General features: G+C 42.0%; 8 protein-coding genes across 12 annotated transcripts; 6 read left to right on the forward strand and 2 right to left on the reverse strand.

The window, feature by feature from the left end:
• The first annotated feature begins 7,833 nt into the window (after window positions 1-7,833).
• LOC133154843 (rabphilin-3A-like) lies at window positions 7,834-16,366 on the forward strand. The gene is made up of 17 exons (XM_061279873.1): window positions 7,834-7,909; window positions 8,020-8,031; window positions 8,140-8,271; window positions 8,387-8,516; window positions 8,826-8,909; window positions 8,977-9,124; window positions 10,340-10,525; window positions 10,618-10,800; window positions 11,503-11,582; window positions 11,961-12,035; window positions 12,345-12,454; window positions 12,538-12,664; window positions 12,741-12,797; window positions 12,893-13,047; window positions 13,498-13,579; window positions 13,715-13,811; window positions 13,903-16,366. The coding sequence occupies exons 1-17, from the start codon at window positions 7,836-7,838 to the stop codon at window positions 14,031-14,033; spliced, it is 1,863 nt and encodes a 620-aa protein (XP_061135857.1). The 5' UTR covers window positions 7,834-7,835; the 3' UTR covers window positions 14,034-16,366.
• A 4,600-nt stretch (window positions 16,367-20,966) lies between these two features.
• LOC133154020 (macrophage mannose receptor 1-like) lies at window positions 20,967-31,290 on the forward strand. Its single transcript, XM_061278400.1, has 33 exons — window positions 20,967-21,179; window positions 21,256-21,350; window positions 21,485-21,597; window positions 21,786-21,941; window positions 22,024-22,103; window positions 22,505-22,619; window positions 22,690-22,731; window positions 22,803-22,970; window positions 25,067-25,186; window positions 25,261-25,368; window positions 25,452-25,475; window positions 25,825-26,036; window positions 26,098-26,204; window positions 26,316-26,428; window positions 26,619-26,753; window positions 26,865-26,950; window positions 27,066-27,252; window positions 27,336-27,383; window positions 27,462-27,629; window positions 27,784-27,906; window positions 27,990-28,097; window positions 28,163-28,195; window positions 28,265-28,402; window positions 29,093-29,227; window positions 29,312-29,460; window positions 29,541-29,661; window positions 29,736-29,787; window positions 29,854-29,917; window positions 29,987-30,120; window positions 30,191-30,240; window positions 30,301-30,474; window positions 30,555-30,700; window positions 30,779-31,290. The coding sequence occupies exons 1-33, from the start codon at window positions 20,967-20,969 to the stop codon at window positions 30,914-30,916; spliced, it is 3,855 nt and encodes a 1,284-aa protein (XP_061134384.1). The 3' UTR covers window positions 30,917-31,290.
• Window positions 31,291-32,389: 1,099 nt separating this feature from the next.
• Window positions 32,390-61,804, forward strand: LOC133153937 (probable E3 ubiquitin-protein ligase HECTD4). Of its 3 annotated transcripts, XM_061278258.1 has the most exons (77): window positions 32,390-33,067; window positions 35,204-35,757; window positions 36,782-36,871; window positions 36,958-37,085; window positions 37,552-37,660; window positions 38,335-38,473; window positions 38,545-38,715; window positions 38,801-38,864; window positions 38,955-38,993; window positions 39,071-39,232; window positions 39,324-39,437; window positions 39,515-39,655; window positions 39,777-40,012; window positions 40,108-40,250; window positions 40,339-40,409; window positions 40,489-40,594; window positions 40,729-40,849; window positions 40,930-41,058; window positions 41,307-41,431; window positions 41,662-41,815; window positions 41,905-42,005; window positions 42,109-42,307; window positions 42,422-42,541; window positions 42,625-42,729; window positions 43,069-43,232; window positions 43,406-43,651; window positions 43,778-43,970; window positions 44,066-44,170; window positions 44,246-44,334; window positions 44,414-44,586; window positions 44,690-44,825; window positions 44,910-45,054; window positions 45,888-46,054; window positions 46,137-46,283; window positions 46,368-46,552; window positions 46,668-46,821; window positions 46,903-47,183; window positions 47,274-47,460; window positions 47,580-47,661; window positions 47,755-47,957; window positions 48,076-48,211; window positions 48,307-48,489; window positions 48,577-48,741; window positions 48,833-49,002; window positions 49,141-49,256; window positions 49,329-49,432; window positions 49,684-49,845; window positions 49,955-50,103; window positions 50,234-50,313; window positions 50,501-50,664; window positions 50,754-50,991; window positions 51,115-51,251; window positions 51,331-51,457; window positions 51,557-51,694; window positions 51,800-51,936; window positions 52,023-52,183; window positions 52,258-52,439; window positions 52,520-52,725; window positions 52,802-52,932; window positions 53,037-53,242; window positions 53,317-53,496; window positions 53,768-55,167; window positions 55,256-55,463; window positions 55,544-55,767; window positions 55,917-56,062; window positions 56,188-56,291; window positions 56,597-56,720; window positions 56,935-57,125; window positions 57,217-57,363; window positions 57,485-57,604; window positions 57,690-57,845; window positions 57,932-58,035; window positions 58,186-58,407; window positions 58,508-58,674; window positions 58,788-58,983; window positions 59,080-59,302; window positions 59,963-61,804. In XM_061278258.1, exons 1-77 carry the CDS (start codon window positions 32,921-32,923, stop codon window positions 60,097-60,099), a joined length of 13,266 nt encoding a protein of 4,421 aa, XP_061134242.1. In that variant the 5' UTR covers window positions 32,390-32,920; the 3' UTR covers window positions 60,100-61,804. The 3 variants fall into 3 exon arrangements, with proteins under 3 accessions (XP_061134242.1, XP_061134240.1, XP_061134241.1); XM_061278256.1 differs by having other exon boundaries at window positions 38,801-38,993; XM_061278257.1 differs by having other exon boundaries at window positions 38,801-38,993; window positions 40,930-41,052.
• Window positions 61,805-62,920: 1,116 nt separating this feature from the next.
• On the reverse strand, window positions 62,921-65,307 carry LOC133154644 (L-serine dehydratase/L-threonine deaminase-like). The gene is given in 7 exon segments (XM_061279506.1): window positions 62,921-63,114; window positions 63,201-63,325; window positions 63,406-63,643; window positions 64,631-64,730; window positions 64,803-64,942; window positions 65,021-65,060; window positions 65,155-65,307. Coding segments are annotated over 7 exon segments (990 nt in total).
• Window positions 65,308-67,147: 1,840 nt separating this feature from the next.
• On the forward strand, window positions 67,148-218,463 carry LOC133153868 (tetratricopeptide repeat protein 28-like). Of its 2 annotated transcripts, XM_061278085.1 has the most exons (24): window positions 67,148-67,409; window positions 69,849-70,148; window positions 157,598-157,745; window positions 162,663-162,935; window positions 163,832-163,962; window positions 180,886-181,393; window positions 187,432-188,228; window positions 188,326-188,870; window positions 189,543-190,066; window positions 194,106-194,215; window positions 197,208-197,337; window positions 197,434-197,652; window positions 199,386-199,551; window positions 210,240-210,380; window positions 212,127-212,271; window positions 212,380-212,559; window positions 212,664-213,208; window positions 213,324-213,571; window positions 213,688-213,812; window positions 213,885-214,116; window positions 214,457-214,533; window positions 215,748-215,877; window positions 215,968-216,075; window positions 216,165-218,463. In XM_061278085.1, the coding sequence occupies exons 1-24, from the start codon at window positions 67,380-67,382 to the stop codon at window positions 217,760-217,762; spliced, it is 7,410 nt and encodes a 2,469-aa protein (XP_061134069.1). In that variant the 5' UTR covers window positions 67,148-67,379; the 3' UTR covers window positions 217,763-218,463. The 2 variants fall into 2 exon arrangements, with proteins under 2 accessions (XP_061134069.1, XP_061134070.1); XM_061278086.1 differs by lacking the exons at window positions 67,148-67,409; window positions 69,849-70,148 and adding an exon at window positions 110,297-111,090.
• On the reverse strand, window positions 200,429-204,745 carry LOC133153869 (uncharacterized). The gene has a single exon (XM_061278087.1). The coding sequence runs from the start codon at window positions 204,679-204,681 to the stop codon at window positions 202,813-202,815; it is 1,869 nt and encodes a 622-aa protein (XP_061134071.1). The 5' UTR covers window positions 204,682-204,745; the 3' UTR covers window positions 200,429-202,812.
• A 732-nt stretch (window positions 218,464-219,195) lies between the features above and the next one.
• On the forward strand, window positions 219,196-232,437 carry LOC133154855 (phosphatidylinositol transfer protein beta isoform-like). The gene is made up of 11 exons (XM_061279888.1): window positions 219,196-219,311; window positions 221,239-221,269; window positions 221,873-222,018; window positions 222,308-222,399; window positions 222,513-222,520; window positions 222,618-222,692; window positions 222,793-222,876; window positions 224,784-224,861; window positions 227,167-227,277; window positions 227,541-227,663; window positions 230,222-232,437. The coding sequence occupies exons 1-11, from the start codon at window positions 219,292-219,294 to the stop codon at window positions 230,267-230,269; spliced, it is 816 nt and encodes a 271-aa protein (XP_061135872.1). The 5' UTR covers window positions 219,196-219,291; the 3' UTR covers window positions 230,270-232,437.
• A 4,179-nt stretch (window positions 232,438-236,616) lies between these two features.
• mn1b (meningioma 1b) lies at window positions 236,617-251,148 on the forward strand. 2 transcript variants are annotated; one of them, XM_061279886.1, is made up of 3 exons: window positions 236,617-240,994; window positions 242,402-242,470; window positions 249,779-251,148. In XM_061279886.1, exons 1-3 carry the CDS (start codon window positions 237,481-237,483, stop codon window positions 250,015-250,017), a joined length of 3,822 nt encoding a protein of 1,273 aa, XP_061135870.1. In that variant the 5' UTR covers window positions 236,617-237,480; the 3' UTR covers window positions 250,018-251,148. The 2 variants fall into 2 exon arrangements, with proteins under 2 accessions (XP_061135870.1, XP_061135871.1); XM_061279887.1 differs by lacking the exon at window positions 242,402-242,470 and having other exon boundaries at window positions 236,619-240,994.
• The last annotated feature ends 37,210 nt before the right edge of the window (window positions 251,149-288,358 follow it).

Raw genomic sequence — 288,358 nt, forward strand, 5'->3', positions numbered from 1 at the left:
CCCACCTATAGATTCCTCAAGTCAGTATTGAAGGAAAGTGAGGAATTTTAGAATCAGTTTAGAAATGTTTGCTGCATATAGCTCGTCGACTAGATTTATTATTATTTTTATTACCAACAATGTGTTAACAGCAACAATTATGTATAATACAAAATTAGAATAAAATAAAGCGTACCTATTGCGTAGAGATTTAATAAAACGGTTCCAGAACAGGTATTTGGGCGTGCGTGCGTATAAAATAAAAAAAATGCAACATTTTCAAATTGTGGCACAGTGTGCTGTTTGAGACGCAATTCGATCAGGTAGTGATTGTCCACTTATGCATTAGTGTTATCACTTCACATCCAGGGGTTTCCTTCCCAGCGAATCAAGGGCTTTCCATCCTCCACGCAGAATACAAGGCGAGTTCCCACGCACACCGTAGAGATCTACAGTGCCTCGAATCACGGACTGTTCCTCCGGGCTGAATACCAAAACCTAGGTTCCGGTGTGACAAGAAGCATGCGTATTGACTAACTCCCTCGCAGGAACCAAGACGTGCATCCCTCAATCTCCATTCCCAGACAAGTGAACGAGAAGGAGAGGCTGCTCTGGATTCTCAGGTGCGTGTCTTCGCATCGCCTGAAGCATGACAAAATGTTGAAATTACGCATCCTCTAACTGAAGCCTATGTGAGGGTCGCGCGGCCGGCCACTGACTGAATGGATGCAACCTTTCATTCACAAGAGAGGAGGGCCGACAATTATCTTTTACGAGAAGCGTCTTTCATTGTCTGCTTATTAATTTGAATGGGCAGAGATAGACACTGAGTCATCTGAATGGAAAAATGGCAATTTGTGCAGATCATTGTTCATGCATGTCGCTGCTGTTAATTAACCTGGGTGAAGGACCAATTATGTGCATGATCATTTGATTGATTTCTTTGTTTTAGGAGAAACAGTACCTTGCATTATTCTGAAAACTACATATGGGATTTTAATGGAGCAAATGACCATTCATGCCAACATACAACGATGCTGAGCGTGAATTCAGTTTGAAGATGCATTAGACAATATGCTGTGTTCTATTTTTACATCTTCTAAAATGCATTGTGTACATGACAAGCTGGCCGCCCTCATGCAGTGCTTTCTTCCTGCTGACAGTCAGATTTGGAATAAGACCACAGAACTGGTAAGGACATTGAGTGGGTTGCGTTCCTTGGGCGTTGCTGCGGGAATTTTAGGAGCTCGATGGAATACCTCAATGAATGCTTTCCAGTTATGATGTGGACAGGGGTACATGCGGCTTCCAGCTGAGCCAATGAGCAGGTGCTCTTGTCACCTCATTGTTGTGTTGTCTCACTTTGCACCCACGAGTTACTACCATTGTCAACTGCTACTGGAGGGTGTCAGAAGGAGCTGCTTCTACTATCTCCAACTCCTCCTACAGACCTGAAGCCCAGAGATTAACTGGGGGAGGGGAGGAAAAAACAGAATACTCAGTGTGAGGAATATCTGCAGCTCCCTCCTCTCACATACTATACACCTACAGTGTATTTGATTGGACAATGATATGTAATGCTTGGACCTCTTTTATTTTTACAAGCTCGTCAAAATGGTGCAAGGCGAGGAAGAACATCACGTTAACATCTGGAGATGTTTGTTTAGGTCGAAATGAAAAAGACGGAGGAGTGAAGTTAGCGCTCCGCATGCTAACTGCATTATTTAGAACGGAGGGAATCAAGGCGACCGTTACCAGATTCCAATCTCTTTGGTCCGTCTTCCTTCCACATTTGAGCTAGCTGCGCCCTATGTGATCCACTGACACGGTTTGTAAAACAGAGGCCCATTTAGCGTTGCGCAGGTATATGCACTGTACTCCCATGATCATGCACACATGCTCTCAAATCATTTTTTGCTTCCTCTCACCCTGCTGTTACCATGGTCACAGTTGGCGAAAGGTGCATACGTGCCACTCACAATCTCTTTTATCCGTACAGTGTGGAGCCCAATAACAGGTGGAGCCCAATAACAGGAGCGGTTGGTTTTGTACTACGATTTCCTTTTGTTTCCCAAGCAACCTTATCCTACCATTTGCAGTCAGTCTCCAAAGGGGAGTGTCTTCATCTGAAAACTCATCAGTGCAGTGGGTGAGAATCAATGGCTTTTTAAAATGGTGATTAGATCTCCTGAAACACTCTGGCATATTGGAAGAGACGGAAGTAATTAATGAGGCCTTTGACCAAGTTTTCCCCAAGAGAGCAGGAGTAGAAGAAAAGTTCAAAATTCACCTGAGTCATCCTTTCGTTTCTCATATTAATTAATCAGTAGCAGCGTCAAGGTCTAACAGAGATCATTCCAATTGACCTCATATTTGTTGGGATTTCGGAACGAAATACAATTTTCAATTTATTCTGTTGCCGTGACTAAATACACAGCCAATGATTTAAATAACCGTGCAGCCATTTTTAAAATGACAATTAACCATAAAATAATCAAACGGGTAATTTTTGATAATAAATAATGCAAACGCATAGGAGCTAGACCAGTCTGCAGTTTGTGCTAGCAGCAAAGAACATTAGCAATCGATCCACTGTCTGGACTTTCCTGTCTTTTCAGCCTCTGTGTCTTCATTGTGCTTGCAGTGAAGATAAAGGAATCTGATTAGGGTGTTGTCTTCCTGGGGTGTCCATGAACAGACTGCCTTTGACAAAATAGCCTTACGGAACTTAGTCCTTCATTTGAAAATGGTAACAGAACCGCAAACTCGAGCCTTTACTGAATGGGCTGAATCTTGAAGGAACAAAGATGCAAAGTTCTGTTCTGTGAGACCTTGAAAATCATACAAATATTGCAAAGTAGTTTTGTTTTTGCAGTTTTTTGACACATCATGCATCATTCCAAAGATGCATGATTCTTGTTGCCGATGAATTTCTTTTTTTTACTCGTCAATGGAAGCAAAAGGAAGGGCGTGATTGGCTTCAGATTCGTCATGAAAAACATGATGTGTCACCCTAATGCAAAATGTGCTGCTGCAATACACATACCAGAGATAACATTAATATTAACCATTCTCGTAAAAGCAAATGCTATCGCGAGTTTTGGGAATAGTAATTAGAAGTTGGAGCAGAGGTAGGACAGATTTTCAGAAGCCATTGTGTAACGTTAATAACCATTAGCAATAAAATAACAAGGTAACTTGTTGTGGGGATATACTGTATAAATAGTTGTTACCACAGACTTTTAATTGTTAATTTAATGATATATTTAATTGACCTGAGATAAGATGACCGAAAATAAGTGGCCAGTGCATCAACAGCCATTGTAATTCAGTATGAATTGTGCTGATTTAAGAATGGAAATAAGCCAGCGCGAATGACTGGGCATGTCTCTTGGACAGGGCAAAGGGCACAGCAGGTTAGCTTGTTGGACACTGTATGCTCTTTCCTGTTTGTGCTCCAGCGATGCGGGACTTGGAACTTTGCCTGCACAGACAATTTGAATGCACCAGTGCAACACTTGTCCATTTGAGAGGTGAGGAGCCCTCACAGATGGTTTTCACTTTTCACAGATGGTGTCCGCCAACACTACTGTCTGAACGAAACATATTTTGTTGATGCAGCACACTTAAAACACAGACAGCTTTACTGTATCCCACGCACAGGCTTGTTCTCACTTAATAGCCACTGTGGATGTTTGATTAAGATCTTAGAATCCGAAAGCTTACAGCAATGCCTTTCGAGGGGGCGTACACAAAGTGAACTGCACTGGGGGCTGAAGTTGTAAATAATTAAGAAATGCTGAGTGATGTTTTCCTCCAGCAGTGAAGGGCTGTATGGTGCAGTGCACTTCAGTCCAAGTCCACTCTTCGCAATGAGGATGGATGGCGTTGGCGGAGTAAATGGGTGCCCAGTTTTGCTCCATTTGATATCTTTTCGACAACATCTCTATGGAGTGTCTATGCTCTAATGTTGTCGTTTTAAATTTTTCTGTTCACCCAATCAGAGAAGATTGGTAGAATGATCTTTAGGTTATAGCTATTGTTCTTCATTAAATCATATGAAATGTCAAACTCTTCAAAAAAAAATCTGTTGAAAAACACATTAAAATATAGACAAATGAAATAAACAATAAACACCAACTTACTCAACTTGCTAGCACATGTTTTTTGCTTTTCTGTTTTAGCAATGCTGGTTAAAGTGCCAAGCTATAATTAGAATTCCTTTTTTGTGACTTGATTGAATCAGACCAACAAACAGCTTTTATCTGCATGAGAAGCTCTGAAGTGGGCATGTGATTTGGTTCTTATTTGCGGTACAATTTTCAATACAAAGCATGGATCTTTTACTGGCCTCATGGATTTGGAAAATTGTGGTCTATATCTCAAAGAATGAACAACAGTTAATTTTTAGAATGCCGTGAGTCTGAAAATAAATCTTAACTTGGTAATCATAAGAGAATGGGTTATTAAAGGCATAATTGGTCATTTAGTATGTATTTTTTCTGCATTACAGATCGCACGTGTTCTCATGTGAGTGGATAGTTGGGATAGTATAAGATGTCAAATTTGTTGGGTTTTGTTCATTTGTTTTCTAGCTCAAGGTATCACAAAAAGGCTAGTCTTCCTGATCAAAGTTAAATTTAAGTACGTACATAAATGAAATTGATCTCTGATTCTCATTAACCCATTTTAGAAATATCCTTCTTCAAGTATCACAAGGGAATTCTTGCCCTGGAAAATGAATCGTGTTTCTTTTGCTATTAAACATTACAGAGGGGACATATTAGGATGTAATAGAAATTTTGATGACTGACGTAGTTGCTGTTCTCATTTTGAAACTTAAAAGTATGTTAAAGTGTAACAATAGTTAATCACAACCTTTGTTGGGATTGTTTTATACAGTATTTATAAATCCATTTCTTTCAGAACCATTGAAAATGAGCCGAGTGGCACAACTTTTATGGAAACTTAACGCTATATTGGAAGGTCAAAGTGAACAATAGTTTTTGCTGTCTTTGATGAAGTTCAACAAATAATTGATTTCTACTTGTTTCCATTCTTCATTATGTATGTGGTTCTGTGCATTTCATTTATCAAAGCCCTCACTATTGATGATAGATTAAACAATGACTTGCTTACAGAGCGATTTACAAGAATACGAATGATGTGCGCGCATGCGTATGGTTTGGCCCAACACTTAGTGAGTCATTTTGTCATCCTGGCCGGCCCACAGAAGATTTTCTGGCTACTCCCCCCTGCTAACACTTGAATTTGTCTTCCAACCAAAACCTGTCAACTCAACACTATTTCTGTGGTGTATAGCTAATGTCTTCCCATCCCTGCGTGATATGCAGCTGTGAGATCCATAACGATCCAAATTGGATCAATCCATCATTGTCCTGCATGCCTTGTTGTCATCATGCCTACTCTCATACCGCACGTGGATGGTAAAAATTCTCGTGAGGAAAATGGTGGCTGAGCTCTGCGCTTTTACTTTTAACGATCCCGCAATAATGACTCATACACCTGCTTTTCAAAGTCACATCAATTGATGCTGGTAATTCTTGCATTCACTTCAAGCAACCAAGAAAAGAGTGCATGACCATGCTTCTAAAAATGGCTGACAGATGCTTTGTGTGTAAAGTGTGCTCAAGGACTACAGATCTATTGACTGTCCTCCTTAGCCCATAAACGCCTTGCTAAACACATCTCTTCTTCCTTCGTATGAAATTCTATCCAGGATGTCGATGCATGGATGCATGTTTTTTTTTTTTCTTTTGCATTTGGGTTTACTGCACATGTTACTAAATGCACATCTTTTTTTTTTTTTGCGTTTGTGCAAGACTGACACCATCTGTGTGTGATGTGTAGAGGAGACAGAATAATTGCGTTTTTAACCTTGACCCATATGATGCCATAACTATGGATTAGTGTGATCTGTATAACATTAAGGTTGGAAGACACTAATTGGTGTTTAAAGAGTTTGCATTGTATTTGGTTTTTATTCTCATCCTTACATGTTTTCAATGATTCCTGTCTAAAATGATTGGCACTAAATGAGATTACTTTAATATTCAGACTAAATGGGTTCTTTATCTACTCCTCTCTGTTCATGGGTAGTTTTTTACCATCACGTTGAATTGGGTGAATTTGTAGTTTTCTTTTATAGCCAACAACTGACAATGGAATCGCCAGTCTTGCAGGATGCTCATTTGTTTAACTTTGTAGAAAAAAAAAGCAGATCACAGATATGACATATCTAAAGTAATTTCAAATAGCAAATGTGAGTTGGTATATTTGTTTTGCAAATGGAAATTTACAATTTTCCATCATTTTTATTAACTCCGAATTGATTGATTCTTCATTTCCCCCCCCCTCTGCTTCATCCAAACAAGTTACTGTACCACTTCTCATTTCTTGATTTTAGTGTTACTTAAAACCAGAAAGTTGCCAATTAAAACGACTTTAATTTTGTGCTATTTCCGCAATCTCCTTTTTTTCGACAAGATAAACCCATACTGGAGATTTCATCAAATTTGCCAGGGGATGTAGTATCATGTAAGAACAAGACAGTTGACGTGTTGACTTCTTCTGGCTGGTTGTTGCAGTGGCATCAAAATGAAAAAGTCCACACCCAATAGTGCAGTCCTACGGCTAGTACAGCAAGTTTTTTGCTCTTCGCTCAGTCTCACAGGCAGGGCGCTGACAGATTATGGCTCACAAGGTATGAGCTCTGATGCACCATCTAGTGCATTAAAGCGATCAGGCGAGTGAGTCAGAGTGTGATCTTACGGCCGTGGAATGATTGCATGGGAAAAACTGTTGACAGGAGAAAGCTATTGATTTTTCTCCCTTTTCGCATTCTCACTGTTGTTCATCCCTTTACTGCTATACAGTAGCTGCACTCTCTCCATCATGCACCACCGCAATTCGTACAACGCTCCTGAGGCTTTTGGTTGCTGCAGCCTGCGGGGCTTCACAGTATGGTGCTTCTTGCCCTCAGGATATACAGAACAATGTTTGACCCCCTCACATTTGTCCCAAAGGGTTTTCAGGGGACATCCAAACCAATGAAAGACGGTCAGAAGTAACATTTAGTCGTGTTCTCACCTTTTGTAAATGTATGGTAATGCATTTTCAAGAATAACACAATATATAAGTTTTGCGTTGTACATGTCTGATGTTTCCTGTTGTATTTTCTTCACTGTCTCTAATCCTCCTCCGGAATATTCTGACATGCCACTAAAATGTGCTATTTATCGCACACCCCATGCAACTGATTAAATGGGAGTAGACTGTCGACTAGACTATAAATACAGCACAAAACCTGCAAATGTGGATAACTTGCATTTGGTCTTCTAGCAGATATTGCTGAGTGCTTCAGGGCCGTGGATTCATTTGAAACATGCAGATGAATGTAAAAGTAATTATCAGATGAATCATTGATTTATGCCCATTGTGATGGTCATGAATGGGAGGTCCTCAATTATCCAGTTTTGACTCACCCCTTTCATCAATCTGTAGCAATTAAATGTATCTGGTGGCTTGCCAATTATAGTTCTGCACTGTTCTGGCCCATTTAGACCGAATGTCCTCTCTGATGACTGAGCAACCTGTAGTTGCAGTGCAATCACGAGATAAAAACAATAAAATAGCTAAATGTGGGTACTAGAGGATTTAAATCAGACCTAATCAATATTTTAATGACTCTTGACTATACTTATTAACCCCCCATAGCCCCTCCCTCACACACTATTAATTTCCACTATAATTAGACACAACAGAATCCTAACTTTACAATTTCAATCTGACTGGACTTTCCTGTTGTATTCATTTCTCTTGTAGAATGTGCTGCCATGACTGACACGGTGATGAGCAGTAGCTCGGATCGCTGGGCGCCCAACGACAGGCAGAGAACCATGCACGCTAGGTGAGCACGATTATCAGCGCATGGCGTTGTCATTTGACTGTACAATCACCAAAGTCTACTCCTTTGTTTCCACCCGGGTCCGTCCTACTATTGTGTGATCCGTGACACAGTGATAAAGAACAGTAAGTAGATAACACTATCTATCTCATTTCCACATTTGCTGTATTTTTGTGCCCGCTAACTGTAAAGAAGGAAACTAATAATAAAATGAGCCACTGTTTGACTGACAGGGGCAATTGGACCATGCAGTCAGGCCCGGCTCCTGGTTCTACTCCAGATCTGACGGATGAAGAAAAAGAAATTATAAATGGTGTGATTGCACGAGCTGAGAAAATGGAGGCCATGGAGCAAGAGAGGATTGGGTGAGACACTGAAATTGGCCACTGCATGGAAATCTGTTCAATCCACAGTGATCATTTAACTTGAAGTCATTTTAAGCGACATGTCAGTTACTTTAAGTCAGGTATGCTTCTGCAGGCGCTTAATAAACCGCCTGGATGACATGAAGAAGACTGTGTGTGGGGATGGACTGTCTCGCTGTGTGCTGTGTGGGGAGCAGCTGGGTACACCCGGGGTCAGCTCGGTGGTGTGTGAGGACTGCAAAAAGGTAATAACTGCAAATTAGGAACTGATGTGAAGTGAATGCTGACAGAAACTCTACAGTATTACTCAGCATCAAGAAATCCCCACATGCTGTACGATGTGCCCTCTTGGAACGAGAGTTGCACCAGAGCGACCTCGTTGGTCGTTCACTAAAGTCATTTCCACACAAATGTGAATTTGTGATTCCAAACCTTTGGAACAAAAACTTCATACCGCTCTGTTTGATTTAAGACAACACTTCACCATCATATAATCTTCCCTGTGATGCTATAAATGGCAAGTAGTTGGTTATTTCTGTTTTCTCGTTGCATAGAACATGTGTACTAAGTGCGGTACCCAGTGCGGCAGCAGGCCCCGTGCTGTGTGGCTGTGCAAAATCTGCAGAGAACAGCGAGAGGTGAGTGCTCTGTGCTAGGAAATGAAGAACTTCCCATTAGAAAAACCAACACAGATTTTTTTCTCAGGTGTGGAAACGGTCTGGTGCCTGGTTCTTTAAAGGATTCCCCAAACAAGTCCTTCCTTCACCCATGCCATTATCTAAACCAAAAGAGCAGCCTGCCCAGGAAATAGACTCCAAACCCAGAGAGGAGGCAACTCAGCATCAACAACCTGGTGCGTACAGCAGCCTGTTGCTTTGAGTTCTGGTCCTAATCATCTTTCAGCTTCGAGTAACTTGTAAATCCTGCAACACATATTTTTATTTGCACATTATTTTCACTCTCAGGTGAGAGTCGGAGTTTGGGGCAAGTTATTATACACTGATTGTGTGCCTACATTTTTATTTTTGTTGTACCAACATGTTAAATACTGAAGTGGGACTGACTACATTTTATGATTACATTTTCAAATGGTTACTTTTACTCCTTGGTACTTTGATTACACATTTTGCCAAAAAAAACCCAAGCTTCCTCTTCACTGGGTTCCTAACCTATACTCTGGATCACATTTTTGTTATTGCATGAGTACCTCTTTACTCAGATGTGATTATTATCCAAGAGTAGAATGTAACAGCTGATTATTAAATTAAAATTGTTATATTTAATTCATACTTTTAAGGAATTAATGCTCAGTCATTGTCTTTTTTAAAACTCAAATTAAACAAAATATCACATGAGTTCAAGGCCTGAGAGACTCACAAAAGCATAAAAAGTCAATAAAATGTGCCACGTTTCTTGCCAAATGGATTTGTCTTTTTTATTTATGAGCAATTCATATGAGGCAGCTTATATATTATGTTAGGCCCGAATGCTGACCCTATAATCCAATTGTCTTAGTTGCGTTTGCAGAACTCGTTCAGCCAGCCAATGTTGGACCATTTTTCTGTTATCCAATTTTGATGAATATGTTCAAACTGTAGCCTCTGTAATCTTGTTTCTGTCTTTGCTTCTTTTCCATCTTCTTTTACACACGTAGTCTTCTGAAGACAGTACCTCACTTTTACTGAAAGCTTATTCCGGTTACTCTTTCTTATCACTCCGCTTTAACAACTTTGACACATCCTCTTCTTACCTCCACTATCCTCGATACATTTTCACTCTGAGTGCTGCTCAGTGCTTCTACATGGGACACTTTGTCACATGACTTCTCGATAATAGAAAGGGCATGAACTATACAATGATTCCATGTGTGCACTGTAGTGGATTGCTGCAGCTTTTTGTACAGAATGTAGGTCAGTGCCTTTGAACAAAAAGCCGCAACATCAAAACTACCCAGAGAGACTGGGGAGTTATTACATATTCTGCTGCAGTGAGAGCCTGAAGTGCGAATATATACGTCTCCCTCATGAATAGTGCGTTTGTGTGTTTACCTTATTATGTTTATTTTTAGGAGCAGAGCTCAAAGGCCGTGGTGGTTACCCACCTGTGGCCCCTAAGCCATCAGTTGTGCGCATGGCCACAGGCAGTGCTGGCCCTGAAGAAGCAGAGCAGGGAAGCCCGGTTGTGATGAAGAGGATGGTGCCCGTTCAGAGCTCCAGACCGCAGCCCGTTGTGACGCCATCTGTGGCTCCACAGGGTGAGGGGCAGCTAGGCCTCGTTTTCTTAAGCACGCTCTAATTAATGCTCCTCAATTGGAATCAAATCTATATCCTGCATGCGTGTTTGTAGGTCAGGTGGGACGTGAAGGAGGTGCTTACTCTTCTGGTGCAGTCCCTTCAGAGCAAAGAGCACCTCCTGCAGTACGAGAGGACAGAAGACAGCCTGCCGCTTACACTGCTCCTCCTGCCCGACATCAACCTCCCCCCGCGGCGGAGGAAGAGGAGGCCAACGACTATGATTCCGATGAAGCCAGTGAGTACATCACGTGTACATTTTATTCATTGGGGAAATACTGCCTCACATGTTTTGGTCCAGGGAGACAGTTTTAGTCACTAATTTTAGATTTAGACTTGATTAATTTCTTTCAAATTTCTGGCTATTTTGAAGTTTCAAAAAAGCATTAAGCACATGGGAATTTACATCTTGGACTATGTGGGAACCGTTTCATTTGAGTTATTTTACAAAATCATTTTTCTGGCAGTATACCTCTAGAATTGTAAACCGGCCAGCAGCTATCCATACTCACCAACTCGGTCAAAGGAGAATGTAAAACACTAAACTCTTAGTCATGTCCTATACATAATACATGTTTAACACAACGTATTATATTTCATCCTTGTTAAAGATCAGATTCCATTGTCATTCACTTATGCTGTAGATTAAAGTTTGATGATGTGATTATTCTCTGGCAAGACTGAGCTTTTTCCCAAACTTGCATTCAAAAGCAAAATGTTCCTCTTCCTTTAATTACTACTTAAAAAGCACACTCCCTGTTTCTGTGGTTCTATCGTATCAATCACTCAATAAATTGATCGTTTTCTCTCATGCCAGAAAGGCTACTGGTTCTGCAACAGAGGCCACAAAATACATAAAACACGTGATTGTGATATGTGATTAAAAGCATAACACCAAAAGACCAAAACGAGTGTGCTGACTTCTCTTGTTCTTTTTTAGCCACTCTGGGCTCTCTGGAGTTCAGTCTGATGTATGACCAGGAAAGCAACAGCCTTCATTGTAGCATTCTCAAGGCAAAGGTAAATCTCTCCTCATTCAGTACTTCCACCCAGGGACAATTTGACTCAAATTTAATAATAAAAAAAGTCAATAATGAATTAAGCAGACGTCTATTTTAAATGTGATCAAATTAAAATGCAAATCAAAGTATGTTTGTAGTTTGACAAACCCCCTTATGTCATAAGGTGGCTTCTATAAACAGATCCAGGTGTCGTATGTGTTCAAGAGGGGGTTATATTGCAACTGCTGAATGTGTTTCTCAAAGCTATTCTGAATACTATCACAGTAATATTTTACATTTTTACTCAATTTATTTGAACTCAACGTACCCCCTCAGAGTTCTGCATTTATTTAATTTTCTTTGCATTTGACATGAGTTTATTCTTGTCACCCCCAAGGGCTTGAAACCAATGGATTCCAATGGACTGGCTGATCCTTATGTCAAGCTTCATTTGCTGCCAGGAGCTAGCAAGGTTGAATTCAAAACAAACAAAAAACACCTTTAAAAATAATAATATGCAGTGTGTCTATGAAATGAGCAGAACATTTCGGTGAAATGGTTTTCGGGCCTTCTCAAGCTCAAGCCTGACACCTTGTGGTTATAAGGAAATAAGATGATTAAAAAAAAGGTGTGGTATCCAGAAAGCAGCAGCAGAATAAATTAGGCCGTGAATACATCTGCTCCAGTTGCCATGCAGGCACTTCCTAGAACAATGAGCTAAAACATGAAAGCAAGAAACATGAGCTCTTGTAGTTTGTATGTGTCCTGTTTTTATGAACAGTCAACAAAGCTGCGCACAAAGACCTTGAGGAACACCCGCAACCCTGCGTGGAATGAGACTCTCACTTATCACGGCCTGACGGATGATGACATGCAGCGCAAGACCCTCAGGTGGAAAGAGTCGCGCTCAGATTAACTGGACTCTTTTTGCGGAGCCGGTCTGTTCTCAAAGGTGTACTGGTGTCCTGGCGCAGGTTGTCTGTCTGTGATGAGGACAAGTTTGGCCACAATGAGTTCATCGGTGAGACCCGAGTGGCGCTGAAGAAACTGAAGATGAACCAAAAGAAGAATTTTAACGTGTGTCTGGAGAGAGTTGTTCCAGTGAGTGATGAGGATTCGCAACCGTACTTTCTTCTTTCTCCGTAACTAAACCACAAATGCAATGTCTCCCTGACAGACAAAGAGAACAGCGACAGCCGGTGGAGCACGAGGCATTGCTCTTTATGAAGATGAGGTGGTTTGAGAGCATAGCTAAATGCGACACATTATCCCATTTTTTTTCCCAAACGCTATTATATACTGAATGTCTACTCATGCTGTCTTTTCTAGTCTGCAAAAGATGGCGGAGAGGTAGAGGAACGTGGTCGCATTCTTATCTCCCTCATGTACAGCACCCAGCTGAACCGCCTCCTTGTGGGTGTCGTGCGCTGTGTTCATTTGGCTGCCATGGATGCTAATGGATATTCCGACCCCTATGTCAAAATGTAAGTATAAGACATATTCATTTTGGGATGCTTAAATGGGTAAAATGGTATTTAAGGTGTACCCTACTTCTCACCCAAAGTGACGGGATAGTCTCCAGCATACCCGCAGCCCAGATAAAAAAAGAAATTGTATTCATGCCTGACAATCTTGTATATGTTGAATATGACTTAAGTGTTGGATTAAGTGCTTTAAAGTCCTTTTTTATATATTATTTTCCACAATTATTATGAATAACTGTTTCAGGAACAAATAAAATAAAACAATACCTTTACATTCAATGTTTTCCTTTCATTTCCTCTCAATTTTTGTGTATAGTCCAGCATGAAGACATTTTTAGTGTGCAATTTGGCATAGCTGCTGTGTGTTTTGAAAAAGCTTTATACCGCTCTAGAAAGTGTTTGAATTTGATGTTAGTAAAGATGTTTCAAACTTGCCTTTATAATTAACAGAGTTCTGAAACCTGACATGGGCAAGAAGGGCAAGTGCAAAACTCAGATCAAGAAAAGGACTTTAAACCCAGAGTTTAATGAGGTTTGTAAGAGATTTGTTGCTAAAATACAAATATGAGTAATGAAGAAAACAAATGACTTTTCCATATGACTACTGATCAACACTTGGATATGACAAATACTCTATTTGGAAACCTGTGTCTTGATTCCATTTCAGGAATTCAGCTTTGATATTAAACACAGTGAACTGGCTAAGAAGACTTTAGATGTCTCTGTGTGGGATTATGATATCGGGAAGTCCAATGACTACATTGGTAAATATTTCGTCCGGATCGCTGTGATGAAATCAAATGGAAATGCAAGAATTAACTTCAGAGCTCTTACATTTGAATACCATCCCTCCAGGTGGTTGTCAGCTGGGCATTACCGCCAAAGGAGAAAGGCTAAAACACTGGTATGAGTGTTTGAAGAACAAAGACAAGAGGATTGAGCGCTGGCACACCTTGATGAATGAGAATCACACCGCTAGTGATTAACTATCTGTTACAAATAGCATGAGCTAGAAGGTCTGCATTTCCTTCTCTGTGCATCTTTTATGTATTCCTTGTTTTGTTCAGCATTATTTAACCACCTGACACATGTACTGCTCTCGTGCCTCCTGTTTTTTTTCCCTTTCTCCCCCTGTGCTGGCTTGAGCCACTTCTGAGAGATGCACTATATAGATAAAAGTGACCATTTATCAATCGATTCATTAATCAATCAGGAGTTGCCCTTATTATCTCATATGACCTTTCAGACAATTCTATAATTCCAATTTTGTGAGAAGAGATGCAGAAATAACATTTTCTGTTCCAGCATGAGTTTTTGGATTGAATGAGTTTTGTGTTGACTAACATGCACAAAACCCCAACCTTGATCCCATCAAACTAGAGATAACAATCCATCACATTAGTGATTTCTGTTCTTTTGGAGGAATGGACAAAAAAAAAAAAAGAATAAAATAAAATCGCACTGGCACACTCCAATCTTACCAGAACACTGGACGCTTTAAAGGATGCACCAATTCTATTTTAATTTTGACTTTTTCTATAGCGTGTGCCATGGTTAGCATTAAAGCTGCTTATTTCTTAAAAACAAACTCCAGGGTAAAGATAATAAATAATAATAAATAAAAGAAAAAGCTCAGTCCACGCTTGTGGGCTTTGTACCCTCCCAAAATGTATTTGCTGGAGTCAAGCGCATGTTAAATAAACAGGTGTCGCTTACTCAAAAGTATATGTTCTAAAAGCCAACCAAAAGCACTGCAAATTAAGCTTTGTCATTCAAAAAAGTCTGTTTTCGGTGACCTACAAGGATGAAATTATAGATTTAAAAAAATACTTGTTTGTGTGGACTTAGTCTGCAATGTCATTTATATATCCAAGACATGTAGACAAACAGTTGCACAATTGTACAGTGGTATTGCTGAGTCTAAGACATTGGTTGCTTCTAATGTAGGTGTTGAAAAAGAAAAGCAATATGTTGTAGCAGCAGAGGTCACAATCATTACTGAGGAACCTAAAAGCAAAGAGCTTGCGCCTAAACATTCACCACAATGTCTAGCGTGTTAGTTTTGCTATCTTGTGTGACATTGTCACACCAGAGTATATAACACTTGAATTATACGAGCATGCCAAACGACTGACGTGTAGGAAAACACTGAACATAATGTATATAACCATGAAGAAATGTTTACATACTGATACATTGCTCAGGTTAGGATAGAAATGACATAGATGACTCATGAGTCTTTGGATCCACCAATTGATGTTAATTTGTGATTTGATAAGAGCACACCAAGGTAAATATTATTAGGTGTACGTATGTGTGGTTATTTAATCTGTGAAATTTCAGTTTGTGGTTGTTGACACTCAGACAGGTTTTCTATGTCAAGTTTTACACGGAATGCACCCGGTGAGCGTTCACTTCTTTAAGGATTAGGACGAAAAGGTCGAATTGTTTTTGTCGTGTGTGCAGCCTTACCTGCATGCACTGTGCTTGTGACTCTCATGTGCCTGCGGCAGTAGTGGCCCACTCTTACCCCAACACACCATTTGCACAAAGCAGGGTTATTCTGCTACTCCCTCTCAATTCATGGCTTTGGCGTGTATTCTATAATCACAGCAAACCAAGCAAAGCACACCTTACAAAGTGGAATGACCTCAATTTATACAGCTGTTTGCAAGTTATTCCAAGTACAACGACAGAAAATTCTATGCATGAAGTTTATTGTGGTACAAAATATATACAGTATACAAATCGATATAGAGATATGTATACAGTATGTACAGTATATAAATTTGTGTGTGTATATACATATGTATATATATATATATATACTATATATATATATATACACACACATACAAATAATAATTCTATTAATGTTTACATATCTTTCCTTATAGTTGATATTCAAGAGGCCATGTTCTGCATGATTATAGCATAATTTCAAAAAACTGCTAAATTGATTTGATAAGCATATAATCACATGGCTCTTAACAGGTAGCAGCTGCAGATTTAAGAGAGCCGTGTCTTTCATCACTGTCTTGTTGTCTCTGCACAACATCCCTGCCCCCTGTGGCAGTGTGTAAAGTACCTGCCAGTAGCATCTTGTATATGATTTTATTTTGTGCTGCTTTGGCCATCGTGGTCATTACAAGAGATCGACGCGAATCATGTTTGATTGTTCGCTTTAAAACAGGAAACTCTCAGAGCATTCTGCCAATCTTGATCTCTGTTGTAAATAGAATAGTGCATGCAGTGGGTACTTGTATGTTTGCACACAATGTTGCATGTAAAGATTTTGCAGAGGTAACACAGGTCAATAAAATCAGATAAAATCAGTTCCTGTGTTGTGTTGAAACGATGTCCTCCATGGTCATGGGTAATTAAACATTGATGTCTATACTGAATGAATATTCTCATCTATCTGCTTATCTTATGTGGAATAATTTAACATTAGAATGAAGGTCAATCATATCATAGCAACAACCGCACAGTTGACCCAAAGTTAACTAGTAGTATTGTGTTGTTGGAGTGCTCATACTTGACCCTATGGCCTGCAGTGCATGCTGGGAGGAGCTCGTCGGCCATGGAAACATGGCGTCGCACTGACAGCTGGGATTTAGTGTTTTTTTTTTACAACATCCCGTGGAAACAACCCATACACATCAAACAATACAACTACCAAACCCCCCCCCCCCCATTATTATATATAATAATAATTGGCTCGGGTAATTAACACATTTCTTTCTGTAATACAACACTTACACAACTTGTTTATATTGGTGATTTTGCTTTCCTTCGAATAGTGTGTTAGATATACAGTCAAACTTCGGTTTTCGAATGTCCCGGTTCTAGAAACAAATCGGAATTCGAACAAAATATTCCAGATTTTTTAGCTTCGGTTGTCGAACAAAATTTGGAGGTCGAATCTCGTGAGATGAGCCGGGAGGACCCGAGAACACCCGACTGCCTCGGTTTTCGAACGTCCCGGTTCTCGAACAAATCGGAATTCGAACAAGAAAATCGAGATTTTTTTTTGCTTCGGTTGTTGAACAAAATTCGGAGGTCGAACCTCGTGAGATGAGCGGGGAGGACCCGAGAAAACCTGACCGCGCCGCCCGGATACCGACTGACTCAGTTGTTATTGTATTTTCGTCACTTTGAGCTGGTCAGATGGAGCGACTCGGCTTTGCCCTGGAGTTGCAGCCAACCTTGGAGTCGTAACATATAAGTAACAAGCAGTGTTGCCGTTTGTGTGTCTGCTCCCTCTTGTCGAAAACTAAGCCCCCCTCAAGGTCATCAAGTCAGGCTTATCGGTCGATCAGTGGATTTTTCTTGTTGAATATCGATCGTCCACAAAAAAAGACAATCGGTGTCCCCATTGTGACTTGCAGTGAACGGGAAAGAAAATGTTTGTTTTCAAAACGGGCAGTATTTATTAAACTGACTTTTCTTTGCTATTTCTGTATGGACGTTATTTAGCGCGCGTCCGGGAGCGCACAGCCGCGTCGCTCGAGACCTCCCAAGACATCTCATGAGGGGAATTTTGTCCCTAAATGGATACTTTTTTGTTGTTATCAATTTGGCCTGTGAACAACTATTTTAACTTTGTGCCCTTGTTAAACAAACGTATCGTTGTGAAAGAAGCCTTGAACGTTCCGACGACTCCTCCACAACAAAGCCAAAGGAGCGTGATGAGGAGTCGGGCAAGGGCTTCATGCCAAGGAGCACAATGTCTTCTTCGCCTTTCGACTCTTAGGGGCAATACATAGCATCAGAACAGGACGCCAACATGTGCATAAAGCCCTTCTGTCATGCAAATCCATCATGAATCCAAATACCCATTTATTTTGAGACCGCCATCTTTGCCTCTAATTCCAAATGTCGATTAAAAAAAGGCACACCTGTGGATACGTTTTTTTGTGTCTATGTGCGTGGGTGCGTGTGCGTTAAAAAGCAGTCCGAGTCATCAAGTGTTGACTTTCCCTCGATGAGCCAACGAGCACAATATGTCACCCTGCATTGGGTGTGCAAACTATTGCTCTCAAGGCCTGCGAGGCTCAGTTGGAGATGTTGTGTGTGTGTTGGGGGGGGGGGGGGGGGGGGGCGTTTTTTCCTCATTTCCTCATACACCAGAACATTTACAAAGTAACAAAAAATAAAGGAATCAAAGGGTCAGTGCGTCACACATTGTGTGCTATATGATGTGTGGGCTTGGCCAGCCTCTGGCTTGGAGCAGGCGCACCAAACGTCCATTTTTCGCTTGACTGGAATCCAGTGGCTACTGTCAGTAAGGCGACTTATCATTTCTTTTCTCCTGACTGCAATTGCTGCGACCCTCAGCGAGGCGATTTTTTTTTGCTCTCTCCAAAATGTGGGAGGCACTTGAGTGTTCTATTCTCATGCTCGGCGTATTTTGGACATATGCGTCAGGTAAGCAATTTAGTCAATTAAATAGTTAAACAGAGTTCATTGCTAAAACAATACCGCTGTCGACAACGTGATGAAATCTACTGTACGGTGAGTTAGTCAAAGTCAAAGTCAGCTTTATTGTCAATCCCTTCATATGTCAAGACACACAAAGAAACCGAAATTCCGTTTCCTCCATCCCCATGAGTGCATCTGCTTCTACTCTTGTCAAAACATTACGGTGCCTGAGACCAAAACACTTCATTGCAATGTATCCAATTCTGACCACAAAGACTAGCTCTTATGAACTTTTGAATTATTCGGATGTTGCCGTGTACAACTTTGATGATGTCACTCTTTTTCGAGATGAGCACCATTTCTTCCTTCATACCGTTGCCACTCTTGTTCTTTCCATTGCTTTCTCGTTCGTTCAAATGTTATCGTGGCTTTTTAAGGTGCGTTTATCCTTTTCGTTTATGTTGGCTGCTGGTCTGTCAGAATATACGAACAACTTGACTTTGAAATAATTTCAAAGGGCCTCATTCAAAGGACACGCACTCAAACGGACGAGCGCATTTCGGTGGTCTGGGGAGACCTCTAGTGGTTGATGTGAGAAATATGAATGGCGGGCGACGGACGGCAGCAACACGTTTCAAACGTCCGCGATTTCTCCACGCCACACAACGATACAAAGTAACACGAAAACAAACAATCTACGTATAATGCAACAACAAACGACCTCCACGCCACATAACGATACAAAGTAACACGAAAACAACCAATCTACGTGCAACAACAATGCAACAAACATTCTTTGGAGGCCACGAACCCTGCCGAACTTGCGCAACTTCACATGGACTTGTAAAGCACTACTGTACGAACCTGCGCTCTTCCTAACTGAACTGCTCATGCACAGCTCAAAACACACACAGACAGCGTCAGCACATTCTGCACGTAAAACTCCCAATATTCATCATCATTAGGAACAATCATTTCTTACAGCCCTATATGCAATAGATCATGACTTACATGATCGAATTTTAATTCATCATAATGAATACAACAGATATTTCTTATAATTAATATTTAATCATTATCCATATTATTGATACATATTATGAATAATTATTTCTTACAGCCCTTTATACAATAGATAGTTCTGAGCGCCTCTATTATAAAAATATTTCTCGTTTTTTATCTGAATATAATTCAAAAAATAAAATTATATACATTGTAATGAAATTATAAATGATCATCATTATAATTTCGGTCTCTTTGTGTGTTGTGACATGTGGAGAGATTGACAATAAAGCTGACTTTGACTTTGACTTTGATCATTTAACAATAATTTCTTACAGCCCTTTCTACAATAACTATTTCTTCATGAACAAAAATGTCTCATGAATTATATGATCAAAAACCTCATCAAAGAGACATCAATAAACACAGAAATCCATATTATGATTTATTTATGCAAGACCAACTTACAAGCAAAAATGTTTTGTCTTTGCTATTTATTTTGCCAGCCTTATCTTTCACAATCGGGACAATATTGACTTGGCTCGAATCGAAAACCCAGAAAAACAAATGGCTGGTATTGTTTTCCCATTGAAAATTGTCAGTGCTCAGCAGATAACCTGTGGGCACCACATGCCTTATTTCTTAGGCTTGATAACAACATGGTTGACTTCCTGTACAGAAAATAATCCCACCTTCCTGTTTGTTCTGTTATCGCACACAAAAAGATATTAATACTAATATTTCTGCTATGAGTGTTCCATTTGCATCATCTAAATGTGTTTTCAAAGAATTCACTAGTAGTAATTCATTTCTTTTTCCTAATGAATTTCTCTCCGAAAAATCTTTTTTTTTTCTCAATGATACTTTGTCATTTGATTCAAGGACACGGGCTTCTTGAGATAAAAAGAGTGGAGCGGGGTCCAACTGTTGCAATGTTACAGTCAATTGAGTTGCCTTGTGCTTTAGCACCCCCCAGTGGTGAAATGTGCGATGACCTGATTTGGGTGTACGTCATTGGTCATCAATATGCCACACGGCCGTAACTGGTGGGTGGGGATCGCTGATGGTGAAGATGAAGTGCTAACACTGAGTTTGAGTTCGATCCTCTGATGAAAATTACAGGCATCTTGCACAATTGGTGGCTGACTACATCCTTTGTTTGCCCCACTGTACAGCTGAAGCTTAATAGCAGAACTTTAGGGCAATTGTGTGCATTCTCATGTACATGTAATCATGATCAATGATGTTGTGAAGAAATAAAAGTGAATCAATCGACCAATCAATCCTTGGCAGGCACACGTGCTTTGATGCAAACAATCAGCAGCTCACCCAAAAATGAAGGACAGGCAAGTTTTTGGAAGGGGCCAAAGGGACAATGGGCGTTGTCCCCCCGACTGAATCCTTGTGCATTTGGTTGCCATGCCCCCGATGAAGAGCATCGAGTAAAAACATGCCGTCGGTGTGCTCTGATCTGTCCGCCTGTTCCCCAAATTATGCCCTCAGCCAATCAGTGTGCTCCCGGGTGGCTCGGGCGCGGCACCAGCTGCTACAAGAAGATGCAGGTCCCCAACGGTTGGCTAGGCGCCTGGGACCACTGTCTCTCTGAGGGCGGCAACCTGGTCTCTATCACCTCCTCGGCCGAGGAAAACTTCGTGAAGGCGACCATGGGCGTGGACACCCGCTTCTGGCTGGGACTCTCCAACCAGGTGAGACGGAAGCGGCAGTGGACTCTGCAGCGACAACTGGAATTGTTTTCTTTTTTCCCCCCAGAAATGCGACGAGGTCTGGTGTCGCTTTGAAGGCAGGAGCCAGAAGCTGACCTGGTCCGATGGCCAGACAACAACACACCGCAACTGGGCCTCAAATCAACCCGAAAGGTAAGACGTAACAACTTTACATGCTGTTGTCAGGCGGAGACGGCGGCGTAAAGGTTCTGGAACCGATTTTGAGAACGACCACTCAAGGAAAAATAGGAAAATGTTCCTTTTTTTTTTTTTTAATCTACCAACAGCGCCGACGTTGTGTCCTGCGCCTACGTGAACCAAAACGCTTGGAAGGATCGCGGGAGGTGGAGGTCTGGCTCCTGCGATTCCTCCTTAGCCTATATGTGCAAACGGCCGCTGGGTAAGCCTACATGTTTGTAATCAGGTTGACTTTAAAAGGAGAAAAGCTCAAACAGGTCTTTTTTTATGCAGACTGTCCGACGTGTTCCCCCAAAATTCGTCCTGTTGTACTGAAGAGTGAGTTGCAGCACGCCTATTTGCACCATCTCGTCATGGTTTCCTCCTCAATGTTTTTCTTTGTGGCCTCAGCTTCTGACTGCGACGAGGGCAACTTCCTTTATGGCGATCATTGCTATTTCTTTGCCCCAATTGATGAAACTCAAGAGGATGCCGAGAAGTTCTGTGCCGCCCGGGGAGCCCACCTGCCTATCATCCACTCTAAGCAAGATGCCCAATTCCTGCATGGTAAGCACCAAGAGCGCCGTAGTCGTCACTTGGCTGAAGCTCTTCTTGCCCTGAAGCTCTTATTCTCCCTCCTTTCCGCAAGATCACTTTGAAAGACAAATACCTTGGTTGGGACTCAAGAAGAAGGGCAACAACTACGAGTGGAGTGACGGAACAGCTTTGGTAAGTGAATTGCTGGAGGCCTTTGGAAAAGTCGGTTTGCAGGCATCCGTTTTGTCTTGAGGCATCGGGCAGCCGATTACACATTTTTGGCACTCTGATTTTAGAGACAGTGAGGAGGCAGTTAAGATGTCCAGGAAATATCCTGGATGGTGGCTCTGGTTTGTCTTTAGGTCTTCAGGGTTAGTTGCATTGTGCATGAGACCTTTGGCTTGCCCGAGAAGGCACAACATGCTTCATTTCATTGCCATGTTCATACTTATTTGACTGACAATAAAGTGAAGCCGACAAACCAAAGTGAAACTTTAATGAGAGGAGGTACGCCATTAAGTGAGGAAATGCGGCAGGAAGACGACCACATCAAATGAAACACGCTAAAGTTCTGTCCAAAATCTCGTCCGCAGGACTACGAAGACCTCATTACCTCAACCTACGGTGGTGACTGTGCAGTAATATTTGATGCATGGATCTACCTGAACTTTCCATGCCAAAACAAGAAGGCAGTTATCTGCCAAAAAGGTGCTAACGTTGCTCCCGAGCGCTCCTTTTGGACAGGTCCTGCATTTGCTTATACCCTCTTTCTCCGCAGCCAAGCGCGGCGGAGGGCGTCCACCATTGGTGGGCCAACCTGGTAGGTGTCCAGCACTGGCGCCGTCCGTCTTACACTGCCTTACGTAACGCCGTCTTATGTCTGCCTCGCAGACTGGACTGAAAAATGCGACTGGTGGCTGGACCACCCCTCCAGCGACTTCTGCTACCTGATCATCCCACAGCCCACCAAGACCTGGCAGGAGGCGCAAGACCACTGCCAAGCCCACCAAGGGAACCTGCTCAGCATCGCCGACGCGATCGAGCAGGCCTTCATAGAGGGTAGGCGGCCATGAATTGAAATATTGGCCATGAACACGTTATGTTTATTTTGCACATATTTAAAACGCGTAAATAGGAAAATAAAGCACTCTAAAGTGCCATATCTAAGTCACCCGAAATGAAAAAAAAGCAACCCGAAAACCCCAACAACAAAGAATGCTCGAGTAGGAGGAAGGAGAGCTTTTTAGATTCCCACCCTAATCCATTCAACAAATAATTCAACATACAAATCAATAAAACAGAAGTAGACACACTTTCAGATTCCTTTTTGCCTGTGTGTAGTCACTTTGTCTATTTTCTCATGCATGTTAAGAGACCAGATTTGATACACTTTTTTGAGCAGTTTTGATGTGTGCTCATTTTCTCGACCATTGCACAATTTCACCCCACAAACAGTTATACACATTTTTAGGGTGGTTCAGCAGACTTTTCCACTCCTAATATTCAGTTTCCTTCTCAGATGATAGCCACTCTGCCTGCCTTTCCATAAAAAAAAGTGTCTCCCGCTTAGAAGAAGGTCACCATATCTTGCTGTGTACATCATAATTTGAGCCGTCAGATCCCTGAGTGACAAAAGTTTTGTCTGGTATTATACAAAGTGCATTTGTATTCTTGTTATTTTTCTTATTGCGTGACTTATTCGTTGTTACCCCATATTCCCACAGAGTAGTTCAGATATGGCAATCTGAGTAGATGTCGGTATCTGGAGTCCGCAATGCTTCAGAATTGCCTTTGACATTTTTGTTTTTACATGATTCATGTGTGATTTCCAGCAGATTTTTATTGTCAACAGTCACACCCAGGAATTTTATTTCAGAAGCTCTTTCCATCATAAGATTGTCAATTTTCCCTTCCAAATGAGGTTCGATATGTATACTTTGCAAATCATACGAATTGTGTTTCACTCAAATTGTGGTTGTTACCATAAGCTGCTGTAAATTGTCCACAGCGCAATAGATGTTTGTATCATGAGCAAAAAAAAATGCATTTCATTATTTTTGATGCATTACTCCATGATGATCGCGTTTAGGAGCAAGGACAGCAGACCCTTGAGGTTCTCCGCATGTTATGGGCAAAAAGTCTGATCTCCAATTTTTACAAATTGCTGCCTGTTGATTAAGTCGCTCCTCACCCAGTCCACTCTGACGCCATGATTTATTGTGACAAGCTTTCTTTAGATCTGTGAAAATACCCATCACCTTTTTTTTGTGTGTGTGATGCTCTCTATAGGATCCATTAGTGCCATTGATGTTGCGCTGAGAATCTATATTGACTTTTTTCTTTTCTTTATTCAACAAAGTTGTCTAGTTTTTCTTTGAAACCTTTTCAAGGATCTCGGAGAACTGAAAGAGCAGAGAGAGAATGGCGTGTGATTAGTCTATTTCTACAGTGGTGGTAGCTATTTTCATGTCATTTTGGAAATCTACCAGATGTAAGACATAATGCATGTGTGAGTCAATGGTTGTGCAATTTCATCAAGAACTTTTGTTGATGATGCATATGTCAATATCATTGTAATCAGTTAAGGTTTTACTTCTACACCAAGAACTATATGGATTGAGCAGCCTTCATTCCCCTGACCAAGTCTGTCTGGATCCTGTGTTTTTCCTGCCAGCTGGCAGGTCCTGCATTGACCAAAAAAAAACAAACAAAAAAACAACTATTCATTGACCACCGCTTTCATATTGTGTATCGATCGCTCGATTTCAATACAATAAGCCGGCTACTTTGTGTTTTTGTTTTTAGCTCCAGTGTTTAATACCTTCCGTCCACATCCCCTTTGTATTAATTTTTATATCTCTTTAAAGGACAGGTTTGATTGGTAAATTGGTAATCCCTCGTTTACCGCGGATAAATTGGTTTCAAGACCACCTGCAAAGTAGTGTCACAGTAGTGTTTTTTTTTTAAACATACATTGTTTGTGGATCAATAAGTGGATATGAAACCATATAAGTGCGTATGTTATCATTAGAACATTAAATAACAGTTAAGCGTAGTATACCGCACTGTTATTGCTGGCTTGGTGTTGATACAACTTCTCGTCATCTTGGCTAACATCCCCCTATTCTTCTTGCATGTTCTCTCTTGATCCACAGGTCATGTCAAGAGTCAGGCACAAGCGTCCTCTCTGTGGTTGGGCGCCAATGTCCCACTCGATGACGATGACGCCAAATGGATTGACGGATCCTCATTCACGTTCAAGCGCCATTGTGAAGGTCGGTCGGAGACGGTTGTCTGCTGCATTATGGAGGAACGGAGGAGCACTGAGATCTTGTCTCCCTCCCTCCAGGTGACACCGAAGGGGGGCATTGTCTTTCCTTACTCGCTGGCAGCGGCGACTGGAAGTACGACCCGTGCGGCAACAACAGAGGCTACGTCTGCAAGAAAAGAGGAAAAGGTAAGTGAGGCATGACGCCCCACCGACCGTTATCGCCCCTTGACGTCCGTCTGTGCCTTAATGTGTGTCTTTTCCTCTTGCAGGAGTGAAAGCGCCAACTCTTGACGGTAAGTCAGACTGAGCGTCAAAAACACATGATCCTGGAGTCACACCATGCCAACCAACAAATTCTGTGCAGTTTTTGGTTCATTTTTGTGAAGTACTCAGCCACGTGTCAAATGTTTTTTTGCATCGTCTTAACTTGTACAGCGGCACTTTGTATGCGGCCGTGGTTGTTTCTCAAGCGTGAAGGTGAATTTTCCGGAATCATTTCAAAAAATGCACTGGGCTGAGCTTAACCAAGTCGAGTGATCTTCCAATTTTCCCGACCCGAGAAAATTACCCTTTGCTCAAAAAGATGGACTGCAGGGCAAAAACAGGAGTGTGCTCTGATCTGTCCGCCTGTTCCCCAAATAGTGCCATCAGTCAGCGAGTGTGGTACCGGGTGGCTCAAGCACGACTCCAGCTGCTACAAGAAGATGGCCGACTACAACAGTTGGGTGGGGGCCTGGCACCACTGCGTCTGGGTGGGCGGCAACCTGGTCTCGATCACCTCCTCGGCCGAGGAAGACTTTGTGAAGAAGACCATGGACAAGTACACCCCCTTCTGGCTGGGACTCTCCAACCAGGTGAGATGAAAGCGGCAGTGGACTCTGGAGCGACAACTGGGACCGTTGTTTTTCCCCGCAGAAATGCGACGACTCCTGGTGTCGCTTTGAAGGTGGGAGCCAGAAGCTGGCCTGGTCTGATGGCGAGACAATGAACCACACCAACTGGGCCTCAGATCAACTCGAAAGGTAAGACGTAACAACTCAGCATGCTGTTGTCAGGCGGAGGTTCTGGAACCAATTTTGAAGATGGACACTTGGGGAGGAAAAAAAAATATAGAGATATTTTTCTCCCGACAGCGCCGACGTTGCGTCCTGCGCCTACGTCAACCAAGGGGGAATGGGTCAGCCTGGGCAGTGGCGCTCTGGCTCCTGTCATTCCTCGTTGGCCTACATGTGCAAACGGCCGCTGAGTAAGCCTGCACGTCCGTGGTCACGTTGCCAATGAAAGAAGCAAACAGGTCTTTTTTTGTGCAGGCTGCCCAGAGGGACAGACGTGTTCCCCCAAACATGGTCCTGCTGTAATGAAGAGTGAGTTGCAGCACGCTTATTTGCACTTTGGCCGTCTTGTTGTCACGGTAACGCTTTTCTTTGTGGCCCCAGCTGCCTACTGCGACGACAACACCTTCCACTATAACGATTATTGTTACCGTTACGTGAAGACGTATAAAAATTATGACGATGCCGAGAAGTTCTGTAATGCCCGGGGAGGCCGCCTGGCTAGCGTCCACTCTAAGCGTGAGGCCCAATTTTTGTATGGTGAGCACCAAGAGGAACGGCCGCAGTTGTCATTTGCCTGAAGCTCTTCTTGCCCTGAAACTCTTCTTCTCCTTCCTTCCTTTCCTCAAGATCACTCGCAGACCTCACAATCTGCTTTGGTGGGACTCAAGAAGACGACGGGCGACGACTACAAGTGGAGTGACGGAACAACTTTTGTAAGTGAATTGCCTAGTTTTCAAAAGCTGAGCTGGGAAAGTCCAAATTTGAGTAGCATAAAAAAAAAGGGGAGAAATGCCGCTCGAGGCTTCAGCGATTGGATTGTTTTGGAAGGGAAATGGGCAGAACATGGGCGCGAGTGAGCCGAGGAAGGGCGTTGGGAGTCCAATACACGCATGTCGTCCGCAGGAGTACAAGGAATGGGAAAAAGACACCACGGGGAACTGCGCATTCCCAAATTCTGTTGGGGAGTTGAGTGGCTCTCAGTGCTCAACGGAGCGGCCATTCTTCTGCAAAACAGGTGCAAACGTCGCTCCCGAGCGCTCCTTTTTGGACGCATCACGAAGCATTTGCTGATATTTGCCCCACTCCCTTTCCTTGCAGCCAAGCACGGAGGGACTCGACAGCTGCCATCATTAGTCGGCCTAGTCAGTAGGTGTCCCACACTGCCGCTGTCTTTTATGCTGCACTGCCGCTGTCTTATGCCGTCTTACGCCGTCTGGCTCGCAGGCTGGACTGACAAATGCGGCTGGTGGCTGGACAACCCCACCGACAACTTCTGCTACCAGATGATCAGCCAGCCCACCAAGACCTGGCAGAAGGCGCAAGCCGAATGCAAACGCCTCGAAGGGGACCTGCTCAGCATCACCGACTCGCATGAGCAGGGCTTCATACAGAGTAGGCTGGCCGTGAATTTGCGTGTGACTCGAGAAAGAAACTAGTTCCTAGTTTGCCTTCCTTTCCAACTCGAAACCTGATCAAGCTGATCCATCAAGTTGTAGTCAAGTGTGAGTCGTTTTGGAATCTTGCATGTTCTCCTTGGGATCCAAAGGTATCGCCAAGGTTCTGATGGGTGATGACGTCTCCCTGTGGTTGGGCGCCAACGCCTCCATCGAGGGTGACGGCGGCAAGTGGGCTGACGGATCCCCCTTCTCTTACCTCCACTCGAGTGCAGGTCGGGCTGAGGCGGTTGTCAGCTGCACTTTGGAGGAACGGATGACCGCTCAGATCTTGTCTCCCCTCCCTTCCTCCCTCCAGGTGACGTCGAAGGGGGGAAATGTCTTTCCTTGCTCACTGGCAGCAGTGACTGGAAGCGTGACAAGTGCGACAACATGAAAGGCTACGTCTGCAAGAAAAGAGGAAAAGGTAAGTGAGATGTGACGCCCCACGGTGGGTGGACCTTCATCACAGGTTCTGGTTCCCGCTTCTAGGAAAGACAGCAAAACCCCAGCTGCCACATGACGGTAAGTTGCTTTTAATGTCTCTGTAAAAAAAAAGACGAGAGAAGTCAATGGTTGTGCTCTCTCTCACAGGCTACAAGGAGAAACTTTTCTGCCAAGTCGGTTGGAACGTCCTTGAATGTCCCGATGAAAGAGTCATCCGCGTACAGTCGGCTTTCCATGGACGGAGGCGTAGCGACGTCTGTCCGAGTGGCGCCGCCAGATCAGGCAGTAAGAATCCTCCAGTGGCATAGTTGATTTAAGCTCGCTGTCCTGGAGCCGTTTCTGTCGCGAGGTGTCACACGCAGTCCAGTCACTCGTTTGTAATCCATAATTCAATATCAATAGACGCTTTAGTCATTAACCATTAGATGAATACCATTAGAATCAACCATTAGAATTAATCATTAGAATTCCCTACGTCCTGAAACAAGTTGAAGTCAGTATGTAAGTGTGCGAATAAAATGCGCGTAAAATGGTGGTGTATTGTCACTTGCAGATGACTGCAGGATGAAAGGGGCTCTCTCTCACTTTAGAGCAGTGCTTCTCAATTATTTTCTGTTACGCCCCCCCCTAGCAAGAAGAAAACTATTCGCGCCCCCCCTCCCCACCGTGACTATCCTAACTTGTCTTGTAAGTCGTAAAATGTTGCACTGTCGCAAACGTCACAGAAGTAACAATGAGAGCGCCACTGCCCCCTGCTGTGAAGATTCGCAATTACACTTTATTCTAGTACTGCCAAAAAAAAAGCCTGTTCCCCAGGGTCACCTCCACATCGTCTACAGCTGTGAGAAGAAAGGTGGGCTTCACAAGGAAAGAATCCAACGGATCCCCAGAAAGAGCGTCGGCTAGGAACGGACGGGTGGCCAGACGTGAGAATGAATGAGCGAGCGTTCCTTCCACTTTTTTGTCTTTCCTCAGTGTGTCTTGACAGTCTGGGCATCGCTGACGGGTCAATCCCAGACTCCTCCTTCTCAGCCTCTTCCTCTGCGATCGATGCCGAACCTCACAAAGCGCGTCTGGGGGGCAGCGGTTGCTGGAGACCCTCCGAAATGCGTACGTAAAAAACAAAATCCCAGCTCGCCGACCTCGTCCGTCGTAGTTTGGTATCCTGAGCGATGGAATGCCTTCCGCCCTCAGTCGGCAGCTGGATCCAGGTGAACCTCGGTCAGAGGTTCAAGGTGACTGGCATTGTGACCCAGAGCTGTACATACCAATTGGAAAGTTCCACCCTATTTGAGTTGGAGTTCAGTATTGACGGAGTGAATTGGTATCGCCCCCCAGAGCAGGTGAGCAAGCGGTAGCCGACTCAACTTTGTCATCCAGGCTGTTGTCATTCATTGCAAACGCGCGTGTGTTTTGTTTCCAGCCTTATCTGGGGACGTACATGCTAACCAGGCTCGTGTTCGCCAAGTACGTCCGCCTCCTGCCAAAGTTTTATGGCCTTCACTTTGACGTCTTAGGGTGCACGCCTGACGACACCTCTCGCGGTGAGTACCGACGTTTGGAGTGCAGTGGAAAAACCAGCAAGAAACAGGCTTTGATTTGCCCTTCTGACCCGCAGACATCTTCTGCAACAGCACAGGCACCAGCCTCGGCCTCGACGGTTCAATGACGTGAGTCAAACCCGGCATCAATTTTTCTTGCGCAAAAGCCTCCTCGTAACTCAAGGTCTTCCACAGGGTCCGGTGCCCGCCTGGCTGCGCCCAAACCGACACGGTCTACGGAACACAGATCTACCAAGAAGTATGTTAATTAGTGCACGACCTGCCAGCGGAGTTCTTGTTCTTTGTCTGAGATGTTCTCTGAGTGCAGGAGTCAAACATCTGCGCGGCTGCCATTCACTCGGGCCTCATTGAGAACAACATCGGAGGAATCGTGACCTTGCAGAAGAGTGAGCCACAGAAGGCCTACAACAGCTCCGCCAGAAACGGGATCGCCTCGAAAGTGTGCGTGCTCCGCTTTCACTGGCGAGTCCACTTAAAGATGCCCGGCTCATTCTCACTTTACTGTCTGCAGATATGTGAACAAATTGGCTCCGTCTCCGTCTTACACTTTTGCTGACAAGGGTGAGTAGGTTGTCTAGAACAGAAAGCATATTTCATCACGTGACGCCATCTTGCGCGCAGAGCCGAGATGCTTGGGACCTGAATGGGAGGAGTTTGCGGACTTTTGCTACAAACGTTTTGATGAGAGGAAGACGTGGTACGGCGCTCGACAAGCCTGCTCCTGTCTGAAGGCCGAGCTGGTGTCCATTCGGTCCAAGGTTGAGCGGGATTGGCTGCAAGACCTCCTGACGTCAGGTGCGCGCTCGCCAAGCGTCGCAACTGCTTGATCGCTGCCATATCTGGAAAGCAAATGAGAGCTCTCTTGCTGTTTGCAGCCCACGGCAAGACGTGGATCGGACTGAACGCCCTGGTGGTTCCCGGCAAATTCGTGTGGTCGGACCACCAGAAGGTGACCTTAACCAACTGGGCTCCGCAAGAACTTGGCGACAGGTTGGAGAAATGCGTGGCCGCCCTGAGCCAGGTGGGTGCGGAAAAGATTGACGCGCTCGCCGGAGACGAGTTTTTTTTGCATTAAAATCAATCTCACTTGGACTTTCAGTCTGGCAAATGGAAGATGATGTCGTGCGAGCAACTCAACGGCTACATGTGTAAGATGCCCACAGACCGTTATGGGCTGGATGGAAAGGCGTCAATGCAAGTGGCGAGTAATCATTTGAATGCAATTGACCTTGCATGATCGTTCTGTTTGATTTACCATGCATTTTGATTGACTGATTGATGCATTATTATGATTGATTTACCATGCATTAATCTTTTTCTTAGATTTACCATGCGTTATTACATTTTGATTGACTGACTGATGCATTATGATTGATTTACCATGCATTAATCTTTTTGTTCGATTTACCTTGCGTTATTATTCTGTTTACTTCTTCTTCTTGACTTAACATGTGATATGATGATTTACCATGCATTATTATTATTTTGTCCAATTTACCATGTTATTATTCTCTTAAGATTTACCATGCGTTTTCATAATTGATTTCTTATATTTCATTTACTTATTGTTAAATTTACCATGCATTATTATTCCATCTGTTGTTTTAACTTGTTTATTTGACCCAAAAAAATAAAAAATAATAAAGACAATTGGTGTGTCACCTGTTAACTCATTTAATAGTTTACTGACTTGGACAGGGCAATTTTATAATCTGGTCAATTTGATCATTCATTTATTACGCCCGAGGTACGAGTATTAGTCAGACTTCCTCATGACGCCATTTGGGTGCATTTTGTATTGCTCTTTGTAAGCATTTTGGAAAAAAAGGATTGTATCTTGCTTTGTAACGATTTTGATATTGCTATTACCGTAATCAAATACATACATACACCATTTAAAACAAAAAAACATTTGGAAAGAATTTGCAGCATTTTGTCAAGGCTTTATGGTGGCTGGCTATGGAAGGTTAAAAGCAAAGGTTGGGGACCCCTGAGTGGGACGGACAAAATTAAGTCAGAAAGGAAAAGATGAGCGTGAGTTTTAACTTAACTCTCGTGCACTGAAAAGATTCGTTATTTTGAACGAATCGTTCACTCACGAGCCAACACTAGTTGCCACTAGTGATTTGCATTCCAGTTCTTTTAGGTGAACTGAATCTTTAGAATCAGTTCACTCAAAAGATTCGTTCAAATGAATCCTTCAATGAATCCTGAATATAATAATAATAATAATAATTATTATTATTATTATAATTATTATTATTATTATTATTGGCACACTGGGTAGCACGTCCGCCTCACAGTTAGGAGGGTGCGGGTTCGATTCCACCTCCGGCCCTCCGTGTGTGGAGTTTGCATGTTCTCCCCGGGCCCGCGTGGGTTTTCTCCGGGCACTCCGTTTTCCTCCCACATCCCAAAAACATGCTTGGTAGGCTGAATGAGCACTCCAAATTGTCCCTAGGTGTGAGTGCGAGTGCGAATGGTTGTTTGTCTCTGTGTGCCCTGCGATTGGCTGGCAACCGGTTCAGGGTGTCCCCCGCCTACTGCCCGATGACGCTGGGATAGGCTCCCGCACACCCGCGACCCCCGTGGGGACTAAGCGGTACACAAAATGGACGGATGGACTTTAGGAAGTAATTTGTTCACTCTCGTTCACTGAATAGATTCGTTATTTTGAACGAATCGTTCACTCACGAGCCAACACTACTGGGATTCTCATTAACGTCTTCAGCCACCCAGACAGTGGTAGTGCCATACACGAAGATGGTTGAGGTGTAATTTTTCTTACAAAAATTACCGATGACAGATACAGTATTTGTCCCGAGCCGATTGACGTTGTAAAGGCTTGGCGATCGAACGTGTTTAGTGCGAGTGTCACGCCCACTCTGCTCGGAAACGTTAACGAGTCTACGCCGCACGGTAAGCTAGCTCCGCTTTTTGCTAGCCGAGGCAGACGGCTAGCAATAGCAGCAGTCACTGTTTGCACGGACGGACGGGAAAGGCGCAGGCAGACATGCGTTGTGAGCAGGACCTGTCATCGCTCTCTTTTCACCGTGTGGCTGCGGTCCGCTAGCTTGCAGCCTCGCACGGCGCGTTCTGCCAAACACCGTCGTCAAACCGGCAGACAGGCTTGCCCACATTTTGTTTTTGTACAACAGCCGAAGCCAGGGCGTTTTCTGTCATTCCGGCACTGAATTTTTAATGTTCGACTCCTTTGGCATCACTGTCGGGGGAGAGAGCGATGGGTTCCGGGGCGGTGGACTCATCCCAATGGCTTTCGGTGAAAGAGGAAACCATTTTTCTCCACGATGGGCTCATTCGGGTCACAGATTTGGCCGAACTCCCCAGTGAAATTGGTGTGTCGGAGCAGGGGGACACCGAGCAGGAGGTGAGTCGAGTGTCGAGTCACACGCCCATGGCGCGTTTGTCTTTTGAACGTGTTTATGAAGGGGACATGCATCTATGACCGCGGTGGGCTTTGCATTAGCGTCTATGTAGAATGTGCTTTGCAGCAACACACCCTTGATGACAACGATAGCGCAAACGTTTGCAACTTTCCCTGCCCTGCTTGTTATCGACCCCCTGTCAAGGTGCTTGTTGGTCGCGTGTTTCCGGTAGTTTCTTTCAGAATAAAAGTATTGGAAGCAACGGTTCATATTTCATATTTATATTTACATAATGTATTCTGTACAATCATTATGGTCTGAATTTGTATAAGCAGCCAATTTGCTTTGTTAGTGACTTTGTTTTAGGTTTGCGTCTATGATACATATTGGTTGTGTATTCGCTTCTTTTTAAAAAGAACTTTGTAGCAGAATTACTCATGACTGAATATGATGCGAACTTTCATAGATTTTTAAAGATGCTATTAAGCAAAGTAAGGTTAAGGTAATATTTGTGCTTATTTTCTTGTCCCAATCCAGGTAAAGAAAATGCTCAGGCAATTATTTTGAAGGGACAGGATATTGGCACTTAATGGAAATCACAAAGCAATTTCCATTTTATTTTCATAAGCTGTTATTAGTATTCATAGACTTTAAGAAATCAGTTGTACATTCATATTGTAGACTTCAGCACAGTACTACATAATGCTCGGCTGGTGTCATCATACTTAACTGTGCATTGTATTTTGGTCCATACAACACTGACTGACAACAATAGCTTTGCCTTTGTGAAATGACTTAGACTTCAGGCTACATCAGGCCAAAGAGCAGTCTCATTCTGTTAGTTTTCATTCATTTGTCAGGATAAGGCACTAAGCAATTTCTGAATCTGCCATGAATTGCAACACCCAAAAATGAGTCAGCATTTTTTGCATAATCTATCTGAAAGACGAATATATGAATTAAAAAGAGTTAAAGGAGGTGTAGATCCTGTGCAGCCAAGCATGCACCTGTTGTGCAGAGGGAAGCGTGGGCCACCAGAATGTTATCTTGAAAATGATAGATGATGCCCTTGTAAATGTGGACGGCAAAGTATATATTGCTGGGGTAATTTGTTACATTTTTTTTTCACAACTCTATACTGTTGGCTATTATTTTTACAAATTATTGTCCAATCTAAAGGCATTGAGATTGGGTTGCTGTTTTTGACGACCTAATGTTAATAATTGAACAGCCTTGTTGATTTTGTGCTGACATGTCTACTGAGATCCAGACATTTCAATGAAGAGGTGAAGATGAATCTCGTTGTCAGACATCAGAGTCGGGCAAAATATGCTGGTTGCTGGGCGGATGAACAGAATTGTTTAATATTACAGTAAATAGAGTTTTGATTGAGCATTAAATTTCAGTTCGGCCTTAGTGATATCAAGCATCATAATCATGCTACTTCAAACTGTCTGCAAAGTAACACTTAATAAACATATTCCCTAATATCTATATGATATTTAAGCCAATGATATGACATAATTTGCCGTATCTCTTCATGATGGGAGACGGACACAGAAGATCCCTTTCTTAATAAAGTTCAACCAAGAGTATCCTTCGTGACAGCAAAACTGACAGTCTTGCTTAACAGGTCCCTTTTCTTTGTTTTTATACGTTGTTCCCTATTTCTGACCTTATATGCTCTCAGTTTACGACATTCATAAATTTTGGGATTTTGTTGTGATGTTAACGTCTAGCAGCAGCAGTAATTTTTAGAACAAGGCACAAAGGTCCCAGACTCCAGTAAAGACTTTTACCGTAACATTAGTAGAGTTAGTGAAATGTAATCAATACAAATTGTGCCTGCTGAATGCTATAATAGTTTTTTCCCCTTGTCCTTTGTTCATAGGCCTCACATTCTAATCGATAGCTGAAATGCTTAAGTGCACATGAAGCACATTATTTCACCATGCTGTGTCAAGACTACTATTTCCAAGAGCAAAGAACTACAGACATGATTGTGCTTTTCTCTTGTTGGAATGTCCTCTTGGTTCTTTTGCATTAAACCCAGCTTTACAAGATGTATCCTCTTGTTTGTTCCACTTTTGGGTGAAATAGTTTACACTGTCATTTTCCACCATTGTCCTCCATTCCAGATTCTGACATTTGAGACGAAGAACCCTGCGGAGCTGGCCGAGCGTCTACGCGCAGTCTGTGGGAATCAGAGTAATGCCTACGCCCGCCTGCTGGAATACCGACTCAATGCTCTGCGTGGCCTGTGGGGGGCGCAGCGGCAGCTGGCCCTGGAGGAACAACAGGAGCGAGAAGGGACTGGGGGTGCTGATGAGGAGACCTTGGCCTTGCTCAAAAGACAAGGTCTGCTCCAGCAACCCGAGCAGGCTCCCTTTACCTCCCGTGTGGGCCTGCTGCTGGTCTTCCCCCTTCTACAGTCACAGACCCGCAGTGACCCGGCGCTCTGTAGCGTCACCGCCGAGGTGCTGCTGTCCTGTCTCCGGGACTGCCAGCCGCTCAGCCTCAGCAAAGAGCCTGCCGACTGCCTGAACGGCCTGGAGGGGCTGCTCTGCTCCTGGTTGGAAGATGGTGCGCAGGAGTCCGTCCAAACGCAAAAGGCCACTCAAATGCAGATTCTTCGCACGCCCAGACATCGAGAAAATGCTGCTGCTGCCCTGGTTGCACTTGCTTGTGCTCGGTGAGCCCAAAGGCACACACTGCTAAACATGTTTTTTTTTTTTCTTTTTGCTGTCACACCCTCAAATATTTCCAGTCATCAGTATGTTTTATGGTGCTGGAAGTTATAGGCTACATTAACGGTGTAAAAGGTTTTGAAATAATTTCCCTCGGTGCCATTTATTCATATCGCAAAAAACATAGGTGTGTAGACCTTTTTATATCCACTGTATTTCATAGCCAATAGGTCTGTTGCTTACGCTACTTGCAGAAACGCAATCCGATTTAACATCTGATAGGCCAACAGTTGTAATTCGACTAAACCATGTGCAAACATTCTTACCTGTTGTATAATTTTCAAGGATAATATTTGCCCAACCTTTGCTGATACTCTGAAACCTATTTCTAACAAATCGAGGTTCACATTTTTTGTCTGAATTTGATGCAGTTTGTCTGTCCTTGTAACAATTATGCAGGAATACTCACAGAGGTGTGCTTTGGATGTTGTGGTTGCAGTTTATCCCCGCCCATATAGTCTGAGTACGCCTTTTTAACCAAAATCGGAAAATCTTGTGTCTTATATCATTGAGCCCGAGCCTGACAGTTACAGTATGAGGACTTGTGGGCCTGCATGGTGTTAACCGTAAAACTAATCAGTTTGGTACAAGGCGTTTTATATCACCGACTGTCACGTTGGCGTTTTTGTGCGTCAGTCGGAACACTGCTTCAGCTTCTGCTGGTGACAACTGATCTTGACTTGTCAAAACCAGAACACTCTCCTCTTTTTTTGTTGCGCCTTTATTGAACCGGCAGCTCTTTGTTGTCTCAAAGCATCCAGGCCTATTGCTAAATCTACCATTCGGAAGGTGAAGCAACGCAGAAAAAAGATCAACAGTTGTCATGCTTGCTTGTCATGATGTCATCACGTTGTAGTCAAGCAAGGCAAATGTCACTTAATCAACATTAAATTATGAGTGGTGTTCTTTTTTTGGCTGCTCTTGTTATTCTTTTGGGGGATAATCTGCCAAACCTTTTATTTCCCCCAGAGGATCTCTAAAGACCTTCATCCACACAGTGCATCTCCTTCAGAAACAATCAGATCTTGGCCAACTCCCAGTGTCAGATGTCCTCTACAGGTGATGCCTTGATGTTGATTCACCACATAATCAACTGTGTAAATGACTTTCCCCCTCTATGGAAGTAACCTTTATTCTGGTTTCAGGCTTTTGCTGTTGGAAGGAGGCCCGGGCTCTTCATCATGCCTGCTCGGTGGGAAACACACCGTGTCGTGGGGTTTTGAGGATATGTTACCTACACCTGATAACTCTGCTGGAGGAGCTGAGAATAAAGGTTTAGACCTGATTAAATTAAATGGTTTTTATGACAATATGTATTTTATTTTATTTTTTTAACAATGTGTTCAACTGTCTTAACCCAATACGTAACAATTTAACACTGCTAAGGACAGGCATTGAGTGTTATGGTGTAACTCAAGGAATATATATTCAGCAGGGTTTTAAGGGTGAAATACAGACAAGGCAGTGATGACTCAAAGAAATCAATAAGATGACTTTGCAGAGCAGTAGAAGCTGATCAGGGGTGTACTGTATATCCATAGCAACAATTTTGCATTAACGGTACTTTGCAAAGCTAACAATAGATGATCAATTCTTTACTCTCCTCTCTGCTGGCAGTATCGCTGTCAAATCAGTCTAGAGCAACTATCAGCAAGCATCTTAATTCTCTCATATTGATCCTCCTTTTCAAGACCTGTTGTTTTCCCACCTTGTAATTCTTTTCGTCCCCTTTCTCACAGACACCGACCTGGGTCGCTGTCTGGCCACAGACGGGCTCTATCTGTACACCACTAACTCCTCTGGGAGAGGACTCAGTAAACTCGGCTCTGGCTTACACGGAACCCTGAGGTAATACAACACTTGCCTTTATTCTACAGCATCCTAAGAAAAGAGTGAGATGCTGAATATATCTGTCATCTCAGTCATCCCAATAATGTCTGCATTCTTTCCTGTATGTTTCTAAATAGATATCTGGCTGCGTGGAGGCATGTCCTGTCTGAATAGCTTTAATTGATTAGTTGATGGGTCACCAAGGCACTGTTGCACTTGCTTTATTTTGCACAATGTAGTTGGATTCAATTTACATTGATATTTTCAGTGGATTTTGAAATGAGCTCATTCGATGTTAAACAAACCTCTGTCATTTAATGAGTCCTGCTTGGAATCAACTTGTGTTAGTTCCTTCTGTCAGTTCATCATCTTGGAGCACTGTGTTTCGTTGAATAGTGACGGAAACCCTATCGCGTGCTAGATGAGCTAAAACAGGCATTTTTCTGTTTCTTTGGTAATAGCCAGGTGTCCCAATACCTTGATGAATGGAATATTTTGTGGGTTTGTAGTCGTATCATATTAAGGTTTCTGTTTTCGTTATTTTATCCTTTCAAAAATATATTTAAAAAAAAAAAAAAAAGCCTAACCAGCAATGGGCTGGTGTGGAATGAGTTCGTGGCAGGTAATGAAAGTGAGCTGTCAACACACTTGCACAAAGTGCATAAATGAAAGCTCTGCATGTGTTTGTCCAGGGGTTTTGTTTACTGTCGAAATGAGGAGTTGGATTCTGGTTGGGTGGTGTACAGCAGCGCTCGCCTTCTCCATCGCCCTTCTGCCTTTGATGCCAAGCCTCATCAGCTGTGCCAGGTTATTGACCCCTTCACGTTACAGGTAATTCTCCATCAAATCGACCAACATGAAACCCGGTAAAATGAAGGATTTAATCACACTGCTGTTTTTAGGTTTGTCAGATTGTCCCCATGCCAGCCCATCACTTTCCAGTGGGTAGCAGCATGACTACGCTGCATCTCTGCTCAGATGGAACCTACCTATACTGGGTATGGTCCCCGGCCAGTCTCAACGAGAAGACACAGAAGGGCCACTCCGTCTTCATGGATGTCTTTCACCTTTCCGTGAGTCATTTCTCGGTACGATTTTAACTGTATTACTAGATTTGTTTGTAATTTGAGGGGTTCTCCGCTTTTGCTCACGATACAGACCCAGACAGGGCTGTGTATTGCACACATCTTGCAGGAGAGAGTTATTCTGACTCGCAAAGAAGGCGAGTCTTCCAAGTGCTTGAATGAGCTTCTTTTGAGTCGAATGTCTCGCTTCCGGGCCTCACATTCTGCCACGTTGGCTGCTCTCACAGGCTCTACCATCACAAACACTGTCAAAGAGGAGCAGTCTGGTAATCAATCATCTCAACATGCAACATATATATTATATTTATTGTTATTTGCATCATATCTCTCCTCCTCACTATAGCTGTCAACACAAGCTGTGGACTCCCCTTGAAGACTCTGAGGAAGACCCCAATGTATGTGTGTGGAACATACTTAGTGATGCTAGTCCCACCTCCTGGTGTGTCTGGGAGTTCTGCGACACGCTCACTGTTTGGAGGTGCCAGCAGTCTGTCCTCGCTGAAAAGTAGGAGCACATTCGCACTGTTTTTGTCACTAATACTTTTATTTTTACTACGGCAAGTGCTTTCCCCTAAAGTGTCCGCTTGTTATTTCAGTATTAACCTCTAGTTTAGTCTTCAACCTTGCTGACGGCCAATTCAGCAGCCGCGCTGACCTCATTGATGCTCCTGGCAGTTCCCTCGGCAGAGGAGCTCAGGTGGCAGGACTGGGTGAGTGTTATTGCTGTCCCCAATGAGTGTTGGAATGGAAAAAGAACTAAGTGCCATGTGATTGTGTGGCCTTTTAGGAGCTTGTTATGATGCACGGAACAACTTGATCTGGACTTGCTCAAGCGATTACATTGATCAGTGGTGTAACCCGGGCAATCAGGCCTTTCATCATGTGTGCCACAGGTTGGGTGTGAGCCATGTCATAAAAGAACCCAAAGGTTGGACTATAGCACTTAAAGCCACGCTATCCGTGTTGCATGCTGTAGTAAATCACAAATCTCAACTTTTCTTTCATTATTGTTTTTTTTTTAAAAAATGTTTTACCCCCTTTTTTTGCAGAAGAAATGGTGCACACGAGCGAGGTGATCAACCAGCTCCTTCATCATGTAGGTGCCATGTGTGTCCACCAGCTTAACCTGCTAGCAACTAGCAGTACCAGCCTGCCCCTGGGTGCCCTACTGGGCAAACAACATCCTATCGAGGCCAGTCACTTCAGCAGTATCTGTGACATAATGGAGAAGGCAATGGTCAGCGGAGATACCAGCATCATCCGCTGTGTTTTGGTAGTCTTCCAGGTTTGTTTTCTGTGACTTTCACCAAGATGTTTTAGTCACTGTCTTCATTTGATTTGTTTTGAAATGATCTTTTGCACCTGGTTTGTTTTCTCCAGGTCGTATTTAGGTTCTTCAATCCGCAGTCGGAGCAGAACAGGGAAAGCGTGCGTAGGGCAGGCCTGCTCTTGTGGCAGCTACTAATGGCTCCAGTGGATCAAATAGGGGCTGAGATTCAGAGAGAGGTTTGCCTGGCCATCAGGTAAATATGATTTTATTTTAAATATAATGTAAGCCATAATAAATGGAAAAATATCTATTTGGTTTTCACCATTTCTGTTTCTCTGCAGCTCAGGCCTGAATACTTTGTATCAGGGGGAGCCTGAACTCAATAAATTGCTGAAACTTGTTCTAAGTGAAGGTGCTTAAATAAGATGATTTAAATGAGCCAGAATGCCAGTGTCCTTTCTAAGTAAACAATTAGTTGATTTGATTCTCAGGTGAAAGGAACAGTGGGCTGTCTCAGCTTCGGGATGTCATCCTCACCAATATGGCCGACCAACTGCAGAAAAATAGGTTTGGAAGTGAAGAAGATGACCACTATAGGTGAGCATCCATATGGTACCACCATTTTTAGTGTGTGGTGTGGAATCTATTCAAGTTTTATTGTGACATATCTAAACATAGATCGAAAAATAGTTCATCATGCTTAAGAGCCTAAAGAAAGCTATTTTCAACAGGCTGAGTGATGACCTTCTGCAGTGTATACTCAAAACCGTGGTTCGGGAATCCTGCCTTCTCATTACCAAATGTCAAACAGTCGCTCGAGATGACTTCCAGAAGCTCCTTTCCACAGTGCCAGTATGCTCATTACAGTCTGTTCAAGGAAGTTTTGCTTCTCTGTGCTGATACCAGTCTGAGATGTCACTCCCTCCCCGTAGGTGGTTTCCCCTTGTCTGCGCTACCTCATGGCTGTTCAGAACCACCTTCTCAGTAACACCATTCTTATCCGTCCAGATGATAGTGACGACAGTGACAGCTCCCTACAAGGGGAAACAATGAAGGTACAGGTAAACATCCCCTTTAAATTCCCCTTCCTCGTCTAATGGAACGCTCTTACCAGTTTTGGATGCTGAGTTGTATTTTCAAATTGTGGTTGATAATACAAGTGCTAACAACATACTCTTATTCAACTCTGGTTATGTGATTGAGTGTTTGTTTAAACTGGAGAGATCTCAGTAAAGCGATAAAATATTGGATACAATATCTTGGAAGCAGAGTTACCGAAGTGTGGGCCTTTTCTCTGTGGTGTCCTCAGGAGCTTCAAGGCAGCATTCTCTCCTTAGCAACCAAGATCCTGGTGGGATGTGATGAAGCACTGGAGACGCTTCAGCAGGTGACAACAGCGCTCATTAACAGTGAGATCCCTGACAAGGAAACCAGGTGAGTTTTTTTTTTTTTTTTTTAAACTTCCAAATCTATCCTCCATTTCAAGGATTCCATTAAATGGCATAAATGTGCCTTTAACGTTGCTTCCATGGCATGTGAACTCACATAATCAAAATACACTTTTTTTTTTTTTTTTTTTTTTTACACGAACGCTGATAAGAAGTCAACTAGGACAATGCTATAATACTGTAGTACTTACATACTTTGCCCTTGTTACTCCAAAGGTTGAAAGGTCTGGAGCAAGTAACAAAGGCCACCATGCTGGGGCACTTATTGCCCGTGTTGCTGACCACTCTGATGCACCCTAACCTGCAGACCCTAACGCTAGCTGATGCGCTCATGCCTCAGTTAGTGCAGTTGGTTTTATACACCAGTCAGGTTAGTCAATATTTGTATTGTATTAAAAAAAAGAAAAAAAAATCTGTCGTGAAATGACAAATATTTTCTCCTTTTTGTTTTCTTCCCAGACTGCTCTGTTACTAAAGACTCAGTCTCCACTTTTCTCAGACGAGTCACTTTTGGGTGGCTGTGTTGGGCAAGGGATGAAGACCTCTGTTGCTGATGACAAGTATGTTCTATAATAACATTGCTGCGTGGACAAATGGCTGTTTTTACTAAATGTGTCAGCTGTTAAGTAAGATGGATTTGAGAAAATCCCTGTCCTTTACTAGAATCCTTGATGAACGTGAGGAGCCTGGATTCCTGACAGGACTGAAGATCCCTGCCCCTTGGGCTGCTGGCAAAACTGTGGAGACTGTGCATCCTGTGCGAGACAACTATAAATTCAAGGAGACTGTTCACATTCCAGGGGCTCGCTGTTTGTACCTTCGCTTTGATTCTCGCTGTTCGTCGCAATATGACTATGACAAGGTAGTTATTAACACAAAGCACAGTTAAAATGATTCATTGCAGTACATCTTCAGAAACACGCTTTTCATATTTTGCCTGCTGTTTGTAACTAGTCTTTATTTTTCTTCTGCTTAGTTGGTTATTTATGCCGGTCCCAACACTAATAGTCGTAAAGTAACAGAATATGGAGGAAACACTCTGGGATATGGCAGTCGCAGTGTTTTGGGGACAGGATGGCCCAAAGATCTTGTCAAGGTAATAGACGCTGTGAGCAAAACGTGCATGGTGAATTGTCCGCAATCTTAGTCTCACTGCATGCATTTATTATCTCTGTTTAGGTTGAAGGTGACACAGTGACCTTTTCTTTTGAAATGAGAAGTGGACGAGAGCACAACACTCCTGATAAAGCCATGTGGGGCTTTTCTTGCACTGTCAGAGCGCAGGTAAAACATTGGCATATTGTTGGAATCCTTATATTTAGTAGTCCTGTCTCATATTTATTTTATTATAAAAAGGTCTACTCATTATAATCTTTATAAAGGAAAATTGTAACTCTCATTCAAATTCACATGTTTGTGTTGCGCAAAGCACAGAACCAGACGTGAGGAAAGAAGCAGCCAGGAAGCAGACTGGCATGTCTCACTCACTTACTAGAACATATATTTTCACATTTGTCTGCAGCGGGATTTGAACTGTGACCCTTCAGCTCCAATTAAAGCCCAAGTCATTGCAGATGAGCTTCTACCGTCCCATTACATGTAAAATATTTTTCATCTTTTCAGGAGTCATCTGAGGATGTCTCAGGAGGCCTCCCTTTCCTGGCAGACCTGGCACTTGGTCTCTCAGTACTCGCTTGCTCAATGCTGCGCATTCTATACAATGGGCCTGAGGTGACAAGAGAGGAGGACGCCTGCAATGATTTGCTGTGCTCAAAGCTTCTGCAAAGGTGATGCATCAAATAGTCAGATCTTTTGACATTTTCGCTTGAATTTTATCAAATGAGTACGTTTCATGAATTTTAACATAAGATAAATAACATTTGAGCACCTTTTGTTTTGCTGTCATCCACATCTCTAAGGAAAGATTGTCTCAAAATGTCGATAAATTCTTTTTCCTCAGGTGTCAGTGGCAGGTGGAAGCAAACGGCGCACTCTCTCCTGCTCTTACTCCAAGTCCTTCACCACTGCCACTAACCATCGAGGAGGACCGTGAATTCACCTACCCTGCCGATGTGCTCATTCCTCCTCCGGGTTTTACATCTGGCGCCCACTTCGACTTGCCACGCATACGCCTCCCTCCAGGCATCATGGGAAAGTTGCGAGAGGTGTCTGGAAGAGCTCGCCCACAGTTTCGTCCAAGCATTAAGTAAGGACCGTATGCAAACAATGCAGTGTTTTGTTTTATAATATTATGCTTTCTACATGTTTTAGTTTATATTGTAATCTTGTCATTATGTAATCATTTCACAAGCAACTGTTTCAATCCTGAAAGAGAGGTGATCCGGCCAGATGTCATGGAGGAGGTTATAGTGTCATGTGTCATAAAGCATCTCAGCTTGGTGGATGGTCTGCAGTCACTTGTCAACTACCAGTACCGTGAAGACCACGCAGAGGAGTTTGACCTGGTCTGTCAGATCATGGCAGAGACCTTTAAGAAAATCAACGCGATGGAACGTCAACTGCAGGTAAGCATTTTTATTTTAGAGATAAAGAGGGTGACCAAGCAGACAATGTATAATTATTTTACATGTCTTTACACTATCTTACATGTTTGATGCAGAGTGTCGCAGAATTGGAGCAAAAGTGGCAGAATGAGGTAGAGGAGGCCCAGCAGGGAAAGCTGGATAACAACACTCCTTTCTTTCATGACTACCACTTCTTTGAGGTATCCCGCCGGACAATGCATTTCATACAGTACTATAATTTGATACTAAATTTTTCCCTCTAATTTTTTTGTCAGAATAAGATCAAAGAACTTGAACTACTTTGCTCCCTGAAAGATGTTCCCCTTGATTATAACGACTTGGAAAATGTTGTCCTTGGATTGAGGCAAGACGTTTGAAAACAGCAGTTTATGACAGTATTACATTGTCTGTCACCAACATCATTTTTATATCTGCGCCAACAGGGAGAAGTTCTTTCACGAGGTAAACACCACGCACCTGAAAAGCAGCACCCCACTTCCGAAAACTAAAGCACTTGTGAAGAGTCTGATGAACCGTACAGAGCTACTGCTACATGTTACCATTGCGCCACATTGCAGAAGCTTAACCACCACACCTGCTGGAACACCAGGCCAAGGTAGACGTCGAATCCTAATTCAACTATCGAAACTGGATTTCTTTGTGTTTCATTCTTTCAGTGTTGGACAGTGTTTTGCTTTTCTCTTATCTTTTTTTATTAGCTTCCAAGTCTGTATCAGACGCCAAGACTGCCATCTCCATTGTGAAGCAGCCAGTCTTCCTACGCAGCATGTCTGCACCCTCTGATTTAGAGATGATTGCTAACCAAGATCTGGAGTTCACACATGCTGCGCAAAGGTACCTTTTGATTTTGTTTGATGGATTAAGCCTCAAAAAATAAATGTTCATCTTTTGCGGGGGGCGGGGTCTTTTATTTTGAAGGAGGCGACATCACCCCACCAGTCATCGTAGCAGCTCATTTACACTGCTGCAATCTCTGGTGGTTGAAGACAGCGGAGACAAGCCAACATATAGCGTTCTCCTGGGTCAGCTCTTTGCATTTATCGGCACTACACCTGATCAAGCTGTAAGTCTATTAGTTAACAATTATCTCCCGTTTCTTATAATAACTGGAATTGCATGCACTAAGGCTTAGTGACTAAGCTGACTGACTATTGGCCAGAGGTGGAAAGAGTGCCCACACTCCAGATCAAAATAGAAGTACAATCTTCTTTTCAGGGGGAAAAAAAAGACTGATAAAAATACTGATTTAACCTCTTTACTTAAGTAAAAGTAAAAACAGTACAGGCTCTGAAATGTACAGAGGTTAAATGCATTTTTTTTTTACCATCAATTATATTCAATACTTTGGCAAAGCTTAGAACAAACCCATCACATGTTCTCTCTTTTTTTTTTTAACTTACAGCCCACTTGTATTGAGAAGGAAAAAGAATCATAGCTTTACGAACATGAGCTGACTAACAAGAAATGACTAATTAGCTAATTACAACCTGAAAAAATACCTTAGCTGTAAATGCTTTTCTCAGCTTAGATGCAAGCTTGTTGTTTTCAGATTGAGAAGACAAAACATATTTGCCGATTCTTGGAAGTGATAATATCAAACACTTCTTAGGCCACGAATGGCTTCTCTGAGTTGTATCTATTAACGCCCCACGCTTCCTGTTCTTCCATGTTGCTGTCACTTTTTTAGCCGCAAGATCTCAATTGATCAATTAATAAAGATCTCAAACACAGTTAACTTTACTACACCAGTGATAACAAGGTGTGGTAGGGGGTAAAATAAAATAAAAAACTTTCAGAAAATAAACAAACACTGAATTAAAGGTAAAAAAATAAAAATCAACTTAATTCCAGGAATATTCCAACAATCACTGTCAAACATCCATTATTTTTTTTTAGGTATCAAGCAGCAGTTTCCTTTCTGCTGCGCAGACACGATGGCGCCGTGGGAGCACACGAAAACAGGCGCTTGTCCATATGAGAGAGCTGCTCACTGCTGCGGTCCGAGTGGGTGGGGTCACGCACTTGGTTGGTCCTGTTACTATGGTATTGCAAGGAGGCCCAAGGTAAAAGGATGCTACAACAGAAAAACAACACTCATGCAATGTTCTGTTTCCACTGTCTATTAAATCTCTTTAATGTGTACAGGATTGAGGAGCTGACCTGTGGCGGAATGGTTGAGCAGGTGCAGGAGGCCTTTGGGGAGACAATGACGTCTGTCGTGTCTCTTTGCGCTCGCTACCCCATTGCTTGTGCCAACAGTATTGGCTTGCTTTGCACAATACCCTACACAAGGCAAGATTTATGATCTCGCCCACTGTCCCCTCATATCCTTGGCACAGGTTAGTCACCGTAGTCATCCTATTTGTCTTTCCATAGGAGTGAAGAGCAGTGCCTAGTTCGGAGTGGGTTGGTTCAGCTCATGGATAGCTTATGTAGCTTGAGTGGTCAGAGAGAGTGCAGCTCAAATGAGAAGCAGACCAAAAAGCAGAAGGTAGCCACCATGGCCTGGGCGGCTTTTCAGGTGCTTGCGAACCGCTGCATTGAGTGGGAGAAAGTGGAAGGTAAAAAGTGTTACAAAGGAGTATAATGTTTATGTAATGATGGCAATATCTTGTTCTTTTTGAATTGTCGTCTCAGAAGCAGAATACATATTTTTTCTGTTTTACTATCTTATAGGTGGCTCGACAGATGGAGTACATTCCGGTTTGGCTCGACAGGTGTCCAGTTTGTTGACCAATCATCTGGCCAGAGCTACCGAGTGCTGTGGGAATCAAGCAGCTGGCAATGATGCCTTGCAAGATGTGCTCAGTCTTCTCAATGACCTCTCTAGGTAAGTTGTGTTTTGTAGTTATAGACTGATACGATGCCTGAGTGTATTTATACAACAAATGGGTTTTACATTTCATTCCAGGAGTCACATAGGAAAAGCTATCCTGAGCCAACCAGCCTGTGTTTCGAAACTCTTGTCTTTGCTGCTTGACCAGAGACCTTCCCCAAAGCTGGTGCTCATCATCCTGCAGCTTTGTCGAGCAGCCTTACCTCTCATGAGCGTGGAGGACTGTGGCAACGTGGCCCTACCATCATGGAGCTTCTCTATGAACACGCTCGATACAGAGCAACAAGATGCTAATGACCCTGCCTCGCGCATCGCTGCCTTGCTGCTCGCCAAGCTGGCAGACTATGTGGTACCAGGTTTGTCTCTCATCATTGACAAACAACATAACATTGCTAAATAATACATGGGATTAGTATTTTTCACTGATGTCATCAACTTCTCACCAGGTTGCCAGACCTTGTTGTCACCCAGCTCTTCTGAGCCAGACACAAGTCTGTCTCGAGCCAGTTCCAAAGGAGCCCTGAAGACTGACGATATTGGAGAAGAAGGTGAAGCAGTTGATGGTAAACTATCTATCTTCATCCACAAGAGAGAGGATCAGTCATCGCATGAGGTTCTTCAACCACTTTTAAGGTAAAATCTCTCTTGAAAGTTATTCTAGTAAACTTAGTGAACATTTTCTGGTTTCACAGTTTTTAGCCTACTCAAGATTTTCTGAATGTGTGTATTCTCTCTCTCTTTCTAAAATGTAGCAGTTCAGAGGGACGTCCCTTTCGCCTTGGCACCGGTGCAAATATGGAAAAGGTTGTCAAAATGGACAGAGATATGACCAAAGTAAGACCTACTCTGATTTTTTTTTTTTTTTTTTGTCCTTTCCTGGTTCTAAACCCTTCCTCCTTTCTTTTTTTTTTTTTCTTTCTTTCTTAGAGTGGACACTGTGAGGTGATCACAGAGGAAGCCTCTGCGGCTCTGAGGAAGGCCACTAAATGGGCTCAGTCTGGTCTGATAGTGAGCGTTGGTCCACCTGTGGAGACTGTGACTCAAGAGGCTGCCGGAGGCATAACGGCTGGCGACAAGAAGAAAACTGCCCAAACATCTGCTTGCAGGGACAGGAACACTGACCTGGCCAGGTACCATGACCATGTCTGGAAGCATTAATATCTTGTGTCTAACCTTAGTAACCAATATTTCGGATAAAACGAATCAGCGTGATCTCAAGCAACTAACTGAAAATCATGTCTTTTACAGGTCAGACCCTGTTAGGCCATTCATCAGTGGGCATGTTGCCAACAGTATGGCTGCTGAGGTTATTGCTCTGTTGCATAGTCTACTTACTGCCCCTGAGTCAAACACTGCTCAAATCTGGACAAGCACTGCTGAAAAAGTACATTTTACTCCAGTTTGCTACGTGGGATCTTAGTAAATCAGGACGTCCATATTAAATCTTTCTACTTTCTGTCTACTTTGTGTTTATCCTAGGTGCTTTCCAGGGCACTGATGTTCATCCCTCAACTGGGGAAATATGCTGAAAGTATTTTGGAGAATGGAAGCAGCAGTGGTAGGAAGCTGGCTAAGCTTCAGGCCATTGGCAGGCAGGCGGTTGCCGCACTCTGTGCTCTGGGGGGTTTCAAAGAAACCATTAAAATTGGGTCAGAGGTCCAGGTAAAGAATACACACTACTAACTGTATTTTTAATGGTATCATTCATAAATTTCTTTCAACAACTTAGCATATGCCTCACATCTACAGGTGATAGGTAAAGGAGTGCTGGGTAGCGTGGGTATTGTGATGTCGATCAATGAGCAGGAGGGCATTGCAACTGTCAAATTCCCCTCTTGTGACTTCAGGAGAACTTGTAAAGCCTCAGATGTGCTGACAGTACCAATATCACGCCTCTGTACACCCAGATCTGAGGTAAGACTTCCTCCCTGTAGCATCATTAACTTTCTCGTTTAATGGAAAACTATATTCTGATTCTCTTCTGATCCTTCTTCACACTCCTCAGGCATTGCCCTTGTACAAGCTATCGATCACAGAGAAGGTAGTGCAAGCAGTGCAATCCATGCTTCTGCCACAGGAGGGCAGCCTGTCCATTCACACCTCTCTACCAGCTTCTGGGGATGGATCCAGCCCAGTGATGGCTGCAGTTCGCTTGCTTGCAGAAATCAGAACCAGGTCAGTCATAAACCTGCCTTTTTTCTCCCACGCTCCTTTTGTGTTTTATTGTTCCAAACAGTAGTCTATTTCCGGTGGCTTTAGAGGGCTAATAATTAATACATGTACTGTAGAACAACGGTTTGTTTCAATTTTCAGGGCATGCCTGGTGATGGCACAGCTTTTGGAGGATAGCTCCTTTTGTGAAGAATTCATCCAGCAGTGTCCTGCAGCTGTGGAAGTTCTTAACCTGGTTGCTCAAGAATGTAGTCCTGGTAAGAAAACAAAACATGCCCTACAACTTAAAGACAGCGTTCTCAATATTTGTCTCCATTTCGTGTTTAAAGGAGAGCGTCTTGGCATCGTTGAGGCTCAGTGTGAAAGAGTGCGAATGCTATACAGAGACTGTGCTCGTCCACCTCCGCCACCACTACAGACAGACAGACGCCAGGTGGAATTACCATGTCTATGAATTTGCAATTAAGAATCACACAGTTAAGCATGTTGGTAAATTTAAAGAAACCACTCGCAACTGTCGGATATTTTATTTATTACATTACTGTCACCTTTCTATTATGTTTTTTTTAAGAGAATACTTTGCATTTTTCCTTTGGCAATGGAATGTTCAGTTATAAAAACAACCTTGGAATTATTCGCGTTAATAATGTTTGAAATACTTTCCCTTTATTGTGCCCTCTCCAGCCTAAGGAAATAACCTGGTGTCCATCTCGAGTGTTCCCTCCAGTCCGAGCCTGCATGTTCTCATCCCGTCTTACCTCGGTCACTTTCTTGGCTGACCCCAGTGCTGGAGGAGGGCTCCCCCGGGGCACCTTCATTTACGCCACCTCTTCTGTGCCAATTCAGGTTGATCATTTGTTAGGTCATCTGTGGGATTTTTTTTTTTTTTTAACCTGCGATTGGACAATATTTTTTTTAATTTCATTTTTTTTTTTTTTTTTTTACACCCTCACAGGCACCTTCTTTTTACTGGGAGATAGAAGTTATCTCCTATGGAGATTCTGAGGAGGACAGTGGGCCCATTGTGTCCTTTGGTTTTGCCACTGAGGCTGAAAAAAGAGATGGAGCATGGACCAACCCTGTTGGCACATGTCTGTTTCACAAGTAGGTTGATCTTTTCTACAGACTGGAGACTTTTATCTTGTTTTATAATGTTGTTCTCTCTCCAGTAAAAGTGTTTGATATCCATTTGTATCTTCCAACTCTAACCTGTTTGTCCATTTCTCTGTGGCAGTAATGGAAGGGCGGTGCATTATAATGGCTCCAGTCTGCTGCAGTGGAAAAGTGTTAGGCTTGATGTGTCGCTCCTTCCTGGTGAGAGGGTTTATGTTCTTGTTTTGCTTGAATCTTATTTTTTCCACAACAACTCTTAGCAAAATGTTCTCATAATCATAAGATTTTTCTCAATTGCTGGAGTTACAAAGTTATGATTACCATTTAAAATTATGTATAATTATTGTACAGTAATTTAAGTGGTAATGTTGCATTTACATTAACACAGGTGATGTGGCTGGAATTGGCTGGGAGCGTTCAGAAGGTACACCTCCACCCCCCGGCCAAGCCCCGAAAGGACGGGTCTACTTTACCTATTGTGGCCAAAGGCTCAGTCCAATCCTTGAGGAAGTGGCGGGTGGAATGTGGCCCTTGGTTCACATTCAAAAGAAGGTATGCTGATTAAAGTAAAAAGTTTTTCAACAACAACAAATATCTTGTGTGATTTAAAAAAAACAACAAAAAAAAACATTGTTTTATAGAATTCAAAGATTCGGGCCAACTTTGGAAATCGTCCCTTTGCCTACGCTGAAGGCCAAGCACACAGAAATGCTGCTGACTTGTGCATTGACCTTGCAGAAGAAATAAGTGCAAATTTTGAAGCGCTCCCCTTTGCCATGGCCTCAGATAGTGATAATGATGCAGGTGCCAGCGTCGCATCTGACTCGGGCTCCCATGGACCACCTTGTCGGATTGCAGCAGTGGCAGTCCCTCAGCAACGTATATACACATTTTTCTATTACTACATTTAAATACGTATGCGTGTCTGTTTGTTTTCATAGAAATCATTCAATGACATTTGACTGCCAATATTAATATAACTTTTACTTTTCTGTCTCTTAGAATACAACTGTGACCTGTCTAGCCATTACAAGGTGGAGTTGAGCTATGAGAACCTCGTCACTTCTGGGCCTGATCCACACCCTCCGCCCATTGCAGATGATGAGAGTGACGATGAGGATGAGGATGATGTCCCAAGGGTGAGTGAGCTCCTAATCGTCTAGTGAGAGTGTCACTGCTTGTCCTTCTTTATTTGACTGTTGCATTTTTAAATCCTAGGAGGACCACTACGCCTTGCTGGTAAAGGCCTGGGAAACCAAAGTGTTCCCCACTATTCGAAGGAGATTCCGTAATGAAGCTGAGAGGAAATCTGGTCTGGACCAAATTAAAGGAGCCCTGCAGTTAGGTAAGAAGAATACATACATATGTCACGTCAAACACAGGTTGAATTAGCTCAGGACAGATTTGGCAATCTTGAGCTTATGGTGTGTTTAAATGACAACAGGCATGGTAGACATTGCAAGGCAGACGGTGGAGTTCTTGTATGAGGAAAATGGCGGCATTCCTCGAGACCTATACCTCCCCACCATAGAAGATATCAAAGATGAGGCCAACAAATTCACTATTGACAAAGTTCGCAAAGGTAGCGTTACCTACACATTATTACGACTCGTACCTGGTATTAAGCTTTCAAACTCTTTATTACTATTATGTACTATTATTTTAATTCTGCTTTATTTTTATTCAGGCTTGACTGTGGTCATCCGCTGTACAGACAGCAACAATACTAACAGCAGTACTGGTGGGACAGCACTGCCCAAGTTTGCCATCCGGGGCATGTTGAAGACTTTTGGCTTGCATGGAGTCGTGTTGGATGTTGACCCTGTAAGTGCAAATGTTTCAATGCTTTCTGCCAACACCGAGTCAAATTTTGCTTGAATCTTTGCCGCGCCCCCTTCCCTCTCTTCTAGCTGAATGAGCTCGTGCAGGTGGAAACCTACCTTCGCAGTGAGGGTGTGCTGGTACGGTACTGGTACCCTATTGAAATTCTGGAACGCCCACCTGCTGGATCTCGACGTACGGCGGCCAATGGTTTAGTCTCACTAGACAGTAGCAACATTCAGATTCACAGGTGTGTTTTTACTTCACTAGCACATAAATGTCTGCAACCTTTTATTGAGTTTACTTTTCCCCCATTCTTCTCAGGGAGCTACTTCGCTGTGAGAGTGCACTGGCTCGCTTGTACTGCAGAATGGCCCTACTAAACATCTATGCCCCGAAAAATCCCCACACCTTTACTCGTCTCTTCCACATTCCTGCGATCCGAGACATCACCTTGGAACATCTACAACTTTTGTCCAATCAACTGCTGGCTCCACCCCTCCCTGGTGAGTGGTAAAATAGAGTAGAAATAAGTACACCTTTGTCTATGAGCTCCTCTTCCTTATCATAGCTTATCTTCTTACAGATGGAACTATCAGTTCTGGTTCTATCCTCCTGGCCCAGTCAGTGCTTCATAACCTCCAAGACCAAAGCTGCTCTCCTACAGATCTATTTTACCAGGGCAATGCTCAACCCATCCGGGAGTGGCTGACCGTGGCCATCACTCGTGCCTTGCATCAAGGAGAGGAGAGCTTACTTGAGCTAACCAAACAGATCTGCTGTTTCCTCCAGGTTTGCTCTGCCCGTCAATGGTTCAATTTCAATTCAATTTGGGCTAATGTTAAAAGAGAACTTGTGTTGTTTACAGCATGCACCAGAGCAGTTTACATCAGAGGAGTTCCCTGTAACCGAGTCGAAATTGAGCATGGACGTCAGCTTTCCAGGAGCTGCATTTGTGATCGTATCTTGCAAAGAGAGCCAACTTGGCTGCCGCAAAGAGTGAGATAACTGCCAATGTATTTTTTTTTCCGCAAATCACTTAAAACCTTTTTTCTATTATCCTCTGTTAAAAAATGTGAAACCTTCCCTCCACCCCACATTAGCTCAAGCCTGTACAAAGCTCCTTGGGCACGGGTAATGCTGTATGGTCTGGGTCACAAAGTGCGTCGAAATGGCCAGCTTAATCTGATGGAAGCTATGTGCTATCCTTTGGATGCCTCACCTGCCAACACAGGCCTTACTCCCCCGCCCACCACCAACCAATACCCCTCTGTTATCATACCCACTGATAAAGTGCACATCAAGTTGGGTATGTATTCACTAAATTATGTATGTTATTCATGTTAAATTATTCATTGGTTCTGATTTTGTTCTTGATTCTAGGTGTGTCGCCCCCTCCTGGTGCTGTATTGGTCCTACATTCCTTGCCTCTGGAGTTTCCTCTGGCCATGGCATTCGCTGAGCAGCTGTTGACATGGAAGTTGGGAGAGAGTAGTGAGAGGTCAGAAGATGAGCTGGACACAGTGCCGTCGTCTGTACTGCTACAAGTGGTAGAACTGCTCGGTAGGTGTCGTATTTGAAACGCAGATCCATGCTCAGATTTTGTGAACCACCTGTCCGAATAGTCCTGGAAACTAGTTCATGTGTGTGTGCTAAACCATACTCCTGATAGTCACAAAGCTTAACCCCTTTTAGTGGAGACAATCATACATTTTTTCACCAAGGATGTAAAGATTTTAAAATATCAATCGCTAAATTGAGCCATATAATTACATCAATATTGCAGAGAGGGTTACATTGTCATTTCTGTGTTGGCTTGTGTTTTTCGAATTAGGTGGTTTACTTTGGACCACAGATCTGGCTCCTTCCATCAAAGAACTCATCTTTCACTTGCTGGCTGAACTCTTGCGAAAGATTCACCACTTGGAGCAGCGTAAAAGCCCCTCTGGCTTGTCCAGCTCTATCGCTCTGCTGCTTAACCCATGCCTCGCCGTACTCATGGCCCTGCAGACAGAACTGCGTAAGCTCTACGATCGTGAAACTCAAAGCTGGACTGCGGGAGGAGCCGGCGCTGGCGGCTCTTCATCTGGAGGGGTTGCTTTGGCACTAGCGGCAGAGCAGAGCCGGTTCTCCACCTACTTTCATGCTCTGATGGAGGTCTGTCTCGCTGTGGCAGAGGTGACTCTGCCTCTCAATGTCGGAGCCTCCACAGTCGGAACCCTGACCTCCACCAGTGCCCCGAACCTAAGTGATTCCTCATCATCGTCATCCTCGTCCCCTGGCCAGACACCACAGAGTCCCAGCCTGCTGTCCAAACGTAAGAAGGTGAAAATGAAGCGTGAGCGAGCAGCACCTGCAGTGGCTGCCGTGGTGTCCGGTAAAAGGGGAAGTGGAGGTGGCCGTTTGTCAGAGAGTGACAGCGCCCTGCTGAACATGGCAGGTAGTAAACCTGAAGACATGCTGTGGTTCCACCGCTGCCTGACTCTTCTGATGATTCTTCGACATCTCGCAAATAAGGATCCCCAGGGCTTGAGTGTGACAAGTGATGCAGTGACAGATGCTTGTCAGGCATTGGTGGGTCCCACCGCTCACAGCCGCCTGTTGGTGCTTTCTGGTATTCCGACACACCTGGAAGAGTCAGTGGTTCGCAATGCCATCCGCCGGGCTTGCAATGCGCATGGAGGGCTTTTCAAAGATGAAGTGTTCATACCTTTGCAGGAAGAGGACCCCAAGAAAACCAAAATGGGGGCTAGGGTCACAAGCCCTCAGGGTGGCAAAGTGAGCAGTGAGTCTGAGCGCCCCTTCCCCCACAGCGGAGGCCCTGAGAGTCCTGACAGCTCCAGCAGCGTCACTCCAGCTTTAAGCGTGAGCGCATCAGCTTCGACCAGCCAGACGTCCATCTGCAGCTCCTCTCAGGGAGTCTCTCGCACTGCCAGTGAACTTTCTGTTGATCAGGAACAATTAGCTGTCCCGGCCGTCAACTCTGCCGCAGCAGCGTCTGCTGGAAACCACCCCCAGCAGGGTTCCCATGAACCACAGACCGTTTCTAGTCAGGAGAGCCTAGATACTTCTCTTTGTAGCACAGGAAGCCTAGGGAGTCTTGGCAGCTTAGGGGAGCCTGTGGATAGTGCAGAGACACCATCAGTGTCAGATGGAGGCTCTATGCACACAGTCACTTCACAGGAGAGCAATGCAGTCCTGGTGAGGCCGATCAAAGGTTTCGCTGTCATTGAGGTGAATTAAATGTCTTTGTGTTATGACCGTAATGCCGTCTTGGTGTTTGACCTGTATTAAATTCTCCTTTTTCCGTTTTTGATCTCAGGTGCGTTCTCGGGCCAAAGTGGAAAAAATACGTGCCAGTCTCTTTAACAGCAGTGACCTAATAGGTTTGTCCAGTCTGGAAGGTGAAGAGGACCTAATGGAGTTGACCAATGAGGAGATCCTCACAGCCTCGAGTGTTAACCAAAGTCTGTTTGACACTCAGGGCAGCTCTGCTCTCGAAGACTATTTCCTCGACAAGTCCATTCGAGGTTTGTATTTGACCCAAAAAATCGTTAGCTCTATCAACATAATTTCTCATTGTGTAATTTATAAACATATATTTGCCAAGGTGACAAGCTTGTTCCTGGAGCACGAGACGTTCTTATGGATATTTTCAAGAGTTGTGTGCACTCGGAACAAATGCTCAGCCTCACTCCTGCCAAGCCTGTGAAAGTGTCTGATATTTACCTCAGCAAAGAGCAAATCAACTCTCAGACCCCTGGCAACCTACTGCACACCTTCTTTACCAATGTCCGGCCTCCCAAGAAAGTACTTGAAGACCAACTTACTCAGGTAAAATACAGTATGTAGGCAATCTTAAATATGTTTAGCCATTGAAATCTGAAGTATAGCCAGATTTGTACCGCAAACGTTAATATTCCTCCAAGTAAGTCTGTGCATCTGATCACCTTTGTAAAAAACAATCATTTGTTTTCACCCAGATCCTAAGAAAGTATGGCATTGCCAAACCCAATAAAAACAAGTACAGCAAGGCAGGCAAAGAACAGCACCAAGGCAAGGTAGTAAGTACCAAGAGGCCGATCACCAAACCTCCCACTAAGGAAAAGTCTGTTCTCAACAGTATGAGGTAAGATATTGCATGAAGTACTTTATTTTTGTTTTTTTTCTCCTTGAGCATTTACTTCATTAGTGCTTATTGGTACATTCATACATCTGTTCATGAATTTAAAATGGAATTTATTGTTTTGCTAGGACTGCGCTGAGTGAGAAAAAGACCGTCCTTAAATCCAAATCTCCAGAGAAATCCAGACCGGATGAGAAAGATGTGGAAAAGTCTCCCGCTAAAAAACTTGAAGGTTCTTCAGTAGTAGAAACACATTACAACACCAGTAATAAGGCATAACTTCACGTATACCCATCATGCAACATTCTGCAGACTTTCTGTAACTTACAGTTCTTTATATCAGGTGTTAAACACATTTTTGCTTGTGACGAGAAATATGATCTCAAAACCTTGCACACCCAGAATGAATCTTATTTGAGTGTTTGACTTTGAAATGCAGCTTCTGAAAATGTATTCAATGATCATTTTGCGACCTTGTGTTTCAGTTGCTTTTTAGAAAATACAATGCTGCCTCTGACACCCATTTCTCTTCTATAGTCTCAGAAGAGAAGTTCCTGACACTAGAGGGCTTCCATAGGTTTGCAGTCGACCGAGCCAAGCAGGACATCCGTAGCGTCTGGAGGGCAATTTTGGCATGTGGCTATGACCTCCACTTTGAAAGGTGAGCCTGGGAATGTCAGACCACTCTTAACACCACCGTGTCTGATGTAATGGCCATCCTGTCACATGCTGGCTTCTCAGAACATACTATATGTAGTCTATAAATACACACAGTATTTATTCACGCAGTCTCTTGGAGGGTAACATAAGCAAGTATCCTGCTTTACTTTATAAACATGCATTTTTAGACCCACGATTATTTCTATCTTCATCAGGTGCACCTGTATAGACACACGGCACGCCCAGAAGACTTGTAGGAAGTGGACTTTAGAAATGGATGTTGCATTGGTCCAGTACATCAATAGGCTGTGTCGTCACCTTGCTATTACACCAGCCAGACTGCATCCCCATGAGGTCTACCTGGAGCCCAGTGATTGTGTCGACCCACGTGTGGCCTGCCTGCTTAGTTAGTAACACACTTCAACCTCTGTATCGTTACTCTCCAACTGATCAAGTAAATAAGTAGTTCAAACATTTTTTATGTGTGTGTTTTGAAGATGTGTCTGTAGAGAGCTTGCGGTTGCGTTTCGCTCTACTGCAGTCGCTAAACAACACCCTGGAGAGTTTCTTCTTGCCTCTGGTGGAGCTAAGACAAACGTTCACTTATCAGAACAGCATTGCATCCCTGTTATGTGAGGCGAAAGGTGAGTACTTGTAGCAGATCACAAAGATGGGAGCATTTTGTGTTTCATCCATAACCATGTGCCCTTTTCTCACAAAAAGTCTTCTTTTCACCACTTTTTATTTTTTCTAATATCTTCACAGGACTGATTTACTATGACACAAAGGTCACTGTAATGAACAGAGTACTGAATGCCACAGTACAGCGAACAGCAGACCATGCAGCTCCAGAGATTACATTGGACCCTCTTGAGATTGTGGGAGGTAGAGACTAGTTTCAACGAGTTATGCAACTTCATATTGTAATTTTATACCGTATCTTTACTGCAATCCTCTCGATGTCCTGCAGGCGAGATTAGATCATCAGAAAACACGTACTTCTGCCAGGCTGCACGCCAGCTAGCTTGCATGCCATCGTCACAGCTTTGTGTGAAACTAGCCAGCGGCGGTGACCCAACCTACGCTTTCAACATCCGTTTCACCGGGGAGGAAGTTCATGGCACAAGTAGGATAATCTACTTTTTACCTACAGCATATATCGTGTGACGCCGGGTATAGCAGATTACAGCACCTATCTTTGTGTCTGACTAGGTGGTTCCTTCAGACACTTCCTTTGGCAGGTATGCAAGGAGTTACAAAGTTCAGCTCTTTCTCTGCTGCTGCCTTGTCCAAGTTCTGCAGTCAACCGTAACAAGGTAATAACTCCCACTGTCTGACTGCTGGAATATTACTTTTGCTGTTGTAAACAAACAAACATACAATCATTGTTAGATTAGCTTCAATTTTGTCATTACACGTCACAAGCACAATGCAACAAAATGCAATTATTTTATTTTTTTGCCAAGGGGAAGTACATTTTGACGCCATGTCCAATCAGCTATGCAGAGGAGCAGTTGTTACACTTTTTTGGGCAGCTGCTGGGCATCGCCATCCGTGCAGATATGCCCCTTCCTTTGGACCTACTCAGCTCCTTTTGGAAAGGTCTAGTGGGCGAGGCCCTCGACCCAGAGCAGGACCTACAGGAAGCAGATATGCTCACGTACAACTATGTCAAGAAGTTTGAAAATGTAAGAACAAGTAGTACCCGTCCTCTTGATTTCTACCAGTTTCCTCTTGTCAAGTTGACTTGGCCGCAATTTCAATATCTGAACTGTTTGTGCTGTGCAGGTTAACGATGATACAGAGCTGGAGGCACTTTGTGCTGAGATTTCCTCTCAACACCATTCAGGCGAGAGCCCCGACTCTCCCAGCAGGCCTTGCTGTACTTTTACTTACATCACAATGACTGGGGAGGAGGTGGAACTTTGTCAAGGAGGGCGGAACCTCACTGTCAGGTAATTGTTGAGGGATGCCTATTTTGTGTGTTTAATGAACAGTTTAACTCACCATACTGTAATAAGTGTCTATATCCACAAGATCAAGATCCTGAATGTTCTTGTGCTCATAGCTGGGAGAATAAAGATGTGTACGCACGGGCAGTACAGAACCTTCGTTTGAGGGAGCTGCAAAATGTTGAGTGTATGACAGCAGTGCGTGCAGGGTTGGCCTCCATCATTCCCCTGCAACTACTCACCATGCTCAGCCCACTGGAGATGGAACTGCGAACCTGTGGCTTGCCCTACATTAACCTCGAGTTCCTCAAGGTTTACCAATCTTGCATGCTAGCTTATCCTGGTTATCTTCATGGCTCAGTTGTAGTTAGTTTGTATTTATTATGACATCTTACTTTTTTTTGATAGGCTCACACCATGTATCAAGTGGGTCTGATGGAGACTGATCAGCACATAGAGTTTTTCTGGAACGCTCTGGAGATGTTCACTCAGGAGGAGCTTTGCAAGTTCATCAAGTTTGCCTGCAACCAGGAACGCATCCCCTTCACTTGTCCGTGCAAGGATGGAGGACCCGACACCGCCCACGTCCCTCCGTACCCCATGAAGATTGCGCCTCCTGATGGAGCAGCAGGTAATGGTGACTGTCCTTGCTGTGTGATATGCTTTGGAGTGCATTAATTGAGCAATTTACACTACCGTTCAAAAGTTTTTTTTTAAATAAAATTAAAATATAATTGCTATTTTTTCAATGATGATAACATTAAACTAATCAGGAATACACTATGTACATTATTGATGTGGTAAATGACTATTCTAGCTGCAATCGTCTGCTTTTTAATGCAATAGGTGTATAAAAGCCCAATTCCAGCAACCATCCTGCCATTGTTCTAATGGTCCATTGTGTTTGCTAATTGTGTTGGAAGGCTAATGGATGATTAGAAAACGCTCGAGCAATTATGTTAGTTTCCATGGGAAACACAAAATAATTTGCGTGACTCCAAACTATCATTCGATTTGTGGCCAAGGTCTTCACACCAAAAGGAATTAGCAAAATTGCCATTCCAATTGAGGTGGCAAAAATTCGATGTACATTTTCATAAAGGCTTATGGAGGAGTATTTCCTCCTCATTATAGCAAAACACGTTACAACAGTATTTGTTGCGTGTTCACAAAACAAATTGAACTTGTATCTCAGGGCACCACAACATTCTGGAGTTGGGTAATTGCAATTTCAGATTATTCAAATTGTACAGTCAGTGATTGTGTCGTATCATCTTTTACTACATGGCAGGTCAGCCAGATGGCCGTTACATCCGTGTGGAGACCTGTATGTTTATGGTCAAACTGCCTCAGTACACCTCTTTAGACGTGATGCTGGAAAAACTCCGCTACGCCATCCACTACCGCGAGGACCCGCTCAGTGGCTAAGACTTGACCCCCCCACCCACCACCTCTTTCATGAAACTCGAAGCTACCTGACTCACCCGCCGCACCCTACAGCCTGCCTTCTCCTGATTCTCTTCTGATCTGATCGTCTCTCTTAAAGTCAGGTTTATTTGATTTGAGTAGCTTTGCATGTTAATCCCTGACTTTTTCCTTGATGTTGTCTTTATGATTAGTTTGTTTCACAGTTTTTGAGGATATCAGGGACGATCATCACAAAACTCCTACACGTCTGATGAGTATCTATTTTAGTTGCACTGAGGAGTGAAACAACGATTACACTGGTTATTGATCACTCTCTTTATCTTTTTGATGAATATACAACCTTACACTAATTTATGTCTGTGCAGTAATACAGTTTAGGAGTGTAGCACCGAAATGCGAAAAACCTTCCATCCGAACTGCAAACGCGTTCCCGAGCTGCCTCCTCCTGCGTTACATCAGTGGGGGGGAGGATGTGAAACACGACTTCACACTGAGACGAAAGCCTTTTTTTGTCACGAGTGAAGCTGTGAACATAGATATTGCAGTTGGTGTGAGGTATGAAAGACGAATAGTGTTGTACAGACTATTATGTAGTTACTGATTACAAAAAAATAATGGACAAATGTATATGCCTATAAAACCTGAACTGATCTTTCTCTGACTCTGAAGAGATAGTATTCAAGTAACTTTCCCCATCATTAGAATAGAAAAATTAATTTCTCTTTAATCTGTGAGTAGCTTTGGCATCATGGTGGTCCTCTTGATGCTACTATTGAGGGAGGCCCACAAGCTGCTTTGGTGACGTGCAGTACGAGTTGTGTTGTGAGACAGGAGGAAGATCATATTCTTATGAGCAGCCCCTCCTATTTGTGTGCTTTTGCTACTGAATGTGAAACAAGCCCACTGCCACTCCCCAACAAACACAATCTACACTCATACATGTGGTGGTTGGGGGGAGGGGGCAGCAAGTTCTCTTCAGTTCTGCCTTGTAATTGTTATCTTTAATGGAAGAACACGTTTTTTTTTTTAAATTATTATTATTTAAATAACCATAACCAAATGTTTAGCTGTATAAAATAGGGAAACAAATGTAAATAGATTTGATTTGAGCCCAGTTTTTATTCAGTGCTGTTTCACTTTTTGTTTTGGTTTGCACTACTCTTCCAAGAAAAGATTATTTCCAAAAAAAAAGAACAAACTATGCGATGTCTGTTGGATATCCAGTTTGTTGTGGTCTGATTTTTTTTTTTTTTTTTTTAAATCACATTCATTTTCTACAGCTCATTGCGCAACATGTTTTCTTGTGAGTAAAACCATTTGACCTGATCAAAGCAAGTAACACAACAAAATTGATATGTGACACATTGCATTGTTGACATGCCTGAGACATAAGTTTTGATTCTGTTCTTTTGAAAGTTTAATATGCCGCTGCTATTGGGGACGCTCTTGCTTCTACTTCCTCTCACGGGGGAATTAGATGAGTGACATAAAGAACTTATTCATATGAGGAGGGGTTGTGATAAAATGTGCTGTATATTTACTTGATATTTATTACAATTATTTATGGTTGCATTAACTTAACTTTTACTGTCTTACCTCCGCACAGTGGAAACTTAACATCTAAAATGTATTATACATACAGATGTAAAGAACCAGACGGCATTTGAGATTTCTGTGTCACAATAAAGACGACTTCATGTACAAACAGTGACTCTGTTGACCTTAAGACCTCACTGCAAACAGAGGCTCAGTAAGTCCCTTTCGTTGTCCATAACAAAACGGGTTGTTCTTTAGAGCATGACGGAGGACCATGCATGTGTGGGTAACATGTTTTGTCCCCTAGATGCCATGCTTTTTATATAATGCTCACATCACCAAGCCTTGTAAACCAGACACCTTTGCAATGGAGCCTGCAGGAGCAAACCAGTTTGAGCTGGATATCAGCCATGTGCCCAGCACTTCTGTATGTTCAACTCCATTAATATCAGTTGTCTGACGAATATATCTGCATCGTCAGCTTCTCTTTCCACTCCACAGCCGAACCGTTGCCTGCGAGCATTTGTGGTGTGTGAAGAAATGCAAAGCGTTCGAGTCTTGTGAGTCTTCAACATGACTTTCCATGCATCCCAAGTTTTAATTGATATTAACTAAAATGACATTTTTCAAGTTTGACATGTAAACGCAATGTTTTTTTTTGTTACACACACTATTATCCAACATTAATAGCAAAATGCATTTTTATTCTCATTTCAGTTGTAAGGAAAGAGTAATGGTTGTGAAATTTTGCTCCATGGTCGAAAAGTATTAAAATTGAGAACTGAAAACTAGTGGCCCAACCATTAATAAAGGAATGTACTATTTATATTATAATAAATGTGGGTTCAACCAATGTATAGTGATAATTTCAGTGATTTTTAATATTTGTTTTATGAACAATGGCAACTCTAGTACAGTATGTACTCTATCCTATCAGCAAAGCCATGGCATAAAACATCCTTTGAACAATATTTTCAAATTTCTCAAGTCATCAAGAAATGGAGGTAGCAATATTCAGAAATATAATTTATTCAATCATTACAGTTGGAGTACAAAAACAAGCACACACCTACTGGGTTTTTTTCTACAATGGTTACAATTTAAAAACATCCTTTCTGCAAAACAACTTTACATATGTCAGTCCCTGAACCTTTCAACATTTCCATTTATTTCACTGTCTGGAATGATTTGGTCTATGGAGCATATGAAAACCCGAAGAGAATTTAGGAGCAGCTGATAGATAGCCAGGAAGGAAAAAAAACACACCAGAAGAAGCAAGGCCATGCTAGAGAATACCAAGTTGGTTTTTCAACCTCTGTAGCTGTTCCATGGTGATGTTGTTGCCTCCGCACACAACAAGGACCACGGGGCCTAACTGCCTCTCCAGCTTGCCCTCATCCTGCAGCCTTTTGATGACATCACTGTACACAGCGGCGAGCGCAGCACCACAGGCGGGCTCCACCAGAATCTTCTCATCATCTGCGCATGGAGGAAACCCCATTAGAGGTCACTCTCACGTCTGTTTTTGTTTTACGACCAATTGAGTGTATGTAGTTGGTACTCGCCTACAAAGCGCTCCACAGCCTTTACGGCCTCCTGGTCTGTGATTATTTCTGAGAACGCTTTATGCTCCTGCACCAGTTTAAGCGTCTGTGCAGAGATCCTCGTAAGGACTAGTGTGGTGGCAACACTGGAAACACAAAGTTGGTTTTAGTTGCAAACATCCACACCCAACTGTATTTTGTTGAAATGGCATCACTAGTTGCGTACCTGGTGATGTCAGGTAAAGTGACAAGCTCCCCTGCCTTCACGGCTGCATTGAGGCTGTGAGCTCCTATGGTCTCCATGGCAACGATGGGCACATCTGCCCAGCCGGCACGCTGCAGGCCCTCCACTACCCCATTCAACAGCCCGCCGCCTCCCACTGACAGCACGATGGCGCCTGGCTTCTCCTTCATGCCTTGTTCCAATTCTTGCACGAGAGATGTGTGGCCCGACATTGACGTCACTTCTCCCCAGTGAAGGAAGATCAGCATGACATGCGGCATTCGTAAATTTACGAGTTGGCTTGTGTAAAGCGGTCAGAGGAGAACATGGTACTTTGGTAATTTACTTTAGCAATTTATTAGTGATTATAATTAGTGTGAAATCTGTGCCTGTTTAGCTGCCAATGAAGCTGTCATGCTTGTAGTAAACAAATATGTAATATTTTTGGGAACATTTAAGTGAGACCGGATAATTTGCTTCGGATATACTGGATTAGGCCAAAACACCCAATGTAATATGACCTAAATTAACAGCAGCGGGAATAAGATAAATAATTATGTAAAGTGAGAGTCACCTCTCGGACATCGATTATTGACAAGGGCTACCTACCAGTTTGATAGACTCTCCTGAAAAAGATTTGCTCACATTACCTTTGGGAAAGTGCTTTAGAAATTGGATTGATGTAATTGTTAATATTAAATATACTCATTTATGCTAAGACATGATCATGTGACTCGTCACGACGTTTAGGATTGGATACATTTCAAATGAAATACTTCATCTCCAAGAAATGATCACTTCTACAGTATTCCTCGAAAATTACAATGTCCCATCACTGGTGAGTTATTTATAACAGGCTCTCTTATGTGGTCCTTGGGGCTACGTGGTGATGTAAAATTATAAATCTTTACTTGCATTTTTGAACAGAAAAAAGTTCTAGAAGTTGAATATTATATTGAGTCATTTCTGACTTTTTATAGAAGCCCAGTGAATTGACTAAAAAATAAATTCAGTTTGAAATTCCCTATTACTGTTCATGAAACATAATGTTGCAGACTCACCAAAAGTTAAAGAAGCTTTTGAAATATTTCTGAAATATACGTATATGTTTTTTTATATCCGGTCCTTATAAACCGTATATGCATGATGCAATGCTTCCCCATGTGTCTTAGAACTATTTCCTTTTGGTGTACTTTAAGTTATGGATTATTCAGTTTATTTCTCACACAGACTCACCAGATGAGGGGGTCATCAAAGGGAGAGATGAAGATCCAGCCTGGGTTGTTAGCCACAAGTTGCTCTCCATACTCGATACTTTCATTAAGAGCCTGAAGAAGACACAAGTGTGATTCTTCTTCATGGTTCTCATTTCACATCCGGTCAAGAAAGGATTTTTGGACCTTCCCATGGATGACCACTGTAGCTCCCTCGTCCCGAAGACGATCCACTGTTGGTTTTGGTGTGACACTGGGCACCACGATGGTTGCAGGTACTCCCAACTTGCGGGTTGAATAGGCCGCAGCCATGCCTGCGTTTCCTCCTGTGGAATAATTGGGACGTGAAACATTGAAAGAAAGTTCCAAAGGAAGATGAACACTCACAGTGGAGCAGCACTCACCTGAACAGCAGACAAACCTTTCGCATCCTCGCTCAGCCCACTGCAAAACGAATCCATCGGTGAGCATTTTCATCTTAATTTGAGTTTGTGCATCAGTCACTAAGAAAAAAAAACAAACTATCAGCATGACTTACAGTTTTGCATAGGTGTCCGATGCCCCTGATCTTAAAGGAGCCCGTAGGCTGGGACGAGTCCAATTTAATGTAAACTGGGGTTTGTGCCACTTTTGTCAAGGCGAGGCTTTCCCTAACCGGGGTGACCACATGAAGTGGCTGTTGGGTCTTCATGTCTCTGGGGAGCACATCAGTTTGTCTTATATTATACATTTCAGTGTTTACAATGTATGATGATACATGACTCCTGGAAGAAAAAAAACAAATACATAAACAAACATAAGTTCTTCAATTTACCACAAACAGATTGATGTTAACAGATGATATTGATGGTCTTGTCTGGTGCTGTATGGGGGACGGCCATAGCCCATATATACCTGCTTGTGCTGTGCGCTCGGCAAAGGAGACCCACTTGTGGACCAATCAGCTTGGCATTCTTCTACCAGCCACACCCCTGAGGACCCTCTATACAGGCAGGCAAACTGACAATAAATTTCCTCTGATTTCCTCCAGATTTCTAAACACACATACACAGGATGACTGAGTGTCTTCTGGAAGTTCTTTTAAACCCGTTAAGGCGAGTAATGGATTATTTCCTCCTATTTCAAAGTTTGTTTAAAACCCACATTCATCAACACAGCGTTCTTTGCTAGCAGTCTATTTCTCAAAAATGGAACCTACAAAATGAAACATTTTTGCATTTTGGTAGTTAAGATTTTGTGAAATGCAAAGCATATAGATGATGATGTTTTTTTTTTTTGCATATTCATCCCAAATTTAAATGCATGGTCAGTTTTGCAGCGCCTCTAGCTGGTTAACTGCTGCTACAGCATTTATAGAAGAGCTCATTTATGCCTAATTTGTTAAACCACTGACTACGAAATCACTGGAATTTAAAAATCATATGAGGATTTTTTTTCTTCTAATTTTTTCTAAACAGTATTTCACTATGTTATGGCAAACTTTTCTTTTAGCTCTGTCCGTTTTTGATTGCTGCGTCCTTCAGAGACTTCATTTAAAGGCGGCCCTAATTAGGCGCATTTAAATGCAGCCCACAATCATGGCCTTCTTTTCCCCAACGAATAGGAGTATAGAAAAATGCTGATTTCATCGAGGGCCAGTTGGCTGAATTTCATCCCATACGATGCTTTGCCAGCCCGATTGTTGCAACTGAGCGGACTAAAGCAGCAGGGTGAATTCAGACAATATCTACTGATAAGACTGCCCAGGCGGCTCCGTGGTGAACTGGTTGGTATGTTCGCCTCACAGATCGAAGGGTGCGGGTTCGATTCCACCTTGATACACTATGTGACGTTTGCATGTTCTCCCTGTGGCTGTGTGGTTTTTCTCTGGAACCTGCGACCCCCGTGGGGATAAGCTGTACACGAAGAGTGGATGGATGCCCAGGTTGTCTACCCCGTCACCCCCCCTCCCCTCTCTCTCTTGCTGCACATCACTGGCACTGCATCATGCAAATGGTTGTCACACTAAATATTTTCTGAAACCCCCCAGCTTCATCAGTACAGGAAAGTACACATTTTAGAGTGCATTTATTTCATGCAGGCGAGGGCACACTTGGACAATAATCATGCTGTCTAATCACAATCTTCACACGGTATTTTGTAAAAATGTCGTTCAGGCAGAGTAAGTGACAAAGTCAGAAGGTTGCTCCTGATTTTTTTCCAAACATCTTTTTAATATGTTGCACCGCGGCAATTGTGCAAATTAATGAAAAAAAAAACTCCAAACAAAAAATATGCAAGCAAAAAAAATAAATAAATAGTAGTCAGGTACTGGGGTATAGGTAATGATTCCCACTTGTCCCTGCGGCACGCATGCAGTCACATCTCCCTCGATCGGTTCATAAAATGAATTAAAAAAATCAGTCGCTTTGGACCCGGCGTCAAAAGCTTTTCAAAACACCTTCTAAAGCGGTGGAAATAAGCTCTTAATGTCGTGACCGACGCTGCCACCTCACAGCGTTCAGAAGTCGTCCTCTATGGCAACAGCAGGAAAAGAAAAAAAGGAAAACGTTTGACAACATGGCGCACTTTCCCTGAGAAAACTTTTTGCTGCAAGCCACTCATACATCTATTTTGGTGGACTTTCCCTGCATTGTGCCGACTCTCATCTGCGAATTGGACTTCATTGCTTTTCAGGACTCCTTATTGCACGAAAAGTCGATTTTTGACATAAAAGCCGAGAAGCAGTTTGATATGGGATGAGAGCACAGAAACGAAGCCAGGATGGAGAAACAAGCGACTTTGAAAGAAAAGGTAAAATAGATGAAACCAACTCGAATGGACGCACACAAAGAGGCTATGGGTTCACATCATTCTCCGTGCAATACTTTTATCTCGCGCCAGCACCGGAAATGACCATTGTGCACAAACCCCTTGTCAAAGCCTTTTTATTGATTTTCCAGTCGCGCATACTGCAATGATCGTGCACGGCGTGTGCGTGCGTGCATGTGTTTGTGTGTGTGGTCCCGCTATCAACTGCAAGTTTAGACGCCACGAGGAACAGAACAAATTTGATCTAAACAACAGATGTTTTGCTTGAAAACAAAAGTGTAGCAGCAGTTTCGAGTTTGTGCTATTTAAACCTTGCCATATTGTAATCCAACACAACGTACACGCGCTTGTGGATTGTGGAGGAAAAACACCAACTAATATGATTGCGCCCCTCGAGCATTCTTATTAAGAAATATGTGCGAGAGCACACCGCAAACATTACAAGCTCATCAACACTTTAATTGATGATTTGCGTCCTTTTCCTAATCAGTAAACAATGGAGGTGCTTATTTATTTAAGAGCAAGCCTATAAATGTCAAATGTATTGTATGCTGCCGTGTGTGTTATTGTTTATATAACTTGTAGATATGTCACTCCTGCTGTAGGATTGTAAAATGAAACTAAAAACCAACATTTTTTATTTATTTTCACCATCCACTTGGAGCTTTCATTATGTTTTCAGGTGTGGTTTTATCATATATCAATTGGTAAGGAAAAATCTTTATGGGAAAGCTTTTTTTTTGGAATCATCAATAAAAGAATGTCCAAAAATCATAGGAAAAGTACCACTATATTATCGCTTTACATTTCCTCACCACCCAAAGCCTGTGTGCCTGCTTGTGTTCTTCCATTCTCTCGGCCTCTGGAAGTAATTACCAAGCCTGCCCATATCCCAGAATTCATTTTGAGGAGGAGGTGTGGTGAGAAGGAGGTGGAAGCGAGGCCGGCCGGCCCTATAACATGCAACTGGAGATGACTTTCAAGTCAGTAATACATAGTGAGCCATCCTTGCTAAATGGATAAATGGCTACCTTTTAGACCCATGTCACATTTGTTGACCAGCTGGGTTACTATGGCGACATAAGAAGAGAAGAACGATCTTATATTTTTTGTCTGACTGTCTAAGGTGAAAGCCAACTGCCGAATAAATCGGATAAATACTGGACAGAAATACAATTGTTTGAGTTGTGTGATGTTTCATCAGTAGAATTTGTTTAACTTAATTGTAATGTTACATGGAAATCGCTTTTCTTAAATACTCTACGAAAATATTTATACTGTTTTTAATTGGAGACCAAGAAAAATCCTACATGATTAAATAAGTATGGGATTGCCAATAGACCTCTTGTGCTGTGTGTCTCACTGAACTCATTTGTCACTTTATCATATTCGTTTGAACCGAGTTAATGTTGCAGTCGTTTAACCTTCATACATTCACATTAGGCCCAGCCATTTGGCTCATGTCTGTTGTTTTTATAGCTTTTTTTGCACACTGACATTGAGTATGAAGTGAAAGAGCAGCCAGTAAATCGTTGTTAGCAGTCGCATTCACAAGCTAATGAGACCCAATATAAATGCTTTATTAAAAATGCCGCTTTTCCGAAGATGCTCATTTTTCACGGCAAACAGTTATCAATTTAACAATATGCTTGTGAATGTGGATGCACAGTAGTTTGTAGTGGTGAGGATGTGCACTGCATTATAATGATATGTGTTTTTGTGTTTGGTCATCCTATGGAGACAAAACATCAAATTAGGTTATTCTGCGTTTCTTCCTTGCTCCAAAATACAACCACAATAAAAGCTCCAACATCCTTCCCCCTTCCCCAAAACACGCATGTTAGTTTAACTGAAGACTGTAAAGCTATCTACAAAGATGTGAATAGGAGTGTCAATGGTTTGTTTGTATGTGCCCTGCAATTGGTTGGCTGGGGTCGGCTTCAAAGTCACCTTTGACCCTTAATGAGGATAAGCGTTACAGAAAATAGATGGCTGGAGGGAGACATGAGGGAATCATTCCCCTCTGCGCTAGAATGAAAATGTTATGGTCCCATCATATGTGGTCTGCTGTCATGCAGACAAATCACAAATCAAAACCAATTTTTCTTACTCCATCATTCTTTTTCGCAGTTCAACCTTAGTGTATGATGCTAATGTTATGTTGCCATACTTCATCCTTGCGTGAGATATGATTTTCGGAGGTTTTGGGCTTTTCCTTGTTTTTCTACATTCAAAGCGCTTTAACACATCAATCTATCCATCCATCCATTTTCTCTACTCCTTAGACCTATGAGGCGGATGTGCTAATCACTGCGCTGCCACACAGGCATAGAGAATCTGTCAATTGCCTCTGAGCCTGAGCAGGTAACCTTTGACCCTGATGAAAGACCAGATTTTCATCTTGTCATTCTATTTCCCAAGGTTTCAACCTCCGCCTGTCGGCCGATGGGCAGATCCGCTCGCCGCGCCTCAGGAGACAACGGGACCAGGTGCGGTCTCAGCAAAGACGATTTCATGGAGAAAGTGCAACGCAGCAATGAGGCGTGCCAACGAGGGGACTTTCAAGCGGCCCTCGAGTTGTACGGCGAAGTTTTGCGAGCCGACCCACAAAATTGCATCCTGTATAGTAACCGGTCCGCCGCGCTTGTCAAGCTGGGCCAACACCAGGAGGCTCTGGACGATGCAGAAAAAGCTTGCCAGCTCAACCCTAAATGGCCTAAGGTAAGAGGAGTTGAATATTGATGCGATCCACTAGTTTATTCATATTTTATGTAGAAAAGTTGTATTTGTGGCCACACTTTGAGAGGCCATAAAATAAGGACTATCTTTTCTTGTGGGTGATTGACATCGTGTGAATTCTAAACCTTGCTTTAATCTACTCAAAAACTGCAATGGGTATACATTTACAGTACGGCATATTTTGTGTACATATATTACGTTATGCAACATTACACTATCACACAATTTATTATGTTCAAAAGCATCATCATCAAATAAGAATACTTTTATGATTATTATTATCAATGAAGAATATGACTTTGAAATAATGCAAAAATGGCATCACGCATAAAATAAAGCAAATGGATGGACATTTTGATTTATTGAAGTGTCTTAATAGTCTTTTTTTAGTGTCATTGCTTGTCATTGAACACAAATGTATGAAATGTCATATTCCTGTCAGTATAGTTGTTTGTCACAAGTTCATGGATAAAAACAAAACAAACACCACCACACTGGCATTCCTCCTGATGTTGTCCACACAATTACCACAGCTATCCGACATTTTGGCTTCCTTCCTGTGGCCGAGCCCACACAGTGAGAGAAGTATTGTAGTGAAAAAAACACACCATCGCATCATTCATTTGTAACCATAAAAAAGTTATTTGCAACAAGAGAAACCTCCAAAAGCATCAAATAATCAAAATCAGCTAAAGCATAACGTCTTGCGAATTCATTGAAAGATTAAAGACCATACAACTAAATTCAACATCTTCACTGGTCAGTGACAGTGGCCTACAAACTTTTTGGAGTTCCTCTCGCTCCACTTCTACGAACCATGTGCACTACTAACCTGTGATAGATTTCACATCAGTCGCAGCCCAATTTCTCACAGCGAGAGCGATTTCATCGATTACATGATTTAGCGTGGAGAGATGCTTTTGTCTTTCCACAGAGAGATTGATGATAACGTGCTAGTGTGATATTGACGCTAATTTGTCACCACGGTGATGCATCACATCTTTGGTCTGAGGTCACGTATCTTCAAATGCTCAGGTAGGTTTTCTTCTCATGGTACCCCAGCAAGACTGTCACTTTGTATTTGACCCAATGGTTTTGAGCGAGGGGGCTTGCATCATCATTCACTGACATGTGAATCCCGTGTACTATCTTCCCTGTTGTCAATTTGCTTGAAGGACGCTTTATTCACTTGGCCGATATTTCACTACCTATTCAATCCTGTCACGCTGAAGTCAAATTGAATATCGTTTCTACAGCCCTGCTCGTTGCTTTTCTTTTGTATGCCGTCCAAGTACAAAGCAGTCTTTGTGGTGGGACTGGGGGAGGGTTTGCCTTAATCTAGACTCTGTTCTCCTCCCTTCTTGGGTTTGCTTGACTCGCTTGGTCAAGTTTGATGCTGCAGCTTCACTGTCAATGCTTGGCCTCCCCATTATGTTCTCATTCTGTGCATAAGGCTAAGAGATTTATTCAAGAGACTTCAAAATGAGGTTTGTTTATTTTCTTTGAAACACCACCAGGGGGCAGTGTTGCCAAATAGAAAGCTAATTGTGCAACGTTTTGACGTGAGCGGTATTAATAGGCATGCAAAGCAATTTGAGTTGAGAACTTCCTTTTTTTTTTTTTAAGCAAAAGAAAATCACATGCAGTTTTCAACATGGGGCCATAAATAAATAATAAACTCTCTGTCTTTCCTGTTTCTTCCAGTACATTTGGGCCACATTTTCTTGAATGTAAAATCCATCCATTATTTTAGCAATGTTATTTCTGTCAGTGCAGTGCAGTATCATCTGGAAGAATTGCATTTACTCCTGTGGACGTGGAGAACTGCCTCATAGTGTTGCTTTGATGGTCGGCCATCCCCAATTTGGAGCAATAGCGTTCATCTGATTTTGTGAGTTGTTGGATGTAGAAACAGGGATTAAAGTGTGGTGACGTTCAGATCTTGTGTGAGTACATAATATCATCAATCATACCTTCCTATGACTGGCCTTCTGGATTGGCCTGTCAAGTGTTGACAGGCATGGTTTTGCTGCCCCAGGCACCAGTGAGCAGCCCACCCTCCCGAAGAAGGTTGAGAGGCGTGAAGGAACCCCCCCCCCCCCCACGCACACACACACACTTCGAATGTGTCAGCTCTCACGGTTGCGAGTGCCAACAAACACATTCTGAAAGAAGAAAGAGAATGTGCCGTTTAATGGCCCAAGACAGCTTTAGGCCTTTTGTACCTCACCCTGGTTCTGAATATAAAATGCTTAAATGAGAGCAAAACGGTGTGTCATTTCACAGAAGAGGGGCATGTCTGTTTGCGTTTTGTCTTACCGAGTCTCATGTGGGAGGAGAAAATTCATTTATGTCTGTTTCTTTTTTCATGTTCAATTTATTACCTATAAGTAGATTAGGATTCCATGACTGCCCAAAATCCTGTGAGGCGCGGCTTGCGGTTTGGGCTAAGGAAATACACACATAACATTCTTCAAAATTTTTCTTTGGCCCTTATCAATACGATCCCCAATTGCTACTGATTGGATTTGAAATGGTTTCGTCTTGGTAGAATACTGTGTTTTACAATACTGACTGCCAGACTAGTTTGAAGATGTAAGTAAACTTTAGCCAGCAGTTCTTTATGACGGATCCATGTACTCTTTTATTGTGCGTTTTACTCAAGGGGTGTTTTGGAATTCTTTGTTGGCCCATCACACCTAAAGCCTTTTTTTTTTTCAGGCGAGTGACTGGGAGGACAATAACTTTCTTGCGATTGATGCCTTACCTGTTTGGCTCCTCCATCAGGTCCCATCTTCCTCCTCACCACTGCTGTTTCAGTGGCATGTTAAATAAACAAAACCCTCTGCTATCACTCCTGTGCTCCAGCCTGAGAGCTGACAGGAGAGTTCCCTGAGAGCCAGAAAGACAAGTGGCACTGCAGCACTGAGAGGCTAGCATTTGCATATCTTCCGATTATAGCCCGTGATGGTGCCTATCCAGGGTATTCTATCTTCTTGTTTGAAGCACAGACTTACAGAGATAAAGTTAAAGTCTTGCACATTTTCCAGATTATGCCATTTATTGTATATATATATATATAGCTTTTTTGGCCAAGCAAAAAAAACAAAAAGCCCATTTTGGAGCAGAGGTCTTGGTCATGGTGCGTGGATGCAGCGAGGGGATGTAATTACAGCTGCAGCATATCCAGCAATTGTGTGAGGATGCTGAAATGCTGATGAGACTTTTAAAGCTTTTTTTCCCCACACATGCTTGGTGATGACTTTGGCTTTTGCTGTTAATGTACAGTGGAGAAAGAAAAGAGCCTCATTTTTTGACTTTTCATTACATTAGAGCATTTTTCAACAGCAGAACAGCATACTACGAGCAATTGGTACAACCATTTTGATTCCTGTATCATAGTGGAGCAAAACCGTGCTGTTGGCCATTACACCTAGAAAACGATTGTGTCTTGATGAAATTTCCATAACATTTCCCTCGCAGGAAAGGTGACTCATTTCTCTTTGTTCATAGTGTTTCTTAAGGCAACAATTACTTCTAAGACTGGATTTATGTACTCAAGATGAGCTAATCTGATTGGTGGGCCTAAATGCCTTTAAAATGGAAATAAGTGTTCACCTTTAGTTTATTTGGAAGGACGATTTAAAAAAAAAAAAAAAAACTTTTGTTGTTCCAAGCATGTCCCGACTGACGTGTATGAGAGGCACAAACAACACGCCTGCAAATAGAGTGGAGCTTGTTTACAAAAGCACTCCGTGTTGGCGTGTACCCACTAGTGAGTTGGTCTCTATATTTAGGGATTTTGCTGTTGTCTCTGCTATTGAACACCCCCTAATCACCTCCCCCAGATAAGAAATAGATTTAAGAAATAGATCATATGAGCAGAACCAATTTCACTTAATTTCTATAAGAGTAACTCAGGCAATAATGCTCAACTTTACCAACATTGTGATAAAAACAATGATTTATTGACCTGTTGGAAACTTTTGACTTGAGGTACCTGCACCCATGATGTTTTGTGCCTGTCACCTTTGCTCACCTGTATCGATGATGATTGAATCTTTTGGTTTAATTCTTGGGTTTTGCAAATATATCAGTTCAAATATAATTGTTCAACTGATGCTTAAAGTGCATTTTAGCTATTAGATCGAGGCTATCAAAGAGATCTATGTTTTTTCCTCTAAACTGGTACATTACAGAAAAATGTTTTCTAATGGATTACTTTGCATTCAAAACTGGACTATAAACTTTTCCTAATTAAGACAATATACATCCTCTGCCATTGGTTCATGACAAGTTCTTGACTCGAGTTTCCCCTCTTCTGCTGCAATGCTGTTTTCCATTGTAGCACGCCACGGAGAGATTCGAGTCATGAACCACTAATAAGAGGGTTCCATTTTGCTTCCACCCAGCCGAGGCTTGAACTAATGAACAAATTAAACGAATGGCATTTAATTACAGGCCAGAGTGAGCTGGACGGACAGAAGGTTGGCGCTAGCGGGTACAAGCCTGAAATTATTTGTCTGGAAAATCGTGAAATGAGCGGGAGTCGTTAAACTTCGTCTCTTTACTTTTGGAAGGCCTTGTGGCCGGGTAGCATTCATCATGTACAGTTGGAGGGAAAGTGACCACATGCCAGTCTGTTGTTTTGATTTGAACACACTTCCCTGGCACAGCTGTTTCGGTTAAAACACACATGAGAAGAAACAAACCTGGGACTTGTCATATTTAGTAAAGGCGGCCCTTATTTTACATTTCGTGGGACCTTTAGAAGTTATGCAGACTCTGGTGTCCGTAATGCATAAAGACAATACAATACAACTGTGGCATTTACATGAACTGGATAGATGCGATTTGCACTACATTTCAATCTATTATCACACACACCACACTTTCCTTATCTAGTTGACATTTTCCCAAATTGCCTTTGCTTTGTGTCTGATAAATTGTCACTGTGTAATGTTCTATAGTTCAGGCACAACATGTACAAGGTGTCTGAAATATTGAATTTAACAGAAGAATTAGATTCCATTATGCAGTTTTTTTTCTTTGTTACCTTCGCTTGCTTTAGTTGAGTGAGTACTCCTCGTCCACATTCCGCTTATAACGAGGTTTCTCTGTGTTGGTAGCCAAGTGGTTTTCCTTTCTACCACCCAGGCGCTCCACCAAATTGTAGACTCTCATGAAATGGAATTCCTTCACATGAAAGACCAGGAAAACTCCCACCAAAAATGAAAATAGACCATTTTTTCCCCTCTTTTGTATTGTAACATGAAACCATTGCAATATCCGACGGTTCTTAGATGAAACAGTGTTCACAAAGTCTTGCCCAATGAGTAGCATCACTTCATGCAACTGTGCATGTGCTAACTGACCTTTCACCCCAAAGCAATGCATATCTAGACTGTCCTGCAGATATGCATGACTCAGAACTAGGGAGGCGTCATGTAGCGGGTGATGTCACACAAATGTTAAGCAGTCAAGCCCATCAACACCTACTGGCCAGCCAGCACATGCATCATTGCAAAGCACCTTCTCCTAAAATATAATGGATCTAAATTAGGTGAACGTTTATGTGAACACTCACAGACACACATGCTCTTTATGGATAGGTTGTTTTAGGAGGCATTGATGTATGAAAATGTCGGGGTGGTGCCTAGGAAAGACAATTGATAAATCCAGTATATTTATAGAGCACATTTAGAAACAACACAGCCGTTAGTGGGAAAAGACGGAACAAAGGAAGATTTAAAAACAACAAGGTTGACCTTAGAGCACGACAATAAAAACGTAATATGAACCCAATAAAACACTGAACACCATAAGACGGTTTAAACAAAGATAGTGTAGTAAAAATGGGAAACCTTTCGCAAATGGATGACAACTTGATTAAAACTATCCTTGTTCACCTAGCTGCAAAAATGCTTTGACACAATTCCTATCATGCCCCTTTCAAGTGGGTATATGGCTCATAAAACGTTTTGTGAACTGCCTCTTCAATTTAGCATCAGCATCTTTTTTCTAAAATATTCATTTTCGATTATATTATTTTTAGGGCATGCCAATCTGCGGGAAAATATAATTACAACAATTAAAGGCAGAAGTCTCTTCATCCCAAAAGAAATAGCATGAAAAAGTTTTTGTAATCACCTCACACAAAAAGCTCTCAATCATGTGAAAGAATGTCTGCAACCTTGGAATGCTCAGTGGATACGTCAAATGAGTATCAGCTTAATAGCTTTTTGCTTGCTATTTCATGGCAAAGAATGTCAAAGGGCTCAGCGAATCTGATCTCATTGCAATGCTCGTAGCGTAACGCCTTGCTCCTGATAGTGGAATCAGCCTTTCTAAAGCCTGAGGAAATGAGCTAAACAATTGCACTCTGCTCTTAGCATCCAAGCCCTGAAGTTGTCCAGATGCTCTTTCGTTTTCTTACAATGCTTCATTTGGCTGCCTCCTATTGTGCCGACCCCACCCACTTGGGAGCTTGGCAATACTCAGGCTCAAGACCTGGATGCTTTTAGAATTAGCACACGTGGCTCCCATCCAGCGAAGAAGAACTCCCATTGGGGAAATGATGTAGAGCAAAGAGCAGCCTGCAAGGCACCCATTAGAATACGGATAACGGCAAACACGGGATTTTGGAACTGCTTCCCAATTCTGTTGTGGGCACCCTTGAACTTTTGATGACTGGCAGAGTCACACATGCTCTTGTTTGTCTGAGTGGGTGCCAGGAGAGAACACTAACTACGTTGGACCACAGATGTATCATTACATCTTTCTTTAGGGAGCTCTCGGACTGGGCTGTGGTGTGTTTCAAACAGCACCTATCCATGACGTAACCTTCTTCCCTCAAATGAGTCATATGCCCTGGTTTCTCACAAAGTAAAATGATGGGTGGGTTCACTGGTGGCTGATTGGGGTCACAGGAAAGAGCCTGAGATTGAAACTCCCTTGCAACATCTTCTGTTCGCATTCATTTGTTTTTTGACACACGTGCTATTTCGGTGGCTGGAAAAAATGATAGAGCGGAGGGAATGAGAAGTTCTCATAAAAAAAATTACGTCATGTCACCCGTGCGACATAACCTACTTCTTATCGCTTGCTATTGTTGATGTTCATTTTATTACCTGATAGCCGTGGTACAAAAACACCTTTACTTCCATTACAGGCGCGCTACATTACATGTTAGCCGTTGAAATTAATAACATTGGTGCCGCCTTGTCAAGAAATGAAAAAAGCTCCACGGCAAATGGCAAAACGCACTCATGTAAAATGCCAGTGCACATTAGTAGAGCACATTTATTTACTATGCCGCTAAAATCCATCATTGTTTCAGTCAGAGGCAATCAATTGATACATGAAGAAAAATGTGTCTTATTTGTCAGTGGTACTCATGTGGAACCAGAATGAGAACAAGGAGTGCAACCAGGCTTTGGTTTAAGTATGACCCGATTTTATCTCTTAAGTGTGTGCTGCTTGGCCACAATGTTTGTGTAATTACTGAATTAACAAGCGTGTCGTATATGATTAATGATAAATGATTTTCTAATAAATAATGGATGTTTGGGAGGCAAAGTGGAACAAAGATGCAATGTGTACAATATATTAACTTGTTTCTGTGATAGCTACAAATTTTGGCTCGAGATGGAAAGCAGGATAGTTTAATATTCAATTTGCGCTCAGTGAGTGATGGAACTTATGTCAAAACAGTTTTATTTCCAGGTTAAATTATTCTAAATAACTCTTGGACTGCCCTTCCTGTCCGGGCATCTACAGTATAAATATTTTATTCTAATTTATTTCTCAGTTCTTTCATTGAGGGTGACAGAGATATTCCCAAGGTATACGTCACAAGAGTAGATATGCTTATTATTTAAATTCCATTTTGACTTGTTTTATGAGTGCAGACATCATGCAGTAGTTGATCATTATCAATTGCTAAGTCACCTTGTGTACTGGCAGTCATTTCTTCTGTTCACTTGGCTTGTTGAAAACAATTTGTATGTTAATTGTTCCGTTCTAAATATTTATTTGTGAAGGAGATTGCTGAAGCTCAATTAAAAAGAAAACAAACTACCAGGAAGTGAATAGCTGAGGTGGAAATGACAAAATTCATTTTGCTGCTTTCAGTTCAATTTACAGGCTGTCCGCTGCTCGTTATGACTTGTAAGTAGAAATGAAATGGTGCTATCTTTTTCGTTTTATTAGTCACACGTTTCCTCTTTTTTAATTAGCTGCTCTGAAAAGTGTACAGCATATCCATTATGAGCTGAAAACTGAGGCAAATAAAAACGTACTGCTCTTTAATATCTTCTATGCTGGTGCAAGACTTGTCAATATCCAAATTGTATCCAAGGGACAAGGTCAAGCAGGGAGCTGATTGGTTGAAGGATGAGGAAGAGGGCTGGAATGACAAAATGCACTGGTGAATAGAGCACATACGTGCACTTGTGCAAGCAAGCAATGAGCTGATTGGCCAAGACACGAAGAGGCTGGCAGTTGTGGAGCGGCATTGAACTAATAAACACAATCACTTAATTCCATACACAGAGGGAAGAATTTCACATAACACTAGAACGACACAACCAATTTCAATGAAATATGGAGGTTTAGCGTGTGTGCTGAGCAAATAGTTTGAGTCACAATGGAATTGTTCACCTTGACACTGAAGAAAAAATTGTAGTCGTCATCTTGTGTTGACCTTTGTGTACGACACATTCTGACTTGTGTTATTTACAGTATTTTGACCTCTGCTATGTTCAGATGATTTGAAGGTTGCCTCCACTCGGGGTGACACGAATAAAGTAGATGAAACCGGAAAATTGGGAACAAAGTACAGTCAGCAAATCAGCCAAGCTCACCTACCGACTGTACAACCTACCAACTCTGCAATGGAAAAAACGTAACACCTCGTGTTCTTACCAGAAAACAACATTTTGAGGTGCCTAATATTTTTTTGAAGCTCAAACACTATGGCTGCTGCTTTCATGTTGTAATATTACAAAGACAGGAAGCTGCTTGCTACATAAATAAACAAACAAACAAACAAACAAACAAACAAACAAACAAACAAACAAACAAACAAACAAACAAACAAATAAATAAATAAATAAATAAATAAATAAATAAATAAATAAATAAATAAATAAATGGGTGAACGAACAAATAGAAGCATGTGGATATTACAGATGCTGCTGACCTCGTAGCTCCATATGGACTGCCCTTGTGCATTCTGGCAAAACACAGACTAGAGTATTTTCCGGACTATGAGTTGCAGTTTTTTTTTCATAGTTTGGCCGGGGGTGCGACTTATACTCAGGTATTGCATATAATGTATGCCTTGGCGTACCCAGTAATGTATAATATGTTGTGAAAGCTCATGAGGTATACAACATGGCATTTCTGATTGGCTGTTACCGCCGCAACAGTGCGACGACGATTCGCAATAGAAACTGAAGGAAAACCGTTGCCCTAAAGTTGGCAATTACAAATCAGTCGCAGAACCCCGTCCACTTCAGTCGCATTTGGCTGCGTCGTTCAGTATGTGGCCTGCTTAACTGGCCGTTAGTAATAGTAGTAATACTCCCTCATTTTCATCAGTGCACACCCTACTGATTACAGTAACAATTTAACAGTTCAATCTTGGCAGAGCTTTGAATTCAACTGTTTGTGACATTATTTGTTCCATGTTAAGTGTATTTCTTTACTTCCACAGGGAAGCACAATTGTTATTTTTTGTAAGCACTTTCACTTATTGCACAGGATAACATTAATTCCAGATATTTTAAGGGTGTTAGCACTTGACACCCATCTCTAGAGGGCCGCGAGAATTAATGTGTGCAATTAAGCGTAGGGGGTATTGCATCCATTAAAGCTGGAGTTTGTGTTTATCTTTGATTAAGGTTTTTCGTTAGTGTCTGCAACATCGCTGCGTTGTCGCAATGTTTGAAAGGAACCGAGACTAGACTGAAGGAAGAAGAATTTCCTTGCTCGAGTTTTGCAGTCATACTTGATGCTGTCACAGTGTAATTGGAGCAGACGTCACGTGGACTTGCAGAGCTGCAGAGGGCAGTCAAAACTGGGGCGAGACACCTTAACAAGGTTTTAAAAGAGAAAGAGCTCACACAGGCACTCGCACCAAATCTGTGACTTCTAGCTCACAGGAGGATACCAGTTGGAAGCACTTTGTTTCCGATCAATACGTTTTATTGTAACAGCAGCTGTGCCATTCCTCTCATCAAATGATCGCGCAAATCCATTTGTCATTTGTCACAACAAACGCAGTGTGTGAAAACAAAAAATCCATCTAGAATTGAGATGTTTTCATGTGACTTGCTTTGACTAGATGCCAAAATGACTGAACAGAATTCTGTTTTTAAGCGATAATCTAGGCATTTATTGCAAGTACATGAATCAACTTGAATGTTTCCTCTTGTGTCATCCTGCACGTGTCAACCAGCAAAGTCAAATTCAGGCCACGACCCCCGTCGGAGGTAAAACCCTGGGAAATTCTTATCTAACAATGTGCTGAGAAACAGGAAAGTAGTTGGGAAGTTTGTCAACAAAGCTCGGAAGTGACCTGTTACTTGTCAGGGTCACAGTTGTGATAATTCAAACATTGTGTTTTTGACATTTTTACAATTTTGGCAAAAACATAGGCCTAAGAAATATTGTTTTGCGTTTTTGATGCAAAATGCAAACCATTTTGCATTCTGCCATTACACTACAAAGGTTTGTCATATCATTTTATAATCATTTAGTAAGTATGCATTTTGAAAAACACGATAACGTGATCAACCTGTCATCCTGATGATGTCATCCAAATAGTATACATCTAAATGAGTTCAATAGAAATAGCAGCCAATGTTGAAGACAGATTTACAGTCAAAGCAACAATTGTACACCATAAAGTATACATGAATAGTTTTGGGAGTTCCACGCCTTGCGCTAGAATGTTTTGATTGCAAAGTTAATATCGAGTGAGCTCATTGAGATGTAAAACTGTTTATCCCATATAGTTTATCTCTCCGGCTAGTCAAACTGTGTTTACATATACACAGGGCTCTGTGTATCATAATGAAATATGTATCGAGGATCAGAATCTTCCTAATTACTTGCACACTTCGAGCCATAAAACGAATAAATTACACATTTACCCTAAGCATTGGTCCCTTTCGTTATGATGCGGTCTCATTTCGATTTCATCTCTCTACTTCATCTAATTGCACATTCACATCCGCTGCAGGATAGCTCGCGTTCCCCAGGACAACACTTACCTGGCACAGCCAATTGCTTCATGTTGTACAGGAATATACCTAACCTATATGTTATTTTGTTTTAATTACTCAGAAAAACTAATAGCATACATATGAGCACCTTTTTGCTGGCGTACTGCTAAGAAAAGACGGCAATTCCTCACTTAGTCCTTGGCACACTTAGCACTATGCCAAGGCATGATTAAAGAAGATGCCTATATGCGTGCAGAACCCTCAAGGGACTTGAAAAGTCTTTTGTCTGACCTGTTTGACTGAATAAATAAGGGTGTTTAAATGGGACAGGATAGAGGACAGGCTTCAGAGGTCAATACAACCTCACTGCTGGAACGGCTGCAATTATAACAACGGCACGGCTTGGCTCCTTCACAGACATGAGAATAGAGTAATACAATGCGAGTCAATGTCTGTGAGTCAATTTCTAATCTACACCAAACAGTAATTGTTCTCTAAGGAACCTGTACCTTTTTATAAAAAGGTAGAAGAACCGTATGTCACCTAGCTGTAAAGTCAAATGTACCAATGAAGTACGTTTGGATGTACAGTACCAACCTAATGAAAAGTCTGCACTTAATATCATAGACCAGTAGAATATGAAAATAATTATGTTTGCTTAAGTAGATCACTTGAGATACCTCAGCTGTCTTTGGGGATGGGATGGGTCACTTTCTCTCGACTGGTTACTCACTTGGGCTTCATTTATCATTTGCAAAATCATAATGTAGCAGGATTTGGAAGAAAAGATTGACTGCAACTTTTTGTCCCCTAACTTTGACTCCTTGGGCAAACTGGCCCCTGATAACCATGGCGAGTTACATCTTGAACAACTTGTTCTCATGTCCAGCTGCCATAAAGGGATGACATACTACAACTTTCTGAGAATTCCTTACAGCGTGCGTCTGGATATTGTTGCTCCATTGTTCCCTCATTATATCTTGTCAAGGATAAATCATGTTGCAATGAAATGATCATGAACTGTAATAAAAGGCTTACAACAAAGTTAGTCATGCATTTTTTTGCATCCTATGTAAATTTTCCACGAGTTTTGAGCTGTGGCCTAATTCCTCCACCAAGCCAGCAAGAAAGAGCTTAAAAAAAATTACAATATACAAAATTATTATTTGTGTTTAAATGTCTTTGTACTCATCATTATTTCACACTTTAATTTAGCACTGTCATGAAAATGATGTGGTTACAGGCCAATACTGTTCAAGGTATTTTGATTTTGAAAAGTGATTTGGACATAATTGAATATAAAAGCTTTGCTGGGGCTCCTCTTTGTGGTGGTACGCGCTGTATTGGGGATAAGGCTTTACTGGAATGATTGTTGTTTTGCTTTGATGAATCATTACTCAATGATCGATTGAGCTGACCTTTCTCATCTTTTATCTCTGCTGTTCTATAACTTGGACCATTTGGAGCTATGTCACAGAGTCAGTTCCATTATGACATGAGAAATGTAATGTGTGTGTGCACACTTTTTTGCCTTAGTGGTTGACCACCAAAGCTGAGCAATAAGCATGTATTAGACAATCTAATACATTGTCTAATTGGGTTGTGGTATGGGAAGATGTTGGGTGTAGTCTAGTTTTCTAGAAATATGGTTTTAATATAATCTAAAGAGCTAGAGAAAAGCTGTTTTCAACATTTGATTTGGAATATTAGCTAGACCATATGATTTACTCTTTGAAAACAGTGGTGGCGCTAGAGGGAGCGCTGCTAGGGCACTGCCCCCCTCACCCCCAATCATCTGAAACATGCCAGATTTTGGGATATTTTCAGATTTTTCCAGGATTTTTTTTTCCACTTTTCCACCCAAATTGTGTTTTGTTTTGCAGACCCACTGAGATATCCTTGACCCGCCACAGTTAATATCAAATATCAATATAATTATGTGTTCTGTTGAAGCATACTTTGGCAAATTCATAGGTGTGTTTTGAGTGGCCATGATGTGACCGAGTAATGTCTGATAAAACACACGTCCTGAACTTTTCACGAGCAGGAACCTATGAAGGTTTCTATTCTTGTCCATGTTTTATTAGGTGTGTTGATGGAATAAAGAGTCTTGCTTTGGAGTTGAGGTAAGCCACAGACAAGGAGGGATGCTTTCTGTGTGTAAAGTGACTGTAGTGGTGTATTTTTAAGACCCTAGCTCATATTCCTAACGTCCGCCTGGGTTCCGAGGAGAGAAATGGATTGGGATTACAGTGTCTCACTGCTGTGCTCCTGTCACTCACTGAAGAACATTTCCTGCTACCTCCTTGTTAACAAACGTCTTAAGAGGCACGTGAAGGGTCACGGGTTCAATTGAAAGCACTTCACTCTTATTACTAAGGATAAATCCGTTTTATTTGAAAGATTATCACATTATTCTCAGACTTTGACTATTTCCTGTTCTGAACTGAAACTGATAATGTACACTGTTTAGTTTATCATTAATGTATCACTCAAGTATGTATATCCCGACAAGAAAGGCAATATTTATCAGATTGCTTGCTGAGTAAGTGTTCTTGACTCCCATATTGTAGAATGACGTGTTATCCTGATAGTCACTTTGCATTTGAGCTCCTGAGTGCACTGTGCTAGTACCATTAGGTCATGAGATTTATTGATAACAGATATCAAGCTGTCATAATGGTGAGTAAATAAATTCAGTCCAGTGGCATAGTTAATTGCCATTCCGGTGAAATGTCTGCTTTTGACAACAGGAGCAATGTTCTTTATGATAACAAGGTTGGGTAAATCTTGGTGTGGCAATAGTGTGCAGTACACAATATTTTGGGGGCTGTAATGAACCTCCTGTGCATCTGCTGATATTTATTCTCAATATTTTGTCAGGTTTTTACTATGCTGGAGCATGCAGCTTATTAGCTTCATGGCTACCTGACATTTCTTGCACCATAGATTGTAGTGACTGCTTAGAGGGGGTAGTTATACAGACAGTATTCTATACCTCCCTGGGGTGTATGTGCTCGTACATGCACAATTGTTCTTATGTGGGCTATACACAGTATACTATATGGGGCTTGCACTAATTAGAACCTACTATCTGTAGCTTTTGTGGGATTTTTATTCCGGTTGTCATGGTGGCTTTTTTGTAGAAGAAATGTCCCCCCTCCAAAAAAAAAAAAAAAGAAAAAACCCAACAGCAATAAACAAACAAACAAAAACCCCATTTAAAATAGTCATGCATTATTCAAAACACAGGTGCCAATTTCACCCCTGTTGACAGCAAGCCCCCCAGTTAAAAAAAAAAACGGTGGGAGGTGGGCTACACCTCGTAGGAGAGAACATGCGGGTAACCACTTACTAATTCACTGACATCAATATTTGGAGCGCCTGATCCATGTAATGTGATCAATTACAATTAAATGTGCCCACGATGCTAGCAAAGGCTCAGTTTTTACTCCACAAAATTATACAATACAATACAATATAATACAGCTTTATTTGTATTGAACATTTTAGCCTGATCATACACAGTTTATCATGAATATTGCACATAGCTCTCGTGTGTTGGAGTGTGAGTTTTTGTTTACAATGTTATGTGGGAACATTTAAGTCCAAAGGGTCAATGAGACAAAGTCGTCCCTTTGATTGAAACCAAATCAGTGCTGGGCAAGCATCAACTCTTTATCTGCTGAGTGTGGGTCACTTGTAAGCAGTTACCTGTTGTTAACATAGCTGATGGAGAGGGGGGACTCAGCCCGGATCGCGGGCTAAGCGGGCGGGGCCTTTTTCGTTGCACAAATGAGACCATTCATCACGGCTTTGTTTGCCTATATGCTCCTGCTCATGAACAATTAATGCGCTGCAGACATTTTAGTGCTTTGCTGTTCTTCCTTTATCTTCCCCTCCCTCACTTTGTCTCACTTTCATGGGGTGTTGCTGCAACACTAAATTCTCATCCTGGATGTATATTTAATTTGGGTTAGTCATTTTGTCTATGAAAGAAAAGGTTACTTGTTATGTCTGGCCATCTTCAACACAACAGGAAGAGTGTTATGCTTAAAACTAGAAGCACACTCGTTCAATGCTTTATTGGATATTCGACAGCTCATTACTTTGTTCAATGTTATGTACACAATAAGTTGATGCTTTGGATGAGTGATCAATATTTATTGTTGGACATTTACTTAAGCAATTTGTTCCAAGTGCTTTGTTGCCTTAATGGCTATTTCAGTCCGCAAGGCCCACCTGGGAATTGGGTCTCATATACGCTGTGCTCAAGCTTGTCAGAATACATAAGCTTCCAAAAAACATATTCTCCAACTTTTTTCATTTTTAAACAAGCTGCTAAATGTTTTTTTCATGATGTATGCTGGGTGATTTGTCTCATCCTCTTTAAATATTTAAGAGCAGACTTGATTTATTTCATTGTATGTGCCAGCCGTCTTTTGCTCGTTGCCACAATGAATAGCATCATAAAGAGAGAAGAAGCATGAATAATATATGATTGCAGCAATAGACGACGGTGGACTCCCCATTGCTCACTGGTGAGTGTTTACATGTTCGGTGTTACGTAGCCTTTGGTTGTAACATGAAATACAAACAGTGAAGCATCACAGCAGGAACTCCCAGAAAGGATGTTTATTTATTTTTTTGCTTCATTTGGGTGACAATTAAAAATGAGTGAATGAGTGAAATGCACGAGGCACATTTGTCTCACATATCCTCTTCATATTATGTTTTTTTTAATACCGTTTTTGCATTTTTACTCTTACAAGTTGTGCAGTATTCAATACTTTTTCCAGTGTGCATTATTTACAAATAAAGAAATTGTCCTGAATAAAAAAAACTGTCTTGCAGTTTTGCTCTCTGTTATGCATTCAGATTTGACTTATCATTAGTACTTATTTACTCATCTGTGTTATATCTTGCAAATGTTAAAGCCAAACACTATGATCAAATCGGAATCTATTATAGGAATTATTTTTATTCTGAAATGCTGAAAGTGGAAACATGCACAGGATTTAATATACATTTTTTTACTTTTTAAATGACTTGGTTAGACTTCTATAAACGACGGTTGTCACTGGATTTAGGAAACTTTAAGTCCCATGGTGAGACCGGTTCAGACCCATCGCTCCAGACTAGATAAAAAAAGCCAATACTGCTTTTCTACTCGGTGTGGCATAACTCTCTGTGTAAACACTCGAGCGCACACACACACAGACGGTAGGCACACAATCTCTGCGAGGCAGTGAACGAGAAAACATGCATTCAGAGACCTTGGGAATTCACTCACATCTGTGCCTTTTCCTCACACTGTTTGCAGAAAGGAGATCTCGGGATAAAACAATAACAAATAACTGACACTCCAAGCTAGATCTCACTGTTTGAATTCCAACACAAGGAGCATTAAGGCGATAAGCTGCATCATTACTACCACCCTGCATTAGCCATCTGGGCTAAAATAAGAAAAGAGATTCTGATTTAGCTGACGCTGTGTCTGTCTTTCCTTCAGGGAACCACTTTGTTGCCATGGGTGTTGCACTGAAGATGATAATAAAGATGGATTAAAAATCATAGCATTGTAAGAAAACAATTGATTTAAATGTCAGGGTTTATTTGTCTGAGAGTGAGTTATGATTAACCTTATCTGTCCTTAGACGTGTATTCATTGGGAAGATGAAGACATGGCCATGCAGTATTTTCTGTCAGTTGCTGATGGAGTACAGCGACAACAGTTTTAGATTTTCTCCTACATGTTTTAACTTTGCGACTAGCCAGACAGACGTAGAAAGTATTTAAAAAATGAGAGCAACTTGCTACAGAGGACTCTGAGTCTTCTTCCTAGCTTCAATTAGAGCAGGAGATTTTTATCTCTTCATGTCCAGATTGCGAGAGACTCTCACTCAAAAAGGCCGCTGTCAGGCAGACGATAAAAACATTGTTTTATTTCACTCGTGGTGGTAGTAATTCATCGCCAAGTTACCAATTTGTCAATTGATGTGCAGAGTTCTGCATGAGTGGACGAATCATTAAGCACAAATTTGCTTCTTCCAAAAATCCAGTGTAGGTAATTTTCTATAAGCAAAAGCCAATCTGCTTTGTTTTTGCCTTTGACGTGATAGGTTTCCATGTTGTCTGAGGGTTGCATAAAAGTGGTACCATTTCAACGAGAGTTGTTTTATATTCATTGATGGAGAAACTTGTGGTGGTGTATTTTTTAAAAATAGACAGTCCACCAAACTTTCTACACTCTTGTGTCGTTTTACACCTGATGAGAAGGGAAGCACTCCGGAGACCAAACCATTTTTTTCACGTCAATTATCAGTCAAATTTCAATAATACAAACGCTACCAGTAATCAACTGATTTTTCACTGTTGCTCTCTTGTCTCGTTTATTTTCTATATTAGACCATCACATTCACCCAGTGGGCTCTCAACCCTCCATGTTGTTCACACACCGAATCGGAATGACAGGCGGTGTGAAATGGAGAGCTCTGTCGGGGATGACCTTTAAACATGGCACAGCACATCTTTTGTCAAGTGCTTTATGAAAAAAAAAGACTTTTCTGCTTCATCTCTTCCCGCTGGAGAGCAATGGGTACACTGTGCTCCTCCACCTGCCTCTTCAACGTGCTGCCACGGCTTCTGCTCGTGTCAGAGCGGCTGGCCTCCACTTTCACTGGCAAGCGGGACATGTAATATGTCTTGTGCGCCATCATGCTTTATGGACCTCATCATTTCACAGAACATATATCAGGAAATGGAATGCCTCTGCTAAGTGTGGCTCTGCCTCGGGGTGGGAGCCACCATGCAGCTGGTGTCCTCTTGTGGATTAAATATAGTATTTTGTCCAGAACCGTTCCCTGGCTTATTCATCTGCACCTTTTTCCCCTTTGTTGGTCTTAAATGCTCCTCTTTGCCACCTTTCCTTACACATGCCATTTGAACTGGTGTTAGCACCCCAGGAAATGTAAATAGTGAAGCTTATGAATTATCTATCGGTGGCCCAAAAGACTCATTCTAATTTTTCATACAGCACAGTTTTCCTGCCCTTGGGTCTCTTTCATAACAGTTGTGTATGCATAAAACGGGGCCTGAAAGTTGTGTACGCCACTTTTTACGCCGATAATGGATTATTAAAAGGAACTTGGAGGAAGCATGTGCATACTGTACCTGTGTAAGCCTGCACATTTTAGAGGTACTAAAGACTGGCAACTCAAATGGCGATATCATTTCCTTTTCTTTGATGCTTCTTTCTACCTTTTCCGGTTCAGTGTAGGTAGAGTTTATAGTAACTTGATTGCAGGCATTTTTAGAACTTTCAGAATATTTTTGTGCTTACAATAGTAGTTTTATGCCTTGTTTATGAAATGACGTCTTGCGAGTGAGTGCTTGCTGCAATGTGTTTATTCTTTTCGTGTATTTTTTTTTGTTATTATGCAAACTCACAGAATCTTACTGCATCTCATTTAGACGACTCTTCTTAAATTGAGCACTCACACAGTAGTAGGCACATAGTAAACTTTAATGATTCATTTTTTTAAAGTTCTATGTAGTTTTTGGCTGTGCTCCAGTTAATTCATTATCGTCATTCCGAGCATGCATTGATGAGCCTGATAATTCAAGCAAGATGACACGCGTGTAAATAATGTAGCTTTCACATTTGGTAAATCATAGCTTTGAAGGGGGAGAAAGTGTTGCACACTGAAAGATGATCATGGCAGAACTTGAGCTATTTTAAAGGTCACATATCAGTTGTTGCTAATCCAAACCATGTGCTGCACCCAGGTCTTCTATACAATGTTTGGCCCCTGTACTGGTGTGAGATTTAATGTGTTTGTGGGAACACTGGTGTGAGCGCTTCTTATACTGTCTGCCAGTATTTTTTATTTTTTGTAAACATGGTCAGCAAAAAGCTTCTCGTTTGTAGTCATTATTGCTCTGCCTGATTCATTTGACAGCAGGCAACCATTTCGGCTGTTGTGCTACACTCGCAGTGTTAATTCAATAGATTTACTGAGAGCAACTTCAGTATCCAAATTTCTGCCGTCGCAAAGACGAGAATGGTCAGTTATTCATCACTTTAATGTTACTTTGTAGTTGCCTAAAACAACACTACGTCATACTGTAGTGGAATAACAAAGCCCAAACAACTGGAAACCTTTCGTAAAAAACGGTTGAATTTTACACCACTGCAAACGGCGACATCAGTATCACACATTAATAAATACTTTTTATTCAATCAAGTCTCTTCACGTTTGCTCACACATTTATAGAAGGATTTTACTGGATGCTTCCTGAGAGATGATCATACTGTTGCAGCATTAAGACACTGCTGAAGAACAACTAGTCTATTTATCTATTCATTCATTTCAAGTGAGTATCTTTCAATTGGCTGTGAAAATGCTTACTATTGAATGGAGGTTCTTATAGTTGGTACAAGAGCTTGTTGTTAAATGTTACAAACTCTGTTTTTTCATGCTGGAAGCAGAATTTTCCTGAAGGAGAAACAAAGCTGATGCAAACACAAAGAATAATTTGGTTCTCTGAAAGACCCGAGCAAAGTCACCATTTTGTTTTTGTTCAATTTGTGATGCAACAGAAGAATTGTTTCAGCAACAACATTGCCCTCTGCAATGTGTATCTCTTCGCTAGGTGCATACTCTCATATTGTAGACTCATCAATTTTATGTCTTCAGTGAGTCTATAAAGTAGGGCTGTGGCAAAAATATCAATGCAGCAGTGTATTATGGCTTGTGAAGCAATATAATTACATGATCTGACAATAAAACTATAATGAAAGCCATATATCCAATTTATATGAAATATTCGATATCCCGCCACTATTTTCATTTATTTAAGCATCAAGTTGAAGTCATAGAAAACAAATGGATTGGCTCCTACCAACACACAAAGAGAGTGTCATTGCAAATTGCAAAGTACTGTTAAATGAAAGTAGCCAAACAACCAATCAAACATTGGCAAACGCATAGTTTGTGATAGCATGACGCTCTCATCTGGATGTGATGGGAGACCAAGATAATGCCGGAAGCTGTTTGCATCTTCAAACGACCCAAAATAGAATTTTAATATAAATGTGGTGTGTAAATGTGAGTGTTCAACTTTTGGGTTTGAAGCGAGGTGTCGGAAAGATGCAGGGCCATTTTTCAGAATGAAATACGTACAGTAGTAGGTTTGTGAGCTGCATGGCGTGATTAAAATTAACAAATAGACTTTTTATCCTTTTGCTGCCGCCCGGGACGACGTGATCTACGTCCCGATTCTGCACCACGCACTAATGGTTGGGCACCCTTGCCTATAGGCCTTTACCAGACAATATGATTTTCCTCACTTTGGATTTTTTCCTTTCAAATTTTTATTTCCCTGCGTCCCATTTTGAATTCATTTGAAATTCATTATTGAGATGGTAAACATTTTTTTAGCATACATATTAAAATCCCGCCAAACCGTTTGCTGCCTACCCCAGGTTCTTTCAGCTTCATTTACATGTGTCTCATCTCATTCATCATAGCCCGAGAGCATGTTGATATGTGGTAACGCATTGCACATACGCAGGCAGACTGTCCCACATTGCCGCCGTTATCCACCCGTCTGTCAAGTTAATGGATGTAAACGCCTGCGCTTGGCATCCCTTTCATGGAGGCTGCAGTGTCATGCGCCGCTGCCCTTGCATTGTTCCCCCGCCCTTGAGCCATGTAGCGTCAGATTGGCTACTTAAAGATTTAAACTGAATAAATAATAGACACACATTTTTTTTTTTTTTGTCGAGATTTTGATTAGCTTGTGATGTAATGAGATGGTCTCAGACTAACACTAAGCTACAGCATTTTGATTAGCCACATTTGGCTGATTTGCACTGATAAATTATTCAAACTTCCATTTCTCCTGCAGTCTGTTCAGCTACATATTATTGTGGGCTAACTAGGCTTTGTGTGTGTGTGTTTATTGTATTTATTTATTCTTGTTGCTGTATCTTTGCACATTGTGGGCTCCCCACATAGCCTATATCTCCCTCTTCTTTTTTTCTATTGTCCAGCTTGTGAATGACTTGGTCGTCATATGTGCACTGCTGTTTTTTTTACCAGCTGCTCTGAAAATAATATGGGCGGTGTGTGCTCTATTGATGATGCCGCTTCACCACTCAGGTGGGTTGTAGGCGGTGTGGCCGCGCTCCAGATGCTCCAACTTCTGCTGTCCACACACTTGCAGTCCTCCCGCTCCCCCGGTCCGCTTGCAGCTGCTGCCGGAATCTCATACACGCTCACGCTGCGTTTCTTCACGGGCAATGTGCAGAAAAAATGATCCGACATTGCAGTTTTTAGCAAATCCTGCTCAACGTTCCCTTTTCAGATTATTCTTGACACATTTGAATAAGATAAGTAATGAAGCAAGCGTTGGTAGTCACATTGGGGATTGGAACAGACATTAACTGATAAGATGTAAAACGATCTGTCATTTTTCCGTCTACCTTTGACATTTCCTCAAGTTCCATCTCTGCGTCCTCAGAGAGCTCCATGAGGGGGGTCATTTGAGTTTAGCATACCAATTAATCCTGTCACTCATCAGTAACATGCTTAAGAATGGCAGCGGTTTATAGTTGTATAATGCTCTGCACTAATTAGCAGTTTGCATTGAGAGTGTCAAGGAGAAATGGTGAACTGCAGCGCCATTTTGTGACAGCATCGATGGGAGACACTGACTGCTTATGCTCTTTTTTTTTTCAGTGTCATTTCAGAAGAAATACTTTAAGCATGCTGTCAAATGACATGCATCTTACTCCACCAATGAATCCAATTTTGTTCACTTAGCTTTGATATGCAACTTGTCGGGCCAAGCGTGTGTTTATTTGACCACGGAATACTTATGTGTGTGAAAATTCAGTTGATGCACTTTTCTCAATCAAAGTGTGATTTTTGCAAGTGGGGTTTTCGATTCTAAAATTGTCTTTCAGATCCTGCTAAAAACAGATTCTCTTGCTTGTTCTATAAAATGCATGGGGTCGCACTGCACATTATCTTTTTTTCTCTTGCTTGATGGTCACTGGCTGACTTGTTTGTAAAATTATTTTATTTCTTTACCAAGGTTAACTAAAACAAAAATTGTGTATCGGGTAAAGTGAGAGACCTGCTGACTGTTGACAATAATATTAAAAAAAGTTATCAATGTAGCGCTCTTATATATAATAAAGTTAGAAAGAAACATCATCATTCATTAAATTGCTGGACAGGAGTTTTCATCTTGACACTCTCAGATGTCTGATGTGCATGTACAATTCAGTTTTTTTTTCCCAACAATGTTTTGGCGTCCAATGACAAATAGGACTTAGCATGTGTATTTGAATTTTCAATGATGGGTAGAAATATATAAATCCATGGGGGTCATAAAAGAGTTTCCATTTACATTTTACAGTGAAATCCATTCAACAATTCAAGCCAATTCAAATTCATAATTGACTGACTGACTTTGACTTGCATAGGCCTACATCAGACACAGTTTAGTGAAATTAAACCATTATAGTCATTCATCTGCTCAAACCAGTGCAGTCATTATTCAAGGTTGTCAGCATTTGGTTCATTAAAAAAAAAAGCTTTCCCCTCTGATCTTCAGCTACTCCATTTCAAAACAAGCAACTCATCTTCAAAGCAAATTGAATGCAAGATGTGTGGACAGAAGTAGTATAGGACCTTCAAACTCAATCACAGTACGTACTTTCTGTAATGCTGGTGAACCTCCAGTTCCAAATTATCATTTTAACCAGCAGTCAAAATAATACATTCCAGCATGAAATGGCAAAGAAAAATGCCACAAATCACAGAACCATTTGAATCTATTCATAGAACCGTTTTTTTCCATGTATAATACGCAAAATTTTACTAATTTAGTGTCCTAAAATCTGGGGTGCGCATTATACATGGGTACAAAAAAAAAAAAAAAAGGTTTTTTTTTATCCGGATATGATCCGGAGGCCGCCACTACAGATGCGCTTTCTTCTCTGCTGTTTACTTCAAACACGCTCCATACGAACACAATGCTCTCGTATCTGACGCTTGCTCGATCACCTGCTTGTTTGCTGTCACAATGTACCCTACACAAATCCGAAACATTTCTTCGCTATCGAGTTTGCTAGCGCATGCCCAGTGATACTGACCGGCAGAATAACATCCGGTTGTTCCCAAAGATGATCTTTTTTCTGAAATAATTTTACGTTTACGGACTTAAGTAGGAGTCAAAATTTGGGTGCGTATTATACATGGGTACAGGCTTTTTTCCAGCATCAACATGGCATTTTTAGGGTGCGTATTATACATGGGGTAACATTATACATGGAAAAAAACGGTAGATTGGACAAAAATATTAGGGTGCTGCTTGCTTGACTGCTTTGAATGTGAGTCTGTGTGCTTCAAATAAATGTGTATATTATTTGTCGTCTTCCTCTCACGTTCTTGAACGATCCTTTATTCAGAAACATTTGAAATCGCCACAAAAATCCCAAAGAAAAAGAAGCAAAACAGTCTATTCTTTGCTGGAGACAAACTGAGGTACGCTGCGGTTTTGCTCCGACAGTTTGATTCCCCTTATTTAAAAGCATATACTATTTTCCACATTTTCCAACCTTCCACACAGTTCAGCATTTAGACTCCACTGCACATGTTTTGAAGGACAGTTCTGCCCCTTTCCATTGTTTGTTTAGCCACCCACTTTAAACAGTACATGCTGGAGGACAGGCAAAGTCTCATTGCAGTAGATACTTTTCAGATCCACCTCCCATAAATCAAAGTCTAAGAAATCATGTAAAATATGTTTGATAGTTCTAAGCCTTCAAATACATTTAAATATATTAAAACACACTTAAACCTATTAAAGATACATTTTAAGCCCTGAAGGACTTTCACATGATGTCGGCAAGTGTGCACATGAGAGTGTCTAATTCAGCCGATAGCACTTTCAGGCATTCAACAAATGGCCAAAAAACTGCCTGGGCGCCTATTGCTCTCCTTTCCCACATGTGTGAGCATTACAGTAAGTACAAACAACACACAAGCCAGATTAGTGCTTGCTGCATTCAGTACTGGATTGTGCCGCTTGGTGGAAATGTGGCTTAAGTGTCTCTTCTCTCTCAGCTTTTCCTTTTCCAGCCCCTTGGCAGTTCGCCTCACAGTTGCCATGGTAATGGTATAGTTTCTCATCAATGTAATGTGATGTCTTATTATATTTCATCTGGGCGTGGGTCGCTATTTGATTTCACACGCCATTTGGTGAGGTTCAGTTGCTTGTTGTGGGGGGTGAAGTGCGAGTTTCGAGTGCCCAACAGTACACCAGCTCGCTTTCTTTCCGAGTCTGGCACACCCGGAAGGGGGGGGGGGGGGTGCAGCTGCTCCCCAGCAGGAGGCAGTGTGTGTATGCATGCGTGTGTGTGTGTGCTTTCAAGTCCCTCAATTCTATAGCACTTTTTCTGCTCCATCTCTATCTGTCTTGGAATAGTTTGGGAGATGTGTGAGTTGATGATGACTCTGCTGCTGTGCAGTCACCCTCATTTCATTTTCCTCCTTAGACGCTTTTGTAGATAAAGCCTGGCGATCAATATCTGTAATGGCGTGTTTGAGAGCACGTCCTTTAAAATTGTCAGTAAGTACGCCTTGTATTTTTCTCCTCCAGTGCTTTGAATGCCTGTGGCAAAAAAGCGGCGGAAGGGAGGTTGCAGTCAATAGCCAATCAATATCAGCACAGATGCCACTGTCAAACACATCAATAGAGTTTCTCCAACAGCTTTTTTTTTTTATCTCCCTTCTGTGTATTAACTGCCTTATGGCAGCCCACAGGGCTTTAATAAAAGACCCGACTTGCTTCATCCGGCCTGTCTTTGCAGATGACTTCCACAGGCAACCTTTGACTGTGTAAATGCGGCTATTGAACCAACTGCAGCAGCTCTAATTGCACATTGTTACTTGCAAAAGATATGAAATTATACACACCCATGTTCAAATGCCAGCTACTTTGCTCTCTAACAATTTAACTTTAACTTTAGTTTTAATGCAACATAATTTGCACTTGTTTATTTTTGTAAAGAACAAACACTACGTTTGCTCCATTACCCTGAATTATATCCCGCTTCTGACCTGTACTTTAATCTACAGGTACTGTATTCCATTTTACGTATTTAAGACTTGTCTCACATGACTCTCTTTCGCCAATCCAGTGTAATTAATTGAGACGTTTGACTCTGCATGACTAATCAAACGCAATCCGGCAGTCACAAGACCGCTTGGCCCCACGCAGTCGCAAAGTTTTCAAAGTGACTTATTTATATAAAGCCTGGCACTAGATCGAGCACAGCGTATACATGAACACTGGATTCCTTGTGTATTGTGCATTGTTCAAGATTAGGAACTGTGTGTTGAATAACGCTTAACAGTGCAAGTAGTGCTTCATAATCTGTATGGACAAAGCTCCAAGGCCATCTGTTTACTATTGGATCATGATGTTTCAGCTCATGGCTGTGGGTTTATATCATGGAATCTATTGTAGTGTATTGTTTCAATTAAAACATGTTAGTTTTGCCCTTACAATTTCTTCATGAGTGTTTGCCAGTGTGCAAAGCAGATTCTATTGGTTGGGCACATTTGGTGTGGAAGAGCATGAGAACCTGGACCTCGACCCAAACAAACACCTTTGGGATGAACTAGTAAAAATGTCCTTTTACTGTACTTCCCTAGTGTTATTCTGGATGAATGGACAAAAATCGCATTGACGAAAAGTAGATTAGCTTCAAAGGAGGTGATCAAACTGCATTGTTGTGACATGATTGGTCCTGATAATGTCCAACCCAAACTCATCTGGGTTCCATCTTTTCCATTCTTATGGAAAAAAAAGATTGCAATGTCTAAATCGTGTTACTAAATCTCTGTACATCAGTTGGTTTAAAAGTCAAAAGTTTACCTATTCAATTTGGTCCAACAACATACGGTTGAATTTCCAACTTCTCCTCCCACCAAACGGTGCTGAAATTAAAGCTTTGAAGTTCTCTTGTGTGCACGACTAATAATGCTCTCAGAAACCTTCTTTTGGCTCCGTGGGCGTTGACGGTGTGTGACTCAGTAACACATGTAAATTCTGTCAAACACAATCTGTTTGGATAGAACCCATAGTGTGAAATGTAGTGAGAGTAGTAGTGAAAGGTTGTTTGTGCAAATGGTGGCAGGGGACACTTATTTTTAATGCATCCCCTCTATGTTTTGGGTGGCAGCTGTTGTCGTTCCTCTTCCTTCAGGCACCGGGCCAAGATGCTCTCTGTTGTGCGGGTACAATTGTGACTTGTAGAATTTTTGTACATTTTTCCTTGGATGTGTCATGTCGTTTTATACTTTTATCATCTGAGTTTAAATCAGCATGTTGCATCCCATTAAGTTATATGATGACAGGCCAGTTTTGAACAATTATGAACAAGAGTTGCATTATAAAATCTTTTGTTAACCTTTACATCCTGACATTGTTTTAGTAATACTAAAAAATGAAAGCGCACTTTTATATTTGCAAGAGAAATGTTTTTCATGAAGCACAAAACTAAAAGGAAAAGTTTGATACCATTTTGATCCAGGCAAAGTGAGAACAATTGACACAATATGTCACGTGAAACAGGAAGGTGTCCCACTTCCTTCTTCAGCTCTCCTTTTTGGTTAGGCGAAGCAGATGTAGGTCATGGAGATTTGAAGCGGTGACACTGCAGTTGGGGACCCTGTTCTGGAGTGTCAAAGCTGCCCTGTATACCATCTGGATGGACTGATAGTGCCACCAAGCCAGTTATCCTCTTTAGGAAATTGTGGATCTCCATAGTAAGAAGCCTCAAGTGCATCTCCACCTCTGGCACCATGGACATTCTAAGTGATCATGCCATGCCAGTCATGTTCGTGCTTTCACGCCACATATGTATATGGTGATCGGACACATCATTAGGCACAATTGAAAGCAAGCGATGCAATACAAGAATTTCAAATCTACTATATCTTGACAGTTGGTATTTGTTGGCAGATATACCTCACAGTTGACAGGGTTCAAATCGATAGCTTGGCTGGATTTTCTGGAGGTATTACATTCCAAAAACATACATGTTAGGTTCGGTGACATTAAATGGTTCATCAGTGTGATTGGTGGTTTGTGTTAGTCCAAAGTCAGCGAGAAGAATAGTCTTAAATAGTTATGCGGTTATGTAGTATTTGTTTACAGTTTCATTAATGCAAAATACATCAGCAATCATGTCACATGATTTGTCCCAAATCTCATGACCATACAAGGACTGTCAGAGCAGTTTTTGTATCTTCACAATGTGTCATGCTTGGCTTGAACACACTGGCTTTCTCTTTCTAGCTCCAGGCAAGTCACGTTTCTTTCAATTTCAAGGTTTTCGGCTTAAGCCACTGAACAGATATACTTGAATACAGCTGATGAGAAAAATCCCCCGTTTTCATTCTTTCATCGACTTCTTGTTGAGATGTCGTTTTACTGTAGTGGTATTGCCTCAAGCACCGTGGTTGTGAAGCGCTTTTGCTAAGTGGAGGGTGTAAATGAATGTCGCACCTTTCAATTCAAGCTGCGACAGCAGTTATCATACCATTCAATTTCCTTCCAAAGTGTTATTAGATTAATTTGAGATGTTAATGAGTGCATAATCCTCCACTAATGCAACCTACTTATGTGTTATCCACCGTGGCATTGAAACCAGACACCAATTTCATACAATTATTTTTTCGAGGTACACATTCACTGGCCACATAAGATAGACCTGCACTCATCCAATTGAGTTTTTTGTTCAGTTTGACACTGTCTGAGAGATATAAAGGTAGCAATTAGGTAATCATTGATTTAACAGTGCTGCACTGCATCACAGTGTGGGACTTGAAGCTACAGAAAAGGGTCAATCATGCTAAATACAGCACTGCAAATGATAAATGAATACAATGAATGAATAAATGAATGTAGACAGATTGCGGAGCAGTATTCCTAATACAGTTCTTGGATTGGATCTCATTAAAAACTAGATGTGCATCTAATGTGATGGATGATGAGTGTATCACTTACAAAGAATAACATCATCGTCGTCATCGTTCTTATTGCCACACGGACCACACACACATGTGCGCGCACACGCACGCACGCACACACACACACAAACACACAGCACACTACGTGATGAAAGACAATGGATGATTGATTCCCACAGCATCTTCACATCTGTTGCGCTCCTCTGGGATAATTTTGACGGATGCCCACCCCCTCCAAGAGGATCTGGGGTGTGGGGCGTTGCAGTTAGGACACTGTGTGAGATCGCAGTACCTCCCACGATTGCATTTCACCAATATTACATCATGATTTTGCTTTTTTTTTTTTTATTTCAGGCATGTTTACACGGAAACGTAGGATGAAGAAGCACATCATTGTTTGCATAGATGGAAAACACTTTTGCTACTATCATTGTTTCTTGTTAACTTTGAACTTCTTATTTCACTTAAAACAGATGAGGTCATTAAAGTTTAAAAGACACTCAACTGTAACGCAGATGTTGACAGTTTTCAACATGTTTCCATTGTGGCAACTTCACATGAAATCTTGCATAAGAAACCTTGAAGCAATAGTACACAGCTGGACCTGGTGATTTGGTGCAATGTTGCATCAATCCATATTCAAAGGTACAGAATGACTCAAAATGATTACTCAATAATATCTGCCTTTTTTACAACTGATGATAGAACTCCTTTTTTTATCAAAACATTTATTTGATTTCAAAACAATTCAGTCATGAAAATTAAATTGTCAATAACACAGGCACACCCTCCCTTGAAATGCATTGATGAGGAGAAAGTGAGCCTTGTCTTTGAACCACACATCATTGAGAAGGTCTGAGTTTACATCACATTTTTCACACAACCAATGACACGCAACAGCCAAGTCTTTTGTTCTTATTCCCTGGGTAAGCTTCTGTTTAATCTGCATTTTGTTAGGGTACAGCTTTGCGTCCATGGTCAAAATCTGCCTTGGTGATCCCTGTGGGGTGGCTGCACTGCTAGAAAAAGAAACCAAAACAAAACAAAACAGCATAGAACATGGTTTTGTGTTTTTGTGCTGGTCTTGGTGATGTCGTTAGCTAGTAAAAAATGAATAATAATTAATATAATGTAAAGTCAACAAAATTGCAGACAGAATAGTAGACAAATGATCAGCAGCATGTCCATCATGCAACGTGGTGTGAAGTCCCACAAGAAAAATTCTTGATAAAATTTCTCATGCACAAGGCATGCATCATTCCCAGAAATGACTTGGCTGAGTCACACGGACAGCTGATTTAATTTTCTATGGACCGTTCTGAACTGTACTAAAAAACAACAGGATATATGCAGACGTGGATAAAAGTAGGCATACGAAAATGGAAAAAAAAAAGTGACTGGTTCCTGGATATGTACATCGTGAAAGCAGTCTTAAGTTAAACCCATGTTAGCACATTGCTGGTTTTATCCTGAACAACTTCATGGTCACATTTAATTTCTGCAGCAGTTGATCATGTTTTAGCCTTCTCAGATGAGGTGGTTAAATCCATCGCAGTTGTCACTTTCAGTAGTGTTGCATACATCATAATATCGCTTGGTGTTTAGTTAAGAGTTGGCACATTTATTTAAGTGAAGTGACAGGGGGCATGACACACTTAGCGGGGAAGAAATATAGTTGATTGAAGTCACCGTACTTGTGATGTTCCACGGTTGGATGCTGATGGTGGCGCTCAGATCATCTGATGAATGCCAAACTGAGTCCGATGAAGTGATGAGTCACAGAGGAGTGTGTGTCAGCAGCCTCAATGAAGGCTATATTTGTATCTGACCAGGATGGATAGCGGAGGGGGGATGCTCCGTGCAGGGTGTGGGTGGTGATGGATGAGGAACCAGCGAGGGAAAGACGAGGCATGAAATAGAATGAGGATAAAGGACAGTCGTGGCCAGTATGGGGAGGACGAAGGTGGCTGTGAGACAGAGATGGAGAGACTGATAGTCTGGAAAGAATGAGGGTCACAAAGAGACTAAGCTACTCTCAAAATTGCTGATGTTTGCTGCTCTCAGCTGCCCTCTGGCTTCAAACTTAAATTTGCATTGAGTCAGACAATATCGGAGAAGTCTATCAGGTAATTATCCTTTTCCAGCTGACGTGTGAAGGTCCTTCATTTAGATGGAAATACAGTATATTATATGCAGACTATAGTGACAGTTTAAAAGTCTTTTTCTCATTCCATGATTATTTGAGTTATTTCCTTTGTTTTATTTTGAACAGTATTCAACACTGAAGTAACTGTACCGGCTCATGGTTACTGTACAATAAAACTCTGCAACTCTGAGGATCTACTTTTGTCAAATGTAGTTGGCCACATCAAGTAAATGAAAAGGTTTGGAAGGATTTAAAGTGTTTTTGCATTCTTGATAGCCAGGATATCAATACTGGAGACATTCTCTCAAGTCCTTCCAAATTTCTGCTGTCAGGTGGTGAGGGAGTTACCATCTTAGTTATGAAGAGTAATCATTTAAACCGATGGATGGGTTCAGTATGCTGTGTTTTCCATGGCCGCAGATTTAAAGCGGAGCACCAAGTACTGCAAACTGAAATTAGTACATCCGAGTAGAGCTCAGCCAGTATTGGTACACAGTTTCCATTCAAATTAGAATTTCCACTTCATGTACCAAAGATGGCCTTGGCATGAAGGCAGTCTCGCTCTCCGGTGTCACACTACTGTAAATGCTTCTACAGCGTACATAGCTTGCCTGATAAAGAAACGTCTTTTCTGTTGACCTTCCAAATGGTCACCTAGACTCGAAGCCTTGCTGTGGGTTCGCAAATTACTGCTGACTTGTGGGTAAATGAAGCTTTCATTCAGGCTCGGAGCTGTCATGATCACTTTGAGAGAAGATTGTATTCATGCGTGCACACATGCCGTAGCCTTTTTTTGTGAGCATTTACACACAAACATGTACACGCAACACACACAGTTTGGAGGCAGTGGAAGAAGAATCGATCCATCAGTCATTGAGTCACGCTGGTTATAGCAGCTGAAAGGGAGAGGTGTCCTCTCTGACTCACATGGACTTTCTCCCTCAGCCTGTCACTCCTCATCTCTGCTCGCTTGACTGTCCAACCATATTTCTTCCTGTCCGTCCTGGATGCGCCCGAACTTCCTCGGCTTCTCTTCCTGTCTTCAGGAGTCCAGCAGCGAGGTGGGCTGTTACTACGCCAACCAGATGGCAAGGGCAAAGCTGGGACTGGAGACTTGAACTCGGGCAAATCCACTGGCCAAACTGGTCATTGTGGTGGCAGACAGCAGCTCTGTTGGAAGTCTCTTAGCAACCGCTACTTAAAAAGAAAAACACTTGCTCAGCCAAACTAACTAGCTACCTTCAGAAGTGAAACTGTTGCTCTCCGATATAAATTCTCGGGCCCACTGGTGGAGTTTCTATCCCAGTGCTCGAGAAAAGTTTTGCGGTGGACTCTGACAGGAGGCTGAGCCAGAGTGGGATGAAGATGATGCAAGTGGAAAAGTCAAACCACCAAAGACAGGGAGCCTTGACAGTAAGGGAGCAAGCCGGCGGGGGCGGAGAAGCCGCATGAGTGTGATGAGAAGCGACTGGAGTGTCCCTGTCTTTGGGAGTAGAGTCAAGCCCCCTACCACTTCTTTCTTCTGCCGCATCACTTACATGACGTGTATCAGTACTAGCCTGAGGATATCCTGTAAGTCACCCCGTAATGAAGGATCACCAATCACGAAGAGAGCTTTACATAACCCTTGTTTCAAAGGAGGCAGGGAGCACAGATGTTTGACTCAGCCCTCTCCAAACACTAGCTGCATCTAAATTAGCTCGTCCTGCCCCATTATTGGTGTTTTCAGTGAGAGGGAGGAGGTCAAATTCCACCGGCCGCCGCTTTCCTCGCGGCACATTTTCCAGCCCTTAAATCAGACGTCGAGTTGAAAGAAGCCTTTCTGTGTTATACTGTAGGGCTAATTTAAGTGATTAACACTAGTTTTACTGAGATAGATTAAACCAAATCCCACTTTAACCCCTTTGATCTAAAGTCTGAGTGATTTAGAGTGGACTGGTCTAATCCCTTCACCAGTGTGACTCGAAACTACTGCAACCTGATGGAGCGGTGGGTGCCACGCTATAATGTGCGCTGTTCTCATTATGCCAACTTTTTCCTTTTGCAGTCTTGTAGTGAGAAAGGATGGAGCTATTACAGAGTCTTTTTGTGCATAACCCGTCTTCCTTCACATCAAAAGGGTTAATTTACATTTGATATGCCCGCACAGGGTTAGATCAGTAAGAGAACCGAGAGCTGTCACTGGAATAATAAGCCTGAAGCATTAACGTATTATAGGCTGATCTCCACGTGGGAATGTTCTGTACAAGCAAAATGTAAAGTTCTAGGTCTGCCTCTATCTTAGATTTGTAGTTTAACAATTATCCTAACAAAAGGATAAGCCGCAGAAGGTTCACTGTAGTTAAACATTTGTGCAGTAATTAGCTTGCCGAGATATCATCAGTCATATGTTTCGGCCTTTAATGTGCTTATTATGATTACCAGGCTGTTGCGTGTGTGACTTGAATGAGAATATGGAAGTATGTGTGGGTGCATATACAATATAATGCTAACATATGACATGAGAGAGGAGAAAAGTGGAGGGACAAGGAAAACACAAGGACAACTTTGATGGGATGAATATGATGACGGTTTTGGAAGGAAAGGCCATTTAAAAAAAAAAAAAAAGACCATGAGTTTTGGTTTTGGGGTTTTCTAAATGAGTGATTGTAAATGGGTTGATGTGACCACAGAATGTTTTTGTGCTTCTTTAAGTGTGTGTGTGTGTATATATTTATCTCCATTGAAGTGAATTGACACAAACACATTTAAATACAATGGCCTGTTGCATCTCCATATTTAGTGTGCAGACTGGAGAGGACCACACAGGATGGCAGGATCATGTCGTCTAGTTTGTGGCAGCGTCACTGTCGTGCAAGCGGCAAACCTCTGCGTCTGCTTAACTGCCGGCCTGATTCAAACAATGTGCTGCAATTTTTTTATCTTATTTATCCATGTCCAAGACCACTGAATTTACTAAACACATCATGAAATCAACAGGCAATTTCTTTGCTCAACATCTCAGAAATCTACCGTGGAGTAAGTTGAGAGGTTAAGTTAGCACTTCTTCGTTAGTATTACATATAATAAGAGAATGGGAGCAAATAATCCTGTCTTGATCGCTCCACGTGAGCAATCTTTAGATGAAACATAGAATTTTATCTTGAAAGAAGCATTTTCATTATTGTGCAATCTACAGAAAGGTGAAAATAAATACAATTACTCATTGTCAAGTCTTGAAAATGTTGAGCAGAGACAGCTTCAAAAATATGTTTCATTCTTCTCACTTGTTTAAACAGTATACTATTAGTGGCAAATTTAAACTTTTGACAGTAATTAGAGTCGATTCAAAGACGTATACATTCTTCACGGTGCTTATCGTGTTCAGGGTGAAGGAAAAGAACAGAATGGAATGCATTTGACTTTTAGAGGTTCCACTGTTATTTTTTGTCTTTATACTGAGAGCGGTGTGCAGGGTCACTTTTAATCACTGATAGTTCACACAATTAACTAAAAAAGCTTAATAAGTCTTCAACGCTCCTTTATATGACAAGGACGAGTTGTTGGCAATTTTGTATTTTTGTTGCCTCTACGTCTGGTCTAGGCAGAGTATGGACCAGAGGCCACATCTGACCCGCCCCCACAATCTGTGACTGGCCCTCACATTGACCGTGAAGTCACACGAAAACTATGTGGTGCTTTTTATGAGCACACATGTGGACGCGAGTACAAGTGAGGTAGCGAGCAAGAGCTACGACTTGTCTATGAAGTGTCGCCAATTTTTTGTGACATTTTAGCTATTTTTAGCAACATTTCCAACCCTTCGAGTAACTACTTAGAGACGAGCAAAACCAACAACAGTGGTTCATTCTTATGTTAGCAATATTCTTATTTCCTGCACAATGGAGGGACGAGGGCTCAATAGATTTTGCCTGAATCTACTGTTTCAAATACTGTCAAGTCATACATTTATCATTATACATCACTGTCAATAATAGTATACATCATTATATAATTTATACTTCCTACTTAAGTGTATATTTGGGACTCTTGACTACAGCTGACGAATGTAAGTTGGTAGTTAATATAATCAGTTTGTTTCAAATGTGTAGTATTTTGTAATTCAGAACAATCCATACCTTATCTAAACACGCTGCACAAGCTATTTCTGGATGCAAACTCAAAGTTGAGGTTAGCATTTTGGCGATTGTTCCTCAGCAAACGTTCCAGTTTTTCATGTTGCCCCCGTACAATATTAATTGCTCACCCTTGCTTTGTCTATGTGAAACCTTTCACTCTTACATAAGAAAAAAAACCCTCACATTTTTAATCAACCATTATTCTCTAAAATGGCTGCAAGTTACTAGATAGAGGATGTCTCAGATTTGGACAGATTTGGGGCTTTTTCCATTCTTTAACAAATGAAATGATCTATGTAGCCTGCTGACCCAATTGTACATAATACCTTATCTGCTAAGCCTTGACTCCCTTTGAGATGTTCGTGATAATTTCATAAAGTCTCACAAAGCCCCTAGTCGGATTTTTCCCTGCGTGCGTGATCAATTGTTTTTCCTTCACTGTTGTCCTCCAAAAGTCTGCTTCCCCTACGGACACGACTCAGCAACAATTAAGATTTAAAATGCTTTTTCAGGTCCCCTATCATCATCAGCCTTTGCTCGGGGCATGTTGGGTGGTCGGAACATGTGACCTTCTCAAAGCAGGGCACTCTAACATCTCACCCCATCCATCCTTATTAGAGGACATAGATCTGAGAGAGCAACTGCAGTGACACAAACCCTGCTGGAAAAAAAACACTGTGCGGGGAGATATCCTCACAGTGCACGGAGGTGTGTGTGTTTGTTTGTGTCTACGATTGTGTATGTATGTGTGGGTGCAGCTCTGCAGATATAGAACCCTGTAACTCTGAGATATGCACTGGCTCATTAATTAGAGGCTCTCATTATCCCCCTTAGGCTCCAGACACTTAATCAGCACGAGGCTCCAAGACTCTCATGCACGCACACACACACACACACGGTCCAAATTCTGACATGGCATCACTAAAATTAGAGCGCTGTAAAATAGGTGAATGGATGCAGATGCAAGTTATTTGTTTCAGTGATGTACAGCACACCAGAGAATGCGGGTGTCATTGTTATCGAACACATTATTTTTTATGTTGTAAAGCCTTTCTAAAAGGATTCATCCATCTGCCATGTCTGACAGTAGAAGCAATTTGTCAAGCACTGTAAACACATTTCCATGCTGGAATTTTTCATTTATTGATTTTCAAAGGGCATGTCTTAACCACTCAAATTCTTTTTATTGCGTTTTCTCCATTTGTGTTGTGTCCACAATTAGAGCAATTAAGCTTGTTGACAGACCCCATGATTACGTATGCACACATGTACATGTGAGATATTTTTGAATTTGCTCATATTGTTGTGTTTTTGGAATTCAAGAGCAAGAGTCTGTGCAAAAATCAATTACCTTCAAACAATCAGAAGAGCTTTTTGGAGTGCTTTTCATATCAGCTCAGAGTTTTGGGTATGATCAAAAATTCCCCCACCTCAGCACCATCTTAATGTTGCATGTTTTACATCGTGTTGGCTATTAGTATGCAAGCAGATGCACACTCACGACACATGCTGGCAAATGAGCTGCTGCATAAACAGTCGAGGTTCGGTGGATAGTTTCAAAGCCAAAGTTCAATAGTAACGCTCTCTGTCTAGTTGTTGACTGTGTACTGATGCCCGTCATTGCGTTGATGGCCAAGTTGTCATGGTCTTCCACTTGACTGCAGCAGACACATCCTTCTTTTAGTTTGCCATGTTTACATACATGCATTCATTTTATGTCAGTTATGTTAAAGAGAATGCCATAGGAGATGTTACATTTGATCAGAATTCTTTATTACAACCTAGACCTTGAATTGCATAGCAAATATACATAAATAATCACAATTCCTGAAATTCTTACTCAAGTCACCTCATTGTATTTAAGCTTTTCCTCCAAGCAAGCAAATTGACAAAACATGTTTTTGTTTTTTTTTCTTTCAAGGCGCTTTTGATATGAACACTACTTATGCATTAAAGGGACCTCACGGGACCCCCCACATCAGCAAGTACCGTGGTGACTGAGGCAAGGACGAATTGCCCTTTAGCTTGAAGGAACCTTGGATAGAGCCTCGGGGACGACTCAGTGAGGGGCCATCTGCTTCGACTGGTCGGGTTGAGCGACAGAAGCGAAGGCTTGGGAAGGACAAAACATAGTGGTACGGAGGCTGCCATCGGAAAACAAGGAATGATGTGTTGGCTAAATTAGTATTAGCGGTACTAATGTAATCATGACATGGGACATGATATAAGCCCCTGCTATGCTAATGTTGCTGCTCTGATTCCTAAAAATATGTTGCACAGTTGTTCTGCTCTGGAGGCATATGCATTGACAGGGGATGTAGGAAAATAAATTAGCAGCACATGAAGAAAGAAGCTGGATGTGCATCTCTCTCTCTTAGTTTATTGAGGGGTGCAGGGGGACAATTTTTTTTTTCTTGCGATACCACCGTATGTGTATTTCAATAAGCCTAAAGTCCACAAGAGTATACAAATATGTACGCAATATAGGCAGGCAGCTGTTGCATCATCAGCTTGAGTGATGTGGAGGAACACTCGACATGGCTGTGCAATTAAGAAAATAAAACGTCTCAGAGTTGAGTACTTATGGCGAGGCAGCTTAATGCAAAGTGTGGAGTGGCATGGCAGAAGCTAGAACATATGGAACGTTTTCTTGGATATCCTTGAATCCATCACAGTGTGAGAGGAGTTAAAAGTTTGCCAGTCAGCGACAGTAGAAACACAGGTCACAGTATAGACCAGTGTGACTCATCTTAATGTATTCACCCTCAATCACAGCAGATCGTGGAAAATTCTTCGAGTGTGTACTTGGCAGGAACAAGATTAGGAAGCACAAATGTTTTTTTCTTTTTTCCCCAAACAGCTTCAAGCATTGTAGAGTGAAAGAGGAGGTTTTTTGTTTCCCTCTGAAGCCAGAAGTCTGATTTCCTGTGCAACTCTGATTGGAAAAGCAGAGGCATGCAGAGGGAGCCACTTCTGGATAGAGATGCCAGATGACGGGCTCCAGTCTGGGTGCACACAGAAGTGGCCTTTGAATGATCATCAAACATATGCCTTTCATGAAAGCCTCTCATACCTGTTTTACAACGTCTCTGTGTGCTTGAAAGAGAACATAAATGTTAACTTTGGGCGGTGGGATGGATGTGGTGCAGTGCCAGCAGGCATCAGTAGAAAGGTACCGTTTGGTTATTTATTGACCACGTAAAGATGCTATTTCTAATTTACAAGTTGTAGATGGTGTTACATTAGCTGGTGCACACTTTCTTGCTCTGCTTGGTTGCTCTGTGTGGGAGGTAGTGTCTAACTTTGATTCGTGTTCAACCTTGCGGATTACCAAGTGGACACCCTGTGCACAGCAGGAGTCCACCCATGTGGCCATATGTCAGATCAGCCCCTCCTCCGGCCGGTCCTTTGTTATCCGAGTGACCCCGGTGTGCACCCTGTACCCCTGTGACCCGTCATATTGACCACACTCACAGCTCCATAGACTCCATTACCTAAACCAATTTAAATCACAACACTTATTGTTTAAACTCCCCACACTACCCTTCCATATCGACCACTTCTTTCATTTGCCTTTCTGCTACATCGAGATAACAATTTATGAATGAACCGTAATCCCGTTACAGTGTTAATTCTATCACGTATTCGGCAATGGCGTTCAGCGGCTGCGGTAAACCTGGTTCCACATCAATAATTGCTTGGTGATTGCTGTGTTTGGGGACAGTGCCAGCGTGTGCATTGAGTTATTTTTCTTCAGAGTAAAATATTATTATTTAGATGAAATTATACAAAGTCTGCTAAATACTTGCAGATGTTTTGACATTGTGGACAAAGCATATCTGAATACAATTTCATATTTGCGGAAAGGCTGCAGGTAAATTATTGCATTGTGCTCTACCTATGACAGCTGCTCTAAGCAGGAAAAACAGGGACATAAACATGGCTGTAGTTGTCTTCAAAATCCAAGGCCTCAGCATCCTTCATGAATACTGCGTTTTTGTGGCAACAATTCAATCTACAGTTAAAAAAAGGACAGCAGCCTCTATGGACAGAGAACTAGGCTACTAGTCACAGTTGCTGCTATGTGTGATGTTATTATTAGAATAATGTTACCACAGTTAACAGCATGTCTGTCAGTCAGGATAACCTGCACCTAGGTGATGAGAACAAATTAGCCAGTTTCAGAATTGTTTTGTTCGAGATATGTTTATTTTCAGTTAGTGGTGCTTTAATAGGCTCACAGACTATGAAGGAGTGCTAACCCGCTTGTTTTGTCACTGCTCAATTAAGAACCTGGCAAATACAGGAGCCGTATCAGAAAATTTGGCTTTTCCACAAAGGATACCCGGGTTTAACACTATGAACTGTATTAATTGAACAGTACCGTATATCTATAAACAAACTGGCAAGAAGGTGAATCGATTCAGACGATTTGTTGAATCGATATTCAGTTGTGTGCGAAGGGGTTGCAAAGTATTGATGATTCAATTTACTCACCTGTACTATGCACGTTATGATGTCATATTCCCTGTGAATACGATTTACTCTTTTCTTCTAATATGATAGCCGAGTATTCATAATTTCTCTGCATCCATTGCAACCTGGTCATCCTGGAAGGGGGATCCTCCCATCTGTGGTCTCTTCTTAAGGTTTCTCATTTTTCAACCCAGCATTTTATTTTTTTTTTAGTTTTTCCTTGCCCTCCTGGGAGTTTAAGATCAGAGGATGTTTGAGAATATTTGTCAATTTTTGTACATGTGAAGCCCTTTGAGACTTGCTTGTAATTTAGGGCTATATAAATGAACTTGGCTTGACTTTTTATTAAACGCCAGAATAATATTTTTTTTCCCTCAAAAGCAACACAAACATTGTTGTGTTCCAATATGCATCCAAAATCAATATTATTGTTAAATCTTCCACAGATTACCCAGCAATGTTGAACTCATTCATGATTACATACATGTATAGCCCTGTTGCAGAAACTGCTATGCTGGACATTGCAGTGCATGAAAACATTTCATTTGTGTTTGTATTACAAAGATTTGCTGGGGGGTGTGCCTCAGTGGTCCTCTCCCTGGGATTCGATACTCAGCCAGTATGTCATCAGGAGGTGAATTGGGTAGAAAAGTCCCATTCAAATGCAGCCTATTTCTCTCTCTCTCTCTCTCTCTCTCTCTGTCTCTCTCTCTCTGTCTCTCTCTCTCTCTCTCTCTCTCTCTCTCTCTGTCTCTCTCTGTCTCTCTCTCTCTCTCTCTCTCTCTCTCTCTCTCTCTCTCTCTAATTATACCTATAATTATACCTATAATTATAAATATATATATATATATAATTATACCTATAATCAATGGAAATTTAGTTGAATAATGACACATTTAATAACACATTGATTTATTTAATTCCATATTTAATTAACAAGTGGAACATTTTATTGATGAATAACATTGTCATTAAATATTTCAAGGTTTATTTATTTAAAATTTGCACGGTCCTCCATAACACACAACCCACCCCAGTTCTGAATGCGGCGGCGGCGGCGGCGCTATGACCCTGCCTGCCGTTCCTGCCTCCTCTAGTGAGTACTGTAAAGAGCGAAGGGAAGGAAGTCATCAGAAAGCTTCAGTCCAGTTTGTTGCTCTTGCGCGAATCAGTTTATCCTTCCAGCTCCTCACAAATTCCAGGGATTTTTTGGGGGTTCTTGCCCCCTCCTCTCTGTTAAAAATAATCTCCCCCTCCTCATGTCTTGCCTGGATCCTTTTTTGTAACTGTTCCTCTACGAGAACATCCGGGGGAAAAGTGTTTCTTCGCCGCTGGAGGAAAAAAAAAGAAGATATTTTAACACTGTGATGTTTATTTCTACATTTTGAGACGCACTCCCGTTTTTGCGTGTTTTGCTTCTATTCAAGAGGACCATCTGGACGCAGTCTGACAGTGTTTCCCACTTGGGAAGACGTTCTGAAAAAGTTAAAAACGATTTTTCTGGCTTGGATCAGACGTGGAGGCATCGATCCTTGCGTAGCTCCAGCCAAGGGAGTGAGCGGCTCCACAGCGGATTGCTGCTTTTGGATTTACGCACGCAAACCATCGTGCGCACTCGCTGACAACCGACACCGTGGCTCTGATTTCTTCGCCGAGTACAACTGGATTTAAACGGTCTATGAGTCGCGTCAACTGCGCTGTCTAGCTCCATAAAAAATTGCCGCAAACTGAGCCTGGCACATCTCAGCATGCGTCGCCCTTTGGAGAACATGTGAAGTGGCAGCAGCATGACTTGCGCCCCGGATTTCCCCCAATCTACATTCCATTCTCCTGTAATATCTTAATGCTGGCCCATTTTGGTTTACAAATATGATGAAATGGCAGCCCCGGAAGAAGGTGAGTTTTTTTCCCTCCCGACTTTGTTTTGCCAATTATGGACATATGTAACTTACAAGTTGCAGAGAGGGCACATATTGAGATCCCAAGAGTGGTGAGCTTTAACCACGACATAGTTGGATTATTACAGATCCTAGTTTTTCTCACTTTGAAGAAGCAATTAACCAAGAGAACAACTGTCTGCAATGCATTGTCAGTACAATAGCCTAAGAGCTGAACTTTTGAAAATAACTTGTTTTGGTCTACCTTTTAATGATGCTCATAGCCAAATAGCTGATAAATTGTCATGTAAATGATGACGGATGAGTTGCCACTTTACCCGTAACACCATCAAAAGACTCTTGCATGAAAAATGTGTTGTTGCAGCATTCTTTTATTGCTCACACTCCATGCTGTCTACCAAGGAAACTATCTCAAATCATCTGGAATGTATCAAATATGAAGGCACTAAAATTGCTGTTATACATTCTTGCCGCAAGGGGGCGCTTTTTTGACAAGCAGTGGAGAAATGAGGTTTAACAGTAAAAATAAACACACCATTCACGTATACGGGGGTAATAATTAATCTATTATTAAGTTTTGTTTAGAAAATGTGTCTGAACTTTCTTCTCATGTTACATTTTATACTCAGACAACTGACACATGCTGCATGCAGCTGATTTTCTTTTGGGAACTCATGACTAGTGCCAGATGCAGAGTGTAACTTTTACAACTGTGATGGATTGTAGGTGATGATTGTTAACTCAACGTGTTTCAATTTTGCAGCCCATGCCCTCCAAACTAATTAAGCTAGTCTCAAATAAAGTGTCATTAATGTAGATGATCTCACCCTGAATGTTGAGCTCAAAAACAAGTTTTGGTGGAAAATGTGGAATTATGTGCAGCGTATGTAAATGCGGTGTGAACATGTGTTAATGAAGTCTACAGCTGTGCAGCGAATCTGCTAGAAACATCAACGGGACCCTCTTTCAGGACAACATGCCCTTCCTCAATAAAGGAGTGCATGTAAGCATTGCAGGGTCCATCATTAAATATTACAACTGTCACTCGACCCATTATATGCAGATTATTTTTCCAAAAGCATGTACTGAGAATGTAGACTGAACAACTAATCTTAGGAACATTGTTACAATACTCTTTTGGTGTAGTGTTAATTAATTAACCTGTTGGTGGTGTGTGGCGCATAATGTATGTATGAATTTCTAGTTTCTGACAGCTGGTTGCTGAAAATGACAACCTAATGTAAGACGTAAAAGTCTTTTTATATGAAATTTGTTTTGCTTCACAATATTGAAGGTGTTTTATAGACTGATTGCATACTCATGTTAACCAAAGGTTTCAAAACATCACAATTTCAACAAAGTAGTTTAGTAAGAGATACCGCCAACTGGTCATGGAATTATAAAATAAAGAAAAAACAAGCACAGCTTTGAATTTGATCTAAAATCATTGTCATATACATATATAAAGCATATTTTTAACCAGTGTCATAGAACACACAAGATGCCCTGAGAAAGATCAAGCTCTGTAATTTGTCAGAGAGCCTATAAATCATTTTTACAACATTGCCAATGCCACACTGCACTGCCTCAAAACCAGGAACAAAATGTCCCTTGACCGATAACAAATAATAGAAAACATCTGTTTAAATACCATGTTTAGTCTGTCGATCATGTCGCAGAGCCGTCTGTCCTCTCATGTCATGTTTGCGACGCTAATTTAGACCTACTGTATAAAAGATTCACACAGAGTGAGTCATGCCTGTAACATTCCCTCCTATTGTAAATCTCCTCACCATCTCTGTGCCAAAACTGGGTGAGGCATCCCTGGTCATCCCGCATTGTAAACAAAATAGCAGTCTTCAAAATTCTTAATCCCATGACACTCTCATAGTGTGTATGTGCGGTGTGTTTACTTGGTTGTGTACAAGATGCTTCTTTTCCAAGGATTTCCGTGAAATCAAAATTAGAATGTGGAACAAACTATAGAGCAGGGGTCACCAACCTTTCTAAAACCGAGAGCTACTTCCTGGGTACTGATAAAGGCAAAGGTCTACTGACACACACTTCTGAAATAGCCAATTTGCTCAATTTGGCTTTCACTATGTCTTATTATTGTCGTTTCCAGTTCACATGTAAGTAATTTTAACAAGAATAGCAAAAATACAGTGAAACCTTGGTTTTTGACCACAATCCGTTCCAGAAGGCGTTTCGAGAAGCGAATCGGTCGAGTATCGAATCCATTTTCCCATTACAAATAATGGATTTTTTTAAAATCAGTTTCAAGACAAAAAACCAAACAAACGCCTTTTTTAAGCATTTGCGCACATTTGTCCGATCGCGCAACTGCAGCGCACCGCCGAACGCGCAACCGTAACCTCGTCGCCAACCGCGCAACTGCACCGCGCTGGTCGCATTACTGTGACAGAGCCGTCGCTGAAATTTAGAAAATATTTTTAAAGTCCTGATGTACTTTCAAAAATTTAAGTGGACCTAAGTGCGCAGGGAGCTTAATTTTGTCCGATCGCGCAACTGCAGCGCACCGCCGACCGCGCAACAGTAGCGCGTCGCCGACCGCGCAACTGCACCGCGCTGGTTGCATTATTGTGACAGAGCCGTCGCTAAAATTTTGAAAATATTTTCAAAGTCCTGATGAACTTTCCAAAATTTAAGTGGACATCAGTGCGCAGGGAGCTTAATTTAGTCCGATCGCGCAACCGCAGCGCGCCGGGCGCTCATTGTCGCATTGCTTTAAGAGCGATTGGCTTATCAGCAAGATTTAAATACAGAAGGTGAAGGCTTACCCTTTTTGTTGCTTGTTATTTTTTGTGTGAAAGATGCTGAGGAATGGTAAGTGGCCCCCTACTTTGTTGCAATGAGAATGTGGACTGGTTCGTGTGTGTATTAAAAAAAAGAGAAGGGAAAGATGGTGGTGGGGCTAAAAGTACCCTCAAATCAATTAGGGGTGCTGATGGAATCTCCACAGGTCACATTTCGACTGGTGAAGTATCTTGATTTGATCACAAGAGGGAAAGTGAGCTCCTAATGTGACTGATCTTTGTGCGTGCCTATTAAGTGTGTCTTTTGGGGTTTTGGAGTTTTACCTGGGACGTTTTTAACTTGTGTGTTTTTGTAAGCAAATTTGTGTTGTACATTTGTGTAGTTTTGGAATTTAATTTTAGTTGTGATATTATTATCGAGCTTTGGTTGTTTTGTTAAACGTGTATGATTTGTATAGATTCACATGTAATGTTGGAAAACCGAAGCGATATAATATGGTCATCTATGGGCATGCATTTTTACTTTGTGTTTGGATTGCTTTTAAATCACCATTGTCTAATCAATTACATTTGCAGAAAGGCTGGAATTTCAATGCATTGTGTTTGTTTTAAAGCTAGGCTAACATGGTATGTGACACTGTGACCAAGTTAAAAGAAAGCTTGTTGTTTTTGTAGTTACCAGATACCATATGTGTAATGGTTTCCATGCAGATGATATAAAGCCTCCTCACCTGTGTGTGACGGCATGCCACACTCATGTTTCTGAGGTCAGATGTTCAGCAAGCTCACCAACTTATTCGTGAATTATTTATGGGCTCTGTGGCCAGTGAAAAAAGGATGGCCTTTCCCTGAGTGAGAAAGGATGGCCTTTCCTTGTAGTGCTGGTTCCTAAATCCAGTGGCACCAATCAGTTTGGGAATACAAACAACAGTCAAGAAGAACCATCAAGAGGTGCTGGAAGAGAGTAAAAATGGGTAAGCACCTCAGCAGAAGTTATTTAGAACGGCAACAAAGGCCTTATTCAGACTGCCAGCCAATTTAAGCTTTTTTGCCAATCCAAATTGAAATTGAGTGGCTCGTTTGTCGTCCAAATAGTCACAATGTACATGTAGTCTGATTCTCTAGTTTCATATCATCTTTGGATAGGATGCTTCTTAGTCTGAAGAGGTCCAAACACACCAATCAGTTTTGACGCTCTGTGAAAACAGCAGTCCCTGGACAGAGGAGAAAATACATTGCCTTATCGGTCTGTGGGGATGATTAACCTTGTCGTTGCCTGTGTTGCAATTTTTATGGCGTCAAACGCTACACGTGTAGGACGATGCCTCTGTTCCGACATTGTTCCGATGGAAACCTGTCAGAAGGGTCAATAATGTGGCCCAGACTGAACAGGGCCAGATCCCATTTGGATACTTGCCGAAAACAGAGTGGACCATCAGCCATAAAAATTGAATTTGAGATGGAATCTGATTGCAATCAAATATGCCTGCAGTCTGAATGCAACCAAAGATGCTCTAGCTACCAAGTTGACACGTTGCTGTTTGTATAGAATGTATCGCTCTTTTATCCCCTGAGATCAAATCACTATCTCACCATCTGTCTGTTTTTTGGGTGTGTTTACAAAAACGACTTTCTTTCAGTTTCATTGGAGTACAGGCAGAGTTTCTTGCTTCTTTGTTTACAGTGTGTACCCCAAAGCACAAATTATTAGTCTCCAAAATTAGTGTGCCTATTCTAGAATCACCCAATGTTCCCAAGCTGTAAAAGTTAATCACCAAGCTTACCAAAGCAGTGCCTTCCCAACAAATACGGCACTCTATTGATACACCCTTGTACCATGAAAGCTTAGAATAGATGGTACTTTTCCTCCTAGGACCATATGCACCCCAGACTGTAATGCAACAATTACTCTGTATTGAAGGGAAAACTGATACAGAAGAAAATCCTAGGAACTTCCCTAATTTTAGTGTCAATATGTTCTGAAGAAATGTCACTCAAATGCATTCAAATCCATATACGGTGTCTATCAGTCATGACCTGTTCATGCGGTAACTTGAGAGCTGAGACCGAGATATACATCTGGGGAAACATGGAACAAGAGGCTTGAAGATAGAGATTTAATTGATGCAAAGCTGTAGCCATGCAATTCCAGATTGGATAGCATAATGGGGCAGGTTGGAGGCTATGGGAAAGATAGATTTCCAAGATATGGGTTGTGAGTTTAAGAGTGAGAGGGTGAGAGTAATGCAACAGGCATGATTAATGATTGGGACCGATAGCACTTGCTGTTGTTTTTTTTACACTGCATAGTATTTATGGCTCAGCATGTCAAGATGAATTGGATGTGGCCCTCATGGCCCTGGCCTCTTGGGGTGTAAAAATGTAGTGGTGCGGGGTGGGGACCAGGCCAGGTAAGTAGGAGGGAACTGCGATTCAGCAATCCATCTGAAATCTTGGTGCTGTTAATCCCGAGTCCGCTTTTCCCATAGGGAAAACTGGACAGTGATGGAAGACAGTGGGAAGAGCTGCCTGGAGTACAAAGCCAATGCACATTTGTTGGCAGTATACACAAAATGCAGGTTTTTGCCAGGTTAGGTCCTCTTGAGAGGCCAGTGTCAAAATACACGGGCAGAAACAATAGATGCAATTGTGACTGGGCCATCCCGCTCTCATCAATTCTCATTCTTTGGAACTGTAATGGCCCACAATGTGTGTAGAGATGGATTTTTGGATCACGAGTAGTAAATGTGAAAATTGATTTTATATGTGGAACCGTCTATTTCCATGCTCTTCTCCAAGCCTGAGAGCACCCATTTCTGATTTACCACACGTTTTTCTTTTACCCTCCAGTGCCCCTGTTAGAGCAAACGCTACTCTGTTTGAGTTTATCGAGGTCATTGTTCCACGGGTGTGGTCAGCTGCTCAGGAGGTGCCTGCCTCCATGGGGAGTAAAAAACAAGGTCTGACTTGATGGACCACATCAATAGGAAAACATTTCCTTGGTCTCTGAGGTGGAACTGACTTCTGCTTGATTCCTTTCACTGGTTAAGCTCCCATGGTGTGAAATCAGCCTGCATATATACCGTTGCCAGACAGACTTTCATACACAAGCTCGCTTGAAATTTATTCGAAAAATGCCACTCGAGGCATATCCTTTCATCGTACGTCCCGAAAACGCACATACTTTTGCCTGTTTCACAGCGTTTATCAGTGTAGGGCTGCAAAAACCACAGTCCCGCATTCTTTTATAGCTCCTACTGGACTTAGTCCAGTTGGCGCGGTACAGCATCGGCTCAGTCCTTCGCCCTTGCAGCTGTCTCCGAGTGTTGTTGTGTTGGATGTGGTGACCGACTGCTAGAATGCTCTTAGAGAGTCTATGATCCAGTTTGGATTGAGACGTGAAAAGCACTGCTAATACCACCCTGCCACCAACTGACGCCCACTAATTCCATTTTTTCAGAGAAAGGATTCATAAGCCCCCTTTTGAAGGCTTAATTTTGCGCGAGTGTGACCCTGGCGGCTACACTATAGCAACACGGTAATTGTCCAAGATGGCACCTGTGTGTTCAACATTAGAAATATTTATTGGAGATAAGAATGACTCAGTTTCATCTGCTCGTGTATATTAACACAGTTCATGGTAGAAGAAAAGACCACTAAGCGCTGATCCCCCTTTCAGGCAGTTATAAAGGGACTTTTTTTTTTTCAGTCAGAGTAGCAGACACACACTCTGCCCTCACGGAGTATGTCTTCTAGGGTCATAGAAACAACCAAGCCTGGAGCAAATTGTTTTATTTCCCAGTACCCACAATGACTGATCTGTAGCTGCCTTGCCTTAATTTCCATGCCAGAGTGGTTAGATTTATTTATTTTTTTCTTGTTGGAAAAAAAAACTCAGAGGAGTCTTCTCTGTGTCACTCGTTTTTTTCTCATCCAAGTTTGAATTCATACTTTTGAGGCATGTATTTAATATGAGAGTAGTGTTTATGACGGTGAAAATATATGGGCCAAGAGCCTTTCTGAATCCTCAGTGGGTTTTTCTCCTATGGGAGATTCATGATTCTACTCTCTTAACAAGGCAAGCAGACTGTGACTTGACAAGCAGGCTGAGATAGATTCAGTAATGAGGACTGAAAACACCAAACTGTGGCTCCCCTCCATACTTCATTATTTCAAATCATTTCATACCTCAAATATGTAATACATTTAACCACATGTTTAGTTGCAGCCCAATAAGGCCATGGTCATTTTTAATGGACTCAGCATTTCCGCAATGACACACTGCAGTGTTTGCTGGAGGAGTTAATCATCTTGTCTTTGGAAACGTCTGATGCCATTTTGACCCTGAAAAGGACTATCACCAGAATATGCATATATGTGTTAGACAACTCGATAATATCACATATGCATATGGAAAAAAGGATTATTATCACACAGAGGGCGTGCCAGTAGTTTGGAACGTACTGACAGCGGAAACTCTTACGCCGTCTTGACCTTTCCACCGGAAATGCGTCGCGTGCATATGTTCCATTATAGTGCAAGAACACTTTTTTTCTTTTCCTGTCATACAGTATATTGAGATTGTCTATGTTTTCTGAAGCATGCAATTTGGGATGTGACTCGAGCCTGAAGTCCTAAATGACCCCTCCCAACTTCTACTTTGCATTTAGCTGGCTACAGTACACACACTAATGTGAAAAAAGATGGTCATTTTTCAACAAATATTCCCTTGTTTTTGCTTTACTGGTGCATCATTATATGTCCTTTTTCGTGTTTGTCTTGAAAATGGTTGCCTTGACAAGTGAGCAATGTCTTTGTGCCCGATAGTATGTGATTGATGGCAACTGCAATGTTATCGTTCATCTGAGAAGCTGAAATACTGTACGTATCTTCTATCTTAGAGTCTGATGTTTCCCTCCTCCATGCTTTTTCCTTGTTCTTTGTTCTTGTGACTTGGGGTCAGAGACCACATAAAACATTCAAGCCTGTATTGTTCAGCAATTTAGACAGCGCTCAAATTACCACTGCAGAATCTGAAGCATCAACAACGTTTTAAGTATTTGACTATCCGACTCCAGGTTTAGTGTTGGCATGTAACCCGACATTAATAGACATAATGCATTTACTGCCATGTCATTTTTGTAGTCTTTGCCACCTGTCTATGATAGTCATGTTGAACAGAACGTGTTCAGTGGTGGTCTTTCTTCTGCAGGTAAATGTGGTTTGAACCCCGCTCAGCTGCTTCAATGAGGGTTATACACCATTATTTGGCACACACTAGTCGAATAAATGCTCCAGGTGTGAAATTGTTCTCCCAATTTATATTTGGGAGCACATGTTTTGACCCTCTTTTTCATTTTCCATTAATAATGTTTTCCCTGTTGCAAAGAAGGCTGGCATTGTTCCCGTCACCAAGGGGATTGAATTATCATCTTTGCCTATTTGTGCGCAGGATTATAAAAGGCCACTTAACCCATTTCTACTAAATCTTTTGTAGAAGAGTGTGTACAGGCCAAGGAAAGCCCATTAAAGCAAGGTGAGGAATTTTCCATTTTTTTTCCCAAAGTTATTCATAAAAATTGAACTGTATTTATAGTATACAGGTAAGTTTGGATTTAAATTTGAATGTTTTTAGTTTTGTACCACATTGTACCGCAAAGTGCAGCCTATCACTGAGGTCTACTGGAAGACATTCTGTGTAAAAAAAGAAGAAGAAAATAATCAGAAAGAAGGGCCAGAGAAGGTCTCCTAGTAATCAACATTAATAGTCATTGTTCCAGTGGAGTAAAGCATATGCTTGTGAACATTCTTGTATCCCATATGTGTTACTGCTTTATGGGAACTAAATTTGCATTTTTAAAAGTCGTTTGAAGACCCATTTTTATTCTTTGGCTTTTGGCTATTATTGTTCCGCAATTGTATGTTAATTTGTATTTCAATTTACTATTTTCCCTGTCTTTGCGGTTGCCTCAATGCTACATGTGAAGCGCTTTGTTACAGCTGCAGCATTTGTAAAATGCGCTATATAAATGTGCTTGTATTGTTGTTTGGAAATTCTTGAGGATTAGTATTAGTTTCAGTTAGCCTGTCTATTTTATTTCAAATCACAAGTTAGCCTGAAGCTACAGGACTATTGTTTTATGGTTTGGTTGGGCAATCTGGTATTTTAATATTCACTGTTTAATTCTCTTTTGTTTTAAAGTGGGAGGAAAACAGCATGAAGCAAGTACGCAGTCTAAAATGCTTATTTGGAGAACTGCTAGTCCCAGACACACGTGCATGTGTGTGTGCATGCACGTGTGTCTGGGACTAGCAGTTCTCCAAATGTGCACACACCACCACCATTTAGTAATGTCGGATTGTTTTGCTTTGCATATACAAACACATCTCATTTGCCATGATGAGCCATTTTGTAATTGCAATACACTCCATTCAGTTGACATATTCAAGCAAGAGTTTTTTTTCAATTCAGGTATGACTGAATGGATTTAGGATGCTCGAGCCAACAGCAGAAACATCTGCATTCCAATGCTGTGCTGCTGCTGTACCTATGCTAGGAAAGCAGCACCTGAGGCAGTGCAGGTGGAGGCAGCCAGGATTGTGGGAACACTCCTGGGAGCTGAGTTGGCTGCCAGACCACTCACAGTGAAATGAGGATTCATTGAAATACATGGACTGTATGCTATTTACCGTTTATAAATGACATTGATATCAAACGCACCAATCTTCTTACAATATTGTAAGTAAAGCCATAGTTTTTAAATATTTGTTAGACACTGCCCAAAGTATGAGAGCCCATAAGCCATTGGTGAAACTAGGATTGTTTTCATTCATGAGGGAGCCGTGGGTGTGTGTGTGTGGGGGGGGGGGGGGGGGGGGGTCAAGGATAACTCAAAATAAAAATTCTAACAAACCCCCAAAACTATTCAGAACACACTGATAAACATTCACAATATGTTCCCCATGGAAAAAAATGTGGAAGGAAAGACTCAGAAAATACCCAAAAGTCAATTAATTATATAAAGATCTTGTGCAGCTAAACAAGAATGCTGCAAAGCTGAAGACAGATGGAAAAAAAGACAAGCTCCAAGTCTCATATCAAATCATGAACGACTGCTTGCGTTGTTACCAAAACAAAGTCAAAGAGGCTAAGTAGGAAAACCTGTCAAATTCTATTCAGACAAATCGGCATAATCCATGTGTTCTATTTAAAGCTATTGATTCAGCACTTAAACCTTCATTTAAAGTGTCAAACTGCACAGTCTCTCCCTGAAATCTGCAATAGATTTTGGCACTTTTTCCATTGACAAGATTGCGACAGCTAAGCCAGTTATTTCTCACACCACGCTTTTAGAAGAGGTGGTGCACCAGATTCAACCATCCGGCTCTCCTTATGACTCTGTTCCTCCTCATTTATTTGAGGAGGTTCTCCCGAGTACCGGTGAATTGATTTTGGTCTTTTGTCTGGTGTCGTCCCGTGCAACCCTTGCTTCAGAAACCTGGGCTTGACCAACCTGTGCTGCCTAGTTTTAGTTCCAAGCTGCCTTTAATCTCTGAAATTGTGGAAAAAAGTGGTGCGCACACAGTCAAGGACATAATGTCATGGAGGTTTTCCAATCAGGTTTCAAGTTGATGCTAGCACAAATGTGTCTTCAAATGACACCCGTGACTCTGTGTGAATGGTCTTGTTGGATCTAACTGCAGTGTTGGATACAGTGAACCACAGTATTCTGCTAGCTCATTTGTAACACCAATTTGGCACCACTGGTCGTGAGTGCTCTCGAGTGGGAAAATGCGCTATATATGGTAAATAAATACATTTGGATTGTATTGCATTGCTCTTCCACATCAGGAGTAATCATTAGCAACAGGAAAATATAAGACTACTTTGGATGTTGTTGTTGTGATGCACATGTGACACGGATTTGTCAGTCGTGGACCAGCGGCTTGACAGCCAATGACAATGAGCCTGTGGACCTTTTTAGTGCTATGCTGTAAAGAAAACCATTGTAACAGTCATGGCACAGTGATTGATCCTTCCAAGAAACATACACAGAACATATTTTGGAAACCGTTTGACCTTTGAGCCTGCATTCATTCAGTGACGTCCATTTTTGGTAATGGCTATTGATGCAAATGTTTCATTGTCTCAATTGGAGTGCCCATTTAAGTGCTTTCCTGTTTGGAAAATTAGTGTCAAATGATCTTGTTTGAGTACCCATCTCCCCGTGAATGTATGATGGTGAGTCCCAGAGGGGTTTTTGAGAAGATCTGATTCCATTGTTGGTTGAGAGAAGGATGAATTTTAAATCCTGATTAGAATATGGTTTGGCTTAATTAAGATTTTTTTCCCTTCACTCTCATTCCATCTATCCATGTTTAATCAAATTACAGATGGTGATTTTGCTGTTACCATTAGAGGGAAATGTAAGTGGTCCCTTGAGAGTGAGGGGGGTTGTCGTGAGATGTGATACTCCTCCCAGCTGCCCACTCACCTCCTCCTCCTCCTCCACCCACCGGTCTCCTCTTCTCCAAGCGGTGTTCGGGAGTTAACAGATGTCTGAGCAATTGAAAAGCTTCGTCTCTAACATTCAGCACTGTCTGAAATGGATCTGGAGCTACGCAGTCCATTTCGGATGGTCAAAGGGAAGTTTACACTAATGTACTTAGGGATAATGATTGGCTGACTGAATCCTTTCTTCTGTGCTGTCAAAGTCAAATGTAAAAGCTGCTAAAACAGTACCTTCAGCTATGTTTCAACCAAAGATCCTTCAACTCTATTCACTATTGAGTCTTTTCTCTTGAGATAATTAAGAATCACAAGGTCCTATTTTCAATACACGGGCAGAGTCAAGTATGCTAAAGTGATAGCAAATGGATGACATCAACTGTGAAGAATTTCATCACCTTCATCGAGTAAAGACATACATTGTACAAGAAAATCTCAGTGGACACCACCCAAACAACAACGTCAAAAGGACAGTTACTGAAATAAGGATGATCTTATCTCAATGTTCTCCCAAAAAGTTTTTTTCCGATTATTGTAACTTGTGTGAATGGCAATAGGTGTATTCTTTAACGGAAGAGTGTTAAGCTTTTCTGCATGTGTCGCTGGCATGGATAGACTACAAAACTTATAACTGCGAAAATCTGCGTATATCGGAAACAAAGCTGCTTTCACGCAACTTCATTTTGCTTAATATCCTTTTGTCAGCAGGCAGCAGTTCACAAGCCAAATGGAACATGAATTGCACTACGCTTTTGTTAAAAAGAGGAATGTTGCGGCGTTCTGTCATCAAATATTGTAGCAGATCTCTGGCAATGAGCTGAGAAAGTATTTCAGCTGCATGTGGACCTCAGACTTAATTATGACCAGATGGCTGAGGATCTCTCACATTAGTTTCTGTCCTCCTTCCTCCCACCGCTTCTGGTCTGTCTGCTTCCTCCAGCTCTTTTGTCTTTCTTTCAAAGTTTTCCAAGTGGTGCAAACTTCTTCGGGCTGACACCCTGTTTTCTTTCTGCTTGTTCTACATCAGAGTGGCTCTTGCACAGCCAACTGATTGAAAAGATCAATAGCAGCTCTTCAGCTCCAGCCGCCGAAAAAGAACTTAAAGGCCAAAAATGCAATTTAAGCATTTTTTTTTCCTCCTCAGAGATGACACCCATATTAGTATCAACATCTTGCCATCCAGTCCCATATCTTCTTCCTCTTTGTGCTCTTGCTGTCTAAATTCAAGCGTATCATCTTTCCTCATCTACCTCCGCATATCATCGGTGCTCCATCTTTATGCTGGTGTCTCCAAGGAAGAAACAGCCTTTAGCTGTAAATTGGCCCATTTCTCACATTTCATTTTGAACAGTTGCAGCAGGTGGAGAGAAGTCGGCGAGAACCTGCAAGCCCGGCACATTAGTGGAACAGAATTCATTAGTGCACCTGCCTCCTTGATAGAAGAGAATGACAGTTTTCCTCTGGCAGAAATGTTGTTTTTCTGTATTGCATTTCAAGCCCTCCAACATTTGTTCACAAGCAGCTTAATATTGTGGTGGTGAAAGGAAACTGGAACAAGCAGTTAACAGAACATCAGCCTCAGTGGTTTCCTTAGTGAAGAAAAATCTCAGGACATTTCCATTTTTTTGCAAATGTGTAAGTCCATAAAAGCATAAAATTAGATATCTGTGAAGCATAAAATTAATTCGGAGACCTTTATATAAGGTCAAAGGATATTTTCGAACGAAACCCTTAGCTTCTTGTTTGACATACAATGTTAATGGACGGTAAGAAGTGTGGAATTACTTTGTCCTGTCACAAGATGATTCCAGCTTTGGAGTCTCTCTTGGTCTCATGAGACCCGTTATGAATTTAACATATTGTTGTGGTGCCTGCATGCAATATTTGAGACATTTTTAAAGACTGGTGGTCACATTGGATTTTGCTGTTACAGTCATTTTTCTAACACATTTTTTTTCTTTCACCACTTTTTCGTGGCTGGAGATTAGTGGGAGGAGAAGTGCAGCAGCCAATTGCAGTTTTATCTTAGTCCTACCATAGACTCCGCGCTGTCTGCAGCCCTCTGCTCAGTCCAATTTGTCATGAGATCACTCATTGAGATTCGTGTCATTTTTTTTTTGTGGGGGAGGTGTGTCTGCCTTTAAAAGGGAAAATGCAGATGATCCTTAATCTCCTTTGAACTGTTTTCCCTCCTCTTGCCTTTCCTTGCCTCTTCATCTCATGATCCCATTTATCTTTCATTCAAGGTCCCATTGACCTCTCATTTTTTCCACTCCTTGAACGTTTTGCTCTCTGATTTGCTTTCTTCTCTTGTTCATTTTGCGGTTTACTATTTCTAAGTTTGTTTTCCACTCGTCCTTAAACGCACTGTTGACACATCGCCTAACCTGTGTAACTATGTAGGCTAATCTCGGTTTTAGTAGATTGTGTACTGTAATTATGACATAACTCCTTCTCCAGAGCAAACCCAGATTAGCACTCATTTCTTCTATTTGGATGATTGAAAACTGTTACAACTGGTTACAGCCAGGTGTTGTGCTCCTTGCACAAATGGAGCCACGGCTGCTACGATCTCCTCAAACCTCTGTGCCCACCTCCCGAAAAAAACTAAAGCCCGTTTTTTAACGGGAACCAGTCAAAAGGCTTTCGGGTTAAGTGTGCTGACTGACCGACCTTCAATATCGAAACGCCCTCCATATCACATCCTGACAGCCCACAAGAGTGTGCAAAGAAAGGGTTGGAGTGGTGTAATTGCAAATTCACTTGGAAACCAGAAAGTAGAGGAAGCATTAAAGGTTCTGGCCTGCCTGGTTTCCATGCATGAAAGATATGAGATCAACATTCGAGCTTTTAGCTGCCCTTCTACTCAATAAATCACAGTCGCAGTGCACACACCTAATCCCCAATTCAGACTGGATGGTAGGAGAACATTTTTAACTGCACTTGGAGAAAGTATTAGCTCAGAGCTGATAATTATACAGTCAGTATTTTTACTGCAATTTTAAATCTTCAGAAGAGTGTCTGTGGGGTGCTATTTCCACCCCATTCAATATCTGATCTTGTGTTGTCACTCGAGGATAGTTGAGCAGAATGTGTCAAGACTCTTTGGAAACAAAGTCCTCAGTGTTGCCTCTGGACATGTTCCCCCATCAAGAAGCTAATTTTATGCAACCCTCATCATGCCTTCAGTACAGGCAAAGAAAGATTTTATCTTTTGGATAGTGCTTAAAAGAGATGAGTAAATTGACTGGAAACATTTGCTACCATAAAAGCAAGTAGTCTCTCTACCATCACGTCTCGAGAACATTTTTTTTTCTACATGATCACTCATTCCCGTTTATTATTTTTCCAATAGACAGTCCCCCACTGTTTGCTTCTCCATTTCACTGGGAGACTGGATGAATGTGAATTTACATTTCATCTGAGAATGATATATACATTTGTATGTATGGTACAAACGTATGCTTCTCCAAGAGCATCTTGAGAATGCATTTTGAGAATACATTTTGTTGTGTGTTACAGGCACCATCCTTCATTTTCTTGCATTTTCCACACCATTATTTGTCTGTCAAATACCAGGGCTTTCCGGGGCACTATTACGCGCTACTACACTTTGGTTTGACCACAGTTACATACTTGTGCTTTCCACCTTGACCTTGACACGTCTGTTGACATTATTTTTCGAGATGATTCCCCAGAATGTTTTATTTAGCCGCAAACACACACACACCACATGCACACAAACACACGCACACAAGCAATTCTCATCCTACCTCCCCAATATCTTTGCCCTATGTCCCCACCTTAGAAATAAGGTGGCACCGTGTCACAAAGCAGCAAGCTGAAGATCATCACTGCATGTTTTAGCAAATGATTACAGATTCTTATTCAAATTAGCTTCAAATCTTGGCTGCAAAGGCAGAGGGTGCAGGGTACTCCTCCAAAGTGGACACCTGCTCCATTAACACCACATGATGTGATTGTGTGTAATCACTTGAAAAATGAAAACTCATTGGGAGAAGATGTAAATCAGTGTTTGCAGTATTTAGGTCTGCGTATATTTGTAGGCCAGCAAAGCATGGAAATAGAGAAAAGAATTAAAGTTGGATTTAGGCTCTTTTAGCAATGTAGTAGTTGTTCGATAAAGCTTCATGTTGATAGTTTCACTTTTGGTATCGACATTTAATTAAACATGACCTGAGTGGTGGTTGGACAACCTGAGATTTTAAACAGGATTTTGTCTATTGTTTGTGCCTCTGCTTGGTGTTTGACTATGTGTGCACTACAGTCGGTGAAGTAGTATTATGCTATCATTATTTGCTTTGCCATTCATGATTAAATCTGATCCTACATTGTCATTTTTAGGGGGAAACCTCTATTAACTGCATCTGTAACTGTTTATGTTGGTGCTCGCTGTTATTTGCAGAAGACAATTTGATAACATTGACTTGGACAACTCACACAAACACACAAATGCTCCTCCTGCTGTGCACGAATGAATGGAAGTGCCATTTTAACACCAGCAGTTGCTCTATCAAGAAAGTCCAATCATATTTTCTATTCACAAATATGGTATTTTACTCAGTAATGTATATGTGTACATAGCATTTTGTTGACGTTACATTATCAGATGTATCTGATTTGCTTTTGTTATCAGTCACCATCTGAAAGTATGACTTTGCAGTTGCTTTCATGATACACTACAATGGATATTTGTTCTTATTGAGTCTTACAATTTATGCTGGTTATTACTTCAAAAACCATCATCAGCAATTCAACAACAAAAACAAAATCTGTCATTACCTTTTGTTCAAAGTGTAATATTTTATGGTTCATTAAAAGAACCTTTACATTTAACCTCAGCATATAGTATGTTGTTTTTAGGTCCTCACACATTTTCCAATTGGACCTAAAACTCTCAGGCTTTTCTTGCTCTCTGGTCCTCTCTCAACCCTCTAACCTTTGTCTGAAACCATGAGTGATGGAGCATCCTCTCTGCCAAAAGCTCCCAGAAGATTTGTGAGACTGAGAACTTTCCCTTTGGCTAGCTACACCCTTGTGTTGACTGTTCTATTTATTTATTTATTTATTTATTTATTTATTTATTTATTTATTTATTTATTTATTTATTTATTTATTTATTTATTTATTTATTTATCTATTTATCTATTTATCTATTTATCTATTTATCTATTTATCTATTTATCTATTTATCTATTTATCTATTTATCTATTTATCTATTTAACAGGATTTTCCTTATGTTATTTTACTAAGAAGAACCAAACATCTGTGTCATCACAGTCTCCAGACTAATTCTCAGCTGAATAGCTATCACATGAGTCATGTATTGAATGTTTAATGCTGGTGGATGTAGAAGATTGCCGTGTACTTGTCCTGATTAAATATTTAGTGGCGTCTGACGGATGCGCACGGACACTGCTCACAATGTGAAGAGTGAGACCATAACTGTTCCAGCTGTCTTATTTGCTTGAGACTCAACTGGGACGGCAACAGAGAAGAACGGCTAAGAGACATCGACTCAGAGGTGTGAGAAGAGGTTATATTAAGACATGCCCTTCCAGACGTACCCTATTTCACCATTTTATGGCTCATGCATGCCACCGAGGACCTGGTTTGTCCTTTTTATTACAGTGGACGCCAAGCACTGCTAAAACAGGCCTAACTCACGTCAGCAGACAACTGGGAGACTTCGTAGCTTTGTACTTGATGGAGAAAGTAAATGCCACTGATTTCACTACACTGCTAAATAGACGCTACATTTGCCCAAAAATGACTTTCCAGTTACAGTTATTGTTCTTTGAAGAAAATATACTGAAGGCCGTTCAATTTCCATCTGGAAACTCCAGCAAGGCATCATATCAAAGGCTGGCTTGGATTCATGCTTGAAAACCAAAGTGGCAATCAAATAACTAAATAGGTTCCAATCCAGTTACCTGTCATCTTGTCTGTAGTTTAGAAAGATGAGTATATTTTGCAGTCCTTCCTTGATATGTTCTAATGTATGATTTTATGCTACTTTTAGGATTGGCAACAGAGCAGATTGAGACAGCTCTGTTGCAAAAAGGCTTGGATATGAAAGAGTATTTTTATATGGACTTCTTCAGCTGGATGGCTTTGCATTAAAAGCAGTGTCTAGTTCTCTGTTTTAGAATTATGTAGTGATGTCAAATCTAAGACCAATACATAATTCTCCACTAGACTAGACCTCTCACCGACAACCTCTATGACGTTCTTCATTTTACTATATCTTGGACTACCACGCACACTCATGCTTGTTGATTGACTTTTTTTTTCAAGATTTTGGAAAGAAAAGGGATTCTTGGTCAAAACATGGCTTTGTAGTACTGTAGTAATGCTGGAGTGTGGTGTCGGAGGTGGTCCAAAACAAACTCAATACCTTTCAGTTAAGATGGACTGAAACTGTAACTTGATTCCCAAACCGTCTGAAATTAACAGTTGGCTCAAGTAACCCTGACAATGAATAAATGATCTAACCAGACTGAAGAACTAAATCCACTGAACTAATGAGGTAATAAGACACAAGTGGAAAGAGGATGCCGTCCAGGTATGGATTGGCGCTTAGTTACAAGAAACATGGAACAGAGACAGCTACAGACAATTCCAAAGATATTAAAAGCAACCAGTAAGAAGTCCAAAGCCAAAAACCAGCAACACAAAAAGGAACTGTGACATTTACAGAGCTGGCTCTCACAGGCCGTTTTGTTCCAAGAAGCTGACAATATGCAGTGAGGAATTCTTTTGAGCAACACTGCCAGAGATGATACAAAAAGTCGGCAGTCCATCAGTGACTGAAAACTGAAGCCACCGCAAAACTTTTTTTTTTTTGTCATTTCAGTCGAGTGATGCCACTGTTGCATGTAAAAGTCCGACTGAAGTCAGTGAGAACATAGACTTTTTTAGTCAAATGACATTTTTCTTTTATGAGACCCTAACTGAATTGAAAGACATTTAAAGAGGGCGGCACGGTGGTTAGCAAGTCCCCTCACGGTTCAGAGGTGTAGGGTTCATTTCTGGCCTTTCTGTGTGGAGTTTGCATGTTCTCCCCGTGCCTGTGCTCGTTTCCTCTGGGTACTCTGGTTTCCTCCCAAATTCCAAAGCGTTTCAGATAATGGATGGATGGATGGATGGATGGATGGATGGATGGATGGATGGATGGATGGATGGATGGATGGATGGTATGAAAGAGAAACAGAGTGAATTTATGAAATTATATTCCCACTCAGGTTTCAACAGATAAAGCAGATGTGGTTTAAACAAGACATTATGAATTATCAAGGATTAAATTGCACTTAACACCCCACAATTCACATCTTTTCGAACTCAGCCTGTTTTGATGGGGAAGTCTTGTCTCATAAAAATGATCGATTCGCCACACCTCCCAGTCTTACTGGAGAATCAATGCAGAGTGCTTTTGCTGGCCGAAGACGAAGCTAAGGGCTTGAACCTGTCAAAAGGCTTCTATTTGTGGAAGCAGAGACCAGAGTGTTGAGAAAGCAAGTACGTTCTTGTTAAGACAATAAAATCATTTTCACTCATAGGGGCAGCACTTCAAGCATTTGCCAGTTGGTATGCTGATCTGCTTGTCTTGAAAGAGAAATCTAGTCTATAGATAAATGGGTTGCATGAACCTGGGTCATCTTATACCATCAGAGGTCAGTCACGGTGCATTCGTCTGAGGTTGTGATTGATGTAAAACTTTAGTTATGTCCCCAGTGCAAACATCTAAACTCACATCTACATGGGAAAGACAATCCAGCTGTGACCCCCCTCATACAGCTGCACTCTGCAATAGGAACGACAAAGAGATGAGAGGTAGTCCACATGGGAAGCGTGCCCTCTGGTCAAGTCAGGAAGACAAAAGTTGCTGACTGAGCCCGTCTGTTTTCTGCTTGGCTGGCGTGTTGGATGGCCCACAAAGGGATGTTGAGGATTGATCTGAAGAGGGAGAAGACCTCCACAGGAAACCCCTGGAAGCTGCAGCAACCTCATAGTCCACTGTCAAATCTGCTTCAGAAAAGCTGATTGGTGTGTTCTGAGACTCAGTTAAAGTCATGCCACATGATCCAAGGAGAGAATTGGATCGCCGCTCCGGCATTCTCGGATTAAATGGTTGGATTGTGTTTATATTATTGTAAAAGCAGCCAAACTGTGACAGTTCTTTAGGTATGTTCAAAAAGGAACCTGTTAGCTGTGTAGCTTTGAAACATAATAGTAATAATTGAAATTTGGACTAGTGGCCTTGCATAAAATACTTTCACGACTGTCTGTGGATTCTACAAACTCCCTGAGGTTTGTGGTTACAATATTATGCTATTTTCATTGTGTGGTACTTTCACTATGTGTTTGTTCAGCGTAGCATTGAAGTTGTTCAGTTGCTGCTTTTCATTAGTTGGACCGCACTAAAATCCCAGCGTGCTGTTTGAAAAGAGAAGTTAGAAGACAGATCTTACAGGCAGTGCCTAAGTTGCTGAGACTTTTGAGTGAAGACGTGTTTGTTATTCTACTAATGTTACATGACTGGCGAGTGAACACTCAGTCGAGCCTGGTAGTGATCTGCCAAAAGTTGATTGTAGGTATTTTATTTTTAACATTTTTGGCTGGGTTTGGGTGTGGCAGAACCAAAGAAATGTGGGTCGTGTATGGACTAATGCGGACAAATTATGGCCGGCAATGGACTGGTCTCTTGAAATTCTCATTACCCACTATGCTACTAAACTCTGTGGCATTTTTTTTTTCTTGACAACGGCTTTATAAAATCAGATGTCTTTTTTAACCGGTTTTGGTTCATTTTGGGTACGTTGATGAAAATCGTTGGCAGGACTAACTCATGGTATTGCCTCCCGCCAAAAAATTCTCTACTCTCATGTACTCTTTCAGACCATATTTTTTTTGTGAGCTCATGTTCTGGTTGAAGTTTGGAGCACCGTGCTGCATGGATCAAGGGAGGATAAGAAGTTGAGGTACGAAGGAAGCCTTATGTGCTTTCATGGTTTGGTGATTTAGCTATAATCCGATTGAATACACTTGGTGGGATGGATTTGATGGGGGGTAGCAATCAAGTTGGAATTGGCAGACAACCCATGCACTCACACCTGCCACTCCATTTCATCTCCATCTTTTAGCTGATTACAGGCTGCAATTAAAAATTCTAATTATATCTGATTATCCATCATGCCGGATTTGTGTAGATTATTAGGTTTTATTTATTTCTTTTTTTTGCTTTGGCTCTTACTCACTTCACATCTAAAATTTGCCAGCTCTGTATCTCAGACTGATTCCGCCCACATACCTTTATGTGTGAACATGGCACACTTGGCTTTTGGTCAGTGAGATTGTGTAATGTTGTCGAGTGAGAAGAAGCCGGCACTTCTTATTGAAGACAACTGATGTATATTTAGAGGCTGCATTCCCTGTAAAGGAGCACATTAGCAAGTGATTTAGAGCACCATGTCATTGACTTTGTTGAAGTTTACCCAATCAAAATGCAGGCAGATCTCTGAAGGGGCGAAAAGAAGGATGACTTTTTCAAATTAAAGGCAGCAATCCAATGGTAGAATAAATGAGTGGCAAACGCAATCCTCTAAAGCAATCTATAGTAGGCCATCCAACCATGAAGGAGCATACAATAGCCTGAGCAGTTTCCTCTCGGCATTAGCGGTCCTGTGTGGGATGCTGTATAATCTACCTGCCAGATTAAGATGACATGGTCATTGTCTAGAAGAGAGAATTGAATTATGGTGTGTGAAGGGGTTTTAAATAAGATTATAGGGAAAGCGCTCATCCAGTGTACAAGTGATGTGCAAAGTCAGGGCTTGGCGATACAACACACACACGCACACACACATGCTAACCTGCTCATGCATTCATAGGGTTTATACTGTTTTGCATCCTCTTAATCACCATAACACATGCGATGGAGATGAACCGTTGCAAATGCACACACATTGACTGCATAGGAGCTGGCTCATATTTTTTGCATCTAAAGCACACTTACATATACATATGTATTTATTTATTCATAGGGTTGACTGTGCATTCTCTTCTTTCACTCATCATTTTTCCACCTCGACTTGGTGGAGTTCCCCAACCCAAGTGCTGTATATGGGCTAATCCTCAGGTTGTGTGTAATTATTATAACAACTCTGCGGTACACTAAATCCATGTATCTGCTCTGTTTAACCACAGATAATCTCCTTACAAAGGGGTAAATTCTAAAGATCTTCCCTCTCCATATTTACTCTTAACCTCTCTCTTTCCTTGTTCCTCCTCAGGCGACGCGCACATGGCAACAAAGCATCTACATTGATTTTGTCCCCATTCCATGCAAATTTCTATTGTCTGTGTGGGCCCGTGCGTGATGTGATCAGTTCAATTCCTGCGGATACAGTTATTGCAGAGCATGGTGTGTGCGTCTGTGTTTTCCCTGTGGGAAAATAATATGTGGAGAGACTGCAGCAGCCTGCATGTATTTTATCACCATTGATCATCAGATGATGGAATACACATGCTTGAACAATAGCGATGGTGTCAATGAATCATAAAAGTCCTCAGTATTTTATATCAGATAGGATCATAAAATGTTTCTTTGAGTGTGTGTGTGTGTTGTGTATGTGTGTTACACCAGTTAAAGGTGAATGGATTAGAATTAGCAGATGGAGTGTATTTGCATTAGCCACCGGGGTGCTAACACAGACGGAATCATTCTGGTGTGCAGAGCTGCCACCAGGTTGCTTCTCACTGGGGAAGAGCCAGGCCGGGACAGCCGGTCTGGAAATTAGTGGGGGCTCAGAGTCCAGCCTGTCTAAGGTGATTAAGATCATCAGTGTGTTAAGTGGTAACAATGGCCTCGGTGGCTATCAGAGGTGTTTCCATTCTCAGATGGAGAAAAAAAAAACACGTTCCAGTTCTGCACTTCTTTGCAGGTACAGTGAGCAATATTGTGTTGTGAAATATTTTAATTTCAATCTCCTCACATAAGGTTAGGGATATTTGGCTTTGGGTGAGATTTCAGGATGAACCTATAATGATTTAAACCTTGACAGGTGAACGTGACCTTCTTCAAGCGTTTCAATGTACATGTCCAACTGGTAAATGTGTCACTGCTCTTTGCACATTTTGTTGTGTTTGGAAATTAAAAAACAAACAAACACTTGCTGTGATTTTGGTGTTCAACTTGTAAGAATAAATAGCAAGCATGCAAAAACATGGGCTGTTTAGAGAAAATGAATTAAGTTCAACTGTAAAGGTTACAGCACATTTTAAGGTCATCTTGAAACTTCACCCAAAGCTGATTCTAACTTTTTCTAGTATTAAGGATCCTATTTATGATCTTCGAACATAGTAACTACCTTAAACTTGCCTGATAACTTAACTCAACTCTCTTTCTTGCATATTCTTTTTAGCTTTTTCTTGCTTGTGGAGTGCAGTTTCAAGCTCTCCACAGGGGGTTGTTTCAGTGTTTTGCTAGGCGAGGCTTGCATTGCTGCCAACCATCACATTGCCTACAAAAATATTTTTCTTTCCTCTGAGATTTTTTTTTCACTCCCCGTGTTCTTCATTTTAAAAGTGAATATGCTTTCAAAGCAATATATTTAGTATTCATAACCCGAGCAGGATTTGTGACAAGTTTATGAAATTATTATTGGAATACAATATATTTTTTTAATATTTGTACTGTATATTGTCCTGAGGTGATATTTGTTGTAATGACTAATGAGCATAGGAGTTCCAAAAAATCTTTGGGAAGTTGTCGCTAATGTCCTTCTATTCGTCTGGATAATTGTGCAGGCTCTATTTCGGGGCAAATGGACTTTCCCTACAGAGGTCAATAGAGAAACTTCATAAAGCATCCTGCCAATCAAAACAACCTTTTCTGGACAAAAAAGGAAATTGCCTTGAGCCCACTTCCTCATGTGGCGTTGAAGTTTAATGTGTGGGCGAATGCTTCACCTCAGACAAAATCAACAACCGCGTTATCGCTGGAGTCCTGTTCAGAGCAAGCGTTTAATCACCTGGAAATTCATGTCGAGCTTTAGGTTAGGCTGCATTTCAAATATTGGTGCTGCAGTTTGCCTTGGTGGAGGTTTTTCTTGCCCAATTGCTTTCTGTTATTGATTTTGCTTTTTACAAATTGATATCATTAGCAGTGTTTACTAAAGCAAGAGTTAATTTGTACAGTTTTATCAGGTATCATCTCACTATTTTCCTCCAACCCATACAGCGCAAGCCTTGGTTTTAGTCTAATTTTGTACTCAGTCTTAGAGGTGCTATAGAGGAAAAATGCTGCACACAAAACCTGTCTTTTCCCATAACATTTGCTGTTGTGATCATTATGGCTCATTAGGATCCATACAAATCAATATGAACTACTTCTTCTTGCTGAAAACTGCAAACGGAAGGTATTTGATTTTTGCTGAGCTGGTGATACAGCAACCACAAGGCCGCGCAGAGTGAAAATAACAAGAGATTGCAACTCGGCTAAAAAGTACCAAGGGTGCTTTGCAGTTAAGGCACAGCTTCTTAGTCCTCTTGTAGTGGTTTACAAGTTTGACGTTAACATTTTTTTTAAATTGTTGTGCGATTTTTTTTTTTTTTTCTCGTGTTACAAGCCATCACTCCAAACTAATCTTGTCCAGGAAATTGAGCCTGAGAAAGTCTGCTGAGCATGGATTTCACTCCTCCCCCTCCCACTTTTCTTCACGCTCTCTTTCATATCTTCTACAGTACTTCTCTTTCCCACCCTCGCACTGCTTGTCTCTTCATCTCAGTCCAGTCTTTTCCTCCTTCCCACACCTCTGCCCCCCTTTTAACCACATTTATTCCCCTTTTTCTTTCTTTTATTTATCTTTTCTTGGTTTCTTGCGTTTCGTCTCTCTGCACCATTTGACTCGACTACAGAGATAGGAAATGTTTTCCCTTGTCTTTTTACTCCTGATTGTTTTCTTCTAGAGAAAGAATTGGGTTTTTAATTAAATTGGCCGTCATTAGAAAGACAGCAGCACTGGAGTACGAGCATCCTTCAGAGGTTAACTCCCAAGCTACTGCTGTCCACCTGTCGGAAGCGCTTGACCTTAACCCAATGTCGGATCATCCACATATTAGGTTCCACTGTACTTCCTATGTGTTAAAAGTCTGACTGATGCGAAGACTGGTAATTGCATTATCTTCATAGCTCCTCGAATGCTATCTTCACATGACAGGTAGTCAGGTAGTGGGAAGAATCGCCAGACACATTATGGGGGAGCATTTGCAGTTTTGCCGAAAAGGGCAAATGCAGGCATTTGAGAAGGCGATAAGCAGCTAGATGGGAAAAATGATTGGAAGTGGCACAGCAAAGCCATGACACCAAGGGGCTTGGAATGATTGCGCCCTGGATGCATTCTAGGCAGTTATTATCATTCTGTATAAAAACAAATAATCCAGGTCTGGGTGAATGAATTTGATAAGCAATAACACACGCCCCTCAAAACATAAATGCGATAAATTCCAGGTGTGACCACCATTGTGGCAATAACAATATATTTATATATATATCTGATACTCTTCTAGATCTCTTTGTCAATTTACATCTTTCTTTTCTGCTGTGTGTGTGTGAGCACACGTGTGTGTGCAACGATTTGGGATACGCAGCACAATTTGACGTGTTGAGGCAAAAGATTCGAGGCGGAAACACCAAATATATTCAGTATTAGACTCTCATCTCAGAGCTTCAGCAATTGATTTTTGAAAAAGCGCACATTGGAGTGCCTGGGTTGCCGATAGCTAAGAGGGAGGTGTGGCAAACTGCCATTATCAGGCCGGCGACTCCAATTTGCACATGTAAAAATTCAGAATAAAAAGAGGATAAACAGCAATAATCTGTTTTCGCGGACTGAAGCGTGTCTAAAGTCATTTGGCGGGAAGCAGCTGTGTATGAGTTTCTCCTCCGCTGAGGCTTATTGTCCTTTACTAGACGGCGCAGCCTAAGCCTGCCCTCTGGGTCAGATTGCTCAGAAAATGCCTCGTAGCCTTCGCAGGATTCCCCTGGTCTGAGCGTATCATTCTTGCACACATTCAGCACCAACTTTCTCAGTGAAATGATCAAATTATGCCTTCCTGATGACCTAAAAATGCAACGCAATCATCATCATCTTTTTCCCAATAGAAATAAATAATGATAAGACATCCCGCTCATGTGTTCTCAGGGTCTGAATGTAGGTTGACCTCATTTTGGTCAAATGTATCTCAAGGCAGAATAGAGTGGAACCTCAGTTTACAAACTTTTTTAGATAAATATTACTTCAATTCACAAGCTATGGTTCATATTGGAAAAAGTCACTGTTGAATTCTCAGTTTTCACACAGCGTGAATGTCATTCGCTTCGTGTGTTGTTTATTTCACATATACTGTAGATATGAAACTTTTTTTGCTTTAAGTTACCCGTCAGTCAAACGTGCAACAGAGTGCTGTATTTGGAAGCCATACAAAGTGTTTACAGTTCGCCGAAGCAGCCTTCACACCGCCCTCGCTTGTCTGCTTCTAGAGCTGTGGTGCGGGCTGGTCATCCGGTGGGGTGCCAGCAGCATGGTGAGAGGTTCCTGGCTCAAGTGGCATGCTAATCCATGGTAGAATCCTTGGTTCGCAAACATTCCATTTTGTGGAAAAAGACTCGGAACAACTTGTGAATTGAGGTTCCGCTATATTAGATGTTCCATTCGATTGTCCCAATGGAATTAGGTTTTGGCCTGTCTTTGTATATATAAGGACAAACAAGACAAGCAATCAAGTGACCAATCAATCATGTCAAAGGAAATTTTTACAGTTTTTCTTTTTTTTTGCTATGGTTACCAGGTGATGTCAGAAACGTAAAAACTGGTAAGATGATGGTGGTGCTATAGGAAGGGTTTGTTGTTCACCCGTTGCTTTCATGATGTTCTCTGACTACTTTCCAAAGGGCCAGAAACATGGAGGTTAGCGGAATCGTGCATTCTAAATTACTCAGTGTTGACTCCCTATGCCAGCTGTGTTCTTCGCTGATGTATTGTCCCGTTTTATTGTGTGTCTTGCACAGATGGGCGTGGTACAACGTTGTTACAACCCTGCACAAGGCTACTTCACTCAGAGCAGATCCACACTAAAGTTATGCTAATTTATTAATGAAGAAGAAACAAGGCTCTTGATCTGTTTACACTACGTCTAACATTTTACCACCAGCCTACAAATTTTTACTGAATCTAAATTAGGATTGGATGCATTCATAAAGTGTCAGCGTATATCATGCTAACATGAAGCAGTTAGTGCCACTCTGGCATTAATTGTTTCTTAATTGTTTGTCAATTTCCAGACTTTTCTTCGCTGTCTCAATTAAAATGATTAGTGATTCGAGACCCTGTCAGGAGAGGGAACGTTAATCAAGCTTGAGAGGAAGCATGGCCATTGATATGACTGAAGAGGGTGCTCTGGAGAAAGAGATGGGTCAGGTAGCGTTCTGGGAATCAAGTATTTTGAAAGTTTTGCATCTGCATTTTCTGTCTTTTTTTATTCTCATACACACGTTTGTTTGTCAGAAAATAGTATTTTGTTAGCATGAATCTATCGTGATTATTATTTTCTCGTGTTGTTTTTTGACATCTTTTGGTCCACCATGAACACGGATATTATGCAAATGCATAAATAGAAGCCGTTAAACTCTCTTTGATCTGTTTGAAAAACTCCTTCTCCTCCTAAAGTTGTATAGTAATGGGGAATTGAAACTGACCCTTATGGGCTTTAGAACAAAGTGCTTGTGTTTGTAAACGGATGCATAAATTACACTCTGTAGCAGCTCACAGACACGCACAGCCCATTGGGCCTGAATGTATAATTTCAGAATCCATTGAACTTCCCAAGTCTCTGGTTAAACATTCCGGACATACCAACCTGGTCCTCCATTTTTGGTCAACAAGCCAAAACGTTGCTTCCTGTTCTCTTTTTACAAGAGAACATGTGGACCAGGTGGAAGTTGTCACCCTCTGGGACTTTAACTGTCAAACAAGAAACAATCAATATTTTCTTCTTTAGTGAAAGCAAAGTACATTGTATGGTTTTGTTTAGTGATGACTGCCTTTTTATGCATACAATATGGAAAAGAGTCAAGGCAAGTACTCCTTTTAAATCTTCCATTGCTCTGTATAGTCTGATAATCACTCAAAACAGACACATGGACACTTTATAAAGGTGCACCACGGGGCTCCACCCTCCTTTATATTGCTGTAAAATTCTTGGTAAGAAACACAGTAAATAATCCAGCAAATTTAATGATAACCAAAGTCTTATCTGGGTTTGGATGATTAAACAAATTAGGTTGTGAGCTCATATGGACTGCTTTCCTCATGCTAATGTCACACTTAGTACAAATATTAACATTTCACTCATGCTCAATCGCCACCTCACTTTCCTCCTCTGAGCCTCATGATGTACCAAATACTAGATGCCTATGAACCATGGCTGATATAATCATAGCAGACCTTGTGTGACTGTGTTGCCAGCACCTTATCAGATGAAGTAAATCAGTTTATGGATTAATCAAATGCAGTCCCCACATCTTAATACTTCATCCCCTCCTTTTCCTCTCTCTTGGCTCTTCACAACAATAAACTCTGCTGAGCCCATTCTCTGTGCACTCAGGTATGGCTCCACCTCCCCACTCAATTAACAAGGCTGAAATGTGTTCATACTGTATTTGCCCCCGGGTCATCTGATTGAATCAGTTCCATAGTGTGGTTAAAAGTGTGGTCCTGATTGCTGAGATATGTTGAAAAAAAAAAAAAAGAAACTGCTGGTGCTGTTTAAGTGTTGGGAGGCTCGGGAGACACATCCGCTGACACTTGACATTATAAATTGAGATGTATTGTATTGTATGGGACTAACATACTGTCTTCTCAAACACCCACATAATCAAAGAGGCCTGTAGAGCACAGGTGTCAAACTCAGGGCCTGGGGGCCAGATCCGGCCCGCCACATCATTATATGTGGCCGGCAAAAGACAAAATCATTTTTGTCAATTAAATGTTCCTTGTTGTCCCTGTAAATTGTCTTTCCTTTTAATACCCGTGAGATGTTGCAGCATTTTTGTTATAATGCTAATTTCAAAATAAATTAGAATTAAATTGTTGAACTTTTCTGTTGCGTGTTTGTGATAATATCCATCCAGTCATTTCTATTTAAGTCATTAATGCCCCCACGAGGGAAACTCAGATGTGGCCCACAACAAAAATGAGTTTGACACCTTTGTCGTAGAGAGACCTGATTGCACGCCTCCAGTAAACATTACTTAGATTATGGAGAATATTCTCACGAGAGGGAATTTCTAAATAATCATTCACTTCAATTTCATGAGTCTCATCACGTTTTTCTTTTTTTTCCACTAACATATCTTAATCGGTCATCACCTCTCATCCTTTCAGATAAAGCATACATAAATAACACAAAGACACGAGGAAGGGAAAGCAGTATCACACATGCAGCTATCCAATTAAGCCTTTCTGGAGGCACCATCCATAGATAATGAAGGAAGCGGGGGCTGCTGGGAATTTGTATGACAGCTTCTTCTTTCCATCTCACACTCCGCCCCTCTGCCCCACTCCCTCCAGCAACAGCTAGACCTCTTGAGCTTCTGTGAATACCAATAAGACGAATTAGCGTCAAATAAAACCTGATCATGTTCCCCCCAAAAAGTTTCATAGTTTGCATTTAAAACCTTTGACTCTCCTCTCAGCAGGCCTCGGCCTTCTGAAACAACAAATACAGAGAAATGACAAGATACACTATTGATTTTGAAAAGCATTTTCTTACACTAACTCTGTGTTTCTGTTAAGCTGACATAGCTGTACAGAAAAGAAAGAGTGTCCTTTTTGGGCCGGTTTGAGGAAAACACTAATACTGGTTAAGACAAAGCGAAGCGATGGATACAATACGGCAGCAGCAGCGGCTGAGGAGATAAAACAAGTGTGAGGGGGGAGGAACCCAGAGCGGGAGAGATGAATAACTGTGTGACAGGTGGAATGAAAAAGCTGCAGAGGGTATTCGAAGAAGTGTGGTTATAGGTGGGTGTGTGGTGTGGCGTAGCACTGTGTTTGGGTCATACATCACACTAATACAGCAGGAGGACATAGCCTAGTACAGCGCTATGCAGAGCAGGGGTTGAAAAATATGCTGTGCTTGCAATCTGCTCAATCTGATTGAAACCCACCACTCAGGGGCTACATTTACTCACTCACGCCCCCCAAGTACTCCTTATAAATCTTCCGTTGCTCTGTGTATTCTCCCTGATAATCCCCCAAAGCAGACATCTAGGCACATCATAATGGTGTGCCACGAGGCTCCGCCGGCTATTTGCTGGCATACCGCTTTGCTCAGGCGTTAACATTTACACGCAGGAACATGGTGAGTGAGGTGTGACTCGTTCAATTAAACTCTCATTAGATCACCAATTTAAGTGTTTAATTGTATTTGGCTCCCAGATGGGTGTCATGTTTATTAATGTGATAATAGTTGAGAGGACCCCAAAAATCCAAACAAGAAACCTACTCCTTGACACTGTCAATTGTCAGTGGAGCATTAATTTTCTATTTGTACTTTGTCCGTGTACCGTATTTTCCGCACTATAAGGCGCACCTAAAAACCTAAGATTTTCTCAAAAGCTGACCGTGCGCCTTATAATCTGGTGCGCCTTATATATGGACCAATATTGAGCCACTACTACCAAATATATGGACTTCTATATGGACAAAGTTTTAAAATGGGCCATTCATTGAAGGTGCGCTTTATAATCCGGTGCGCCATCTATGTATATGGACAAAATTTTAAAATGGCCCATTCATTGAAGGTGCGCCTTATAGTGCGGAAAATACGATACATATATGTGTTTATGTTTAATGACGATCAAATTATAAGCATATGAATCATAAATGAAAAAAGCTACATTTATACATTTTTATATGATGAAATAACCACCATTTAACTTGGTATAGCTCTCTGAGCTCTTCAGTCAATTCATCTCAAATCATCTAAATGTAACAATTTTACGCTGGCTGTTATGAAAGAATACATGCAGTTTTTTCTGACTCTTTCAGGGGTACACATCTTTTTATTCGTGCCACGACCACCATACGCCTCCCATCATCTCAAAATAAAATGCACAAAATAAATACCCTGATGGAGCTTCCGAGTCAGCCAGATTATGATCAACACCCTGCGAAGAAACAGGAGACAGTCCGTGTGATTCAATTGGTATTCAGTCGTAATCAACTGACTATCACATTTCAGTCCTGTGTAATTGGATGCGGTTAGAGGTCTGAGAGTTTGCCACCTGGTGATAAGCGTGGAGGCTGTGCTGCTGAGCATTTATCACCATTCAAGCACACCATGTGCTCCAGTCTTACCTCTGCGCTAATTAATTAATGTAGAAGGCCATCTGATGAGCACACCATCACACACATACAGAGGTAATGATGAGGAAAGCGTAGAAACAACTTGCACGTTTTGGCAACGATGTATTTTAAATAGACACATCACCGATATCAACGTCCTTCCAATATGAGTGGCCTTCCGGGAACAACACGGCCTCCGCAATAGAAGACTGGATTCTCTTCACTAAGGAAGTTGTCGATAAAAAGGGTGCTTGAGGTGTTGCGGGTGGGTGAAGGTTGGATGGAAGAGGAGCCTGCTATTGACTTGGATGCTATTTTCATGATCGGCCTGTTTCTTCCTTTCTTTGGCATTGTTCATTACGGTTCAAAGGTTGGGATGGGCCAACCTTCGCAAGTGGAAATGAGGATTTCATGGGGTACAAGAGGGCCCCTAGGCAGTGAACTGCTACTTTGGAGCCTTGAGGTATTTGACAGGACAGCTGTAATTGCTCCTTGGAGACTGTCAGCATCATCAAAAACAAATCCTCTTGAAAGCTTGCTCTGCTTTAAGAGGGGTAGAAATGCCGGACGGGAGGCAACAAAGCAAGGCAAAACGTTCATTCGTTTGATGCTACTAATTTTTAGATTTGTCGACAGTCTTCCTTCGCTCTTTTGAGGATTTACAATCTCTTGCCTCTTTGCTGCTATGTGCTTTTTCCTCTCAGTGGACCGTTATATTTCCTCAAAATCAATTTTCTTTTCATTTTTGTCAATCGTGGAAAACTGGAAAACACAAGGAAGTGTGGCCAAGCCTCCCGGGACCCATCCAGGGACTCTCTGGCAGCTTTTGGCTCAAAGTTCAAAGAGCCAGGCTGCTTTTACCCTCACTTCAAAACTGCGTTTATGGTGATTCTCAGTGCCGCCTTACTGCTAGACTGTACTGGGACATGCAAAGGACTTGGGACTTTTTGGGTTAAGCTTTTTAACAACGCACTTGAAGAAGCCATTTTCACATCTGCTCGTTGATTGTATGGTGCAGCATTATCCAAGAACGGTTTTCCAGGAGGCTGTTAGTATGTACATCTGTAATTGACCAGGGTGTCAGAAACCACTCGCTTTAGAGTGTGTGTATAGAGTCAATGGATGTGGGTTCAAGATTGGAGGGCAGAAGCTACTCCAGACTCCATGTGCAACATTTGAGCCTGCGCTTGTGCGTGTGCTATGTGTGAGACCACTGGATTGATGGGGGTGAAACCTTTCCACCCCTTCCTCTGACCACCGCTTATTCTCTGCCACCCAAAACACGATACTTATCAATTTGTAATTAACTTGCCATCTCATAATATATGTATATAATTCATTAGTACAGCAAGCCCTTCATGGTCGACCGGTGCCAGGTTATTTTCCATAAACTCTAGCGTCAGTCTCCTTGGTTGCGACCCAGTTGCTGACCCATGAAGAACTCTTGACTGATGCTGCCATGTCCTCCCAACTGGGTGCAGTGGCACTCTGAATTTTGACCGACAGGCAGCCAAAGGGAGACAGACTGAGTTTGACCCAGACGCGCTGGAATGTAAATAAGGAGATCGACGGAGATTATATTGCCTGCTTTTTAAAATAGCCTTAGTCCTTGTCCAAGTCACGCCCCCTTGAGAGGTCAAAGATGAGGGTATTTTTTCTTTACATGTCATTTCTTTGGACCCATTTGTTTTTCAGAAGCGCCTGTTCTTTTTCGCCGTTTTGTTTTATGAGGTACACTATATTTAGAGCAGGGCTCAAACAGAGTGCATTGGTGAAAGATGGGCCTGATCTCATCCCTCCTTCACATGTGCATTCCCAAGTCGACTGCCTCTGCCCTCCCTTCGTCTCTTCATCCTTTCATTCTCTTTCTGTCCTCCCCTCTGCCTCACCTCCCTCACTCCAACATGGCCTCATGGAAATTATTCATAAATGGAAAGGGATGAAAAGTCTTGAGTTCATTGGCTCTTTTTCAAACTATCTATTTGAGTCAGGGAGACAAAACGGGAACAACTGGGGCACACATTTCTTCACTTTGTTCAAAGGATAGTTGTTATTAAGGCAGCACAGGAGTGCATTTATTTTCATTCAATTTCTTCTTATTTATTGAAACAACTCATCTGCACCTTTTTAAAGTCAAAGTAGGGTTGAAATACTTTAACAGTGAAGCATCTAATTGTTCTTCCACTATCTCACCATTCATGTTGTCATGAGACAGAAAGAGAGGAGGGAGATTCGTCTTACTCGTAGTTTTTTCCCTTTCACTTATCTCTTTTGTTTTCAGTTGGTTCCATAGATGAGAAACAGCTCTCTATTCTCTTCTCAAGCGAAACTAAGTGCTGCTTCGACGGTGCAAACTGTCAGCTCCAAATTGGCAGCCTGACCTTCTTTTTCTTCCATGAGGTGTCTTTACAAAGGCATACCTCTACAATTGTGGAAAGAAATGCAATTAAGAGGTGACATAAACACTGAGCACTCGTTGTAGTCATCTCTTGGTTGAAGGGGAAGGGCATTGGGGCTGTTCAGAGGACATGGCAGCTGCCATTGTGACATGCATACATAGATAGGGGTCTATTAATTGGGCTTTGTAAAGGTAAACAGTAGACATACAATGGAGAATGTGAGCCACTTTCAATTAATAAGCTTTGACTTTGACAGGAAAGCTATGCTGACCTTGTTGTCTTTGGCTTGTGTGACCTCATGCGTTTGTTATTGCCATTCACAACAAAAGTCCGCATGGTCAAGTAAAGTAGGGATGCAAAGTTAAACGGATCGCCTAATTTCATAGAATTCAAAGTCTTTCTCTCACTGCTGTTCAGGCAGAAAATCAAATTTGAAGACTTTATGGTAAATGGTTTCACGCTCACTCTTGCATTTAGACTCAAATTGTAACTTGGGTGCATCCACAGTTGGGAACATACTATAACTGTATTGTTATATTACCTTGCTGCTTTTAATTGTAGAAGAAGGACCAAATTACAATATCTGCTGAGAGAGAATTGTTGTTTAATTGCCATTTAAGGTGTCTGACATTTGGAGCAACCCATTGGATTTGGCTCAAAGTCCAAAAGGTGTTGTGAAGAGCTGTGTAATTACTGCAGTTTCCCCAGGCAACGAGCTTAATAAGTGGGGAGGACGACTCTGCATGCCGCCCCATGCCCACATCGCAGACAGACTTACATAAATACCTGTGCAATATTTCATCCTATAATCATCGTTTATCAGTATACACCATAATAAAATCATCAGATAAGTTTGCAGATTTGAGTTGGCCTTTTTTTTTTAGTATTATCATATACAATATTGTCTTCTGTGTGCTGTGTTTATTGCCGTACATTAACACGTCGTTCAATCACTCCTTCAACAAAACACTCTTGGAGAGTGTTTGAATCAAGTCAATCTGTTTGGTTAGCTTTATAAAAAGCCCTGCACCGAGGCTTTGTTAACCGTGTTTGTACAGTAGATGAATGGCTCTTTGGCCTTCTCCTTGGGGGTTGTTCAGCTTTCAGACCCCTGACAGAGGCAAAGAGACTCCCTTTGGGAAACATGAGACACTTCAGGTTGAATGAAATTCTGCCTGTATTCTCCAAAGCGCTCTTCATCTGCAGGCCCAGGGGCAAAAAGCAGCTGAAACATTTTTTAAATAGGATGCTTAATCTAGCACCACTGAATGAAGGATGGTAGCGGGTAAAGTTTTTTTTTTTTCTCCCACCCAAGAGTAAAAACACTTGAAAAGAGGCCAGCGTAATGAGCCATCACTGAATGATATTAGAAAGTTTATGTGTAAAACAGCTCTAGAAGTTTAGACTGAGTGCAGGGTGCTATCGTAATGCCACAACATGATAAATGATGCAGTAAGGCTCATGTTGGGGAAACCAGTGAGGAAATATTCACCACATATTCTTCAGCAGCGAATCGGCAAATGCGAACACAATTATACAACTTTGACCTTAGTTTAAGACAAATGACATGCACTTTGAGGCTATAGGTGAACAAAGTTGATACGATAGAAAGATATCTTCTGCTCATATTTTATAATTATCACAGTAAGCATGATTTAATGTTCACCCTTGGCTGGGATGTATTTGAGTAATAGAGCATCAGTCACACACAGACAGTGGCATCTAATGATAAGGTATGAGAGTGAATCCTCCCACGTGTGCGTGAGTGAGTGAGTGAGTGTGTGTGTGTGTGCCCCAGGGCTATTGGCTCAGTAAACGATGCTGGTGGGGTTGTCTACAATGATGGGGGTCATCACTCCATAGAGAGCTTAATAGGTGAGTTATATGGCCCCACAATATGGTCGTGGTTGGAGAGGGGCTTTGACCTTTTCACAAACCTTTTGAACAGACACCTCATTTATATTTTGATTGTGTTTTTTTAACCACATTCAACCTAGGTATTGGGAATCACAGATGCAATATTATTGTAATACTTTAATACCTTTTGACAATACATCAATTATCAATGTAACTGAAGAATCTTTTTGTAAATTAGCATGAAGAAGAGTAGATTTGCCAGGTGCATGGACTCATTTAGTCCACATTCATTTGCAAAATATTTTGCCACCCGTTGCCCAGAGTAGTCATTAACACCAAAGAAGGGTTCAGTATTCCTTTTGGAGCTTCCCCTGACATCGAGTGGTCCTCAGCCTCTGTTTCTATTAGTGTCTCGGCCTGCGGCTGCTCAGTCACCACTTCAATGAGAGCTTTCTCTAAGCAGGACCATCTCTCTGCTGCAGCTGCTGCCCTGCTAACTCGCTTGCCTAGGGAGAGAAATATGACACGACACAGCATCCATAGAATTCTCTTGCCCCACCCCTATGTCTTTGCCTTCTTTACTCCACACATAATTTCACATTCAATTTGGCCATGATCCAGTGACGCCCATTCCCCTAAGACTCCAAGCTTCTGGGGGATTGCTGGAGCCCCCTGTGATTGTGTGTCTTTGTGTGTATGCTGTTATTGATCATCTGTGTGACTGTGGGCTGTTGCTCCCGCTGGTATCGGTGTATGAACAGCATAGGTGCATGTGTTTTTGCTGCAACAATTTAAACCGATGACTGATATTGACTGAATACAGCTAAGAGCAAGAGGCTAATTGTGTTGGAAATATGATTGCAATTTTTGTGGTAATCATGAAATGTATCTAATAAATGTAGGACGATTTGGTGGCTTTGCAAATGAGTCTCGACCCCCCACCCCAGAAACAAAGCTAAAGTGGTGCAAGAAGGCAAGTCAGTACTTGTTTAATGTTTATTCCCAATTATGACATGACAATTTAAAATGAAATTTACTTGATTGTATAATTTCATGCTTGCTAATTGTGCTGGTAGTTCAGAATCTCAACTATTTGTACACAAATAATTTAAATCCTGATTTTCCATATGTGCCCCATTTAAGATAGATCACATTACAGGTCTTGTATGAAAGTGAATGAGTGCAGTGTTCTCTCCTTCCTTCCTTTCTTCCTTCCTTCCTGACGTTAGGATGTGACAGAATTCTATGCTTTGCCATGCCTCTGTACTTCAATTCACATGTGGTTACACACAGACTACATACAGTAGAACTGTGTCACTCTCAAAGGCAGCGTTCCTCTGTGGCCACAGTGATTAATTACTTTTAACAAAGCAAACAGGGTCTCGCTTGTCTGGATCACTCTCTTCCCCATCTCAGTGCGAACTCCTGTCACCAGCAATTGCCAAACTCTGTGTAGTATGAAATGAGAGCCACTTTCACCTCTCTCTGGTCCTAAGCTAGTCAGGCCCTCAATTTTCTACACTCATGCTCCTGCTCTCTTGGGTTTTGTTTTGAGTTGTTATTCTTCCCTCTGTCCCTTTTCTCCCTCTGAAACGGTCTTGTCAAAGCAGTCATAGCTCTGTGTTAAAAAAAAAAAGTGTGAGCAGATCATCAGCTTTAAATATCATATGCCACATATAACACAATCTATTTTTGTATATGGATTTGTCTGAAATGAGAAACTGGATACATTTTGTCACAATGACTAACTGGGCACGGCCAGGCTCATTGATTACTCCCAGCAACAGAAAGACTCACAGATGTTGTTGCTCTTTGTTGCCACAACTTCATATTATTATTATTTTTCTTTCACACATAAATGAGGGTTGGTACACTACTGTTCAAAAATTGTGAGTCACTTTTAAATCAAATCACTATTTTTCAATGAGGATAACATTACATTAATCAATAATACACTCATTGTTAATGGGGTAAATGACTATTTTATCTGCAAACGTCTGCTTTTTAAGGCAATAGGTGTTCAAAGGCCCAGTTCCAGCAATGGTCCATTGTGTTTGCTAATTGTGTTAGAAGGCTAATGAATGATTTGAAAACCCTTGAAAACTCTTGTGCAATCATGTTTGTTTTCATGGAAAACATTCAATTGTCTGGGTGTTCTCAAACCTTTGAACGGAAGTGGACATGCTCAGTCCATGTTATGGCTCAACAGGTCTTTGAATCACACCACATGCACGTAGCGCCATATCATAGCCAGAAAATCACGATTAACTTGATTAGACGGCGGATACAAATAATGATGCACGGCGATGGCCAAAGAATGCTGAGGGAACTTGCTGTTTAATGAGCTAACACAGAGCCTGTGCAGATGTGCTACACAAGCATTCAGTGTTATCGAAGGCAGGCAACTCCCTTCTGTAGATCTCTGCCAATTTGCTGTATTATGGGACTTGACGATCATGATTACTGTCTAAATGGCACTAGTTGCTAAAATTTGCATTAGTGCTGCTTGTTAATTCATGAAATGAGGTTGTTCCTTTTTTCTTGTTATGACATTTCACTCCTATAAATTGCGCTACTGTTGAGCCCAGCCGCCCAAGTGACCAATAATTTTCCGCAGGGTTTGAGAAGCTTGGAGAACTGGCATCATTAATGAGGAAACTCAACACTAGTCCACAATAATTGTGATTTTTGCTTCTGGTTGAGATAGTTCCCTTGCGGGCCAAAGTACCAGAGCGTGTCATATATATGATAAGTAGAGGCGCCTGTCTGCATTGGATTCATTGCACACTTAAATTGGTGCAGCATTGACTTCATATAGCGGTGAGGTGGAGAGGGAATTAACGAAATATGAGCCCCCTATCGAGTGTGTTGTGAATTAAAGTGCATTTATCTTGGCCTGTCTTGGGAGATGTCAGGATTCACAAGCGTATCAAAGCAGCGGCCCAGCAACCCCAAGTAAAAGGATGCCGCTGGTGTACTGGTGGGCAAGAATGAGAAACAGGTCAGACTCAATAAAGAGCTCTGATAGCCTGGACGGGAGAAGACAAATACAGCCGATGAGGATGGAATAACAAGCGGCATTGGACTGGCTCCTTCATGTGCTGAACCTTTGTCCTATCTACACGTTTCTCCTTTTGCTTTAGCCCTCATCCACTCATTTGACCCTTTGTGCCACTTTACCAGTAAACCTTCCACGCATTGTCCTTTTCTCTCCGCAGTTGTCTCTCGTTATCTTGTGTTCAGTTTGCATTTAGCCAACCATGATGCCACACTTGAAGAAAAAAAAAAAGCAGTGAGCCACTTGCCAGGCTTTTCATTAGCACTCCCCAGAACATCAAACTGGGTGTCTTTTGAAGTTTTGCAGGGTAGCACTGGATAAGGCTCCAAAACAGGTCAGCCACGTTGCTGACTCTTGTTTGATGAGGCAACTCTCCGTTCAGGCCGGACTAACCAAAAGAACCAGAGCAAGTGCTGACATTGACAGGTGGCTTTTTCTAATGAGCGACTATTAGAGTGTGTACATGGCAGACTTTCAATTTTTGGGATATTCAAACTGTGCAAGCAGCTTTATCAAACCCTGGTCAACTAAACCTCCAACAGTGGATGTTTAACTTGTTATAAACTGGAAATAGATGAAAATATTTTGGCTGTGGCGAATTTAGGATCCCTGCAATGCAAACAAGGGGTCTTTGAAAACTCTTATCTCCATCCGTTCGTCCGTCTGTCCGACAAAGTTTACCAATCTACCTACTCACCCATGTATCCATCTGGTTCTGACTTGTTAGCATGTCCGTTGTTGTTCCCATCCAGTGTTTACTAAGAGCAGGGTATTTTTCAGCCATGCTCGAGCTGACCGTCAAAGCCAACTAAGGGAGCACAAATGAAGATGGAGGATGTGTTACCTCAGGCAAGGAGAGTACAGCGCCAGGGCCAAGCAGTCTTTTCCGTCGTCACAGTGACGAATCAATGACGCTTATGGTCAAGAGTATACAGACAAAGTTTCTTTCCAAGTCTCACACCTCTATAATGTTCTCGTGTGAGTCAAACAGTGGATTTTAAATAGAGTTTCTATGTCTTGCCTTAATCTTGTTGCGCTTGAAAGATCTACTGCTGCTTGAAGTTCGTTCTTTTTCGGTTCACCAGCTGGCCTTGACAGATTAAAGCTCCTTTGCTTGATTAATGCCCACTCTAGCTGATAACCAGCCCCTGGAGCGGTCGGGTTGGTGGGCAATGCTCAAGCTGAGCGGAACCAGGAAACGAGTTCAAAGGTGCATGGAAATCGGTTGAACTAGTCTCATACCTCCAGACTCTTAAGATGCTAATAAGAATGCAAGTATGCAAACTCCATTCATGTGACAAATCGAGCAATAAATCACCATGGTAAAGTTTGACATGTTTTTTTTTTTTTTTAAGCTTAAGACGTATGGCTGCTTTATCGTTGATTTGTCTCTTTTCCACTGGTGTATTTCCTGTGTGCAACCATCAGTTATGGTGGACAGTCATGTGGCGGAAAGAAAATTGAATTCCTTCTACCAAATAGTGGATTGTGACTGAGTGTCACTGAATGACCTCACATCTTGTCGCTATTGTGATGTTTCATCTGTTTGTGATAAATAAGCAATATCGATTTTGCCTCTGTCTCACTTTGACTGTCTAAATGCATGTGCACCAAGTGGCACGTTCACAATCATGGCCCTGACCTTCTTCAAATGTTTGTTATTTGGTCATTATTTTTGGAGAGCATCCCGGGGGCCACATGGTACAGACGCAGTGAATACAGAGTGTTCAGCTCCGATTCCACATATGTAACCGTGACCTTTTCCAATCTGAAGTCCCGCACTAACTGCCAGTTTGATGAGAGCCAGCTAATCGATGCCTGGGCGCTTTCAGAGAGTACCTCCATGTCTCTAACACTCAAATCCGTCCTAGGAATACTGGATTTTACCTGGCTGTTTTTGTCACCTCTTCACAGAATAATGAAACATTTACCCTTTAATTGCCAGCTCCACAAAGAATGATCAGTTTAATTTGCCCTCATTAAAGCTGTCTAATCTAATGGGCTCATTAAGGGCCGTGAATGGAACCACAATCAGTGGCCTGGACAACTCCCTCAGGGAGCAATACATCAATGGATCATAAATATTTTATATCCTCTACCTACAGATTGTAAGGTGCCTCAATTTGATGTGCATAAGTGCTTAACATCCACCTGTAATGTTGTAACATAAAATCTGTTTTTTCTCAAATGGGCATCCCCAGATGACTTTGTAAAATGATGTTCATTCATTCATTCATTCATTCATTCATTCATTCATTCATTCATTCATTCATTCATTCATTCATTCATTCATTCATTCATTCATTCATTCATTCTGCTTTTTCTCAGCAATTAGTCCCAACTACCATTTTTTGGTCTGATGTACAATGTTAACCTGCAACCCATCAGACAAAATTTAGCACATTCAAGTCAACATGGACTGAGCTGTGGTCCCCCTGTTGATAAAATCTGAGAGCTATAACTGTAATAACTGATGAGTTAATCATTGGGAAGATTGAATAATACAAACACACAAATACAGAAATATTGACAATACATTCATTATATCCTTCAGCTAAACAATTATTCCTCTTCTTCTGCCTTTTTCAATCCGGCATGAAACCACCAAAACAGAATAAACAGAATAAAGAAAAAAAAGTGGATATTTTGGCCCAGGAAACTCAAAACCAGACGAAAAAGTGACCTGATCCCCTTAACTGCCCAAAGAAAGTGCTCCCATAAAAATCACTATGCCGGTCGGATTCTGTAGGGAGGTTATCTGTTCGGTGTCTGGGGATTTATATGTTGGCTCACAAATGCACCGTTAATGCACCAAGATGAAAGTTTCGGTTTTGGCTCTGTAAATAGGAAGATTCTGACCACTGACCGCAGACCTCTATACTCTTTTGGGAACAAGATCAGAACCTGCAGGAAGGTCTGTAGAAAGTCACAGACTTGGCTGTGAAAATTGATTTAATTATGAACAGGCTCCATTGTGGCACTCACTCTGTCACGTTGAATGGCAGGAGGCCCAAAGCATCAGTTACTCCTTTTTCCACTTTTTACTAGGTTTCTCCTCGCTAATTTGTCACTGTCAGATGTTTGGATTAAATTAAGCAGATGTTATTTTGTGTACAGTGTAAATTCACAGTGACACCTTGAAAGGGCAGTGAAAGAAATGTGCACTGGACAGTGGAAACCATTATGACTTTTTCTGGGTCACTTTGGAATCTCTGCAACATTGCCAAGAAATGGAGCTAAGTCCAGGGAGAAATGTCTTTGTTCAGTCAGATCATTAGTCCTATCCCAAGGTTCTGGGGTCTGCGTGGAAGGATGAGTGCAAGCAACGTTTGTTCCAGCTGGGTGGATTTTTGACGATTTATTGACGTTTCAGCTTTTGTTTGTCTGAGTGTGTGTGCCGGTGTGTGTGCAAACAGTTTGTAGCCTGTGCTACGGATTTGATGCAGGTTCCATTATGATGCTGGCAGGGGTTCCATTGATATTTGTCACACTAATTCCAAATGCCCTGTGAGTTGTCGGAAACCATCTGATGAAGGTGAATGCTAAGCACACCATAACAGTGGACAATCTAGCCTCCTGTGACTTCTATTGAGTTCCACGTTTGAAAGCATCTCTTGTACTTGTTACCACCAATCACGTAATACGCAAAGCCTGAACAGTGTTCATAAGCTGCCTATTGCATGCCAGGGGTTCTTCTGTATCTTTAGACAGAGAAGACAGGACTGTAGTTTTGATTTTACATCTCCATCTGTGATCGGTAACCTCAAACGTCAGTTCCAGTAATGTAATTCCAATATGGATTTTTATAATGCAAGTATTTAGACACCCATGTTCAAATATGTTGTTGAACAAGAAATATGGAATGCCTAGAAATTAATTCATGATCTGACCAAGACATTTCAGAAAATTATATTTAGTGCCGTCAAGAGATTGGAAATATTTAGAGGTAAATGAATCATGATCTGGAGTTATTTGAAGTTCATCGCCATCCACTTGCATCTTGGCAAGAACATTCGTCAGCCTGGCGGTCGCAGACTTACTCATCCGCCGGCAGGGTGTTCTTGAGTTTAGTTTGGCAAAGAGCTTTGTTATTGCTCACTATATTTTTAATGTCTTCGCTGCTGTCATTTGCAGTTGCGGCTGGGTGCGTTGCATTTATATGGTAGGCTAAACTTGAGCTGCTTACGTGGTAAGCAAACGGCGTACCAAGACGGTATATTACTCTACCTTTATCAGTCGTGCCGTCAAGGTAATTTTTAAACTTAAATTTACTGTTCACCGGATGGACAACTCTCACATTCACGTCTTTTCTCTGCTCCTCATCACTCCTCAACTTTCCTTCCCAACTACAATAGCAGTTTATCATATAAGCAAATTCTTTTGTTCGGACAATAAAAAAATGTAAGATGTTAAGGCCGTGACGGCTCTGAGGAGAATCAGTCGAAACTGTCAGCAGGTAACACCTTAAAAATGACAGCTCTGAAGAAGACTGGAGAATCAGTCGATACTGTCAGGAGGTAACCCCTTAAGATTTTTTAATGTCTAGTCAAAAGAATTTGCTTAAATGATCACGAAGACATGATGAATCTCACCGAAATAAGCAGTTTATCAGTTTAGGGAAAAAACAATGGCAGCCAATCAGTGTCCGCTTCATGGGGTGATTGAACATTGTTTTCAACCCTACAATAAATCATGTACAAAGAAGACTCAACATGTAAAAATGGATCCCATCAGCATTTAGAAACTGTAAATTTAGAGATTAAAAATCACATTTAATCGATTCAAAAATAAAAATAAGGCTGTCATTGACTGTAATTAATTTTGCTTAATTTACGTAATTTGACATTACTAACTCTATTCTCAGGAAAGCCCTTTTTTTTCCAAGCATTTAGATAATGCCCAAACACATAACATGATCAATATTTACCTTATTAAATGTGTTTGACACTGAGGGATAAACGAGTGCAATCACTTACAGGCCTGCTTTCAGCGTTGAAGACACCACTTTGGCTGTAGTCTCCTCAAATGATCCCAAGAAGTCAGTGAGGCATTAATCTGTTAATAGAAAAAAAAAATCCTCTAAGAACTTGTCTTGCGTGGAACTTCCCAACTTAATCTTGTCAACTTTCAGTTCAGCTGCTCAAAATGTGGGCTTCATTCTGAACAACAGTGCTGAAGAAATCTTATTCATGTTCAAGTGTATGTTATAAAATGGAATGGGCACATATGTGACTGTGCTACGTAGTTCTTTTTCTTTTTTTTTGCACTCTTTTGTGTCACAGTGTTACTTAGTGAATTACTTCTCCTTTTGCATCATTTCCTTCTTCCTCCTAAGCATAAAGACATGAATATTTAAAAGTACATCAAACAAGGATTCATAAAATATTAAAAGGCTTGAGAAACAAAAAAAGCTTTTATCAGCCCTCTTATTTGTATATCTTCTTGAGGCTGTCTCGCTCTCGCTCTTGCTCTCTATCTGTCTCTTTTTCTCTCACACACACGTGCAAAAGCATTCACGAATTTTACCCACGGGTGGCAAACCTTGCCGTTGGTTCCACTCTCCTGTCATTAACACATTGATACCTTAAACAGGCAAAGCTGAGAAGCACGGCGGTTCAAAAGCTTTCAGCTTATACCGTAGAGCTTCTGCGTTATCTCCAGCCTCCTATGGTGAATGTTCCACTGCACAAAATGCACAACACATGCATTTTAGGAGGCGCCTGTAATCTGTGGGGATTGGGCCCCCAAAGAGTCTAAATTTGCATACAGTTTGGGGAGATTGTTTTTGACTGGAGGACCTGAATATTAGTGTTCAAAGGGCAAAGCTCTCTTCTCCTATGCTGTCTCTCTCTCTGTCTGGCCAAGAGCTAACTGTACTAATCGTCGTAGAAACACCTCGAAGCTGCTGTGTTTTTAGAAAAGATCCTGTTAAGCATAAATTTAAAAGAAGGTTGTGCAAGGATAATATATAGACCGCACCTCCCCCTTTTTTATTTTTTTTAAATAACATTACCAGTCTGGCGGTGGTATTTCAGTAGCTTTGTTCTTTTACTTTGTACTATTTAGGTGATTTTCCACTGCAGGAAGTCAGAGGAGTTGCCAGATGGCTCTAACATTTACTGGAAGGCCGCTCGTGAGGTAAATTCAGTGTGCCAACTGCCAAAATGAGGACAATGTGGAGGAAGCGGCAAAAGAGCAAAGTGAAGCATGACAAACTGCAACACTCCCTTCTTGGTTCCCCGCATTGTCATTTTCAAGCAATTTTGTTATGTCAATCAATTTTTCAACAATGGCCACTTTTTGAACGGTTACGTTTTACTGCTCTAAAACCTTCACTTGAATGTGCCACTTTTAGTCTTCAGTTTTTCCTCTCGAAATTGATATACACACATTTTAATGCAAGTTAATTCAAAGAAATCTGTTTCATGAGAAAGCCTGCTTGAAGTGCCTTGACAACAGTCATATTGTGTTTGCGCATGTCAGTGGAGCTGCTTGATAGTTGAAGGCAGTGAGAGATTAATGAAAGAAAAAACAAATCTTACACGGCTATACGGCACATTGGTTCTGTCATATTTTGCGGCGGCTGTTTCACTTATGCATTCATTGTGCTTGTGTTTGCAATATTGTAATGCACTCTCCTTTTTCTGGATTCTCTTTAACTGTCTGTAGCAGCGCACAGGGGAAATCAAAAGGATGCCAATTTTTGTTTGAAGCAAGCCTTATTTTATGCATCTTTTTTCTTTGCCAGTCAGGGTACGCCACTTGAGAGAATAAAGGCAAAGACCTCTTGGAGCGCATATTGTTGGCTAAATCTAATCAAAGAGAGAAGTGCTTTTAAATGTCTTTTGTTCCCCTGGGCGGAACATTTGTTGGCCTCTGTGCCTCACCAGTGTGTCCTGCCCAAACTCCACCGCCACCAAATGCAATTATTATTGAGCGGCTAACTCGCCCCCCCTATAAAGAACAGAGTTAGGGCAAAGATTAATACTCTGAATCACAATTTTGTTGTTTAACTGTTTTCAATAGAGTTGTGATGCAAGACAGGGGAGATTTAATTGTAGTAGTTATGGACACATTGGTAGTCAGTGGGCAGCGGGAGAGCGAGGAGCTGCTCAGATGGAAGCAAAATTAATTACTGGTCTCTAAATTCAATGTCCTGTCTCATTTTTGTTTGTCCCTCCGGCCCCTTTCATTTGCAGGCTTTCTACCTTTCTAACAGACAGAAGCTTGTAAAGACTAATGAAAACACTTCCTAGATGCTAATAGCAAATTATCCTTTGTGCCACTTTTGGAGCTGTTGCATTGACAGACATTGCCAGATTGTTGTTCACTGTCATCACAAGCTCGCTCAAACATTCAAAAACACCCATAAACGTAGAACTCCCGCTGTCATGGTAGTTCGAATCCTATGGCGTAATGTACAGCCCATTTCTCATTTTGCTGCTGTAACGTTGTACTTCCAGGACTTTTTACAGAGACAGTTGGCTGGCTTTTGGTAGGATTTAGTGGCTTGGCTTGAAAAGACAGAGTTGGATGAAATTCACTTGCTGCGTGCTACTGTTGGTAAACTCAATCGGAATCTTGTATAAAGACTCACTTGGCTGAGGACGTGAACTGGTTTCAGTTAATGACGCAATGTGATCCCTCAAAAATCACTATTTTATGTACGAGCTGTAAAATGTTCCTCAACATGAGCTGCAAATCCTGTCGTAACTCCGAAAATGTGCCGTGAACATGTCATTCCTTGGTTTTCTCATTAAATTGATATATTTTGACATAATATCAAAGTTAAGGTGGGAGTTGGGCATATTATTTTGATAAATGAGATCATAAAGTTAACATATTAAATCGTGTGACTTTTTTGGTCAAACCGTGTACAATTCTCATGAAAACAAGATATTCCATCATGTGGTAGAGCTATGCTGTTAAAAAAAACTCCAGCCCGTCAAGCAGTTTATATGGTCCTGAATTATTATTCTGTCAACACTGTGACTAAATGACAAATGCAGGTAATTTCTGTCTGATTCAAGAACCAAATCAAATATCCTAGTTTATGGCACCAAAGCAAAAAATACAGAATGTGTTGTCATTTTACAAGTATGCTCTGAGAAAGGGAACGCTCACTCTTTGCTGTTTATGAACATTTTTCATTGGACCATAGGCCATTCCCTTTTTTCTTTCCCTTACCCTTTTCTTTTTTATGCAGCACAGTCACAGTTTTATCACTGCTATGGTTATGTGCCTGTCCTTGCTACTAGACAAAAACGCATTTAGAAAGCTAAAATAATAATCGTTCCCGAGAAAGCACCCAGAAAGCTCCGTGAAATGAGTCAGTATAATAAAAGCTGAATAATAGCGCTTGATAACTGCTTATATGGTTTATAAAGAAAATGTGCAAGGAGTGCGTTGGGTAAAACAAAAGTTTCTAATATTTCCTGCCATGACTAAAAATTGTCAACTATCTCTCTCAACAGGCATACTTCCGACAGGGTGTTGCCCTTCAGTACCTTGGTCGCCATGCCGACGCACTGGCCGCATTTGCCTCTGGGCTGGCCCAAGATCCCAAGAGCCTTCAGCTTCTGGTGGGCATGGTCGAAGCTGCCATGAAATCTCCTCTTCGGGGTAAGAACCTCATTAGCATGTTGTTTATGTATGCAGGTGTATGTCAGTCGATGTCTACGTGTGCTGAAGGAACCTGTCGGTCTGTCTGGCCATCTCCATAGATTTTGTCCCACGGGTGCCAAAATGTCTGCGATTATCCCCCTATTGTGCCAGTCAATAAGCATGTTTGGCTGACTTTCCCTGTCACTATTTACTCATTGTGAGGGAAGGCCGGCTCTATCTGTCTAAGGACTGACTGGTGGTGTCATGTACTTCCCCCCCCGTCTCTTAGGCCCGATGCCTGCATTTTCAGCGTACCTTATTGTCAGTCTGATCCCTCTCGCAGATAGCCCGCTATCTTAACGAAGATCCAACACTAATGCCATTGTGTGTGCCTGGCCCTGACAAAGCAGTTTCCCTAGAGCTGAGTGGATTTATAAATAGTGTGCTCAAGCCGAGATTTAGACTAAACTGTGTGCTTTCTGTTTATGCATCATTATCATCCAACTGCACTGACCTAACTGTGCATGAGTAATCAGCGTGAGGCAGTCTAATGAGGCTCTAAACAAACCTGGCAATGGTTCCACTTTAGATGACCACTGCAGTGGAATTTAATATGCTTCAGATCTGTGTGGACTGAGTGCACCAGCATCCCCTCTTCCAAATTCAACCGTAAACAGCAGCTGTTTCTATCTGGGACCTTGTTTAACCACTCCAAATGGAAATTCAACCAGGAGATCAGGGGCATGAATTTTTTTTCGTAAGATTATTTTCCTCAGTTTTAGCGTTTTTTTTGTTTTGCAAGGAAGGCATTTAGAGACTATTAAGTGAATAAATTTGAGGGACGTCAAGTACAAGTACGCTCATAACTGGAACCAAAACAAGAAAACAGCTTGGATGCAAGCCCAGATTGAAGGCCCATGGACAGGAATGAGTCCTCCCTGTAGGGGGGACCAGGGCCTTTTAATCTCTTAATTGTTTATCGTATTCCCCGCAGTTTGGCGTGTCCAGCTAAGGAACCCATCCAAGGTGTGTTGAAGAGATGTTTGCTAGGTTGAAGGATTAAGAGCAGTGATCCTCTCAGAGAGACCGCCGGCACACCGGGACTTTAATCAATGTTAGCCTTGTAAACAGGGAGGATAACCAATGTTGGTTGGCAAACGTCTGCTAATATGTGAAAGATTGCGAGTAGCACCATATCCTGCCTCAATCCCAGGATATTACATGCATTTTGACTGGAATGAAAAAACATTACAATTTTGCAACTACTTTTTTGAAAAATACTCAGCATAATCGAATATCAAAACGTGCTGCTTGTAGACATTGGTGAATTGGCTTTAATGTATTAGCCATAATTTATTCCTTTGGCTTGGAACTCATTTTTAATTCAACATGAAAGTTGTACTACGCTTTAATCGTTTAATCATTCAAAGCAGTTGTAAGTTTAAACACTCTCTCGTCTCCACTGCATTTTAACTAGGTTGTTTGTATTTGGACAAGAAAGAGCTGCTTTTTTTTTCATTTATTTTTTATTCTGAAAGTGTTTGGAATGCACTGTGCATCTTTTTAGTCTTTTTGTAGATGCCATTATGTAGTTGTAGCGTCCTCAAAGGATTTAACAACTTGAATCAATGATATTCATCAAGACATTTTTCAAGGACTCCATATGGGCTGAGTTGATTAAAACTTTCTTTGGTTACACTTAACATCATATGTGTTTCACACCAATGTGTCATCTATAATCCAGCCCATTCTCTCTGTCACGCAGGCCTTGTGTGGATCAAGGTCTCTGCTCATTGTACCAGATGCAAGCAGCTGTTGCGCTATCATGTGACTCATCCAGTATTTTCCACAACAAAGAAATCGCACGCAAGTGGAAAGTAGGGCTCTCACCTCCAATTCCTTTCTGATCGTTGTAGCAGATTTTTCTCCCCCCTATGATGTTTCCATGTGGAACATAGAATGAGCTGTTGGCCATCACAATGCTAGAGTAAGGCTAGAATTGTGTGGGTGACGCTTTTCATTTATAGGGCCAGAAATGTTGAAAGAGGCCCATTGACAGATAAAGCAAATGTTGCTCCCCTGAAATTCCATTGAAGTTGCAACTTTGTTTAAAATATACAAGTAAAAGCAGAACATAAAAATAATAATAATAATAATAATAATAATAATAATAATAATAATAATAATAATAATAATAATAATAGCACGCTACAGTAATTTAATGTTCAAACTAATGGTTTTAATTAATCTCATTTTGAAATTGATGAAATGTAACATTTTCCAACAAAAGCAGCGACAGAGGCTACAAAAGGCTAGAAAAGTTGAGGAATGCTGGAAAAACACCTCCTTGGAACATTTCATTGATGAACAGGTTAATTGGAAGCAGTTGAGCGTCATGATTCGCTCCTGATTTTTATTAATCACAAACAGATCGGAATTACTCATGAATCTCAATTTTGTAGACAGTCTAACCAAGTCAAATTACTTTCCAAAGATGGTCTAATAAAAGGAAGATGCTGATCTCTTCTCTGAAGAACTTTTAGTAAATGAAAAAATCAATCGTTCATATTCTTTTCATTTATTAAATGTGTAAACCTTTTTACAAGTCTAAAGTGGGTGGGGGATAATTTTAATTTGAACTTTTTCTTTCGCCTTCCCATCCTGAGGAATAAGTGAAAATAATTTCTGCCACCTTTTTCTACGCCGCATAATCGAGCTGAGTTGAACATCCTTGTGAGATTGCGACAAGGTTTCCATTCTTTGTTAATTGGGCTCGTGAGAAATCGCCACCATCTCGGCTTTGAGGTGTTAGTGATCCCTTTGTCTCACTGCACTGATTTTCATTTGCCTAAAACAATCACCTTGAGATAACAGTAATATATCAGTGATAACCTAATTTTCATAGATGAGCCTGCGCGATACCACACAATTGGTTACAGTCATCAAAATAAATCTTTCTGAAAGAATTAACAGTCCAGGATAATTCCTTCTTCTTCTTGCCCCTAGTTTTTCCCTTCTTTTTTTCTCATAATTTGAGATGCAAAAATGTTGCTCTGTCTTATGCAGTACTATATGTAGTATACATAATACTAATTTATCCAGAATTGTCTTTATGAAGGTTGTAAAGCTTTAGCATTTGACTGCTTGTGTTCACGCGTGTGGTGTTTTAGCACCTGTGTGAGAAACAATACACACAGGGCTAGTCATAACTAGCAGCGTTCACGAATGCAGCAGTCATGACACCAATTTTCCCCCTAAAGGATTCTCTCCATGTTTAATTTATGATGCAGCTCTCTGTGTCACTTCTAAAGGCAATTACAATCCATGAATGGCTTTTTATATGCCACCTCTCTCTGTAAGCATGACATTATGCCAAGTACATCAACAGTAATGTTCTTCAGACTCTTCATTGCATTGTGTTTGACTGTGTAAGTGAATCTGCATCTTTGTGGTGTTCCAGGAATGGTTGGGTGTGTTCCAATAGCCTGAGTAGGCTTTTTTTCCCCTCTAAATAATGATGCGGATTGCGGAAATAGTTATGCAATGGGAAGACTAACGCTATGTTTCGTACTTTGGCCTATTTACAGTGGAACTGCTGACATTGAACACAGTCCATTTTTGAGTCTGTGAAATTTGAAAAAAAAAATCACATATTAAAAAACTACCGTAATTTTCTGACTATAAGTCGCTCCGGAGTACAAGTCTCATCAGCCATAAAATGCCCACAAAAGTGAAATAAAACATATATAAGTCGCTCCAGAGTATAAGTCACATTTTGGGGGCCAATTTATTCGACAAAATCAATTATTAAAAAAAAACTTATAGTCCGAATATTACGGTACTTACCATTACCATTGAAAATTGCTTGTGTGCAAAAAAGTAACATTTTAGACCTCTTGAGTATCAAATTTATTTAAACTTATTTGAAAACACATATTTGTATGTATGAAGACCCCATGAGCTTTCAAAGCCATCTCAGTATTTTCAGTGTGGCCATCAAATAGACTTTATAACAGTAAGCAAAGAATGCTTCAAAGAATTCAAATTATCAAGTGTATATGGCAAAGCATGGAGCAGACTTTCAAGGATGAAAATTAAGTACGTGTAGTGAAGAGGACAGTAAAATTTACCGTCTTTGCTAATTTCCCAACAAACTTGCAGGCCTATTAGGAGTTGCAATAACGGGCTGTTGAAGTGCTAATGATTAGAAAGAAGGGAAAAAAAAGCATCTTATTTTCCCCATTTGTGGGCTGGCCCAGTCCCCATTGTGGCAGTGCCCTATACATTGCGTGACCATAATGATGAATCTTCCTCCAAACACAATACATAAGCAATTGAAACAAAAGCTGTGTTCCTCCAAGCCACCCCTGATCCGCTTGTTCAATACTGGTGTCTGCCAGAGGGCATGCAATCTGAAGGGGTTGTGAATCCCCAATCCCATGCGGCCCCCCATTGATTTATGTCATTGTGTGAATTTTCAACCTCTTCAAAGGTCACCTTGTGTGTCTCTGCTCTGCATTGCTATGCCCCCTACGACTTGTGCACCATATACATCAACTTTCCTTCAGTCTGCTATATTCTCTCATTATCACATATTAACTTTATTCCTACGATTGTTCAAACCTCATTTTTATTGTTTGCAATACTATTGTAATGTGCCTGGCTTTGCAGTTTGAGGCATTTGAAAATTATTTAGGTCAAGTGTCAGTGAAAGCTCTCCCTTGGTGAAGACACAAAGTGTGCTCATGGTCAGACACTCACTGAGAATAAAATATTTGACTTCGGGCAACATCACAGAGCATAAACATTCAACAAAGTTGCCAGAGCAGTAACAAAGCCAGATATTGTTGTCAACCAGCATCTCAGCAAAATGTTATATCTTGGTCGTTTCATATTCTGCATCTAATCCCGGTCTCCCTCTTGTTCCTCTTGCAGAGTCTCTAGAGCCAACTTATCAACAGCTGCAAAAGATGAAGCTGGACAAGAGTCCTTTTGTGGTGGTGTCTGTGATCGGCCAGGAGCTGCTGACAGCTGGACACCACACAGCTTCTGTTGTAGTTCTCGAAGCAGCTTTGAAGATCGGCACTTGCAGCCTCAAGCTGCGCGGCTCTGTCTTCTCAGCTCTCAGCAGCGCCCACTGGTCCCTGGGCAATCCCGAGAAGAGCACAGGCTACATGCAGCAGGACTTGGATGTGGCCAAGACCTTAGGTAAGAAGACTAGGAACTGTAGCAATTGACACAATTTGAAATCTTCAATGGACACCAGGGCCTTAATTCGTGTTTTTTTTTTACAAAAAGTGTTTCAATAATCTGAAGTTCAATACATTGAACCCCTGTTTGTTGCTGCTGATACTAATCATTCAAATTAATCATTAAATGTATAGCATTTATATTGTATGTTGTAAATTAGCGTAGATGTCATGGTAAATATAAACCTTCAACAATGCCACATTAACAACACATAAGGAGAAGTAACACATAAGGAACAGCACTGCAAAATTAGAAAACACCGCAATAAAAATATATGAAACATTCTAAAAAAATAACCTATCTCAAAGATAATTTTTTGTAGTTGTTATGAGTACAATAAAATATGTGAAGAGATTCAGAACTTTTGCTACCAGTGAGATACTCATATTAAAATTGTTAATCCCCTGAAATATCCATCTTCCCAGGGCAGAGCTAGTGCTCCAGATTTTACTGAATGGCTCATACAATTTTCTTTTACATCCATCAAAAAGGTCTTTATTGTTGTTTTGAGGAAGAAATGAAGGACTAATCTAATATGACCAAGCAAACAAAGCCTTTGCAGATGTCAAACTAGAATTCTACCATCGTTCATGTGCAACTTTTGTCTATTTGGGACATGTGTGTGAAGCCTCTCTGTTAAGATGAAATAAGACATTTCCATTTAAAGCTTGGAGAGCTGGGTTTAACACTACTAGCTGTCAGGAAAACTATTCTACTGAGGAGAATGTGCGCCATCCATTTTCCCCTTAAGGGTCACACCATGGTTGAACACTGATGTCTCGAAATGTTCAGCAACTCAGTCTGCTTTGTAATCACCTGTTGCCCTGAGGATAATGAATGGAACTCATCTCCAGGTGACCAAACCGGGGAATGTCGTGCTCATGGGAATTTAGGCTCGGCATTCTTCTCCAAGGGAAACTATCGTGAGGCTTTGACCAACCATCGGAACCAGCTGGTCCTCGCCATGAAGCTGAAAGACAGAGAGGTAAGAAGCGCACATGTAGCGTTTTGTATTGAAAAGAAAACTACCTTTACAAGATAATAACTAAAGATGGCGGCATCTTTCCAGGGTCTTATCAGCGGTTTGTGTGGGATTGTGCTGTACTTATCATCTGCCTTCGTTTTTGTCCTGAAGGACACACAAATGCTGCTGCTCTTTGTTTATTTAAGAAAAGTAAATTGAGTGGAAATGAAGGTCACCTTGAAAGAGGGATGCATTTGCAGAACGGAGCATTTTGATGGCCATTTTCTCCTTGCAAAACCTAAACGCAGATATGTAAACTGCATTTAGATGTTTGATGTAGCAGTAAATAAAGGTCTATTTGAGGATGTAACTCAAATGAAGTTTATTACACATCGAGAGAAAACAAAGACTGTCCTGTGACGTCCTCCATCCTGTCTGTCGGCCTCTGTGGTCATTGTTGGGAGCTGACAGGTGCTTGTATTCCAACACAATTGCCATCAGCCGAAGAGAAGAATGGCCTCCATTTCCCCTTCATTCCTTATCCTTCCGACCAGGCAGTGGAGTTTGCTTGTTTGTCCTTGCTGATATCATGAGGCATTTAAACAGTCCAGTCAAAGTCTGAACAAAGCAGCAGGACAACACATTTCAGAAAGTAGATCAGAGGTCTCCTCGACATCTCCCCATTTCACATTTTTAGGGTATGTGCAGAGAGAAGTATGATTTATGGATGTCCGAGTTTAGATTGAGGGCCTTGTGAGTGCTCAAGTAACGTATGCAAGGTCCTTGGTCTGTAGCAGTAAAATTCCGATTTTTTTTTTCATCTGCATAGCACACCGGTGAGGCCGGTATGCACATGTAGCTTCTTCGCAAGCCGCACACTGCACCCCATGCTGAGATATTGTAGAAAAGTGGTGCTCTTGAACAGTTGAATCATGTAATGTCCTGCTTGGCCAAGTACAAGCCCAACCTCCCTCCCTCCCTCCCTCTCGTCCCCCGAAAGCCCCCCTAATCAGAGTCATATGTGTGTCACACCACCTGGCCTCGCTCCGTACACACTGGAGCCTGGCGGATAGCTCATTACGGCTGAGTCGGTGTTTTTGTTTCTGCTGTGGACTTTTTATCTGGCCTTTTTGCGGTTGAGGTCACTTCCTAGAGGCCGGAGGTGGGATGTTGTTTCTGACTGGATTTCCAGAACATGTCTACCTTCCAGAGGAGAACAAAGAGTCTGAAACCAGTGGCACAGATTACTGTCCAGTACAGTAAAATGAAATGTAAGATTTGGGGGAATTGTGCACTGTGAAGTAAACAATTGTTTCATAAATTGTAAATGTTGCACTTAACATTTAAATTCCAGTACAGGGATGGGCAACTGGAATTGTGTAGTGGGCCACAGATTTTCATCATTGCTACTAAGGGTGGGGGCACATGTTACAATTTAACACTACAGTTGACCCCTACATAGTCATAGATTTTCCCCTTTTTTCTTCTTTCAATATTTGTTTTCACATTTTGGATTTTTTTTTCTCCTAAACCCCGCCTCCCTTTCCCCTCTTTTTTTTTAGCCCTGGTCTCCCATCCTTGTTCTTGTAGGTTGTGGCAGAACTTAAACTCAGTAACCTCGCAGAGCTGGTGTGTGCAATTCTAATCCACCAAATTGTTGCTTTAACTGGCATGTCAAGGAGAGAATTCCGTTTTTAAGACATTCGTCACGTATATGAATAGCAAACCTCAAGGACCGTTCTTCCACACTTCTTCCTTTAGAATGGAAGACTTTTGAAACAATGTCCCTAACTTATGGTTTGTTTTCGCTCCAATATCAATGTGTCGTTTACAATTGAAATTCCCAGGTTAGTAGCTAAAACATATACTACCTTGCCTTGTCTTGTTCTACTAAAGCAGATTCCAATATAAATAGTAAATTGCTTCCTAATTCCTCAAACACTAACATCTTATATTGCTCCAACAACAGAATAACAGGCCTGATTTGGCCAACGGTGCTTTTAAAATGAACATTTGTAACTTTGACAGATTAGCACAAACTTCACCAAGAAATAGAAAAGGATGTGTGCAAGCTTTTAAAAGGAAACAGGATGAGAATTCAAAAATTAGAGAGGCGTGTTAAGGCTCAGAGTGAGCGCTTTGTCAGCCATGACTGTGTACAGCGGGCCTAACCGGTGAGGTCATGACTTGCGAAAAGTTCGTATTCCTTCAACTCGCAGCCTTTTGGATTTATCTTCGGCAGCTATCAACACAAGCACACTTCCAAAGACATCTTGGTCTTGTGTTGCTGTTTTGACTTTTCTTCATCCAAGACAAGTCAACATCATTAAAAAAGGTTCATGTGAAACAAAGCTGTTAAACTGCATTTCTGTTTGTATGCCGCTGATGTTTTCATCTTAAATAGTAGGTTGAACAAGAGGGAGGTAACCCCCTAATTTTGAGTGTGACTTTTTAGGAGAAACTGAGCTGGGCTGACGGCAGTGCAGTCTCTAATTATGTCTCGTGTGATGTTCAAAAGACTCGCCAGCTGACTCCCCCAACCCCAAATTGTAATGTGAATCACAATCAGGGAAAAGTACAGAAACTTTCTTTCTCAGTTCATTCTGCCTCCTACCAGCAGTCCCATTTTTAGCTTTGGAATTGTTTATCCACTTGCTCTCAGTCCATCTGCTGTATGCAAACTTTGCTCCTAACAAAGTGACACAAACCGTTTTATCACTGTTGTTTATCTGTTGGCGAGGTTGAGGTTGCGTGGATTCTGTTGAAACTCAGCTCGTACAATAGCAATCCTGAACCTCTAAATACGGAATGATCAACAGCGCTAAAAGTGGGTGTTCCTCTTGACAGGGTCACAGTTTGTCAGTGTATGTCAGCAAGCTTGTAGAGGAGAAGCTCATTAAAGAGTCATTAGGACATGGACGTGTGCCTTTTCATTCTTTCACTGACACTAATAAAGAATGGCACAAGGGAAAATGGGCACCACTGTCTCTTTCACTTGCTACCCAATACTTAGCTGATTAAAAATTGGGATTTGATGGCAATTTAACTGAAATTCTTGGTGAGGGCATGAGTGGAGTAGATCTGCAGTAATACTAGAAATACTCGTAAAGCAACCATGAAAAAGAAGCTGACAATACACAGAGATTCCAAAGTATACATGATGCAGTGTTCCCGGCCCACATCGTATTATTAATGAGCCACCGCCTGCTCGGCCTAGTGGTTCAGAACACCTCTACGGCCAGCTCGCTTCACCATGAATCATGAAGGATGGACAGCTAGTGTCAACCAATGGGCCATGAACCCAACTGGGAAACAAGGAGTGGTATGTTTACATGCTCTTTTGTCTATATAAATGGAACATCGACCTGTTTGTCTACAATTTGTCGAATCTGCCGATTATTGCACTCAATTTGACGTTCCTTCTTCACAAGCAATTTGAATGTTCTGAGAAGACATTTCAGTTATTCCAATCTGTACAGACTTTTACTGATCACGAGTTATTGCACAAGACACATGAGGCACACTGTTAAGTCCGCTCGAACAATACTGTACTTATGTCTAATAGCTACTGTGCAGTGGGTAAAATTAACCACTTCGCTGTTTGGAAGTGAAGTAGTTCATGTTATAATATCAGACCGTGTTTTTTCTCACCTCCTCTTATAATCAATGGCAATGCTGAGGGACAGATTAGATGACAAATTAAGAGTGACACAGCAGACCATTCACTTTCCGCCGCGGTGCACTATATGGTTACAGACGAGAGCCAATAAATCATTTGGTATTGCACATGATTGGCCAACAGCGGTCCAATAGCTTCCAAATTTACACAGCAATGTTGATCGCTATAGATAACAATGGTATTTTCCTATATCCGGACAGGTAGATTTGATGTTGCACGGTTAGAGGGATGAGACAAAATGTGCCCGCTCTTTTTTCATGTTGTCTGATGATAACGGATGGAGGCCGATGAAACGCACTCCGGCAGAGCGCTTGTTCACATGGTTTTGAATGTAACAAATTGCATATGTGTCGCCAAGTGAAACAAATGTTTGGAGTGGTCGCATAAAGCTCGCTTTCAGGACACTTTTGGAACAGCCTACAAGTGACGCCGGGAGGAGAACCAAAGTGTCTGCTTTTAAAGTGTGAGATTAATTCATTTTCTGATCTCATCGGCCTAATCCTGAGTACTGAGCCGGTGAGTCATTTTCATGTGAATTCTGGTCCTTAGCCTCAGGGCAGTTTAAATGTTACTCACCAATGACTGAAATAGATTTCTGACTCCCTACTTCAGTTAAACCCAAGAGCGCCTTCTCCACCCCTTTGTCCTCTGTCCAGCCCAGTCCAGAATGGCCGAAGAGCCATTTAAAGCTGCATCCCTCTCGCCAAGCCAATCGATAGAAAGGCTGTCAGCAAGATGAATGGAGGTTTTAGGAAGTCCATTTTAATGAAGGGGAAAGAGAGAGAGAGGAAGGGAAAGAGATGTTGCACTTGGATTGAGGGAGGGGAGAAGTCACAGCTGGTCGGTATGAATAAAAAGAAGGAAAGGGTGAGGAAAAAAGAGGGCAGTAACTAATGCGTGTGTACATGTATTGGATGTGTTTAGAATTATGAGTGGGCTCTTTAATAGTGTCTCCAGTGACGGACGAATGATTGTAAGGAGTGCATTGAGTTTGTTTAGCGGCAGCTCGTCCTAATTGTAGCTCAGTGGTATTAAATGAAATGAAGTACACCCCGAGACAAAAGCCTTTTAAGATTGGACTATAGGGATTTCATCTCATTGCAAACCTCAACATGAAATCTTTCGGGGTCATGAATTATGAAACCCTCTGTGCATGAATTATGTCAGTACCTCTGAGTAAACATATTTCCCAGAAAATAAATAATACAAATCCCTAAATAGTAATTGCAAAAGACTTATTTAGTGCTCTATCTACACCATATGTAACTGGAACCGTTTTAAAAAGCCAGATGTTTGATATGCCATCGCCAACGAGTAAACAAATTACAACTCATCATGAAGGATTATGCACATTTGCATTCAAGAGATCAAAAATGTCGTTTTGTTTTCGGTCTGTTGTATAGGTATATTTTAAGGGCATAGCCTATATGTCATTATGCAGAAAAGGCTGCATGGTAATTAATGATCAGGAGTTAGAGGCAAAGGTTATTGGACCAGTCCGCAGTATAGGCAACAATGTCCTCTGGGCATTGCTCTGACTCAACCCTGTTTTTACTCATCGCAGCCATTTCTGCCTGTGATTAGTCACGGCGACTTTACCCAAGTCCATTTATGCATACGGGCTCGTCTTGCGATCTAGACAATTGCAGAAAAAGAGAAAACCACAGGTGGCTCAGCATTTCTCTTTTTCCCCCTTTAAACCATATGGGAAAAATCCTCTTTCTTGTCTTTTTTCTTTTAACATTTTAATAGGAACTGAACTCATCCTTTTGTCAAAAGAGACTTGCTCTTACAAAAAAAGAGAACCATGAGTGCCAAGGCGAGAGGTCAGCTGAGCTCCAAGTACGCATTAGACATAGTGTCGGCACACACTGGGATGTCAGAGACAGCATTTATGCATTTTCAGGAAAAAGCCCTTTGCAAAGCCCCTGACATTGCGCCAAGGAGCGGAATTATAGCTGCTTAGTCTAGCTCAGTCCAAGCCTCCAAACAATACATATATACTAAGATATGCTTTCATTCGCTTTCTCATTCCGCCTCTCAACACTCCGTTTAGCTATTGTCCCATGTTAAGGCAGTGTCAGCATTCTTGTCCCTGTGGCACAATATTGAGCCCTTCTCCAATCTCTCTTGGATGGGAGCCTTCTCACTTTATGAGGAGATGGAATGTGTCTTTGCGGAATAAGCTCTGAGAAAGCAATAAAATTGACTGAAAATACGAGACCCCAAATGAGTGAAATGAAAGAACTAGGACAGAGGCCTACGGGTTTTTTCTAAATATACTTGACCATGTACTTCACTCACAAACTAAAACTTCTGACAGGCTGTTGCTGGACTCACACCAGTGTCCTATCTAAAATACAGAAAAAAGCCATGTGGCGCAGAGATTGTAAAATATTCAGTTGCGAGACCTGAGGCAAAGTTTTCCCGGGTATTTTATTGTAGCGCAGTTCACTTCGGAAAATTTAGTAGCTATTGCTGGTGCTGTCATCAGATTTAATTGCAGCTTGTGGCAAGCTCTGATGGGAAGGACTTGGTTCCTTCGCGGTGCCACATTTTGCTCCACATACATTTTGCACACACGGACACACTGAAAGTTTTTTCCGTTCTATTGTCTAGTGGTCTAATGGCTGCCAAAAACAGATCCATATTGTACTATTTTTTTTTTTGGGTCGTAACAACAATGGTTATGTATGTTTGTGGAAATGTCCTTTTTTTTCTGTGGAAACAGATCATTAAATAAAATCTGTGATGTAAGGCTTTTTTGATGATGGCATAATGCGACGTGATCATTTCTATTTACAGTAAATTGCCGGTGCAGCCCTCATCGTCTGACTTTCACACCCACTGCAGAGGTGTCACTTCAGGAAGTGCAATAGATACCTAATATAGAAATTACTGCTGCTACTCGCATGTTTCAATAACGGACGGAGTCAGAGAGGATACTTTGATTTTATGGTTTTGCGTCCACTTTTCTTAAGATTGCTTTGGCTGTGTTTTGTGTACAGCAATCAGTGAAAAGTGACTTTGAAATTAAACTTTAATTAAACATTTCCCCTATTTACATGCCAAGACTGTTTCAATGTTAAACAGGAAATCGAGATGTTAATGTAATGTGGACGATATTCCCCTACAAGTAACAGCTTTATAATGTCCCTAAAATGAAACTCCCTCATAGCAGTCTCTCATCCGCTGCCTATTTAGTCTCGACATTTACAGGCTGCAACTTTTTTTTTGCCACTGTTGATGAGGTAGATGTGCAGTGTGTGTGTCTTTGTCTAATGATTTGAGCCACTGTGAATGTGTGCGTGGCCACGTTTTTGACTTCATCGCCATTCAGAGAGGCTTAGCATGATTAGAGTAGTGTGATCCTCTGAGGAGTTAATGATGAGAGAAGCAGTCGCTCCACAGAGGCCAATCACACGCTACTCTCTGATGGCACGTGCAGCCTCATTCTGGTCTATGTATTGTGCGTCGGCCTGCTAGTCTGTGCATACGCTGCATTGGTTTAAATGTGTGGCAATATACATGGTAGGATTTCGACTTTCTTTTTTAGCGCGAAAGCATTTGATACAATCAACTGCGAGATGTGATTCCAATGTCTGAGTGCTTGACGTTTGAGGGTTTATGGACAAATAAAGCAGAAGCAATAATTATACATCTTCATTATGCTGGTTTCAGACTGACAGATAGCTGAAGTACAGGGGGAGGATTGTAGCATTTCCTTTAGCTCAGGGCTACACGATGTGCTGTGGAGGCCAGTGGTGTTTCTCCCTTCCCCGCACTCCGGGGGACAGAGTGACAGGCTTAATGACACTGTCGGGGTTACAGCATATCTCCAACTCATTTTCCAGTGTGATTGAAGTTCGCTGTGGGTAGCGTTTCATCAGTGCTGAGCAGACAAAAGGGACCTTTCCACTGTTGCCTTTGTATTTGTGCACAGTTTGTGAACGCCTGCAGCTCCGAAGAGATGCAAGCATTGTCTTTATGGCTGTTATATGGACTGTGTCACAATCTCACATTCTCAGAGATGATGAGTTTGGTAGAAGCTTGTCTCTGGTGTGTACTCCACTTGTTTATTGCCTGCTATATACATATATAGTATATATACACAGCAATGCGTTTGCCGGCAAACATTAAACACCAGTGTAGACAAATAAAATTCCATGTGGAGATTATTTTAACCAATGTTGTTTTTTTGTGGTACCTGACTCACAAAGAAACAAATTCCTTTTTGATTGAGAATTTTATTTGAGAAGAATCATACTATCACTATCGGACAATGCAGGCATTCTTTTGTATTGTTGGTTCACAATCTCAATTCTATTTCACTACAAAGATGTTTTGCTTTGCTTTGGACACGATACAAAGATGAACTAACAAAAGTGAGAAAAGTGGGTGATTGGTTTATAAATGATCTAATATGTATCTCAATAAAGCTGTGTGCCCATTCCCGATACTGGTTTCTAAATGACATTCTAGAGACTTGTCATACTTCAACATAAATTACACCTCATCAGTTTGAAGCAGCAGATGTAGAACGAGTCATATAATGATTGTTGATGTTGGCTCCGTTGCATCGCCCTCTGCTTTCCTTTCTCATTTTGACTCCCTTTGATTGGTCCCTCCAAATCTGATGGGTTAATCGCATAGCATGGCAGCGAAGCCTGCATCCTGCCTTGTAATGGTTGTGCAAACATCGACCTCGATTGCGCCATTCCCCCTTGCCAATGAAAAACAAAGGAAGCCACGCCGGAGTTTTCCTCATTTTCTTACTCCTGGTATAAAATGAATTCAACTGGTGCTGTATTGCTGCTTTAAGTCAGATGAGTCTAATTAGGTCTCCCAAAGCATACAAAGTTTCCTCTTGCGGAGAAAGTCAATGGGAGCCAACTGTTCCTCCTACACTGGTAAAGCGCACATCTTACATTCTGTGACCTAGAACAACTGGCATTCCAGAAAAATGAGCCCTTCAAATTCTTACAACATCCCTGCACGACTGTTTGGTAAACACTTTCCTCTATGCTAACCTTAACACTTTGTGTATCTTCCTCCATTAGGATTTGCTGCCAGCTCTTCCTCCAAAAGACTTGAGTTAAAGTAGCAGTGACAAATGTGTGTTTGGGTTTTCTGGGCGCAGGTTACTCTAAACATACGTGCATCTCAGGTGGCTCAGACGATATGCCAAAATAATTTGTGGTTGAGGGGCTGTAACTATCACTCTTCCACTATGTCTTCTATTATGCCAAGGGCAAGAGATGCAATCAGGGGCCCTGCCAGCAACTATTTACCCTCCCTGTCAATCAGAGTCTGGTGGCGTGCGCTCACAGCCGGAGGCAGCGCTGGCAGGTGGTCCAGTATCGCCCACAAAACATGTCTTAAAAGCAAGCTATTATTTTCTGATCCCCCTCTGCACCAAAGGCTTTTCTACAACTTGACCCATACGGGTGATGATTTTTATCCTTTTTTTCGACCTGATTATCTGCCGGCCATATTAACCAGAAAATGCAGAGCATCAGCCAAGCGCTGCTCCATGTGTCTGGTCCGAAAACACGCATTTTATTCCTCTGTTCAAACATGCGCACATGATATTTAAAATAGGGACATAGTCCACTCTACACCTCCAAATAGGCATATATTTCTTATATGGGACAACTTGAAGATGAATGTCACAGGGATTTAATTTCTATCATGCTATGCTGAGTTCACGTCATGGTCTTGAAGTCATGTCACAGTAGAAGCTGCTGATAGGCACTTTTTGTGCAGGGGCTATATGTGCATGTATAAATAATGTGTTTGCTTATGTGATGATAAAACCCAAAATGGGATCCTCTTTTTCGTGAGAATTTCTCTCTCCTTGGTGATAAATAGAAGAGCTCGGTGATGTTGAAAGATTTGGGTTATTCTGCTAGAGCTTGGAGGTTCCTTCAGTGAAGCGTGAAGGCACTTTGGAGGTGCTCCACTTGCCTTCAAGTTCCACCAAGTGCAGGTGTACAGCTCATGCTGGATGCTGCAGGTTGCTCATGTCACAGTCACCACCTGCAACACTCGTGCCAAGCTTGTAATTACATTTACGGAATAAAAGCGCAGAGGGGAGAAGGGATTTGTGCATTGAGTTTGAGGTCCTTTAGTTACATAGCATGTCATTGCAAATTTACTCAAGCAGTATGATAGAGTCTGATGGCACGAGTTGGAATGGCCGATGTTTTTTGTTGTCTTTTTAAACTACAGGTGAGAGATAAGCAGTGGCTTCTGTCAAATATTCCTCATCCATTCAGTGAATAACATTTTTTGGCAGAAGCAAGGAGTTCCACATACTGTATCTATGGCCAAACTATTCCAAACTATTCAAATTATATTATATTATACTATTATAACATTTTGATGTGCGGCTTCGAGCTATATTGTGACCGATTCATTAGTTCATCACTATCCATTTCATCTAATATAGAGATGCATTTTTGTAACATCTGCTTTTCATATGTCTAATAAATCACAAAATGAAGGCAAAGTACGAGAAGCCCTTCTGTCTTAAGCTGATTATGCCACCATGAAAATGAAGACCCGCTTCCCAACCTGATTGTACCGTGTGATAAAAAGAAGCCAACTCTAGTACTGAAGTCTGAACACGGAGACACTCCAAGCTATGGCATTTTGAAATGTAATGTCACAAAGATAGAACTTAGGAGTTTCATTTTTAACTGACACGGGGGTGGGGGGTGGGGGATGATACTGTTTATTCCATTTTTGATGTGTATTACAGGAACACATGACGTTGAAGTTCATATTTGACTGATGCTCGAGTGCTTGAGTGCAATGCTCACTCACATCAATACAAATTGTCTTTAGCAATTCAACATCCTCCTTGGTGTTTAAAACTCACGTTTGCCTAAACAAAAAGAAAGCAGCGTTTGGAAGCAGGCATGAATTAATTTCATCAAAATTTAGTTTAAGCATGAGTTACTGTTGTTGAATGGATTAGGGGTGGTGTGCAAAAGTGTCTCCATGAGAACTGTGCGGTGCTGACACTGGCTTCATTTTTTTCTTTGTGCCAGCATGCTCCAAGCAACAGCTCTGCTGTAGATCAATATGATCTAACGCTCTTAAACCTGAACCTGTGTAATTTTATCTCTTTTCTCCTCTGAAATCGCCATATCTCCTCTGCTCTCTTTCCACACCTTCCCAAACTGAAAAGGTCTTCTTCTTCCTGTCATAGAAAAGTGTTGCACCATATACTGTCACATGTCCGACCTGATTTGTCCAGCTCATATCCACATGCCGTCAAAACATCCTTGAATGACCAAGGAGTGCAACGTCCTTGGATTGACTACCCGGCTTCCCGCTGAATGCTGTCATGCAGCTGGGGCCCTGCAAGCTGTGCTTTATTTGGCACTGTGTCAGAATCAACTAGAAGCCATGACAACAGCAAGTTGGCTTCTGAAAGATAGGTTGATTAAAATGCATATTTTTTTTATTAATTCATTATTAGTTTGATGTCATTCCAACCAGCTGTAATCAATCTAGCGGGTTAACACAGCAAGATCCCCTCCGTAAAGTTCTAGTTTCAGCTCCATTGACCAAACGGCTTCTTGAAGATTTTGATATGTACTTCTTTGTGTATTTCCATTTCCCTTAGGAGATGAGGTAACATTTTCCTTTTCATCAAATATGTCATGACAATATAGCCAAAAATCTTACCAAGCAACAGAGTTCAGATTCAAATAGTGTTTCTCGATGGAAACGGAGTGATATTTCTGTTGCTTGTTCACTCAGAATGAATTTAACCACTCCTCAAAGCTATTAGTGTAAAGACGTAAACACTAAGCAAGCATTATGCCCCTCTTTTTGCAAGCTTAGAGGCTCCCTTAAAGTGGCATGCCTTGATGTTTACCTCAAACCCATCCTGAAATTACTTTCAATCACCACTGTGATTTCCTTTCCTATCACCACAAGGTCTCTAAAGAATTGATTCCCTTCTCCGGCAGACATCTCATAGCTATGCCTGTGGAGATTTGACTTGAGCACAGAAATAAGCAGAAAGCCTTCAAGGCTTTGCTCTCATTTAGAGTACATTAAAATCCATTCACAGTGCCCTGCTCCCCCAGCGTGCCACCACTTTAGTTTTCTCCACAACTCGAGTTTATATTCATGTGTTTATATATCAGAGGGCAGGAGGGTCTGCCTCTGTGTCAGAACAATGCTGACATCCTGTCACAGGGGAGCAGTGCTGTGACAAACGTGTGGGGTTGGACCAGGGGTCGTGTGGAGGACATGTCCAACGGTATCCAAGAGCCAACCAACTTGCTGCCTTCTCGTAATTTTCCTCACCAATATTCAGCCATTTCTTCACACACAGATTTCTTTTTAAGTGTTACGTCTGAGAATATCAGCCTCCTGAATAGAAAACTCAAATTTTCCACAAACTCCAGTGGAGACTGTGGGATTCAGTTTGACTTTGTGGCTCTTCTGATTTCTTCCGCTGGACTGTTTGCCACCAGTGGCTGTCGTATTGCCGCAAACAGACTTGGAAAAAATACACAGACAGCATAAATGTGGCCACACACACACATACACATGCACGCAAATATAACCCACAAGCCTTAAGATACTCTCGAAGTAAGGACATTTGAGGGAATGTATACTGGGTTTTAAGACTCACCGCAAATGATCTCCCATTTAGCCTGGCACCACTGTATAGACTACCCACAGCTCAGACAAAAAAAAAAGGCTTTTTCACAAGCCAAATCACTACTCCATCCTGTGTGTATCATTAGTTAACCCCATGCAATTCCCCATAGCTCTGCATCTTGTTGCTGCTCGAACACTAGAGGTGTGTGTGTCTGCGCACACGTGCGTGTGTGATGTAGAGAGAGCGATGTAGCAGACAGTGTGGAAGCTGTCACGAGTGCCCTTAACCGTAGTTTGACCTTTAGTGACAGTCAATCCTTTTGTGAATGCATCCCGTGAAGACTAATGGAATTAGCACGCTTCGGGCCCTCTGGCGTCACCTATCTATGAGCTGGAGGTTGCATAGGTCACAAATGAACAAGTGGCTCCTGTCCTATCAGTATGTCACACTGCCAGTGAATCAGATTAGTTCTGATGATTAATTTGAGAAATTGGCTAACAGCTAGTTAATGCGATGCTCAAAAAATATTTTTGCTAAAAATAGAATTTTTCCAGGGTTGTTGTTGTTGATCTGTGTTTTTGGTGACAGCAGATATGACCAACCATCAGGACTATTATCTTTGAATCCGAGACGATAAAAGTGGGGTCAAGATCAGTAATTTCGTCTCTTATCTGTGTGAGTGTGTGTTTAAGAGCGCACTCAGCCACAGCTGTACCTACCTTCGCTTGGCAAAGCACAACATTCCCCTGCTTTAAAAAACAGAAGGTTTCGATATGGCCGAGTGACTGTCATTTGGCCAATTTAATTGTGGCTCCTGTGGGATCCATATCCATGTGCAAATACCAGACCGGGAAAGAGAATGAAATATAAATCTGTAAAGCTAGATCAATATTTTATCATCTCTTTCCCGCCCCCAACATCCACATCCACCAACATGCCAATTTCATACAACACCCTCATGTTTTCACCCAATGCAGAAATGTTGGTTTTTATTACTTTTGGAGCGTTGTTGTTCTGGTGTGTTGTGTGTTCATTACATTGATAGAGAGATGTTTCCTTTTACTGTCAAGATGCATTTGTAGCAGGGAATCCAGATGGGTGGACGGCCTCAGCGTGGGGATGTCTTTAGCATTTTCTCTTCTCATTCTTCAAACACAGTCTCTCCCATCGCTTTTATCTGCCCCCCCCCCCCCCCCCCCCCATTACCCCCACAAACCACCATGCACACACACAAACACCGAATACCCTCTAGTGTTCACCACTGCTCATGCTGCTGGAGCCTAGCTTGTTAAGGGAAACGCTGGTGCATGGTTTCCCTCACCTTCCCTCTGCAGTGCCTTTTAATTAGACAGCTGGATTCTTGTGTGTGTGTGTGTGTGTGTGCATATGTGCATGTTCTTGTGTTACACATTGATAAATCTGAAAATTCAGATTGTGGCGACTCACCACCCATAAATCAGTTTTTTTTTTTTTTTTAGATAAAGTTAGGCAAGTTGTGGTTAGGCTCGAGGGAAATTAATGTCATTGTTATGTCCTCGATAGTGATGGAAACACTGAATTGTTTGTGCTCTCTTGTGGGTTTTTGTGTTGTGTTTGCATGCAACACTAGTCCTTTCAGTCACATGACACATTATGCTGATTATTATGCTTGTAGTTAATAATATTTATCTGGTATTTGTTGTCAAAAAATACTCGTTGGCCATTCATTGGGTGTCTGAGTCACAGATATTTCTTAGATCTAAGCATTCTTTTTTAATCGCAGTTTATGCCTGTGTACACATTTTTTCATTATTTTGGTTCACACAAAGCAAATGATGATCGAGAAAAAAATAATATACTCAAGCAATGCTGCTCGCCCTCATATCGGTCTGCTACTCCGTCCACTCATCACATTTGACCTTTATCAACACGCATGTTGATGGTCATCTAGTCTTCTCCCCTAAACCATCCATTATTTATTGAAGTTGTCCTGTGAGTGCCACAAGTTGATCATTTTTCCCATTGAAGAATATCAGCGCTCAAATGTCGAGTGGGCGAACATGCTCAACTAAGGAGATGTTTTGTTTCACGGAGGCATTGACATATCCTACAAGTAGAAACACCACAGGCTAGCTTGAGTTAACAGTAAATTGCCGGCCAGTGTGAGCAATAAAAATACAACAGTGGCTAAGAGCCACAGAACTCATACTATCGATATCAGCGTTGCTACATGGCATGAGGGAAATTACGATTCATTACTCCTTGCATATGCTATGAAAGCAACCATTCGTCTAATGTCTTACTGAATATAAACAGACATAGAAGAGGAGTTCATAGCGGAGAATTCGAAATGGATCTTAAGCCACTCTGGAGTATGAAATAGTATCGAATATCCAAGAATTTGTGATCATCCATCCCCTGCCATCTCTCTCTGAATTTGTCCTGTCTGCTCCCAGCTTACCTTCCAATTAGGAGACCATCAGTACATGTTTGCTGATCAACTTGTTGGATATCTCGAGTTTTAAATTCAATCAAATCACTTCCAACAAGAGCTGTAGAATCACGTCTGCCCAGTGATGCCAGTAATGCTTTATTTAGTAACGCATGGTTTGACTTGCATCCTCCTCCGTGTCTTTTGCTCACTTAAATTTTAAAAAGGCTGGTCTCTGTAGTCGTGCCTCTGTTATTGTCAAGGTAGACTCCTCATTATCTTGGCCTCCATCTGAGAAGAGAATGCAGCGATGCAGTCTCTCTTTAGAAGGACACATCAGAGCGACTCATCTGTGTTGGCAAAAGATATTGTGGTCTTGCTTTATAGGTGCACTCTGAAGTCAGGCAGATGTGGAATCCTCTGTTTTCTGCTCACAAAAGGGAAAGTTTGAGAGAGCAAGCTAGGCATCAAAAGGTGCATGCAATTGAGCAGCCTCAGATAGGCTATCTCGGAACATGAAACAGCAACAGTTTCTGACGGAGTGTAATTGCATCCCTGGGCCTGTGTAATGCCTTGTTGCGTCTTTAAACTTGAGTAAAGTGCTGAGAGTCCTTGTGTCAGCAGGTAATTGGTTGCAGACATCAGCAGCAACTTGAAGTGAAGGAATAAGCTTTGGTAGGTTGCTATTCCGTTTTTATGTGAGTAAAATAACCAATGAAATGTAGCGTTTGCCCTTGTGCGGGACTATTATAGTATTGATTTTTTTCTTTTTTAAATCAACAATGTACTTTGGTTTTCATTTATGCAAAGGATCAGAATTTCATTACGTGACCCCAGGGCCAACCAAAGAGTGTATTTTAATACATTTGAATTAGTACATTACAAAATTATCATAATACTGTTCTTGTATGTTATTATTGGCTAAACAGTACATGTAGGTAAACAGTTAAGTTTAACTCATGAAATCGTTCAAAACTAGCATTATCTGTTATTGACATTCACCACCACCCAGTCTATGTTGCTGGTTGTGGGCTTGATAGTGACCTTCCTTGTCAGAATGAATGTCCCCTCCGGTGGCCTGAGTTCCAACTTTTTCCTGGCGTGTATTGGATGGGTGGGACCTGCGGAAAGAGTTGCTTTATTAGCTGGTCGTGTGAGATTAATTGAACATCTGTTCATGCAGAGAAAGCTGACCCCAGTCGCAGCTGTTTACCCTTCGTACTATAAACATCTAATAAGTCTCCTCTGGTTATGTGCCTTGGAGATGTTCACATTGACTAAAGTATTTATTATTTTTCTTTTAATGTAAAAGAAATGTAATGACATTGAAAACAACATTGATCACTTGCAGGCTGTTAAGTGCATGCCATGCTTTGTGTCGTATCATTTGTAAATGTGTGTTGATATGAGAATAATGAGTTTTTGAATATTTGGAAACGCAACTTTAAAGAACAGTTAGGAAATAAATGAGTAATAGAATAAAATAATAATATACTAAAATAGTAGTAATAAAAGCAGCAACTCAAAATAAATGCCCACCTAGTGGCATTGTGGTTCATATGAGAAGGTAATTGTACACTATGACATATGAGATAATAAAAAAGAAAAGCAAAAAAAGCTGTTTACATTCTGCTGAACTTTTTTTTGCAGTGCAATTTGTTGTGATTGCAGTACCGTTTTGACTATTGGAATGTGCTTGTGGAAAGGGCATGAAAGATAGGGGAAAATATACAGAAATATTTTGTCTGATAGCATTCCTGTCGGAAGCGAGAAAGTCAGGCAGTTAACCACACCCCCCGCACAGGTTGACAGTGAAGCTGAAACCCTTCTACTCACCCGCCTGATTACCACTTTCTTTGTTCCGTTGTCGGTAGCACGCCATGAAGTATGATTGCAGTTGGCAAACTGGCGGCTTTGAAACAAACCTACTGCTGTGCTGATATGCATCACACTTTACCCCCTTCCTTGCTTTGCAACCTCGGAATCAAATGAGGTTGTCTTGGTCAGTTGGTTTTGAAGCAGTAAGCCTTTCTCAGTGAATTTAGAAAGGCTTTTTCTTTCTGGATTAAAATTTGCAGGCATAGTGGGGACATTTTCACAACAAAGCCAGTCAAATAATTATTCTTAATTAAATGTGTGTGTAGATAATTGAATTTCACCAACGTGATTTTGTGCTTAACCCTGCTCCCTCTCTCTCTCTCTATCTCTCTCTCTCTCTGTCTTTAGGCTGCTTCAATGGCCCTGAGCAGCTTGGGTCATGTGTACACAGCCATCGGGGACTACCCAAATGCATTGGCCAGCCACAAGCAGTGTGTTCTGCTGGCTAAGCAGTCCAAGGATCAGCTTTCGGAGGCACGGGAGCTGGGCAACATGGGTGCTGTCTACATTGCCATGGGAGACTTTGACAATGCTGTCCAATGCCACGAGCAGCACTTGGGTATCGCCAAGGCGCTTGAAAATAAGCGGGAGGAAGCTCGGGCCTACAGTAACCTAGGCAGCGCCTACCACTATCACCGAAACTTTGACAAGGCCATGTCTTACCACACTCACGTGCTGGAGCTCGCCCAGGAACTGGAAGAAAAGTCCATCGAGATGAGAGCGTATGCGGGCCTGGGGCATGCCGCTCGCTGCATGCAGGACCTGGAGAGGGCAAAGCAGTATCATGAACAGCAGCTGTCCATAGCTGAAGGTTTGAAAGACAGAGCTGCAGAGGGAAGGGCCTCCTCCAATCTGGGTATGTATGCAAAACACAAACTTACTAACCATGCTTGCAATTCAAATTTGAGTTAGTGACGAGTACGTACTGTAATGTTAACAAACTTAAAAACACAATGATACACACTGCAGTTAAATGAAAAAGTTATATAACATTAATGTGTAAGTTTAGAATGTTTATGGCTGCATGCGATTTTGTTTAAAAGTTTATATAACAACATATAATAAGTATACGTAATAGCATGTCTGCACAAGTAGCAGAGTAGATAATAAAAACATTATATTTTAATACTTTTCTAAAATGAGTTTCCTCCGGTAGGTGTCCGGACTCTCCTTTAGAGATAGGGTGAGAAGCTCGGTCATTCGGGAAGGACTCGGAGTCGAGCCGCTGCTCCTCTGTGTTAAGAAGAGCCAGATGACATGGCTCGGGCATTTGATTAGAATACCTCTTGGAGGCTTTCCCGGTGAGGCGTTCTGGACATGTCCCACCAGAAGGAAGGAAACCCACGCTGGAGAGACAATGTCTCCCGGCTGGCCTGGGAACGCCTTGGGATTCTTCCGAAAGAGCTTTAAAAAGTGTCTGGTTAGAGGGAAGTTTGGGCTTCCCTGCTGAAGCTGCTGCCTCCGCAACCTGACCCCAGATAACCGGTAGATAATGGATGGATGAATATTTTAATACTTTATGGAACACAATTGAGGATACACTATTGGCATGACCCTCGACTGTTCTATGTCTCAGATGGCCCTTTTGAAAAATTGATTGTCTACCCCTGCCATAGATTGTCTAAGAGGATCAGGTCTGTTGAGTTTGCTGGCCAATCAAGCGCAGTAATATCATGCTTATTGAACAAGCGTTTAGTTGTTCTGGCAGGGCGTGCAGGTGCCAACTCCTGCTGGTGCATGAAACCAGCATTTCCATAAATTAGCGGAAGGGGGCATAAAATGCTCGGAAATGCACAGTTAACAGTTGCATTGACACAGTCACAGTGACCCAACACTGGAGATCTTGTGGCACCCAAACTCACAGACCATTGAAAATTTACACTCGATTTTGAGCAACTGGGATTGTGTGCCGCTACACTCTTACCTCAAAATCTGGGTTCGATGCAGTTTTAAAAAGAAACATATCATTTGCTTGAACCAGATTTGAATTGATTCTTTCTTGGACGATGCCCCACACCCTAAACAAACTTTTATGGAAACGGGCTGAAGTAATTCCTTGTGTTTGTGTAAAACTAAAACCACCAAGCTCCTCATAGGGTAATTACAGAATAACCAGGAAGTTGTATCATAGTGGTATTCTCATATATGTACCTTCACATAAAAAGCTCATTTTCATGAGAAAAAATGCAATCTGACCTATCACCGTGCCCCTTTCTGCTGCCTTGCACTGAAACGATAATCGATTAAATGTGGGGGAAGGAAATGATAGCTCTTTCCTTGAAACTTAGATGTTGGTCGCAAAATCTTCCCTCTCGAACAACTGCATAACCTAATAATTGTATTATATATTTCAGGAAAAATGAATAAAATAACGTCTCTTTAGATATTGACTACTCCATGAGATAAATGCTGTGGCCATTTTGCTGTATTTAGTGCAGCAATTACAACCTCCACTGTCTGAATTATGATAGCTATCAAAGTAGTACTAACCTTGATTCTAATGGACAACGAAAAGAGCCCTAATAGTTCTTCCAGATGATTTAGTCTTAACCTATGTGTAGAAAGTGTGCGAGTGGAGAGTCGAGGTTAATCAACGCAACATAAATTGAAGCTGCGATTTGACCCGTCTAAATGGTGCACATCCCCTTCGCGGAAAAATACTGCTGATCTTTAAAGGGAGATGATCATAAATTGAAGGACTATCGAGAGCACGTTTTACGATACTACCTATGTGAGTTTTATTATATGTCAGGTGGCAGATATATTCCAGTCCGTTATAGGAGTCCCGTGACGACATGCCCGACCATCTACTTTATGATTGGTTGCAATATTTGAGTAGTCTTAATGTTGTAATGAGTGCGGTGTTAAAGATCTCCATCTGGTGACATCGCTGAATAAGTGTGTAGTTAGTAGCGATGAAGCTTGTTGCTCCACCGAGACAACCTCCAACAATATCGCACATATCGGACCTCTGACACCCAAGAGGCCTCACGACCACGGAGCCAATCTGCTGATATCACTTACCACTTTTCTCTCATTCCTCTTCACTTTTTGATGTCTCTGCCTCTCATTGTCTTCGTCCCCAGTCTCACCCCTGCTGATTGTAATCTGAAACTGTCAAGGCACTAGTAATTGAAACTGACTTGATGAATCGCTTAATTACCTTTAATAGCTGATTCAAGTGGAGCTGAATAATGAAGATAACACAGGATGAAGTGGAGGTTGTGAAGCTTCTGTCTCTAATTGTTCTGTTGTTGTTTTGAGTGCAGCGTATTGTTGTTGTTACTCCATCATGAGTGCCCACAAGCTCACTCGGTAGACTTGAAAACCTTTTTCTTTGACTGTGCACAAAAAAAAAAAAACGAGAATGAGCAAAGCAATTACTGAGAAGCGGCATTCAAAACAAAAGTTTTAGAAGTGGGAAGAAGACATTTGAAAAACAGCAAACTGGACACTTTTATTTGCCCTCTCAGCTTGTTTTTGAAGTTAGCTGTGGTATGGGCAGTGGCTGGCCTGGCTCTGAGGCACACTTGTGTTGAGATTGCCATCCTTTAATATCCAACCACGATACCCAGCGGTACCAACAGACCTGGCTCAGCACACTTTGACCTATAAAGGATATGAACATTTTGCATTCCAGTCCCATATATTATTCAATAATTGGCCATCTTCCCACAACTCAGCAGTATCTCATATCAGTACCACTGAAGTAGCGAGTTCCCATTTAGTTTATGATCAACACAATCTAAATTGTACATTATTTATCTGTCTGTGTGTCTCTCCGGCAAACCGCCTGTCCATCTCCGTGTAATCCAAAAGTATTATATTTGACTGTAAAACATTGATGGCTTTAAACAAGAGATTACACATCACAGTGAGCTTCCATTAAACCTTTGTATATTAGTCACATTTAAAAAAAAAGAATTGTCTTTTTGCATATCACGGACAGATTGATTTTATTTGTTGGCTGTCAGGTTCAACTGACCGTGAGGTTAAACTATTGAATTATTAAAATGCATGAGGGATATTTTCATGCTCACCGGCTCATTTAGCATTAAAATATCAATCCACTGTAAAATCTGCATTATTGATTCCACTAAAAACGTTTTAAGAGCATCAATAAAAATACGTACATGTCACTATTTTGAGTGTGTCCACAGGAGGCACCAAATGCACAAAAACCCGGATTTGCCTGAGCACTGAGTTATAGAGATTACTTATTTGGAGGCCTAAGCCGTTGGAAGTAGATCTATGTATAATTAGTTTGACGAGTAAAGGGAAAAAGAAATAGGAGACTTTACAAAGGAATTTGTCCAGCCTATTGGCTCAGACAGGATAAATTGAAGGCAGAAAGGAGTTAACCAAAAATACACAACAATGCATTTGCCTGGAAGTGATGATATCTTTGTAATTTTAGTGGGATCTGCGTAAATATTAGCAACCTTTCCTGTCCTTTGATGGAGACGTGATGACTATCTTACAGTATGTTCTCCTGGGAAGACCCATATGTATATCAATTACTACATTATATTCAGGATCACAGGTCTAGTCCATATGACATTGCTTCATTTCTGTTTAGGGAAACTATATGGGACCTTGACTAAAGACCTGGAAAAATATTCCCCTTGTCCTTGTTCTGATATTGAAGTGAATATAGCCAAATTGTTTTGACAATTCTTTCAAAGGGACATGCTTGTGGACAGTGCGATGACGGTTGTTTAGAGAGCTAAAGAGTAGGTTATGGAGCAGATGCAGAGAAGAAACCGACCAATGGGTGCTGTAGTTGGAGTTGGGTGCAGTGCTTTTGTACTATCTGCACCGACCACCCACTTAACATGCCGCCGTCATCCTGTCCTTTCGACTTCCTATCTGTCAGTCAGACAGTAGATGTTTCTTTCTGAGACTTAGGATTTGGTGGCTTAAGACCAGAGTACAACTCCATCCCTGTCTCTGTTTTGCTGACCTCTGCAGGCTCTTGCATCTTCAGCTCACTACCTCCCCCCACAGATCACTGCATACAGTAGTATTTGTTTTTTTTTTTATTTCTGATAAAATACTGACAATACAATAGTCACTAACACTTCCACAATTCCTAAATATACATGCAAAATACTATCTCAGTGGCTCTCAAACTTATGGTTTGCATCCGCCTCATTTTGAAAACATGAAGTGTTTCACAACTGTAACGCTGTCCCCACACATCCTCTAGCTCCCCTCCCTCCAATAAATTGCCTACCAAATGTCTCAGCCATTGTTTAAAATTCCCTTAATGCAGCAAAGGCTGCAGTGTCTCTATAGCTGCTGAACAAAAGACAGTGATTTACTCTGAAAAAGAAGCACCATCCCTCAAAGTCGTCACCCCAGCATTTCCCCAATGTACAGCCAGCTGTGTAATGGAAAGTGACAACACATTGCCATGCTTGTCTGTGCATCAGGAAAAATGCATAGGGCTCAGAATGGATTGGCTGGCATATAGAATTGTTAACGTGCTTTATATTTACCCCGTTTTTACTGAAATCGTGCAGATATTCGGCATTTTGTAATTCAGCCAAGTAGGCTGCATACACTTTTACGTTTACTCGTATTGTTGAGATTGATTTCATATCAAGATGCTGTAAAGGCAACATATTGACTTTGACAGCATACTGCGAGGGTAGTGTCTGGTAGAGGTATGGTTTTATTTACGGTAATCCCCTTACCATGCAGGGGGCCGCACCCCCTGGATCTCCCCTTAAAGTCCCAGCAACCACATTCTCCACCGCTGTGTACAAGATTCATTTTCAGCCAACTGCATGGAGCATTTCTGCTGGTAATGCATCAGAAGGCATTATATTCTCTGTTCGTTCTCTCTGTGTTAAGGACACCCTAACCTTGGGGAGTGACTTTGAGAGCCGTCAGTATCGCCCCCCCCCAAGCTGCCAGCACAATGACTTAACATGCTTCAGAAGTGAAAGCGAGGGGATTAATGTGTGGACTAAGGAAAAATAGTTTCTTAAAAAAAAAATCCTACCCATTAATGTATGGGTTATACTCATGATCAAGGTTAGATCTGTATCAATTCAAATTGAAAACAGAAGCAGACAAAGGAAAAAATGGTCTGATAGGGCGTGCTTTTTTTTTTTTTAACTAATGGCAGTACTCCCTAATTACTCTGGCTGCTCGCTAGCCTGCCACAATGCTGATATAGGACAGCCATCATGGTCAATCATTTGCTCGGCAGCTGTCTTTTCTTTCCTAGTTTCTCTAATCATATTGTAAAGTAACAATGCTACTCATCCTATGGACTATTGTATTCTCAGTGAATGCTGCTTGACAGTGAAAGGGAACTCAGAGGAGTCCGTATTTATTAGATATGCTGTGACGTGTTTTTACAATCCTTTTTGAGATTGCTGCTGTGTATACTATTGTGGATCTCCAGGGGAAGGTGTGTGTGTGTGTGTGTGTGTGTTTGCAGCAGATGGCTGTTATTTTTCATAGGATCATATTTTATCAGAGATAATACATCCGGCACCAGCTTCTCCATTATTTATTGTTTTTTCCATGCTTATCTAAATCTAAAGTTATTTGCTGAGCTTTACGTCAACTTCAACCACTCTCGCATTGTTCTTCATCAGAATCATCTCAAACTCTGGCGAAAAAGCTGTAGATTTAAAATAAATAAGTGCATGAATGAAGAAAAAACATTTGAAGACACAAAGACTCCGCTTTGGATCGCACTACATTCATAATGGCTATAATTGTGGAGGTGTGGAGTGTAAGCAGAGAACAGATGGCGCTGAGAGCATATTTTGCAACCAAATGGCTTGTTTTGTCCTTGCTGACAAGGCACTTGCATTTTTGCTTGTGTAATTGTATCCCTTTGGAATCTTTAAACTTAATATTCTCTCTTCACAGGCATTATTCACCAGATGAAAGGAGACTACGAGACTGCACTTAAGCTCCACAAAACTCACCTGGCCATTGCTCAGGAGCTCAATGACTATGCCGCGCAGGGCAGGGCTTATGGGAACATGGGCAATGCCTTCAATGCCCTAGGAGTCTTTGACCAGGCTGTGCGCTACCACCGTCAGGAGCTGCAGATTTCCATGGAGGTCAATGACCGGGCCTCGCAGGCATCCACTCATGGCAATTTGGCTGTGGCTTACCAATCTTTGGGAGCACACGATCGGGCTTTGCAGCATTACCAGAACCATCTCAACATCGCCCGCGAGCTCCGAGACGTCCAGAGCGAGGCGCGGGCCCTGGGTAACCTTGGCAACTTTCACTGCTCTCGTGGAGAATTTCCTCAGGCAGTGCCCTATTATGAGCAGTACCTGCGCTTGTCCCCCGACCTCCAAGACATGGAAAGTGAAGGAAAGGTTTGTCACAATTTGGGCTATGCCCACTACTGCTTGGGCAACTACGAGGATGCTGTCAAATACTACGAGCAGGACCTCGCTTTGGCCAAGGACCTTCATGACAAACTAAGTCAAGCCAAGGCATACTGTAATCTAGGTTTGGCCTTCAAGGCCCTGGGAGACTTTGTTAAGGCAGAGGAGTGTCAGAAATATCTGTTGTCACTTGCCCAGTCCCTGAATAATTCACAGGCCCGCTTCAGAGCTCTTGGCAACCTCGGGGACATATTTGTCTGTAAAAAAGACGTGGCTGGAGCCATTCAGTTTTATGAGCAGCAGTTGGCCTTAGCTCATCAGGTATTAAATAACACACATCTTTTGTACACTGTCAAATAATTCAGCAAATGCTTCCAGTGATGGTTATGATATTCGTTTTTTTTACATCTAATTTCAGGTGAAGGAGCGCAGAATGGAGGCCTGCGCCTATGCTGCCCTCGGGGCCACGTACCGACTCGTGCATAAATATGACAAAGCTCTAGGCTACCACACTCAAGAGCTGGAGGTCTATCAAGAGCTTGGGGACGTTTCCGGAGAGTGCAAAGCTCACGGTCACTTGGCAGCAGTCTACATGGCTTTGGGGAAGTACGCCATGGCTTTCAAGAGCTATGAAGAGCAGTTGGAGCTAGGGCAGAGGTTGAAGGATCCTGTCGTGGAGGCGCAGGTATATGGAAATATGGGCATCACAAAAATGAATGTTGGAGTGATGGAGGAAGCTATCGGGTACCTGGAGCAACAGCTTGCTACTTTACAACAACTAAGTGGGAATGAGGCCATAATGGACAGGGGAAGGGCCTACGGAAACCTCGGAGACTGTTATGAGGCTCTTGGTGACTTTGAGGAAGCCATTAAGTACTACGACCAGTATTTGTCAGTAGCTCAGAGTCTCAACCGGATGCAGGATCAGGAGAAGGCGTACAGAGGCTTGGGGAACGGACACAGGTGAGTCTTCTTTAATTGAAAAACGTTAGGGTATATTGCACCCTGTGCTTACCTTTATGTGCCAAAGAACTTATCACAACCAAGGTGTCTACAATGAAAATATATGCTTGCTCATCTGGAAAAGTGTTTTCTTTGTGTGTGCTATCAGCGCCATTGCAGTCAAACCTGGTGGTATTAGACATGCACGAGTTCAGAGGGAATTAAGTCGTCACTCACGAAGCCCTCTCATCTTCCCATAGTTCTCAGCCAAGTACTTGCTATCACATTACATTAGGGACTGAAGTGTTTCATTCTCATACCTACCCATACTCTTTGAACTGGCAATAAACAATTGTTGATATCCCGGAGACTGTCGGAGCTACGGTGACTGTTTGAAGGCTAGGGAAGCCAGTTAAAGGTTTAGCATGGGGTACTACAATCTAGAGGGGGCCTCTTTCCAACAATGACCCGTCTCGCCTTGTATATCAGACAAAGCAATAATTTTAATTTCAGATCCAAGCCTACAAATTTCTACAGTTTTTTTGTTATGCTAGTGTCCTCAAAAATAAAATACTGCACGCTATGAACACCTCATTCAGTACACTTTATTGTATTTATAATTGTGGTTGCACTTTGCATCATTATAGTGGACATCTGTATCTACTTTTTGACACTTTGTGTTTCTCTCGTTAGGGCAATGGGAAATCTCCAACAGTCACTGGTATGCTTTGAGAAGCGGCTAGTGGTGGCTCATGAGCTGGGAGAGTGTGGAATCAAGGCTCAGGCCTACGGTGAACTGGGCGCGCTTCACAGCCAGTTGGGCAATTATGAACAGGCCATCTCTTGTCTGGAGCGTCAACTAGTCATTGCTCGTGACACCCAAGATCGACTCCTGGAGGGTGACGCCAGTTGTGGTCTCGGCGCCGTATACCAAGCGATGGGAGAATATGAGACAGCGCTGCGTTGCCACCAGAGTGACCTTGAGATCGCGGAGGACACCGGAAACACCACACGCCAGGCTCGCGCCTACGGGAACCTGGGCCTTACCTTTGAGTCCCTGGGAAACTACGAGAGGGCAGTTGTGTTCCAAGAGCAGCATCTAAGTGTGGCGGCCCAGACGAATGACTTGGCTGCCAAGACACTAGCCTATGGCAGCCTGGGGAGAACACACCATGCACTGCAGAACTATTCACAAGCTGTCATGTACCTGCAGGAAGGTAAGTGAGGCAGCGAGAACAGCAAAATGAGTATTGCCTTTGTTTGCCTGAGCTGATAGGCTTAGAGTTTGGGAATATATGAATATGAAATTCGCAGCATATTTGTCGCTAAGCCTTTGCTACATTTTTATTAGGATATGTACTTTTGTGTGACTGTATATTGTGTTTGTGCTTATGAGTGCATGGGGGATTCAGGGTACGTTTTATGCATCTGGTCTTGTCTCTCTTGTATAGCTATCCGAGTGTTTGTGTCTGTGCAAACCTATGTGGATTCCCGCCAAAGCCCTTTTCCTGTTTACTACCGACTGTTCTACTCACCTCTGTATCTACTCTCCGCAGAGAGTTTCTTTGCAGCGAGTTGCCAAAAGATATTTTCTCACAGTGGCACATTTCACCAGTCAGATTATAATGAAAAGAAAACCCCCATCTTAGAATCTTAAAAATTGATTATCTCAGTCAGTGCAGATGTGATTGGTTGTAGTCTGCCATTTATGTGTGCTAAATATCCACTCCTCTAGCTTTGCACATGACCATTAACAGACCTCTTGCTCAGGCATACCCACTGTTTTATGGCCCAAACCCCGTTTGAGTCCAAGAAAATTGCAGCTCCTATGTGGGGCAAGTCATAGCTCACCCTGCAGGGAGCAAATGCTAGGAAATCAGAATACATCTGCTCTAGCTGCCAGGAATCGGCATTATTTGTATTATCTGGGTCTTAGGAACCTGATAGCCCCTCTGCAGACCCTGCTTTTTGAACCTTAATGAGAACAAAAGCAACAGCCCTTTCTGTCTTCACACTGTCCTGTTGTCCCCTGTGCTGTCCTTGTATTGTTCTTTGGTCTGGCTCTGGAAACGAACTCTGCCTTCATTACACCTGATAGCCAATTATTTTTGACCAATCAACCAGGACCATAGAGTCCGGGTTTTGTGTGTGCGTGTATGTGTTTACGACCTTCTATTGGTAGTTTCAAGCTTCGCACTACAGTATGTTTTAATTTTGCTTCCCCAAAAATATCAATTAGAAGGAAATATATGAAGTAGAGCAAACACTGTTTTTACCATATCACCTCCCTAGTCAGTTTGTGTGCATCAGCGTCTGATGCTCTATTCAGTGTGATGCAGATCGCTCTCGTCAATTGACGACGTACCAATTAAGACAGAAAAGACCGTGTCTCATCTTCTCATTTGCTGTACCCTTCTAGCAAAATTGAGACATAACTTCAAAGCAATTAATGAATCAATCAGAGTTTGGCTCAGTTCCTCCACCTTTTCAACTCTGAAATATCATAAAATAGCTGCATCAGAACGTACAGAATATTCAGCTTCAGGCTGCCTTTGCTTTTTACACTTTAATCGTGCAGAAACTGTTTTTTGTTTACACAGTGACGCGGCGTCAGATGCGTAACATCAGCGACAGTATCTGATATGAGTCAGACAGTGACAATCGCTTTCAACATGACAGAGCCGAAGAAATAAGTGTTGAGCGGGAAACTTCACAACCCTTTCTTGGTATTTTGGAATTCTCAAGCACCGTCTGGCCTCTTATTGCTCAGAAAGTGAAATAATGGCAGGAGCATCAAATGTCTTTGTGATCAATTCGAGATTAAGAGCCAGACCTTCTAATTCAACATCAGTGACCTCTAACGTCACAAATGTTCTTTTAAATTCACCCAATTAATAGGCATAACATCTGAATGTGCAGTGCGTGAGGAGTCATTTTACATATCAAACATCAGTTAATTGATTCATACCTCAGCATGGAATTTTATTGATTTTTTTTGCCCTCCCCTTCCCGCTGCCCACCCCCTCCTCGAAAAATCAGTTTTACAATGAACTGGTCCCTGGTGTCAAAAAGGTTGGGGACCATTGCGCTACAGTCTCAAGCATCCCCGACAGGCTCTTGATTGTACCGCCTTACATTTGCGGGTTGTGGTGCATACATGGGATTCCGTGGTCTTTTCCAAATGCATTTGTATGTGATATTTGCACATAAAAGCTGTGTCTAAAGGCGGAGGTCTGTGGTCCTTTGGGGCTGCAGAGATTCTCTCATGCATCTGTCAATCCACCTTTAACATGTTCTGAGGTTGCTCTACGGGGGTAGCCAGGCACAGCCGCATCTTGGTGTCAGCCACTGCGACGTGACTGTGCCTGCGGGGCGCACCCAAGGCTTGCTTGGTGACAGTGACAGACAGAGTGATCCAGAGAAAGAGAACAGAGGGAACATGAGCATTTGGAAAGCAGAGAGACTGGGAGCGAGAGAAAAGAAAGATGTCAGGCGGGCATAGAGGCGAATCAAAGATGGGCATGAGTCATAATTCACATGTATTATTTCCCTGTCAAATGGAGAATAAAGAAAACATAGAGTTGGTTGACATTCCGGCTTGATCATAAAATAACTATAACAGAGCAGCTCAGAGAAGGAAAGGCTTCCCGTGCGCATGTGTGTGTGTATGACTGTGTGTCTAGGCAGATGAAAGGCTCAGCGCTACAGTTGGGATGAATGAGGGGTGAGGCTGTCAGAATGAAGAGGATAATTTAGATCTGTTTCCTTTCTCTTGTTCCGGCGCCTAATGAGCCCTAAACAGTGCCGAGGCCCTGTGAGCACTGCCGCCTCAGTCGAGATGAAACAGGTAGAGGGGAAGCACAGAGATGAGAAAACGAGTCGGGCGGTAGAGGGAAAGAAGAGCAGAGCCGATGCATGGGGGGAAAAGGGAGGGCGTGCCGACAGGGAGGTTGTGTGGGAAGATAAGGGGGGCGGGGGGTAGAGGATTTTTGGTGGACTGAATCAGGCTTCAAAGACTGCCGGCTCGCGTGGCCGTAGAGGAGCCATTAAGTCTACGGTTACGTGGTGTGTTGGTAAGGTTTGTGGAATAGTTTCAGGTCATGCTCTCTGTTCTTGGCCTCTCTTCTCCGGCCACAGACTGTTTTCCAGTATTGCCGGGAAAACATAGTACAACGAGCGTGGCTTGGCCCATTTTCTACTCACTCTGACCAAAAGCACGTCTAGCCATCACGTTAGCAAGCTGAGAGAATACATTTTTACTTTTCTAAGTGACTTCCCACAAGCAATGACTTATTGCATTCTACTGACCGTTTGCTTATGTGGGATGTGTGGCCCAGCAGTCGGCCTTTGTGTTTCTCTCAAACCTCCATCCACCCCCTGTCATTGTCCTCGGTCAGACAACATTTTCTTTTCGGTAATTGCGCAGAAGCAAGTACACGGCAGGCAGGCTAAAGACACATTCAGAGATATGACATACACATCTCTGCTTGAGCGACTGTAAGTGAAAGGCAAACTGCAGGCTTGCAGATGATCTGCCACAGCTAATTATTATGTATGGTCACCTTGCCCGCTGCGCATATCAGCTTTGCAAGCTCCCGCTGTCTCGCTAAATAGCACAAAGTACCCAGTACCGCTTTACATTAAGGCTGTCCTTGTGAAAAAGTCAAACATGGACATTGATGAGTTTATGATCAGTTAAAACTAATCAATTGCAATAAATTAATCATAAATATGTGTGACCCTCTGGTTCCAAAATGAGCTTTCTTTAAGGTTCACAGCTTTTTGCTGCTAATTATAAGGATAATGATATCTTTAATTTTACATCGATAGCGATGAATTCTCAAGTACTTTTAAAATAGATGCGATCTTGGCATTCGCTTTTTTAAAAAACCCTTTTTTTTTTAGGTCCACGTGTTAAACTTTGCTCAAGGTTCATTATTAGATACTGATGGTTTGTAAACATTTGTATACGTGATCATGAAATGATGTGCTTTGTTGTGTAAGCATAGGCTGCGTGTTTGCTGAGTCAGTTGATCTTCACTATTGATTGGCGGACAGCCTTTCGCTAAGATTGTGTGCCTTTGAAAGTACCTGTCCCAGTGTGAGTTGCAGCTCAGAACCAAAGCCAAATATTTAAACCTGCTCACGGACAGAACATCAACGTGATGCCACGCTTACATCTGTTACTTCGAATGAGTCCACCTGTTCTCGATAATTTCTGTCTTGTCTTCTCACTGTTCTTCCTCTCTCTGACAGGCTTGCGGCTTGCAGAGCAGTTGGCTCGACGTGAGGAGGAGGCAAAGATCCGCCATCGTCTGGGGCTGTCTCTGTGGGCCAGTGGGAATCTGGAGGAGGCCCAACATCAGGTGAATTATCGAATGGTTTCTCCTTGACTTCAGTAACAGACATATGTAAATTACCCTTTGGAAGTGCACTTCACTGTATTGCAGCCAATTTACATGTTTAAAGAGGAGAACAGTGGAGGAGCCATTAGGACCATGACTGTGATCTTGGTAAAGTTAAAAATGAAATGATGATGTAGGTACTCAATAATATAGTTTGGAACGCGAGTATTCAGTAATGACCTCTCGGTGGGTACAGAATCCAAATGGAAGAGAATAGTTTCGGACAAACATTGTCTGCTTTACAGCTAGAACATGTCTACTGGCACTATGCTGTGGAGAACATTGAATTGGTAAATGCTGTCGTCTCAGCAGCATCTCTGAAGACTGCTTTTCTGTCTGTGTGTATTGTTGCGCTCCCAGACCTCTACATCACACATACACACATCAGACACACACTCCCCTGTTCAACCCACTGCCCACCTGCCAGGCATGTAATATCCCCTTAACATCTCTTATGTAGCTATCCACACACCACGGTTTGAAATTTTATTTATTTTATTTTTTTACTGTGTGGATATGGGGATGGAGGTCCAAGCCCTTTTTCTCATAATACTCAAAAATATGTGCATCTACTTCTATCTGTCGCAAATAGATAAAGTAGTTTTCCATCCTGCACTGTGACTGTTTTCAATTTTCTCAAAGACCAAAGTGAGGTAGTGACTCGACGATGAGTGTTCTTGAGTCATACAGAGGGATTTTTATTCAGTTAAAGGCTAAGCAAATATTATCCTAGCAACAGATTTCCTTCTACATGTTGGCTTTTAACTACAGCATGAATAAAAGGTAATATATGGTCCCTTCCGAAAGCATTGCTACAACTTGTGTATGCCTTTATAAAAGTACTAAAAGTGATGCTGATTCCATTATTTTTGCAGTAGACAAAAAATTATTGGGTATGACGTCATGAGTCAATATGAGTGCAACATTGCAGTGTTTATTTCCAGGTATTTGATTCAATGACACAATTTAGTATAGATAATTTCATGTATATATAAGCATGTATATGATGAGGTCATCTCACTTACTCCCAGATATCAGATTTTTATGGTCAAGTGAAATTGGTACATTGGTTTAAATTTTGAATAGCTCTGTATTAGGGTGTTGATTAAATTCATTGTATACAATCAATTTTGCTGTATACACGGTGGCAATGATAACGTTTCCAATTTAGATTCAGTGGTTGTTACGGAATGTGTTAGCCCCGATAAATCCCATGCCCCTCACTTATAATTGATATTCATAAAGCATATGTGCAGGATGAAAGCACTTGACCTCACATTCTTCATCTTCTCGATACGTAAAATCATTGGTATGGACCTGTTGTTTACGGTGACACTCGGATTGACCTGTGGTAATTTTAATCAGTACAACAATACTTCTCTGACAACCGCTTGACATCCAATTGTTAGAAGAGCAATAAAAAATCAATAAATTGACAGTTACCTCAATTTCAGTGCTTTTCTGCAGATTGAACATTTTGTTTACCGTTGATGTAATTTGTCTGAGAGGAACATTCCCCGGTGGAAGGAGTTCTTTCACAGAAATGCCGAGAAGAGCGTGCGCATCCAACTCGCATCACTGATCCGTATGACACTGACATTTACTTAACATGTCCGATAAAAGCCACGTTAGACTGGGTGACATTTTCAATTCGCATCCCTGTTGTCTGGACCACAGCCTGACCGGTCACCATAGACACAACACATCTGGAATTGGCGGTCAAGATACTTTGAGAAATGCGTTTCACTTTTAAAGGCCTGCCTGCAAAATCTTACAAATGGAACTAGTACTGCGGTAATCAGCCTGCAGCACTATCAGCGGAATTACCCGGGGACTCACAGCTTCTCCGAGCACTAACGCAGCAGAGTTAACAGATTCTCTACTGATCTCTACTCCCCACTCCCTCCGACAGACTTTGCAGCATGACCTTGGGATATTCCAGATGAGCTACAGTCTATGCATGTGTGCTAATAAAACTCTCTCTCTCTTTCTCTCTCTCTCTTTCTCTCTCTCTCTATTTCTCTCTCTCACACACACACACACCACCACCCTCAATCAAAACATTGTTGATACAAATCATTTCACCTTGAGCTGCAACCCTTTATTTACTGCAGCCGTTTGTCTTGTGTGACTGTGATCAAGCCTTTGTGTTGGCCGCGACTCCCGGAGAGTGGCTCTGTAGCACTTTCAGTCATCCTACAGCATGACCATTGGCACAGGGTTAGGAAATCAATAAAGGCTTCAATGAATCAGCACTCTTAGCCAGCTCCGTTGGGCAAAGTGCAACACTCTCCACTACCATATCTTTCCATCATTTGCCTGCTCTTCTAAATACAAAATGCTTGGCACTGACTAAAATCATTAATTTACCACAGGGAGAGCAAATAGTGTGTAAATACTGCCCACCAAAGATGCCTAGTTAATAATTAGCTCTTTTTCCCTGTCCATTCAAATAAAAATAAAAAATAAACTCAAGAGATACTCACTTAAGTTGCTTAGTAATTCATCAACAAATTCAAGTGGCTTTCTTGTTTAGACAGCTGGTGAACATGCTTGATCGGGTAGGTGTGATGCTACCACCTAGTGGCAGAAAGCTTTTTTTTATCAATTCACACATTTTTATTGATAGAAATTTACTGCTCCCAGATTTCATAATTCTTAAGATATCTTAGCAGTGCAGTGCAGTGCCTGAATTATGATCTAGCAACTAAATAAAAAAATGGATTACTTGCACTTCTTACCCCTCTGCAGTCTCTTTTTAGGTGATAGATCAACATTTTAGTATGATTATATTTGTACAAAATGTACAGTTTAAAATTGACTGTGCCGCCACATGCCTTTAACCTTAGATAAGCTCTGAGACTTGATCAAAAAAAGCAATAACAAAATACACTCATGTGAATTTATAGTTCAATGGTATCTGAATTACAGTTCTTTGCTATTGTTCTTGCAGCTTTACCGGGCATCTGCATTATTCGAGACCATCAGACATGAAGCACAGCACAGCACAGACTACAAACTTTCCCTGTTTGACCTGCAAACCTCTTGCTACCAGGCTCTCCAAAGGGTCCTTGTGAGCTTAGGTATGTTTCCTCCTAACTTCAAATTCCTGTCAGTTACTTAAGACGGCTATGTTTTGGATGTATTCTCTTTTGAGTGCCAATTTCTGCATACTGCAGGCCACCATGATGAGGCTCTGGCGGTGGCAGAGCGAGGACGGACACGAGCTTTTGCTGACCTTTTGGTTGAAAGGCAGACTGGCCAACAGGAGTCTGACCCCTACACCCCAGTAACAGTGGAGCACATTTTGGACAGCGTCAACAGCCAGAGAGCCTTGGTACTTTATTTTTCCATGGCTGCTGGTTACCTGTACAGTTGGCTACTAGCCCCAGGAGCAGGTAAGAAGTAGACTTGGCTTGGAGCATGTTTACTCAACATTTATCTTGGATTTTCTAAGGCTAGATTTATAGCTAGTTTATGTGTGCATTAATATTGGTAATCCATCATATACAAAATGCAAAAATCAGATGGATAGTGATTTACTTGCCCTTTCAAACATTTTTTTTTCCGTAATGGGCTCGTGGAGGCCAGTCTTCACACCAAGCTGCAGCACCACCTGCCACTTCACTGTTGGGATTTGCCTCCCCAGCCCAAGGGGCTTCAGCCTGTGAACCATGCTAATTGTTCGTGACAGAGCCAAACAACACAGGCAATATGTCCCCACCTGACAAAAGCTAAACACATCTCAGTTGAACACAGTCTATTTTCATCTCTTGTTTGTTTGTTTGTTTGTTTGTTTGTTTATTTTCCCCCTCACCCTGCATTTCTTAGTTTCCTTTAGTTTAAAAAAAAAGATAAAAAATTGTGCAATGCATTCTCATCCCTTGTCGACTACTGGGTCGCACCAGCTCAGGCAGTGGCACTAAGAAGCCTGATCTTTTATGAGTCGTGAAATTCCAGCGTCTTAAGCGGACCCATTTTCTTTGAACGTGATTAGTGCATATCACACGATTGCCATACTGAGCTCTTTGCTTCTGATCCTTTGTGCAAAGAGGGGAAATAAAAGCCATGACCCGTGTCCCATTCCACCAAGCTTGAACATTTGATCAAATCCAGCTCAGAGGCAACCAGATGAACTTGGCACCCCAGGATTATTGATACGGATGAAGGCAACACTTCAGGAACAATAGAGATCATCAAGGCACTTAATATTGTCCCAAGTTAAGAGGAAAACACTTGCTTGTTAATCGCTTGTCTGTTCACTTCCTGGCATTCCCTGGTAACCAGCTGGTACACAAATATGGTGCTGTCTGAAGAGGCTGGACACACAAAAGGGCTACAAATGTTGCAATTACTTAGCTGTAAATCACATAACATCTTCATAGCCTGAATGGACGTGTAAATGAATGTGCACTATGAATGTGTCACGTGGAACAAAACATGTGCACGGTTCAACATATTTGCATTGACATAATACGGCTTTAGAATCCACTTCCCATCATGTGATGCCCCAACCTATAGTATATGACTCCTCAAAAGTCAGCAGATGATGGCTACCAGATGGCATAGAAAGCTTACATTTAATATTTGATTGAATATGTTTATAATTGATCTCCACAGATGCACTACTGCGCATGGTATCTTCTGCCGATTCAAACTTTCTTTGTGTTATGCAAAAAAAAAAAAATCCAGTTGAACATTAAATGTATTTATTTTCGTGGTATTAGCACTTACCAAATGAACATTTCAAAATGAGGAAGGTTATTTTTAACTACAATCAATGTACTGGTTTATTAATGAAGTATTTACAGTTGACAGTAGATTTCCTTAAACCTTCCATTTGCCCCTCAAGCGAGTTATGTGTCAATCATGACTGTTATCAAAATGGCAGCATGAGGAAGCATGCTGCTTTTTTATTTTCATTCAAAGTTCCTCATGTTGTTGGGATCGAGCGGTTGAGATACACAATTTTCGTTCACTCTAAAAAAGTTGCGCCCTGAAAATAGCCTTTCCAACCACTAAGGCGACATGCAAATTTGTTTTGTTGCTTGTAAAAGGGAACACTATCAGTTTATGGGGGGTGAAAATGACAACAATTAAAACAGTATGGCTCCTCTCTCTGTCTCCACAGGCATCCTGAAGTTCCATGAGGTGTACTTGGGCGAGGGGATATCCGAAGTAGGGTCAGACTTCCAAGTGGAAAGTGGTGGTGGTGGAGGGGTGGTCAGTACCTCATCATTGGAGCAGCACATTGCCAGTGCACGAGAGGCCCTAGGAGTTGAATCGCATTATAGCAGGTGAAGCTTATTTGACGGTAGCTGACTGATTTTGTCGTACAAAAAGGTAACGCATAAAAACTGTACAAATCCAACAAGACAATTTGCTCCACTGAGTTATCTGATGTGTGTGAAGTGTGTAAAGTGAGCATTATTCCACCCCATTGCTCACTGTGATTACAAGTCTCCACTCCTACCTTTGGTACAAAACCGTCTGTCTTCCCAGCCAGATGGAATGGTGGCTCTTTCGCGAGCCAATCACTCGATAACACAAAACTGTGAAACTGCAACAGATAAAAAGAAGAAGAATTCCCAAGATGAAGATGCAGTGAAAAAAAATCAATAAGCAGTCAAAGACCAAACCGACTACAGGAGCATTGTAAATGTGGCAAAGTACAGAAAATCTCGAAAGTAGGTCTGAACCCCTGCAATCGGCTTTTGACCTTAGTCACATTTACTTGAAATTGCTGCTCGAGCTGCGCTGACTAGGTGGCCGGCCTGGCACCTGCCTCTCCACTCTACAACAGACTGGGGGTCTCCTGCCTCATTACCAGCTCATTTATCCCTCCAATGGGAAGCTGCACAACTCAGCATTACGCTTGAATGGGTGCAATATGGCAACACTTTGGAGTCCATTCATCCTGCATTGTAGAGCAAAAAAGATAAGCTGCGCCCATGTTACTGTCAAATGAAACCACATCATGAATGAGATGAAGACTTGAGAAGAGGATATGTACATATGCAAAAGCAAAGAGTGTATGGAAAAATAGATCTTGCTGATTAGGCATTTAAACACACAAGTCTGTAAACTCACAATAATCTAATGAGATCCAATACATGATGTTAGGGTGGTGCTCACTCTAACTTATTTTGCAAGAACCACTCGGAGACAAGTTAGTCGTTTTGGGCACCTGCAGGCGGAGAGTTCACTCGTCGCTGTTGTCACAGCGATAGTCGAATGAAGTCTAACTCTCCCTTCCCACAAGCGCATCTTTATTAAGAGGAACAGGGTGGGGGTGACAGTAGACTGAATAAACAAGTTAAAGCTCTTGACATCTAGGAAAACAGAGCAGGGGATGTTTTACGACATTGTTTAGGATGGGGCAGACTTAAGTGGTTTATTACCGGTTACATACCAACGTAAGCATAAAACTAATCTACCTAAGTTATTTATTACCGGTTATATACATTCCACCATAATCATAGATCAAGATAGTTTGGAAAACCCTGACATCTCCCTCCTGTTTTATCATATGATTATGTGAACCCGATCAATCAAACATAAGTAAGTAAGTAAATATAAAGAAGAATAGCAAAAATAAAAAAACAACAATAAAAAAGATCAATAAAAACTGAGATCACAGCGGACGGGTTGGGGAGCGTGTAGGGTGAAACACGACAAAAACAACAAACACCGATAGCAACAACTTCCAGAGAAGATGAGGACATTCCTCAATACTCCAGATTAAACTTATTGTGTGGTCTAAAAACCTGCTGGCCGATGTTAATATGCAGGAAAAGTCACACACGGTCCCTCTGCCTTAGGCGACCAGAATGCTATCAACAAAAAAATAAAAAGAAAAACACAGAAACAGTACATCATTGTATCCATCACCTGCGAAGCATTTTCGATGGTCAAATCATCAAGTTTCTGTAAAACACGTCCAGTATAATAGCACCTACGCAATCCGCGTTTCATCATGGTCATCACATCCGTCACGACTAAGAAGTTGTATATTTACGTGTGCTACGGTAGAAGAGACGACTCTCGTCACAGCAGACTTCAAACATGGGATAACACAGGTTGTAAACAAGCACAACAACACCAGCACAACAAGCACAGGAGACACTAGTTTCAAAAGCAGTTGCCACCAGTTGCCAGAGAATAGCCATGAAAAGAAACCCCACTGTTGTGGAACTTTGTCATTTGACATGGCCTGCTGTAAGTTCTTCAGCGAAGCCATGGCGTCGTAGATGTGTGTATCATTCTCTCCAGGAATGTATGTGCAACAGGAAGTCCCAATGATGTGGCACACACCACCTTGTGCTGCTGTCAACAAGTCCAGAACCATCCTGTTTTGCAAGACCATCAGCCTAATAGCCTGAATCTCTCTATTTTGTCCATCGTTGACTTGTAGTGAGAGATTCGCAAAGGATTGAAAACGATAGTTCAGTGTCTCGATGAAGAGTGATTGTTTTCCAATTCCGACCCAGGGAAAAAGCGCATGAACAACTTTGTCTCCAACGGACCATACTTTATGGTCGCCTGGAACATTCGCACCCCAGATAGGGTCATGAGGGTCAAAGGTTGCAACCGCTCTGCGTTGACGTCCAGAAGAGTTGCGTGCTGTCGTCAGCTGTCGATGTCGTATCCTGTAGGTGTGGTCTGTCACCCACACTGGTGCACACACTCCTGTCCAGTTGGCGGGCAGCATTGGATAAACCTTGTGACCGCACAGCCACCAGCCATTCTGTATGAAGTATGTTCCGTTCGATGGTGCAGACATGTTAGTCGGAGAGCCCTCCCCAACTGAAATGGCTCTCCTATCTTGACACTCAGTGACGATGTCCAAAGCTCCCATCCAGTTTCCTCCTGGAGAGCAGTCACTGTCAATGCATTTGTGGGTCTCACTTCCTTGGATGTAACACGTATAGTTCACTCCAGGCCGCCGCTCTGTGTAGGCCACCTGCGGTAATGTTCGTCCTTTAACAGTCACATTGAGATTTGTCCAGAAAAGCTTATCACAGGTGCCTTCCACAAGTCCAGGGCGGAAAGGGTCGTCATCACTCACTTTGACGGCAGGGTGTTGATATCCAACTCCTCCCATGGATGCCATGCATTTCGCTTCAGTGACATTCATTGCTCTGGCCTCCAAGTGAACTTGCGTGGAGGAAGGGGGGAGTTTTGAACACACATAACATCCCTCCTGTGTGTGGGCTCTCACAGTGAACTTAACGTACCGGTACCACGTGTTGGTTTCGTATGGGTTTTTGGGGTCCCATGACCAGTCCTCAAAGTTCTCATCGTGTGACCATCGTTTTCCACGGTCAACATTGTCACTTGGTCTGTTCAAATGAGTCCATAGACCATAGCACGCTCCAACCACAACGCAGCAGAGGATCCATCTGGCATATGGAGCCCCGTTGCTACTAGGATGGCAGAGACACCGGGACATCCCCTCGCCTAGCGGAGTGGGGATCGTTGTTTTCTTCACCAACATTGAGACGTCCCACCCTAAACGATAGGACTCCTTTGAAGTTAGCCTTCCCCACCACTCCGAATTAGGGGTCCAGCACTCTCTGCAACTTGCAGTGGCTGAGGTGAATCCAGCTGGGCCGTTCAGCAATCTTCACTGCGGTGGGGGTAGTCAGCAAGACTTGGAATGGTCCCTCCCACCGTGGGCTGAGCCAGTTCTTTCTTTTTACGACCTTGATGTAGACCCAGTCTCCTGGATCGATGGGTTTGTCGACCTGTGAGGAGGAAAGATCAGGCGGCAGTAAATTTGCATTTGACACATCTTTCAGTTTGAGCGTCCTTATCATATAGTCTGCCAAGGACTGCTCTTCATCTGCTTTTTGCAAATCTGCAGGGAACACAGGTAGTCTATATGGTCTCCCATGGATGATTTCAAAAGGTGTTAGCCCTTCTGAAGTGGGAGTAATTCTCATATAGAGCTTCACTAAGTCTAGGCACTCTGGCCAAGATCTGCCTGTTGTTTCCATGCATTTTTTCAACCTGCTTTTGATAGTGGAGTTTGCTCGTTCAACCAGACCAGCGCTCGCAGGATGCCAAGCGCAGTGGTTTTTTAATGTCATCCCAAGGTGTACAGCCATGTTCTGTACAACTTGGTTCACAAAGTGTGGACCATTGTCACTGTAAATGGTTTGGGGGATGCCATGAGTCGGTATGATGGCTTTGCAGATGGCTTTTGCCACTGTTAAGGCATCTGCTCGTTTAGATGGAACTATTTCCACCCATTTGGAAAATGCATCAATCATCACTAAGCAGTATTTGTGAGGTCCACTTTGTGTGAGCTCAATAAAATCCATGTGCATGATTTGAAATGGGTAAAACGGTTTTGGAAATGAGCCTCTCTTAGGTCTCATATTTCCTTGTGGATTATGTTTCACACAAACAGGACATGCTTTACAAAAATTTTTTAAGTAAGCATCTAAACCAAAGGTAGTGAATTGTTGATGTATGATAGACTTCATCCCTCCTGTCGACACATGGCAAGGCCCATGGGTCGCAATTGCTGCTGCCTTAAAAAGTGATTTTGGTAAAACAGGTTTGTCATCGATGCGGTGGATATTATCTGTATCCATCATTGCACCTTTCGTCGTCCACATTCGTTTTTCCACCATTGGAGCATTGCCCTGCATATCTGTCAGTATAGTTTTATCTATGAGTTGTGTGTCCTCTGAATCTATTAAAAAGAATTCACGGCCATGTTTCCCTGCTGCTGCTTCTTTAGCAATTTTGTCTGCTAATCTGTTTCCATTTGAGACTTCATCTGTGCCAGTGGTGTGAGCAGCACATTTACACACAGCTAGATTAGCAGGTAAATGAATAGCCTGCAACAAGTCTTTTAACAAGGAGGCATGGGTAACCGGCTTACCGGTCGATGTTGTCATCCCTCTGCGCTCCCATTGTTTCGCAAAATAGAACAGAGTAGAAAACGCATACTGACTGTCCGTGTATACAGTGACTTCCTTATCTTCTGCTAATTGACAAGCTCTTGTTAGCGCAATTAGCTCAGCAGCCTGCGCTGACCTGTTGTATGGAAGCTTCTCTGCTTCAACAATCTGGTTTGGCAATCCCACAATTGCATAGCCACTTTGATTGTTCCCTCTAGGATCCTTTGAACATGATCCATCCACAAACCACTTTTCTCCTTTGTCAAGTGGCGTGTCACTTAAATCTTCTCTGGGCAGCTGTAGATGTTCTGTGGCATCCAAACAGTTATGTGGTGTACCATCCCCCGGCAACGGAATCAACGTTGCTGGGTTAAGGACTGTGCACCTCTTTATCACAATGTGTGGTTGTGACAGAAGTGTAGCAGTGTAAGATAGGTGTCTGGCTGGTGACAAAAAGCTCATTTTACTTTGCAGTAGCAACACGTCTACAGCATGTGGAACTAGCAGCTCCATTTTGTGAAAAAGCACCACATCTGCAGCCTGTCTTACTGCAAGCGCTGCCGCGCACACTGCTTAGACACAGTCTGGCAAAGATTGAGCCACTGGATCCAATTTTTTGGAATAAAATGCAATTGGTCTTAGTTTGCTGCCATGACTCTGCAGCAACACTGAGGTCATAAAACCATTCCTGCAGTCTGCTGTTTGCACAAAGGTTTTATTGTAGTCTGGCAAGATAAGAGTTGTAGTTTCTATCAGAGCCTGTTTCAGCACCACAAAAGCATCATCTGCCACTGTTGTCCACATAATTTTTTCTGTCATTGCCATGGGGACTCCATGCACAATGTTCAGCAGCGGTTGTGTCTTTTCCGCATAATGTGGGATCCATGCTCTACAGTAATTGCAGAGTCCCAAAAATGACATCATTTGTTTTTTTGTTTCGGGTTTCGGTGCATCTGCAATGATCTGCTTTCTGGTTCTCTGTATCTGTCTTCCAGAAGCTGACAAAGTGTGACCTAAATAGTTCACCTCCTGTCTGACCCATTGTAGCTTGTTCTTGCTCACTTTATTCCCTGTTTTGCAGAGAAAGTGTAACAACGCTAAGGAGTCTTCCTTGCAAGCAGCTTCAGTTTCAGAGGCTATCAGGAGATCATCTACATAAACTAGAAGTTGGCTTTTGTTTGAAATCTGAAAATCAGCCAGACAGGCCATGATAGCTTGAATGAAAATAGTTGGACTATCAGCAAATCCCTGTGGCAATCTGGTGTACGTATAGCTTTGTCCTTTAAAGGTAAACGCAAACCAAAACTGTGAGTCTGGGTGAATTGGCACTGAGAAAAATGCATTGCTAAGATCAATTACTGTGAAAAACTTCTGGTTAGGTTTCAAAGTGTTCAGAAGTGTGTGTGGGTCAGGCACATTAGGCGCTCTTGTCTGCACTGCATCATTCACTGCTCGTAAATCTTGTATCATTCGCCAATCAATTTTATTGGCCTTTTGGACTGGAAAAATAGGAGTGTTGCAAGGAGAATCCGAGCACTTCCTAATGATTCCTCCTGTCAAAAGATCATTTATAACAGGGGCAATCCCGTTTATTGCCTCCTGTTTTAAAGGATATTGCTTAACTCTTGGGCGCCAATCTGATCTTGGTTTGATCTGTACCGGTGGAATGGATGTTAAAAGTCCTACATCAGATGGCCCCTTTGTCCACAGTTTTTCAGGAAGCCCAGCCAATTCCCCCTCCTCCTTCTCATTCAAACAAATGTCAACTAGTCAGGTTAGCGCACAAGCGCATGCCCTACCAACAGCTACTTCACACACTGTTTGCTTCCACATGTCACAACTGGTACTGTAGCTCCACCCATCACCTTTGTCCTCATAATCAGTGACAGATCTAGCAAGTTTAATTCGGCAACCCACATCTGCCCATGTTATACTGTGAGGTTTGAACAATGAAATGTGGGGTACAGCTGACAACTTGTATTTGTCTTTCTGAGGAGCGGGTAGGAGCACAGCAGCAGCTGCAAATGACCCGCGATCTGTGTACAGAGCAGTGATTGTTAAAGTTACTTCTGTGTCACTGAGAAAACTTTCAATATACTCATCATGTGGATCAGTGAGGATATTCATGGTGACATGTAATTGATTACAAGTCATTTCTGATTCAGGTCGGGACAATTGTTTTCGAGCTTCACTCAGCAATCTGCTTGGTAGCTTGGGATTTCGTTCGGGAGTGATGTCATAGGAGCAGGAAATCTGTTCACCTGCTTGTGCAGCATATGAGTCTACATCTCTCACTCTACATGCTCGCATGCCATCCTTTACTGGAATTATTGCAATTCCCAACCGAGTCATCAGATCTCGTCCCAGCAGGTTTATGGGACATTTTGGGGATAGAACAATCGAGACTGAAGCTATGACTCCTGTTTCATCATCTCTCACTACAACTGGATTGGAGATACTCTCCTTGTGTACCTGCCCATCAGCAGATTTCACCCAAATTGTATTTTGGGAGGCCTTCAGATTAGGGACTTTAGTTTTTATTACGGTTTTACAAGCTCCGGTATCACACAAAAACTCAACTTCACTTCCTCCAATGTTTAAGGTAACATATGGTTTTTCTTTTAATGCACTCAGAATGTCCCATGCTGTATGGACATCTACTATTTCTTCCTCTGTAGGAGCACAAGAGGTCATAGGGGGGCAATCTAGTCATGCTGAGAATTTGGCTTTCCCTCTGCCCCTTCCTCCACCCCTTGATTGGTTTTGTTTTTTTCTAAAACACTCTTTTGACCAGTGTCCACGTTTCCCACAGTTCCAACAGTTGTCAGAATCTTGTAGGAGTTTTGAATTGTATGGTGGCCTTCGACCTTGTTGGCCTCTACCTCCTCTGCCCCTCTGGGACCCTTGGAAGAAGACTGTTGTATCTTCATCTAGGTCATTAACGTCTAGATGAAATACATCAGAACTTTTGCCTCTTTTTATCACTTTTTCAGCATGTCTGGCCCATTGCATAGTTGTTGTCACACTTGCAATATCTACTTCCACCAAATGTTTCCTCACCCAGTTGCCTATTTCAGGGCGGAAATTAGTAAGGAGCGCATTTTTAAGCTGTTGCTGATAAGCACTCTCAGCTGCATCATTGAATGGGATGCCACTATGCACCCTGAATTCTTTTTCAAATCTCAAGCGAAAATCATCAGTATCTTCCCCAGGCTTCTGTTTTATTCCTGCCAAATGACCATAATTCGCTCGTCTTTGAAATATTGTTCGCACTCTTTGCACAAGATCATTCCATTGTGCTGCATACTCCCCTCCCAATTGATTTCCCTCAACGGGATAGGGAAAAGGCCCTTGATTATTTCTACCTGTGTAATTTCCTCTAACCTTTGCCCAGTCTTTTCCCAAGGAAGACATTGCAGCTTCTCCTGCCTCATGTCCATTCAGTCTATAGGAATGTATGATGCCAGCCATGTCTTCTGCCCATTTTTCTGGGTCTTCAGCAACAGGGGTAACCCCTTCAACTGCTTTCCTTGCCTCTTCCAAAGTCCATGGCCGAAAAACATATGTATGTGGAGGTTGGCCTTCCCCTACAATAGGGTTTGGCACTTGGATCATTGGGCACACATCAACATTGTCTAAATTTTGGGAAAATCTAGCAGCAGTGGTCAAACTTCTTGTTTGTACAGGGCTTCTAATCATTTGACCCTGACCTTTTTTGCTGTTATATGGGGGAGGGCGCAGGTCTGTTAAGCTTGGATACAAGTTTTGCGCACAAGCGGACAACCCCTCTTGCTCCTCTGCTTGCGCTGTATCCGGGACAGTGCGCCTGCGCACTGTGGCCTCATTGTCTTCCGGCCTGACAAACATGGTCGCAGCCTCATCACTTTTCATCTTTCTATCTTTTGTCTTTTGGAGTTGTTCTCTTCTCTCTTGTGAAGCATTCAACCATATTTTAGCACAAATCAATTCTTTCTCTTTTCTTTTCTTTTTCAGTCCCTCTGACTTTCTATTCACACTCTCCTCCAGAACATCCACCACTATCTTCCACACTTCAACTTTCAACTTCCCTTCTACTCCATACTTTTTCTTCCACTTCGGCATGTATTGCATACAATTAACAAATTTACTCGCCATGTACTTCTCATCTCCGTCAAGAGCTAGGGATTTACAGTTTTTATTTCCCATCTTAATTTGGTATTTTAGGTTTATACAATTTTTATTATTATTATTATTATTATTATTTTTATTATTTTTCTTTGAGGATCCTCAATGCAAGTTTAAATTGACCTTTGAACAATTACTAGCCTGTATTATTTTCGTGGATCAATGCTAGAACTGCTATTTAGTCAATTTATCCTACCAGTCACACTTTCTCAACCACACAAATTTCTTATCCCTGCCAACGCGAAGTCCTCTTTTAAAAATAAAAGAGCTGCTTCATCCGGATAGGGGACTCTACAACACCCCTTCCTTCCCTGGGAACTAAAGACAACCGTCCAGTTACCCAGCCCTGCCAACGCGAAGTTGTCCCCTTAGAACAGCGGTTGTCAAATCAGGGTACACGGAGGTACGTGAGATTTGACAAAAATATTTTGAAAACCACTGCTCCAGAAGAGCCACTTCATCCAGAGGGGGACTCTACAACACCCCCTCTTTCCACAAGACTTCTTATCTTCTGTCTTGCCTATTTTTATTCCTGTGCACTTTTACGCGTTTCACAACAACACAATCCCACAACTTTAGGGCTTTAACTTACTTGTCTCCTTGGTTCGCTGTTCAGCCGGATCCCGTCAATCCACATCTGTCAGACGAAGGCAGACTTAAGATGCTGGCCCAGCGAAGAATTTCCTTCCTAGGTCTTTCTGTACCAGGTCCGGCTAAATGGACGCTGGCCCGTCGACGGTGTGCAGCGTGTCGTCCTCCGTCAGCCAGATGGCGGGTATGAGGGATCCCGGGTTTCGGCACCAAAATGTTAGGGTGGTGCTCACTCTAACTTATTTTGCAAGAACCACTCGGAGACAAGTTAGTCGTTTTGGGCACCTGCAGGCGGAGAGTTCACTCGTCGCTGTTGTCACAGCGATAGTCGAATGAAGTCTAACTCTCCCTTCCCACAAGCGCATCTTTATTAAGAGGAACAGGGTGGGGGTGACAGTAGACTGAATAAACAAGTTAAAGCTCTTGACATCTAGGAAAACAGAGCAGGGGATGTTTTACGACATTGTTTAGGATGGGGCAGACTTAAGTGGTTTATTACCGGTTACATACCAACGTAAGCATAAAACTAATCTACCTAAGTTATTTATTACCGGTTATATACATTCCACCATAATCATAGATCAAGATAGTTTGGAAAACCCTGACACATGAGCTGTTTCAAAACCCAGCAAAGAGAAATTATCAAATGTAAGAGAGGTGCTCACTTAATAATTATTGTGGGTGAAGTTTGCAGTTGGGTGAAGTCTACATTGCATCGGACTGCAAGCTAGTTCTAATATTGTCCCATAGTTCAGCATATTGTGCCATAGTTCAGCATATTGTAAAAATTTTACATTACACAAAAAAAATGAATTGATGTGCTGATATTAACCGTGTTAAACAAATCCCTACTTAATTACGTTTGTAAAGACAAACTTGATAATACTCCCTCTGACCTCTAAATGTGTGCAGGTAATAGCTGATTTTGCAATTTGAACAGCTCAGGGGAGTAAATCTCATGTTAATTTTTTTCGAGGTACTGTAGTAGGAGTAAGATGAGAGAGTTACATGATGAGGATTTTTTTTTTCAGACGGACGTAATGAAGGGATAGATAGCGGGTGGGGGTGGTTGACTCACTGGCTGTGTCAACATCATCACCATTGTAATGAAAGGATTACACTCTGCCAATGTTTTTAGACCAAGCCAAGTGAAATTAGGCCATCTCTGTGTGGGTTGAACTCTATATTTAGATGTATATGTCCATAATTGGGGTGTATAACAATATTTTTCATTCATTCACAGGGGAACAATGTATATCTTAAAATGTCTACCATGTGTCATGTGTCTTTCTCTCTCTCTCTCGCTTTCTTTTTAGAGGGTGTTCAAGCAGTGAGACGGAGAGTGAGGCGGGAGATGTATTGGACCAACAATTTGAGGAGTTAAACAACAAGCTTAACTCTGTCACTGATCCTACAGGCTTCTTGCGCATGGTGTCCAGAAACAATCTTTTCAACAGGTAGGAGCAGAATATTGCAAAGTAGATAGAAGGTCAATAGAGTTCAACTCACTAAAGAAAAGAGGAACGCTGCTTTAGTTCAGGATTCACTGGTTCATCTGTAAAAAGACTCCTTTCCTATTGTTCAGTTTATGCAGAGGCAGGATATGAATCCCAAATAGAATGAGTAGAGACAAGCCCCTGTTCTGATGAGTTGGGTCCAGATGTGCATATACTGTACATGCTAGGCATTGACACCAGTATGTCTTGGTATTTGTTTGCCCTCTTTGTATTTTGGTACACATTTAAGTTTGCACTATGTATGTTTTGTTTTTTCATATTGATACTAAACAAGTCATTAATTCACAGTGGTGCAGAATAGTAGTGTAAACCAGTAGATTATGGGCATGAGTGAGTGAATGTGTGTGTGTGTGTGACAGGGTCATATTTCCCTGTCCTCGTCCTCTATTGAGCTTCTCTTTGATGAGAGGATAATTCCATCTTTAATTGAGTCTTGCTGCTCATTAAGCCCCTTTAATGGGCTCCTAGTAATAATCCACTCATTCTTGGGGGCTTCTAAAAAGCCAGGGAATATAAAGCTCCTTGCACTGTGGAGCCTATCATTGTTCTCAATGTTACAGCAAGTGAAGACAAAGAAAACCTCTCTGGGTCATTTTGATGAACTCCATGTGCACTGCATTTATTGCTAAAATGTTCAAGGAATAAAGGCTGACTACATTAACTCACAATTCAGACAAAGGTTTGTTAATTATTTTTACAAGAACCCACGGATCGGTGGATTGAGTGAGTGAGCGAGTGAGTGAGTGAGTGAGTGAGTGAGTGAGTGAGTGAGTGAGTGAGTGAGTGATGCGATGCTTTCTTGAAACGAGTAGCCACAGGCTCTCACAGAACGGCTGACTAGATGATTTTTGGCTGGACCTAGGAAGACAGCAGAGCAGATGGAGGCTTGTGACAAGTGTGGCAATAAAACTTGGCCCTGTGCTCCTGCTGCACCAAAGGCTTTTTACCCTATGGCCATTATTCGCAAGGTCCGAGTATGTTGAGTCTCCTTGATTACACAGGGAGAGAAAATTGAAGCACAGTTTATTTTAAAAGAAACTAATATGTCACAAAATTATTGGCCATGTAATTCTGAAAAATAATTCAATTATGGGGAAAATCTACTTTTCCTCAAAAGAAATCACCGCTATTAGGATGTAACATACTGTACAGTAACAGCACAGTTGCAGATTACCACAGCTCAATCCCGCCACCTTGTGGACTCATATATACTTTGAGATCAGTGTGTTGTGCAGCTCTATACACACATCAAGAACACTAAACTCCTCAAAAATGCAGTGGAAGCACTTGTGTGTCTTGCTAGAAACACTGGCTCATGTCAGCCAGGGAGGCACGTCAATTGACAATTGAATAAAATATTAGAGAATTTCAATATAAAATATTCATGGGTTTCTTGGTTTTTGTGTAGCTGCGTTATATTGTATCATATAACCTTAAAAGTTAACTTAATGGAGTATACAAGACTTACACTTGCTTTATTGTCATCCAGTTAAACATGGTCAATTCGTGTTTAAAATGCCATTTTGATATCTCAGCTCACAATACTGCATAACTTAAAATGTATTTAAAAAAAATAAGTAAGGTGATGACATGTAATTAAGTTCCCCAACAGCTTTAACAACGCGCTTGACATAATTGGATACACAGACTTTTCAAATTTAAAGTCTGATATGTTGTGGTTTGTAGGAGCTGCCAGAGCATGACCAGCCTGTTCAGTAACACCATGTCACCTGCCAAAGACGGCTGTTCTTCCCTGCCTCATCGCTCCAGCAACCTCGGGAAGCCTCCTCTCAGAGCACTTTATGATTTGCTCATTGCACCTATGGAGGGGGTAAGAGTTACCGTTCTGAGTTCTGTGGAAGAGATGAGCCAACACACGGCAAATGTTTTTTTTTTTTTTCTAACTGTCCATCTGCACGCCTATCGTTTTACCCAACAGGGTTTGATGCACTCCAGTGGACCGGTGGGCAGACACAGACAACTCGTCATGGTGCTTGAGGGAGAACTTTATCTTATCCCTTTTGCTCTACTAAAAGGAAGTTCTTCCAACGAGTACCTGTATGAACGTTTTAGCCTCATTGCTGTTCCCTCAATCCAAGGCCTTGGATCCAGTGCAAAGGTTGAACTTGTTATTCAGATGGTCACAACTGACAATCGTTATCACATTTTTAAGGACTTATGAGGTCATTGTCATACAAGTGAAAAAGTCAACCTTTTTTTTAGGTTCACTCCCGGCGTCCTGGACCAGCTTCCTGTGGTGGGGTGTCAATGGCAGCTGTGGTGGGAAACCCGAGGCTACCCTCACCGGTAATGGACCGCTGGCTGTGGGGGCCAATGCCTTCTGCAGAAGAGGAAGCCCTAATGGTAGCTGAGCTTTTAGGATGCCAACCACTGTCTGGGACTGCAGCGACAAAAGAGAGGGTCATGAGTGCCCTCACACAGGCGGAGTGCGCCCATTTTGCAACTCACATTTCATGGAAATTGGCTGCACTGGTCCTCACTCCAAACCCAGAGAGCGCACCGGGTGCAGCAAGTGCTAACGTGGGAGGGGGGACCATCGGCAGAGGTACCGGGATGAGGAGAGGAAGCAGCATTCGAGGCAGGAAGGGATCTGTTGGAAGCAGTTGCACCAACCAGGAGTCTCATCACATGCAAGATGACAGCAGCGATGTGGACAGTATTTGCGACAGTCCCCCCTTACAGGAATTTCTCTTGACAGCTGCAGATATACTGGACCTTAGGCTACCTGTCAAACTGGTGGTGCTTGGGTAAGTTTTGGTTTTTATCAATAAGAGTAAATTGTTATCTCTAAATTGTTTTCATTAAAGGACATAGAATTCCAATATAAAAGGTTAAAAGTAATCGAACTTTTTTTCTCATTAGCTCCTACCTAGAGTCCAGCAGCAAGGTCACAGCCGACGGTGTTGTTGGCCTGACGCGCTCCTTCTTGGCTGCAGGGGCACAGTGTGTTCTTGTGTCTTTGTGGCCTGTCCCTGTAGCAGCCTCCAAGGTTTTTGTCCATGCTTTCTACACTGCCCTTCTGAATGGGACCAAGGCTAGTGCTGCGTTGGCAGATGCCATGAAAACTGTACAGAGCAGCAAGCAGTACTCGCACCCCTCCAACTGGGCTGGTCAGTGATAAAATCAAAACATACATAATATAAATGGATGGCAACAAATGATGGAAAATAAATGTCACCATTGAAATCTCTAATATGGTCTAATGAAAATGATATTTTCTGCCCAGGCTACATGCTGATCGGCAGTGATGTGAAACTGAACAGCCCCTCCTCCCTGATTGGACAAGCTTTAGCAGAGATTCTGCAGTGCCCTGATCGTGCACGTGATGCGCTGAGGGTTTTACTTCACCTGGTTAGACATGGACTCACATAGGATTTTATAAAGAGAGGTTCGTTACTGATACTAGTGTTGTACTGCTTGCAGGTGGAAAAGTCTCTTCAAAGGATCCAGAATGGTCAACGGAACTCAATGTACACATCCCAGCAAAGTGTGGAGAATAAAGTTGGGGGTGTCCCTGGGTGGCAGGCCTTGTTAATTGCCGTGGGCTTCCGCCTTGACTCTGCAGGCACTGGCATCCCTGCAGCAGTTTTCTTTCCCACTGCTGACCCAGGAGATCGACTCCAACAGTGCAGTACCACTTTACAATCACTTTTAGGTGAGTGCCGGAGACAAAGTCAGTATTAGACAACCATAAGATTCAAATCTAAGTGTGTTGTTTATGTTGCAAATCTTAGAAGATCATAATGATGGACACAAAATATCAACGTAAAACATAACATAAAAATCATATTGTAGGATGAGGGAAACTTAAATTATCAATCAAATTTGTGAATGTACATATGCTGTGTGAAAAATGTTCATCAGATGTATTTCAGATGCACACAATGCACGATTGCCAGCAACTATAATTTAGTATTAAGGAAAAAGAAAATTCCTGTCCCTGATTAAGGAATCTGCTATGATGACAACAAAATGACTGTGATCCTGTCCTTCAGGTCTGCCATCACAAGCACTCCAGGCATTGTGCAAACTCATCACAGCTTCTGAGGCAGGGGAGCAGCTCATCAATCGGGTATGGACCCACCGAGGCCATGCACAACGTATTTTGGGGGGCATCACACAATGTTTGTCTGCATAATCATGTTATTTGAGGACTGGAGTGTTGCGCTGCCACCTCAAGCTTCAGTTTAATCTTTGTTGAAATGCGCTAGTAAAGCCTAACTAGCTTTACTTCAAGCACTGGTTTTATCGAAAGTCTATTTGTCTCACACCCAAACATGTGACGCCGAGATTATAATCTTAACCGCATTTTTGTATAAAGTGAGGTAAGCACAAATTTTAAGAGAGTAAACGGCTACCCACTTACCACTTGCAACAACTCTCTTCGCAGTCACAATCACATCTACAGTCACTGAACAATAGTCAATCTCTCGTTGGTTGCGTACCATTCTACTATCAGCGCTCTCACACATTTCTAGTTTTCAAGTAATGTAATGCCTCACTGTATCAACTTCTAAAATTTTATTTCCTGGGTGTTGTTTTACCTATTACATTTTCTTGCCCTTTTTTGTCCTTCTTATTGACCTAAACCCTTGTGAGCTGACCTATGCATGCAATAAAAATGCTATTCTTTCTCCCCTTCCCCTTCTGTGCATTCTGAAGGCTGTTAAAAATATGGTGGCGATGGTAAGTGTGCCTTCACTACCCTGCAATACATCCCACTTTTACCTGTTCCCCTCTTGTAACACCAGTTTTGTACGCCTGACAGTTTTTATTATGTTCATCAGTATGCATGTAGTGTAACGTCAACATTTTGCATTGCAAACATGGCATTCTGTTTCTTTTGGACATTGTTAGTTCATAGAAATGGATCAAGGTGGGAGAAGCAATTAAGTTACGGCATTAAAGCGAAATGAGGACAAAGGAATGTGTTTACTCCTTAAACAGTCAGCTCAGGTTGACAAAGGTGTCTCTGTTCTCAGCTAATCTCCTGGCAAAATAGGCCAGGGCACATGCACACTGCTAATATGTTTGTTCTCTCCCCCATTAAAGCCTATTCATAGTTGATAGAAACTCATTAACACCTACCTGTAAATACAGTAGCTGTACAGTTGTGTGCATTTTATGAATTTGAATGAATGGTAAAAATGATCTCTAATCGCAGTCAGATTTACAAATTTCCGAGAAGCTTGTCAGATCCTAGAAAAACAATTGTCTGTCCATCATTTAACCAATATCATTTCACTAATAGTTTCTGCTGTCGCGTTTCTTCTTCTTCTACTCTAGCTCCACCAGGTGCTAGTGCAGCTCCAAACTGGTGAGAAGGAACAAGACTTCTCTCTCCTGCCCATTCAGGTGTCCATTAGTGTGCAACTTTGGAGACTTCCGGGATGTCATGAATTTTTAGCAGCACTTGGTGAGTCAACTTGTTCCCACTTGAAGCTTCCCACATTAGATCCATTAACTTACAGATATGATATGTATTTGTCGTTGCATGAACATGCAGGGTTTGACTTGTGTGAGGTGGGCCAAGAAGAAGTGGTGCTAAAAACGGGCAAGCTGGCCAACCGCCGCACATTGCACTTTGCTCTGCAGTCTCTCCTGGCGCTATTTGGTTTGTATACATTTGTCTGTCATTTTTCTGTCTGTCATACTTGATGTGCTTGTTTTTGAGTCATATTTTCTCTTCATCATATCGCACAGACTCCACAGAACTGCCAAAACGTCTGAGTCTAGACAGCTCCTCTTCCCTTGAGTCTCTGGCCTCAGCACAGTCTGTTTCCAACCCTCTGCCAATGAGTTATTCAAGCCTTCCCTTCTCTCCTCATTGCCTGGACAGTCAGGCATCAGATGCCATCTCTGTCTATAGCCTCAGCTCTGTGGCCTCCTCAATGAGCTTTGCTTCCAAATCTGATTGTGACTTCCTCAGCCATCGGCACCGCAGTGGGACGGCAGCGCATTACGCAGCCCACAAGCACCCTCACGTTCCCCGGAGCCGCTCGTCTCCTCACGGAGCAGCGACGGCTTTGTCGGGGACCCGAGGGGAGGAGGAGGAATATGAAGGTTTCTCTATTATCAGCAGTGAACCACTTGGGAGCCACTGCGACTCTTTGCCTTTGCCACCAGGCCACAGCCAGCGCCACCACAGAGGAGGTCGAGGGGTTGTTGCTAGGTCAAGCAGCGGGGCTGGAAGAGGTTACTCTGTGTCAGTGTCATCAAGAGGCAGTGTCAGCACCCCGACTTCCCCAGTCAAAACATGCCTCGTTCCCAGTCCAAACTCACCCTTCCAGAAAGTCGCTAAGGTGAGCAGCAGTGACACGGGCGAATCGGATCAATCCAGTACTGAGACAGACAGCACTGTGAAGTCTCAGGAGGAAAAGACACCCCCTCTCGATCCTCAGGAGCTGGCGCAGAAGATTCTGGAGGAGACTCACAGCCATCTACGGGCAGTCGGTAGTCTACAGCGGGCCAGGGCGGAGGGTGGAACTTCAAGAGGAAATTCACCACGGGGTAGCGCCTTCCGCTCCTCGGAAACTAGTGCATTTAGCCGTCCGAACAGCAGCGCTAGTGGCAGAGCTCAGTCTTCGCCCAAACCCAAACCCCCCTCCCGCTCATCTTCTCTGCAGAAAATAAGCTCTGGCTACAATAGTCCGGCTGTCTCAGAGTCTTCACAAAAGGACGGCAGCCATCCTTCGCCCATTTCAGACAGCCATGCACAGTTCAAGCTGAAGTATCCAAGTTCCCCATACAGTGGCCACATATCACGTTCACCCAGTAATGTGTCTCCCAGTTCTGGTCACCAATCACCAGTTGGTAGTGCACCCTCTCCTGCCCTCTCCTACTCCTCTACGGGCTCTGCCACGTCGGCCGATGCTCCGGACCTTGACCGATTAAGAAGAGTGGTCATTGATGAAAAAGTCCAAGCCATCCACAATCTAAAGACCTTTTGGGCCAACGCCGCAGCCCAGCAACATCTCGGCCCCGTCAAAGCTGTTCATGGCTCCCCTAGTCCTCTGGGATCAGCCAGTAGAGATGTACTGAGCCTTCTGAACCTGTCTCCACGACATTGCTCTCCCAATGATACCCAAGACAGCCTGGAGCTGCGGGAGCTGGGTTTGCAGTCAGTGGAGAGGGCGGGCAAGAACTCCAATGGACATCACTGCTCCAATGCCAAGAAAGGGGCTCCATCACCAACCATTTCTACAAGGAGTAGTCCCGGTGCTCGTTCGATCAGACTACCTGCTGGGAACGGATACAAATTCTTGTCGCCTGGAAGATTTTTCCCTTCTTCTAAATGCTGAGACATCCAGCTCTGTATAAGGTGAAGAAGTAGGGCACCTGTTAATTGGCCAGCCTAGCTTTACAGACAGTGAGAAAAATTAGTGAGTGGTCAGATTGGTCGGTGTGGGGCACATGCCTGCAGTTTTGTAGATGTGCCCAAAACTGTAAATGGCAATGAGAAATACTCAACGACCTGATACTGTGTTTGTGTGTAACTGTGTGTCAGGTAAATGTAAATGCCATTCGGTCTTTCCCCACAAAACATTGTGTATGCAGGCCAAGATGCAACAACTATGACTGACTTCTTCCATTTTATTTTTTGTTGAAAAAAAATAATGGTAATTGTTATTATTATTGTTTGTTATTGTTATTAATATTATAATTATTATTGTTATGTTTGTAAATTAATTCCAGTGTTTCACAATCAGTATTAAGCGTTTTTATATTGTTAAAACAAAATGAACAACCATGTACCGTGTAAAGATGGATACAGTGGAAGAAAAGATTTAATATTTTTTATTGAAGTCAAAAGGGCATTTTGCCTGATTTCTTTGTGAATTGTTTGCTCTGAAGCATGAATTTTCTTGCTATTCAATGTTGAGTATGATGTATGAATTTTTAGCTCATATTTTTTTTTAGATTTAACATCACGATTTCATGACAACCATCTGTCATTTATCAGTAAACTGTTTCAATAAAAAAAATAAAAATTAAAAATCAACCTATTCTCTTTTGATGCTTTCATTTGCAGCCACTCTATACCTATACCTTGATGGTCAGGGTCAGGGGAGTCAAGCGGACAAAATTAAAAATTAAATGCTTGTTTGAATGGGACTTATTCAAATAAACTGTTTGTAGGAAATGTTGAGTTATATATAAAAAAAGTATGTTTATTATTTGAGTGAATTGTTTTATTTAATCATTATTTTGATTTGATTTTTTAAATTATGTATTTATTTAGATAGATGAGCCAGATTAGGTTTAATTTGAGCTAAAAAGAAGAAAATGTCTGAATGAAATTATGTTAGGTTCAACTTTTGAACAATCATCAACCCTTATGTGTGAAGGGATATGGATTTGTGGAATGACGAAAGGGCTCTGGGGTACAAAAAAGAAAAGTGGGAACCACTGCTGTAGCAAACTTTAGATCTTGCAAGATGAGAATGAAAGTAAAATTATTGCCCACAAGAGAAAAAAAATGCATATGGTCACCTAACTAAATCAATGGCTCAAATAAATCAGTACTACAATCACTAGTCTGTTTTTAATGCAACAAGTACCTGTACTTACAAACTAATGAGGGGGCATTTTGTCATCTCGGCTTTTGCCATAAAAATTCAAAAAAAGAAAAAGAAAAAAGTGGCCTCTTCAGCAACGTGAGATTTATTTGAGATTTTACTGGCTGAGGTATATGATGTCCGAGCGTCCAGCCAATCACCGATCGTAAAGGGCGGGGCGAAGTACGATTCTTCATAGCTGATGACGTCAACTGTAATGATCGGTTGCTTGTGGTACGACGTTCAGGTCGCGTCGGAACGAGTTGATAACGATGGTCCTCGTCAAGGAGTAGTAAGTGAGATATTGTTGTCAAAGCTTGCTTTTACACTTCCTTTACAACAACGTTACGATTTAATAAGGGCTTTCGATCGGGTGTGGCCGCTGTTCACGGACTGGATACGAGCTATGTTCACGGAAACTTTTCATCATCAGTGCGACTGATTCACACGAGGAAAGGGTGGTGGCATTGCCCAAGAACTACTTTGTGGCCTACCGGCGTCGACAGCTGCTGTTATCTTTGCAATATTTCTCTAAAGTAACTTAATTATTAACAGTAGCGTTAATGGCTGCCTTGTTGGGTATTTTTTTCTTGCAACATGAGCTTTGCGTCTCTTCCGTTAAGTTGTTGAACTTCATTTGACATATAATAGCTCACGAGTAGCTAATCTCAACAGAGATGAACATTTAACAACAACAAAAAAAAGGGTAGCCAATCGCCTGGTGATGCTATAGTCTTGATTTAATTTAGACTTGATTCCGTGGTAGTGCTGCTTTTTTGTCGCTGTTCGCTAGCTGTAGTATTTACATTTTTAGCGTTAACGTTGTGCTCGTTAGCAAATACTAGCACCTAGTCTTAAACTGGAGTCAACGATTCCCGCACTAACATCATGCACATGGATCAGCTAAACAATCGCAGTTTATACTTCAACTTTATTTGGTTGTATGAGTGAGTTTGAAGAAAGGCTGCCACTGCTTATGTATATGTTAGTTGGGCAACGAATGGCTACAGATTTATTTGTCGCACTGTACCCGGTAGTTTAGTTTAACTCAGACACACAGGTCAATTTCAAGAGGAACGCTACCTCGTTTTTGTGCCAAATGTTATTTGCAGCATAAGAGTCACCCTGTCAACAACAGCTCGCACTTTTGCAAATTACAAGATTTGCCAGTCTCTTGAGGATTTCTCAAGAAATTTTGAATCCTCCAAAATCAAGAAGCCATTTCTTCTTTTTGTCAGGGTTTGTTAAAGGTTGCAAAGATGTTCGCCAGGCCTTTGAAAACAGCTTTAATGATTGCAAACATTTTTTGTCGCTTTTACATTTTGAACATGATGAAACCATGTGGGTCGGCTAAGACCTATCTTCTTCACCGCTCTTTTTGCATATTTCCATTACTTGTTCATACTTTATTGGTTGATCGCTAAGACCCTAGAGACTGGCACACATCATCAAATACTGTCACTACTGTACTGTTACTGTAATCTACAGAGTAACTCTCCAATCCAAGATCTCTGGTGTGGTGAGATCTTGCGATGGAGAGATTACATCGAGCTTGAAATTGCTCATACAAAAATCTCAGTCTGTGCATCATATAAGACTTTGAGCCTTCATTTGGGGAGAATAAATATTAGATTAATGGCAATAGTAGGATACACAGGTTGATGTCAAGAGATATCTTTAAATTGTAGTATTATTGAAAGCAAATGACACAGTAACACAGTGATGATCTTAATTCAAGAAGCCAAATAATTTTTTTAGAACCTCATTCCCATACTCACACTTAGGCTGTTCCTGCACAGTTCGATTATAGTGTGTCGTGTGTGTGATATGTGTGAAGGTGAGGCTGAAAGCTAACATCACTCTTAAGTAATGATATGTTATTTGCTACCTCTGCGGGCCATTTAAAGCTGGCTATAGAGGCATGAGTCATTTTTCGTTTCTCTGGCAAATAGTGTGTGTGGACAATTTGACTGATTTTAATTTTTAAAACCAAATGAAACAAAATAGCATTATGTACTTTTCAAAAATATATATTTTTTTGTTTCTTTTCTTGATTTATGTTTTTTTTAAACCCTAAAATGTTCAATCCATAGTACATTGGTTCCAAGTTTGTTAAATCTTGCTTCTACTGTCTAAAAAAATATATATATATATATATTGGAATTGTCGTAGTATAAGTCTCATCTGATCATAATCATCTTTCTCTCTTTTCTTTTTAGCCGCGTGGTTTTACCCTGCAGTGTTGAGGAGGTGAGTAATCTCTTAATGTCATTGACAAAAGTAACTTTTGTGTATTCCTCTTAACTTTGGACTATCCTATTGATCTATAAAGTCCTATTTGCACTATTTCTATTAAATTAAACATGACCATAACGCTATCAAAACAGGGTTATCTATGACATTTCTAATATGGCCTTACATACAATATTGAGAATGCAACCATAAAAGTTGATAACAGTGCCATGATACTATTTGATCCATTGAATAGTTCTTGTTTTCAAAACACTTTCCTATGAGTTATAATGTACATGCCAACAAATAATGTCTTTGGTCAAACATTCACCAGGCTACGACCTTTACCTGTACTTGACACATTAATGTTGGGGATTGGCCCACCGTTAACAACATAGCTCAGTTAAAACAAAAAAAAAGAAAACAAAAACCTAGGTTGGCATTTCATCATATTCCATTCGTTCTGAAAAAGTGTTGCATGCACAGATGGAATTCTCATGAGGTTGATGACCTGAATTCTTCCCTGGGTTCATCTTTTTCAATTGATTTTGCAGTCATCAACAATTCTCGTGGCTCTACCTTTTGTTGGCGTCATGGAAATGATTGGTATTTGTGTTGCAGTATCAAGTGGGACAGTTGTTTTCTGTGGCTGAAGCAAGTAAGAATGAAACCGGCGGTGGAGAAGGGATTGAGGTACTCAAAAATGAGCCCTATGCGGAACATGGAGAGAAAGGACAGTATACCCACAAAATCTACCGCCTGAAGAGGTTTGTGGAATTGAAGTATTGATTTTTGTGCTCCATTTTACAGTAATTGCGGTTTATGGCCAGCTAGTGGCAGTATTGTATCATAATTTTTTTTCTGGGCTCTCGCATAACTATACACATCCACTAGCAGTCAAAGGTTTGGACAAACTAGTGCTACTGAATTAGAAATCATGTCCTTGACTGCCCGTGTACAAATATGTACTGTTGTTCATTGCATGTAAACCATTATATTAATTGTTATCCTTTCACCCCATCCATCTCTTTCCCCTTCCTCCACTCCAATCTACAGTAAAGTGCCAGCTTTTATTCAGCTCTTGGCACCAGAAAGCGCCTTTGTGTTCCATGAAAAAGCCTGGAACGCCTACCCCTACTGCAGAACTGGTGAGCCCTCTTCCAGTTGTTCTTTGCTCTTTTCAGAGTGTTTGTCTTTATATAATTTTGTTGCTAACGTTATGTATGTTTCTTTTTTGCTCCTCATGCCTATACTTGTTCAGAAGTGACGGTATGTACCCTTGGGTGACTTGAGTTGGGTGCTTTTATTGATTAATGCCTTATGGCTAATACTACACTGCACTGAATCCATTTTTTTGTATTTGTAGAATGAATATATGAAAGATAATTTCCTGATCAAGATTGAGACGTGGCATAAACCGGATCTTGGAACACAAGAAAATGTGAGAAACATTTGGTGACACCAAGCGAGTATTTAGCATAGTTGTGTATGCTTGAATGCATGTTTTTATTCATGTATTTATTTGAATGCTTTTGCTTTAGGTGCACAAACTAGATCGTTCTTCCTGGCAGCAAGTCGCTGTTGTGCCTATTGATATTGCTGACAATAGTCAAGTTTCATCCTCTGTGAGTACAAATGAAAACCCTAAAAGTGCTTTAGCACCTTGATGTGGACATGTCTGGTTATTACGCACGTGCACCTTTGTTTAGAACAATTTATCTCATGCCAATGGACTCATTGCACATCATCTCCCGTTTTCCCAAAAGGCACTTCAGTATTTTTGAAAATTTGCATTATTCAGGGATTGAGCAGCAAAACAAGTCAATATTTCTCATAACGTTGAGGTTAGGTCAGATTCAGGATCACAATATACTCCATTTAGTCCAAACCCATGCAAGCTTAAAACACCGTTCCACACAATAATGTTGACGGTATCGTTTGTGTGGCTGATTGTCATATTGTCCAAACCGGAGAAGCGTAAACCAAATCATGTAACATGAAAATTAAGGCACAGCTTTTATGATGTGCAAAGAATGTACGTACAAGTTAAATTAATTAATTTTGATCATTTATAGTGTAGCTCTTTGTCCATATTATATATTCGTTTTTATCGGAGGAAGGTCTAAGTACTCAACGCAACTCCAACTGTGGAAAAAAGAATGGTTGATAATTTTTATCATCATTTAAAAAAGAGGTTCTGGGTTGAAATATCAGCTCAGGCCTCCATATCCTCCCTATCCTTGCACGGGTCAATTGAAGAATCTAAGGTGCCCGTGTGTGAATTCGTGCAAGACTGAGTGGTTCCTTACACAACATTTGCCCTGCGATTGACCGGCAAATTAGTCTGCCTTCTCAACCAAAATTAGTGGAAATAGCCTCCAGCTCAACCACTACCCTAAACAAGACTAGCAGTATTGAAGCTTTTTCTCTGATTGCCTCACTTCAGAATAAAATCTGAAGCTCTTAGGTGGTTGCATATTATTGGTGTTATTTAACATCATATTGCCTCATTTCACTATGTGCGTGAGTGCGTGTGTTTGTGTGTGTACGTGCATGCGCACACCCATGTTTGTTTGCCCTGGGAAGTTAACGAGGCAGACATGTTTGCCTTTCTGGAGGAGTGTGTTGTGTCTAAGGGCCCTATCAGCTCTCTGCCTCGGGCATGGCTGCGGGCCCTGCGACCTACCGCCTGCACCGATGAGTTTTGTTAGTGTAATTACAGCTCACAGTTCTTCGTATGGCAGCATTCGACAAACGCGCACGATGCAGACAGGGCACACTAACACACTCCGGATTAGTGGAGGAGTCTCTCCCTTTTGTCTGCCACGGCACATTGATTCGCAGACCTCATTAGTGCCGCACACTGCATGGTTATAGGGATCGAGCTCTCAGCGTTAAAACAGTCAAATTAATGTGTGTGTATTTTCCACCGTTTTGCACCCTCCTGTTGGCTGATTGCCCTGAAAATGGCTTTCACCTACTGGCATATTATGATTTATTTAGAATTGCTGGGCCCTCGAGCAGTTGATCGTTTGAAATCCTTTCTTTTTATTATTTTTTTTGAATGTATTTATTTATTTTGCCCATCCTCTAAGTTTGTCCTTGCTTCTCAGCATGTGGATTAGTTTTCATTCATAAGAAGTTTGCTAATATATCATAACATTTGCAGTCGTTATATCATCAGATTGGACCACTAAGGTGTTTTGGTCCTTGTACTATTGAGAAATGGCATGCATGGCTGACAACGTTTTAATAAGTGAGCAGCTGTATCCATATCAGTCTGAAAAAAGTGATATCAGACATCCCTTACACAAATCATCAGTATGCATCATCATTGTGTATGGCAAGCATGCCTTTGTTTGTGGTTATTGCCTTACCTTATTATCAAATGTGAATCTGTTGTATGTTAATGTATAGTATCTAAAGATAAACCTCTGTATTGTAAGATGATCCTACCTAGTTGAGTTCCAGGTTTGTCAATTAATAAATAGGTGTGCTGTGTATCATATCATGTCAGTTGTTGTCACCATAGGACTACAAGCCAGATGAGGACCCTGCCAAGTTCAAGTCAGTTAAGACAGGAAGAGGACCACTTGGACCTCTTTGGAAGGTATTGTACTCTTGAGCATTCTGCCTGGCTTGCAGTTTTTTTTTTTTTGTAAGTCATCATCCCATGGGTGTTTGAGGAGTTTGATTTTAGTGTTCTGTGGAAAGAATTTGCCCTCCTAATTTTTTTTATATATTTACTTTTTTTTCTTTTACTTAGTTTCTTAACTTTAGGTTGCCAGACAAATGTAAATATCAGAGGAAGATCAACCATGTAACCATAAAGTAGTTGGAAAGTGATTTATTTATTTATTTATTAAGGTGTAAAAACGTATTCAACCAACTACCACGACCCAAAGAAATTCAAGAACATATCAGAAATAAAACAATTGAGTGACATCTAGAAAAGGTTACAAATATAATTCACAATGCTTTAGGACTACAGAAAGCATGTGTGAGCTACTGGTCACAATTGGAGAAAACATGAAACCGGCTTAATTTTTTTAGGTGAAAGGAAGCTTAAGAATAAAAGAAGGAAAGTCTTAAATCACTCCAGTGTATCAAGCGCCGTTTTAGGGAGAATTTATTTTAACTATTTGTGGGTGTGTTCAGAAATACGCTTTGAGTGCGCACTGCTTCACGCCAACCGTTTGGAAACTGTGAATGTTGTTCAAATGTGCCGATGCAAAGTTTTTCACCCTATTGTAATTGTACAAAAGCTTTTGGTGACATGATTACTTCAGAGAGAAATTATATGCAATTAATTTAGTCTCAAATGGGTGAACAAATGTCAAAATATAAATTCATAAATCAATCTTGACAAAGAAGCCTGGCAAGCTTTTATGTTGTAGACTTAAAGATGGCTCTTGTTACATTTTTACGTGATTGTAGCACGCTTTATTGACACGAAAAGCAGTTTTGCACCCGAGCACACCGAGTTTATCAGGACAACATTGAGCAGGAGTGGGGCTGCAAGAACGTAAGGCTGCCGGTTGATGAAGATAAATCACCACTTTCTCAATTCTAATTGACTCTAATAGGAATTTCAAGTTGCCAGGGCAGATAATGGCTTTATTCTCAAAGCGCTGCCACCCCGTTCAGTTTGTCTGCCACTAGAGAGAAATGATCATGACTGACGTAGAGACGTACGCAAGTCATCTGCGCGAAAGCTTTCTTTTAAATTCTGCTGCAACCTGCAGTACCACTTTGTTTTTTTTGTTTTTTTCAATAAACAATTTTAATATTTCTGCCATGCTCCCCGGCTCTCAATGTTTAGCTATAGGGAAGTTTCCTACCTAAAATTCTTCAGAATAAAGGCAGCCAAACTGCTTTAAAACTGTGAATAAAGACACACTTTTTCATCCGTATTATTAATTAGATCATTTTCCCATCCACCGTGGACACTGAAAGAGTCTGAAAAAAATTACCGTGACAACAGAGGGACAATTTTCTTCCAGCTTCATGGAGCAAAAAAAAAAAAAAAAACCTCTTGTCTATCTCTGCATGCACACATGCTTGCATATTGCTTCCCTTTGTATTTCTCAAAACTTGTGCTCCTTTGAGTGGGGCACCGAGAGGGGGAGAAGATATGTCACCGTAAGTGTTTTGATGTGGAATGCGTTTCATGTGAAGTTCTCCTTTTGCCATGACAACTTTCTAAACCCACTGCAAATTTAGAAATGTTTCTCATTTGCCTTCTCTCGCTTTTCTCCATGATGGCAGCATCAAATAGCTGCGGCATGGGGGTGACTGAGGCAGGTCTGTGGCATTTTCTCCTGGAATACGGAGTCAGAATGAAGTGATTAATTAAACAGGTGTTCTCTGAGGCTTCTCTGGGAGTGTTCTGGGGGCGAGCGAGTCCTAGGTGTTAATAATGTAACCAGCTTTGCAGCGCCCTTATCGCATCTCAGCTTCCGTTTTATCTGCCTTCCCTGGCCACAAAGGCATGTCTGTCGGGAACGGTGTCACTGTCGGGGCGGAGGCAGAGAACTGGTCCCTTTATCCACTTTGCTCTGCCACTGCCTCCCCCCTTTCCCTTCTTTTCTTCTTCTCTTCAGAGGACAGCACAGAGCGCACACTGGATTTAGAAAGTGTGTTATAGATTAGGCTGCTTTTATCTGTGCACAGCACGTCTTCATATTGATAATTATTTCACTAAGCTCCATACACAGAGCTTTTTTTGTATTAATGACTTTTTTTTTTTTTTGCTTTAAATGCTGCCAAGATTGTTCTTAAATGGTATTCTCTAAGCTGTCATTATTTTGTCATTTACAACTTATGATTACATTATTCATCCTGTTTTGGCCCTCAAGATGGATGGATTGAATACATTTTTACTTGAGATTTGTTTGCTTTTTTCCTTTCACTAGAAAGAGCTGAGTGCCGAGACTGACTGCCCTAGAATGTGTGCCTACAAACTGGTCACAGTCAAGTTTAAATGGTTTGGCCTGCAGACTAAAGTCGAGAATTTTATCCATGAGGTTTGTGTGACTATTGTGCTAAATGTACATCTTGACTTCTTGACATAAATTCAGACTTTGTTAATTACAGTACAGATTCAGATTTTGTCAAAGTAAAAATATTTTTGATGGCTGGGCTTTGTTTACTTTTATATTTGTTGCTTCTTTTGAAGTAATTTTTAGTGTAAATGGAAAGACTTACATTTCTATGATTTGCAGAATCTATACATTGGAGAAAAAAAAACCACCTCAACCATCCCTAACCTGTCTGATTTTTCTTTCAGCAAGAAAAGAGGATCTTCACCAACTTTCACCGCCAGCTTTTCTGTTGGATTGACAAGTGGGTGGAGCTAACAATGGATGACATTCGACGGATGGAGGCAGAGACTCAGAAGGAGCTGGATGAGGTGAGTGCATAGTGCATGTTAAATTGTTGGGGGGTTTCCATTTGTTTGTGTTTTTGTTTGTTTGTTTTTAAATCACTAATAGCGTGCCATAGCTCTGGCTCATGACCGCTTTCGGCAAAACATAAATCTGAAGTGCCACCACGTGTAAGGAAAATATTTCCTGTTTCCTAGTGAAAAGAGGTGTTGGCGACAAGAACAACCAATTACAAGAAAAATGGAAGGAAGTTTTTTGGGGTGGCACGATTTAATGCATGTCACTCCAATATAATGACAAAAACACTGGTATTGTAGAATTGCTTTAGTCCACTCCTTCAGCCTTACCCATTGATTTGGAAGTTTGCTGTATTTACAACACAGAATAAGCTATTCCACCTTTTGCGCATACAACTCCCTAATCAAGATCGATGCCACAATTTAAGCTTGTACTACGTTCATTCATACCATCCATAAAGTCTACACACCAATTGAGATTAAGGTAAATCATTTCAAAATATTTTCTACCATTGTGACCTAAAACCGGCATAACTCAATTGAAGAAAAAAAAAAAAAAAAACATTTTCAAAGTGGAAAAAAAAAAAATGAAATATTGCACAAGTGTTACACTCAAACTTCAGAACTCAGGACACACCTACCACCATTTAACATGCCTATGATGATGTTTTGTTTACATGGTAATTGTGTGAGTCCCCTTTCTGACGGGTATAGACTTAAACAATGTGATAACTCTAGTTGTCACATATGATAATAAAAATACATTTCAAACCACAATCCCTATTAATGTAGGAGGATGACGACAAAATTGGCCAGTGATGACATACAGTCACATGTTTTGCAACTTTCTGAAGTCTGTCACTTCAGATGGTGGTACCTTAAGTTGAGAGTTTTTGGAAAGAAAAACAATTGCCCCAAGTTGGCACCAGTTTATGGAAGAAAAACAAACGCAGGACTCCTACTAATTGCAAAACTACATTCAGCAGAAGTGTGAATTGTATTTTTATTCATTTTTTTTCTTTCTCGTCTGGCCCGTCAAAATATTTATTGACGTCAAACCTGTTTGTGGCATTAAAAAAGGTTGAAGACTACATTAAAAATGTTCTCATTAATTAATAACAATTAATAAGTCATGGTAAATGCTTGACACTTGACAAACTCAACAGTTTAATGCCATGCTTACACTGCCCGTCAGGTTTGCCCAATTTACTTTACCTTTTGTTCCTGTCCAGATACGTAAGAAAGGTGCCGTATGTGGCACACAGGCTGCAGAGGAGTAGCCAGGCCAGGTAGAGGCCAGTCTCCCATATTTACCTCTGGGTTCTGTGTCACAGCATTCACTCTTTTGGGCGGTGTCAAATCCATTTTTGTTCACTCCTCGGGTGCGCATGTGTTTGTGTGTTCCTCATCAGGATAGGTTTATCTGTGCATATATATTTTTTTCTTTTTCACATTCACTCGTGCACGTATGACTAACTTCTAACATAAGTTAAGAACAGAAGCCAGGATCTTAGCGCCCATGATCCACAGCAAAAGTAGAAAGCCAGTAAAGTAAATAAAAAGCTTTTTACTTCTGTAATTCACATTCTGAGTGAAACCTTACCCGGTGATTTTTGTCTTGGAACTCCTTTTAATATCTGATAGCTTTTGGCTATGCAAAGAGAAGATGGAAGAATTCAGACTGGATGGTACTGGCCTGCCTCGAGTGGGATAGCCTCAAGTATTCCCTGTTGTCTACCAGCATTGCACCGGCACGTGTTTTCTATTTTCTCTTTAGGTAAACATAGGTTACCATCACAGAGAAATGTGGTGAGGATGAAAGTGTGGTTTCTAGACAAACTGATACTTGCGTGTGATGCTAGCCCGTGGACTCGGCGACATACAATGTCCCGACTGAAAAGGGTGAAGGACAACCTCAGGCATGAATGTATGGTGCCTCCTGAACAAAACAGTCATTTTGTGCACACTGGAAATGGTTCTGTCAGAGCGGAGGAAGGAGACAGTCGAGAAGGAAGGGCCAAAGGAGCAGTTACCTTCAAGATGGCTCCTATTCCTTCATTAACATACAAATGGAATTCTGCCTTTGAGAAGAAGTCTCTGTGGTGATTGAGTGAAAGAGGATGGGGCCGGAGGTGGTGTGGTGGCAGAAGCGCGAGGGTAATCCTGATGTCGTTTCATCACATCTGTCCGGTCTTCTGTTTAGAGCCATAGTTGGTTTGAACTGTTCCATTAATGTCTTTAGTTATCAGATTCCGACACTAATTGGCTTCCCGAAGCTATCGGCTTCAGGGTGGGACAATCTGAAATTTATGGATGTTTTATCTACCTACGACACAAACAAGATAAGGATTTTATTTATTTACTTATTTATTTTTTGTGTATTTCAGCTTAAGAAAGGGACTTATTTTGTGAAATGGTTTGGAGTGTAAAAAATAAAAAACTAAAGTTGCATCTAATTGGCAAAAGTTCCACCTGAATGCAAGTCGGATTTATTTGAAATTGCACATACACACTTACTTAACCCCTCCTGTTCAACCTTAACAAGCTCGCTCTCTATTTCCTCTCAGCTCCGCAGAAAAGGTGAAGTAAGAGGAACGAGTGCTGCAGACGAATAAAGCAGCAAAGGATCTCAAACCGCCAAAATAACAGCAGCAATCGTGGCTGCTAACAGGGCTTCTTCTGTGGCACTTTGAAACATTCAGGCTGTGGACGAGGTGTCGGGGGGTGGGGCTCATGCAATCAATAGAGCAGATCCCTCGCTTGCACCCAATCATAAGTTCTCTATCCACCTAGGAATTAATTTCTAGAAAACCGACACCGTCTTTACCGATGTCCTTTTGCTTTGTGGCCCTCTGCGTGATAATGAAAACAAATTGTTCTTGCTCAAGATACGTTTCATCGAAGCAGATTCACCCTCTTGGAACTCAGATTGACATGTTGGACCTTATAATACCGGCTGTTTCTTTTTAAGCCCCAAAACATTCCTCCTGAGATGATTCCCAGTTCTGTCTTTTTCACAGTTTTAACTGCACACACTGGTTCAGCGGTTTGCATTCCTCAGTATGTGTGTGTGTCACTTTTTTTCTTCCCCTCTTCCTCCACAAGCTCCATTAAGAGATTACTATCGCCCTTTGCACCTCCGCCCATTGTAATCCTCCTATCAACAGTCCACCTAACCCAAAGCATTGCATCTTATTAACACCGACAATCATGCCTGTGCATGTCATCTCATTCAACATACACGCACACACACGCATACGCACACACACACACACAGAGGTGCAAATGCCTTTGCAGTGACTGATCCTCCTAACGAACCTGAGCGGATCCATGCAAGCGTGATCAGCTCGGTGACGTTAATTTAGCAAACATGATTTTGCCCCCCATCATTCCCATCTCCAATAGACTCCCCATTCTGAGGACATGAATCCATGAGTCACATTGCCCCCAAAATGAACAAGAAAAACAACCCCAGATGGTGCTTGGTCCCCTTGAGCTTGGTGCTGCTCGGCCCACCTTTGCCTCTCCGCCCCAGAAGCCCGCCCGCCTTGTTGAGCTGGTAGAGTGTGTTCGTTTTCATTCTCACTGTGTTTACACGAGTGCTTCAGCAGTGCCCGGTTAAAACCAGCGCTCCCCACAGCTTGCCTTAACCTCTGAACCTTTCGGACCTAATCTCACCTACTGTACCTCTGCAACCAGCTGCTCGCTTTTAGCTACCTCCCTTATTTCTGGCTGACCGTTTCACGGACACCTTAAGGTCAAGGCTTGCTATTGCTGTAGCAGCTACTATACTTTTTGGAGTCAGTGATTGCAGGGCTTTATGATGTGTCTTTATTTGTCATATGTAATTTGGTTTCATGTGTCTTGTTTTTGTTTTACATGTCTGAATTTTCACTGTTTGATGGACCTGCCATATCAATGAGTCCTGAATTTCAACTCCACAGTGCACTCTCAGTATAGCCCGTGTTAATTAAGCCTGTGTTCATGTGTTAAGGGCTATCGTTTTGAATCATGACTAGTGTAACGTGCATTTACCAATTGATTCCTCCCTGGAATTAATTTGTGCATTTGTAATCACAAGAACATTTGTATTGTATAATTCGACTTTTTTCGATCCTTTGTTCCGATCATTTCATATCCAAAGAATATCACTGCCTTTGTTTACACACATTCAGCAATTATGAGCTGGTAAAAATGGACAGACGTCTCATTGAAAACTAGTGTCCAAGATGACTTAACAATGGGATAGTTTGATGGTCCGTTAACCATTTCATTTTACCGTGGTATAGCTTTCAATGGAAAGTAAGTATTACAATTTCAAGTTTGCGCAAAATCGTGTTGGAGAGCTTGCGCTTTTTGACAAATGTACATACGAAAAGGCCCAGTTCTTATTCTACCCAAATGTCTCAGAGAAGTCTTTCTGTTAAAAATACGTTTAGTACACAACACATCTTCTGACTCCAGCTGCAAGTCTGACAGCAGACCCACTGGCTAAAATTAATTTGAGCTTAATAATCAGTCATAACACTGATAAAGGCAGGAAATTGATTTTTTTTGTGTGTGGAGCAACTGTACTGTCTTGTCCTAAACTATAAAATCTACAACTGTAAAAGTAATCACAATTGCTTGATTCCAGATGTTTTTGATCCAATTTTGATAATTGGGGAACACGGGGTTGAATGTAGATGTTGTGCTGTTTCTGCCTTTAAATACGCAAGTGTTAATTGAAACATACATGTGATTTGAATATCAAATAAATTTTGAGAAAAAAGTTCACTTGTCATTCTGCATTGCAGCCATTTTTTCCCCTAACCCTATGCAGAAAAAGCTCGTGGATCGTCCATACGTTGCTCAAAGAATTTTCTTGTGGCACTTATCGTTTGTCATTGGAGACATCACATTGCTTTTCTTTTAATTGTTTATAAATACACTGGAAATATGTGCTATTTATAGATTGACCGAAACATGCAGTTACCTGCAGCTGCAGGGCCAGTGGCAAAATTACGAGTTGATTTTTAAAGAGCAGGAAGGAGTGCTTGTCTGCCAGCTGTGATATTGGCCTCTGTCATTGTTTGCAAGAACAGTCTTGTTCTTGTGAAAGGAAACCAGTTATTGCTGACCTAGAACAAGCTAATAGTGCTGTTTCTAAAAGCGGAGATGGGCACACTTGCCCACGCACCACCTGCTACGTAGCAGCTCACAATATTCTACTCCAGGCACACATCCATCCGCCTATGAGTCTCCCTTTGGAAGCACATGTAGGAATATGGCACAAATAAACCAAATAAATATGGCAATAAATCATGAAGGGTGCTTGGTAGCCAAAATGGTCGGTTGTACATTTTAAATGCGTGACCCTCCAGCAAGGAACAGATCGGAAGTGGCATGATTGTGTTTTGAGTTCGAGCCCAAAAAGTATTGCCGATGTGAAATTGATTTCAGTTTTTTTTTTTTTTTCTCTTTCAAAAGCCAAAATAAGTTTTCTAATTGTAAGGGATGTGTATTTCTTAATCTAATGCCTAAAAAAAAATACTTTGAGAGGGTGCAGCGACATTGCTGAGGCAAAGTCAGAAAATCAACAAAACTAAGCTGCTCAGGCACAAAACGAGGAATACATCATGTCTGATCTTGACTCCGTAAAATAATTAAATATTTGATAAATGAACGATTGACTTAACAGGTGGATTAAATGCCCAATTTCCACAGTGTATACCTTATTGGAAATCATTTTGCATGCCCTCTGAGGAAACGTCTGCATCTCAGTTTCTCCACTTTGACCCAAGCGATCTGTTTTGCCCATATTGTTTCTTTTGCATTGTTAGTTGCACCACGTGACCACACATCCTGTTACATGAGTGTTTGAGGAAGTGTCACAGTGAAGATTCCATTCAGTTTTGCCATGTTTTTGCACGTTGAGTCTCCTCTGGGACCACTTTTGCCAGGAGTTTGCAGGTTTTCCTTGGCAAGGAAATTTATTTTGGGTTTACCGCACATTGACTTTTGATGTCAAAAGTACTTCCTCAGCTTGGGTCAAGTTTAGCCTCAGCGATTCTCTCGGGCCTTTCCTGTTGTTCTGGGAGGTGCGGAGCCCATAGATGATGAGGAGGAGGTTGGTGGTGGGGAAAGGTTCACTGTCGCATCCCTCCCCTTTGTACAATACAAGAGTGCCTCTCTGATGACAGATGCTGCTTAACCTGCTCTGACCCGCCGAGCTGTGATGTTGCAGCTGACTGACAGGCCCAAAGAGGACACACACAGGCTCCACTCCACATTTGCCCCGATACACAGGACGATGTCCACGAACGAGGAGAGGAACTGTCTCTTTGGGCATCCCCCTGTGATATGTCTATCTGAGCAAGTGCTCACCACCATGAATTAAGGCCAGAAAAGGACACCCGCTTGTCCCATTGAGTAAAATATTGAGACAAATTGAGTGCTAAATCACAGCTGAGTGGAGGCTTGGCGTGACAGCGCTTGAAAGCCTGCAGACTGTCCGTTGTCGCGACGTCGCTTTAGCGGCAGCCCCTGAGCTTCTTTTGTCATCACTGGAGGCTCAAGGGGGAAAAGACCAAGCCATCCGTTTGTCATACTTAACTTGTCTGTCTCCATTTTAAAACACTGAAGATGGAGCTTGCAGGGGATTGTGTGCATGAGTATTAGAAGTACAGCGGGAACAATGCCATATTCATTATGTTGACCCCCCCCCCCCCCAAGTATACTTGTTTCTTGTATTGTTATTAAGATTTTGCTCTACACAAAGCTGTTTTCAGCTGTAAAATTAACATGAAATGTGATGTTTCTAAGGGGGCTCTGCAGCCGTGGCGGCTTGGGTTTAGATATGGCGACAGTTCTCCAGTGGCCCTGTGACAAAAAAAAAAAAGCTTCTTCTCGTCAACACACACACAAGCGCCTCTTCTTCCTGGAAAAGGCAGACACTTGGACCCAGGTCCCCTTAAAAACAAAGTCCCTGTCTTTTGGCTCTCATTTTCTGTCCCTCAGCAGAAAGTTATGCCATGCATGTTCTCTCCCCCTCCAAAAATCCAAATATACACGCACACTGAAAACTATCCGAGCCTATCTTGCTTTCCTCACCGGTCTATGGTAAGCTATGACATCTCGCCCACTCAACCTCTTCCCCTTAAACATGCCCCTGTGACTGACTTCAATGTTGTACTCAAGCATTTCTGAGCAATATGTTATACAAGATCAAGGAATATGAAAAACTAGATAGATGGGTCCGGTTTCCTCCCACATTCCAAAAACATGCATGGCTGATTGACCACTCCAAATTGTCCAAAGGTGTGCTCGTGAATGGTTGTCTATGTGTGCCCTGCGATTGGCTGGCGACCAGTTCAGGGTGTACCCCGCCTACCACCACGCTGGGGAAAAACTGTTTGGATGATGAATTAATGGATACTTTATGCTTCATTACAATTTACCCAGTAATTAATTAACCAAAAGAAAAAAACTGTTCAACCTCTTTCTTTCAACTAATAATTATTTAATTAATAATGAAACACTGCAGAATTCCTCCTCTCACAACAGAAAGCTATTCCAAGATTACTTATTTTTTAAACTCATCACCACCAGGCAAGGGCGCATGTGCTCATGCAAGCTCTAAAAACAGCCACTGGGTGGCACTGTGTTTGTTTGGTAAAATCTCTTCTAGTTTCACTCCAAACGCAGAAGGCAGTTTGACACCAGTGTCTGAAATCTCACTGTCCACAATGGTGGAAATAAATAACCTTGTTAGGGTGTTTTCATTTCACAAAACACAATGCACATGTTGATAAATAAAGTCATTATTTTGTATAGAAGTTGTTCCATAGCCTTCAGTCAACGTGTGTATATTTTAAAATGGTTGCACAAAAACAGATTCATTTTGCAAATCATTTCTAGAACATTTTTTTTAAAAAACGTCTTGTCATCAGATCAAACAATCCTTCTGAAAATAACATAATCTCCTAAAATTCAACATAAAACTATTGTACATGTTCCCCCTATTTTTTTTGCCTGAATACATTATCAAAAGACACAAGAGAACGACTATGAAGACAACTAATTTCGCTAAACCATTGCTTAAAAAAAAAAAAAAGGCAAAGAAATGTCTACATTTCAGAATAGTGTAGTTACAAATGATTCTCTCCTTTTTTTTATCAAAAATGCATCAAACATGTATTGTGGTTATCTCATTTGAGGTATGCAACCAATTGTCATAACTAATTTAAAACGTATTCATCATTTTACATTCGAATTAAAATACAGTACACAGAGAGAAGCACAACATATTTGAGGGATGATTTGTTCTCCTTCGGGTCAATGGCAGGTGCGATTCTGATTGGTCTCGTGGGAAAGGACCATATTTTATAATGACGTCTGGTTTACACTTTTTGTGGTACGCTATCAAAATCACGTTACTTAATCACAATAGAATCCTAATGCGACCAGGATCAATCAATCAGAGCTCATTTTGTTGCGTTTTTTATTTATTTTTTCAAGTTTTCCCCCTGCCCGTGATGATTAAGACTTTTGTTTTATGGTCTTTTTTAAAGACAGTTGTCATGAGTAAGTATAAAAAGATACACAAACGTGTAATGTTTCTCCTAAAGAGTTCCGTATTTTTCCAAAAGATGAAGAAATAGAAGATAATTTAGATTTATGAATAAGCCAGTTTCTCCTCAAATTGTACCACTGCATTTCACTCAGACCCCTCTTTTGATTGTCCTATATATTTTATGGTGTCACATTAAAAGATAAATCAAATTGTGGCAATAAATAGCAATTTGATATGCTCAGACAAAGACAATTTGTGAAAGTCATTGCGAATACTGATTTACACATAGGTTTACAAACGTCATCTGCTGTGGAAGACCACCTTAAAAGCGTTTGTACCGCCCCCAAGCCGTCTTCGGGTCCTCTGATTGGCTGGGGTGTCATGCATGCAAGTGCTGCTGGAAATGCAAAACTTGTTGCTGGATCTTGCGGACGCGTTGATCCCGCACACAGCCAAAAGCGGCTAAGCCGAGTGTGTGTGTTCCAGTCAATGTGCTTCCAGCGCGCGCACACTTCATCAGTATCGGAGGGTCGCGCACGTTTTGAAGAGGAGCAAGGAGCCAAAAGGTGCACCATCGCTTCATCGCAGAGCGAACATCCACCGGCGGAGTCGAGGATGCTGTCACACCGCACCGTGGTTGTGGCGTGCGGGTAGTGCACGTCTCGCAGCCCCGGGACCAGAACCGGAACCGGGAACACGTCGCTCCGGTGCTTTGGCAGGAGTTAGTGCACTTTACAAGCAAGCCGGACGACTTTCTTTACGCCTGCACTGCAATTAGTGACATTCTAATGGACAATATCTTTTTTTAATTTTTTTTTTAATTGAAGCTACAAAGACAGTTTTAACAATACGGCCGAAATGGGACTTTTTTAACTATGCCATTATGGGACTTTATACAAAAGGAGCTGTGGGTACTTTAACACCTGATTGGATTAAGGAATAATAGGGCAGCATTTTTAATTTCTCAAATTTACTCATTATTATTTTTTGTGTGCGCTTCTCTCAATTTGGTACAGACATGTCTTTGTGCCATCACTACGCCGTACAAATACGCGCACGAAACTTTGGTGTATCACTAGAGAGGCGGGCGGCGAGGTAAATTCAATTATTATAAATGCATTTTTAAAGAAGTAAAAACAGAACTTTTTTGATTAGTTCAGACTTTTAAAGCTCACTGAATTGTAGTTTGCATTGCTGTTGGGAACGGACTGCTTAACAGTCTGCCCAATAAATTGCAATCTCACGATCATGTGGGATTCATGTTAGAGTATTATGTTTGGGCTGGAAAAGTTCGGTTCTCAGAATAATAGCAGAAACCCCGGCCAGTCAGAGAGACAGAAAAACCAACCGAGACTGAACATGGGCTCCCATTATAAAAGCACCAGTTTTCACACTGGAGGTCCACCTGGAGCTGTGGAGCCCAGCATGGGCCCCATGAGTGACCCGCAGATGCTGGGACTTAACATGAACATGAACGGAGAACAGTATGGAGGTTTTCACTCCAGGAGTCACTCCGACATGCATGCGAGCGGTGGACTTCAGCAGCAGCAAGGACCCATGCATGGATTTTTTAACAACCAGCAACCTCATCAAGGACATCCTCACGGCCATCAACCTCACCCCCACCAACATCACCCTCACTTCAGTGGGAATTTTGGAGGCCCGGAGCCAGGGTCATCATGCCTGCATGGTGCCAGGCTAATGGGCTACAATAACAATGCCATGGGACCGCAGCAGGGCTTTGGAGAGGGATTTGATCCTCTTGCTGAGGGACAGGCAGGGGATGGCTTCCCACAGCAGCAACAGCAACAGCAGCAGCAGCAGCGGCCTGGTAACATGCCTGATTTCCAACATCACGGTCCTCCCAGTGGCAGCCATGCTGTTCCCGCTCCCTGCCTTCCCCTAGACCAGTCACCTAACAGGGCAGCCTCTTTCCACGGTCTGCCTTCATCCTCCTCATCCTCTTCCGATTCTCACAGCCTTGAGAACAGACGGATGCCCAACCAGGGAGCTGTGGAGGGATTAGATTATAACTTCCCCAGTGATCCCCCGTCTGGACATTTTGACGTACCTGTATTTTCACCGACTGAGTCAGAGTCGCAGTTGCCCCATTTCGGCCCCGGAAGGCCAGTACCCGGTGGGAATTTTCCAGGAAACCCTGGCATCCCTCGGGCGCCGGGCATGCAGGGCATCTCCAAGGGACATCAACCTCCACCTCCCCAGCAGCCTCAACATGGAATCTTTTTTGAGAGATTTGGAAATGGCCGGAAGGTGCCTGTGGGAATGGACCCGGGGGTCAATGCGAGACATCCTCTCATGCAACAGCAACAACAGGCTGCCTTGATAGCGAGACAGAACTCCTGTCCCCCTGGCCTCCCCCGACCCCCTCAGGCCGAGTCTGGCACCGGTAACCCGAACATTCTGGACGGAGGGGTCATGATGAGTGGCCAACACAATCAGTTTGAATATCCCATTCACAGACTGGAAAATAGGGGTCTGCATCCCTATGGAGACCCTATGTTTAATATGCAACAGCAAGCTCCCCTTCCCTCCCAACAGCCCCCAAATCAGAGACTACAACACTTTGACGCTCCTTATATTAACATGGCAAAAAGACCTAGATTTGACTTTCCAAACGCGCATGGGGGTGAAGGATGGTGCGGTGGCATGGAAAATCACCTCTCTCCCTCTTCCTACCCAGGGCTGCCAGGTGACTTCACCCCACCTGTGAATGAAGGTTTCCCGCCGGGTCCGCTACAACACACGGGGCCTGAGCAGCAGTCTTTACAGCAGCGACAGAATGCAGCCATGATGATCAAACAGATGGCTTCCCGCAACCAGCAGCAAAGAATGAGGCAGCCCAGTCTGCAGCAACTCGGTCACCACGGTGACGTGCCGCCTGGCTCACTGGGTCATGGAGGTCCGGTGGGGGGCATGCCTCAGCCCAACTTTGACAGGGAAAATGGAGGTCGAATGGCCAGTGTTGATGGGCAAAATCCGCACGTAAACCAGGAGAACTCCTGGTTTCAAGGGTCCCACCCTCCTGGAGAGATGATGTCACGGCGTATGGGAGGAGCAGGCAATGACTCAGGGCCCCATGACATGGGACTCCAGCAGAATGGGCCTGGCATGATGTTTAGGCCAGGTATGGCCATGCAGGAACCCATGAGGATACCCGGAGATGGACATGTGCAGGCTCTCCATTCTCCGGGCTTGCACTCGCAGTTCAGCGGCAACATGGGCAACCTCTCCCAAATGCAGTCTCCGGGAGCAGGAACAGGACATCCGAATGCACCACCAGCAGAGAGGCGACCGCCTGAATTCCCTGCACCTCCGATGGGAGCGCAACCACCGTTCGCCTATGGAGGGGCAAATCGTCAGGGGCCAGCTCACAACGTTCCCCAGGGGGTGAACACCTCACCAGGGAGCTACCCTCCTCAGTCTGAGTTCCCCTCAGGCCAGCGGTCGTCTGTTAGCAAGCTTGGTGCTCTGTCCCTTGGGAATTTCAACAAAACCAGCGCTAAAGACAGTGTCTTTGGCCAGAGCTGCCTGGCGGCCCTTTCGACGGCGTGCCAGAACATGATCGCAAGCCTAGGGGCTCCCAACCTCAACGTAACATTCAACAAGAAAAACCAAAATGAGGGCAAGCGAAAACTGAGTCAGACAGAGCAGGACATTAATAGCAGCACATCTAACGGGACTGGCAGTGCTGCGCCTGAATATTTTCAGAGCGGCACTTCTCAGAACAACCAGCTGCCTGGCACTGGGAATAGCAACTCTAAGCCTGCAAGTCAAAACCAGACGGTGCAGGGGGAAGCCAGTGCCCTCTCCCCAAATTACAACATGGACGCTACCCCGTGCAGTGAGGGGAAGGCGACAACAGGGAGTGGGAGAGGGAGAGGGAGGAGAAAAAGAGACAGTGGACATGTGAGCCCTGGAATTTTTTTTTCCTCTGAAAATGGAAACCCTGTTGTGAGTCCAGGCCAGCAAACCCCTGCAGCTGGTGTTGGGGAGAGGGGTGGGGGCACGCCACATGAGAAACACCTGCATTCACCCTCTTGGGGGAAAGGAGGTGACCTAATGTTGGGGGACCAGGCCGACCTGATGTCTTCTCTGGACAGCGGCATTCAAAGTGTCGCCAAGTCTGACAGCAGCTCGCCCCGTGTGGACTTTCCTGATGATGTCAGCGCCCATTTTGGCAATGAGGAAGAGGTGTCCTCCAGCTCAGATGCGGCAGGCTCCTCGGTCAATAAGTCCCATCGCAGCCCGATGATCGGGGGCTCGCCTAAAATCCAAGTAAACGGACAGAAGACCTTAGGCATAGGCATCACCAATCATACTACCTCGACAGCGGACAGCTATGGACTGAGTGCTGGTGGAGCCACGGGCGGAAGTGGGGTGAGCCATCCAGGTACGCCAGGGGTGGAGCAGGTACGCACCCCATCCAGCACCTCTGGCCAGGACGAAATCCACCCTCTGGAGATCCTGCAGGCCCAGATCCAGCTGCAAAGGCAGCAGTTCAGCATCTCGGAAGACCAGCCCCTGGCCATGAAAAACGGCAAAAAGAACGGCGATTGTCCCTCTCACAATGGAGACAACGAGCTGGCAAGCTGCAGCCCCGATGCTGGGAAGGGTTCAATGGGCACTATTGACCTTGACACACTAATGGCAGAGCAGCACGCCACCTGGTACGTGCCCAGTGACAAGGCCATGATGGACGGGTCCGAAGATGACAAGTCCATGGGACTCTGGGAAAAAAACAAGAGCCAAAACAACAACAAAGAAGGTAAGACATTTTGTTTAATTCAACTATTTTTGTCTTGCATTTAATGAGTAAACGCCATTGAATAATTTCAATGATCTGAACTGCAGCACATGATGCAAAATATGTGCATTGTGGTGACTGAGCACAAGACGCATTTGGTTAGTTTTAAAAACCCGATGTAGATTTTAAATCTTTTGCCAGTCTCAAAATCTCACTCCCGATGAGAGAAAAAATAATCAGTTTATGTGTCATTTGCCAAAATATATAACAACATGTGAGAGCAATCTAAAAAGCCTTTTGACAACACAAAGACTTTTACCTTTCTCTCCCTATGGTGTATTTCTTTTTATATATAGACTGCCTCATTGCAGTGACACTTGAAAAGAACACCTCAAGAAAAGTAAACATTTCCCGTGGTTCTTTATCTCAGTTTTCAGGGTGAACAACTGCATTGAGAAGATTAATAGCTTTTAGAGGATGTGCGTCTCCGCAGTGGTGTTTCCCTTGCCTTGTTTCGTGTTTGTTTAGGTTATTACAATGGGATAATACAGAGCTGCTAAAATGAAATTGGCTTTAAATTGGATGGACAGAATTTCCAGAATTAATAGTCTAATTAGTTTAAATGTTCAGATGTTTATGTCCCCCGCAGATATCATCTAATTTTAATTTTATTTAGGTTTTTGTAATTTTAATATAAAACATAGCGGTGCTGTTTAGTACCAGTTGCAAAAAATTATATTACCATAATAACCTACAAATATTATATTGTTTTTATTCTGCTGCAAATTGTCATTTTGCTTTCCTTCTTATTCTGTAAAACGAGTATTGGAAATACAGCCATGCAAAGCTTTGTTTCACAATATACAATTTCAGTGCTAAATTTAGTAAAAAAGGAAAGAAATATTACTTTTTGCAATAAATTATTTCAGGTTATAATGAAAAAGTTGAATGCGTTTTTTATACATACTTAAGCTACAACTAGTCATATTACCTTGCCTTATCCTATACCCCAATAACAAATATACAATATTTGTATATAATAAACATACTATTCATATTATGTACTATTAATAATAATTGTTTATACTGTATAAAATCGTTTTTACAATTATTCCCAGAATGAAATTATTTCTTCATGTTTGTCATAGACATTTGCTAGAATTATTTCCATTGAATTCCCTTTAAGGTTATCTAATATGATTTATAAAATGTGATTTTTTTGTTAAGTGTCTCCCCCTCAAAAGCAAACGATTTACATGTCATTGTCAAATGACAACATTCAAAATACTATTGACCACCATTAACTGTAACCATTGACAGGCTTTTGGATGCTATTTTTTTGTAATAATAATGGGAATGTGTAGTCATATAATTGTATTAGCTACTATCTAGCGTGTCTCCAGCGCCTCTTTGTTCTGTTCACTGCAGGCGTAGAGAGAGGTGGGGGCGCACAGCGAGCTGCGTCTGGATTCGGGGGGTATATAGTACATTGTTTAGGTGAGACTGGACGTCGGCTGGTAACACTAACGCAATAACTTGTAACCAGAGGCCTAATATCGCTTCAAGTCACCAGGAAAATTATATTTGCCCTTGATTATCATACACGGCTCTTCTGTTATTTGTTTTGCTCGGAACTAGTTGTCTAGCACTCAACTTAATGAACAGCGACTCTAGCCTTTTAATTCCCCTGATTTATTGATGTGGTCTTAAGAGGTGCGCAAGCCTTGCTAATTTATGCAAACCTCCGTGAAAATAACAGTGCCGGAAGAGTGTGATGCAAGGCATATATTATAGTATACATAATATTCTTTTGTTTGTTTTTTTATATACTGATGGATTTGCCTTTGACAGAGAGACCCAGCGCTATTTGTCAGGCTGGCTTCCTCACCCTGTTGCATGCGCACACAAATCAGGAGAAGAAGAATAGCCTTTCTCCTCTCCTCCTCTCTCCTCTTTTCTTCCTCCCTGCACGGACAAGAGGCATGCAGCTCGGGAGCGATCGATAGCTAGTTAGCACAAATCACGGCTCCTGACAGTTTTTCATTTGAGTGCTTCAGACAGCAAAGATGAAAAAAAAAAAATGCTGGCGGTACATTTGGGAGGGAATGGGCGATTTGAAAATTGAATCTGATGCTTGGGCTTACATTGATATAACATAATCGTTTAAGATAAGTTTGCGCGTGTCGCAGTTCCTTAAGAGGTTACCGTCCCACAGGCTTTTGTCACTACAAAAACTATCCACCTCAACCAGTCGGTCGGGTTTTAAGTTTCTCCTGTACTGAGTGAACAAGTCGACCATGAATCTGACTTTGTCAAGAACAAATTATGCTCATTAGCGTCCATAAAATATAGCTTTTTTTCTATACTATAATTGTTTTTTTCTTTTTACTTGAGTAAAAGATACTTAATTCCCCCCAGCAGTTTGAGCTTATTTTTCTTAGGTTCCTTCATTGTAATATAATACTAAATGATAATTTGTGGAATTAAACAAGTAAATTATGTTCACATTCAATTATGTTTAGGAGTACTTTAACAGCTCTAATTCTAATTCCTGAGTTTTTTTTACTTCTTTAAAACAGCACTCGCAAGTAGTTGTTTACACCTATGAAGGGGAGCAATACATCTAATAAACTATTTGTAATGCTTACATTAAAAAAAACAACAACAAAAACAGAAGTTAAAAGTGTTGTTTTCTCTGGTGCATCACGACTGACACTGCCCGTGCTTAAGAGTAATGTGTGCTGCATTCGTGATCCACTCTGCAGGTCTTTTTTATTTTGCCTCCTCTTTTTTTTTTGACTGCTTGCGTAGTACGCTGCTGTTGAGCTCACTTTCACAATTTAGAATTAAATGTAAGTCCCCAAAACGTCTTCCTTGCATGATGTCAGTTCTGTCTCCGTACAGTATGTTAGCACTTGAGTAATGTGTGCAGTTTTGATAACAAGCAACCAGAAGTGGGATGGAGGAAGTGAACGAGCTATTTTTGTTTTTCCTTCTCGCTTGTTTCACTTTTCACTTTTTTTTTTCCTTTTCAACACATTTTAAAATACTTCACAGCTGACCTTATTGAACAGTTCTGCTCTTCACTCAGGGTAGTAAGTTTTTTAAAGCGCTCAGATTATGATCAAATCTCTGTCATGCTGACTTTGACAGATTTGACAAAGAAAGGATCTTGCATGTTACAATACCACTAGAATCTGCTTTAATCCACACACACAAAAAGTTGTATTGATATTTCACCAACAATCCTATGAGACTATCTGCTTTTGACATTTCAGTACAACATCACCTCAACAAACTGGGCCAGTAATTTGTATTTCCTGTTTTGAAACAGGAAAAAAATAATAATAACGTGATTGGCACTTGCTTGCATGTGGGGGAAAAACAGCTCGGGGCAGTGCTATGTGCTTTACCTGTCATTACACAGTCTTTCATATTGACTTTTTCAACAACACATGCTGCAAAGCCTCACGCACACTTCTCTCTCCTGGAGTAGCGATGATCATTATGATAATCATAGCAATTAGCTTTGCTGGTATTGTTTCCAAAAGACATAATTCATCTGCAGGCAACTCCTGCAATTTGACCCGGTTATTGACAAGTTCATTAGGAGCAGAATTGCTTGTGTTTTTTTTTTGCAGAGAATTTCAGCACTAAGTACATTTAAGCAAGCGTGGCCCTGTTGTGAAGAAAAAGGCAAACAATTGTTAGTTTGATGAGTTTAGTTGGACTTGTGTCGTGAGACTCTACTATTAGATGAGAGGTATGCAAGATCTTTTTTTTTTTTTTTGAGTTTGCACGCGAGTATTGTGCGTTGTGCTCGTGTGCGTGCCTGCGTGTGCGTATACGGGTTTGCAGATAGTGCAACTTGATCGTGTAGATGTGTCAGCTGCAGACATAAAGTTTGATTTATTTAGACTGTGTCAGACTTACAACTCCAACCCATCGACCCAGCAGCCCTCTTCTTCTTTAACCTGGTGGAATGTGTTAACATTATTCGAATACATTTTACTACGCCCCACCCAAAAAAGGAGTTTCTTGATTTATATATAGTGCATGATTTGGAAAATGCATATGCCACCTATGAAGTGTTTTGAACAGTGTTTCATTTTATATATGTACCTGTTTTTTTCTATTCCACTGAGCCCGTCACACTTGAAGACAGCCCATTAAAAGTTGAAGAGAGGCGTCAGGGTATTTGCTTGTTGGGTTAAAAAAAAAAAAAAAGCAGCAGCTTATCCAGCATGGATTTTTTCTTCCAGAGGAAAGGTGTTTTGGATGAGCAAAAAATGTTTCAGAGTGTGGTAAATGTTGAGATCAGTGAGTGGGATGAGTTGCAAAAATTAAAAAGTTAAATATCAGTGATTGCCAATGTACGTGACACCCATCCAAATGCGACTCGTTGACTGCTCGCCAGACAACTCTGGCAGTAAAAAAAAAAAAAACCCGGAAAAAGAAACAATTTAGTACAAAACCACAGATAGGTGTTGGGTTTTCATGTCTGCTTGTAAAAAGGTGTGTATGTGTTCTCTTGAGGTGTCAGTGTTGTTACACTGACAGCAGTTATGTCATTTGCCATATAGCTTGTTGTCAGGCATCTTTAATTTGTATTGAGGAATTGACAAAATGACTTATGACACCTGAGGTTTTGCTCCTCGGAGACAAAAATGAAAGATGATTGGGAGAAAGAGAAACGAGAGATAGCGGCGGAGATAAAAAGCGTCTGGCTCTTTCTAGGGAAAGTGAAGTGTTATTTTACATTCGTGATGATAGACAATAAAACATGTGTTGCATTCTTGCATCATATGTTAGATTTCTGCGTCACTTTTTAAATATTTGGGGTTGTTGTTATCTTTAAATAGTAGGGTTTTTGTTATCTGGGGGGGGGTGAGGGAAAACTGGAAAAAAATGCTTTTCCGCAATGTGCTGAGACAAAATAGAGACAGAGAAGTAGATCAATATGTCACCGGCTTGGATGACACACTGGACAGGTCATAGACATGCTTGTGAGTTATGAAGGGCCCACTAAATCACTTCCCATGTTCTGCTTTGTGTCTGCTTTCCTAAGCGCTTCTTGTGGCCGAAGAGGTGAGTGTGTGTATTTGTGCTTGTGTGAGTTTGTGTGTCTATGATGTGAGAAGGTTACAAACGCTGAGGGCAAAGCCTGCCTGGACAGGCTTCTCTCTTTCTTTCTTTCTTTCTTTTTTTCCCGCTCGCTTAAAGTTGCAGGCCGGAGAACAGAAAGGAAATTCAAACCAAAATAACCTCTCTGCCCTTGTTGGAGCAATGCGCTGCCCACCCCCTTCTCTTCTAGTCTTTGCGGAGATCCTCCCTCTTCTGAGGCAAAGGTCATAGTTTGGGAGTCGGGTTGAGTTTTGGGGGTTGGAAAGGAGTCTCACAAGGCTTGAGGTACCTTTTGAGATGTTCATTTTGTACTCATACATTGGGGTAGGTTTAACTGAATGTGAAAAGTAGGATTCTATGGTTCCGACATGACAGTGGCAAAAGCAATTTTTTTTCCCACAATTTTTTTCTTCCATGGATAGTGACGGATTCTTTGTGCTGACAAAGACAGAATTCTCACACCAGGCCATCCATGGCTCTAGTTGTTATGCTAAAGGAATCTGACCTGATGTCACACAGTGTCATAGGAGCGGAGGCCTTTGGGTGTTTTTGTCAGCGAGCGGAGCGGTCTGATTGGACCGCATGGCGTTCAGAGAAGATAGGGTCGCGCCCCTGGGAGCGTGAGGTCAAAGGTGAAGTGTCGTCATGGAAGTAGAGCTCAGGATAGAAAGGACACAGCCATGCCGCTTGAGATTCTGGAGCCTGGGAAATCAAATTGACGGCCGTGAGGAACTAGTGCCCCCCCAAAAAAAGCCTTGTAAAATGTTTAACTCTCTTGCGCACACTTTGTCTCCTCTTGCCATCTTTTTGTTATTTCAAAATGACAATCCATTGCATCTGTTTGGTTTATTGGTCGTCATAATACATATATTAACTTCAAAGACTGCTGGAGTTATTTTTAAATGTAAGCAAACATTCAGCGCAAAAACAAGCGGAGAATTATTGTCTGCTCCGATTGTGTAGTGACATGGAAAGCTGCGTCAGGCCGTCGGATCCCAGACACACTCATGTCATGTACACACACCCTAATATGTGTGTGTGGGTGGGTGTGCGAGACAGAGAAGGAGAGAGCGCGAGAGAGAGAGAGATCATCTTCACAAGGCACTAAATAACTGTCACACTTGAAGTGAAAGCGATAAATATAAATCACATTGAATTTGGTTATTGTTTAGCACACTGCTATGGTAAACTTGTCTCCCTGGGATGAGTTTAAAGACAATTTAGGTGTGTTTCCCTCCTCAGGCTTAACATTCTCCTTTTCTCATTGCTCCTTGATGCTGAACTGTAGTTCCCCGCGGATGAAAAGGCTATTCTTGATATTACCGTGAAAATGGAATCTGTGTAGGTTAGTCGGTGAGCAGCCATAACAACTTAGATTTTATTGGAAGGTTAGATTTTCCTATGTGCAAAATGTCACAGTGATTTGGGAATTGGACTTGTGTAACGTAGAATTTCACACCAGCGTTTCCCGTTTTGAACAAGTACACTGCCATGGATAATGCGTTCACTTTAAGCGTGGCGTTTTGTTTTTCCTCCGTGAAAAATCCCACAACTTTTATCACCGTTTAAAAATGTCACATAATGTTTTTTGTGTGCGTGTGCTGTCCATTCATAAATCAATTTTCCATACATCTTTCCCTGGTTCAGGCTCGCTGGGAATCGTATTTGTCTTGTTTTTTTAAGGTGAAATATGAATTTTAACGTGCGTGCATGTATGCACGTGCGTATGTGGAACAGCAGCTAAAGGCTGACGTGGGTATGGCAGCAGCGGCAGCGGTTGGCGTGTTGTTGTGCGTTTGGCCGAACGTGTTGTCAGTTTGCTGTGTGTCAGCAGTGAGCCAGGGGAACGCTTGGCTGCCTATTCAGGCCGGTGCGGACCCCGCTGTGCCCAGCTAGCATGTGCTGCCGGCGGCTGCTGGAGGGCGCTGAGACGAGGGAGTGAGAGTGGGTGGAGGGAGGCAATATGTGTGGGGGCGAGGGGGGGGGGGGGTTCTTTGGCATGCTGAGGTGTATAACCGGACCCTCTGGCAAATGTTAGGTCTCGTCAGTCGCACCTCTGACGCCGCTCTCAATCCGCATTTCTCCCTCACCGCGTCCGCCCTCTTAACATCTTGCTACCTTGGGAGAGAGAATCTTTACAAAATCCTTGCAGAGTCAAATGAAACAACAGGAGGCTTGGCTGCCTGACCTTTTACCAAATCCTCCACTTTTCCATTCCAGTGGTCACAGTCCAGACAGGCTGGGGGGCAAGCCTGTGAGCCCGCCTCCCTCGGTCGTCCTTGCTGCATGGTCAGGCTACGATTCTGGAAGGATGTGGAGCATGACGATAGTAAACAAAAGCCCCTACCCACCAAGAGCTTCTCTTCACATTGGCTGAAGAATACCAAAATCAGTTGCTACCTAAGTAGTTATTGCTGTATTTTACTTAAAATGTGGGACTGCAGACACTACTGTTTTTAAAATCTTATCATCTCAGAATGAAAAGGAAAAAAACAAAGACCACAATAATCATCGTTTTCCTTTGTGTACGCTCTCCCTTTCCTCTTGGTGTTGAATTTATTAGTCCCGCTGTGTCCCGCTGCTGTGATACTACTTTTTTTACAGCCAGCATCATTACGACTGACTATCCCACAGTAGAAGTGAAGACAGATTAAGCTTTCGTCTTCCAAAGTGTGCGCGATGAGCTGAACTCCACTGTCGTGTTGGTGGGCTGCAGCTTGTGGGCTATCTCGGCCCGTGTGACGCATATTACTCTGCTTGTCAGGGCTGCGTTCTCACTGCTTCTAACACTCAACTTGTCCCCGAGTGTCGTCTTTTTGCACAACACTGATCTGTTTCAACCATCCACATGGTGCTGAAGCAGAGGTTAGCGTGTGTGTGTGTGTGTGTGTGCGAGCATACTTGTGCGTGTGTTTGTGCAAAGGAGATGGGAGAGTAATCAGACTGGATGTCTTCCTCACACTTCCTCTGTGCTTTTGGCTCAAAGGAAAAATCCAAAGCACGTAGTCCCTCCATTACCTCGGTCCAAGTTGCGATGTGTCCCTCCTCCCTCGGAGCTTTTCTTCCTCCCTGCCCCATAGTCAACAGCATATTGGCAGATGATATATCGTTTAGAAAGCACTTCCTGTCCTCGTCAATCTTCCCCTTGACTAAGTTTTTCATTACACGACTCCGAGTGATTTTTCTCCATATGTGCAGCGTGCACCGCAGGCGTCAGCATTAACTCTCTGGCACAGCAGATTTTTTAATATGATGTATAATCAACCTGTGTATGGATTTTCCGGCAAGCTTGACGCAGCCGTTTACTATGAGCCTCCACACGTCTGTGACACGAGGTCGATACGGCGGCACGGTCATTATACCAATAAATTGGGTCAAGCAGGGTTAAAGGCCAGGTTTGTCAGCGCCCTTTGACCCCAGGATCAGGGATAAGCGCAGATTTGCACGTGAGAGCAAATGTAGGTGTGTTCCATTTTGTGTGTCAGACCGGAGAAAGAGTGTTTACATTAACAAGGTGGCGGAACACGGTTAAATTAATATCGCAGTGCAGATTTCGAGTGGGATGTGTAAATGACACCGGTTTAATTAAAATTGTATTTAAATGGTTCGTCCGTCAGTTGCTAAATGGAGCTCATTTTGCACATTTGTAATTAACCTTTTCCTTTCTCTGCTCGCCTGCAGAATCTGAGCTGTCCCAGAGTAAAGCTGGAGTCGGGACCCCAGGGGCCAGTGGAGGAGGCGGCGGCGGGGGAGGGGGAGGAGGAGGAGGAGGAGGAGGGAACCACCTTCAGTGCCTGTCTGTCCACTGCACAGATGAGCTGGGGGACAGTAAGGGCAGAGGAGGGCCCGTTTCTTCTTGGCGCTCTCTCCACTCTGATATTTCCAACCGATTTGGGACATTCGTGGCAGCACTGACTTGAATAAAAAGCTGTCCCATCACAAAGGAAGAGGACAAACTAAGATCAGAGACAAATGACAATGAATGATGAGGATCAAATGTGGAAAGTGCAGGCATCACTTGCCTGTTCAGGGAGAGAATGACTTTCACATACAAATGCAAAAACATACACGCACACATAAGCAGACATACATACAAATATCATTTTATTGTCAAACATGCAGTCACTCACTAAGACACCGCTGGACATCACAGCGTGGGCTCGACTCATCGACGCCCCATCTGGAAAACCTCAATCCTACATGTATATTTTTTTTCTTGGCCTTTTTTTCTGTGGGGGAGGGAGGGGGGTTGTTTTGTTTTAAAGAAAAGTATAAACTTGTCAATGATTATGACATAGCAAAAGCAGATATATTCAGTTGCCACTGGCTGTAATTGTGTAGCGGTGTTGACACGTGATGTAATTGGCAGGCTGAGGTTTTTTTTATGATGTTAGTAGATATGGCCTTTCTGCTCACTCACTTACACGTAGAGCTCTAATGTAAATATATATGAACCCGTTGTAAGCAACTGTTGCCCAAAAACTTTGATCAGACGGTCCTATCTTGATTATTTTTGTCCAGAAGTGGAATTTATACAGAAGCATAACTGAAGATGGATGAATATGCATGAATGTATGTTTTTTTTTAAGGGGGGGGGGGGGGGGGGGGGGTTGTTGTGTTTTGCCTCCATGTCCAAGCAACTTTGTACCGCTATCATTGCTGCTGTTCATTTATGTTGTAAGAAACTTCTTCTCTCATATTCATGAGCTCAACCTTGTATACAATTCAGCCAATGGGAACTGAAATGGAGGCATTTGCATTGTTTTAATAAGGGAATTGAAAAAAATGGCTATTGGTATTGCACATGTATAATAAGATTTAAAAAAAAAAATGCTGTGTGTTGGGCAATCTTGTAATCTTTAAATAAAGCTTCTGTTTGAATTTCTGAAACAATAGATGGAGGACTGTGACAGCAATTTATGAACTGATTTTTTTGTTTACTTTTTAAAAGATAAGTAAAGTGCAGTCGTCTGTTTTCCTGCATATTGTATATATCTGTATATGTTTTATTGAGTAACTAAATAACAATAAATATGACGTTAAAGGTGGAACTTTATCCGTTTGTGTTTTTTTTTTCCTTCAGAAAAACAACATGCAGTATAGTGGATAAAAATGTTATTTTCACATATCCTATGGTTTACCTTGAGCATCATGATCCAATGCAAAATGTCTGCAGCACATCCTAAATGACAGCTATGACAAGGAAGTTGTGAACTGCAGCACACCAAGTGACAGCATGCAGGTTCTGGTAAAATATAGAAATGAGAAGTGGCAAATAAGCGATGCTGTGCAATGTGTATCTTCTTAATGGATTAAGACTCTAAGATGATTAATTCTGTGCACGCTCGTTCACAACGCTCATCTCATTTCATCCTCACATCTTTAATGACAGTCCTGCTCAGTTCATGCAACTTCTTATAATTTGAAATTTAAAAAAGGAAACCAAAAAAAGACAATTGCCATCAGAGAAATAGACTCCTAGATTCCATAATTAGTGGCCAAAAATATTCAAATTGGTATTTTAAGTACCTTCAGGAGAGCCTGGGGTCCTTTGTGGAGTAGACTTATTCTCCAATAGGATAGTTTCAGGTTTGATAATGAGCTGATCAGTTGGATCAGGTGTGTTGCAGCACAGAGACATGGAAAGGATGTGGCTCTCGGAGGAACAGGGTTCTTCCCTCCCGGTGCTGGAGGCTGTTTTTTAATTTTACGATTTAATCGAAACATTTAAAAGTTACATTGGAGTCTGTAGTTCTTTTCCAGATACGCTTCATTGTTACAAACGGCACACGGAATAATGATCTGTCTCATTTCTGGTATGTCAAGTCAAGTCAAGTCAAGTTTATTTGTATAGCTCTAACTCACAAGCAGTCTCAAAGAGCTTCACAAAGACAAACAAATTGACAATTATTCTCAAAGCATCCCCTGATCTTAAGCTCCCAAAAGGGCAAGGAAAAACTTAAAAAAAAAAAACACCAAGGGAAAAATGAGAAACCTTGAGAAGGGACCACAGTATGGAAGCCAAGCGCAGAAGGGGAGGTAAGAAATTTGTCCCTTTTTTTTCTCTGTTTGATCATGTTTAGAGCCTGCTTCTGTGTTCAGACTTAATGTGCAAATTCAGATGTTACTCCTGTTAAATTGTAAAAAATTCAGGACTCAATTCTAATCTGTTATGCACTACAAACTCTAACCCTAACCAAGATAGTTACAACATTTCAGAATGATGTCGCTCAGTTCTATACATTGCAACCATGATGATACAAATTAAAGTCAAAGAGCAAGAACAATCCTTTGTGTAGCAAAATATTTCCTCTCTGTTGACTGCACATGTATCTAATGCTTTGGGTAATCTTTACATCCAATATTTAAATAGCTTTTTTAAAAAAGCCATGCAAATACATAAACCTACTTCCCCCAGCTATCTTGACTATTTGCTATCTGCATGGATGCTTACTGCCAATCAATAACCCCCATGTAGCATCTCCAAGGTGGAGACGTCAATGCTACCTAGCAGCACTTATGATCAGCCTGCGTCGCTGCTGTCTCGCTTTCACAAACACGCAAAGTAACCGCAGTTCCCGCAGGCCTCTGTTATTTGGCTGCGTTTGACGCTGTAGCAGGCGCCTGCTGTGTAGAATTGCAAAAGCGTGTTGTTAATGGGATGCCCAGAGACCCTCAGTGTTGGCAAACAGCAGCCGAAAGAGAGTGTGAGGGTGTCACCTGGGAGGCAAAATGGGGGAAGAAAATGTTCTCATATCGGAATCAATGAAATAGTTTTTTAAAAATGTGACATGTTATGGTTTTGACTGTGCACATTTTTGTATGCAATTAGATGTTACATGCTATGTGTTCCACCCAAATGGCAAAACAGATTTTTTTTAAGGTATAAAGATAAGATGGTGGGGAATTATTTTTTCCGGTGCAGCCCATTAGTCAAACAAAGGAGCAGGAAGTGGAGCAGTGATAAAGGATCACAAAGGTGAGTTAGTGAAAATGGAGAGAAAATACAATTCCAATTATGTGTAGAGCAGAGGGAATGTGAGTTTTCAAGAGGAAGATGGTATAAAATATAATGTACAGACAAATAGCATAACACAAGATTACAGTTGTTGAATATTGATCATGACTCGGGATGGCTGACATGGTGGAAAGTAGTTGCACCGCAAAACGTCTTGCTATTTTTGACTTAGGGTTTTTCTGAAATTCCATGTTCGGTTGTGTTTTTGGCAGATAGATGTGTAATTTTGACTTAATTTCACAGTACATGAACAAGATTTAAGATAATTCCTTCTTTTGGAATTTTATGCTGCAATTTATTATAGACAGGGGACAAATGCATTTTGACTGTTCATTAATTGAGTCATTGTTGGACTAGATCCTTTCATTTTTTCAGAATATTAGTTTTTAATTGTAGTATCATATTTTTTTGAATTTTCAACTTTGTGGAACAGTTCTAGAAATAAAAATAAGAATAGTTTAGGGAAGGCCATTTTCTGTTCCATTTCAACCCAGTCACACAGTTTTGAGACAAACAAAAGCCTTATTCCTGATCTAACATCTATGACCTCCTATTTTATTCTTATTATTCATCTAGATGAATGGACAAAATCCCCCAGATACATGCCAACATTTTGTCAAAAGTCTTCCCACAATTGTGGAAGCTTCAAAAGTTTCTGACGAAAGAAATGACCAGACATACTGCCGCTTTTGTCCATCCTGTATACTTTTTTGTTTGTTTAAAGAACATCTTGTTCAAACAAAAGGAGTTACATATGCTTGAACAGTCAACTCTCTGTTGAAGCCAAGAGTGTCCTTCAAGTGACGCACTACCTGTCTGTCTGGTTTGACCAACCTCTTTCCTGGAAGGATGGGCATGTGCTCACAGGTTTCGACTACACGCTTGATGAAATCCAGGTTGCTGTTTTGTTGTATGTGCAGCAGCTTGCACGTGAAACACCCAACCTCAGTTTGAGATGATGAAAAACTTGTTTTACTGTAGTCAACCTCAGATTCTCAACGGTGAAGTCTGCTGTGTCGTGGGAGAAGTGGTGCCCTGTTTTTTGTGAACATGCCTGCTGATTAGCCTCAGACATGCAGGACATAGTGACAAAGAGTCCTCGGGGTATTGGCTCCGGTCAAGATGTATGGTGCTGGACCTTTTCCTTCAATGGCAGCCATGCCGAGGGTGGAGGGTGGGAGGGCGAGGGTTGGTGGACACCGTGTGGTTGCTTGAGAACTTGTGTGTTTCCCAGCCAACGCACATCCAAAGAATAACAATTTCACTCGCCATGAAGACCATCCATGGAGCTGTGGGGGTCGTGTCCAGAAAGCTGGGCCAAACACTTTCCTCTCATGCAGCTTTCTGTGTACTCCTATAAATAAATCCCCTATTTGTATAGAGGCGATATGCATCTTTGGGAAAATACCACAATGTTGACATAGGAGCACCCTCCACACACTCCGGCCCTCCCTCCCTCCCTCCCTCCCTCCTTCCCACCCACTTTCTCCCTTCGACACTTTCTAGCCGTTGTTGAACTTTTGAGATGAGAACAGCGAGCGAGGGGGAGCGCAAGAGAAGGACAGAGAAATGGAAGGAGATTGGGAGTAAAAGAAGTGTCTTTTCGAGGCCTCCACGGTCTTTAAGCCACTATGGTATCCACCAGAGCCCTCACATACACTCGGCATCTAAAGAGCTTTTGTCCTGTAAAGAGGGGCTTGGCTAAATTGGGGGTGCTTGTGGATTGGCGGGTGGGATCGGGCTTGGTGCAGTATATTTGTCTCCCACGTCTCCATCACTGGAATGGTGAACTTTTTTATGAACTAGGCGGGGTGTCGTGTGGAGGGGCAAAAGGGGCTCAGGTTTTGCGGGGGGTTGGAAATTTTCCAAACATTGCCTTTTTGCTTTCAAAGAAAGCTCACTTGTGTAAATGTGCTCTTTGTCCGTTGGCTTATTGTTTGAATAGCATTGTGGACGTTTTGTGAGCAGCTCACAGGGGCTGGCGGGGCCACGTAGGAATGGAGGGGGCCTCTAGCTGAATGACTCGGAGCTAGGACACCAGGGTTTCGGAAAGGTATCATTAAGGATCTATAGCCTTAGAATCCTACTTCCACACTATTGCTTGCAAAACTGTTGGACAGAAACAGGAATACCAATTAACAAGTTTCCGAGTTCACATTTACAAAGGTGGTGGACACTATTTGAGTGTACTTAATTAAGTTAATGAAGTTAGGGCCAATTGAGACCACAAGCGCTGGATCCCAGATGATTGTCCCATTGTTGGGCGCTCTTGGCGGATAGAAACAATATGAAAACAGCCAGACTCCGGGCCTCTATAAAGGGATTTCCTGATAGAGCCGAATGTCTGGAGTGCTTCGCTGAAGCCAATTCATGACTTCCATCTGTCCTCTCCTCTGGCAGGTGGAAAAGAAGCACCATGCATTTGCATGTTGGGCTTATTTACATTTAAACAGTGCATGGTGGACTCCTTTTTCTTGTAGTTTAAACACAACATTTTTGCAAGGTCTATTCAAGACAGCCCTGAGCGGTCGATAGTTTCAAGAGGAGGCTGGCAGTTTTCTTCAGGTTGTTCATTTTTTTTTTTCTTTTGCTCAATTATGTTGATTCTTTAGCTCAGTGTGGTAATGAAAAGCACATTTTACACAAGGGTTATACGTTTGAAAAGTTAAAGGTAAAATAGATACCATTGTAGCAAATTTATCTCTAGTGTATTTGTCCCAATTTAAAACAGTTAACCCTGTATCTTATTTTAACAACTTTTCTTCCATGCACACTGAGCACTCAGTGAAACTCAGTGTTATCTTCATGAGCTGTGGACTTGAGCTACGCGGGACAGCTTTTTCCACAGGCACTATTTGTACAAAAGCATCAGAAATGACCTATTATATTTCCCCTTTAAAGTTGTCTTTTTTGTATTTAAGTGTATTTAACCATATCTGTTCACAATTGTACGCCATCATAACAACAGGTGCAAGTAGTTGCACAGACCAGAAGCAGACTTACATTCAAATTCAATGAGGATAATCCTTTGAGGATAAGTAAGGCCTAGTAAATCTACCGCTCTCCATGTCAGGACAGTCTACCCTAGTTCTTATTTCTTGGTCTTGTGTGTTAGTCTCAAGTAAATCCCCAACCCCACCGTATGGTCCTCTCACTTGCTCCGTTCAGTTTTCCATGTCCGACTCTTGCCATCTCTTGGTACCTTCTGACCTCTTCTTTCTTCCATCCCGTCACTCTTGAGACTCACATGGGGGGATTTCTGTTGGAAGGTGATTGAGCATGGTACCCTGCTTCGACCCTGTCCTGCTTTGTGTGGGGACGTGTGCCTGTGTCAAGGGCAACAATTAGTGGGGCGCGTCCCCTACCATTAATCACAGACAGTGCTGGAACTCAGTTGAGGCCTCGAAGCCTGTTGCACTGCTCAATAATAACTTGAGCATGGGGCATAGGCATTTCATCAGCCTCCAGTTGTTTTTTTTGTAAATGTGCTGTCTGTTTTTTTATTCTTTTACCGGTTACAGTACACTCACCGGCCACAACATTAAGTGCGGAGGTCAGAAAATGAGCAGCTTTGAAGAAATACCAATTGTATCCTTTCCTTTTATGCTATAGTGCAAAAGACAAGACTGTCTGATGGCACATTATGAATATTTTGTTCTTATATGAATGAGGTGAATCTCACTATTCTTCTCATGTGCTGTCAACATGACATTACGACAAGTGAAACCATGTTTTTTATTATATACGTACTATGTTGAGTCTCTTGTGTGCAACTAGTATAATGTAAACAAGGAGAATGAGAAGAACAACATGACTGAAGTCAGCTGTGATGACTCCCACAGCGGTGCAGACCTAGCTTTCTTGCATTCAGTGTCCTGTGCTTGGTTGCAGAATTACCAACAATGTGTTTAACCTGCTATTAGAAAAGTCAGAATAATATAAGAAAATGTATTAAAAACAAATATAAGTTGCTATTTCCTTATCATCTTGAATTCTTTGAACAGCACATGGCTCGTTCACCTCTGAAAGTAATCTTTAATGTGTAACCGAGGTGAGCTAAAGTAATGGGCGAGTATGTGATTCTCACTCCCCAATGCCCCAGGGAGGCCAGTGACAGCTTTTTCTTTTAGCCTCGCTGTTAGCACATTTAGCTCTCACCCGATGAGGACAACTGTGGTGGCAGTGCGTGCTAGAAGCCCAACAGTGGCTGAGCTGTGTAGGACAGCATTGCTGTGTTTGATTCCCCTTGTTTTGTCTCGAGAGCTGTCCAATTCCTTCTTTTATTTTCTGGTTGCTAACCAGACTTAAGTCATTCTGCCAAGGAATTATGTCTGCGGGAGGCTGCTGGGTGTAGATTCTGTAGACTCTACTTCAACAAAACATATGGGTTAATAGGTATTGCAATGGCTGCAAGCAGAAAAATAAAAGTAAATATATTGACACTATTTTAAAATTACAACAGCATTTTCTTTTCTTTTTGTGCAATTTTGGGGGGATAATCCTGTTTCGATGCAACAAGCAAATGTCCATAAGACAGTGACGTTGTGATCCAAAAATATTCATTGTTCATCTCAGCGCACCATCAATGGAAGCTTGTGTGTTTTTTTTTATTTGTGCAGGTGTCGCTGAAGAATTTTTTTTTTTTTTTTTTTGCTCAGAGAAATGAATGTGTTGAATTTCTTCACTACATTATTACTTTGGACTATTGTAGGTTGCCTAAAATCAATGTTACGTGTAGTGCACTTAAGTTTCAATCCACATCCCATCTTGCAGCCATTTTTAAAATATTGTACATTAAAATTATTATTTACTATTTCATTAAGAAGAAATTCACTTTAAACTCTGCTGCATATTTTGTACTGCATACCACAAGTAACCAAATCAAACATAATCTGGGGGATGACGACCGTGCCTTACTTGAAGGGCACCTCGACAGTAGCCAGCAAACAAATTAGCTTCTCGCCAACATTCACATTTTAGTATACAGCGGGACTTGAACCTGTAACCTTCCGGCCCCCCAAGCCTAAACAGATGAGCTCCTGCCGCCCCATTTCTCATTTCTGCAACTGCACCGCATGCACAGGGCAAATATGAACCTGACCTCCTGTGGGAAAACGCTCCCTCATTTAGCGTCGCGCTCAGAGTGGCCCGATCGATACTGTGGCAGGATGTTAAATATTTTGTCATCAGACGATCACACATTGATGAAACAAATCAATGAATGATAGGCCAGAATGAAACAGGATGGCGTGCTTGTGTATCCACTTCCTTGGGGGGAAAAGCAGGGATAAGAAAGACACGAGGACAGAGATTCAGATTTGTGGCTCACGAGGGGCATAGCTGTTTCTCCACTGGGTGCTATCTGTTTAGTAGATGCGGACTGTGAATAAAATGATGAATGGACTTACTAGAGGCAGAGCACCATCAAATGAAACAGACAGCCCCGAGTTAGCTTGTTTGCATATGTGCATGAATATAACACGCATAGGAAGGTTGCTCATACATCCAGTGGCATCAAGTTATTCTAACACATTTACTTAATGTGCCCACACAACACATCCACGCACACGAATACACACACACACACACACACTGCTCTGTATGCTGACCATTCTCTTACTGTCTTTATTTAATGCATAATGATTTGGGAGGGGGGAGGGGGGTGGGGGGCAGTCCCGCTCGCTTTTTCACTTTCTGTCTGCTCCCCATGCTTTGGAATAACAAAGGAATGAAAAGCAGCCAGATGGTAGCTCATGCCTAATATAAAATCAATACACTGCCTCGAAGTGAGGAAGGAAAAAAAAACAGGTCTTAGTGGAAGAAAAAGAGCATTCAAATATTCCAAATGCCAAAATTGCACTTTTGGGTCTCTTGTTCTTTCTCTCCCCCCTTTCTAAATCCATTTAGCCCACACTGCACATGAGCACAGGTGGCACACATACACACTCACTCTAGCTGTAACTTTTTTCCCCTCAAACTTCGAAGTAGTCCTTGGTCCGCTTCACCGCAAGCACGCACAGATGTCAGCACATCTGATTGGAACACAAATTGAGGTAGCTTCTGAGGTGAGGTAAGAGATAGTCTTTGAAGAAGGAGATTACTAAAGGCTATTGAGAAGACATTAGGCTAATGATAATTGGCATAGTGAATAAGCACAGAGAGAAAATAAAGGCAGGAGGTCTGTGGGAGGGGACTATTCAACAAATGCAAAGAGGTGATACGTTACAAGGTAATTTGATTGACAGCCACATGTCAAAAGGTGATATGTGTGTAGCTCATTGAGTTGACTGCAAGTGTTTGTTTAGTTTATGTGTTTGTGAGCGAGTGATGCAAAGTATAAGATAATGTGTTTACAGGCTGGTAAAAGTGCCACTGGGTGTGTGCAAGGGCAGTAAAGTTCGTCCCATGCTGAGTGGGCGTGCTTGCTGGGTGACAGATAGACCGGGGAGTGAGGGGACACTCTGCTATTTAGCTGATAATTAAGGGGGTTTATCTTAATTTGAGCTGTTACTCCCGGTCCTCAGCTGTGATTTATGAGATGCTGGCCCAGCACTGCACCCTTGCTCTGCCCCTTAACACCAGGAACAGGATCAAGATAGCTCATATTTTCAAACATAACACCACCCACAGAGAGTCTGCATAGGTGCAAATTCTGAAAATCTGACAAAAAAATAAATTATAGCTTGGGCCAGGGAGACAAGGGTGGGGGCTGGAAAGTGAGATGAGATTCAAATCTTGCTAACAGCTTGAACATTGCAGACTGCACCTTTAAGTAATGGGACCGATGTGAATGTGTCACTGGTGGTTACAGGAAATTTATTTATTCATTGGCACAGATGCAAAAATAGATGTGATGGCCTCCATTTGGCAAGATACATGAATAGTACTTCCATGGTTACAGAAACAAAAACAAAAAAAATGTTTCTCAACTAAGTGAGAATCAACTTGTAGCCAAAGATCTTTTCATTGCCATTGTGCTGACAGGTCTTGGTAGTGTTGACCTGCTTAACAGGTATGAGCTTTTATTTGGCAAGAACAGGAAGCACATCACTCAGGAAGTGACAATGTGACAATGGAGGAAATGGTAATAGATAGAAGCTTCCAGGTAAGCTGCTGGTTCCCAAACAAATCTGACCCAAGTTGAGCCTCATTAAACTACAGGCGAGTTTATTTAGATTGCACTCATGCCGATGAAAGTATGATTTAATGATGGTGACTATTTGTGCAATATTTCTTTGGTTTTCAAGTCATTTGTTCCATAACAGTCTAGCTGTAAAACTTGCAGTTATTTTAACATCCTAATGCTACCTTGCAATGCTACTTAAAATGCGGCCTGTATATTTGATGACCTACCGCCAAAGTAAAAATTGTGCCTTGTGGTTGGATATGAAGGCCTTCTGCTAAAGTGTAGTTAGTTATTATGTGTTCAGGACTTTCTCATAAGAGAGCTTGTAATAATTGCAATATTGATTCATTTAAAGGTATTCAACCCGAATTCAAACACCAATCTAGTCGAGAAGAAGAGGAAAGTACCATTGGACTTGTTCAAGGTAAGACAAAAATAACTTGACAGTCATGAAGACACTTAATGTAGAAAATTGTCCTTTGCATTTAATCAAGGACACTCGACCTGCTTATATTATGCTTTGTTTGGGCGATAATGTTTGAATAGCTAATAAAAGTGAAAATGTTGTGCTGATTAACTTACAAAGGACACAAATGTAAATGATGCCTTCAGGTTTTGCCAGGCTTTCCTTTTAAGTGACCATTCTCTGCCAACCAATCAGAAAACCTTCCTGAATTGATCAAAACTTTTACGATGGAAATTTAGGGGGAAAAAAAAAAAAAGCCAAATGATCCAAAGTGTCTCACTTATTGGAAATTGACCTTTAGGCCTTTTTGGCATGTGCTTGTTGTGTTCACTGCTGTGATGAGTTGAATGCCGGGATCAAATTTGCATTTGATATGTAAAGTGATTACACTAAAAGAGTTCATATCAAAAAGACACACAAGTGACTGATGTCTGCTCACAGTGGTGCAGCAGCTCTCATTATTTGCCTCCCTTCTTAGTCACTTACTGGTGGCAATGAATGATAAAGGGGCTGAAGCTTTAACTTCTTGTTGGCTGACCTCAGAGAGAAAGAGAGAGGGGATTGGATTCCTGTGAGGTGGATTGACTGCAGGCAAGAGTTAACTCGATCTTCAGCTGGGCGGGGTGGAAGGGTGAAGAGGAGGCAGGGTGGTGGAGGAGAGGGGGGTTAGTGCGGCCAAACAATGCGAGCCACTGTTCTAAACCTATCACCCCCCGGGGTTACGGAGGAGAAGACATGCTGGTGCAACCTCATCTCCTCCAGTCGCCTCTCATACATAAAGGCTGGGGATTTCTCCAGTGCCTCCACTCGGATGTTGTTTTTAACCAGATGGTGGGCAGGTCTTATGGCCACCAGTGCTTTGAGCTGTGTGCTAATAATCCCACAGGTATTTTGCTGCGGGCGGGAACCTTCAAACCTCTGTCAAAATTGCAAATAGAGTGTGAATGTGCTTGTGGGTTCTTGCGACAAAATGACGTCATTCACTTAGTCACTTTTTTTTGCTGTTGAAACTTGTTGATCTGCATTCGGGAGATGTTTGTGCGAGGAAGTTTTTTTAGACTCTGTTGCAGGACAGCTTTAACCATACCCTTCAAAGTAGAGACAACAATGTTTTTAAAATGCAAATAAGGTTTGTAATATGCATCAATATATGTTTGGTGAGATGTAAAATGGAAATAGGTGCACCGCTGGAAGTCTCTTTGACCCCTCAAGTGTAGTTTGTGTTTCCAAAATAGGCCTCCTCCTTTCGCTTATCTGAAATTTCCCTGGAGTAAAAACTTGAGATAGGGGCACGTGAACAATATTTTCATGTTTCAAATTACCTGTAGGCAGCATTTACCATGTTTACATATTCACTGTACTATAATTTTCTATTTGATGGGAACTTTGGAAACTATTGCGTCTCTCGTAGTTATGCGAATTGACACCAAACTGACCTGACCACATGATTTGTTAGAACCAACATCCTGTCATGTTTATTTGCGGAGCGTTTATTTGGTAAAATGGATCATGGTCATTCGGTTTGAAAACTGTCCTTGGCGGAGCTCAAGTGAAATGTACACTGTATGACGTCCACTTCACAGATACCTGCTCAAATACGGAGACCAAAACAATTCTCGCTAGTGTCAAACACCATTGAGAAATATCAAAGTGTGCATGTGTAAGTGTCTGGAGGAGTGTTTTTGCATGGGTGGTTTCATTTTAAACCAATTCTCCAAATGCCGCTTCAGTCTAGATGCAGTCTGGTAATTTTACCGAGGTTCACCTTTACAATAAAAGTGTTTTAGTATGTATGAAGCCTAATCAGAGCATGAAACATCATCTGTCCCTACCGCCATCCTTAAAGGCTCTTAAATTTCACCCCTGACCCTGTCACACCCTCCTGGAGGCTCCGCGAACAACAAAAGCAGGAGATTAGGGAAATCGACAGGCTTGAGGGGATTACTGTAGCCCTTTTCATCTGGCGCTGCGTACACAGTTGACACAGTCTGTCAGCAGTACTTCAACTTAATCTAAGTGCAGTTTGCTTTTTTAATTTGTGTACATATGTTAGCCATGGTACTTAACTGTAGCAAAATCCCCAAGAATAGCACAATTTGTCAGCTCCGTCTTCAGCGACTCTTTGTTTACTAGTACAACACTCAAATGTGTGAATAATTGCATGGTACTCTGTAAAGAAATATACTTTCTGCTATTGTTCAATATCACGTTGTCTCATATTAGCAGTGTGTTGTCTTTGAGAAGACAGGAATTAAGATAGGAAATGGAGATCGGCGCCACGTGTCCACGGAATTGAAGGACGTTTTCATTTTTTGAGAGGCCAAAGCACAAGTTGAAGAATTTGCACAACTTAACACCTATGTTTAAACAATTCCCATGCATGACCACAAATACTAACAAGCCAGAAGCTTTGTGTACACTCCACCGAGGATCAGGATATCCTACGTGAGAGCAAACACATTCACCAGCCACTTCTTTAGCACAGTACAAGAGCTGGATCAGTAAATCTGTCTGTCTGTGAAGATACAGTATTAATGCTCAGTTCAGTAGTAATATAAAAAATTACAATTGAATATGAAATCAGTAATACGCCAATATCACCAAGGTTAAGTCACTGTATAGCCAGTAGTTTCTTTGTTTTCATGTTTTACCATGAAAAGTGGTTTGCTTTTTGGAATGTAGAATATGAGAGGCACATCAGTGACGGCTTTTGTTATTCAAAATTAAGACTTGTAATGTTATGTGAATTGGATATATAAACTTCACATAACAATTTGATGCTGAAATTTATTTATCTCCCACCCAGCATTTACTCTGGGGGAAAAATGGCAAATGGCCTTTCGGACACAACACGCGCGCATACAAACACACACACACACCATCACAAATCTGAGGTTAACCTGCAGAACGTATTGCATTCACGGTTCCACTATGTATTATTCATATTATGCCAGTTGCTGTGTACAGTTCTGTACATCTGCACTGCACCAAAATGAGATTTCTCTCATATTTTTGTTTGTAATATATCTGTTGATTGGACAAGAGGGTTATGCTCTATTTACGGCTGCATCTTATGATTATTTTAAACATTGATTCATCTGTCAATTATTTTGACATTTCTAATTGACATGATGGAAAATGCATAAAGTAAAAAAAAAAAAAAAAGAAAAAGTAGTGCAAAAATGTTTGCCTGTTTTCCAAAGTAAAAGCTAGATGTTTGGAAATGATTCAGCACAAAGATAATGGGGCTGCTTTTATGCAGGACATCGGATGTCTGAGAATATTTACTATTAATAGACTGGAATTCTGAGGATTAGGTCCAACGATCGATTGTATCAAAAATAATTGATTATTTACTAATCGACATACCTTTGCTACATTGTGCAAAGCGGCGTTTTTCCCCATCTAAGTCAATAATTCCTTTGACAAACACCTGCACCTCTTGAATCTGTCTCACTTCCCTTGCTCTCCTTTGGGCCTAATCAACTGTCCTTGAATTGCCTTGGGTCTGTGAATCTGGCATGGAGTCAAAACCACGTCCTCCACCTTCTGCTAACAGTTAAGCCGTTTAGCTCCTAATACCAACAACAAACACTCTTTCTGTGCTGGCCCTGAGTGCGGAGCACATAGTGAGCTGCCTGTGAGAGAGGCCAGACAACTCTATAATCGGTCTCGACCCATCTGCCCTCTGCTCTCCCGTACTGAGGGGCAGGCTGGGCTCCTTGGCCCAGCGACTAAGTGGGGAAAGGGGCCACAGATGCCCGATGACACAGGTTCGTTCATGGCACTCCATAGTCGCCTCGACATTCATACGGTATTCATGTTCGCTGCTGAGTAAATACGTGTACGAGGCTTTTGATAAACGTGAATTTGTGGAAAGCCGTGCGTGCTTGTAAATTGATGAAATTCAGCCATGTAATTTGCTACAGTTCGGTGAATGTGCACAGAGGCGTCTTACTAGACGGGTGCTGTCACCAGTCTCACCTCCACAAGTCTCCCACTCATACTCTGCTGTTCTTTCACACTTGCTCCTACAACACACTGAGGCTAATTTTAGTGCTTCTTGCCTGGATCCCTGCATCCAGCTGGAGGTGTCTCTGCACCCCTGCCTTGCTGAGAAGCATCACTCATGGTTGCATCCCCCACCCACCGATCCCCTCTGGGGTTTGAAAAAAGATGTGCAAGACTTGAGGGAAGGTGGTACACAGGTGCTATGGAAACAGGAGTCTCACTGATGGATGATTTCCATTCATGGCTGTGTTTGTTCTTTTCCGTTTTACCTTGTTCAATGGAGGAGATATGTTCTTCACTCTGAGCTGTGAAGAGATTGGATAAGTGCAGTCCCAGGTGGGCATTTAGCAGTTAGACGCCGAACAGTGCGATGAATGTTGTGTGAGACAGCCGTCTCACACGAGCTTAAACAACTACACAAACAAATAGAATGAAAATAAATGACACGCAATAGATGCCCGTGTCACAATATATGAATATTCTCAATTGTCTTTGAGACCAAATGGGTTACTCTTCAGCCCCAAATTTCTTTTTTGATTTAGAACTCATTGACATGTCCTCTGGTATAAATGTGTAGTGTAAAAAAAACAAAATAATGCAGTGCAATTCATGGAGAATATTTGATTGTTCCAGTGGATATGAGCTCGTACAGAAAGGCCATTTCACTTGAAGCTGAGTGGAACGAACGAATTTATGCTTTCCTTGAATTCACTTCCTCTGTTATCACTGATCTTGAGGTTTTTTTTTGACCGACTGGATGTGAAACCGGAAGGGTTTTTGCCAGCATTAAACAATGATCTCAGTGGTTGCTGTGTGTGTGTTGCCTTTTGAGAGGACCAGCGCAAAGTTACAAAACAAACCGGGCAACATAACTTTTTGTCTGCCCATCCGGATTTGCTTTCTTGTTGTTGCTTTTAGGCCAAAGCCTTGGCATCCATTCAACTGCTCCAATATGCCCACTGGGGCATAAGCGGCACTATCTGTGGGACATGGATTGGACCTGGCCGTGGGCACAAATCAGAGAAGAGAAACTCTGACAGCTGAGGTCTGAGGTTCAGATTTCTGCCTCTTCCCTTCCCCCCTTTTGCTGCTTGGTAGCTTTTCTGCCTTTCCTGCTCTGCGTTCTTCTGTTGAAAGCTCTGACTGCGCTTGTTAACATTAATCTCCATGGAAGATGACAGTTGTTTCTTTTGTTTTGCTCATTCTGAGATGTGCGAAAAAATGGCGGCTCAGACTCTGCGTGTGTGTGTGTGTGTGTGTGCGTGTGTGTGCATGTGTGTGTGTGTGTGTGTGTGATTTTGGCTGGAGTGGGGATGTGATTCATCATGTGGTGGTCAGGCAGACTCAACAGGCGTAACCACAGCCAGCCACACCAGGCCATCTGAGACCATGCACGGAGACCATTTCTACACGCTGACTGCCTCCCAAACGCCACAGGGAAGCTGCTGGAGTAAAACGCAAACCAGGGGAGGACCGATATCACGTGTGAGCACTTGAATGCATGTATGTGTGCATGAGTGTGTGTATACAGCCCATTTCCCAGCTGCCAAATATGGACATATACTGAAGTCTGCTGCGTGTTACCACATGTCGCTGCAAAAATATGATCGCAACCCCAAATAAGAATAAAATAAAACAAATTGTTGCCCAAATGTCTTGCTTATTGGAAATTATATTACTTTTGTTGTCATGGTTATAGTAGGTCAAGCGGAACTTTGAGGGTTGAGCAATCCATCCCAGGACCCGACCTCTAATTTGCTTGGATTTGGAAAATATGTAATTAGGAAATAAAAAGTGCATTTATACTGCATAAGCACCTTTAAAATGGCCAGACTTAAATTTACAGATGAATGCAAAAGTCGTATCAGTGGTGAGAAACATTGCGATCTTGCGCAATATGCGTCGGTCTCAAGTGATGTCCTACCTGATGGGTGGAGCAAAGTTCGGAGAGAATCTAGGCCAAATTACGCACAGCATGACCACAGGTTTAAGGTTCCACTGTGAACGCAACACAATGCTGCTCACTGTCTCACTATACATAGCCAAACCTCACGTTCTGTCCTAATGGCCAAGAGGTTCCGAGAGCGTTAAAGCTCTGGCTGGGTGGATCGGTGGTTGCGGGATGTTAGAACCCAAAGCAAGTGGAAGAAGTGCATTTGTATACGTCTTTCTTTCCATGGTTTGTCTAGGGAGAGCGTTTGTGGCGTATGTGCTCGTGTAACTGCGCCACTGCTCCATTACTCCATGTCTCTCTTTCTCCCCGTGGAATGAGCTGAAGGACATGTCACCACAACAGGGCACTGGATAAGACAAGCCCACATCTCTCTTTTTTTCCCCTCCGCACTCTGCCTGCAAACTCCATTGTTTTTCTCCCCCCTTCACACACTCAATTTTTTTTTTTATTATTCTGGCCCTGCAAACACAAACACATAAACAAACTCAATTAGCTAATGACACTGGCCTGGCCATTGGGTGGTCCTAATTAACGTTTACTGGCTGCCTGATGTCAGCTCTCAGGCAGTGATAAATAACTATGCACCCTACCAGTGCATCCACACTCATTCAAACACGACGTGTTGGAACCTCGGCTCAAAGATGAAGGGTGCAGCTTTTTGCACATTTTGATTTTTATGTGAAAAACTCCAAATATTGCCGGTTGGAGGCAGACCAAACCTGTTTTATTTTAAACAGTAGACAGGCACCTCTGAGAGGGGAAAGCTGTGATATTATCATTAAATTCTCAGTGCTGTAAAACAGATTAGAGCCTGCAGGGAGTACAGCGGAGTGGTCGGTGGTTCCGTCCAAATATTGTGCATTAACAGGCCCTGTGGAGTGCTGCTGTTTAGCTTGCAAGGGGTTAACGTGTTGAATTTGGAGACTCGCTGCGTGTGACGCACTGTCTCGATTAGGGAAAGTCTAACAGGAAAGGCAGTCTAAAAAGGTCCCTGTGCAGCGAGGGCCCAAGGTACGTTTTCTTTGGCCCTCGACTCACATATTTTGCAAGTTTTTCCAGTTTTCTTAACTACAGCTCAATGGTTTTTGAATTTGCTGATTGCTCAATGGTTCCGCTTCCAATTCCGCTGCTGGAAGCTTCGTCTTTTCTTTCTATTGTGTTTGTCTTTTTTCTTTTTCTTTTTCTTGAAGCCAACATTTTTGGCACGAGTCCCATTTGCCTGCTGCTGGCCCCACTCACCTTCTGCCACTCAGATGTCCCTGTTTCCCACAAGTTCACCCGTGTTTCTTTACAGTCCCTTGAAAATCTCAAACAATTCTGATGATAAAATATCATCGCACCTGACTCAATGTGCGTGCGTGCGTGCGCGTGTGCGTGTGCGTGTGCGTGTGTGTGTGTGTGTGTGTGAATGAGGTCGTTTGGGAGGGAGGACATAGCAGTGACAAGGCTTCATATGTTAATATGCTGCACATGTGGCTCGGGCATGGGAGGGCTGCGGTGGTCAGAATGACCCCCTACCCATTTCCACCCCATCCCATTCATCCCCAATGAATGTAGCTCTCCATTCACGCTGCTTTCACAGTAGAGGGGGGTCAGGAGGGAGGAGGAGGAGGAGCAGGAGGTGGAGGAGGGATGGTGGTCTCAGAGGGAGAGAGGTAGTCTTTCTCTTTTCCCTGGCCCAGAGAGAAGGAAAAACAATTGGTGTGCAAATGGATGCCTCTCCTTATTCCTGGTTGACTTGCCCCCACCCCCCCGCCCCTCCATTCCCTGCGCCGTGAGTCTCTGGGACATTTAGAAAGAATAGCACAGCGGAGCAGAGGGCTATTGGCTCGGAATCTGCGTAAAATCTGAATAAACAAAAAGCAGAGGGTGTATCCTGTGGGTGTGTGTTTATACTGTTTATGTATATTTTTGTGTGCGCGCGGTCGTCTGTGTAGTAGCTCGCCTGTCAAAGGAGAAAGGCCCCCAGTGTCCTCTGTAATTTTCATAGGTCACAACTGACAATGGCCACTTTGATAGGGAAGCTGTGGAGATGTAAATCAGCCAAAGGAGGGGGACAAAACAACTGTCCTCCCACAGGGCCCCAAACGCTTCCAAAAAATGGGGGAATTTAGATTTAAAAGAGTGAAGGCACAAGAGAAGAGAAAGCGCACGGAAGACAACCCTTCGGCCCCTAGTTTGATGAGTGGCGGAGGTTGTGGTGTTAAATGAAACTATTTTAAGCAGTCGTCCTCATTCCTGGGAAAGTTTGGAGCATCTTCTCCATTGCCTGGCACCTGGAGTGGGCCGCCAAGAAGCAAGACAATGGCACCCGAGTTGGTGGGTCGTCACAGCGTGGGCCTTTTCGGCACCAAACGTGGACACGCTCCCGGCCTTTCTTAATCCCATCACGGCTGCGGCCCTGAGGCTGAAAAGACCCTCTGGAGAGGGAGAGAAAGCCCCCAGCAGTCACTTTTAGAATATGCCTCTGTAGCATATGCAAATACACCCATGTGAGAATGTCTATTTAAAAAAAAAAAGTGTGAAAGAATGAAGACAAAGATGCGTGTTTGAGTGTGAGTCTTCAGTTTTTAGCACCTCACCAGAACGGCAAACATTCTGTAAGAAATTGGGAATTAAACACTAAAATCACTCATATGGCACTAATTTGTATCTATGAACTTGATAGTGACAAGAGCCTTTACTGCATCCATTAAAAAAACAATTGTACATATACACTAGGACTTCAACTGAGGATAAATATTAGCTTGAAAGGGGTCACAGAACTCTCATTCACATCTTCAGACCAAAACCATCCCACTAAATGAATGAAGAGACAGGGGAGTGGACCTTTGTGCTGCAAACCTGGCTCTATTAATGGTTATGGTCACTGACTTTGGAATGTGTATTTTTTAAGGGGGGGGGGGTGCAGGGATGTGTGATGCCTCCAAGTGTGAATGAGCAGTGAGGCGGTCAGGCAGACAGACAGTGGTCAGAGATAAGCACATGAAAGCCTTGGGGACGGCTGGTGGGAGAGAGATTGATCCATCAAAGTCTACAGACAACCTGCGTGACATTTGATGCCAAAGTGATGGAAAAAAAAAACCCGTGGAGGTCCGGAATTTCGATGGCAAAATTTGGACAGTTATCCACAAAATGCTTGCAATGCCCTTTTTGGGTTTCTCTTAATATCAAAATGGAGGCTATCGTCACTCTCGCATAGCTTGATGTCTATTTGCTTTGCTTTTGTGCTTTCAAGGAATTTAAAGTGAATCAGTCATATTAAGCAATATTTGTTTTGAACATTTCTGCAACATATTTTCTGGCTGTAAATTGTGTTTATTGCGAATAAGTGAGACAGGTAATCAAAGCAGGTGAGTGATAGCAAAGCACATCTGTGAGTTTGGTTTTGTGGTTTAACCAACAAAATACTGGAAATTCTGTCAGACAACGGAGGAAATCGATAATGTCAAACATCAAATGTGCATTCTACTCATATTTAGATTTGAAATAGTATAAAAAATAGGAGCCGCTCAAGACACTGAATCTGACTAAAAGTTAAAATTTACTCTTTGTCACTAAGAGATAATTTACTTTGTCAAAGATGAAACATTCTGGCCAGTGACTTAAATATGAATCCAACATTTCTTTATTCAAGTAATTTCCTCGTCTATTCTGTGGGGATTTTCCCCTCAACTGCAGCCTGCTTCTGGAAAGATATCTGTATAATTTACTAAATGTCACTTAAACTGATGAAACTGGGTCTTTGCATCAGTGGCAGTGGTGATGCGAGTTTGGACAATGTGTGGAGGATGGACTTTTCTCAGAGCTCCTGTATTGTGGGATTGACACATTAAGACACAGAGACCTCTCTGTTCCTGATATCTGAAGAAGAGGAGCAAGGAAACGATGGAACCGGGTGAGGTGGGAGTCATGAAAAAGTGTCTTTGTGTCAGAGGATTGAAAAACAGCCCACTTAGAGTGGTCTGCCTATTAGTTGAACAAAGACAAGGGCCTGTCTCTGAAATCTGCTCCAAAGACTGCTTAGTGTGTATACAGTATCAAGGGACAGCAATAAGGATCCAGTCCTCGTTGCCCTGGACCCACATCTTCCTTCCTCCTCTCGCCTACTGTATGTTGTTTTCCCAACAGCACAATTAGAATTACTGCATACATAGTTAGACCGTTTCTAAAGATGAACTGTGCGATCTCAGACATCTGACTACATTTATATGACAGGACTGCCTCTTATGTCCCCCATTGACCTCATCCATCAATTTTGTTCTTCATCCCTATTGTTTCCTCTTAGCTCTCAGGGTTTCAGCGTCTTTAATTCAGCTAATGATTCTCTAGTTTTCCCACTTGAGCTTGTCGCCACACTACCACACTCCTTTATTTTTTTTCTTTTACGTGGACTTGCTGTCTTTCAGACCTCTGGTGGTCATGTCTGCAAGGGACACAGCTGTGGCTCCATGCCCACTTGTTCACCACAAGGCAGTTTGTTGATGTCGCACACTGTTTGTCTGTGTTCCCATTTGTGAAGCGAACAACTGGCAACTCCATCGGGCATGAGTTATTTTGCAGGCATGTTGGGTGTGTCTCATCAGATTATGTCACAGTTTCATGATGGCCTGTAAAATTTCCGAAGTAGATGGCTGTGGTGTTTGAAGTGGCATTAACAAGGTGCAAGGACATTCGGTGTCGTGTCGTCACGTGTCTACAGGGAGTGCCTCTGAGTCATACAACTGGTGAGATGCAGTGCGAACGAGACATATTCCGACAACGCTACGTGGAACAAACGCGCACCTACATCGGCATGAGATGATATATTCTTACTGCGAGATGTTAAGTTGATGCTGGTAGCCCAAGGCGTGGGGAAGCTTCCTGTGGTCAAGGGGAATGCGACCTCACTTGAATGCTCTCCACACCGACTCATTGACACCTGTGTTGCCGATGAACTCTGCCCCGTCAGCCTGAGGTGTGCTGTTCATCTCTTGTGCATCCTAATCGCGCTGTTGATCAAATGACCTGTTGCCTGTGGGTCGGCGAGTGGAAGTCATTCTGCTTCCTCCTCTGATGAGGTCGGATTTCTGCCGTTGTGAATGAAGGAATTTGACGCAGTCTCCGAGTATGGCTTCACACTTTTTGTATTGATGTGTAAAAATGTACATGGGAAAGTTGCAACAAAACCAGCAGCACAGCAAAGGTTGTCCCAATGTGGTTACATCAGAATATTCCAAAAGACATGAAGTATTTTTATTCCAATCAGGCTTTTAATCCGAATAAATAGTATGTCCATGTAAACATAGCCACTAATGCTAAACCATAGCTCACAACCGTACAGTGTGAAGTGTATACTTTCACAGTCAAAATCTAAATCCCTGGCAAGCATTTGTTATAGGAGGAAGTGCCACTGCAATCCAAACATTGGGCTTTTTGGCACAGACTCCATTTTAATGTTTGTGGGACACAATGGATTAGTTCAAGGAATGTTGTGCCCGTGCCACTAGTGTACATACTCTAAGGGCTTTTGGTCTAGACATATCTAAAAAAGGATAGAAGCAACCATTTGCCTTAAGAACAGGTCTTGTCGAGACATAATCAAAGACAGTAGGAGACTTATTTTAAGCAAGTACCAAGATCACGTGAAGTAAAGCATCCCTTTTTCTGACTGCATCTTCCCTTCCCATCAGCCATTATTTAAGGCCGGCAATGGAACTAATGCAAGGATGTACCAAGGACAACAAAGGCCGAGGGAGTTAGAGAAAGGGAAAGTCAGATTTTTCTTCTATAATGGCCGTACAGAACATCATGTGCACTTATGCATGTTGTACTTTGAGTAGCTGCCCTTTATGCTCATAGATTTTCAGATGATGTTAGGAAAGAATCAATGCCAAACATCCAGTACCCAGGAATGCAAGTCCATTGGAGGAAATCTGCAGTTAGATAGTATTGGGAAATAGATTTTCCAAAGACACCCCACTCCCCCTCCCTCCTCCGCAAGCTTTCTCTTCAATACTCACTCATTACTTCACAGTCAACAGAGAGAGAGACAGAGAGAGAGAGGCAAAGAAAATGTAAATCCATGTGTGTATATGTGCACGCATATGAAGGTGTTTGGTTAATTTCAAGTGTTTGTGTACGCCTCCAGGTGTGCAGCCTCAGAAAGGTGTGCAATGCCCATCCCACATTTACATCAACAACACATTTCCCAGAAAACTTTTTTTTGTGCTAAAATTCCATACTTGTGTAGACATGTGTAAATGGACACAGGCAAGCACACACGCATTCACACACACATGCACACATTTCTCATCATGTGTGATCCCCTCGGGCATTTGGAGAAAGGTGTTTGGGCTGCCACTGGCCTATCTCCAGCTCTACACAAACTTCCATCTTATTCCCTCCAACTACTGTCTTCATCGTGCATCCTTCATTATTATCTCTTGTCATTCTCCTTGGGTTCCTCGCTTTCCTCCTCCATGAGTCCTCTTGGCCTCGCTATCTTTTCTGTCCTTTACACATTTCTCCCACCCTCTCATCCCTGCATCCATTCACTCTCTCCCACAGACCTCTCTATCTTCTCCCTCCCTCCTCCGTTCCTCGCTTCTCTTTTTTTTTTCCCCTCTCATATCCTTCCCTGACTCTCTCTACCTTCCCCTCGCCGCTAATTCTTTCACTCTCTCTCTCTCTCTCTCTCTCTCTCTCCTCTCTCTCTCTCCTCCCTCTCTCCTCTCTCCTCCCTCTCTCTCCTCTCTCTCTCTCTCTCTCCTCCTCTCTCTCTCTCTCTTCTCTCCTCTCTCTCTTCTCTCCTCTCTCTCGTCTTCTCTCTCTCTCTCCTCCTCTCTTCTCTCTCCTCTCTCTCTCTCCTCTCTCTCTCTCTCCTCTCTCTCTCCTCTCTCTCTCTCTCTCTCTCTCTCTCTCTCTCTCTCTCTCTCTCTCTCTCTCTCTCTCTCTCTCTCTCTCTCCTCTCTCTCTCTCTCTCTCTCTCTCTCTTCTCTCTCTCTCTCCTCTCTCTCTCTCTCTCTCTCTCTCGCGCTTGCTTCACTCTGCAACAATAAATTACACACAAACTCATTGTACATCTCTTTGTTCTCCTCACCAGATAATTCAATTAATTTGAGCTGGGCTCTGCATTCTGAATGATGAATGCATTGACGATACAATTAAACAGGGCAGTGCATTAAACCATTCGGAGCAAACTCCCATACATGCACTTCACGGACTGCATACTTGCTTAGAACAATGTTTCTGCAGGGCCATGTGGTGAAAAACAATTCTTTTTTTCCCTCTTTTCGTTCGCCTGTTCATGGCCCGAGTCTAAGTGCAAATGTTAACACAGTTGCAAAATCTCTACCAAGCAGTACTGTTCTGCCCAGTTTGGTAAACATAATAAGATGTTTTTATGATTTCAATTGGAAAGGGTAGGTGACATGTCACAGCAATGGTTGCCTAGGACAAAGGGAGTTGGACAATATAATGACAAGCTAAACACTCAGGTTAGGGTTCAGCATCTGTAGAAAAGACTCTCCAAGGATAACATCAATGTGTTGCTAAGAATCCAGATTCCCCAATCCAATCCATAACCAAATTGCGTATCTTGGCTCTCGTTAATTCTCAAACGCTGAAGATTTCATTCTACAATAGGTCAGATGGAGAAGTGTTTGTTTTGGGTTTACAATAAAGCACACAGAGGTGACCTTGCAGTCCTTGGAGCCATAGGTGGGTGGCTTTACCCAACTCCTCCATCTATCTCTGTGCCAGTGACTTCCTACGGTGTGATTAATGTTCGCCCAACAACATCCGGTCTGCATACTCTCACTCTTTGCTGTCAAGATGAGAGGTTATTGTCAGTCGTTGATCTGCATTGTGTTTAAAGAATAATTGGAGCTGTATTTTAATGTTTGATAATCAAAATCCTCTGGGATAAGGTTTGGAGTGGTATGTCAGGATTATGATCAAGGCCAAGGGCGGGGTAAGAAGAAGAGATAAGAAAGCGAGACATGTAAAGAAAGTCTAACCAGAATTCTGGAAATGTTTTCATTTCCTTCTTTAAGCGTATAAGAAAGAGATTTACACCGCGCTGCACATTGTACCCGAGCTGAGCACCCACTTTAAATGCTGTGGGATTGTGGGGAGGCAGAAGGTGATTAATGTGGCGTGTGTAAACAAAGCCCTTCAAACAAAAGCGAGAGTGTAAAGAATAGAGATAAGGCTCGACTCCAGTCAAGTTTGGCATCATCCCTCTTCCACTAACGACCTCTACTGTCGCTCAGTGATGGCGAGGGCAGCGAGGATGGGGCAGGCGAGGTGGGGGCACTTCAAATAGAAAGAAAAAGACTAAAAGGAGCCCTGACATGCACATTCATTCTTTAATGAAAGAGATAATTGGGAGTGGAACCAACCTGTCTTCATTCTTTGAATAAATAAAAATGCATGACCTGTCCTCAGTATGGACAACGCCATTACTGATTTTATTTGAACAGACCACTTGTTATTGTGCCATGTTGAGGTTGAAATGAATTGCTTAGAGATAAATCTTGCCTCCTTTGTGGGGTGGAAAATGTCATATGGAAAACGTGTCAGATACAGTATATGTGGTCAAATGTAGTTGTGTTATACATTTGCAAGATATGCTCACAGTTCCAGGCGCAGACATTGAACATTCTTCAAATGAATATGAACACGTCGGTAAAAAAAATAATTAACATAACTACAGACCATCTGTTTTATTTTTATTATGCTACCAATCTCCATTAGAGTGGTGGCTAACTGGAACTTAAATCAGTTCTCTTTAGGCTGGACTGCTTGCCAGTCGATCACAAAAACACATTGTCACTCACATTTACACCCCTGCGCAATTTAGAGCTTTCATTAACCTAAGCAGCCCCATCGAGGAATATTAGCGGGCCGAGTCTTGGTCCCAGTACCCTCCTGCAAACATCACACTCGGATCTCCTGACTGTGAGATAGACAAGACCACTATTCCTCCATATTGCCTTTGTCAGGCACATTGTGATTTCAGCGTTTGTCTGTGACCAGGTTTGGAAACAACCATGATAATATTTAAATCATAATGAATAAGGAACTAAAACAAAGTCTTGCATAAGTATTGTGTAAATATTGAGCTCACTTTTTTTTGGTTTTGTATAAATTTGGTTTCGTTTTTAAGTGAATAAACCATGAATCAAAATTTCTTGCACATTCAAGGGTTTACATTTTTGCCCCAATAGAAATGATATTTACGCCCTTGGATTCATGTTTGTGTGTGTAAACTGTAAATTAACAGTATACATTCTGACATCACCACATTGTTTCTTGACTTACTTAACTGAGAATGTGTTTGAGCGTTCTCCACTTGATTTGCTACCAGCTTCCATATAACTTGGAATACATTTAGCACAAACAATAAATAAAAGAGCCCCATGTAAATTAACAGCATCAGCTGAAAGCACGTTCACTTGCACTCCCCTACATAATGGTCTCCTACAAGGCTTGAGCTAATATATTTGACAAAAGTGCTCCAATTAAACAGATTGATTTCTTCCAATGATGTAAACACGCCTTGATCAAGACGGGCTTGTTCACTGCCGATTTATGAATTACAGCTTTTCAATTCGTGGCAGAGCTTTGTGTTTATTTAATGAGATAATGGAAGGGAAGGCATATGTCCTCCCCAACAAATACTTTAGATAAGCCCAGTTCGACTCCCCCCTTGCCTCATCCAACCCCCTATCTGTGGGGCAGGCGGGGTCATACCGTAAGGCATCTCTCACCGCATAGTAATGATACTAAATCATTGGAAACACATCATGTCACACCTAATCCCAAGCATGTGCATTCTGGGAGATTGAAATGAAGAGGATGAACAAGTCAGGAGCTTTCTTTTTTGAGTAACACGGTCAGGTTGTCAGTCGGTTCTCAGTGTCCAACCTTCTTGTGCAGTCGTGTCAACGATGGCAGGTTCAGCAGTGGGTCAAGGAGAGGGGCTAGCAGCCATCTTATCGTTCGCGATCATAAAACACTTCCTGGAGGAAAGGCTTGTGTGCATCCATGCATCTATTAGGTCAGTGCTGAGCAATGCTGTGCGTGTGAGTAAAACATACCAGCCGTATTCCAGCATTCCACTCCACCACAGATTGTTAAATATAATCTTTTAGATGACCAAGACTGATTGATAAGGATCTGACATTAGTGATCATTGGATTGTGGCTGTTACACTGTTTGCCTGCGTGCTTGGTGTACAATTTCGGAAAAATCCACATGTGCTGACTTGACGGCTTTTGTGGTAATGAATATGTATTCCCCCCTCCCCTCTTGTCACAGTGTTTACATTTAACATGTCATGTTGTCATGGTGCCCGTGCATGTCAGCCAGCTCCATTTGAGCGAACACACCAACCCCGCGTTCACCCAGTCCACTGTACACTGCTCCCTTGTATCCTAGCAACTCCCCCTGTGCCTGCGGCTGGCTGTTACCTTTCTGTCTGGACCCGTGATTTCTCCCAGTTGGAGTGAGGTTACATTCATGTGTGATGTGTTTTTGAGAGCCCCCGCCACCCCCGCTCCTCCTTCCCTTTTGCCCCCTCCCTTGTCCGCTGGTGCTGCAGGGATGTTACGTGCAGCCGAGGCCTTGCTGTCGAAAAGCATCGGTTCAGATTCCTATTTACGCTCACCCCAAAGGCAGTGGCTCTTTGAAACAGGGAGAACTTGAAAGGGTAGGATCACAGCAACTGATCAGTGCAGGGGCTCTAACAAGAGAATCCTATTTTGAGGTGGTCTGGGGATGAGATGGAAAAGACAAAAAGGAAAGAGAAGTAAAAACGGCTACAGATGGAAGTGAAATGTTTTGATGGGCAAAAAGGGGTTAGTTAAGGGAAAAAGAAATCGTCCAAAGCCACCAGCGAGCTGAATGTTGCTGATGGCTCCAATAAAGGAGGTGGAGGAACAGTAGCAATCCAAAACAACGCATGCATTTTAACACTCTGCTACAGTAGGAACGGAGCCGAGTACTCGGTGGCAATGGACATTTTCAACACTTCATTCACACCAAAGAGCCACTTCAATAATTCATCAGTCATTCCAGGCTCACTGCCTGTGTGGAGCGGGCTCGCAGTTTTCAACAGCCTTCAAAACTTCGTGTCACACAATCATGTTCACACACGCACACACACGTGCACTTGCATGCACAAGCAAGCGCACATTTTGGATGGATTTGAAAAACTAAGTCATTTGGAAAAAAAAATCACCATTATTCAATTCAAGATTCTTTTCCACCTTCTGAAAAAAGTCAGCTATAACGCTGTTAAGAACAAATGTGATGCACATTTTCTATGCTCGAATTGCAGGGATTTGCTGGAATCTAATAGCAGCCCAGTGTGACCCTTTAATAACCCTTGATATGACTACTCAGCAGCACAGTGCTCACAGTCTGAAAGGGAGGCCTTAGAGGGATTTCTGGCAGGGCAGTATTCAGCCCAGTTTGGAAAAGTGAGGTCATTGGAGTGTTTTTCTTGATGATGTGCGCTACGAGTGTTTATGTGCCTGTGTGTCTTTGCAAGTGTGCGGGCTTTCGTGTGCGTGCTGTATTTTTCATTGTGCCGGGGGGATACGGGTTGTGAAAGGCTAATTTGGGTTTAAGGGCACTGGGCCCTTGCCAGACGCACCAACCCGTCTCATATGCCACCATCTACATCAACACGTGCACTAATATGAAACGAGCCCCGCTGCCATTGGCTTCTTCGGCAGCGCAATTCCTTCATCAGCAAATTTAGCGATGGGACACACTTAACAACCTATTTAGAGCCTCGTTGAACGGCTCATTGCCTCTGGTACCTTGCAATTAAGCGTTTATTTTGCTCGGTACCTTATTATACATTGACGTTCTCAAATGCTCCCTGAATGTCAAATTAAATGCCAGACAGCAAACAAAAATGTCTTATTCCTCATATTTCTCAACAATATTTCAAACAACTGACTCCCGTTGCCTTTTAAGGAGGCAAAAGGAGTATTAGCGCTTTCTTTGCTTTGATTTAACAGATCACTGGTGCCATTTTAACTCTAAATTCCTCCTATGTCTTTGTTGTTTAAACAGTTGCTCCTGATTAGAGTTCAGAAAGGAGCCTTGAAAAAAAAGGACGGCGGCTTGGCGGAGGGGCTGTGGAAGCATCAATGACACAAATAGCTTTCCACTCTTTTCCCCCTTTTTCTTTCTTTCCCTCCTTACTTCTACTCTGCTGTTTCCACCCTTTTCCATCTGCAGTTTGACCTCTGCTATTCTTCACTATGATTCCTGTGTGTTCAAAGGCGGCAGGATGTCAGTAATTGGAAGGGATGTGATGGAACGGGGGGCCCTCCTTAGAGCTTTCCCCCCCACCCCTCGCCCCCCAGCACAAGAGAGGTCAGGGAGAGCCTGTCTTGCGCTGACATGCGCGCTTGGACGGCAGCATCCAGCCACAACAGGCCCGAGGCACCATGATCAGCAGTAGTGCTGTCCAAAGAGGAGTAAGCCATCTCAGAGAGGATCCAATGCAACTTGCTGTCAACCATTCACTGATTCCTCTTTGGATATCTGCAGTGTTGAACATCATTCTGAAGTTCCTTCCCTGGCATCCAAAAATCAAAATATGGGATTTGCCATCCTTTTGAACTCATAACAGCTTCAGGCTGTGCACAATTTTGGATTGTATCTGCTTGAATCTGGAAGGAGGTCACCAAATCACAATCCCTAATGCCTTTAATTCCAGAATGTTTGATGGGATTGAGGTCAGGGCTCAACTGAGTCTGCACTAAACTCTTCGCGTTCCTATACGAACCTTGTTTTGCACTGTCAACTGGCAAGCATGGGGAGAGCATGCAAACTCCACAGAAGAAGGCCCAAGACTAAATTTGAAGCCCCACCCATTTCAAGCCATGATTGATTGATGATTTATCAAGCGATTTATCATAAAACCTTTAGTCTCAGCAGTTTCAAAGTCAAAAGCAATCAGCTCTGATCAAATTGCTGTGACAGTCCATACTTGCCATCTCACGCTGATTTAAACCACAGAGGTGTGTAGAGCTGAGGGCTAAAGAGGCTACATTTCCCACATCAGTTTTAAATCAGGGTGCCTGGACTGCGTTAACATCAATAGGACCACTGTCATCATCATACTGGATCCATGCACAACCGGACCCATTCATACATGTGCACTGTATGCACTCAAAACATGCAACAGCAGACAGGCAGCCTGACGCCGAGCCACATCTCTGTGAATACAAAAGTATGTGCACGGCAAAAAAAAACAAGTCAGGCGAGTGTGTATCGTTGTGTATTTGTGAGTGAAGACGCAAATTACACGCACACAAATATAGAAGGAGACTGTCGCTGCCCTCAGCGTATGTCATCTTGAGCAGTGCGCTGCGGTTGAAGGCTGCCCTGGTGTTGGATGGGGCTTATTTAGGGAAACACCCAGCTGACACATCAACCCTGGCAAGCCATGACACAGAGCTGCCACTGCTCTCCTAAAAAAAAAAACCCCAAAAAAACACCTGGGGCTTTTGTCTGTCTGTGCCATGTGGGATTACACTGGATTAAAGTAAACCCAACCATTCTCTCTAAAAAGAAGGAAAAAAACATTTCCAACGTGCCCAAAATGTGGCATTTGGACAAGGGCAAGGCAATGAGAAAAGGCGACGCTGATGCCGACCGCTGTTAGCATCACGTTAGGTCCGTGTGGCTTGTTGTCTAGTCTTGCCCTTGGGTTGTGCCATGATCTGAGACCTGTCCCCAGGGACACTAGACCTCCTGCTGAGTTCACACATCAATTCCCCATACACCAAAACATGATCCACAAGCCCCCTCCCAAAATTTTCACACCCCTCTCAAAGTTCACCCAAATCGGAGTGACTCCTGCTCTCTGTCCGTCACCTCGTATTATTTGATGCTTTGAATTCTTTTGGGGGAATTGAGACTTTCACAAGCACAAAGGGAATTCTTACGTTATTTACCCGTTATCTTTTCTCCAGTGCCTCTGAAATATGAAAGAAATCTCTTTCACCAGCATTTATTGGGCTATCTGTCAAAATTAGCACATGCCTGGTCATAGAGAGTCATGCTAACTGTGATTAAGAATATTAAATACACTATAGTCTTATCTTTAAGGACTTTGTCTTTGGAAATTGAGGGCCACCGTTTGAGTGAAAGTGGAAAAAAAAATCCAAGTTGGAGAGATGATCGTATGTTGCCTGAGTACTGTTGTGATACCTTTGAGTAATACAGCCAATCACAGAGCAGATGGAGTTAAACAATTCACATTCACACTTAAGAATAATTTAGTCTTCAGTTTTCCTTCCATGACGCAAGTGTGGAAAGAGCATTGTTTCAATCCCCAATGAATACAATTTTAATTGAGGATAAATTTCCGTTGGAAACATTGTAATGTTGTCGATCCATACGTCCAGGAAACTGATTTCTATCAAACCATTTTGTTGCATAGATTCATGACCGGGTAGAATGGAAAGCAGTGGGAGCGTGAATGAGAGACAGTTTGGGGGGAGTTGTGATGGTGAAGTCAGAGTATATATCTACCTGCCAGTCTGGTTGAGAGGCTGTCAGTTGTGTCTTTCTGCCAGCATCCAGCAGAGCTTTTGAAAGACTTCAAGTGGAACATCACCTGACTGTGAAGCTCTCACCTTACACTGTAATGAACAGCCGCTGGAAATCAATCTCCTTACTCCTGTTCAAGCGGTATCGTTTCATCTTGATTGTTTATCAGTTGACCAAAACATATCCAGGTGAATAAGAGATGATACATCTGTTTGAAATCAATCTTTGTCCTCTTGATGAAGACTCAAGTGGAGAAAAGTATTCATGACCTGAGGAGGCAAAAGAAAAGGAGGCACATTACAGGAAGTGAAATGTTAGGAGAATCCAGATACCCGAGCCTGCAACTTGAACCCAAGGGAAAGAGAAAACCTCATCCCAGGGGAGAGTGGAAGGGTCGTGGTGGACAACGACTCGGACCCGGGTGAAAGACAGAAGACAGTCGGATGAGGTTTCACTTCAATGGCATTAATAGCCGAGCTCAGCTGGTTGCTCTTTTTAAGGTACACTTATCTGCTTTGCAAATCCGCAGAACACCTGAGGCCAAAAATTCCATAATGTGCTCTCTCGTTGTTTCAATACGAATATCAAAAAGTTTCAGAATCTGCACTGCGGGCGGGTATTCAATGTCTGCCCATTCCTTTGTTATCTCCTCTTGGCTGTAAAACAGGCAATGAAGTGGAAGGAATGTGAGGTATTTCCAGGGTCTGACAGGGGAGTGTTTGTGTGTACGTGTGTGTGTGTGTGGTAGAAAGTTGAGAAGGTAATCCTCCATCACACCCCAAACAGCATGATGCTTCCAAACACACGTAAAGAAAGCTTACCTGCATTTAGGTCCAACCCACACACCCACACAAACCCGGATTGACGAAACAAAACAGGGAGGGGGGGTAGGGTGATTATAAAATTCTTAATTAGTTTCCAGGGATTACCAGTGTGCAGATTTGATGAGTGAAGAAAACACAAACATCTTGAAAGTATGATTATCATACTGCACAGGTATAAAATAGGGGTTAATACGCAAGATGAAACAAATGCCTCACAAGTCCTAAACCTCCGTCCGTCTGCCAGAAGATTCTGGCAGCGCCATCATAACAAGGACTGGAAAATGGTTCCTATTCAAGAGACATATTTAATCATACTCGGCTTTATGGATCTCTGTACCTATTCTAAAGGAAATATGATGACTTGCACGCACAGATGCATCCCAACAAAAAGGGAAAAAAATGTTTTAAGTTTTAGCTTTTATTTTTTCTATCAACAGCACGCTACTTGCACTCCATTCTCCATCCCACCCATTCTCCTTCTCTGAGTTAATGCCGTTAATGGAAACTATCTTATTGAGAGTGTCTGTGCTTGCAGCAAGCTTCAGATATTAGGTGGCTCACTTGGTAAGCTCATTGGCTGCTATCACATTTCAGGTCATTGACCCCAATGACCAGACAGCAGCACATAGCAGGGATGAACGTGCAGGAGAAATGAACACCAGCACAATTTGTTCATTGGCTGGCTGCTCGGACGGAATGACGGACAGATGGAAGGACATATTGATGGATGGATACTAGCCGTCTGCTAAAGGCAGGTTTCACCAAAACACGATTTGATTTGCACAAGTAAAGGTCAGAAGTTCAAAAACACGAGTTGATAATGTCGCAGGACGGTTTGACGGCAGTAAATTATTTTCCTGCAGAAAGACTGTGGCAATATTATGTTAGTTCTCATTCATATCTTAATAGCTAAAAGGAGATAAACTTTCATTCAGATTTAAAATTTATCATTTCCAAGGGAGCGTTTGTCAGACGATTGAATAGTGTAAGATAATGCTTTGCACTTATTTGTCGAGAACTGCTTCTCTAGTTGTAAGCTGAAAAGATGTCTTTGTGAGGTCAAAGCTCACAAAGCCTCTAGTGTGTGCCTCGAGTATTGGTGAACCTGACCTCATGTCATTGTGCTGACATGTTGGTTAATTGTGCAACAACAACCCGGAAGTTGGGGAACAAAGTGATTTATTGAGGGATCTTGTTTATTGCTCTCAATTTTGTAGTTGCTTTACTCTCTGTGTTGACTTCCTGCTGAATATCAACCTGTTCATAAGAGTGAAATTTATTCTGGGCTCGAATAAAGGCAAATTAACAAGCTAATATTGTACTTTCAAATTCCACAGAAGTAAATATGTCAAGCCCCAGAGCCGTAGCATTGTAAACATCGCAACATTGTGACTGATTTGTCATACAATAAAAATAAATGACTAATGAGGGTGAAAGTTCTGATTTCTTGATCACCGCTATATGTGCAAGGAAATAATTTGTTAAAAACTGCACATTGCAGGAATATTCTGCATTTTGGCTCTGCTCATGTTGTTTCTCTTATTCTTTACTGAATGTTTGCTCAATGATACAAGAGCAACCCCTTTCAAAAATGACATAAAATTGTCTTGTAATTAATATCAATGCAAATAAGAATATAATAGTCAGCGGTGAAACTGGACTTTCAATCATTTGAAATAGCCACAGGAAAATAGGCAAGGCTAAAAATGTGTTGTCAGCATTAAATAATGCCTCTTTGTAGATACCTTGCATGTGTCTGAATTTGTGACACTTAATAGTGCTTGCTCAAGTTCTTTAGATTGCTCACTGCATCAGTAGATTCCTCTCCTCTTTCTGACATACAGTATTTACACTGTTCTTCCATTGCTTCCCTTTTTCTCTCTCCTTGAGTCATTAGCATGTTGCTGATGGGGGTCGGTCATCCATTGAGCGGTACAGGGAGGTTTGGCCGGGGCTGGAGCGGGCCTGTCAGGGCAGGTCATTAAGAAAACGACAGGTCGGGGAATACACAGACAAGGTTGATTGGTTTCCTGCAGCCGTCAGCAGAGCCCTGCAGCATCTTTTGACCCTGTGAGCACCATCTATACTGCGAACGCACACACAAGAGCACCAGTGCAAACACACACACACGTACACACAAATATTTGTGTACGGACAAACAAACACTGAAAATCCAGTTTTACGCTCTATACACACGTCCTTGCATGCACCTCAAATGCCACATGGTAAAGTTTGGGAGTTTTATTTCTTTGTTCTTGCCACCATTTAAAAGTCGTGCAGAAGGGAAAAGCCCATATTCTATTTCTTGTCAAAGCTTGTCTTTCTTGACGTGAAAAGTCTTCATGAATCAACAACAAACTATATTGTGGTTTTATGCTTGCAGTTAGTGCCGTAGCAACAGAGCAAAGGAAGCCTTTGAAGTTAACCTCAGTTTTCTTAAAATGTCACATGTGAAGATGTGTCTCTCTATGTGCAACAGAACGTCCCGTCATGCGCACAAACATGGAATGCTGCCCAGCATCCGTCCCTGTTGTCTGATGCACTGTGAATGTCAACCCCACAGGCACTGACGCGCGGCGTCTTTCCACCTCACCATGCTTCTCGTCACCCTACCCTACCTGACCCTCCAGCCTCAAGCAACCTCAGCCTACCTGATGAAAAAGCCTCCTGCCTGGGGCTTTTTCCTTCCAAATAAGCCCTATAATAATGTTACTTCAAATGTCAAAGCTAGGGTTGTTAGTGCATGGGTGGTCAGTGTGGCGGGTGTATTGTGTTTTGGGGTTTCTTGTGTCACTGACGCATCATTCCTATTTCATCCCTTCGTGTAATCAAATGCATTAATGTGTAAAAATGTCATTTAGCACAACACATCCCACTGCAGGCTGCTTCGTAGACGCTGATAGACAGATAGCGTTTGAGTGACAGGCTCCGGCTGCGGCCTTTCGGTGAGTGCCAAAGATACAAGCGGCGATCCTTTATGCGTGGGCTCAATCACGAAGCCACTTTTCTTCTTGCGAAAAAGGACTGCAGGGATAACATTCCCACCAAATGGCACTCGAGAACACAACAACAACAACCAGGGCAATACGCAAACTGTACCATTAACCCCATGTGGTGACTTTTAATGTATAATATAATTGCTAATGGGACCTGTCTTTGGGGTGAAGCGGTGTTAACCTCTGATCAACCCCAGGTCAACCACTTATGGTCCAGATAGAATTCATTACATTTCAGACACTTCATCAACATCTGACTGACCAATTTTACCCCCGTGACAATGAGAAATGCAAAAGTAATGGAAGCCACAAAAGGCAATCTACTTGCTATGTGTTTTTTTTTTTTTTTAATTATTTTTATTTTATTCTATGCACAAATAAGTGATTGACTCCAAATGTTTGCTGATGGTTTACATGCAGAGAATATTGTGGGTGCCCATCTGAAAAGAAAGAAAAACCCACAAACCCACCAAAATAAATTGAAACTGACAAGGCTGGAATTTTCCCAAAATGCGTATTGACAAGCCATAAAAGCTACTGTGGACAGCTGAAACAAAAGTTTTGGGGGCTTTTTGGAATATCATACAGAAGCAAAAATGCAACAACTAAAAAAACAACACTGTACCAAACACGGAGGCGGTTGTGTTCTGGCTGGCACTTTGTTGCATCTGGCACAGGGATTCTTGGATCTGAGAAGTGTGCAATGAAATCTCAAGGTGTTCTGGAGTGAATTGTGCTGCCCACAGAGGTTTGGGCTCAGCTGTAGGTCAGAAGTTCTCCAACTGGATAATTTTCCATAAGACACAGCCAAAAGTGCTGGAGAGTAGCAAAGAAGGAAACATTGTCCTGTTCTGATGAGATTTGATCTACATTATTGAACATTTGTGGAAGGAGCGGAAATCCACCATGTTTTATTGAGATGATTGCCTTTAAAGGTTCTGGAACAAAATATCCCATTTAGGTATATTTTATTTGATTAATAAATGACTGTTATGAGACAATATGTGATAAGCTGGGGTTGTGTATTACCGTATTTTCCGGACTATAAGGCGCACCGGACTATAAGGCGCACCTTCAATGAATGGCCCATTTTAAAACTTTGTCCTTATATAAGGCGCACCGGACTATAAGGCGCACCATTAATGCTTCATGTCAGATTTTTAATCCAAATCAAATCATTCTCCATTTTATCTTTTTTTATTTCAACTTCAGACGCAACAAATTACTTTATAATCACAAAATAATGATCCATAGTCTTTTTGATTCATGATTCATAGTCTTCAGCGGGCCACTTATGATTGATTTCATGACACAATGCTTCGGGCCAGTTTAAATTTAGGAATTTGGTCCATATATAAGGCGCACCGGACTATAAGGCGCGCTGTTGGCTTTTGAGAAAATTTTAGGTTTTTATGTCCGCCTTATAGTCGGGAAAAAGGGTAGGTATATTCAATAGTCTGCTGCTAGTACTTTGGGAGGTTGAAATGTCATTCAAAATGGTTCCTTTTCTAAAAGGAGATGATAGCTGCTCAAGCTGGCACGTTGCGTCAACTCTGTTTTGAGTTTTAACATATTTCCCGTGATGTCATGATGTATTTAAATACTGACCGGAAGTCAACATGCTACCTTATACCATACAGAAGGCTTTGTGCATAGAGTAAATTTTCAGTCTTTCAATTTTTCTCAGTCACTAGAGTGTTGTTTATTGCTTCTACAGAAGGTTACCACAAATTTTGTCCATGTGACTATCTTGCTGTTTGTGGTAATGATAGTGCAGTTGATGTCAGGGAAATGGTTTCTAACGCACTTTGGCTACCTTAACATGGCAAAGCAGACCAGGCAGCAATTAAGATGTTATTACATGACAAACCAGAGGGAGAAAGGGGGTGAAAGAGGAACACTGCAGTGGATTTCCAACACTTCCAATTATTAAAGATGGTAATTAAAGTCCATTTCAGTCACAGCCGCACATTTGCCATCTCCACCTGGCCTTTCTTATCGCTTTCCTTTTCTCATTCATTAACAGCACTTGTACCTGTTGCTGACATCTTTCATAAAACACTTGTGATGAAGCACTGTGTAAATATCCGAATGACCAGTCATCTCCTTATGGATTGTTAGACTATTTATCACCTTTTCCATCAATTAGCATAGTCCTTTGTATGTGCCTCAAGCGTGCTGGTGTGTGTGAGTGGTTGTAGGGCCAGGTTGCAAGATGGGGGCAGGTGAACGATAGCAACTCTAATTAGCGGGGTGGTGGCTCCCGTGCCGTGGAGTTCCAGAGATGAGTCGTTTGGGAATCGAGGTGCCTGGCTCAGTGGAGAAGACACAGAAAAACAGCTTTAATTGCTGTGGGTTATTTATAGGAACACACCTCTTTCAAGGTTAGTGGGTTAAGTCTGCTTAGTCCTCTGTGGGGACCGTCATGTTTAGCGGTGACAAACAAACTGCTGCCAAAAAAGAGGCCCCACCTTTCAATCCCTCCGGAGTCATATAACCACATGTGCAAATATATATTCCAAGGCACATGTTCCATTTGTGGGAGTGTTTTACCAAGGTATGGTGGCATTTCCCACAGAGTTACATTGATGAAGTGGGAAAGAAGAGAAGTCTTAAACATTCGAAGGAACTGAATGTGTTTGGGTGAGAATTAGGGTGGGAAACATAAACAAGCTATGCACATTATGTTCAATTAAACATGGATCATTTTGGCAGCATGAGCATCACTGCACCCGCAGAAGTTCCATGTGTCACACCCTTCATCATACCAACATACTCTAGTCTAGTGCGTTTGTTTTTGTTTGCCTGCCCATACAGTATATTAGAAGGTCACTTAACTTTTTTTTTTATATGACTTATGGAAGTGACACGTCAGATGAGGGGTGCCATTTTATATTCGGTGGCGAAAATAGTGGTGCCCAGTTTTTTTTTTTTCTTGTTCATGGAGAGCCATGCAAATATGGTTTCAACCAATAAAACAACATATTGACCAAAAAGGAAATTCCCAATTCAAGATCTTGAAGACAATCCAATTTGTTATTCCTGCCACATTTGTCACTAAAAGTACCTTGATGATGTAGCACCTAAATAACATAAGAACTACAATTATTCAATCTCTCTCTTTGTGGCTGGAATACATGGCTGAAATAGTGAAGGTGGGGAGGCTATCTCTCAGTTGAAACCCTCATTGGAGGCATCTTCATCTGCCGTCCAATCCTCCCGAGGGCCCCTACTTCTCCATTTCATTAGTTTGTCAGCCTGCGCAGAGGATTGTGCATTAGGCCTTTAATTTAGTGGATAG

This window comes from Syngnathus typhle, linkage group LG5 (genome assembly GCF_033458585.1).
Source record: "Syngnathus typhle isolate RoL2023-S1 ecotype Sweden linkage group LG5, RoL_Styp_1.0, whole genome shotgun sequence".
Lineage (NCBI taxonomy): Eukaryota > Metazoa > Chordata > Actinopteri > Syngnathiformes > Syngnathidae > Syngnathus > Syngnathus typhle.

Coding starts and splice junctions, on each gene's coding strand:
- LOC133154843 (XM_061279873.1), top strand. CDS start 7,836: ATGACTGACACGGTGATGAGCAGTAGCTCGGATCGCTGGGCGCCCAAC. Junction 9,125..10,339: donor AACTCAGCATCAACAACCTG/GTGCGTACAGCA, acceptor GTTTATTTTTAG/GAGCAGAGCTCAAAGGCCGT. Junction 12,798..12,892: donor TTGCTCTTTATGAAGATGAG/GTGGTTTGAGAG, acceptor TGTCTTTTCTAG/TCTGCAAAAGATGGCGGAGA.
- LOC133154020 (XM_061278400.1), top strand. CDS start 20,967: ATGCCCTCAGCCAATCAGTGTGCTCCCGGGTGGCTCGGGCGCGGCACC. Junction 26,205..26,315: donor GCCTCAGATCAACTCGAAAG/GTAAGACGTAAC, acceptor TTCTCCCGACAG/CGCCGACGTTGCGTCCTGCG. Junction 29,918..29,986: donor GAACACAGATCTACCAAGAA/GTATGTTAATTA, acceptor CTCTGAGTGCAG/GAGTCAAACATCTGCGCGGC.
- LOC133153937 (XM_061278256.1), top strand. CDS start 32,921: ATGGGTTCCGGGGCGGTGGACTCATCCCAATGGCTTTCGGTGAAAGAG. Junction 35,758..36,781: donor GTTGCACTTGCTTGTGCTCG/GTGAGCCCAAAG, acceptor TATTTCCCCCAG/AGGATCTCTAAAGACCTTCA. Junction 40,595..40,728: donor GAAGAAGATGACCACTATAG/GTGAGCATCCAT, acceptor TATTTTCAACAG/GCTGAGTGATGACCTTCTGC.
- LOC133153868 (XM_061278085.1), top strand. CDS start 67,380: ATGGAGAAACAAGCGACTTTGAAAGAAAAG. Junction 163,963..180,885: donor TGAAGCTGAAAGACAGAGAG/GTAAGAAGCGCA, acceptor CTCTGTCTTTAG/GCTGCTTCAATGGCCCTGAG. Junction 212,560..212,663: donor GCCTTGGATCCAGTGCAAAG/GTTGAACTTGTT, acceptor CCTTTTTTTTAG/GTTCACTCCCGGCGTCCTGG.
- LOC133153869 (XM_061278087.1), bottom strand. CDS start 204,681: ATGGAGCTGCTAGTTCCACATGCTGTAGACGTGTTGCTACTGCAAAGT.
- LOC133154855 (XM_061279888.1), top strand. CDS start 219,292: ATGGTCCTCGTCAAGGAGTA. Junction 222,877..224,783: donor ATAGTCAAGTTTCATCCTCT/GTGAGTACAAAT, acceptor TTGTCACCATAG/GACTACAAGCCAGATGAGGA. Junction 227,664..230,221: donor CTCAGAAGGAGCTGGATGAG/GTGAGTGCATAG, acceptor ATTTCCTCTCAG/CTCCGCAGAAAAGGTGAAGT.
- mn1b (XM_061279886.1), top strand. CDS start 237,481: ATGTTTGGGCTGGAAAAGTTCGGTTCTCAGAATAATAGCAGAAACCCC. Junction 240,995..242,401: donor CCAAAACAACAACAAAGAAG/GTAAGACATTTT, acceptor TGTTCACTGCAG/GCGTAGAGAGAGGTGGGGGC. Junction 242,471..249,778: donor GTATATAGTACATTGTTTAG/GTGAGACTGGAC, acceptor GCTCGCCTGCAG/AATCTGAGCTGTCCCAGAGT.